General features: G+C 43.8%; 1 protein-coding gene and 1 long non-coding RNA gene across 2 annotated transcripts; both read right to left on the minus strand.

Annotated features, from left to right (window-relative positions):
• Positions 1-10,233: 10,233 nt before the first annotated feature.
• LOC128948566 (uncharacterized) lies at positions 10,234-20,265 on the minus strand. The gene is made up of 4 exons (XR_008484124.1): positions 20,188-20,265; positions 19,812-20,071; positions 19,304-19,421; positions 10,234-10,455 (listed from the first exon to the last, which is right to left on the minus strand). It is a non-coding gene; the product is annotated as an uncharacterized LOC128948566 (long non-coding RNA).
• A 53,686-nt stretch (positions 20,266-73,951) lies between these two features.
• On the minus strand, positions 73,952-206,045 carry LOC128948565 (inositol polyphosphate 4-phosphatase type II-like). Its single transcript, XM_054293320.1, has 22 exons — positions 206,037-206,045; positions 205,913-205,937; positions 197,726-197,739; positions 169,736-169,786; positions 166,539-166,618; positions 161,234-161,345; positions 159,550-159,622; positions 154,575-154,722; positions 139,270-139,400; positions 136,126-136,230; positions 132,786-132,894; positions 127,452-127,629; positions 122,536-122,748; positions 117,717-117,861; positions 109,467-109,638; positions 108,473-108,597; positions 107,440-107,557; positions 105,612-105,752; positions 102,966-103,063; positions 99,195-99,307; positions 97,215-97,369; positions 73,952-74,177 (listed from the first exon to the last, which is right to left on the minus strand). The coding sequence occupies exons 1-22, from the start codon at positions 206,043-206,045 to the stop codon at positions 74,045-74,047; spliced, it is 2,448 nt and encodes an 815-aa protein (XP_054149295.1). The 3' UTR covers positions 73,952-74,044.
• Between the last annotated feature and the right edge of the window lie 82,313 nt (positions 206,046-288,358).

Raw genomic sequence — 288,358 nt, forward strand, 5'->3', positions numbered from 1 at the left:
TTTCAGATGGCTGGAGGTGCTTTGCAGTCTCAAACAAGATCAACTGGGCACAGGTGGCAGCTTGGTGCTGGGAGGGATCCTGAGCCATGCAGAATTTGAGCAGACAGCCGGCCACTAAGGGCCTCTGCGCCCTGGACACTAATGCCGCCCATTACCCCAGGTAAGCGTAACTCACCAGCTCCGGTTCCTGATGGCAGATTAATGGGGACATTTCGGAGCCTCAAACCAGCCAGACTCTGCGGCGGTGACAGCTGGGGTCCGGGAGGCATCCTGCGCAATGCACAATTTGAGGAGGCAGCCGGCCACAAAGGGCCCCTGGGCTCTCAACAGAAATGCTGCCCTTTACACAGGTAAGCGTAACCCACCAGCTCAGGTTCCCGATGGCAGGTGGCTGGAGTCACTTGGGACTCTCAAACCTGCCTGACTTTACAGAGGTGTCAGCTTGGGTCTCAGAGGTATCCTGCACAATGCAGAATTTCAGGAGGCAGACGGCCAGCCCCTCTTGGCTAGAGGCTCCTGAAAACTAAGGCTGACCCTTTCTCCAGTTAAGCAAAACTCAGCAGCCCAGGTTCCTGGTGGCATATTGCTTGAGGGGCTTGGGACGCTCAAACAAGCTCAACTCAGCACAGGAAGCAGCTTGGGGCTGGGAGTCATCCTGCGCAGTGAAGAATTTCATGAGCCAGGCGTTCACTAAGGGCCCCAGGACCCTGGACACCAATGGCGCCCATTACACAGGGAAGTGTAACTCACCAGCTCAGGTTCCTGATGGCAGATTGACAGGGCTATTTGGGACCTAAAATCCAGCCTGACTCTGCGGTGGTGGTAGCTTAGGTCCGGGGGGCATCCTACGCAATGGAGAATTTCAGCAGGTAGCCGGCCACAAAGGGCCCCTGACCTCTGAACAGAAGTGCTGCCCTTTACACAGGTAAGGGTAACTCACCAGCTCAGGTTCGTGATGGAAGATTGCTGGGGCCATTTGGGACCCTGAAACCAGACGGATCCTGCGGTGGTGGCAGCTTGGGTCCAGAAGGCCTCCTGCGCAATGCAGAGTTTCAGCAGGCAGCCTGCCACTAAGGGCCCCTGATTCCTGGACACCAACGCCGCCCTTTACACAGGGAAGTGTAACTCACCAGCTCAGGTTCCTGATGGCAGATTGCGGCACACATTGGGGGCCCTCAAAGTAGGCTGACCCTGCAGTGCTGGCAGCTGGCGTCTGGGAGGCATCCTGCGCAATGGACAATTTCAGCAGGCAGCCTGCCACTAAGGGCCCCTGATTCCAGGACACCAACGCCGCCCTTTACACAGGGAAGTGTAACTCACCAGCTCAGGTTCTTGATGGAACATGGCTGGGGCCACTTGGCACCCTCAAACCAGCCAAACACTGCGGTGGTGGCAGCTGGGTTCCGGGAGGCATCCTGTGCAATGCAGAATATGAGGAGCCAGCCGGCCACTAAGGGCCCCCGGGCACTGGACGCAAATGCCCCCCATTGCCCCAGGTAAGTGTAACTCACCAGCTCAGGTTCCTGATGGCACGTTGCTGGGGACATTTTGAACCTTCAAAGCAGCCTGACTTTGCAGTGCTGGCAGCTGGCATCTGGGAGGCATCCTGTGCAATGCAGAATTTCAGATGACAGACAGCTGGCCCCTCTGGACCAGAGGCTCCTGAACACTAGTGCAGTCCCTCTTCCCAGGTAAGCAAAACTCAGCAGCCAAGGTTCCTAGTTTCAGATGGCTGGAGGTGCTTTGCAGTCTCAAACAAGATCAACTGGGCACAGGTGGCAGCTTGGTGCTGGGAGGGATCCTGAGCCATGCAGAATTTGAGCAGACAGCCGGCCACTAAGGGCCTCTGCGCCCTGGACACTAATGCCGCCCATTACCCCAGGTAAGTGTAACTCACCAGCTCCGGTTCCTGATGGCAGATTGCTGGGGACATTTCGGAGCCTCAAACCAGCCAGACCCTGCGGCGGTGACAGCTTGGGTCCGGGAGGCATCCTGCGCAATGCACAATTTGAGGAGGCAGCCGGCAACAAAGGGCCCCTGGGCTCTCAACAGAAATGCTGCCCTTTACACAGGTAAGCGTAACCCACCAGCTCAGGTTCCTGATGGCAGGTGGCTGGAGTCACTTGGGACTCTCAAACCTGCCTGACTTTACAGAGGTGGAAGCTTGGGTCTCAGAGGCATCCTGCACAATGCGGAATTTCAGGAGGCAGACGGCCAGCCTCTCTTGGCCACAGGCTCCTGAAAACTAAGGCTGACCCTTTCTCCAGTTAAGCAAAACTCAGCAGCCCAGGTTCCTGGTGGCATATTGCTTGAGGGGCTTGGGACGCTCAAACAAGCTCAACTCAGCACAGGAAGCAGCTTGGGGCTGGGAGTCATCCTGCGCAGTGAAGAATTTCATGAGCCAGGCGTTCACTAAGGGCCCCAGGACCCTGGACACCAATGCCGCCCATTACACAGAGAAGTGTAACTCACCTGCTCAGGTTCCTGATGGCAGATTGACAGGGCCATTTGGGACCTAAAATCCAGCCTGACTCTGCGGTGGTGGCAGCTTGGGTCCGGGGGGCATCCTACGCAATGGAGAATTTCAGCAGGCAGCCGGCCACTAAGGGCCCCTGACCTCTGAACAGAAGCGCTGCCCTTTACACAGGTAAGGGTAACTCACCAGCTTAGGTTGGGATGGAAAATTGCTGGGGCCATTTGGGATCCTGAAACCAGACGGATCCTGCGGTTGTGGCAGCTGGGGTCTGGGAGGCATCCTGCGCTATGCAGCCTTTCAGCAGGCAGCCTGCCACTAAGGGCCCCTGATTCCTGGACACCAACGCCGCCCTTTACACAGGGAAGTGTAACTCACCAGCTCCGGTTCCTGATGGCACATGGCTGGGGACATTTTGAACCCTCAAAGCAGCCTGACTCTGCGGCGGTGACAGCTTGGGTCCGGGAGGCATCCTGCGCAATGCACAATTTGAGGAGGCAGCCGGCCACTAAGGGCCCCTGGGCTCTCAACAGAAATGCTGCCCTTTACACAGGTAAGCGTAACCCACCAGCTCAGGTTCCTGATGGCAGGTGGCTGGAGTCACTTGGGACTCTCAAACCTGCCTGACTTTACAGAGGTGTCAGCTTGGGTCTCAGAGGTATCCTGCACAATGCAGAATTTCAGGAGGCAGACGGCCAGCCCCTCTTGGCCAGAGGCTCCTGAAAACTAAGGCTGACCCTTTCTCCAGTTAAGCAAAACTCAGCAGCCCAGGTTCCTGGTGGCATATTGCTTGAGGGGCTTGGGACTCTCAAACAAGCTCAACTCAGCACAGGAAGCAGCTTGGGGCTGGGAGTCATCCTGCGCAGTGAAGAATTTCATGAGCCAGGCGTTCACTAAGGGCCCCAGGACCCTGGACACCAATGGCGCCCATTACACAGGGAAGTGTAACTCACCAGCTCAGGTTCTTGATGGAACATTTCCGGTGCCACTTGGCACCCTCAAACCAGCCAGACACTGCGGTGGTGGCAGCTGGGTTCCGGGAGGCATCCTGTGCAATGCAGAATATGAGGAGCCAGCCGGCCACTAAGGGCCCCCGGGCACTGGACGCAAATGCCCCCCATTGCCCCAGGTAAGTGTAACTCACCAGCTCAGGTTCCTGATGGCACGTTGCTGGGGACATTTTGAACCTTCAAAGCAGCCTGACTTTGCAGTGCTGGCAGCTGGCATCTGGGAGGCATCCTGTGCAATGCAGAATTTCAGATGACAGACAGCTGGCCCCTCTGGACCAGAGGCTCCTGAACACTAGTGCAGTCCCTCTTCCCAGGTAAGCAAAACTCAGCAGCCAAGGTTCCTAGTTTCAGATGGCTGGAGGTGCTTTGCAGTCTCAAACAAGATCAACTAGGTACAGGTGGCAGCTTGGTGCTGGGAGGCATCCTGAGCAATGCAGAATTTGAGCAGACAGCCGGCCACTAAGGGCCCCTGTGCCCTGGACACTAATGCCGCCCATTACCCCAGGTAAGTGTAACTCACCAGCTCCGGTTCCTGATGGCACATTGCTGGGGACATTTCGGAGCCTCAAACCAGCCAGACTCTGCGGCGGTGACAGCTTGGGTCCGGGAGGCATCCTGCGCAATGCACAATTTGAGGAGGCAGCCGGCCACAAAGGGCCCCTGGGCTCTCAACAGAAATGCTGCCCTTTACACAAGTAAGCGTAACCCACCAGCTCAGGTTCCTGATGGCAGGTGGCTGGAGTCACTTGGGACTCTCAAACCTGCCTGACTTTACGCAGGTGGCAGCTTGGGTCTCAGAGGTATCCTGCGCAATACGAAATTTCTGTAGGCAGCCAGCCACTAAGGGCCCTTGGGACTGAAGACCAATGCTAGTCCCTTAAAAAGGTAAGTGTAACTCAGACGCCCAGGTCCCTGATGGCAGGTAGCAGGGGACACGTGCCGAGGACAAAGCGGCGGGAGTTTGAACTGGTGCCACCTTGGGCCTGGGATGCACCCTGCACAAGACAGAATTTCAGCAGGCTGCCGGCCACTCCAGGCAAGGGCTCCTGAACAACAAGGCCAGCCCTTTCCCAGAAAAAGAAATCTCAGCAGCCCAGGCTCCTGATAGAAGATTGCTGGATCCATATGGGACGCTCAAACCAGCCGGACTTTGCCGAGGTGGCAGCTTGGGTCCAGAAGGCCTCCTGCGCAATGCAGAGTTTTAGCAGGCAGCCTGCCACTAAGGGCCCCTGCGCCCTGGACACTAATGCCGTCCATTACCCCAGGTAAGTGTAACCCACCAGCTCCGGTTCCTGATGGCAGATTGCTGGGGACATTTCAGACCCTCAGACCAGCCTGACTTTGCGGTGGTGGCAGCGTGGGTCCGGGAGGCATCCCGCGCAAAACAGAATTTCAGGAGGCAGACGGCCCGCCCCTCTTGGCCAGAGGCTCCTGAAAACTAAGGCTGACCCTTTCTCCAGTTAAGCAAAACTCAGCAGCCCAGGTTCCTGGTGGCATATTGCTTGAGGGGCTTGGGACTCTCAAACAAGCTCAACTCAGCACAGGAAGCAGCTTGGGGCTGGGAGTCATGCTGCGCAGTGAAGAATTTCATGAGCCAGGCGTTCACTAAGGGCCCCAGGACCCTGGACACCAATGCCGCCCATTACGCAGGGAAGTGTAACTCACCTGCTCAGGTTCCTGATGGCAGATTGACAGGGCCATTTGGGACCTAAAATCCAGCCTGACTCTGCGGTGGTGGCAGCTTAGGTACGGGGGGCATCCTACGCAATGGAGAATTTCAGCAGGCAGCCGGCCACAAAGGACCCCTGACCTCTGAACAGAAGTGCTGCCCTTTACACAGGTAAGGGTAACTCACCAGCTCAGGTTCGTGATGGAAGATTGCTGGGGCCATTTGGGATCCTGAAACCAGACAGATCCTGCGGTGGTGGCAGCTTGGGTCTGGGAGGGATCCTGCACAATGCAGAGTTTCAGCAGGCAGCCTGCCACTAAGGGCCCCTGATTCCTGGACACCAACGCCGCCCTTTACACAGGGAAGTGTAACTCACCAGCTCAGGTTCTTGATGGAACATTGCTGGGGCCACTTGGCACCCTCAAACCAGCCAGACACTGCGGTGGTGGCAGCTGGGTTCCGGGAGGCATCCTGTGCAATGCAGAATATGAGGAGCCAGCCGGCCACTAAGGGCCCCCGGGCACTGGACGCAAATGCCCCCCATTGCCCCAGGTAAGTGTAACTCACCAGCTCAGGTTCCTGATGGCACGTTGCTGGGGACATTTTGAACCTTCAAAGCAGCCTGACTTTGCAGTGCTGGCAGCTGGCGTCTGGGAGGCATCCTGTGCAATGCAGAATTTCAGATGACAGACAGCTGGCCCCTCTGTCCTTTCTTTCTTCCTTTCAGTTCCTTTCCTTATTTTCTTTTTTTTCTTTTCTTTCTTTCTTTCCCTGTATATCTAATCTTGGTTTTCCTTTCTAGCTTTGGAATAAAAAAAGCACCAGTAGTAGCTTTCAGGCTACCTGGGAGTAAAAAAACCTCCAAAACGAAAATGATTTAAAGAAAACTATTTATTCCCTGGGAGCCTGAAATTTTCTATACTGCTGCACGTGACATAGAGCTTTTATTCCTTCTTATAGATAGTTGATATTATATACTTACTTTATACAGCGCCCCCTGCCGTCTGCCCCGGAGCACTGCAGGCACAGCGATCCCTGCCGTCTGCACAGGCGCACTGCAGGCAGAGGGCTGCGGCGTTGTTCGGTTCTGTTTAATGAAACTCGGCTGAATTCGGCTTGGTTCGGCTCTTGGTCTAAAGTCGTTTCAGTTCGGCTCTTCGGCCGAACTCGGCACGGTTCGGCTAAATTCGGTCATATTCAGCACATTGTCTAAATGTGGCCAGTGTCGCCCACATTCGGCTATCGGTTCCAGTCGGCTATCATCGGCTCTTGGTGTAAACTCGGCTGTTTTCGGCCACACTCGTCTATTTTCGGCCGCACTGGGCTCTTCGGGTAAACTCGGCTGTTTCCGGCCACCCTCGGCTCTTCGGGTAAACTCGGCTCTTTTCGGCTTCCCTCGGCTCTTCGGGTAAACTCGGCTCTTTTCGGCCACACTCGGCTCTTCGGCTCTTCGGAACAATTCGGCCCGGCTCGGCTCCCTCAGGGCGCGAAAGCGGCCGTCAGAGGACCCCGGCACAGCGAGGCGTTTAACCCACATGCCTGGCACAAACCCGCCAAAATACGCCCGCCCGCGGCGCCGCTGAGCCCGCGGCCCGTATCGGGTACACTTGAAATGCCACAGAAAATACCACCGGGGCCGCGCCGGCGTCGGTATTCCATGCAGGCAGTCCACTTAGACCAACCCCGGTCCTCCACTTCCCCGCCCTTTTCGCCGCCATGATGAGAAGGTCAATTAAAAGTCCGCGACATCCGCGATGCGCCACTCCCAAGGTGGCGGCTTCTCGGTGCAGGGCTGCAGTACAGCGCTCTGCCCACAAGGCGGCAGCACTGCCGCACGCCCCAGCCGGGGGCGCAGCGCGCCTCGGGGCTGCGGGCAGGGAAGGCGGCGAAAAAGAACAGGGGAGGCCCCCGCCGAAAACTGCTCTGAAATAAATGCCCCAAAACAACCGCGAAGAGGAAAAATAAACTTCTGCCTCTAATCTAATAGGATAAAAAAAAACAAAACAAAACCACAACAATTTCTTAAAAAAAAGAAAATTAAAAATTTAAAAAAAGGTTTTTTTCCTTTTAATATTCACATTTCTATCAATAATGTATATTGATGTATACTGTCCATTTATACATTTGTTTTTATGAATACATTTCTATTCCATATTGCATATATCCCTAAAACTTAAATTTATTTGTATATTTTTATACATATTTTTACATAGTAAGTATATATTTCTGTTCGGATTTTTACTTCTGTAACACTTACAGTACTCAAAACCCCTGCCTCTACCCCATACATGGCAAATAAAACCCCCTTTCATTTCAACTGTATTTAAAATCTTAAAAAAAATATTTTTCAAATTTGTATTTAAAATGTTTACTGATGTATGATCGATTTTGCATTTCTATTTAGCGATTTAGTTATAATTTATATTCTATGTTACATGTGTTCCTATTACTTATATTTTTTATATACTTTTATTCATATCTTTATATATTTATTATATCTTTCTGTGTTAGGATTTTTACATCTGCAACACTTACATTATTTAAAATAAAACCCCTGCCTCTACCCACATTAAAGCCAAAAAGAACCCCAGTCTTCTCAACTGTATTTAAATACTTTTTAAAACTCTATTTTTCAGGTTCATATTCACATTTACATTTAAAATGTATACTAACGTATACTCTTATTTGTATTCTCCGTTACATCTCTTCCTATTATTTCTATTTGCTAATATTTTGTGTTTATATATATATTTAGATCTTGATTGTATATCTCAATATTTAGAAATATATAACAATAATATCTACATTCATATTATTTAAAATAAAAACCCTGCCTCAAACCCAATAATAAAAAAGACCCCAACCCTTTCTTTTAAACAATATTTAAATAGGTTTTATCCTTATGTCTGATTTTTATATTCATATTTGTATTTATCATGTATATTAATGTCTATTGCTTACTTATACATTTATCTTTATCAATGTCAAGTTATAAACAAATTTATATTCTATATTACATCTGATGCGAGTAGTTATTTATGAATTTTTATACATATTTTTATACATTGATTATATATTTCTGCGTCAAGATTTTTACTTCTGTAACACTTACAATATTCAAAAAAAACCCCCTGCCTCTACTTAAATAAAAGCCAAAACATTCCCTTTTTTTTAAGCTATATTTACATATTTCTATATTTATATTCCCATTTATAATTTATATTGCCATATAATATTATTTATATTCTATACTACAACTCTTCATATTACTTCCATATATTTATATATAAATTTGTATTAATACTTTAGCAATTTCTCTTTATATATTTATTATATATTTCTATCTTAAGATCCACATTTCTATATTACTTACATTATTTCAAATAAAACTCCTGCCTCTAACCAAATAAAAACCAAGGACACCCCTTTATGTGAACCAGATTTAAAATGTAGCAGGTAAATTTATTTTTCAAAATTATAATGATATTTATATAGATATTTTTATTTATTATATTCATAGATATTATATATATTAGAGAGAATACCTTCTAATATAATAGATATGTATTTTCTGTATTATATTTTTTTTACTTATATATACAAATACAAATCTCTATAAATATTTAATTTAAATAAATATATTTGTATATCTGAATTGATATTTTATTGCTATCATTTATTTAAAAACCCCAGCCTACAACCTAATAACACCCCCCCATTTATTTTAACTCTATTTAAATGTTTTTATATTTATAATCTATATTTATATATCTTTGTGTATATATATATATAACAGACTATCATTAATCTATATGATAATATATTACAATTATATACCACGCATTATAGTTTTATGTATGTATCTGTTATCTATATTTATGTCTACCACTCTAATGTTATATTTATTTTTAAATGTATATTTATTTCTATTTTCACCTCTATATTAAACCATACAAGTTCATTAACCTCACGCACCAGAACCACAACAATACCGCACCTTTGTCAGCACCGGCACGCAGCACACGCTCGTCCCATCGCAGCACATCAAAACAAAACCCATTGCTATTACTAACGGAACAAACGTCCCACAACGTCATTGAACCCTAATAAAAACTCAAATAAACCTAACTGTCAATAAATATTAAACCCCACTATAAAGTAGCCCAAAACCTCCGCACATTCTCATCATAAACTTCCTCCTAAACCAGTATCTCAAAAACCCCAAAAAACTCAAATACACCTTGAAAATGACACAACTGCTAATAAAAACAAACACCCAGTAAAAATTAAATCAAACCAACTCACGAGACTCAAAACTGTACAACTGACCCTAAACATTACTAAAAAAAGTCCCCAAAGCTCTACGTTTATGCTAATGCACAAATAATAACCTATCATCTAGAAAAGTTATTTGAAAAAATTAAAAAAAATAATTAAAACCATGAAAATCAAAAACCTAAACTATTAAAATACTAAAAAATATCACTACCTAAATTAAAAAACGTATTGCCTATAAAAACCCACCATATAAATGCCCCTGTCCCAAAAAATAAAAAAAAAAACAACTATCAAACCAGAAAGAAATCAGAACTTAGGAACACTAAAACCATAGCGTTCAAGAAGTCACACCACATCCCTTATCATACACCAACTACAAACAACAGAAAACAAAACAATGAATTCTTAAAAACCACCTTAAAACCACTACATTGAAAAACATTTCAAAAATTAAAATCTGCATTTAACAAAAGCCATCTCATAAATTCACACCCAAAACTCCAGCAGCCCAGCTGGCCCTACCAAAGCTCTATGTTTATACATACAGCAAACAAAACCAAAATCCCAGTAATACCCATCAGAAATCTATGAAACAATCCTATTGAAATTAATGCTGCCTCAAATACAAACCAACCCATCCAGAAAGTCAGCTTCACTCAAAAAACAATTTACACAGAGTTAATAATACCAAGAAATAAAACAACACACCATATACCACCAATGAATATAATAGTCAAGTAAAAAAAAAAACACTACATTTTTTTCTTTTTATTTCTTAAACTAACTTCTTTTATTAGCTAGAACAAAAGATTTTGCCAGGACTGTAACAACAACAACAACCTCTTTTTCTTCTTCTCCTTCTGAAATGTCCCTTCTCACTCCCAAATTCCTTTCAACTCCTGAGTTTACATCCAAGCAAAAAGCAAAATTCGTGCACTCGTGCGTTCGCTGCTCCCGTCAGATTCTCTCTTCCCCTCCACATCTTCTCACACTTTCAGTCTTCACGCTGTCCCGCCGTGATGAGTCTGACAGAAGAATTGGCACAAGCTAACAGAGCATTTCCCTCCCTCCCTCCCGCTGCTTTCCTCAGCGCATTTCAATCCATCCCAGGCCTGCAACGATGCACCCTCACCCCAAAGCTCACAGCAAGCGTGCAGCAGCTCAGGCTCACTTGCCTCCAGGGCTCTGTGCCTTGGATAGCCGAGGAAACTTCTGATGAGCCTCCGTTCCAATCAACTGGAATGCAAACTCACCTCCATCTCAGAGCCTCAGTGACCTCGGCCAGCCCCTTCCTCACTTCCCTGGGTCACAATGACTTCCAGGCACAAGGATGCTAAGCAGGTTCTTGTCTTTTCTCTTGAGTGCCAACAGGTCAAATCTGTAGGCTTTGACATAACTAATTACCCTCTCTTTGAACTCTCCCAAGGACACTTTTAAAGAAAAGACACAAGATTGCTGCTACAGCCATGTGGGATCGGGAGGAAAGCAGCAAGGATCCCAGGCCAGCGGCGCGGCCGGGCAGCGTCACGTCCCTGCCGCCCTGTGACAGGGCGCACGGCTGCAGGGCCCCAGAGCCTGCAGGCCCTGGAGCTGCCACACGGATGGACCCGGTTCCCTCCCCGGGTGCCCAGAGGGAAACCTGAGGGCAGGTGTCCACCCCGAGGGTGCACCCAGAGCCCCGGGCACGGATGGAGTCACTGGCCGCTCTCTGGGGACGAGACCCTCCCTGCAGGTGACGCTGCCTTGTCCTCTCCCTCCCTGTGGCACAGGCACCTCCAGGCTCCATGACCAGCCTCCTTCCGTCAGCATCCAGGTGCTGTGTCGGAGCCAGAGGGGTCGAGGCTTTCCAGAACCATAGCATCCTTTAGGCTGCAAAAGCCTGCTAAGGCCATCGAGCCCAGCTGCTGCCCCAGCACTGCCAAGCCCCCACCCAAATCAGGTCCCTAAACACCACATCTTGCCATGCTTCAAATGTCTCCAGGAATGAGGACTGCCCTGGGCAGCCCGCTCCTATGCCTGACCACCCTTTCAGTGAACAAATTGGTCCTCAAAGCCAATCTGAGCCTTCCCTGCTGCAACTTGAGGCCATTTCCTTTTGTCACGGCACTTCTTACCGGGGAGATCTCGGCACTTCAACCTTACCTGCTCCTTCCCTAGGAGCTCTCTGGCTTGCCTGCATGAGAGGAGAAACACTCCCAGCACAGGAACGGCAGCTCAGCAGGTCCCACACCGAGGCAGGGGAGCAGCTGTCCTCACCACAGCTCCCGTGTCAGCTCTCACAGATCGGCTCTGCTCTGCCTCCCGGGGGCAGATCTCTGCTCAGCGCTTCAGAATTGCCTGTTTGGAGGAGGGGGAAAAAACAGCTTAGCCAAGATTTTTATCCAGACTTATCTGATGTCTTTGCCTGCTTTGCCTCTTCCTGACTTCCTTCTGCTAAAAAAACAGCTGCCTTTGGACTTCTAGGGGCAACTGCCACGTAATGCTTGAAAAGGAACTACAGAAAAGTGCCTCATTTTTCAAGACTCAGCCAAGAAGACAGACAACTGCACCTTCTCCATCCCCACTGCCTGCAGAGCTGCCAGGCACCAGGCCAGCTCTGCTCCTGCTTCCAGTTGTTCCCAACTCTGCTGCAAGAACTGAAGGCTGCTTTGGCATTCCATGGCTCCGCTCCTCCCAAAAAAGATCTTTCAGTGCCGTTCTCCCTCCACGGGAAGGGCCCTTTTGTCTCACACGCTCGGTGACACGAGGCTGCGCCAAGCTGCAGCAGCCTCTGCTCCAGCTGGGAAGGGCTTTCTTCCTCCTCTGGCACCTGCCTGGCACAGGTTGCTCACACATGCTGGGGCTGCCCCATCCCTGGAAGTGTTCCAAGGCCCATTGGTGCTCTGGGATCAGGCTCAGAGCAACCTGGTCCATGGAACCGTGTCCTTGCCCACGGCACCAGGCTTGGAACGAGGTGATCTTTAGAGCCCCTTCCAACCTGAATTATTCCATGATTCTATGAACTCAAAAAACTCGGGGAAGAAATCTGTAAAGTCACTAAATACATAAAAGCATATCCCCATCAGCATAATTTTGAATGAAAAGTATATCTACAAACAGGGAGAAATATTCTATGTATTTGCTCTTGCTACCTTTCAGGTGTAATTTCAGCTATCTCTTCCAGTTTTAAAATATTCTCTTTTGAAATAATAAGCCGTGTTCAAATTTTAGCATTTTTACACTATTGCAGAAGCAAAAATTGCTGACAATCAGGCCGTGTCATTCTCTATGGAGCAGAGCCATCGTGACAGCATTCCTGGGACAGAAATTTTACAGGATGTCACTCCACAGAGAGCACCAAATTCCATATCAGTTGGCAGTTCTGCTCCTCCACATCAGAAAGCTAAACTAGGACAAGACAGCCTCGGGATTCACGAATGGCAAGGCAATAAGAGACACGCCTTAATAATATCATTACAATTTCCACAGATCTGCCACCTGATCTGCGACAGCACAGCACCCTGGCCCAGAGGAAGGTGAGCCTGCCCAGGACAGAGGTGGAACTAGGTCGTTTTCAAGATCTCTTCCACCCCAAACCATTCTGCCGTGTGATGACACAGGAGAGTTGTAAGGGAGAAGAAGGATGAATTCCTTTGGAAGGATCATTGTTTGCCTCTCTAGTAGCAGGCTTTACTGGCAGGATTGTTTTGCTCTTGCACTGACCTTGGCTGAAGGTGCTTCACCCTGCAGAGAGCGGTGACAGCCTGCTGCACACGCTGTTCTTGGGCAGAGCGCACGGAGCCAGAGGGCAAAGAGCCCCCAGCAGGTCCGTGACAGGAGCGGATGCTCCTCCCCACCTTTGGAAATATCCATTAGGGATTTTTCCAGCAGATGGCAACAGCAGACCGGCGTGGACTGCAAGGGCAGACTCTGCGGGCTGCCTGAAACCTGGCTGGGCTCCACCCAAAGCACCTCTCGGGTCTGCTCCTCCCGCTCCTGGCATTGAGCCTGGCTGGCAGCCCAGGGCATGGTTACTGGAATACAGAATGAATCAGTGCTGCAGGAAACTGCACAACAAGCTCTGCAGCTCTTGCTGTGTGTGCAGGCCTTAAAACACACCTGGTGCATTTGGAACAGATGAAAATTATGGCTCCCCCTGAATAAACATGATTTCTCTCCTAGATATCATTTTGAAAAATAATACTTCAAGGGGTGATCAGAATGGGAGCGCAGACAAACACCAAGAATAAAAACTACAGCGTTTGATGCTTTATCAAAAGGTGTGCCTGCCCTACCGTGTCGGGAAGCTGGACTGCTGGACCCAACTTTGCAGCACATTCTTGTCATTGCTTCTGAGCCACCTTCACCAGCTGCTCTCGTGGCATTTGCCGTGCCATTTGCAAATTACAATACGAGCGAACCTGGAAGGCAAAACACAAGATAAATTTACAGCTGGACAGTCAAATCTTTTTCTCCAAAATCAATGTACAGCTTTCCCCTTCAGCTGAAGTACAGGCCAAATTCATAGAATCACTCGGGTGAGAGAAGCCCTTCAGGCAGTGAAAACGAGCATTTAGGTGTGGTATGAAGCTTGGGGAGCCCTGAAGAGGCCGTAAAAGTCGACTGATATTCTTTGGAAATTACAAATAAAAAATGGGAGGAATGAATTTACAATGAACCCAGTGCGGAAACGCCGCAAGGGACAGCTTGCAGGGGAGATGCCTGAAAGCCAAAGCTGTGCTTCAGTGGCATCTGAGGTGGCAATTTTGCAGAGTGCCTGTACACAAGTTTCTTTTCACTGCGAGCAGTGAGCAGCGGCTCAGAAGACCTGGCTGTAAAAAACACAGGTTATTGTCCCCAAGCACATGCCAGTGGTCTGGAAAAGGGTGACACTCGTTGACATGACTGTTGTGATTGCTCAAGGGGAGAGCTCCTCAGTCCTCCTCACTTCACTGATGCTCCCCATTGGGGCGCAGGTGAATGGCACCACTGGGCTGTGCTTCACCTCCCTGGGTATATTCTGTGCAGGGAACTGCAATGCCATTGCAACTTTTCTGCTCTCACGTCATTCTTCCAGAAAAAAAACCAGTACCTTGAAGGGGAAAGTGCCCTGTCCCACTTCCTTTGTCACTTGTGCTAACCCACAGCACACACTCCCTGCACATGTTATCTGAATGTTAACTCTGTTTACAAGTGCTGTGAATAAACCCCAATCCAACTGAGAAAGTTCCTCTTTGCTCACATTTCAATACAAGGCTGGAACTATCACCTTGCAAAGAACTTTCTTCTACCACTGCTAGATGCAAAACCAAAAAGTAAACCTAGGAATGCCTGCCACACTCCAGCACACAAAGCTGCTGCTGCTGCTTTTAATGGCTTAGCCTGAGGGCTTTGCTGCTCTTCCTTTGCTCTGCTAATGGGAAGGACTGGGAGACCTCTTTGAACTAGCTACACATACCAAAGACCGAATAAACAAGTATTCTTCATCCCATTTCTCTTAAGAGTTTGTCCTGACAGATGCCTTCTCCCTCCTGAGGTTGGATTATAGTTTGTGTTTCCCTTTTTTTCCCCCTTTAGCCCTGGAAGCATTTCACACCCTGCTGGGCAATGCCCAGAAGTAATCAGACTGACTGAACACGGGAAACGCAGACAAAAGAAAAGGCTGGAAGCTACTGTTCTTCTCCCAGCTGGCACCGCCAGCTCCTGAGGGCTCAGCCACGACAGCCCACGTTTGTGACAGTACCTGTACGCTCTGGGTGTGTGCAGCCCTTGCGTCGTGCGGCAGCCTGGAGCTGCAGGCTCAGATATCCACCGCGAGCTCCTGCATCTTCCAGGACAAAGCCAGCTCTCCCTGCTGCTCCCGTGTTGCGCTGCCTGTGGAGCAGGGAGGGAAGGAGAGGCACACAGGTTAGCACAGTGGCAGTGCACGAGCTGCCAGGCGTCACCCATCTGACCCGCACCAAAGAGGAAATCTTAATTTTCAGAACTTCCCATCATGCCACACAAGACACTGAAGCCGTCCAAATCTGGAAGGGATAGCCTGGCATGATGCCTCCCCCAGGTCATATCTTACATCAAGAGTTCTTTTTCTCCTGCACAAGGCTCTATATCCTACTTGGACAGATATACAAATATCTATAGAAACTACAGATATTCAATAAGCCATCTTAAATCATAACAGCCAGGCCTCTGTACGACCGTGCTTAACTCCTGCTCAGCTCACGCCATCTCCCCGTTCCTCAGGCATCAGAAACCACTGAAACTCCCGTGTTTTCCTGGGGGCTGCCTGCCTGCAGCTGCCCTCCTCTCACCAACGGGGCCACCTGCCAGGCTCCCCAGGGCACAGCAGCCTCCAAGGGGAGCATTCGTCTGTTTGAGAGGTGATGGAAAGCCTGGGGAAAAAAAAAGCTCAGCGACACTGTGGCTCTGAAGGTGCAAGAACCATTACCCTGGAGACGTGCAGCTCACCTGGTTCATGCTGGGCAAGTTCTCTGCTCGCTTCACCTGAGCGTTCAGCTGGAGAGATCCATTTCCACGCGCTGGGCTGGCTCCATCTCCGTCCCTGCTGCGAGAAGGTGTTCAGGGGGATGCCGCTGCCCGCTCAGCAGACGCTTCACACACTCTGCCAGCAGCAGGGGCAGCCTTTGAGGCCACACCAGCCTGGCACAGAGTCACTGAGCCATTCTGACTGTGTTAACAGCACCACGGATGAACCCCCATACCCTCGGGCCTTCATTCTCCGGCACCCCGAGCCCCGCGGCTGCGCGGCAAAGAAGGAAAGCGGGCACCGGAAGAGAGGAGCGAGAGCAGGGCATGACAAAGGGCGGCGAGGGAGGGCGGGCTGTGCAGGAAAGCGGCACGGGAAGGGAAAGCCCGGGAGGGGGGTAGAGGGAGGGTGGACAGAGGAGGCAGAAACGGGGAAGAGAAAGGGAGTAGCGGGGAAGGGGCTGGACAGGAAGGAGCCGGGCTTGTGGGGGGAGAGGGAATGGGGGAAAGGGAGCGAGAGAAGGCGAATACGGGGAGAAGGAAGGAGGGCGAGAGAGAGGGACAGGCGGGGAAGCCTCACAGAGCCCCGGCTGCACCCCGAGCCCGGCCCGGCGCCTCGCCCTGCCCGGGAGGCTGCGCTCGGGGGAGCTGGGCTCGCTCCGGAGTCACTCGGCTCCAGTCGGCTCTTCGGCTAAACTCGGCTATTGTCGGCTAAACTCGGCTATTGTCGGCTAAACTCGGCTATTGACGGCCGCATTCGGCTCCATTCGTCCCTCCGGCTCGCTTCGGCCGAACTCGGAGCCGCTCTCTGCGCGTTCGGCTGAGCTCGGCTCGGCTCGCCTCCCCGAGGGCGGGCAAGCGGCGCCGCCTCACGTTAAACTCGCCCGGCTCGGGGCTCTCCTGCTGCCGCGTCACGCGGGCGGCCCGGCCTTCGTACCGACACGACCGGGAGCGCGGGGTGGCACAGGAGCTCATTGGGCTGTGCTAATTAGCACTCGCGCTAATTAGCGCGCACGAGAGCGGCGGGCTCGGTTCGGCCGAGCTCGGCTCCGTTCAGGCAACCTCGCAAGCCTGGCCTAGGTTCGCTCGAGCCCGTCAGGTTCGGCCGGTCTCGCCTTGGTTCGGCTGAGCTCGTTCCATTCGGCTGAAGGCGGCGTCGTTCAGTCGTGTTCTTATAAATACCTTTCTTTATTGACTGTATATTTCTATATTTAGATTTCTACTTCTATGATTCCAAATAAAACCCCTGTCTCTAACCAAATAAACACAAAAAAAGCCTTCTTTTGAACGATATTGAAATATTTTTATACTTTTGTATAATTATATTCACATTTATATTTATAGTTTCTTTTGATGCATTATATTCATAATTATATATAATATATATAAAATTCTAGGAAAGTATCTAAGTTATGATTTATATTAGGTATCACATCTACTGCTAAAACTAATTTTTTCTTATAGGTTTAAATTTTATATATATCTGTATATATTTATATTTCTATACTTAGATTTCTCCCTTTATATTATTTGTAGTTATAATTTTTACAATCAAAACACTGCCTATTGACAAATGAAAAAACCCACTTTGTTTAACTATTTTAAAAAATATTTTCATGCTTAAATTGTCATATTTATATTTATAATTTGTTCAGTATTACATGAGAACATACCTGCTCCTGCACTGCAGCGGGGCTCCCGCTCCTGGGGACCTTGGGGTGCCCCAATGGCATCAGAGCCCCGCGTCTTCATCCCCTTCTCCTCTATTTAGAAACTACACTGGAACCTTTTCCTGGGAACAAAGACGTTACCTAAATCCTCTCCCCGTGTCCCAGACAGATGGATATTCAGTTATTAGTTGGCTGGGCAGCAGTTTCTTAAATAGAATGATAAACAGGATGCGAACATTTTAGCTACAAGCAAATAGGCAAATCTGAACAAGGTACTGGTGGCCAACACCAACCACCAAAGTGATTTTGAAGCCATTTTTTAAACAATAAAATAATGATACCACAAAAATTAAGCAAAAAGCTAACTACTGGCTAAGAAAGAAGGAAAAATTAACTTTTGACAGCAACAACGTTCCAACCAGACAGGCTTTTTCCTCATGTCATACCTTGTAACTACCTCTCTTGGCAATTCTCGTCATGTATCCCAAAAGGAATAAATACCTCAGAGCGTCCTAAAGCAAAAAGTAGCACACGTGAGCCCCTCACACTCCCGGGAGGCCGGCACAGCGTGCACTGAGTCTGCAACAAATTCTGCTCACTGAGGGTCTGCAAACAAAGGTTCAACTGATGAATTGAACTGATTTTAAAGAGAGGTTTTCGAAGCACTGAAGCACAAAAAAGAACAAGCAGAAACAATTCTTAAAAAAAACCTGCAAGTTTCGTTTAGCATATATGCGACTGATTTCCACCCTGTGGCTTCTCACTTGGATTCGTCTGCAGGTTCAGGAAGATGACAATGCACACTCTGCCTTCCCTGAGCCCCCCACAGCAGCGGAGCGCTGCTCCGTGCGCTCAGATCATCAGGAACTGGATTACACATGCCCGGATGGACCGGAACTGCTCTGCTGCAGATTCAGGAGACGATGGCAGAGAGGGGCTGGCCGAGGCGTCGTCCCAGTTCCGTTCCTGTGTGACGAGGAGCGGTTTGTTCCCAGCAGCTGCAACAATCCCCAGCTCGCTTCCGTGGTGAGTGCCGATGGCACACAAATGGCAGCCCGAGGAAATCGTGTTCTGGGCTCTAAGTGGTTGGGACGGGGTCCGATTTTTTGTTTTGTATCTGTATGATGATTAGTACAACAGGGCCCTGACCGATGACGTGGCAGCACAGAATTAAAAACTCCTCAATAGGATTACATCGGCTTCTAGGAAAAGACAAAAGCCTAGGACCCTTCTGAAATCTACTTTTAATCCAGAGCACACGGATTGTCACCATGCTGCACCTTCCAGCTTTTCAAAGCAGCTTACTTCTGAAGACCAGGAAACACTGATTTCTACAGAAACAATGGGCAACCCCCAGGCTAATCTCAGCACTACTGTTTAATAGGGGACCTGCCAGCGTGCCAGTCCAGCCTAAAGTGTGCTTTACTTCAGTCTAACATCCCCACAAAATTCTTCTCACGTCTCCCAACCCTGAAATCTTTTTTTCCCCTAAAGCTTCTCATCATTAGCAATTTCCAAGTAACATGTTTTTTTTACAGCATTCAAAAATGTCATGCTGGACTGTGCTAGAGAGTAATCTGCAAATATAAGCTTAGCAAAGTTTGAATTGACTTGTCCAGAGAAAAAACCTACAAGCGAACACCTACACCTGCCTACAAAGAGCTAACAAGCCCCTGGCAGCTGCCAGCATCAAAGCACATTGGATGTTTCTAATACAGGGTAAGGATAACAATATCACCTTTTGTTCTCTCCAGCTTGTTTTCCCTGCAGTCATATTTTGCTTCTTATGATTTTTTTAGTCTCCGTATCTTCGTGGACAGCACCGAGCCTGAAGACAAGGATACGAGAGTCTTTCCCTGCCGTACGGAGAGAACCAGGAAAACAGTTAAAAAGAGAACAGGGTAGTTTGAAATTCATACTTGCAATGAGAAGCAGCGCCTAACCAACAGAACAAAAGTAAACAAAGCATGATAGCTCCCTGGGGACAGAAGACTTACAAACTCTCCAGAATTTACAATTCTAGCGACCATCCCCTTCAGGACGGCAGCCAAGTGTCCCATGAGGTGGCGCTACACCAAAGAACAATCTGAGAGGTTCCAAAGAGCGAAATGGACGATATTTTGCAAAGACATAAAATCTTGCAAAATAACAAAAATACAATGGATGTAAACTACAGGGCAAGAGTACAAGTGTTCACTTTAAGAGCTGGAACCATCCAGGTGAGCACCTGATAACTGGATTCTCACCAGAGTTTGAACCCTTCAGGTCACCGAAGAGTTTTCCCCAGAAATTTCACAGACTGAGTTTTGATAGAAGTACAGTTGCCACATCCTCAGAAACGTCACCCATTCTCCAGGTGTGTGGAGGGAACTGCAAATGGCTCTCACGTAGTTTGAGCTACTTCTGTAAGGTCTCAGGGTGAATTTCACCAGATGCAACCAAACAGGGCAACTCCCTGTGGGACAGAAGGAACCCAAAGCTTGGGTAAGCAGAGCTGCAGCAAATACTGAGGAAACAAACATAACAGTGTAAAAAATAATAAACCATCCTTTTTTTTCTCTTGCTTTTGTTTTTTTCTTATTCAGATCAGCATAGCAATTAAAGAGAAAGTGAAAAACTCACCATTACTGAACATTTCATCATCTGCAGGCTGAGCATCCTTAGCATAGAGGACTCCAAAGTTAAAATTCACCGATCCCTGCGAAATAAAACCAAATATTGTATGATAAACAGTCAGACAGCAAACATAAAAATTTGTTTCCTCTAAGGACTTTCAGGTATGTATGTATCTTTGCATACATCCTACACATTAGAACATACACTTTATACCATCACCTAATACATAATCACTTACCTTTAAATTTTGATAGTATAGCATGAATTTTTAACTTAAATTGGTGATCTATTATTATTAAGTTGGTGCTTAAAGTTATTTCTGCTGTCACGTTCAAAAAAACATTAATTTTTTTTACTGTAATGACCAATTGATTTCAAAGTCATCACAAGCCCATCAAAATACAAAGCTCTGTTCACTGGACGGGTCTGTGAGCTAGAAGTAGTTAGGCTTCTACTTCCCTCTTGTTCTTCCAGAACCAATAAATCCTGTCAACAAAACCAGGATCTTTAGCCCACTGCTGTGAAAGATTCTACAAGGATGATGGTTTGATTTGTGTTTAGAAGTTTTGATTTGAAATGGCCAGTTCAATGGATAAAGACAGTTTAAGTAGTATTACATTACTGTTATTATTATTTCTATTATTATTTTTATTATTACTACTACTATTATTATCACCTGTTACTGGAAGAAACAGACCAGTAGTACCTATACTTAATTACTTTTATTTCCAGAAAATAATAAAGAAAAAAGAACCAAACCAAAAAAAGTCACTTCCTACCTTTTCTATCAAGGGATGAAAAATTTCTCTTGGGCTCTCCTCCAATTTACTGTTAAATGGAATGTTCTGTGGAACTGCCATTTCTTTCCCAAAATACTAACTTCCAACACTTCCTGAACGTATTTTGTATTTTAAAACAACAGAAGTTAGTGAGACTCTGTGGAGGTCAGGTTTCAATTTATTTCCTTCTAAAGCATAGAGCCCTTTCCATCACCCTGCCCTGTGGCTCTACACTGAATCATGGTGAGCATTTGGGGAGTGCTCAATAACCAATTCTATTTCTCTCTTTTTCTAGTTCTCTCTATTCTTAAATAATTCAAGACAAGTCAAATGAAAAATGACAAGTTCAGCCTCAAAGTCACACTTTTTCCCTTTGTCTGGTCAAGAACAGGCTCTATGCTGCCTTCAACGATTAAGACTTGCAAAACCGGTTTTACAGGTTTATCATAAAACCCACAGAAGGCAAGCTCTGAATAACAGGAAAAGGTACACAGGCAAATATCTAAAGGGATCACTTATTTGGAAATACATACCTTGACAGAGATTGCACTGAGAACCTTTCTGTGGGACTCTAAGGGAGACGTATTTTCTGAGTACCCTGTAAACAAGAAAAGCTACAATATATGACAGGACACCCCCACTTTTTCTACACATTCAAATAGGATTTTTAATAAAAACAATTCAGTTAAAAAAGAAGGAAGAAAACCAAGCTAATTTTACTCAGCTATATTTACTCCCGATTTAGAGAAAAAAAAACCACTCACAGGTGCTCGCCGTGCTCGCCCGGGGCGGCTCCTGCAGCTCCCGGCCCGCGGCAGCAAAGCACCGCCCCGCCCCCCGCCCCCGGCACCGCCGAGTGAGGCCGAGGAACCCCGCGGACGCTCCTTCCGCGCTGCTCGGCGCCGTGCGGGCGGCCGGACGGAGGCTTCGCCCGTCCAGCGTCGCCGTCACGCGCGGGAGAGGCGCCGGGAGCGGCCCGCGCACAGCCCCGCGCGGCCGCCTGGCCCGCCAGCCACTCATGTGCCGCGTCAGCCGTTGCGTCACGCGCCGCGCCGGCAGCAAGGCCTGCCGGGAGTTGTAGTCTCGGGCTGACAGCCACGGCTCCGTCCCCCGCCGCCGGGAGCTGCAGAACCTCCCGGGCATCACACGGGACCTTCACCCCTGGGCGGGGAAGGACCTGAGGCAGCACCGCTCCTTCCGAATGCCTTCTCTTTCCCCCTCCAATTCTTTTTTCTTTTTTCACTCTGTTTTTCACCCCTTCCCTTCCCTCTTGCTCTCCTGCTTCCTTTCCTTTCCTTTCCTTTCCTTTCCTTTCCTTTCCTTTCCTTTCCTTTCCTTTCCTTTCCTTTCCTTTCCTTTCCTTTCCTTTCCTTTCCTTTCCTTTCCTTTCCCTTCCCTTTCCCTTTCTTGTATTTCTGATCTTGGTTTACCTTTCTAGCTTTAGAATAAAAAAACAGCAGTAGAAACTATCAGGCTACCTGGGAGTAAAAAAAAAAACTCCAGAACGAAAAGGATTTAAAGAAAACTATTTATTCCCTGGGAGCCTGAAATTTTCTACTGCTGCACGTGACATAGAGCTTTTATTCCTTCTTATAGAGAGTTGATATTGTCTACTTACTTTATACAGCGCCCCCTGCCGTCTGTCCCGGAGCACTGCAGGCACAGCGATCCCTGCCGTCTGCACAGGCGCACTGCAGGCACAGCGCCCCCTGCCGTCTGCCTCGGAGCACTGCAGGCACAGCGATCCCTGCCGCCTGCACAGGCGCACTGCAGGCAGAGCCCTGCGGCGTCGTTCGGTTCTGTTTAATGAAACTCGGCTGAATTCGGCTTGGTTCGGCTCTTGGTCTAAACTCATTTCAGTACGGCTCTTCGGCCGAACTCGGCACGGTTCGACTAAACTCGGTCATATTGGGCACATTGTCTAAATGCGGCCAGTGTCGGCTACACTCGGCTATCGGTTCCAGTCGGCTATCATGGTCTCTTGGTGTAAACTGGGCTATTTTGGGCCGCCCTGGGCTCTTCGGTTCAAGTCGGCTGTTTTCGGCCACCCTCGGCTCTTCGGGTAAACTCGGCTGTTTTCGGCCACCCTCGGCTCTTCGGGTAAACTCGGCTATTTCCGGCTTCCCTCGGCTCTTCGGGCAAACTCGGCTGTTTTCGGCCACCCTCGGCTCTTCGGCTCTTCGGAACAATTCGGCCCGGCTCGGCTCCCTCAGGGCGCGAAAGCGGCCGTCAGAGGACCCCGGCACAGCAAGGCGTTTAACCCACATGCCTGGCACAAACCCGCCAAACTACTCCGCCCGCGGCGCCGCTGAGCCCACACCGTGTGTTGGGTACACATGAAACGCCGCAGAAAAATCCGTCGGAGCCGCCATGACGTCAGTATTCTGTGCAGGCCGTCCACTTAGACCAACCCCGGTCCTCCACTTCCCCGCCCTTTTCGCCGCCATGATGAGAAGGTCAATTAAAAGTCCGCGACATCCACGACGCGCCACTCCCAAGGTGGCGGCCTCTCGGTGCAGGGCTGCAGTACAGCGCTCTGCCCACAAGGCGGCAGCACTGCCGCACGCCCCAGCCGGGGGCGCAGCGCGCCTCGGGGCTGCGGGCAGGGAAGGCGGCGAAAAAGAACAGGGGAGGCCCCCGCCGAAAACTGCTCTGAAATAAATGCCCCAAAACAACGGGGAAGAGGAAAAATAAACTTCTGCCTCTAATCTAATAGGATAAAAGACAAAACAAAACACAACACACAAAAAAAACCCAAAAAAACAACAATTTCTTTTAAAAAATATTTAAATATTTTTTAAAAAGTTTTTTCCTATTAATATTCACATTTCTATTTACAATGTATATTGATGTACACTGTCCATTTATACATTTCTTTTTATGAATACATTTCTATTCCATATTGCATATATCCCTAAAACTTAAATTTATTTGTATATTGTTATACATATTTTTACATGGTAAGTATATATTTCTGTTACGATTTTTACTTCTGTAACACTTGCATTATTTAAAATAAAACCTTTGCCTCCATCCACATTAAAGCCAAAAAGAACCCCTTTCTTCTCAACTGTATTTAAATATTTTTTAAAATTCTAGTTTTCAGGTTCATATTCATATTTACATTTAAAATGTACACTTATGTATACTGTTATTTGTATTCTTCATTACATCTCTTCCTATTATTTGTATTTCTTTATATTTTGTGTTTTTATATATATATTTATATCTCGATTGTATATCTCCATATTTAGAAATAAATAACAATAATATCTACATTCATATTATTTAAAATAAAAACCCTGCCTCTAACACAATAGGAATAAAAAAAACCCCAAGCCTTTGTTGCAAACAATATTTAAATAGATTTTATCCTTATATTCAATTTTTATATTCATATTTGTATTTATAATGCATATTAATGTATATTGCTTACTTATACATTTATCTATACCAATGTCAAGTTATAAATAAATTTGTATTCTATAATACATCTGATGCGAGTAGTTATTTATGAATTTTTATATATTTTTATTCATATTTTTTATATTGATTAAACGTTTCTGCGTCAGGATTTTTACTTCTGGAACACTTACAATATTCAAAATAAAACCCCTGCCTCTACTTAAATAAAAGCCAAAACATTCCCTTTCTTTTAAGCTATATTTACATATTTTTATATTTATATTCCCATTTATAATTTATATTGCCATATAATGTTATTTATATTCTACACTACAACTCTTCATATTACTTACACATATTTATATGTAAATTTATATTCATATTTTAGCAATTTCTCTTTATATATTTATTAAATATTTCTATCTTAAGATCCACATTTCTATATTACTTATATTATTTAAAATACAACTCCTGCCTCTAACCAAATGAAAACCAAGGACACCCCTTTATTGGAACCAGATTTAAAATGTAGGAAGTAATATTATTTTTCAAAATTATAATGATATTCATATGGACATTTTAATTTATTTTATTCATAGATATTATATATATTAGAGAGAATACCTTCTAATATAATAAGAGATCTGTATTTTCTGTATTATAGATTTATTTTCCTTATATTTATTTAAATTAAATATTTATAGAGATTTGTATTTGTATATATATTTGTATATCCGAATTGATATTTTATTTCTATCATTTATTTAAAAACCCCAGCCTATAACCTAATAACACCCCCCCCATTTATTTTAACTCCATTTAAATATTTTCATATTAACTATCTATATTTATATATCTTTGTGTATATATATATATATATATATATAATAGACTATCATTTATCTATATGATGTTACAATTATATACCATGTATTACAGTTTTATGTATGTATCTGTTATCTATATTCATGTCTACCACTCTAATGTTATATTTATTTTTAAATGTATATTTATTTCTATTTTCATCTCTATATTAAACCATACAAGTTCATTGACCGCACGCACCAGAACCACAACAGTACCGTACCTTTGTCAGCACCGGCACGCAGCACATGCTCGTCCCATCGCAGCGCATCAAAACAAAACCCATTGCTATTACTAACGGAACAAACGTCCCACAACGTCATTGAACCCTAATAAAAACTCAAATAAACCTAACTGTCAATAAATTTTAAATCCCACTATAAAGTAGCCCAAAACCTCTGCACATTCTCATCATAAACTTCCTCCTAAACCAGTATCTCAAAAACCCCAAAAAACTCAAATACACCTTGAAAATGACACAACTGCTAATAAAAACAAACACCCAGTAAAAACTAAATCAAACCAACTCACGAGACTCAAAACTGTACAACTGACCCTAAACATTACTAAAAAAAGTCCCCAAAGCTCTACCTTTATGCTAATGCACAAATAATAACCTATCATCTAGAAAAGTTATTTGAAAAAAATTTAAAAAAATAATTAAAACCATGAAAATCAAAAACCTAAACTATTAAAATACTAAAAAATATCACTACCTAAATTAAAAAACGTATTGCCTATAAAAACCCACCATATAAATGCCCCTGTCCCAAAAAATAAAAAAAACTATCGAACCAGAAAGAAATCAGAACTTAGGAACACTAAAACCATAGCGTTCAAGACCTCACACCACATCCCTTATCATACACCAACTACAAACAACAGAAAACAATACAATGAATTCTTAAAAACCACCTTAAAACCACTACATTGAAAAACATTTCAAAAATTAAAAACTGCATTTAACAAAAGCCATCTCATAAATTCACACCCAAACCTCCAGCAGCCCAGCTGGCCCTACCAAAGGTCTATGTTTATACATACAGCAAACAAAACCAAAATCCCAGTAATACCCATCAGAAATCTATGAAACAATCCCATTGAAATTAATCCGGCCTCAAATACAAACCAACCCATCCAGAAAGTCAGCTTCACTCAAAAAACAATTTACACAGAGTTAATAATACCAAGAAATAAAACAACACACCATATACCACCAATGAATATAATAGTCAAGTAAAAAAAAAAACACTACATTTTTTTTCTTTTTATTTCTTAAACTAACTTCTTTTATTAGCTAGAACAAAAGATTTTGCCAGGACTGTAACAACAACAACAACCTCTTTTTCTTCTTCTCCTTCTGAAATGTCCCTTCTCACTCCCAAATTCCTTTCAACTCCTGAGTTTACATCCAAGCAAAAAGCAAAATTCGTGCACTCGTGCGTTCGCTGCTCCCGTCAGATTCTCTCTTCCCCTCCACATCTTCTCACACTTTCAGTCTTCACGCTGTCCCGCCGTGATGAGTCTGACAGAAGAATTGGCACAAGTTAACAGAGCATTTCCCTCCCTCCCTCCCTCTGCTTTCCTCAGCGCATTTCAATCCATCCCAGGCCTGCAACGATGCACCCTCACCCCAAAGCTCACAGCAAGCGTGCAGCAGCTCAGGCTCACCTGGCTCCAGGGCTCTGTGCCTCGGATAGCCGAGGAAACTCCTGATGAGCCTCCGTTCCAATCAACTGGAATGCAAACTCACCTCCATCTCAGAGCCTCAGTGACCTCGGCCAGCCCCTTCCTCACTTCCCTGGGTCACAATGACTTCCAGGCACAAGGATGCCAAGCAGGTTTCTGTCTTTTCTCTTGAGTGCCAACAGGTCAAATCTGTAGGCTTTGACATAACTAATTACCCTCTCTTTGAACTCTCCCAAGGACACTTTTAAAGAAAAGACACAAGATTGCTGCTACAGCCATGTGGGATCGGGAGGAAAGCAGCAAGGATCCCAGGCCAGCGGCGCGGCCGGGCAGCGTCACGTCCCTGCCGCCCTGTGACAGGGCGCACGGCTGCAGGGCCCCAGAGCCTGCAGGCCCTGGAGCTGCCACACGGATGGACCCGGTTCCCTCCCCGGGTGCCCAGAGGGAAACCTGAGGGCAGGTGTCCACCCCGAGGGTGCACCCAGAGCCCCGGGCACGGATGGAGTCACTGGCCGCTCTCTGGGGACGAGACCCTCCCTGCAGGTGACACTGCCTTGTCCTCTCCCTCCCTGTGGCACAGGCACCTCCAGGCTCCATGACCAGCCTCCTTCCGTCAGCATCCAGGTGCTGTGTCGGAGCCAGAGGGGTCGAGGCTTTCCAGAACCATAGCATCCTTTAGGCTGCAAAAGCCTTCTAAGGCCATCGAGCCCAGCTGCTGCCCCAGCACTGCCAAGCCCCCACCCAAATCAGGTCCCTAAACACTACATCTTGCCATGCTTCAAATGTCTCCAGCAACGGGGACTGCCCTGGGCAGCCCGCTCCTACGCCTGACCACCCTTTCAGTGAACAAATTGGTCCTCAAAGCCAATCTGAGCCTTCCCTGCTGCAACTTGAGGCCATTTCCTTTTGTCACGGCACTTCTTACCGGGGAGATCTCGGCACTTCAACCTTACCTGCTCCTTCCCTAGGAGCTCTCTGGCTTGCCTGCATGAGAGGAGAAACACTCCCAGCACAGGAACGGCAGCTCAGCAGGTCCCACACCGAGGCAGGGGAGCAGCTGTCCTCACCACAGCTCCCGTGTCAGCTCTCACAGATCGGCTCTGCTCTGCCTCCCGGGGGCAGATCTCTGCTCAGCGCTTCAGAATTGCCTGTTTGGAGGAGGGGGAAAAAACAGCTTAGCCAAGATTTTTATCCAGACTTATCTGATGTCTTTGCCTGCTTTGCCTCTTCCTGACTTCCTCCTGCTAAGAAAACAGCTGCCTTTGGACTTCTAGGGGCAACTGCCACATAATGCTTGAAAAGGAACTACAGAAAAGTGCCTCATTTTTCAAGACTCAGCCAAGAAGACAGACAACTGCACCTTCTCCATCCCCACTGCCTGCAGAGCTGCCAGGCACCAGGCCAGCTCTGCTCCTGCTTCCAGTTGTTCCCAACTCTGCTGCAAGAACTGAAGGCTGCTTTGGCGTTCCATTGCTCCGCTTCTCCCCAGAAAAGATCTTCCAGTGCCGTTCTCCCTCCACGGGAAGGGCCCTTCTGTCTCACACGCTCGGTGACACGAGGCTGCGCCAAGCTGCAGCAGCCTCTGCTCCAGCTGGGAAGGGCTTTCTTCCTCCTCTGGCACCTGCCTGGCACAGGTTGCTCACACATGCTGGGGCTGCCCCATCCCTGGAAGTGTTCCAAGGCCCATTGGTGCTCTGGGATCAGGCTCAGAGCAACCTGGTCCATGGAACCGTGTCCCTGCCCACGGCAGCAGGCTTGGAACGAGGTGATCTTTAGAGCCCCTTCCAACCTGAATTATTCCATGATTCTATGAACTCAAAAAACTCGGGGAAGAAATCTGTAAAGTCACTAAATACATAAAAGCATATCCCCATCAGCATAATTTTGAATGAAAAGTATATCTACAAACAGGGAGAAATATTCTATGTATTTGCTCTTGCTACCTTTCAGGCGTAATTTTAGCTATCTCTTCCAGTTTTAAAATATTCTCTTTTGAAATAATAAGCAGTGTTCAAATTTTAGCATTTATACACTATTGCAGAAGCAAAAATTGCTGACAATCAGGCCGTGTCATTCTCTATGGAGCAGAGCCATCGTGACAGCATTCCTGGGACAGAAATTTTACAGGACGTCACTCCACAGAGAGCACCAAATTCCATATCTGTTGGCAGTTCTGCTCCTCCACATCAGAAAGCTAAACTAGGACAAGACAGCCTCGGGATTCACGAATGGCAAGGCAATAAGAGACACGCCTTAATAATATCATTACAATTTCCACAGATCTGCCACCTGATCTGCGACAGCACAGCACCCTGGCCCAGAGGAAGGTGAGCCTGCCCAGGACAGAGGTGGAACTAGGTCGTTTTCAAGATCTCTTCCACCCCAAACCATTCTGCGGTGTGATGACACAGGAGAGTTGTAAGGGAGAAGAAGGATGAATTCCTTTGGAAGGATCATTGTTTGCCTCTCTAGTAGCAGGCTTTACTGGCAGGATTGTTTTGCTCTTGCACTGACCTTGGCTGAATGTGCTTCACCCTGCAGAGAGCGGTGACAGCCTGCTGCACACGCTGTTCTTGGGCAGAGCGCACGGAGCCAGAGGGCAAAGAGCCCCCAGCAGGTCCGTGACAGGAGCGGATGCTCCTCCCCACCTTTGGAAATATCCATTAGGGATTTTTCCAGCAGATGGCAACAGCAGACCGGCGTGGACTGCAAGGGCAGACTCTGCGGGCTGCCTGAAACCTGGCTGGGCTCCACCCAAAGCACCTCTCAGGTCTGCTCCTCCTGCTCCTGGCATTGAGCCTGGCTGGCAGCCCAGGGCATGGTTACTGGAATACAGAATGAATCAGTGCTGCAGGAAACTGCACAACAAGCTCTGCAGCTCTTGCTGTGTGTGCAGGCCTTAAAACACACCTGGTGCATTTGGAACAGATGAAAATTATGGCTCCCCCTGAATAAACATGATTTCTCTCCTAGATATCATTTTGAAAAATAATACTTCAAGGGGTGATCAGAATGGGAGCGCAGACAAACACCAAGAATAAAAACTACAGCGTTTGATGCTTTATCAAAAGGTGTGCCTGCCCTACCGTGTCGGGAAGCTGGACTGCTGGACCCAACTTTGCAGCACATTCTTGTCATTGCTTCTGAGCCACCTTCACCAGCTGCTCTCGTGGCATTCGGCGTGCCATTTGCAAATTACAACACGAGCGAACCTGGAAGACAAAACACAAGATAAATTTACAGCTGGACAGTGAAATAAACAGAAAGGGCCAGGAGACTTCTTCTCCTTTTTAATGCCTTTATTAAAAGTGAACAGCTCAGGATTGGGTGGCTCAACGGGTCTGCAGTCTCCGTCGTCTTCCCGGGCGACTCAGAGGAGGAAGATATGCACAGCTCTGTCCACTAGGGGCAGAGCTGGGGATCACGTCCTCGTGGGAGCCTTTAGGGCCTGCTGATCCCGTCAGATGGTGCCCCACCCACTCAGTCGGCCTGGTCTCACCGCCGGGGTCGTCTCTCTTGGTCAGGGCGAGAGGGTCCGAAGGTGTTCTGCATCTCTGCAAGCTCAGCATTCGGCTCCTCACGTCTAGACATCACTCTGGTCTCTCAATTCTTAGGTGGCTCGTTTTTTTTGGGGTTTTCTCCGTACAGCGGGGGACCCATGCTGCATTGTGGTCTTGGAGTCACTTTGCATAGCCCCCCCGCACCTTCTCAGGTCTCTTCTACTGTTCGGGAAGGTTCCCACCCTTCTGGGAAAGGTACAACTTAGCCTCGGGCGAGGCTCTGCTGATACAAAAGGAGCGATTAGCCACAACGACTCGTGATTACAATAACAAAACACGAAGAACTTCAGCAGCTACCCGTGGTCTGGCTGCTTTTTGTAACTTTTTCTCACAAAAAATTTGCTGTTACCTTACATAATTATTCTGTGTTTAGGAAAAGCCATCTAATAAGTTCACACTCAAAACTCCAGCAGCCCAGCTGGCCCTACCAAATCTGTATGTTTATACATACAGTAAACAAAACCAAAATCCCAGTAATAGCTATCACAAGTCTATGAAAGAAACCTATTGAAATCAATCCTACCTCAAATACAAACCAACCCATCCAGAAAGTCAGCTTCACTCAAAAAACAATTTACACAGAGTTAATAACACCAAGAAATAAAACAACACACCATATACCACCAATGAATATAATAGTGAAGAAAAAAAAAAAACCACTTTTTTTTTTTTTAATTTAAACTAACTTCTTTTATTAGCTAGAACAAAAAATTTTGCCAGGACTGTAACAACAACTTCTTCTTCTGAAATGTCCCTTCTCATTCCCAAATTCCTTACAACTTCTGAGTTTACATCCAAGCAACAAGCAAAATTCGTGCACTCGTGCGTTGGCTGCTCCTGTCAGATTCTCTGTTTCCCTCCACATCTTCTTACACTTTCGGTCTTCACGCTGTCCTGCCGTGATGGCTTTGACGGAAGAATTGGTAAATGTTAAGAGAGGATTTCCCTGCCTCCCTCCCCAGAGCTGGTTTCCTTAGTGCATTTCACTCAATCCCAAACCGGCAATGATGCACGCTCACCTCAAGCGTGCAAGGCTCACAGCTGCTCGGCTAAATTCGGCTGTAAACGGCTAAACTCGGCTATTGTCGGCTGCGTTCGGCTGGACTCGCCTCTTCGGCGCGGCTCGGCTCGCTTCGGCCAAACTCGGAGCCGCTCAGTGCGCTCGGTGCGGCTTGGCTCGTTTCGGCCGAACTCGGAGCCGCTCCGTGCGCTCGGTGCGGCTCGGCTCATTTCGGCCGAACTCGGAGCCGCTCAGCGCGCTCGGTGCGGCTCGGCTCGTTTCGGCCGAACTCGGAGCCGCTCTGTACGTTCGGCGCCACTCGGCTCGCTTCGGCCGAACTCTGAGCCTCTCCGTGCGCTCGGCTCGCTTCGGCCGAACTCGGAGCCGCTCAATGCGCTCGACGCGGCTCGGGGCTCCCTGAGGGCGGGCAAGCGGCGGCGCCTCACGTTAAACTCGCCCGGCTCGGGGCTCTCCTGCTGCCGCGTCCCGCGGGTGGCCCGGCCATCGCACCGACACGACCGGGAGCGCGGGGTGGCACAGGAGCTCATTGGGCTGTGACCGCACTCGCGCTAATTAGCGCGCACGAGAGCAGTGGGCTCGGTTCGGCTGAGCTCGGCTCCGTTCAGGCAGCCTCGCAAGCCTGGCCTCGGTTCGCTCGAGCCCGTCAGGTTCGGCCGGTCTCGCCTTGGTTCGGCTGAGCTCGTTCCATTCGGCCGAAGGCGGCCTCGTTCAGTCGTGTTTTTACAAATATCTTTCTATATTGACTGTATATTTCTATATTTAGATTTATATTTCTATATAAATCTTCCCTTTCCTTTCCTTTCCTCACTTCAACAAGGGCAAAGAAATGCGTTCTTCCCTTCAGTTTCGTCCCCTATGAGAGCAGAAAAGAAGGGGCGCTCCTTAAATGAAAGTCTTCGACTGATGGGAAAGGGCGATTTCGACCTCCATTCAAACCCTTGAAAAGGAGGGACACCAGGGCTGCCCCCTCCATTTAAACCCGAGGGTGATGAAAATGGGGTGGGCTGCCTTCAAATCAAACCCATAACACCACAAGAATACTTTTCCCATTCCCCTTAAAATAGAACGCAGGGATTCCCTGTCACCCCCGGAATACCCCTAACAGCCTGGAAAAGGCAGCTTTTCCTGCAATCATCACCCTTAAAACCCCAAGTGAAGAGGGATCCCCTCAGTTCAAACGCAGACAATAAAAGAAGAGTAGCTGCTTCCTTCTCCTTAATCCCTTTTGTCCTCATAAGCTCCATTTTTGTTCCTAGGGAACCGGGGAGGGACTGGCGAGATGAAATTGCCAAGGGGAAGGAGAAAATTCCCCGCTCCAAACCCACACGGGCTCACCTGTTCGGCTGCTGCTCCCCGGCACCAAGATTCGTCCCTCGGCGCCTCCTTTAAGTGATGCTCCACGTATCCAAGCGCGGATCCAGGCGTTCCCCCCGACCCTGTGAGAAGCTCCTGCAGTCCTTCCATGAGACAGCGCCGGGAGCGCCCCATAAACCCCTCCACTCAGCGGCTCAGTTGCATAAATCTGTTTTCTTTATGAACAACAACGTGAGCAGCTGGGCCTGAGCATGCGACTTTATGGTCAGCAGGAACTTTGCCAATGACCTTTGTGATCCCAGGAGGAATAAAACCAATGTATACATGAATTCCCCTGCTTTTCACTCTTCACCTCTTGTATCACCTTAAATGCTGTACAAATCAGAAACGTTGATTCCCCTCAATGCCTAGGTCAGCATCTGTTATGATTTAATTAAAAGCTTGCTCTCTGAGGGGGTTTCTCTCTGTGATGATACCCTTCCACTCTGTTGTTTCTCTTCTCATTTCTTAAACTGAATGAAGCAGTAAGCTTCAGGCTTTTAAAAATAAAATAATACAATTTTCTAATAATTTCATCATTATTAAATCAGATTTAATTTTCTACATATGTTGATTTATCTCAGATGGTCCAAATCCTTGCTGAGGAGTGAGGTTTCCTCCTCTGACTCACCTGCTTCTGAAACCTACACACAGCTTAGTCACATTTAAGGGTAATTAAAAATATTCCAGTCTCATTCTGCAGCGCTGAGCAGTTTGTGAAACGTGAAAACTTTCCAATTTGCACTATTTTATCTCTCAACTCAATTGCTCTCTTTAGTTTAAAATATGTTTGACCCTTTTACTGATATCAAATCATCATATCAAAGCATCAAATTCAAAAGCCGGATGAGGCTGTGAATAAGCTGCTCTGCTTTGCTTTTCATGTGCCCACAGCCAAATTCCTTCGAAGGTCCCACTTCCACAGTCAGGCTTAGCCTCTGCCCTCATTTATGCCATCAAACTCAGCTGAGCCAAATTCAACACAAAATCTTTATTTTATCCCTTTTGAAAAAGCAAGTGTGAGAGAATTAGAGGACTGCTTAAGTTATAAGATTTCTCATCAAGACAAGCTGCATCATAAAGTTTTATAGTCAAAGCACAAATCAAACTACCAAAATATCTCATACTCCTTCTAGTTGTCACCTGAAGGAAACGGCTACCATGATTTTCACATTTTAAAAGATAATAAAAAGATATTTTAAACTGAAATATAATGGAAAACCCACAACATCTCTCTACCCCATAGTCAAATGTTTTAATTAAGGTTGTAGAACAAATTCTAAAAGGACAGCTTTGTAAAAAAAAGAATTGTTTTCTTTCTCAAAGAACTTCTATGAAATGGTGTTGAACCAGATAGCAATTTATAGGGTTTCTTGGTTCTTTTACTACAAGTGTTACTTTTTCTCTGTCACTAAATAAAATAAATTGATGGAAGTGTACTATCTTGTATGTTTGAAAGACTATGCTTTCTTAATAAATACTTTCCTGCAATCCAGAAAAAACCCCAAAAGGTTCTAAAAGAAATTAATTCTTTTGTCATGTCATGGTCTGGGGTTTTGTTAGTAGTTTGTACAGAATATAGCTTTGGTATAAAGCATATTAATTGTGTGTGTCTGTGTGTAACTACATACATGTTATAATGTGCATAAACCTACCCACTTTATAATATACAGCAGTGTGTCTGTATGTGTAATGCACATGGAGTAGTGTGGATAGAAAAACATGTAAACCACTGCTGGGTTTTGAAGTATTGGGAATTGACTCTGTTCCTTACAGGAAAAAAGTCACAGATAAAATTCTATAATATGCCGAGACATGTGGAGCTACATAAAAACTGAAATACTTTTTGCATTATGACTCCTATTCCTTTGAATGTTCCCAAACGTGAAGTCCTTGGGACACAGAAAGCCCTCATGACACACCTAGAATATGTCAAAAAGGGAATTATAAAAATGAAATAACTGCTCAGAGTATAGTGAGCAGTCCACTACTATTTTGAGGATGCTGAAGTCACTGGACAGTGTGAAAGAGCTACTCTGAATAACCTTAACCCACTTAATCTAACAAAAAATTTTCTAATTACCATCAATGTAGCTCTCTGACTCTTGCAGAGCCTAAGTTTAAACATGAAGCTTCACAGACTGGTAGTCTCTGTTAGAGAATTTTTCAAGCTGACATTTGAAACTTTAGATCTAGTCCAAATTTCCAAACAAAATTTGTTTTGTCAAACATACATTTAATGCTGCTATTTTTTTGTCAAAAATATTTTTGGGGGAAAAATAGTCTTCTGGGTTGTTTTTTAAAACTTATTTACAATATTTCAATGTATGAAACCACACTATACAACTGAACTTTAAATGCCTTGCAGGGAAACTGAAAGCACACATATATGACAACCATCCATCTCTGGAATTTATTAAAATGAAATCAAGATTAGTATTTTGTCATTGTATTTAATTCAAAGCATGTTTTGGTTGCTCAAATCGTTAATGTGATGTAGAGAATCTGTTCTGATCTATTTCAATGAGTCTTCCACTGGATCTCATATACTGTGGAATTATGAGGTGTTTTAATTGCTCAAACATAAAAAACCCTGAAAGGGTTTCATTTTCTTCACTTGAAGGTTTCATTTTCTGCCATAGAGAATTCAAAGTATAGCCTAATTTTAGTTGTTCTGTGACTGAATAGAAATAGTTGTTTTGTACTTCATACATTCTACGCTTCATAAGTACAACCCTTGGCAGTATTACAAATTAATGGGCTTGTTCTCACTGGTATTTATAAGATAAGAACAGAACTTCTTTGCACTGCATTTATATTCTATGGAGACTGCTTAAAAGTTTTTAAATAACAAAAATAAGAACATTTCTTTTCCTAGTATTCATCAAATTCCTCTGTGTCTCTAACAAATTATTTTCACTCATGATGTTTAAAAAAAACCCTCCCAACACAAAAATCCCCATATCAACATGCAAGCAGGAGGGCCCTGAATTGGCTCTCAGTATCCCAGAATTGGTAGTCTCTCTTGTGATAATGGTATTCATTTACCTGCCTGCAGCTGCATATCTAGGCATCAGTAGTCCAAAAGAGTGAGTTGTAAACGACATTGATCGTGCATTTCCTCTAAATTGAAGCACGCAGTGAGTCACAGCCTCCCATCCCTAGGAAAATGTAGAGAAACATGCATTAGTGGAAAAGGTTCTTTTGTGAGTCAGTAATTGCTGCTCTGAGTCATTGCCAAATGCTGCTGCAGACATCGGCAAGCCCATCTCTTTGGGTCAGCTATCAGCTCAGAGGAGAAGCAGTGACTCCACCTGAGGGGCAGCTAAATTCTAAATCTAAAGTTTGCATGGACTACATGAGATCACTCCAAGGAAAAGCATTTCTGACTCTGCAGATCCCACTTCTAACAAAGGCTGTGCTGATTCTGTCCCGCCTTTCAGCATTCCAGAAATAATTTCACTGTTCTCAATGAATGACAAAAACCCTCATGGAAACCAGATGCCTCGGATCAGGATCATCTGAAATGTCTGTAGGCCATTTTTAGCCTCTGCAACTTTCCAAGATAAAGAAAGTAGGATTGAGGCTCACACAGCCTCAGACACTCTATCCTGCTTACACTGGTATTTTGTGCCTCTGAGAATCTGGAGCTCCATCTCTTTTGATGGCCTTTAAAAATAAAATATTGATTTTATCTCATGAGGAAGATAATGGATATCATTATTTATGTCCTCTAGGGATCTAGCACAACATTTTTGCCTAAAAAGTTCACTTAGTTCTGACATGTTTGAAAACACTGTCAATCTAAATTAGCTCTAATTTTCCTGGTTCTTTCACTGTTTAATACATTTTCCCATGAAGCTATTCTTTTGGGGCATGGATTTTTTTTCCCTTCTTTCTTCTATTGAGTCCCTGCCAATAGAAAAATATCTCTTCCATTTGGTGAGAACCTCAGGAGCCTATAGGCAGTACAAGGGTCACAAGCTTATGCAAAAATTTTATTTTTAAGAAAATATTTCCCCTGGAGTTGTCTTCTAAAAATTAGTACATATCAAATATTGCAGAGGAAAATAGGGAACATGTCTTGAATAACACCAGTTTCTTCTCATTTGTGTTTTACCCTTAAATGTAATGCCCTCTGACACTATTGGCTTTGAACTGTATTTCTGTAGTATACAGAAATGGTAGAAAAGTTATTTTGTGATGAAAGTTTAAGCTGCCTTGTGAAAAAAGACTATTTTCATGAAAATGAGGGGGGTCTTTAAAGGTGAAGGTTAGAAGGATACTGTGTTATGTTCCAGAATAATCAATAACCTTAATTCTTACCATTTTAGCGCAGATCTTGAGAATCTTACACTGTCCTCCCCATTCCCTCTTCTCAAAATTTCTCCTTCATGTGAGCTTCAGAGTCCTGCTGTGCTTTATCTTCTACATTATGCATTTTCCCCACAAAATTCTGTCCCAGCATTTACTTCAAATGTATAAGCTTATTTTCAGAACATAATAAAGTATAAAAAATAACATCCTGACAGTCACGTGCTGTCAGCCAATTCGAGGAAAAACTTTACCTCCAATATACGGCTAAAAGCCCACTACCATTTTCCTACAATTTGTGGCAAGTCTCCTCTCTTTTGGATGGTCTCAACTCCTGACCTTCTGTCTCCCCCATGAAAATTCAAACTGAAACAGTCGTTGTCATTAGTCATTGTCACTTTCTGATGTGAAAGGGCCCATGGAGGAGTGAAGCATTCCATGGTGACCTAAATAGAAAGCCAAGATGTCAGTTCTTGTAAAAGAAATTCCTGGAGTTCCCACTTCACATGGAGTTAATGTTTTGCAGGGGAAAAGGTGCACACACCGTCCAGAACGGGGACCAGTTCCTGAGGTGAATTATTATTATTATTCACCTTTGCTTGCCTTCGCTGAAAATCCTTGCTTGATGGCCGCTGGCACCTACACAGAGGAAGAATGTAGGGCAAGACCTAATTCAGCCACCCCTTTTCAGATCAGGAGTGCTTGAGGCCATTGGGAAGAGCAGACCTCTGTCGACAGCTACAGAAAATGGAACAGAATCTTTAGTGCCCCTTTTTCTGGGCAGGCTATTCTCTTCCAATGAGGTGATCTGTGTGACAAGTCTCTTCCAGTTGTCAGCTCCTCATGTGTCAGAGGCACTACCACACTTGCATTGGTGTAGGATTTGGGCTGCTCTCTTTGAGCTGATGCTTTTCAGGAACAGGTATTTATTTTTGGAATATTCACTAGACTCGGTGAAAATCCAAAACTGTCACTGCCTTCAACATCTGCACTGAAATGCTGCTTTCCTCTGTAGCCTAGTTTCTACATGAAAATGTCTGATGAGACTGAAAACACTCAAATCCTCAAAACACATACTAAAACCTGAAACGCATATCACAAATTGAAAGGAGAATGGGTTTTTGTTGTTATCCTTTTACTGATTGCCAAACTCCATAGTTAACCTAATTTAGACAATTCTTGTCTTACTCTGAAGGCCACCAGAAGAAATTTTTGAGCACTAGTCAGTCATGACTTCTCCTGAAAATCTGTGGTGAAGTAATGCTGGGAAAAGAGGCTACCCATAAAATAAAAATACTTTATCGACTCTTTTAGGTAAGGAAAGATGGATTTTTATGCCATGGAATTCTTTCTAAAATCAGTGGCTGTTTGAGAAACACAAAGATTTTATTGTGTTTCAATATGAAGAGTCCCAAGGCTCCACTTGAGAAAGGAGGACACTTCTTTTCTGAATGTTGCTCCGCTTTGGGTCCCTATTAATCAGTAAGGAGAAATGCAGCACTTTTCACATATGTTTCATTAAAAATTGTTACCAAGATTTCTGGAGGGATGCTTTTTATCTCTGTCACATCAGTAGCTTTTGCTGCCCATGTGCTGTATTGATCTTCTCCTTGAATTGTTATGGTATGTTTGATATGACATTTCACTGCACAGATTTTGAGGATAATAAATATTTGTTTTGTTGGGTAACCAAGGTTGAACAGCTTGATGGTCATACTAGGATTGAGAGATAATCTGATTTAATGTGCTGAGTGATAATTTTCTACATATTACCTAACATTTTGTCACTCATGTTCTTTGATAAAAAGAAAATATAGTATTTTTGAGACAGTGAAAATTACATTTTCTGTATCAGTTTAGTGTGTTTTGTGAAACTAGAAGGATTCAAAAGTTATCAGTCTACTAAGCAATAGTAATCAATTAATTTAATCCAGAAAGATAACTGGTTGCATTCAAAGAGCAGTTAACAAAATGAAAACATCTTAAATAAGGATTTGAATAGCCAAAATTGCCATTATAGAGTTGGCTGCAGAAAAAGGGGTGAATGAGTAAAATAAGTATGTATAAAATATAATAGAGCCACAAGGTAAATTTGAAAAGTGGATTGAAAAGACTAGTGAAACACAGTCGGTGAATAAGACAAAGATTTTATATGAACCTGTTTCTTTTTACTTTGGTTTTGCACATAAACCCCACAGCTGATTAGTTTTCATTTGGTGATCAAAAGCAGACCTTGTATGACTTTCACAGTGATTTTGTCCTCTCAGTTGCAGACATGGTACTAAGTGATGTTTTTAGCTTTCATAAGGGAATTTGCCTTGATAGATCCAAGCCTTTTTAGTGTAACCCATTTTCTTTTCAAGCCTGACAACCTTTGAGACATGACAGAACATTTTCCATTAAAAAACCCAAAACAATACAAAAAGAAACAAACAAACAAACAAAACCAAACAAAACCCAGAACTCATTCCTTTTTTGGAAGATGGATTTTTATGTTTACTGTACTTCAGGAGCACAAGGTGGATATCACACCAAGAACTGGCTTTGTTAACTTCACGAGAAAGTTCCAGTGGTGCACTGCCAGGGCAAACTGCACAGGAGAGCTTTTTCTCCAAATTAAATAAAACTGGAGGACAATGTCAGGCCACCAGGGCTGACCCCTTCACCTGCCAGAGAGTTACGCAGCGCAGAAATGATCAGTGATCTCCAGCCAAAGCAAGCATGTCAGCTCTTTAAAAGAAGGCCTGCCAGTGCTGTTGATAGACCAGGAAAGATGAAACCTGAAAGCCATGGAATACCAGGAGTTCATTTGAGACATGCCAGGATAATCTCGGAAAGGCTACTGCATAAAAACCAAGAGGAAATCAGTAGCTCCCTGGATATTCCAAAGATATTTAGATATTTCTCTGTCGTATTTATTCCTCAGTGTCTGCTCCAGTGTCTTTCACAGAGCAAATTCTCACTGCTGAACACAGCTTGTGCCATGGCATTAACCCTGCTGCCCCAAACCCGTGGAAGATTAATGCCTTTAACGCTACAGTTTTTCCTGCCATTTCAGTAAAATTAGCCAACAGTTTCTGAGATTATTGGAGGGAAAAAACCAGACATGATTATATGAACCTTGCTCTCCTAGGAAAGCGGATTAAAACATTTTTAAAGGTGCCTGACACTCTGACCTGCAGAAAAAAATTATAGCCCAGGCATCCAATATCACCGTGAACATATTAGTAAGGCATGAAAAGCAGTGGAGAGGAGCCTCTGTCCCACCTCCCACCTTGCTTGGGATTCACTGTGTGATCCACAACTCTAAGAAATCTTGAGTGTTTCAGAGAAGGAAAATTATAAATAAAAATGCCAGAAACCAAGTTAGTATGAGAGGAAGGATTGTCTCAGGCATCTGACTGAAGTCCTGATACATGACAATTAATTGTAGCCATTATTTCAATGTGGAGACATCACTCTGCAGCCCCAAGATACTGATAGGCTCTTCTGAGATCAAACCCCCACCATTCTCCCTTGTCCTATTGTAAAATATCTCATATCTTCATAATTAAAGACATCTACCTATATTAAAACTCTCTACAGCCTTATTGACTTATCTATTGAAAAATAATACAAACGGAATTCTATAAATCCACATGGTTTGTTTTCTGCCTAATCTGTGTAGCCCTTTGTTTAAATTCCCTACTTTCTATTAAGTTCCATTTCACACAGAAACCAGAACTCAGCAGTGTTTGTCTCTAAAAATTCCATATGTGTTCATTCCAGGATGGCAACCAATGTTTTTCCCAGAGCATTGATGTGATTACCTACAATTTATTAAAAAAAAAAAAAATCACCAAAATGCACAGCCTAAACCAGACCAAATATTTCCACACACCCTTTTGCATAGTTTAGCACTGCAGTTTTATAATCTGGTTTAAGTAATTCACGTGAGACATTCTTGTTCAGACAAGCCCTTCTCAGGACCGTGATTTCAGAACAATATAAGTGAAACAAATAACAAACTGAAGCAAGATTTAAACCTGCACAAAGGATGTCTGCTAGCACCAATCCATTTCTCACCACCAGCAGGTTCCCCTCCAAGGCAGCACACCTGATTTTCAGTTATGGAATTCTATAATCTTTACAGCACCCACCAGATTCAAATCCCACTGGAGAGCCTGAACTTTATTCTGCCATGTGTTGTACTGAAATCAATCTGTTTCCAGGACACACACTTTCAAGAAGAAAATGTATGGAAATGAAATTGAACGAATTAAATACATGTTGAATACTTTTGCATTCAACAAAGTATTTCTATATGAGAAAATTTTGTAATATTTTTAAACGTTCATTCCTCTGTTTGGAATCTATCCCAGCTACTTGCACACATTCACTGTGTCAGAATTTCTTGGCTGAGTCATTTCAAATTTCTATATATTTTCCTAGTTGCAGTCACTTGATCTTCTTGACACTTACAGTAAGTACAGCAATCCAGCTACGTGGATTTACTGTCCTAGTTGAATCTAGTTTTCTAAGAATTATCACAACCAATTAAATGTGTCTTCCCCTTAGTCTCAGGGGTTGTCCAGCTTTGGTAGCTGGAATGGAAGGCTAGAAAGAGAGGAGACTGCAAGCTGAGCTCCTTGCTGGTGGAGGGATTTCATGCAGTGAGGCCCAAGAATGTGGTAAAATACAGAGTTATGTATTTTGCTTTAGAAAATGAGGATGTACACATGCCAAATAAATAGAACAGCTCTGCTGTTACCAGTGAAAAGAATGTCTATGCAATCTGAGTTGAATATGTTGTAATAACGTAATAGAGATTTGTTAGTTCATCCAGTGCTGCATTCTCTAACTCACCCACATTCCTCTTTACCCACTTGGAAAATGCAAGTTCTAATGTCAGTGAAAATCCAATATCCTGTCTCATAAGATCATATCCCATCAAACTTTTCAGGTCTTAGTTGATTTTCCCCTTTGTGCAGTTATTTCCTATATCTTCTGTATAGTAGTAGTGATCTTATCCACAACACACAGCACTGCATTGTTAGTTCCATAACATTTCCCTCTTGATTTGGAGAGCATCTAGGGAAACCCTGAACACAGAAAATACCTTTATCTTCATTCTCACTTTTAATCCTACTCAGATCATGGTTCTGCACTGTCTCTGCACCTTCCCCCTCAGTAAAAAGAATAACTACTTAATAATAACATTTCTATATTTTTGCAATGTTAATACAAACTATAAAGACAGAAACTCGTGTAATTTGCATCACAAGAACAATTTTTGGAGTTAGTACATAACTTGCCTTTATTTTATGCTATCCACTACTACTTCCTAATTTTTACCTTTTTTATTTCCTGAATCCTTAATACCTTTTTTCAAAGATGTTATGTTTCCTATAGTCTAATAGCAAGGCTCCATTCCTGCAATTCATCAGCCTCCATCAGACACTCACAATTTGGGCTTCTGGTTTCCTCGCAGGAAGCAGTGATGAAGGAGTAAAACCTCTGAGGAGAAGGAGTAAAACCAAACCCTCGAGCAGGTGCATATAAGGCAGTGCTTCACCCATGTTTATCTAAGCAGCTTTTAAAAATTCACCTGTTGGGCTCTTGCTGTGTATCAGCTTTGACAGAGCAGGCTCTTTGGTTTCTCTGCAGTCTTGTACAATGTCTGAGGAACTTTCCCTGCCTCAGGAATGCCGTTCATCCATTATTTGTCATTTTTAAAATTGAGAAATATGTACTAGGCAATTGCTTCATTTAATTTAAAACCACAATGTTGACAAAGAAAATAAAAGAAAGAAAATAATTAGTCTTAAAAGTGTGAGGTTTTTCATTGAACACCTGTAACCACCACCCCTCCAAAAAAATAAACCTGAACATGAGATCAATCAGAACTTTATTTTATATTTAAGCCAGAGCAGTTGTAGTAGATTGAGAAATTAGTATAAGTGTTGGTTCAAGTCATGTGCAGAAAGTCGACAACAAGCCTAAACACGATTTTCTCCAGCAACATCCCCAGAGATACTCTCAAACAAATGCATTGATTAATCCTTTGTGAATTCTATATGAAAATTAACAGTGGCAGAAGCCTGAAAGAGTCCTATGTGCCACTGATTTTTCATCAAAACAAATGAAGGAATGTAGAAATAATTTCACCTGCTGCTGTGTTGTTGTTTCTCATCATAAAGGTCCAACAAGTAAAAAGAGGTTTCCTGTGAAACAATACAATGTGCAAAAAGGATAATCCACTGAGTGGACACTGCCAACAAAAGCAGTTTGCTGGAAGTAACCACAGCCTCAGGAAACCATAATTAACATAAACTGTCTAGACTTAAATACAGCCTGATCAACTCTGCATCTCCCCACAAATTTAATTTAGAGAAAATACTTGCTCGTTATATTTACTTCAGGTTATTAATTTATGCAGAGCAGCCAGCCAGGAAGTCTAAAGAGCTGCATTTCTCACAAGGAAAAATCCACCTTTTTTATTCTTTCCCCTTGAAGCTCTGTTTCCTTTTTGGTTTAGACAGGCTGGGTAGAGATGGAGGAAACTCCATGAGGAGTGTTATTTCAACCACAGAAATATCCAGAGCTGGAATTTAAACGGGATATTTTAATATCCACCATGTCTTTTCTGCTGGCATTGTCTGTGGGGTGGAAAAGCAATTATTGTTTTATAACTGGCATGGAAAGGCAGTGTTACTGGAGTGAAGGCCAGCTCTGACAGCACTTACTGTCAGCTCGACATGAGGCCACAGCCAGCCCTAGGACATCTGCACTCTGACACTCTCAGAGTCTCTAATTCCTGCCTGTACTCCTTAGAGCTCATGGAAGGTCTCAAGCTGCACTCAGGCACTGCATTTTCAGCTCAGACTGAAAAGCTTATTATTTCAAGAGGATTAATTTGGTATTAGGACCACGATTACTCCTTGGATAGTTTTCCTTTTTAGTATGCTGAGTATATTTGTGGATTAACCTGATTCTTTATTATTATTGTTTGCTATGGGCAGCACTATTTAATTATTTTTATTAAGTCTCCACCTGAAAACCTCAGAGAATACTGCAATAAAGAAATGACACAATAATAGTAAATCCATATACAGTTGGGAGTACATGATACAAGTTTGGTTTATGTCAGAACAATTAGTAAGAACAATTCAATTCTGAGCTTCTTTCATAGTAGTTTCAGGAAAACTATTAAAAATGGAGTTAAATTATAAAGACAATTACCACACTTTGTGTATTTCACTTCGTACAAGTTACAGTTGGCATCTCACAGCCCAATCCTGGTTTACACAGTTTGGTGCTCTTTGATGGAGACACTCTCAAATTTATCCTGAAATCATCCTTTCCTGCACGGAAAAGTCATCACCTCACTCTGATGAAAGGACTCCTGAATTTGGTGTACTTATGTCACACCAATTCTCTGTAGTTTTTTAATCTTTTTTTACCTTTCAAAAAATTTTAAGGGAATGGGCAGGGAAAATTCAGCAGTATTAGTTATTTGGGTTATTTATGCTCTTTCTGGGAATTTTTACATCTAGTCAGTCTCTTCACTGTGGAAATCCACCCTGTAAGTGCTTTAAAAAGAAGTGGAAAGCTCTGTGATACCAAAGAAAGTGCCTGTCAAACAATTACCAATTAGTTTGGCTTGTGGCTAGACAGAAAGTCATACACAGGCAGGGTGGTGGTCTTTGCCATGGACTCATTACCATGGTTATATAAAAAAACCCCAAATTCCTTCAATTCCCAACTCACAGATTAGGGAAGCGGTTTTGAGAGGTTAAATCTAATATGTGTCACTTTCAAAACAAATGTTTTGAAAACAAAAACTTACAGAAGAATTGCAATATTTCCTTTTATCACAAAACGTCAAGGCAGACTGGAAAAGAAGATCATCCCAGTTTTGGATATTTTGACCAAACTTCAAACCTGGCCTGAAAATCCATTTTGTTTTAGTATCATTTCTGCAGGCATTTTGGTACAAGGGGTCTCTCTTCAGTGAGCTTAATTTTCATTTGGAATGCAAAGAAAGATCTTAATTTCTGAGCAGTGTCAGCAGGAGTTATCACAATACAAATTAAAGTGTCTGACTTATCTTAGGGGAAGAATGGCGGAATATTCCTCTGGAGTTCACACAATGGTTTATTGAATGCTGGCACATCTGAAACTCAGAACCAAAGAGTTTCCAGCTGGGCACTGCTCAGACCTAGCTACAGAGAGAGGGATTTTTTACAATAGTTCCCTTATGTGGATTCCACAGACACTTGTATCAAACTTGATTGACCATCGTGTAGCCAGTTATCCCATATATCTCCAGAGGTTTGGCTATGGCTTACATTAGCAGAATCTCTATGTCCACAGATTCTGTGATTTCTGAATTTGCTTATTTGACTCCTGAGAAATTACACCATACTCTCAATAAAAATCCTAGTTCCAGAAAAATAAATTAAAGGGAAAATTCTATATGGCAAATGAAAAGCCAGGATTTGCAGCTGATAAAAGACAGAAAATGCTGCCCTGAGGATTGGATGGGACTGCAAGCAGCCTGGTCTAGTAAAATAGATGTCCTTGCCCGTGGCACAGGGATTGGGAGAAGATGGTCTTTAAGGTCCCCTTCCAACCCAGAGCACTCTATGACTCAATGAAGCTGCAGCTGACACAGAACACAAAACACTGTGGGAAATCAAGTGGAGTAAAAGGTCCCAAAGACAGCACTGACATTACAAATTGTCAAAACGTGGCACCCTCACTGCACAAAAGCATTAGTTGCCCAAGTGAAAAACTTTCCCTGCTGGCAGGTGATTTCCTAAAGCACACATTAGCGTCTCATAAAGACAGAGTCCTTTTCCAATCACCTTTCTTATCTTCTTCCCTCTTACTAGAATTCTGCTAAATCACTAAGGGTGTGGGGAGGCAGGAAGAAAACAGTCAAGAGAATGCACTTGTCATATATACCCTTACCTTTCCTTTTTACCTTTGGACAGCACTAATAAAAGAATGTTTGTCATTGCTGCAATAACAGCAGCACTGCAGAGCAGTATCCAATGGTTCTGCTTAGTCAGGTGGAATGTACTGACATTCTAAAGACTGTCTGGACACAGGTCCCCACATAATCTTTGATAATGCTCTCCATTCCATACAGGCCACTAAGACTTGATTGTTAATGCATAGAATCTTCAAAGACAGTGTTTCTTAACTAAAAATATTTAACCATTATCTTATTGTGTGGTTTGATCTCTGCTGGTCACTCTTCCCATCCTTACTCCCAAGGAAAGTCATTGAAAGGCATGATAAGTTCACTTTTCAGCTATTAAAGTAAAAGTTTAGATCTTGTTGCCTTTACCAAATTTGTATGCAGATTTTATTCAATAAGGTCACTTATACATTTGTCCACCAGAAGAAAATCTGAAACAAGAATTAAATAGAGCAGAGGATTCCCTGTATAGAAACTCCTACTTCATTGAAAACTGTTCTGCTTTTGCCTGTTTTTTTTTTTTTGTTTTTTTGTTTTACTGATTTGAAACAAAAGTGGCTTATAACGAGGATCTGTCACAGCCTTTAAAAAGGCTGTCTGTGTTAGTTAAAGCACTTTTTGAATCATGTCCAGCAATACAACCTGTGCAGGAATAAATGCTTGGGAGGGCTTGTTTGACAGTGAATGTGGCACCTGAGGCCAAGAGCGTATCAGCTATCACACTTTCAGCAGCATCAGGAAGCTGGTTCTGTCTGTGAGCATGCTGAGGCTTGCACTCACATTAACAACATAACTGGTGAGGGAAGTTTTGTTCCACCAACAACTCGCTGCTCTGACAAGCTGGTAGGCTCCTATTTCGTCCTGTCCTGGGATCTGATTTCTTTTCTCCGGCATGCACGGGTGCTAAAAATGCCTTGATTGCTTTGTGCCGTGCTAGGTTTACGCACTGACCTCCCTCAGTGCAGACCAACAGGGAGGGGGAATCAGGGGCATCCACAGAAGAAGTTGCACTTGCATTCTACAAGGAAACATTGCCATTTGCTGATTATAGGGCTTATGCACTGAGGAGTAATAAAAAAACCACATAAAGAATGCAGCAGGATCACATTTAAAACAAAATCCAACTTAAATTGTTTATTCAGAAAAGCTGTCAGGAAATAAAACATTTAGCAGTGTGCACCATTAGCAGATACCTTTTCAGCAGCTCCAGCTGACAGCAGCTATAGAACACCAGGGGTATTTTTGTTGCCATTGTTTACTCCCTTTAGGGAGCCAGTAAGCTCAGAATACACCCTGGCCCAGTCTTTCTCCACTTATCCCCCAGAAAACCAGAGTTTGCAATATATTTTTTTAGCTTTGGGCATCTGTGTAGCAACATGGAATATGACCTCCAGTGATACATTTTCCCCTCCAACATCTTGCCCAGGCCATTCTGCTGTAGCTCATTTGTTTCCTGAGAGATTCGCTGTCCACAGCATTCCAGGAAAATTCAGGCAGATGATATCAGGAAAATCTTTCCAAGATTAAACACTGGAAGTCACAGGGAAAATCTGACTGGATTTTTGGGGGGCAGAGGAAGGATGCATTGTTTTCCCTTCTGTCTGACATCTCAATGGTGTGCCAGCAGGTTAAATATCACTCAGGAGTGAAAGGAGGGAGATGGGCTCTGTAAGCCCCCAGTTTTCTATGGTTCAGTATGCTCCCTCACCAAAATGAGAAGTTATTTAAGGATAATTCACAGCTGCTTAAGAAGAATAAAAATTGGTTCTATCTGCAAAACTCAGATCCACGATTCACATACTAGCAAGAGCTAGAGGTAACATGGACAAAGATTCAGAAATCTTTTCCAGGATCCTGCCCTAAGAAAACTTTGTTGGTATATAATATGAACTCCTACAAATACTGGTGTCAGTTCAGTGAAAAACCTGAAAGTTGCAGGTAGTGGATGTGTATTTATGGCTCAGAACCAAGTAGGCAGAGAAATCAAACTATTCCCAGTGCTCCTAGATATAAACAATGAATGAGCTGTACTAATTAGCTTTCACTTACAAGTGCAAAGCAGGTTAATTAAAAATAAACTTTACTACATTACAGCACTGAAGACATCCCTTACCCTAATTCAAGTACAGATGAATGGATACAGCAAATTGGATCTATATGTGTTCACTGGGTTAATTAAAAGTCACGCACGCATCTGCAGAACCAGACAGAATTTTTTATTTCTACAACGGCTGCTGGCAACTTGGGATTAAGAAAAAGATGAAGAAAAAAAGCATCTGGTATCTGTTGAAGTTGAAAGATCCTTTACAACAGGAAATCTAAAACACTGCTGACATGAGAAATGTTGACTCAAGCAAAGCCTTCCACACCCTATCCTCTGCACTGCCTTTTTTTTCCTATGGAAACTGCTGTGTCTATAGCATGATAAAAGCCTGAAGGCATGAACTCATTCTGAATTAGTTTACTGTCAGCCTCTTATTTAGAAATGTCAGCAGCACTGAAAGCAAAATGACTAAGAAAATCTCTAATCCTTAGGATGATCTTGTTGGCAGAGGCTTTAAATACACCTTCAGCAGTATCGGATTCTCCCTCACCTTTCCTGGAATATTCTTTGAAGAGATCACGAATTACGCATTCCTTAATGTGGTATATAATCTCTTCATATGGGAACCATGTGTCAGAAGAAAGTGTTGAGCAGATCCCTTCTGTGTGGGGAAGCCCATAAATGACCTCATTCATCAAGAATTCAAGCACAGCCGTGTCCCGCCCTGCCTCACAGAGGCAGCTGATGCTAAATTTTGCCCTAAACAGGCAGGGTGACTGCCTAATCAGACTCAGCTTAAGTCAATTAAGCAGGAGGTATTTTTATTAGCGACGCGTCGGAGAAATCACAAAATGGATTTCTAAGTTCTCATAGCAAAGCAAGTCTTATATACAATTTTGGGTATAGGATTACATCAGATCAGGTACATAATCATGCATATTCATATGGGGCGTGGTGTAGGCGGAGCGTGGGCGGAGCGTAGGTGGAGACATCTCTTTTGGGGAATTTTCAGGTGGTCGTTCCTGTTGCCTTCATCATAGACGGGGTCTTTCTGATGAGTCTTCCTCTTTAAACTTTTGAACTCTTTTCCTAATTTGGTCAATTCCCGGTGTATTTGGCTTGGATCCCGTGGCTTGGCAAAACCCATAGGGTCGTTTTGACATTGCTGGCTCTAAACCTGCTCAGCTTATTAGTTTCTCCTATACTTATCTCTTCCCCTGTCATGATGCTCTACCTTTTATCTAATTTATTGCTCTGTTTTCCTGGTGCTGTGCTTTCTCCGTGTGTTCTAGTGCCAGGCCCTTCTTTACATGCTTCTTATTCTATGTTTTAACCCATTACTTCTGGAAGGCTATCTGCTTTAGGGCTTCATTTCCCCCCTTTTTCTAGTAACTTACGAATTCTTTCGTCAAGTTCTGGTCTCACAGGACGCTGATAGGCTCGTACTATTGCTCAAATTATTTGGGTCTTCTTTATTATGCTCTTTAATTTCTACTACAAACAGATGTTTGTAAGAGTTAGTAATAACAAAGCTACAATTACTACTAGCATTGGGTGCACTAGGTAATGGAAGACTTGTGTAGCTGTTGGGGAGTATCTTGTAAGGATGTCTTACTAGTGATGCTGGCTTACTTGTTCTACTTCGGTCAGGACATTCTTTATCTTTTCTGAATTGTGTTCTATCTGCCATACCATTCGTTTAGTTGTTTGATTCACTTTTTGCACCAATTTCTTTACTTCAGGGTGTGCAAACATTGCTTTGAGGATTTTGACGTCCATCTCTATTTGTAATTTCGGTATCTCTTGATATAGGTCGAAATTTGTGTTAATTAGCTGTTGGGTAGTTATTGGGACAGTGTAATGAAAATCACAACTTATGATCTTGGTAAAGTTGCATACACAAAAGTTAGTATTGTTAGTCTCTTCTAGGCAATTATCTATAGTGATGTTGTCACAAACTGTCTTTACGCAAGCACACTTATTTCTTATATAGTAAACTTGTGATTGTGTTTTATCATGCGGAAGCATTTCTAAGGTACATACACTATTTTCAGCATCTAAGCATAAATCTTCGGTTTCTACTGCAGCATTTTCGCAAACATAGCTTAATTGTCTTCTAGGGATACATGCTTCTGTGCTAACTGATTGCCACTTATTTTTGGTGTAATCATAAGTGGCCTAGACGTTATGGTTTATTGGCTTAACAACGACTTTTTGGTGTATTGTCTCTAGAGTGAGGATGGGAAAGATAGCTCTTTCTTCTGCTGCACTAATGGTGAGGACATAGGCTTCAATGTGTTCTTGTTGAGGCTCATAGGTGAAGTTCACTAGTTGCTACTAAGCCTGATGGTCTCTCTCAAATTGTGTAGTGTGATTGTCCTTTAATATTGTTTCTCTTATTTCTTGAGGTAATATACTTGACGTTCTTTTTCTCATTATTCTTGCTGCTACTGATTGTACTCATTGTTGCGTCTGAGAGCATTGGATAGCGAGTGCAACGTCTCTGCTGAGTTCCCCTGTGTAGTCAGTGAGCTTTACAAAATCTTCTGCAGTATGGTTTGCTACTATGGCTAGTAATTTCACTACTAGCGATTGTGTTTCAGCTAATGTAAGCATGGATGTACTGAGAGGCACCTTAAGCTTTCTTAAGCTCGATGTGACGGTACTTAATTTGTTTACTAATACTTCTTGATCTATTGTGTTTACTATGCCAAATCTGGTGCTAATCTACCCACTTAGATCTCTTTTTGTTTTTCTGTGATGAGACTTTGTCGCTAGCTATGCATTCTATCTCTTAAGGCTTTGCTGTATAAATGGTCGACAATCTTTTTGCAAATAAGTAATATCGGTGTGAATGTTCATTTGCACTTTTTTCAGGGAATAAGTGGGGTCTAACAATAATTTTAGTTCGTTAGATTTTCTTATCACCTGAGGCTCTATAAAGGTTAGGTTGTGTACTGCTTTACACTCTACTGGTAGGGTGGTTTCTTGAGGCAAGTCTAGATCTGGATACAATGGGATCACATCTTCTGGTAATTGTATCTTATATTCGGCAGCACGCTCGAAAACACGCTCGAGGGAGCTAAAACTCTGTCTTAGTGTTTTTAACTCTCTTTCACATGTGAACGTCATTGACTGATCTAATCTAAATACTATTTCACACAGTGCTTCTCTTCCCTCAGGACTACTAGATGCTCTATAAATCACTGAGTTTCGGGGTTGTGATTTAGGTGGATCTTCCTTGAAGTCGCTCTACTGACATGAAATTGGGCTTTTTTGTTGAGTCTAGGCAATGGGTTTGCCCATTTTCACTAGACTAAAGGTAATTAGGTTTTGTTTAGAGGCTGGCATTGAGGGTTGAATTGTTAATACTAGCCGCCTTGTTTTTCTTCTTTTTTCTCTTGTTGGGTCAAGCTCTCGACACTCAATTTGGATTTGGTCTCTCTTGTATGCTATCATGGAGGGCTGATGCTATACTTTACTTGTATATGGCTGATTGTTACGTAAGGCATAAACTTCGAAGTAGGGTCTGCTTATTCTTAATTCTGGGTGGATACACTGATGTGCATGAGACCATGGGTCTATTGGGGAAGAGTCTTGGGGAAGAGCTATACTTATCGAGAGTCTAATGATCAGAGTTGTAAAGGTTTGGGGTGGAGTCGGGGTCATAATGTCTGGCTGTCAATTTTGTTTCTTTTGGCGTTCTCGTTGCTTGATGTGAATTTGTTCTACTCGTAAAATAGCTTTTTCTAGTTCAGTGTCTAAATCTCTTTGTTTTTTAAAGGGTCTAATTTGGTCACTTGTTAGTGGATGTCGTGGGACAGAAGAATAGCAACGGGTCGATAAAACCTTAGAACGACTAAGTTTCAAACAATATTGTAACTAGCGGTGTACTTTCTAATGGCACCACTCTAATACAATTTGTTCGGGAGTTTCAAACAATTCCTTAGCTTCTAAAATGGGTCTGTTGGCGAATTTTTCTAAGGCTAAATAGTCGTCATTTTCTTTTGCTTCTTTGCAGCTACACTCATAACATTGGAGGTCTAGTAAACAACTTTGTACGTTCTAAAATTTTCTATCGCAACTTCTACAAAGAAATCTAATTAGTCTCACACAATTTCTTTCTCCACATCTAAAACACGGCCGATCGTGAATAGGGCCTTGTGGGTCAGGTCCTTGTTGACTGTACGTTTCGACTCACCTTATCTACTGTATTGGCGTGCTACGCAATGCAGCTCTAGCTTCGGCATTAAATTCTGCTATGAGAGATAAAGGTTTTGGCAAAGTCAATGTTAGTTTATGTTGGATTCTCACGTGATCTTGCGGAGACAGCTGACTCAGAAGTCTGTACATCTAGGGCAGGTTTAATCTCTTCTTGTTGGTTTTCTGGAGCTCTCTTGACTCGTGAATAGTGGATCTACGTAGGTCGTTCTTTGATCTGAACTGCGGTGAAGGTAGTCAGCAGCACTTGGAAAGGTCCCTCCTACTTTTCTTGTAGGGGTTTTCTTGAAAGATTCTTAACATACACTCAATCTCTGGGGTTAAACGGATGCAATTTGTAATCTGGTTGCTTAGGTTGGTGCTCTATCATCACAGCAGCATTCTTATCAAACTGTTTCTCCACTGCAATTACATAATCGTAAATGTATTGATTACCAATCTGGTCTATGACATTTCCATTTGCAGCTTGCATAGCATAAGGTCTACTATATAGAATTTCAAAAGGACTTAACTTTTCTTTCGATCTTGGCTTGACTCTCAATCTCAGCAGAGCAATAGGCAAAGCTTGATACTACTGCAAATTAGTCTCTTGGCATATTTTAGCAATTTGCTGTTTGATAAGATGATTCATCTTTTCTACTTGCCCACTGGCCTGTGGACGGTAGGGCGTGTGCAATTGCCAATTGATTTGTAATGCTTTGCTTATTGCTTTCACTACTTTTGCACAGAAATGTGTACTTCTATCTGAAGAAATGCTCTTCGGTACTCTAAACTGTGGAATAATTTCATTCAATAGTACTCTAGTTACCTCTCTTTCTTTATTTGTCTTACAGGGGAATGCTTCAGGCTACTCAGAAAATGTGTCAGTTAATACTAACAGGTACCGAAACTCCCCTTTTCTTGGGAGTTCAGAAAAATCAATTTGCCATATCTCACTTGGGAATTTACTTCGGTTTATAGCTCTTAGGTGTACTTTGGTTCTTGTGTTTGGGTTGTTCTTCAGACACTGTTCACACTGGGACGTAACGTGTTTTATAGTAGTAAATAATTTTGGTCCTGCTATTCTGGTCTGCAAATATTGGTAAAGCGAATCTAGGCTCCAATGGGCCTTCTCATGTTCTGCCTTCACAAACTGCCACATCACGTTTCTTGGTATCACTAACTGTCTTGTTTCTAATCGACCTCAACCATTTTCTAGTATTTTGCCCTTATTCTTTTGAATCTACTTATGATCTGATTCTTGGTAATCTGGCTGGATATTGATATCCAGCTCTCCTGGTATTAGGGCTGCTATTTCTGCTTCCTTATTTCTTATGGCCACCAATTTAGCTTCTGTATCTGCCTTCCTGTTCTTTATTTCTGGAATAGTATTGCCTTTCAAATGCCCTTTGCAATGCATTATGGCCACCTGTGTTGGGAGTTGGACTGCCTCTAGCAGTCGCAGAACTTCTCTTGCATGTTTGACTGTTTTTCTTTGTGTAGTCAACAGTCCTCTTTCTTTCTAGATGGCTCTATGAGCATGTACGACAGAAAAGGCATATTTAGAGTCTGTCTATATATTAATTTGCATGTTCTCTGCTAATTCTAGGGCTCGGGTCAGGGCTATCAGCTCTGCTTTTTGAGATGAAGTCCCTGCAGGCAGGGGGTTTGACTCAATTACCCTCTCTGTAGTGGTGACTGCATAGCCAGCCATTCTTACTCCTTGCCTCACGAAGCTGCTGCCATCTGAAAACTAGTTGTCTGCGCCTTCGAACGGCTTTTCTTTGAGATCTGGGCGACTGGAGTAGACGGCTTCAATTGTTTCTAGGCAGTCATGTTCGATGGGTTCTGCTGGAGCTCTTCTTTCTAAGAATGAAGCTGGGTTCACAATATTAGTTACTTGAATGGTTACATCATCTGATTCAGCCAGGATGGCCTGGTACTTTAAAAATCTGGAAGGCGACAACTAATGGTTGCCTTTCTGTTCTAGCACAGCTGACACAGTGTGGGATACTAACACAGTCACTTTTTGGCCTAGCGTAAACTTCCTGGCCTCTTTTATGTTAATTATTACTGCGGCCACTGCCCTCAGACAGCCTGGCTATCTTTTACTTACTTCATCCAATCGCTTGGAGAAGTAGGCCACAGCTCTCTTGTGTGGTCTCAACTGCTGTGCCAGTACTCTTAGGGCCATCCCTTGCCGCTCATGGGAAAATAGCCAGAATGGTTTTGACACATCTGGGAGACCTAAGGCTGGTGCTCTCATCAGCTCTCGCTTCAGCCTCTTAAAGGCTCCTTCTGCCTCGGGAGTCTAAACTAGGACATTCTTGGTTTCTTTTAGCAAATCATACAATGGTTTAGCGAGTATCTCATACTGGTAGATCTATAGCTGACACTAACCTGTCATCCCCAGAAAGGCGCGCAGGTCTCTCACCGTCTCTGGTTTGGGCATCTGGCAGATGGCCTCTTTCTTGGCTGCTCCCAGGGATTGCTGTCTTCTGGAGATTTCGTATCCTAAGTACACCACTTCCTTTTGCACCAGTTGTGCTTTCTGTTGAGAGACTTGATATCTACTTAAACCCAGGAAATTTAACAAGGAAATAGTCCATTCAATGCATTCTTCTTCTGTCACTGTCGCTATTAGGAGGTCGTCTACGTACTGCAGGAGAGCGCCATCTCTCGGCGGCCTTTCCCATTGTTCTAATTCTTTGGCTAACTGATTCTCAAAGATCGTGGGCGAGTTAGACCAGCTTTGGGGCAACTGTGTCTAGGTAAGTTGGGTCTTTCTCTCCTTATTTACTGATTCTCACTCAAAGGCAAAAATCTTTTGACTCTTGGGGGCTAAGGGAAGGCAGAAGAATGCGTCTTTCAAATCTAATACGGTGAACCAGGCCAGGCTATCCTTTAGCCTAGTTAAAAGCGTATATGGATTAGCAACTACTGGGTGTAATGTCTTGGTTATTTCGTTTACTGCCCTCAGATCCTGAACGAGCCTATACGTTCTATTAGGTTTCTTTACTGGCAAGATCGGTGTATTAAAGTCTGATTCACATTCTACTAATAACTTTAGTTCTAAAAACTTTTTGATTATGGGCTCAATTCTCTTTCTGTCTTCTATCTTCAGAGGGTATTGTTTTCTTACTACTGGTCTTGCCTTGACTTTAAGTTCGACAACAATCGGTGTCGCTCGTTTTGATTTTCCAGGTATATCTGTAGCCCATACTAATGGATAAGTCTTGCTCAGGATTTGCTCGAAATTGTGGTTCTCAGGTTTGGGTTCTACACAACTGATTGTTAGGCTTAGGGCTGTAATCAGTTGTTCATCGTTTACTTGAAATTCTAATTTGTCTTTGTTGAACTTTATTATGGCTCCCAGGTTTTCCAATAGGTCTCTTCTCAATAAGGGCTTTGGCGAATTTGGTAAATACAGGAACTGATGTATTCTCATTTGTTTCTCAATTTTGTATTTAATGGGTTTCAAAAAGTAAGCTTTTTCTGGTTGGCCTGTTGCTCTCACAACTTGTACAAATTCATCACTTTTAGGTACCAATTCTTGATTTAAAACTGAAAAAGTTGCTCCCGTATTAATTAAAAATCGCAATTCTTTTTTACCTTTTCCTAGCTCCATTTTAACTAGTGGGTCTGCTAGGGTACGGCCTACCGGTCCCCGTCATTCACTATCTTGATGTGTGGTGGTGGTAGTGGCTATAAATCTTTCTCTCAGTTGGGGACATTCTCGCCTCCAGTGCCCCATCTGTAGGCAGTGCGCACATTGATTTGGCCCTACCCTAGTGGGGTGGGGCTGGAGTCTCTCTCCCCTTCCCATTGGGTTGCTTCTACCCCTTCCTCGAGTTCTAGGTTCTGGGTAACCTGTCTTTTGAGCTGCCACTGCTACAGCTACTACTCGGGCTATCTTCTTGTCTTCCTTTTTCTTCTCTTTTGCTTCTCTATTATTATATACCTTCTATGCTTCATTTAGCAGTGTCTCTAGGTTTTTGTTTGCTGGGTGCTCAAGCTTTTGTAACTTCTTCTTGATGTCTGGGTTACTCTGTCCCATCATTAACCCTAGCAGGTGCTGTTTCTCTTCTTCTGTTGCCGGGTCTAGGGGTGTGTATTGTCTTATTGCCGCCCTGAGTCTGTCTAAGAACTCTGATGGGGTCTCATCTTTTCTCTGCCTGATGTTATATAGCACTGACTAGTTGATAGCTTTAGGGATTGCATTACGCAAGCTCATCGCTATCAGTTTCTTATACTGCACCAACTGTTGATAATGATCTGCGTTACCTGGGTCCCATTCTGGTTTACTGCTGGGAAAATTATCTTCTATTCTCTCCGGTAACACTTGAGCATGTTGTCTCCCTGTTTCTAACACAAGCCCCCTTTCTGTATCTGTCAGCTCCGACAGCATCACTTCTATATCTTCTTAATCAATATCTAAATTCTTCGCCATTAATTTAAATCTCTTTGCTACTCTCTCTGGATTTCTCTTAAAATTTTTTGCTTCATCTTTCTAATTGTTCAAATCACTTGTCGAGAACGGCACCTTTACTCTAGTCTTTTCTCCTACCATTGGCATAATTTGTCGGAGAGGAGCTATCGTATGGTTTTCCTCTTCTCTTTGCTTTGTTTCCCCCTGTGCCACAGATCTGGTATAATGCGAGTGACTGGTCCTTGCTCTGGGGTTCTCTTCCTGTGCCTCTATGTCCAGTTCTTCATTTTCACCTCCTATCTCTATTACACAGTCCGTCCGACTCCCGTCTTGGGTCTGTCGTCCCCCTAATATCTGTCGACCCTTATCCTGCCCCGGGCTACTACCCCTCTCATCCTCTGCTGCTTTCTTATCTCTTTTATCCTTTATCTGTATTATTATACTCAATCTCTGCGAGTTGTTCTCTGTCTCCTTTTCGCATGTCACATTACCACTCCCCTTATATTTTAATTCAGGGACGTCGCCCCCCCATGAGTCGCTCTTGTCCCCAGCCTTTGGTGTGCTGGTTTCTATTCTGCAAACACCAGTCCTTGGTGTGTTAGTTTCCATTCTACAGTCACCCCCATTTCTGGATGTGTTACTATCCCCGTATGGACTAAGCTTGGGCGGGCTGCGTGTCTCCCCCCGGCTCTCTTCTCCCAATGGACTGCCTTCTTCCCTTTCGAGCTCTAGTCTGGGTGGGCTGTCAACATAGCTCCCCGACCCCTGTGGGCTACTTAGTTCTTGAGGGCTGCCCTTTCCCTCGCTAATCTCTGATTTTGATGGGCTACCCTCCTCCCAGCCGTTGTCTAGTTTCTGAGGACTGCATCTAGACTTAGATTTCTACCACTGCTCCAATTCCTTTAATGGGCTAGGATCCCCTTGTTCCTCTTTTGGTCCGGGAAGGGGTCCTTCCCGCCCTGGAGCGAATGGATGGTATTCCCACAAGCTTATTTCGCTCTCCTTTCCACTATCTCTCTTTGTTAACTTGAGACACTGCTGTCCAATACTGCATGCATCACAGCAACGGTCTTTTGACTTCGGACCTTTCTTATCTCTTTCCAAAGCCAATACTAGGGGGTCTTGAGGGGCTACATTAATTCCACATCCCTTTTGCCACTCAGGTTTATTCCTTAGGGTGAAAAACATGTCTGCGTATATTACCTCATCCCATTTATTGAGCTGTCGGAGGAAGAGCATAAGTTGTAAAATGGTATTATAGTTAGTTGTCCCCTCTGGTGGCCACTTTTCTCTGTCATCAAGACGGTACAGAGGCCACCATTGTGTGCAATACTTAAGAAGTGTTTTTTTACTTATGTTTCCCCCTGGAATCTCTCCTAGGTCCTTCTAGTGTTTTAAGATACATCTTAAAGGGGTTTTCATATTTATATCTTTACTCTGTTGGCTTCCCATGGCTATTCCCTGTGTCTGCGTTTTCTGTTTAACCGGAACAGTCTCTTTTTGCAAATACTGTATGTCAATTGATTTTAACTCTTCATACACACAATTTCCAATCGCTTTGTCCGTTTCCGACTTGGCTTCTCGCGAAGAACAGGAAATGCGGAGCGGGACTCCCTCTCGCTTCGCAGCGATGCTGCGTCTCATTCACTCTCACCCACACATCTTTATGAAACAGTTCTTGCCTTATGGTCTATATCAGAACGGACCGTTTACTAGGTAGGGCCACGAGAGGTCGCCTGCAGACTGTGAGATACCAGTTTGCCAAGTTCATGCACATACATTTCCAATCTGTTTACATAGAAAGTAATAAAAGCATCTTCTATAAAATTTTACAGCGGACACATAAGACAAACACATAAAACCACCAATTAACACATCTTTCTCCCGCTCTCAAAGAACAATAGGCAATCTCCCATACAGCAAAACAAACCAAGGATACCAAGTTCAACTCTTCTCTACCATAACCTAGTCGTTTCCTTTTGTACTCTATTTACGGGACTTTAACTCGTATTTACGGGACTTTAACTCGTATTTACGGGACTTTAACTCGTAAAATCAGGGATTTTTACCGAGGCGTCCCTCCGGCTTACCCTGCGAGCGGTCACGTCTGACTCTCGTTTTCCAAACAAAGCGCTTTATCTCAAAACCAACAAACAATTCAAATACCTCTTAAAGCCAATAGGCAATTCAAATACCTCTTAATTGAGCAGGAGATGCAGCCAGCGTCCATCCGAGAGCACCGGTCCAGGGAAGGAGCTTCTCCCGACGAAAAGCCGTCAGAGGCGCCCAGAAGACCCCGACCCCAGACCCGGGCCCGGGGGAGGACCCTTAAGGCTTGGATCTCCTGTCTGGTGCCATACGTCCCTTCGTGGTCGCCAGAAAATGATGCCAAATTTTGCCCCAAACAGGCAGGGTGACTGCCTAATCAGACTCAGCTTAAGTCAATTAAGCAGGAGGTATTTTTATTAGCGACGCGTCGGAGAAATCACAAAATGGATTTCTAAGTTCTCATAGCAAAGCAAGTCTTATATACAATTTTGGGTATAGGATTACATCAGATCAGGTACATAATCATGCATATTCATATGGGGCGTGGTGTAGGCGGAGCGTGGGCGGAGCGTAGGTGGAGACATCTCTTTTGGGGAATTTTCAGGTGGTCGTTCTTGTTGCCTTCATCATAGACGGGGTCTTTCTGATGAGTCTTCCTCTTTAAACTTTTGAACTCTTTTCCTAATTTGGTCAATTCCCGGTGTATTTGGCTTGGATCCCGTGGCTTGGCAAAACCCATAGGGTCGTTTTGACATTGCTGGCTCTAAACCTGCTCAGCTTATTAGTTTCTCCTATACTTATCTCTTCCCCTGTCATGATGCTCTACCTTTTATCTAATTTATTGCTCTGTTTTCCTGGTGCTGTGCTTTCTCCGTGTGTTCTAGTGCCAGGCCCTTCTTTACATGCTTCTTATTCTATGTTTTAACCCATTACTTCTGGAAGGCTATCTGCTTTAGGGCTTCACAGCAATTTTATTGTACTTAATATTCCTCCTCCATCCCCCTTCAGTGGCACGAAATAATGATTTAGATGCAAGAAAACACAGTGTGTATGAGGAAATTATTGTCAAGAATGCTTCCTTCAAAACACTTTTGGCATACAAATGGTTGTGCTTCCACACCGGTGGCCCCCAAGGCAGCACCAAGCAGGATATTGGAATACCTGCCTTGCAGGACAAGGAGGCTGAAGGTGGGAGGACAAACATTTTTACTGCTCAGGGACCCCTCAGTCACCTTCAGTCCAAGGAACCCAATGCAGCACCAAAATGGCATTCACACACTCACACATAGTCAGTTCTTGCTGGATTTCTGCCATCATAATGTGAAAGGACCATCAATGTCCACGAGAACTGCAGGAGCTGAATCCAGCCCGAGAGTAAGAAGCGGGCACTTGTAAACTCCGTGCCAATCTTGGTTTTTCCAGTGACCTATGAAATACAGGTGATGAGGCTTCTCTTCCAACAAAGCTAAAAAGTCTGTGCTGGCTTATTCATAAAGCTGAAGTAATTAAGCAGTAATTCCACTGATATTTCAGCTGCTACTTTTCCTGTAAAACCCGCTGAGAAATATAACATACCCCAGAATGAAAAAAACCCAAACCCGACAGTGAAAATGTGCTTCTTTAAAGTTGCACTCTTCACTTAAAAGAAAACTGTTGGAGAGTATAAAACTAATTCTAAGTACTATCACAAGTATAAGAGAAGAGTAAACTTTATTTATCTCACTGTTATAGTTTTCAATAAAGATTTATTAGCAATCAGTTCCAAATGACAGCAGTTTGAAATCTTCCAATGCTGAACTTAGGAAGAGGAAATATAAAATCTGTTTGATTCCAAGGGAAAGAAGATATTTTTAAACAAAACCACAGGTGCAAAATACCCAGCATAGTCACAAATTGAATCTTTCTGAAATGAAATAATAATAAAAAGGCATGTATAAAACAAAATAATCTAAATAGAGGTGTTACCTCTCAAAGTATCACCAAGGATTTTGCTATTATTAAGGCACTAGAAAAGGGTTCAATATGATTTCAGATAGCTGGTTCAGAAAAGCAAAAGGAAATTTATTTTTAACTCCTCCCATTACTGTCTCTTTCCCAAATGGTTTGATCTTAGTGAAATGGTTGGAGTTGTCCTCCTAAATCATATGCTGGGGGCAATGTCATAAGGTCAAATGAGAATCCTCATGGGAAAAAATCTTTCTTCCCCTCAAGTTCCTCTGTGCAGCACACAGACCCACCTGGTACCTCAGCTCTGCTGCAGCACTTGGGGGAAAGAGTGGGCTGTGCTTTCAGATGGCAGAACGGCAAAGATTCAGCACAGGCCATCAGAGTGGGCTGTGCTTTCAGATGCAGAATAGCAAAGATTCAGCACGGGCCATCAGAGTGGGCTGTGCTTTCAGATGGCAGAACAGCAAAGATTCAGCACAGGCCATCAGAGTGGGCTGTGCTTTCAGATGGCAGAACAGCAAAGATTCAGCACAAGCCATCCGAATTCCCCTTACAGAGCCACTGCTGGAGCAGAGAGGACAGACAGACGAGCAGCACTGCCCTCCTCTGAAAAGGAAGCAGTCAAGGAAAAGGCAGAGAACAAACAGGCAGCTTGCTTTCGAATGCTCTTTTACATTCTGCAAGTGGATTTTTAAAACAGAAAGAGAATTAAAGGTACTCCCTTTCACATGCTACTAGGTTACAAAATAAAGGATTCTGAAGTTGTGAAGGTCCTGATTTTTCCTCGCAGAGTTGCCATCCCTGGCTGTGCTGCACAAGCAGGTCTGATGCAATCCCTCTTGGAAATAGCAATTCCCTGCTGAAATGATCTATGCTCTGAGGCCATGGGCACAGCACAATCCCCTCAGGGACCCCATCCTGACCTTGCCATGGCTCTGAGGGGAGCCTGTTGTCTTCTCTCCAAATACTCACCACAGCAGTAGTGGGAAGACCCTGTGCAACAAGTTTCACTTGGGAGAGCTGATTTCTTTCCTTTTTATTTTCTTCCTTTTTTAAATGGATCTCCTGTTCAGCTCAGCCTGTCAAGATGGAGCCTTTGCTTAGTGGAGGATTTGCCTCAACTGGCTGATCAATGGCAGCTTCCTCAGGAGGAAAACCACCATCACAACACCAGCTCCTCGAGGAGAAGGCCTCACGCCTGTCTTGGCCTCACTGGGTGTCCCTAGGGCTCCTGCAGCCCCTCCACAGGCCTCTGACACAATTCGGAAGAGCGGCCTTCCTCAAAGATACTCTTCAGAGTTTCCCAAAGGACCCCCTCACACCTTCCAGAGGGTTCTGCTGTCCCTGCAGTGAGACAGCCCCGAGGAGCTGTGGCAGGAGGCTCACAGACACCTGTGCTGGCCTGCAGGGTGCCCCCACCGTGGACAGTAACACAGAACTCTGGAAAACCCTCCCTGGAAATTAACTTACCAAGATTCACCAAACACGCTGGTTTTCTGGATGTTAACAACACTCCTGCCTGCCCATGTGTGATGCTGATGATGAAGAATGTCTCTGTGAGGAATTGAGGGAAGTGTCTCTGTGAGGAATTGAGGGAAGTGCTTCAACTGACGGTTTTTCTCCATGGTGGTGCTTCCTCTGGCCCCAGACCCAAGGAGATCTGTTGTTCCCCCTGTCAGAGGGTTTACACTCAGGGCTGCTTTCGTTAGTGGTTACACCTGAAATGTGTCTTGAAGGGCTGCCAGAGAAACAAAAACCCCAACCCTACCTCTACGAAACCCAACCCTTCTACAGTCCCAAGATGTTTAATATTCCCAAGGAGAATTGATTTTGTTTGGAATGATTGCTAGACCCGTCTGTTTGAGTAGCTAATTCTGTTGCAATGACTGAGAAGTAGGTGCCATTAAAAGAGCTTTTTTGGAAGTGCTGACTATTCACTATTCCACTGACAGGCAGCAACTTCTGAAGAGAGAATCGCCCCATTTATCTTTCTTCCTTCAAGACAAAGGGAAGCCATTTTGGCAAGGAGGAGACCAAGGGGTATTTGGGGCAGCCAATGTATTGCTGTATATTTGAATGCCATTGCTTTTTATAGCCATGCAGATGTGAAAACTGCCAGCAAATTTTTTGTCAGCACTGCTGTGATTATTCTGTGATTTCAGTGCAAGTCGCAGCAACTCCTTACATTTCCTCCAAGCTCAGAGAAGCACGTCTCTGCAGAGAGGAATTCAGGATATGGTATTCAAGCTGCTGCTTTATTTGTCAGCCTAATCTCACAATCCAGATGCTTAAAGCAATGTGGCTGTTGGTTCTTTCCCTTGAAATAGCAGTCTTGCATCCCCCTTCCACTGCTGCTCCAGCCACAGGGCTGCCAGGTATTCCACTGATGGCCATACCTGCTGTGCTGTCAGCCTTGCTTTCAATAACAATGATTTCTAACCTTTCCAAGTTAAAAAGCTTGACCTTATGGCTCAGCACAGGCTTTGCTATTGAATTAGCCCAGAGAGAGAGAGAGAGCACACTAAGCCCCTACATGTAGCTGAAAAGTATTTTATTTACCTTTCATTTCAAAACTTCCTTTCACCAAGTAAAAAACTAGATAAGCAATTTGACCAATAGCCAGCTTTCAATATTACAGTCTTGTCTGCAAATAGATTGAGGGCTACAGTCATAAATTACTTACTTTTAATGTCACTGCAGAGTAAATGTTGCTGCTGGCTAAATTCAAGATGCGCTGCTTGATTATTAAAAAGGATTTTTGGTACTGAATTTTGGCAGACTGGCAACATAGTACAGACATATCGAGACAACCCCATGTTCACTTCCTTAAAACAGCATTTATCTTGCTTTTCCACACCTTGAGCATTCTTGAAAAAGCTTTTCTAACACATCTTAGGCTTCTCTGTATTTTTTTAACAACAGCTTTATTTTCCCTTCCTCAGCTGAACAACACTGACAGCTGGCAGCTGCTGTGACTAGGATTCAGAAATCCTAACTTAGGCTATAGGTGTCTAATTTAAACTGCTTTTCAGAGCTCCCTATTTAGTCCCTTCCTAACTTAGATAAAGACTAATATCTTTAGAGGACAGGTCACACATTCCTTAAAGAATTGGATTGATGATGTTTCTGGCTGTGGCCATTTTTCTCCTGGGAATGTAAATGACAATTAGACTAAATATAGACAACAGAAGTGACATATAAACCAAGTCTCCACTTTAACATAAAATCCTTGATTATATATTTCAACCTGCTGTTTTTGAATTGCCTGTCCTAAAACTAAGGACTACCTGACATGAACCTAGCATGAACTTGTGGGATTCACATTCTCTGAACAGAGAGAGACAATTATCTCTCTCAGGCTTTTTCCTGGAGAAGGACAGAGGGAAAACAGTTCTTATCTCATGTGCTGCTCCTGTTGTTTTGTGAACGTGTGGAATGTGTTGGAAGATTATTTACCTGAAGGAATGTGGTAATAGGATTCTTGTGTGAGTGTTTTGTTTTCTTTACCAATCTTTGCAAGCTGAGTCTGGATGGTTGGTCAGGAGACAGTCACAAGATTTTGCTCCGTGGAGTTCTTGTTCAGTTTCAGTTTAGATGTAGTGTAATATAGTATAGAATAATAGTATAATAAAGTAATTAATTAGCCTGCTGATATCATGGAGTCCCCCTCATCATCCCTCCTGCCAATGGGGAGAAATTTCCCTGATATGAGCTAAGCTGCACAAGTGCTCCTTCCTTTACCTAAAGGCTTCACCCATTTCCCATGCTGTATAGCTTTGGGTTCACTAGGCAGTACTGGATAAAATACCCACTTCTGGTGAAGAAGAGCCCATGAGAAGGCTTGCAGTGATTCCTCCGCATCCCCCTGAGGGGTCTGTATGCACATGTGGGTATCAGTCACAGTCACAGTCTCTGAGAAGGACTGAACATCCAATGGCCTTTGGATTTGTATTGCTCTCAGGTATATGGGGTTATTTGGCCATACTTTATGAAGCATGGAGGAGTTCATTATTTCTTCTGGTCTCAAGTCCTAGGAAACTCTATTGAATAAAGAAATAGGATCTGACATGCCATAGACCGGCACAACTAATTTTTCCCATATCCATCTATTTGGACCATTGTTTCTCTGGTTCTCTTTGTTATAGTAAGTTCAGATATAAATAACTTGTTATAAAAGTCTTTACAGGGAAAAGGAAGTGAATAAGTTATCAACTACCTATAAACATACTAAAAAATGTGAAATTATAATAAAGACCCATCTTAGTAAGAACATGTCATTTTAAAATGTGGTAGTCTTAATGATAGCTAATTTATCAATGAGAGAAATGCAAAGGTTTAATTTTCTTTTGGAAAACATTTTGATGTGGAATTTATCACAATTCCTCCAGCAGGTCAAATGAAATAAGGCAGCATTAAATTCAGATTGCAGTCTCAGAACTGTGATGGCAATGTGTTACATCTTGCATCATTTGCAAAATCTCAATGCAGTTAGCAACTCAGAAAACTGTGATCCGTTCCATTTTCACTGCTGAAGAATGTATCACTACAGTGATGGTAATTTGCTGTAGAATAAAGTAGAGAGACAAAAAGTGTTATGTCTGTATTCCCGCTGGTGCACAATATATACATATATATATATATTTATATATATATATACACTCATTGTTATGAAGAGAAATACATATTACTGTGCACTACACCTTTTTCCCTTTTGTTTTATGTCCTTTTCTAGACAGTGGAAGAGGATGAAGATTATCAGCCAATAAAAACTGTAGCAAACACCAGGCAAAGAGATAGAGGAGTTTGACATACAGCCAGCATCCCAAGGTCAAGCTCCTGGGACATGGATTGCTGCAGGGAAGCACAGAGTAAGAAAATAAGTATGAACATCCAGCTGCCTCAAACAAGAATAGATATAAAACTCTCCTATCTGCTTTGTGTGCTGATCTGGAATTTAAGTTGCCTTAATTGCTATTAGTCTTCATTTTGCTGTTTCAATAACACACTAGAGAAATGGGAGATATTATGACACATTTTCTGTCAAACCTAGTCATGAACTGAGCAGTACACTGGGAGAAAATGATTGAGGAAACTGTTGAAGTGGAATAAAGCTTTTAGTACCATGCAAGAGGGCTGCAACTTCTCAAGTTACCAGATGAGCAATGAAAGCAGGAAGCTAGATTGTAAAACAAAATTCTGGCAGAGGAAAACTAAGTACTAGAAGCTTCCTGTGGTGTCATAGATCTATATTGCTGATAGTGGCAGGGATTTATTGACACAGAGATGATTCAGATCGAGACTCACCAGAGTATTTAATCCATAGAAGGAACTTCTCATGTGTCTGGTTATCTTTTGTAGTATCTTCTTTGAGGACATGAACTCATATCTACTTATGTAGGTTATTCATTAAATCATGAATTGCTAATTAGATCATAACTTAAAAAGGAGATAGGAGGTGCTAGAGCAAAACAAAAGGCCAGCATATTTAGTAGGTCACAGGATTATGACAGTATTTATGATCCATGAGAGTGCAATCACAAACCATGAAAATATCTGAAGGCCATTTGATCCACACAGTTCCCTTCTTAGCTAAGGTGCATCCACCCTTCTCCCTAACACTAAGCAGTGCTCAGCTGAAAAAAGAATCCGTAATTCGGAAATGTGCCTTTCAGAACACTAATCATAGAAAAGAGTTTTGAATTAATGTCATATTGTAATGAAAAGAAAAATCAATTGACTCAGCCCCAAAATGTTCCATTTAAAACCTGTCACATCATAGCAGTCTTCTTCTCCAGACACCTAACAGGTATGGGGGCTGCACCTCAAGCACAGAAATTAGTGGGAGTATTCTGTAATGCTGGCTTTGCAAAAGTCAGGATCCTGTGTTTTGTGTGCTTCATGCTCTTGAACATAGCAGCGATATTTTCTTAACTCTACAATTTTCCCTTGTGCAAATGGCTGTTTGCGTGTCTGTTTGTGTGTGTGAGTGCAGACAATTAATAACTTGACAGGAATTTCAGTGCCTTAGTAGCACTAGAAGTTGTCATATTTTCATTTTAATGGTGTCCAAACAAATTATCTGTTAAAAATAAACTGCATGGTAGCACAATGGGAAGCAGAATTTAGCAGGCGGAAGATCAAAAGGAATTAAGTTCCAGAACTCTAGCCTATGTGCTTGTAAAAATTGATTTGACTTAATAAGTTTAATGCAAAAGCGAATTGCATAGTGTGCACTGCTTTCCTGTTGATTTTTAAAAAGTGTGGGATCACATCTCCCCTGCTGATGTCCATTAACCATGCCATTGAATATGTGAATATAAACTGGGTGCTCCACTTTTTTGTTTTTTGAACTCTTACTCAGTATTTTATACCTAAGTACACTAACTGGATTCACACACAAAAAACCTGCTAACACCTACTACTTCCCACCCATGAAATGATCACTTCTATTTCCCATACTGATATTAAAAAAGCAAAAACCCTGATTTAATTTTTTTTAATTAATTCTTTCTTTCAACAAAGCATGGAGGTGGTGTATCATGAGGAGGTAAAGGTAGTCATTAAAAGTATTCATTTATACTAGATGATGTTATTTTGTGAGTTTGGGAGTTGTTTTTAATTCCTGCTGAAAATTACCTTGATATGTATCAAATATTCCCGTTGAACAGTGTAAATAATTAACCTATTTAAACTTAATTAAAAGTACTTAGAAGCAAGTAATTTATATTTACATTAGGACTTGCAATCAACCTCTAAAATTCTCTTTATCTTTTCTTTATCTAAAATGCTTTGTAACCTTTGGATGTGACTACAATTTTTATCTATCATAAAAAAAGCATTAAACCTTGATGCATTGTTACACTCCTTACCTCCTCAGCTGAGCACTGTCCTCTTCCCTTGCTGTTGGCAGAATGTGCAAAGTGGAACAACCATTTTTCCCTCAAAATCAAGCTCTTGCCTAGCAGAAGCAGCATTTGTGAACACATTCTGTTACAGGCAGCAATGGTCAGCCCAGTGTGGAACCCTGCAGACTGTGGTTCAGAAATATTATGTCACATACTCAAGCATGCTCTGAAGTAACACTGGAAAGGGAATCAGTGAAAACATATTTTTGCTATCATATTATTCTATCATCTCACTTCAGCTGTAGGTTCTTTCTCCTTTTCTGTCTTACATCGTTGTGAGAAGAAAGCGGCTCCCAGTTTACGAGGAAAATAAAATCCATAAACATGCAAAGTGAGACAAAGTAATTTAAAAATACTTTCACTTTTATTACTAAGAGACAAAACTCCTAGGCTCCTGTTAGCTGAATGCTAACAGCTTTTTAATTTATTTCCAAAGAAGCACCAATTCCCAGTGTTTTCTAAAGGTTATCAAGAACTCTGCAAGTAGTTAAAATCTCACTAAATATATTTTAGTAAAACTAAAAATGCTAACATATAAACAGAGATACTAAATTATGCAACCACCTTCTACTCGTAGTACTGACAGTACAGATGAGCCACATTTTATCATATACCCGAACAGAAGATCTGTTTGCTACATTTCAGCCAGCCATGGGGAACTTACCTTTCATTGTGGTGAGAGATCATATAATAAATCCGGATTCCAACAGAAACTCAAGAAAACAGCACAGAAGCAATCCATAATTATTTCCCAAGGAAATAATTTGCTGCGATGGTGAAGATGTGATACCAGACAAAGCATGACACATCACCTTTTTAAAAGTCTTCATTACGAAAAGCCTTGATCCCACCTGAATTAAAGATCAACAGTTATGTGAAAGGGATCTCCTTATGGGCATTGGAATGTTTTGTTTGCTTTGAACTAGAAAACGCATGACCCACCTGGTTCTGAGATGAAAGTTATGGTAAGACTAAGAAGAATATGAACTATAAATTTTTGCCCATTGCCGGCTTTTAAATGTTATTTCAGAACTTTTCTTAAATCCTTGCTCCTAGAGGTGATGAGACCTGTGAGTGGGCTTCCCCCAACTGCTTCAGGAGGGAACACACTGTCATCAGCATGGACAATCCTCCCTCTGGGCAACGCCACCGCAATGACAATGAAAAATGAATAACGAACAGAAAAGTCAGAAACATAAAAAATAAACATTAAATTTATTTAAATAAAAATATACACATAGTGTACAATGGACATGGCTTACAGACAGCAATGAAACAAAACTGATAAACCCTGAAATATAAAAAGCATTGAATTCCTATAGTTGTGCTTTGTTTCTCTGGACACACACATGCTGCGGACTGAGGTCCTGTTAATGTTACTGATACACAGCCCTGTGTGCTCCAGAATGTAAGACAGGAACATCACAAGGAACAGCTACACAAAAGGAAAACAAGTACCAAAGTAATTTGGGATTTTAGAAGTTTTAAAGTCAGGCCATTCATAAACAGAAGTGCTGAAAACTTTCAAGGCACTTTGCATGCAAGGAAGGAGTAACCAAACACCACTGCAGCGTGGTTGAATTCTCACTGCTCTGAACCTGGCATGGCCAGGGCACTCTGTTAGCACAGACTCCAACTGTAACCTTTTTTCCCAGCCAGCACACAAATCCTGTGCCTTATGTTTCAGCTCTTTGGAATAGGGAGACGCTGGTTCACAAGTGTCTTACAGTTCATTTATCCTGAAGTATTTGCTCATATCTGAGCAAATGTAAGTTTTTAACTTGGATCGTGAGTATCATGCTGATAGTCACGGCTGTTATATTACTTATTCAGCAGATGCTATGAAAGAAAGAAAATAAATGTTTGAGTCCTGCAGAGTGCAAGCCAAATGCTTGGCAGCACAACAGTTGAGGTGTTGTACGGCTAAGGGAAAACCCCAGTGTTTTAAGGACTGAAATCTGTGATTTTTTTCTCTCTAAAAAGCATTTGTATGATTTTTTTTTTTGTAAACACACAATATACAAGGTAAGTTTGTGTTTTCGAGAACAGCAAATTACTTTAAAGCATTTCCACTGTAAACATCTGCTTTTAAGCTGCAAGGAAGTGAAAAGCAAGATGCAAACATGCCTCATGGCACTACCTATACAGCGCAGTTCTTTATAATAAAAAAGAGCATAAATATAAATATCAATAGTTTCAAGTTTACAACATAACCAACTGGCACAATGTACGTATAAGACTGTTAAGTGATTACATACATTAACTCACACAAGTAATTTTGCTGCATAGTTTTCAATGCAATTCCTTTCTTTATTACACTGGTGGATGTTCAGTGCATTTCATGCTTTTTTTTAAATGGACCAAAGGATTTCTTGGAACTTGTGTTTAATCTAGAAATAAAAATAATTTTTTCCTGAAACTTTTAATAGGCATATTATAGAGTAGGCTTCAGAACGGAGTGTTGCACTTCTTTATACCAAAATTACTAATGAAGATTTAGAATATCATTACAAGTTATTCCACTGCAACTAAGTGAATTTTCATCAGGAGAGATTGATTTAGACACAAAATTGTTTGTTAATTTCCTCATTTCACTTACGTAATGGCAAAATTCAGACAGAAAAAAATTAAAATTGCATTGCAAAGGGCTTCCTTAAGGCTACTTCCCAGTTAATATTTTGTTTCAGCTGTCCTCCTAAATTATTTTTTTTTATAACACAGACATTGCTAGGATTCCATCAAAATACATAGCTTCACATAGACAAAAATCACACAACATGATTAAAAATTTTTGCTTTCTAATTGCTCCATAAAAGCCAAAGTATGAACATTAATCAGAATGCATTTTAAATTCCTCAGAAGACCTCAAAAAAAATACCCTGCCTGCTTAATGTCAGTCATAAACATGTATTATAAACAATAGATAATATAATGTCACTCATAGACATGTATTATAACAATATTACAATCATTTCTGGGGAAAAATACTTTAACATTCCTTTCCTTATGTTTTTAGTTATTTTAGGCTAGCTCTCTATTTAGTCACTACTCTGTGGTACAAAACCCCCATGGAAGTGTGTGATGCATTGTACAAATATTGAAAGCTAGAAGCCCTTATTTCAGGATTCCTCGAGACAGATCCTGATTAGATTTCTACAAATAATATCATCTCTAAGACAAGATTTGGCTTTAGATGCCAGATGTATTTTTGAATTTTCATCTTCTAGCCCTTAAGAACTGCCCTCCTCTAAAAGCAGATTATTTTATACCTTACAAAAGTTTTAAGACAGCAGTTATGGAACAGTTTTTGTGGAGCCACCATCAAAATCACTCTGCTTATGTTATCCCTCTGCAAGACAAAAAATGTAGTTTGCTCATAAAAATTAAGTAGTGCACTGAAATGCACAGTGAGCTAGAAGATAATGTGCAAGACCCCAGGGATGATTTAACTCCTCTGTCAGACACTCAAACAACCCACAGGGCTGGGAGCAGCTGCTACAAAGAGTAAATGTACTCCATGTAGCACAACCATCAACCTGCAGCAAGCCCCTCTTTGTTTCTCCATAAAAGGCAAACCAGAAAACCCCAAAATTTTGAATCCATGGCCAGCTGACGGCACAGCCTTTGCCCACAGGGACCACAGTAGCCCCAGCAGGCACTGACCAAACAACAAAATCTTTGGGCCTGTTTTGCTACTGAAGCAATGAGGTTTTTCCAGGACACTTGGAGCGCTTGTGCAGGTTTTACAAAGCTCTCCAGACCTACAACAAGATGTTCCAATCCAAATATCAGTGAGAAAAATTTCAGCACTATTTAGCACAGAGCTCAGGCAACTCTTCTGTAATGGCCCAAGCACGAGGCTTCACGGCAGCTGACTGATGTATTTGTGGTTTTGTCTAATTATCTTTAGCAAATAAGGGATTTATTTAATTTCACAAGAACATACTGTGAATGGTTGCTAAAACAAAAAGGATAGCAATCCAGTGCCATTTTTTCTTTCTCCTCATCAAATCCATGGCTTCAGCGTGAAAAACAATTTCAACGCAAAAATAACATGGTAGTGATAACAGCAATTTAGAGCCTGGGCAGGGCTAAAATGCTGAGGCACAATCTTGAAATACTATTTTCCTGGCAAGAAAATCTAGAATAATTTCATATTTTAATGTGACAGAATGCCAATGGGACTCAGATAAAGAAGTCTAGGTACCTATAGCACCCAGCAAAGAGCACCATCTCCACTGAGATTTTTACAGACAGTTTCAGAATTACTGTGCAATGGTTGGCATTCTCTACTGCATGCCTGGAGGTTATTTCAGAGACCCATAAGGAATTTATCACTATCTCTAAACTGCATATGTAGGGGTTCTTTAAGCTAATAATAAACATGTATATAGTGAGGGTTAGTGCAGCAGCCTGACACAAGAAAAATTACTTTTCTAGGAAAGATTATGTTCCATAAATTCAGAAGAAAGTTTCACACAGATCAGCTACATTATATTAATAGACAAACACTAATTTATGCACATATCCAGCCACCCAATGAGTATTGTCCCCTTCTACTGGTACATGACAAGAAGAAATCAAGGCATTATGTTCTCATGAGTCTGAGCTTATCTGTGATGCATTGTCAACTCTTCTGACATATACTGAATACATTCCAAGAAAAAGGAAGCAATTAATGACAGCATATTATATAATAGAAATAAAAAACTAATGCACCAAAACACTACTTACATTATCTACTTTTCTTGGAAAAAATAGTTCCAATTAGCTAATGTATTGTATAGGTGAATTTCTGGCTCCACTGAAGTCAATGAGTATTAGAACAAGAATCTCTTTCTGATGTTTTCCTACAAACTCCAAAGCCTGATCTTGCAAATACACAAGATGGATTTAATTTTAGGCAAATGATAGATCAGTTCCATGGATCACCCAAATAGAATTTGCAGAATCAGGCTCTTAAATTCTATTATAGTTACAGATTTATACCCAGTAATGAATATTAATGGATTAAAAAGAACTAATTAAAAGTCACGGTGTATAGAGATTTCTTTGACTTCCATAGGAGTAAGCAAACGTCTACTTCTTTATCCATGGCAATTACAATTTCCTACAGATGCTCAAATTCCCAGGGTAGTTTCATTAGGCTACATTTCTCATACTTCTGCTCTAGATATAAAAAGAAGGCATTGCATAAAGGTCAGTAACCAGTGAATACTTGGGAATTTTAAATTGTATTCCTCTCTGGGAGGCAGAAGAAGGTAAATAGAAGTAAATAGACACAATTAGAAAACACAAATGTTCTTTGCAAGACAAATTTCAGGATTAACACCAGCTGGCAGAACATTAACATTCATTTTTAAAGCTGATAGCTCTTCATCCTAGAGTGTCTACCTGCAGCATTACAAATTTGATATAAATCAGCTGCTGTGGCTAACTAGTCCTAGTACAGCAGTTTACTCATAACATTTATTTTAGGCTTTCTAATAACATACAAGTTTTCAGAGTCTAAAGATACATTAACTCCTGTATATACAACTTATTTTCCCTAGCACTAAAGAAAATTTGCTTTTAAGGGTTTACACTAAAGAGGAGGTGAAATTCAAGTCACATGACTTGTGGAATTAATCGCCCTGATTTCAGTGTGATCTATGTGAAAGTGAAATAAGTGGTATTTGGCTGGGGTACAGAAAACCAAGAGTGATACATCCAAATGAACCGCAGGGAATCAAAATGGAATTACTGAAATTACAGTCTGCAATTACTAAAAACACATTATGAAGTTACCACGCTTATGTAAAGAAGCTAATTGTAATTACCAAAATTATATTTAGCCCAGGTATTATCATTAGCATCTTTCATAAACATTTCTGTGAAGGGTTTAATCCTTAGTGATCAAGACCTCAGTGCTCTGCTGGTTACAGAAAACACCTTTTCCAGCAGTAAGATACCCCTTAAATCAAATCTCAGGGTTTGGTTTGGAGTCAGAATGCCACCTTCCAGATTACTAATCTCTGTTCCTACAGCAAATGCCATTTCCCTTTTTAATCTTCAATCAAATGACCCCAGAAACTAATTCCAGCTGGCTTATGAGTCATACTAAGCTTCAATTTCACAAAGATAAGTTGAGTATATTTGATTTTCAGAATATCCAGTCCATTGCTTTTTCATGGTTTTATTTCATGACTAATCAGATTCATTTCAGTGTAAAGTGATAAAACCTGCTAAAAATAACACCTCCACTGGTCATACATTCCCAATTCATATGTCATAAACAGCAGTTGTTATATTCACTAATTAGCATGATACATGCTCCTGATTACACTTTTGTTAAACTTAGGTGTCAGCTTTTCCATATGTCCCCTCTGGAGGTCTGTAGTACTTTGGGAAAGCCATCAGCTGTATCATGTTGAATGCATACTTTCTGCATTTGACATTCTTCAGAACATTCTCTATGCGGCATCCTTCTCTAGTGAAAGGGGGAAAAAGTACAACTTCATGAAACATAGAATAAATAAATATGCTTTATTTGTTCATTGCAGAGTTTCAGCAACAGTTGAAGTAAAAATAACAAGGATTCAACTCTACATTTTTGTTTTCCATGAGTGATGATACATCTTACAGAATTAAATCCAAGGCCAGGCCCAGTACACTTATTGCCCTCAGAAATAGGTGATAAGATTTTCCATCCCCCTAATATATCTGCCCTTGAGGTTTAAAGTTCAGTAAAAAAATTTAATAACTTTAATGATACATTTTGTTCTAATTCCAGAAATATATTTGCCTTTTAAACCTTTTCATACCTTTCTTTTTCAATTGATTTGCTATATATGTGTGAGTATACATTGCCCTAAAATGCACATTCTAGGAATAAGGAATTTTATTAAGTCTGGCCCTAGAGATTCGTGAAGGAAAGTTTCATCTCTGCTTCATTTGCTGTATGTTCAGCTTTGCAATGAAAAAAAGAGAGAATGGCTTTTCAAACAGCCCAATCCACCTCTCTGCTTTATAAAGGAAGGATGTTCGTTCACATACAGTACAAAAGTCACAAGTGCCAAAGTGGTGCATCAAGACATAAACAGGACTTTGTTAAAAAGAATATAAAAGTGTACTGAAAGCAAAAGCAACTAAAGCAACAATTACAAACAGGCTAATTTCATTACAAAACAGAACTTAGTATATTCTATTTACTCTACAGAAAAGGGTTAGTTGTAGCAAAGTAATAATAATTTATTAAACGAAAACAATCCCGTTAGCTAGTTACAATGAAAAAACACAACGGAAGATAAGTCTCACAAACCATTGCCCTGCCATATTTGTCTAGGGGTTAGTTTGTGTTGTGCAAATTTTTTTTTTTTTTTTTTTTTTTTTTTTTTTTTTTTTGTCAGAGTAATTACTCTGGAAAGAGGGATTCAAGCATTCAGGATTCCACAACTTCTATACAGTGACAGCATTGTAAGTGGGCTTTCTTTGCGCTAATTACAGTGGGAAAGCTTTACCATGAACAGAAAGAGCAAATCAATTCACTCAATGCATAGTATACTTCTTGGAGTTCAGAAAAAAAGAATGAAAACACAGTACATTTCAGACATGGGAATCTTAAAGATGAATCCTTGGGGTCTGAGACTGTAGAAATATTACAACATGATTCTTTTTTCTAGAGTTAGTTCGTTGCTGTTTGTAGAAAAGAAAGGAACACAAGTAAAGTTTATTGATATTTGGCTAATAGCAAAGCAAGACTTAAAATAAGCCACACAACCAGCAGGTGTGAGCTGACAAGCAGCAAGGCGACAGGATAGAAGTGTCGAGCAGTTGGCTTGTTATCAGTTAGACAGCCTGTTTCGGGATCATCCGAGTCAGTCAGTGCTCCCTGGGTCTGTCTGCTGTTAAACAGGGAAGTTAGGAACAGATAGAACAGCATTTCAGCAGCAAAGAAAGCCAACACGCAGGCATTTTGACAAAATGAAAGTACAGAGCCATTTTGAGGAAATAGATTTATCTAAGTACTTCCAGTATAACTTTTGTGTTCTACAGCTGACACAGGAAGCACCATCACTGGGCGGCTACTAGCATACTAATGCTACTAGGTGCCTTGGAGTAGTATTCACAAGTGAACATTAAATCACTTCCACAATGAACTACACCATCACTAAAATCAACACACACACTGAACAGAAATGAAATAAGGAGGTTGAAAAAAAAAGTTAAGGAAGCAAAGAAAAAAAGATCATGAGTACGTCATAATGCAACACTGAACAAATGATGTCTCCATGGTGCTCACAGGCTTTTCAGTCCTGCTTCAGTATCTATTAGGAAGTTTATTGGCAGAAATGAAAAGGCCACACACTAACAGCTATTCTAAAATAGTATTAAATGATGGTAAACTGACTTCAAAAATTCATCACTGCTGGTGACTCAAAGTCCATAGCAGTTCTTTTTATTCAAAGGCTCGCACCTGCATTCCTGTAAGTAAATCACCTTGTATCTTTATCAGTCAACACAGGGAGGAGCTAATCTACTTAGAAGGAAGTTCTACTGAATCACGCTGGATTGTGTGGTCCTTGTCCTACCAGAGCAACAGGGACACTTCCACTGCCAGGCTTGCCTTTTGTATTCTTGACAGATTCTCTGTAAGTACAATTACTCACACTGCAACCACACTTCTTCAATTCCTCTGAAGCTTACTTGCATACACTCAGGAGTCCTGTTTATAGACTTCCTTTGGGCAGCAAGGACTGGCAAGATTTTTTTTTTTTTTCTATTTACTATGAATATCCTGTGATGAAAAGATAACTTGCCATTTTTTAATGTGGACTTGAGAATATCCAAATATATCAGATGACAATGCAGTGCCCTTTCAGAAGGACAGGTCACAAGTATGCTCTTGCTTTCAAGAGAGAAAAAGCTGGCAGACATTATCTTTACTGTCCCACAGCTGCAGGTAAGATGAAGAGGATACTCTGAAAACAGCAGCAGCCACATCACCTTACAGAAAGCCTGCCTTCTGACTCGTGTGTTAAAGGGCAGTGCTACATTTCCTAAGCTTGGATAGCAAGAGAGGTGCAAGAGCTGCGTTTGCAGGTGGAACCCTAGGCAAGGGGGGGTTGATCAAAACCTTTCCTTGCCCAATTTCTCTTTTGAACAAGCCTTCCATAATAAGTTCTTAGTCTTAGTCTTTGCTTTGAACTTCAGTCTGTATGTTACACTAATAAAGGGATCAATACATACTATTTTGAATAGCAAAATAAGAGATAAAAAAATAAAACCCCTGCTATTTTCATCTAGGTCAAAGTAATTGCTGGTGGCAGGGTGTTTGCTGCTTTTGTTCTACAGATCTCAAGTGTCCATGGATGGAACTTGGGCAGAACTGAGACTTTGCTGTAGACATTATCTCAGAAACTATCAAGAAATTAAGCTGATTGCATGGTTTATTGGCCTTGTCAGCACTGAAATAAGTAATTCTGTGTTTCTCTATCAGACTGCTCCAGCTATGCCTCTGTCCTAGGGCCCACCTACAGAACTGCCTTCCTCTTCTGCTCACAGTGACATTACTATTTGTGATCAGCTGGGAGGACTAACTTTATTGTTCCCAGTTAATGTTGTCCTCCATTATGTATTTCTATATACTTTTTTAAGAACCTGCTGCTTGCTGGTTTTCCTTTTCTTTTTTTAATCTCCACAGCATCCCACAGGTTTGTCCCTTTGACCCTGTCCCCTTACTCCCTTCCAACTCCTCAAGGTGAGCCTGCAGGTTTCAGCTTACTCCCCTTATGCCCACAACTCATGAGAAGTCCAGCTCAACCCTCCCAGTCCCATCTCTTCCTTCCCAGTCACAGAGTCCGGGTGATTTTTGTTTGCCCTGCATCCCTTCCATCACAGACATCACGTGTGCTCCTATGCACACACCAAACTTTTTTCTTCTGGAGAAATCCATCTGGGCAGCAGTGAAGTTGAGCATTCAGTAGGGTGCACAGCCACTGCATTAATCAGATTGATTGTTTACACCAATCTGGAGAGCCCTGGCTTTGCACACCAATGGTTCATTCCAAGCAGGCTGAGTCACACACTTGCAGGTTGTTCCTACAGGGATGAACCCTCCTGCTTCTGTGGTGTGCCTTGCTCTGTTGGACTCCACATCTCAACAGTGTCTGGCTTTCATCTGCACTGCTACAAGTCACATTAGCTTCAGTGAGATTTATGCGGGAGTAATGATGGAAATACAGATAAAAGCCATTTGTTCTCTTTTTTTTTTTTTTTCCAACAGAAAAGCCTACAGTACTACCGTTTGAATTCATGTCCTACTGCACTTTTCTGGTCCTGATGTGTTTTTCTTCTTAAACTTCGGTGCTGACACAGAAAATAGCAAAAGTAAGTTGCTTCTCTAGAGTGCCATCTGGTAATAGTAGAGACATTTCTTCAAATAGAAAGGATGGCTAACAGTTCTCAGTCTTACACAATTTTGATAACTTACCTATACCTTTTATTTCAAGACAGTCAAGTTCATAAGCAGCTTTCAAGAAGCAGCTTCTCTTAAGAAGTTTTTGGAACGAAAGCATCCTAATTTCTACATGATACATGTTACTGGGATTGACTGAAACACTTCAGAGAATAATCACCTGTATCAATGTACAGCACTACAGTTCAAGAAGGCAGCCTTAACTTTTTCAAAGAGAAAATGTGGGATCCTTGTGAACATCTCCTAGCCATTACCAAGCTGCTGCACTAGCACATCTAGAAGAATAAAACATCATGCAGAAGGAAATAAACAGGTATCAGCCTAGTCCTGAAGGATTTCAGTATCAGAGCAGAACTCAGATAAAACATATAAAGGAACATCGGGAAACAAAATTTTATTTTGAAATATGAAGTTGATGCAATAAACCTCCAACAATTTTTAAGAACAAAAAATGGTTCTGCATTGTTTCAAAATGGAAGCTAAGGGAGGGGAATCAGCAGAGACATCTTTTGTATCAATGATCTTTAAAATTATTCTTTTTCTGATACGCATTTAATAACTTAAATTTTTTCCCTCAAATCCACATGGCACTAAATAAAGTAGAAGATGCTAGAAATCAATTTTTGCTGCTTACATGATCCTATAATCTCAGCTCAAAACAACGAGAATTGCTGAAACTGATAAGCAGTCTTAGATCCAAGAATACTGAGAAATTCAGTTAGTGATTTAGGAAGCTGCTATTTAAACATACACAAAAACCCCAGACTGTTTATCAAATCTGTTTTATCAAATTGTCACACTAAACTCCCTCCTCCTGTTTTAACCTTTTGTAATGCAAGTTTTTCCCTACTCTTGTTGCTAGAATAGAAATCCTCTATTTCCCCACTCCTTTCTTCTCTCCTTGCTTGGTTATAACACACGATTTTTCTAATGCAATATTTAGGAAATAGAAAGGAAAGTAGATCATACAATATGAGGCTTGACCACTGAGTTGGACCATGCAGCAGATTCATGGTGCAGTCATGATGATAGGACACCTAGATCTTGAAAATCAGCTATTGTGAAGTAACTGTGGGGTTTGGGCTCAAAACCATTACGGAGTTTCAGTCTGTACAGAGCTAAAAATTCAATTTTGAGGAGGTGGTCAGAGACAGCAAGCTACTGGAGGCTCAGTGCTGGACAGGGTACAGGTTTTCAGCACTATTATGAACAGGCCTTAACAGTTCAGTACAGAGCAAGAGATTAATAAAGAAACCCTCTTGCAGCAATATTTAATAACAGGCAAGGAGACACTTGGTCCCACAGCCACACAACCACATCCGGGAAAACCCTGTTGTCTTATGTGCTGACATGGACAGGGATCCTTTGGAAGGAATGCTGAAGTCAAAACTCAATTTACACAGTTGCTCTTTTGCTCTGCTGTGTATGTGTTCTCCTTGAAGTCAAAATAATTATAAATGTGCAAATTTATGACCTATTTTATCAGCTTAGCTGTGTTTGGATTTCCCAGAGCAAGTGAAAGAGGCACACACCCTGCACTGCAGGCAACAAAACAGCACAACTCACTCCAGCTTTGGGCCATGGAAACATCTCCCGAATTGCTGGTTCACACAGAGCAACACCCCTATATTTGTCTATGTTTACTTTTTAACATACAATTAACTCCAAAGAATAGACGGGAAAAGGGCAGTTTCAAGCTTGATATCTAATATGCATAAAACATGCTACTGGGTAATATACATCTCTACCAGTGTTCATCTTAGCACTTTAGAAATCTCTGCTGATTGCAGAAGAATTAATATTTTCCTTTTTGACTGATACAGAATGCCTTCAAGAATGGTTTTCCCTCAATGTTAAAGAGTATCTATGTGGTAAAAAAGTAACATTGACAAACTTATTATAGTGAAAATACAAGAAACATTAAGAAAAAATTCCAGTTAGAATCACAATTTTTGTCACTGGTGCATTTAGGACACCTCCATTAGCAGGCTAAATTCACCCTCAGCATCTGAACAGCAAAGCCAAGTTGACTTTCTGTGCCTGTGTCCCTTAATCTGCCAAAATGGACAGCAGATGCTGCCCCATGGGCACAGTATCCTGGTCATGCCAACTCCCAAAGTGCCCTGGAATCACTTGAGAGCACACTTAATCTGCCAAAACTGCATCCGGAAACATTTAATAATTTCACTGTATAAAATGACTGAGATCATGTTCTAGCATCTGTCCCCAGAGGTTTTCAATTTACAGCTGTGGCCAGAAGCTTCAAGTCCTGCAAAGTCATTGTGGTGACTGTGTGAGAGATTAGCTTCAGAACTGGAAAGTGATGGGTTTGCAGAGGAGATTCTTCTTTACCTGTCGAGACAGCAGAGCAGTTTCTGAAACATGATTTTCACCTCTACTGTACTCCAAGGAAAGGATTTGCTATTTCATTCTGCTTTTTACTGATAGTCCTCTGTAGTATTACACATCAATTTTACAAAGGTTTCTCTGTCTATCAAAAAGTATGGTTCTAATAATCTTCCTAGACACTCTTCTATAAAGTATTAGGATTACATGTGTATGGGAATTTCTCAGGTCAAAGTTGCGAAATCTTTCCTGACAAATTTCTCTTACAAGGTGTCAAATTCAGTCTAATGTACGACCAACACTAAAGCCAATGTGGTCTGCATCTCTGTGCAGGAAAACAACCAAGCAAAACCCCACGGGTTTGACATTCACTTGAGCTCTGAACAGATCCAACATTTCCCTTCCGTAAGGGTAGGGCACTGGCATAATTGGTTAGCGAGTCACACTTGTTTCCAGACTGTTTCTGTCACAGCAAGAGAGTTTTACTGAAGATGTAGTTACACATTTAGCTCACATAGCACAGTGAAACATAAATCCATGATAAATTCTTTCATATGTCTAATCAGGTTTAAATACTTTCTGTTGGCCATGAAAATAAATCTTTGTGAGTCATCCCTTTTCTTTTGGCAAAAATTTTTTTAGTCTTTTTCCCCATGCTGAGGACAAAGTAGCAAAGCTGATTTAAGAGGCAGAAAGGGCTTCCTACACTAGTTAACAGACACGTGTGAAAGATGAAGCTTAAAATCTGTTATTCATTTCGAGATGTCCAAATCTATGGGTAGGATGACAGAATTAAGGTCAGAGAACTGCTGGTGTAAACAGAACATCATTTAATCTATGTTGCATCCCTAATTTAGGTATTTTAAGGGAGGAGGGTGCTGAACAGAAGGAATTCTAAATTTGAATGTTGTGACTTGCTGGGTTTTCACTTTGAGATATATGAAAGGAGGAATGCTACTGCTTTTCATTAATGACACCAAGAGACATAGTCTCTTCATGGGATTAACCAAAGTGTGAGTCATAAACTGCAGACAACTGCTAGTCTCTAAATAATTCAGCTAAATAATGTCAGTTCATTAAAAAAACTTTCACCTAACACACTGATACATTTTTTAAAAACCACAAAACCAGTTTGAGATTTTATCTGTTCTGATCCCAGCTGTTCTTTCAGCAGCACACAGTCTGGGGGTATATTTATACAAGGTGAATTTGTGCACATATAGATTCCCCAGCCACAAAGAAAAATGCATCTAAATCTGATTTTAGCTGCCACCAGGAAAAAAAATGCAGCCCTGTTTTGGTTAGGTAGGGAGCTAACCAAAACAACCTATCCAAAAAATGCATAGGCTGGGATGCACACTGCAGCAACCTGAAAATTGTGTCCCAACATTACTACCAATAAACCATCTTCTCCTCTCTTCAGCAGGTAGATTGTTAGAGAACTTTGGAAAATGCAAGGAAAACTCCATTTGAATCAGAAACACACAATTTTTCCATGTACTTCCTTCAGGGCAAATGACAAGGCTGGATAAAATTCTAATTTAAATGCCTTGAATGCATTTGTCATCTTTTCTGTTAATAGGTACAATGTGGAGACTTAGAGAAATAAACCTTTCTATGAGAAATTAGGAGTGAATGTAATTCTTTCATCTTACTTGTTTTGTTTCAGTATCTTTTTAGAAGATGGCTGAAATTTTGGAGTCTGTTCTTCACTCAAGTACCAAGGAGGAGAACTGAAACTGAAATCTTTTAAACAATATTGAATACAAGCATTTTCTCTTTGGTTGTTAAGCTGCATTTGTAAGGAAATCTTTATTTGAATGCTACTGCAGATTTGTTAAGAAGTTCATTGTATCTCACAAAGACAATATTAGCACAGATTCACTTTTTAAGCAAAAATACCACTGCACTGAAAGGGAGAATAAAGAGATGAAAGCCCATACTATTTTTCCCCCAGTATCAAGAAAAAAAAAAAGACTTTCAGAAGATTTGAGATCACTAAAGACTAAAAATTCAATAAGCCATTTATTTACCTTCTGCATTCCTAAATCTTTGCTGGCAGAAAGGAGTAAATAATTTATAACACAGGTGCAAATACCTTCCTCTCTGCAATAACACTACATTTTTCTCACTGTTACAAAGAGCTGAAGGACGTGGTTTTGCTCAGTGCAGTAACAGTAATTGTCAGTTTGCCAAAGATCAAAGACGCAGTTCTCAGGATAAGCTCTATGAACTATGCTCAAGACTCCCTGAGCTCAAGAGGAGTTCACTGCACTGTCAGCAGCACTTAACCATGAGCTAAGTCTCTGACAGATGAAAAAAATGGCCATTTATTTCCTGACCTGGACTGAACTATCAGATACATATGAAGTTTCTTATAAAGTCAGTCTTTCCTGCGTTGCAGACTGTGTTCCCTCAAGCGCATGACCAGTGGTGCTGAAACATTATCACCAGAGTTTAAACTACAATGCCTTGGGACCTTCTACAGAACCTGCCAATTCCTGAAACTTTGGAGTCTCTGGGTTTGAGATATTTTAAGTATGAATGTTCCCAAGCACATGTTTAGCAAGCCACATATGCAACTGCCAAGCAGAACAGCAATGGGGCTTTCCACATTTGGTGGCAATTGCAATCACGGGGAAAAGAGGGTGTTTTCCTGTGAGAAATCCAAAACATTAAAAAAAAAAAAAAAGAACCATCCAAGATTTTGTGGGAAACATTCATCCATTATTATTTTCTTCTGAAGAAGCAGCATGCCAATAGCAATGTTGGAGTATTCCTTCCTTCCTTCCTTCCCCAGGATGGGACACAGAAGGTAGCAAGTGGGTACAAATGTCTCACTGGGATGGTGGAGAGTGACCTTTGTCTGCAGTGCATTTTCCTACTCTATTATATGCACTGCTTATTATGTGCACTGGAAGGAAAACAGCTCAAGGTACATTTCAGAGTTTCATCATCTCACGGTGCTCCGACTTTAGCTAAACACTGCTCCAATTTTCCAGAAAAACCCTGTATTTTGAAATAACTACAAAATATTAGACTACACAGATTGAGGTTGTGCTGGAGGCAATGCCAGTGCCTCTGATTTTACACTCTCTTTATAAGAATACAGTTCTCAACTATATTCTTATACGTATATAAGATTACATTCTTATTACATTTGTATTACATTCATATATTCTGGTATGCTTATGTTTCTGGCCATGCCTTCTTCAGTCACTAGGAAAACCAATAACACTTATTCATATGCTTCAGGTGTTTGGATCAAATAAATATGAGCCAGAGGCCAGGTGTTCATACAGAAAAACCTACAGTGCAGCCAAAAAGCACACAGGTTGTTAATGAGAAACATTTCATCCTCTCCAAATGCCTGTAATGTCAGGCCTTAAGGAATTCCGCTTTCTTTTCAATTTCTAATAAATGCTAATGTCCTTCAATTATATTGCAACTCACTCCACATTAACCTCATTAGGAATAATGCTGCCTTTCCAGGTGAGTGAGGGATGTCAGCACTCACAGTCCTCTCTAGCACTTGCTCGTGGCCAGGGGACTACGAAAAAGGGCAGCCACCCTCCAAAAACATCTGAGCAGGCTGATTCTGTCCCTGGTTTTTAGATAATCCTGAGCTTCTATGTCTGTTGGACAGCACTTACAGGCTTCTGGTAACTAAAAAATTTCGGTTTGGTTATTTTTTAAAGATCTCAACAATTCTTATAGCTTTATTCTCAATTACCCTTTATTAAAAACTTATGGTCAGTTAACATCATCTTGTCAGAGCCTGGTTTACACATGGAAATTAGTCTACTTGTCCCTTTTTATTAGTATTCAATTCTGTGTTAAATGCACTATTAATGTACAGCTACTGATAGCTTAAATAAAATCTATAAAACATAAAAGCTGCAATTAAACAGCAAAAGCAATTTAAAAAAAATTATCTTTGCAGAGCTACAGGCATCTCTTGTTATCTCATTAATGTACACATGGGACAGGGCTTGTGCTCTCTTTGTTGTTCATAATATCCTTGCTACTCTCTTAGAACACTGGAGTTGGTTAAAGCAAGCACTCTGGATTCCTTGAACTATTTCCTTTGCTTTTCCTGCTTGCATGAATAGCTAATGATGGCAGATATGAGATTCAAATAAAGCTAAAGATATGTGAGTGCAGGCCAGCAGCTGCACTTGTCAGACAAGAAGGCTCATCAATGCAGACAGAGTATTTTGATGTATGAAATAATAAATGACATTTTCCCATGTATGGTGCACAGTAATGAAGCACATGCAGAACACTACAGAATATGAGAAATATTATAATCCTCCCCAAGATGGAATTGCTCACAGATAATGGAAATTTCAATGGAAAAGTAATGGGTTTAGATTTGACCAATAATGTTCTCTCGAGTGCAGAGGAATTCAACAACCGAAGAAGCAACAGACAACCTGAGGGCAAGGAAAGAGCTCTCTACCAAACACTTGCTTCCATAAACAGGACATACTTTATTTAGAAAGCTTCCTCACCCTCCCATTCATTCAAATTATTAGCTGCATATTTTTATTAAGGAACACTGATTATAAGTTCTTTCTCAAAAATAAACACATCAAATCACAATGGTAGAAAAACTAGAGCAACATCTAACGAAATACTGAAAAAGTGTTCTTCAGTATAGAAGTATAACTTCTGCACATGTATCTACTCAAAATGGCTAAATATCTGCAGAATTTGTAATGTTGCTGAAGTTATGCAAGCTAAAGTAACTTTGTCTGGAAGAGTTATCAAATAAAGTTTTTCTATGAAAATAAACAAGAATTTAGCATAAGGGCACTATAACTACATCACTTGATGGCTACTGCTCTCTATGTAAACAAGGAAAGTAACCAAAGTGGACTTCTACCCTTATTGCAAAGCATGCAGTAGTTATCATATGAATTGAGCAAACAAGCAGCCTCTATCTTGTAGCAGCTAAAGTTTAAAGAGTAACTTAACAGTACACATTTCGTTTCTTACCCATTTCTTCTTTCTAATAACTCCTGGCTTCCTTGACCTCATGATAATAAATAAATTAGTGTCTAGTGACAAGCATATGTTTAAAAGCCCATCAGGTTCTGATGTCAGCAAAATTTTCCTCAAGCTAAGTTTTGCCCTCATACCTTTATTTCACCTTCAGGTATTTACCATGACAACTACAGAATACACTTCTGAGACCTGATCCAACTCCTTTAAAAGGCAACATTCCCTAACCATGAGTGGCAAGTCTTTGGGTGCCAAATTTAACAGCCCAGGCTTCCTCTAGTTCTACAGAGCATCCCCAGGATGATTCAGGGCCCCTAAATCAGGCTACTAACCATCCTCCCCAGGACAGTATTGGGAACCTGAGTCCTTAGCTGGGATACAATAGCTATCTAAAGTTTTATGATAGAAATAGCTTGATTATAAGTGTTGCACTGAATTCAGTGGTCTTTGGAAATAACTTCTCCAATGCCAATCGCCCAAATGTTTTTTCCCTCTCATCTTCAAAGAGCTTCATAATCTCAAGTCCATACTTGCACTGCCACTGTATCCCCTAAAATATGAAGCTCACAAGCCTAGATTTTATCTCCAGCACCATAAACATAGTCAAACATGATGGATAACAACATAAACTTTCAAGCTCACTTGACGACAGAGTACTTTTGAAGGACAGACTTGATTTTTGTCTGTAGTGTAAATAAAAGAAAAACCAAGAGATTTATGAGCCAGGAATTGTCAGGTTTGGGCTACATTATGATGTGGTACAGAACATTAGGCTTTGCAACAAGATGAAATGTATTATTTCTCTTTTGGCATTCCATACCCAATGGAGTATGGATAGCGAGCTTCAAGTTTTTATTTTTGCCATATAAGATCATTTGACTTTTTCCACTCCATTGTAGTATATTTTTAATTTAATAAAACTTATAATTAAAAAACCCCTTCTAGTTTATTCAAGGATTACAATTCAGAGGGGGTTCATTTAATTCCAATAGTTTTAACATCTGTGGTTTAAGTTGCAGAAAGCTTCAAAAGTAGCTATTGAAGTAATGTATTGCTTCATTTACAAAGGAAATTGGATGCCTAATGCATTTTGTGGTGCAATAATAACGAAGCTGTAGTATTTGCATAAAGCAGCCCACAGTAGTACCAGGTGTAGGTCCTGTCTGAAGAAAGGCTTTTAGACTTTTCCTAGCCCAGTGTGGACACATTATTCCATCGGGTTACACATTAGCATAGAGTTTTGCTTTCCAAATGGCTTTGATTGGTCTGATCAGAGGATCAGCCTCTTCATCTCAACAACCTATTATTTGCTACAAGGATCTCATCCTGATAATCATGAGCCATACTTCTTCTGGGTATGAATTTATGTAGACCTAATTCAAACCTAGGAGGTGAACTCCAAACGGTGTTACCGTATTCGCTGCAACAACAAGCAAAGCAGAAAATGTCAGGGTTTAATCTGCTCAAGAGAGAAACACTCTCAGAAGAGAACTATGTCTCAAAAATATCTGTCTTGTGTTTGAACATCTGTGTAAGCATGCAGGAGGTAATCTGTACTAAGTTCAAGTTCATTACCACCTCATTGCAAGTTTTTCAGATTGGAATTAAGTTAAGACTGAAATGAGGTTTTTTTAATCCCTATTGTGCTGCACCAAAGAAGATGCTTTGTGACAGCAGGAAGAACGATTGCCTTTAGGATAGAAAATATAAAATTTGAGATACATCTGTCACAAAAAGATTTTTAAATAGTCTGCTAAGCCTACAAATACTTTTCTACACTACTGTACCCAGCATTGTCTTGCCAGTGAATACCCTTGGTGTAAAAGTAAGAAAATGTGTCTGATTTGAAAAATGTTACTGCACTCAAGTTTCTCTGAAAACCAAGAACAAGAGCTTGATCACATTGTATGAAATGCCTACATTTTCCTAGAGCTTCTATCCCACCAAAATTTTCATTTACAAACAAAGATCATCACATGAAGATAATAAATCTGGCAGCACATCTTGGGCTCCTTGCATGGCACAGGAGAGAAAATAAACAGCATCATAGTCGTCTGATATGTGCCAAATTACTTGAAAAATAAATTCAAAAAGCGTCTTCACACGGCAAATGAACGTCAAACTAACTTTAATGTGGTTATCTACAAATTTGCTGATAATATCACTGTGATAGCAAATTTTTACAGAGAAAGGTGACATAGGGAGCAGCCTTCTCCCTGAGGCTACCACACAGCAGGAAAGCCAGAGAGGATTTTATTCAGGATGATGTTGAGGGAAGATTATCCATCAGCACTCAAAAGCTTAAACACCAGTTCAGCAGTGTCCAGAAGGCAGAGAGCCTTGAATTGTGCAGCCAGCATTGCTGCATTTGCTATGTCAGCATGAACCCAAGTAGCAAGGAGGAGTGTGAAAACAGAATTAGTACTATGCAGAAAAGTGAATGTCAGTAAGGTAATGAACATTATTTACAAGCTTTGCTATTGCACACTCAAGTACAGCAACAGGACTCTTATTTAAAGCAAAACAGTCTATGAGAAGAGGCCCTTTTAAAGAAAAAGTAGATTCAAATGAAATTTCAAACAAAGGAAGGACTATGATGTCATAAAGGACTTGGCACCTCTGTACTAGTTTTCTCCCACTTTAAAATTGAAAGAGATCCAAGAGCATTTCTTTCTCTTGCCCTTTGGTTGTCAATTATAAGCTTTTTAAATCAAAAAACATTTGACTTTAAAAAGTGCAAGTGGAATAAATACTCAAACCAGTTATAGCCAATATTATCAAAGCAGTCTCTTGTGGATTTTAAGAATAATTTAATGGATCTTTGAGAATGAGATATTGTTGTAGCTGCTTGCCTCTGCCTGATGCTACTTTGATCACTTCAAAACCAGCCAATAATGCCTCTGCCACAGTGCCAGTTTACCCATTTTCATTTGCTTTCCTGAGGCTTTCAATGTAACAACCATTTAGGAGAAATAAACTTAGAACAGAGACCATGCCAGTCTTGGTTAAACACCATGAGCTAAAACCCTAAAGAAACCAAACCAAAACCATGTGAAAAACACTCCACAACAAACTACTCTGGACCCTCACATATTTTACTTACTACACACCACAAGGCAGTTTGTTGGAAGCTGCAAACCTTTCTGAGCTGATTACTTTGTATTCTGTAGATGCTCTGCTATCAACAGTTATGAAAGAATTACAAAGGAATTTAAATTAAAAAACCACCAACTTTGGAACGATGGTTGCAAATCAAATATAAAAGCCAACACTATTTTGACAGGAATTATGTATTTTCATCAGATTTTCAGTTCACCCAGGACACAAACTATTAACCAGATGATCCTACAACGGGGTTTTATAAAATACATGACTGTGTGATCAGATTGCACCTCAGTCTTTTCAATGTTTCAGTAATCTAAACAAGTTCCTCAAATCTGAAAAATGCTGAGTGGAGAGGGGCTGAAGAGTAAATATATATATTTTTTAAAGTCAGGTGTATCTCAGTGATCTATTGCAGATAATATGATGCCTTTTTAGCCTGTCTTTCTCTAGAAAGCAAAGGGCACATGCTAGCTCTCGGTGTGAGGGGAAGGAACAGCAATGTGTACATATCCTCTTTGGGCACAAGGACTGAGTTCAGCTAAACTGAAATGTGGGATAAGAAGGCTCACACATTACAGTGTTCCCACAAGGGTAAGGAGACGTGCAGCCAAGGGGAGGCTGTAGCATGAAATTAAAGCTGATGATACATCAGAAAACCCATAGGATGAATGAGAGGGACACAAAGGAAGGTTTCTTATCTATGTACTACACAACAATTTCACGGAGCAGTAAGTGAAGTTCCTGAGCAGCACACACAGAGGCATTGTCTCCCTCAGCAAGAGGCAACCTAACAAAAGAGGCTGGTTCACATACCAAAGGATGTCATCCCTTAACAGAAGAGAGAGGGAGCAGTGATTCCCTTCCCACGCGCTGATCTCCGTGGTCTAAGGGACTGTAGATCTTGGCTAAGCCTTGTCTGGAATCACAAGACTCTGCAGAGGCAGAAACGCGCTCTGGCACCTTCCTGGGGCATTAGGAGCATCTCCAACAGAGCAGAAAAGCCAAGGGCTTTTCCCACTGCTGGAAGACAACACACACATGGCAACTTGCAGGCTGGGGAGAGGAGACAGGCTGGCAGGGAAGTAAACCCAGACCAGGGCACGGGAACAGCACTGCAGATGCACAGCCAAACCAGTGCCCAGGGATTGTGGCATTAGGGGTTTGGTTAGACCCACAGGACAACTGCAGCACCACTAAGTCCCAGGGCTGCAGAAACTACTTTAACTGTTCTATCATTAGGAGTCAGCTGTGGAGCGGGCTGTGCACTTTGGCAGGACTCCAACATTTCCTTTGCATTAACTTCCTTACAAACATGTGCTTTCTATTCATACAAATTATAGCAGAGACCTCCACTACTAAGAATGCAAATTCCCCAAACTATCTCCCAGCTTTATCTCTGGGTGATCTAGAGAATAGGATAGCAATATAATACTGCTGTCTCCATTCCTGGGTTTAGTTCCAGCTGACTGCAGACAACATCATGAAAGTAGGAAATACATAATAGGTACATAATGATCCAAATGGAAACTCCTCTGGTCACTGCCCTGCAAACAGCTACCAGGACTTGTATTGCAGGTTAATACTGAGAAACAACTTGTTGCTGCCAGGGATTCCAGTGAAAGGTCACCAGTGGCTGCTGTAATGGTAAGGACACGCTTACAAAATGTCACTCACCAAACCAGAGCTGCCACAGAAAGCAACAAGTAGAAACTACTGCTAAAACTAAGCTGAGAAAAGCCACTGTCAGAAGAGTTTCTATAAAAATACCACACACTAAGATGTTACTGCAAGAGAGTAAGAAACAGGGAAATGCTCATTGGAAAAAGAAAAAGCAGCAGGCTGAAGGGAGAAAACCCCCATACATCAAAGACAGTTCCTCAAATTATGGTTATAAAATACGGGGGCTGATGATGACACACAATTACATCTCTCCTTTTATTTTGGTATCCAATATGATTTTAGATTCCTTCCCTAAAGAACCTGAGATAGAAAAATTCAGATCCAGTGTCTGAAGCTGAATAGGACCCTAATTATTTGAAAGCACAATTGTATAACAGAATGTGCCTGGTCACCTTATGAATGCATCATAATAAAAAATGGAAAAAGATAATGTGGAGATTGAATGCTGAATTCTCTCATGTCATGTACATCTTAAGCACTAGGCTAGCCCCCAGAGATGGTGGCTGGCCCTGAGCCAGTGTTCCATCCCAAAGGATGGGACTCAGGGAAAAAAAACCTGAAACCAGGCTGCTGGACAAGAAAAGATGATTATCTGAGCCAGAGAGCATTCCTACAATAGGAAACTAAGTTTATGAAGGGATCAAGGGAGTCTAAAATGAGAGGAAAGATAAACCTAGAAATGTATTTAGCTGCTTCCTTTACAAGGCAGCCAGAGCTATAGCCTGACACTCCGTCACCTTTCTCCTGAAGGAATGCAGGATCTGCTATCACAAAACCACCTTGTCTGGAAGAGCAGCTGGTTGCTTCATCCTTGTGTGCCCCCTCCCACCTTTGGACAGTCTGTAGGTTGCTGGGACTGCAGACAGGAAGTTATGAGCCCTCCCTGTCCAAGTTATATCACTCTGAGAAGAACACTGGTTTAGAGGCCAGTAACTTCTAGAAGAAATTTCATGTTTGATAGCTTTAACTCGCTGTTGTATGCTACTACTGCCCTCTTACTCTCATTTCCTGCTTCTTTCTTATCTACATTTTAGACTTGGCAGTGTTGTTCTTCCTGAGATTTAGCTGAACATGGCCAAAGCCATGGTAATTCAGCTGTAGGAACTGGATTTTCAATAGATAATGAACATGCATACAGGACTTTTCCCACACACTCTTCCAGGAAATCTTAATCAAAGTGAAATATAACAGGAAGAAACCTGGTATTACTCAGTCTGGTGATTATAAACATCTGGTTGTTGATTTCTGCTAAGACCGAGTTTTTCATGGAAGCTCTTAATAAGCAATAAAGCACTAGATGAATGAGAAAATTAATGAAGTTTTCCATAAGCAACTAGAAAAACCTCAAAAGTGAACACCAAACAATATTTTACAATAATCTAACTACTTGCATGCTAGCTTTGTCTAATCACAACAGGTGAATTAACTTTTAGAAAACAAGATGGATGGCAGTTCAAAGCACCAAAACTGGACCTTACTGTTACTTAATGCCCAGGCTCCTATCAGCACATCAGGTGATGCAAATCATCTACAGCTTCCACCTCCAAATAGAGATGTTAAGTTTCTAAAGAGCCATAGAATGATGTAAAAATCTATACTGGAAGTCAGGCTTGCCTTTCGAAAGTTTTGTTTGCACTGTGCTTATACTTTTAAAAGAAAAAAGAAAAGGTGGTGGAGGTCAGATATTCCTCCTCCTCAACTCACTCATTTTTAATGTCCTCAAACAGCTCTTTAAAAAAGGAGATATTTTCTTTATAATTGGCTCATCAAAAGCCCAATACTTGTTGTCCAGATCATTCATTCTTTGAACTCGTGCTTCAGGGAGATTTTTGATAGGCACTTTATCTAAGACACCCTGAAATATCCTTAACCGTTTCAAGTGGAAACAGTGTGTGCCACACTGAGTCAAATTTTGTATTCAATGTCAGAAACACGTGACAGGTGTTGTGCCCAGCTCAGAACGATGATAAGGCTGACAGCATGGAGGATTCACCATAGACAGTGGATTTGTCATGGCCTTTGTTACTGCTTTGAGGCTTTATTGGAAACATGCCCAATGACAGGAGATCCTGAGGTTATTCATGACCCACAGCCTCCAAAAGGGATCCTGTCACTGAAACAATAAAGCTAAATAGAGTCAGAAAAGAAATAAATTTTAAAAAGGGAAAAAAATCTATTTTTTTTTTACAGAGCTACTTCATTATGCATTGCCCACCAGTCCATCCTCCCTTAACAGCAGTCAGCTCTAAAGACCAAAAAAATAGAACCATGTGACAGATACTGCAATGAACTCAGGTAAACCAGTTTTGTGCCTCTCTGTCTCTTGGAATAGACTTAACACTGAATGATAGGAAACATTCAGGTATGGGTGAAGGGAAAAATAAGAATATTGATGCCTGCAAAAAGAGACTTGGAAGTGGCAGAGACATTATAAACAGGGTTTTAATACGATGTGAATTACAAGCACTTGATACAGAGGGGATGATATATTGATTTTCCTCATTCTGAACTATGCCTGTCACTAAGATCAATGGAAGTCACAAACCTATATCAAGGAAATTATAATATGTGGAATTATTTATAGAATGGCTGCTCCAGGTACACATCAATTGCAGCATCATAATGGCCAGACTTATGACTGAGGACAAAGCCATCTATTACATATTGTAAATGAGAAAGTGTGCATTGCCATCATTGCTTCATTTTCCACATTTTTCATAAGTGAAAGGAAGAACTAATAGAAGCATTCTTGTACAGCCTTTTTTTATAAAGAAGCAACAAACATTGTAGAGTTTATCACTAAACGACAACAATTCCACTTACAAACTAAGTCATTAAAAGAACAGCTACAGGCAGTATTTTCCAAAACAGAGTTATGCAATGTACACCAAGGCAAATACGCTGAAACTTTGGGAATCACTTCTGGATTGCTCAAAATTCTGGGCACCCTGAAGAAGCTGAAAAGCAGCAGCACACAGGAGGGCAGCATCTCCAAGCTGCTGGTGGCAAGGAAGCATGAACCTGTAAACGCATGCTTCCTTTTTCCACTGCAAAAGCTCTGTCACCACTGGCAGACAAAGAAAAAGTCTAATGGCTACACAGGCACCTTTATAATTTTCATATCTCAAAATTATGGCATTTCCAATAAAGTCTGCTTTTGAATCACCATTTACTTCTACAGTTCACTTAGTTTCACAGCAGTCTCTACCTCCCACTGTTAACTCTTAAAAGAAGCCTTTCAAAGGTCAACCCAAACTGTTAGGATTCTAGATGGTAAAACTGAATTTTTCATGTCTACTTGTTCTTCTGAAAGGCTTAAAAGCAATTTGTGGCAATCAGCACAAAGGGATTTGATTGACAAACTTTAACAAAGTGATCTAGAGAAGATTCATTGGGAAAAAAACTGCTAAAATTGCAAATTAAATGGCAAATAGTTTTTCTCTGTCTGCCCTTGAAGGAAAATAGGTTCTCTTCTTAGACGTGAAAATTTTGAATTCGGGAGGGAAAAAGAGGAATTTGGCTGGGTTTTTTTTGTATTTTATTTTTAAACCTCTAGTATTGTGTTAGACTGATAGCAACCAGCATAGTTAGAAGATTTATTTCTTTACTATCCTGATGGTGCAAATTATTTTGTATGCTACTGCCACTACTGCAAAGCCTTTGCTTTAGTCCTCAGACAATCCTATTACCCAAGTCAAAGTAACTCATTTTTCACCTACTTTAATTCAGTTCTGAAATTCATATACAGGGCAAGAGCAGGATAAAGCTTTTGTCTGTTTGAAAGTACAGCATAACTGATAGATTTTACATTTTTGTAATGGTGCTTCAACCTCATATACCCATTTGCTTGTTTAATTTTTAAGTATTATTCTGATTTTTTTGCCTTTACAACATTCTTCTGTGACTTCAAATTACTGTTGCCTGCAAATATAACTAATGTGTTAATCTTCTCAACTTTCAAATCACTCACATGACATAAACCCACTCAAAACCATTTATATTTTGATCTACAAAAACCTACTACATTTTTTTACTAACAAGTTCAGGTTTTTTAAAATTATATTTATGTCTGTGAAAATTTTCCAATCTCCTACTCTACTCAAAGCTATTCTAACATTATGGCGATTTTATGTAATTAAATTATTTTCCTGTCTGGTAACTTACTGTAGTTTACATACTTTTGTATTTATTGGAGACATACCAGAAAAAAAAAAAAAACATTTGAAATGCCAAAAAACAAAATTTAACACAGAAAACTCAGAATTCATTAATGATAAAATATGTAGTTATGAAAGACTGCACAAAACTCATTCACTCACTGAATCACTACAGAGACTGAGGGATTTATGCAAGGTGCAATACATCCAAAACAATACAGCTCAGTTCAACACACCACATCTCACTGCATTAGTAGCACTTGTCAACTAAACCTACAGCTAAGCCATCTCAGCTCATTTACTCTTTATAAAATTACCTTTTCTCTTCAGAGCAGCTATCTTTGCCAAAGGACAAAGGGTTTATGTGGGCAAACCTACAGTATTAGTCTACACATTAAGCACCTATTCTGGCAATAATAAATATGAAGGTCCAGAATTACCCATTACAGACCGTAAACATGCTTGTTTACTTATTAGGATCTTTATAAAGCCACCATACAAACAATTTGTGTTTAAGAAAAGTCCAAGATATGATTCAGTTACTTCTTTGCAGGCTGACCAAAATATTTTCTATTAGTTTTGCAGTGACCTTTGTTATATGTTATTCTAGTGTCGGGGATACACATTTTAAAACTCCTCTTGACAATGTGATTAGAACTGTTACTATATGATTAAAACTATATGATTAAGCTCATTAAAACCAATGATGAAAGTTTCTTTAGATAATCTAGCATGTGGATTAATTTTATGATTGACATTTGTTTGCTCAAGAAGGTTTTTTTATTCATCAAAGACTCAGGTAATGAAAAATCTTTACATCTTTTAATTACACATTCCTGATAATATCAGCCTCAATTTCTGCATAGTTGCAATTTAGAATAAAACATGTTTTAATTCACTTCTTCTAAAGCGCAGTAAAGATTTCATCAGGTATTAGTGGCAAACACCACCAGTTCAAACCTACTTGGATGTTTCTTTTCAATAACGTGACTAGTAAGAATTGCCATGCGTAACAAATTTTTCTTTTGCTTTCTCAGTGTTTGTGTAGATGTCGAACAAAAAATTTAATGACTGCGCAAATGGTTTTTAAAATACCCTCAAAATTGAAAGATAACTTTTTTTAAAAGCAACTGCTGCTCAGACTACTGCTCATATTCTACAGTCGGTGAGCTGACCCTTGCAAGATTTCACATATCTGTCTCACAAACTGTTAATGACAGATAAAACACACCGCTGCAAAGAGCCTGCCCTGAGGTGACCCAGCAGCAGTCAGGCTGCTGCTCAGGCAGGCCTGGGCTCTGCTGGGCACTCAGAACCAGCCTCAGACCCTGTGCAGGCAGGCCTGGGCTCTGCTGGGCACTCAGAACCAGCCTCAGACCCTGTGCAGGCAGGCCTGGGCTCTGCTGGGCACTCAGAACCAGCCTCAGACCCTGTGCAGGCAGGCCTGGGCTCTGCTGGGCACTCAGAACCAGCCTGGGCTCTGCTGGGCACTCAGAACCAGCCTCAGACCCTGTGCAGGCAGGCCTGGGCTCTGCTGGGCCCTCAGAACCAGTCTCAGACCCTGTGTGCCCGTGGCCCTGGGCTCTGCTGGGCACTCAGCACCAGTCTGGGCTCTGCTGGGCACTCAGAACCAGCCTCAGACCCTGTGTGCCCGTGGCCCTGGGCACTCAGAACCAGCCTGGGCTCTGCTGGGCACTCAGCACCAGCCTGGGCTCTGCTGGGCCCTCAGAACCAGCCTCAGACCCTGTGTGCCCGTGGCCCTGGGCTCTGCTGGGCACTCAGCACCAGTCTGGGCTCTGCTGGGCACTCAGAACCAGCCTCAGACCCTGTGTGCCCGTGGCCCTGGGCACTCAGAACCAGCCTGGGCTCTGCTGGGCACTCAGCACCAGCCTGGGCTCTGCTGGGCACTCAGAACCAGCCTCAGACCCTGTGTGCCCGTGGCCCTGGGCTCTGCTGGGCACTCAGCACCAGCCTGGGCTCTGCTGGGCACTCAGAACCAGCCTCAGACCCTGTGTGCCCGTGGCCCTGGGCACTCAGAACCAGCCTGGGCTCTGCTGGGCACTCAGCACCAGCCTGGGCTCTGCTGGGCACTCAGAACCAGCCTCAGACCCTGTGTGCCCGTGGCCCTGGGCTCTGCTGGGCACTCAGCACCAGTCTGGGCTCTGCTGGGCACTCAGAACCAGCCTCAGACCCTGTGTGCCCGTGGCCCTGGGCACTCAGAACCAGCCTGGGCTCTGCTGGGCACTCAGCACCAGCCTGGGCTCTGCTGGGCACTCAGAACCAGCCTCAGACCCTGTGTGCCCGTGGCCCTGGGCTCTGCTGGGCACTCAGCACCAGCCTGGGCTCTGCTAGGCACTCAGAACCAGCCTCAGACCCTGTGCAGGCAGGCCTGGGCTCTGCTGGGCACTCAGAACCAGCCTCAGACCCTGTGTGCCCGTGGCCCTGGGCTCTGCTGGGCACTCAGCACCAGCCTGGGCTCTGCTGGGCACTCAAAACCAGCCTGGGCTCTGCTGGGCACTCAGAACCACCCTCAGACCCTGTGTGCCCGTGGCCCTGGGCTCTGCTGGGCACTCAGAACCAGCCTCAGGCTCTGCTGGGCACTCAGAACCACCCTCAGACCCTGTGTGCCCGTGGCCCTGGGCTCTGCTGGGCACTCAGAACCTGCCTCAGGCTCTGCTGGGCCCTCAGAACCAGCCTCAGGCCCTGTTCGCTGGCAGCCCTGGCCTGGCTCAGAGTTCCATGGAGCCCCACGTACCTCCTCATGCAATCCAGCGCCCGGATGAAGAAGTCTTTGTGCAGCTGGTGCTCGTCCCTCAGGATGGAGCACTGCTCCAGCGTCACTGACATGGATGTCCTGTCTTTGGCACTCTTGCAGCAGGTGAAGCGCACTCCGTTCAGCTTGCGGCAAATCTGAAACACGGGCAGGCCCCACAGGTCAGCCCTTCCTTCCTACCAGGCTGCGCAGCCCTACAGCTCTGCAAGCCCAGCGAGGGCTTCCAGACAGCTACAGCACTTCTCAAGAAGAAAACATCTTCTGGAAGTTAGTACCAGTACACTGAATTCCTGAATTTGACATGGGACTTTCATAACTATAAAAGAAACAGTTCCTTCACCGTTTCCTCACTGAATGCAGCAGCTGCCCTGTTCAATGAAAGCTAAATTGTCTGAATATCTGATGAATGAAGATATGGTGAGTCTTAACTCACAAACATGAATGTAGCAGACTAACTTCTTGTGAAGGTATGGAGTCAGACACATCTAACTTACATAGTTTTTATTTTCAACAGGTGAACTGTTCAATGTATGGCTCACAATTAATAAAGTTTAACAAATTGCTGCCATGGATTGTCTACTTTCACTTATACTTTGAAAAAGTTATAACACATAAAGGAAACATGACATTTTGGAGGATGATTCCTCCTCTTAGGAATCAATCTGTGGTTGTATCATTCCATTAGTTTATACTATGGTTTCAAATGATATTTTACTAGAAAAAGAAAAATTGAAGGAGAGCTTCTGTGCCCAAATCTACCATTTCCCAGATATAACCTGTCCTGAGAAAAGGTAATACTTTGCTTACACCTATCCCTGGGGAATCACAGCTGTAATGGTACAAAACCTCAAAATGTTTGTGAGAATGCAGCAAGGCAATAAACTACAGCAGGAATCACAAAAAGAAACTTCCCGCATTGGCTATCATGGGAGAGCTCGCAGGATGAACTGGAACATGAACTGAAACATGACCAGTGTCAGTCCAGCAAATAAGTGTTTCTTCATCTAATGCTAATTGCATTCTTAGAAATTCTATTAAACAATAAATACTATTAAATTCTATAAAAATCAGAAAATACTTAGAGCCTTTAAGTTCTTTGTGATACCATGGTGAGGACAATCTCAAAAGTTTAATTTAGGGAACCAATTAAGGGAATCTTACTTAGAATCCAAAGAGGTACAGGATAGTGAAGGAGAACCTATGAGTGTTTCTTCCATCATATAATTGAAAATTTTAAAAGTTAAATCTGTTTAAAAATTTGAACAGTTGCACTGGGATTTAAAACAAGTACTATATGATAATCTGCTTAAATAATTATGTGAAAGAACTGTTTCATTGAAGAGATTAATTCTCTTTGCACTAGTATCTTTGGAAGCCCCCGATTCATTGGGGCTATTCGATGTGAATGAGTCCTAAAAAAATTTTAAAATATTAAAAAATCATTTATAAAATAAAGTAAAAAAATCCCAGGTAATTATTCTGGATGAGTGATGGGCTCATATGTGGAATCTTGTACTTCCACTGCAATAAAAAAGTGATATTGCACAGCTACTGCACTGACAAAGTTTTCTTCTTACATCTTTTTCAATAAATAAATGGAATATAGAATAACAGTGTGTAGATCACTAGGACCAGAAATACACATTTCAGAAAGTTAAAGTAAGGGAACCAAGCAATCGTGTCCCACATCATACCTCAAGGACACTAAAAAATTATTTTGAGTAATTTTATATTATCAAAGAATGGATATCAAACAAATCACTCAAATTCTAGCAGGTTCTACCAGTTTAAAAAGTGAGAAAAAGAAATTGTCTGCAAAAAACTATTACAGCACATCTGCCTCCTTTAACCAGTGAGTTTTCCAGTCATTTCCTTAAAATCCATTGCAGTTACAAAGTCAGCAAGCTTATGAAAATGAGTTTATGGTTAGTTCATCAATTTCTTTGAAACAAGAGAGCTCACCGTTGCAGCCAGCCACATGATTTCTACATTCTTTCTCTTTTTGGCCTGGATATTTTGATGAAGACTTTCTAGCAATCCCTTTAAATCATTTTGTTCTTGAAAATGTGGTAAACCTGGGAAAAAAGGACGAAAAAAGTTGCTCATTTTGATAAGGTTGGTGATATGATTGTCCCGACTAAAGAACGCTCATGGTAAAGAACAGGTCTATTATTTACAGCCTTGTTTTGGAACACAGGATAGAAATTACCAGCTAAATATTTAAGGAATAAGCAAACCTTATGTCTTTTGAGTATTGCCTTGTCCTCCCTAAGATCTTCACGTGGAAATTTGAAGTATCTTCAACCTTTATCTTATAAATGGATGGTGAAAAACAAAACCAAATCTCTGCTGTAGTTCTGTTCATCAGCTATTACAGACATTCAAAAGAAATCAGAAAAATAAAAAAAAAACTGAGTGTATTACAACCTGCTTTGATGGGATGATTATTTTTTAAAATTAAAGTAAAAAATTAGGGTTTTGTTTTCAAATTGAAACATCTAGTTTTTGTTTTAAAATATGCCTTAGATTTTTCTATAATGTAAGATAAGGGTTAAACAGCACTTAGTATCCCCTCTAAAAAGTAACAAAGTATCTTTCTCCTGAAATTAAGTGGGGCTTTATTTTGAAGTAGAAAATAATTTCAAGTTTGCTTAAAATCCAAAAATTTACCTGCTTGTTCTGGGTATGGAATTTAAGTTGAAGTTTAATTTATCCTACATCTCCAGCAAAAATTCAAGAGTAGGCAATTTAATTTCCCCCTCTGTTTCATATGTATATAGAGGAGGGATTTTTCTAATGTTGCATTTATCCTTGCTAGTTCTGAAAATCAATAAAAACATGCAGAATCTGTTTTTTGAAATTATTTCTTCTCATGGTGGCAAAGTAAAAAGAATTTAAATCATAGTTATCACCAAATAAAGGGGCCAGAATCAAGTGGAACAAAGTGAAACTAAATTGATCAATGGATTTCTTCAAGCAGAGAAAGTAAATTATCCATCCAGTGAGGGGAAAAAACCCCACAACCCAAGCCCCAAACCCAAGCCCAAAAACTTATACTCAATTGGAAGAAAAAAAATGAGGGAAGTATTAATGAAGGTCAATATCCATTCTCCTAACGTGATCCAAGTTGGAATGATCCCTCTCATCAACAGGCTTTTACCTTTTACATCTAATAAATTCTGTAGTTTCCCTTATCCATGATTCATAGGAAGAAGTACTTTAAATCTATTCAAAAAGAACTAAGTTGCTCCAGTCATACTGTGCTGTCTAAAAAAACTCACAAACAAACAAGAAAAAAAGAAAAAGGGAGGAAAACGTACATCCAGAATCTGTTTTGCAATAATTTTAATGTGGATTGTTTTACCTCTGTATCACAAGCTCTGATTGTACATTAGATAATGTAGAGCACATAAAACCACATCACACTCTGCTAGACTATTACACTTATGGGTGCATCTGTTTCTTTAAAACAGAGAGCACAAAATGGCAAAGATGCTTTGAGATGATGCAAATGTATCACTAAACATTCTATTGCTCCCAGTAGCTTTCCTTTGGGTCACAGCAGAAAACGTGACATCTCAGAGGGATGACTTCAGCACAGGTACAGCAAGAGTCTCCTAATTCACAGTACTGCCAAAGGGGTTGCACCTTGACTGGAAATGATCAATGGCCTAAACTCCTTGGGTCCCCCACAGTACCAAACCACCAAATCAGGCTGATAAGGGGGAGAAGCCTGGAAATACCAAACAGCCTTTTTGTTTTCAGGTACTTACGTACTACTAAACAACTATCTTACGTTTTTGGACCCTTACTGTCTTAGTATTTCTATAAAAGCAGTACCATTTTGAGCTATATTTGGTCAGCATTTTTGGTAGGAACCTTGCTGGAAACATGCTCTTATTTTCAGTTTCTGCTAAAAGAATTTAAGAAGTTAACAAATGGGTAAATGACGAAGTGTATGTTCATCCTAAAGACAGAAAGTCAGTGGATGCTTAGTTACAAGCAAGACTATTATTGCCAAGGAGAAATACAGACACAAGAGGAAAACTAACAGCGAAGGTGGCAATACCTTTCAGGGAGTGGGAAATTGAATTCTTTGAAAGGGAATATATGAATGAGGCAGCAGGCCAGGGAGGCTACCAAGGGTGGATCCAACAGCCTGGCAAATAGGGCTGCAAATGCTCAAATTCTGTTGGGCTTTTTGAGCACTGTTTGGAACTGACAGCTTTGGGAACACAGTCCTGCATTGATTTTGTAGCACAGATTTGGCATTATAGGAAATTATCTGGATAGGTGGGACAAAACCATCAAAAAGCCATCAATATTGAATGCCTCTCACGTGGCCCCAGCACCAGGGTTGCTGCCAGCCTTGTATGGAGGTTTGTCTTCCAGACGAGGGGGAACAGGAGTGGGATTAAGTCCTGCCACAAATGAACAAGTTTGAGAGCTTCCCTTTTTTCCCAGGGGGCTGGTTTAAAAGGCACATTTCTCCAAGGCAAAAGACTGACTCTGTATACTGGCAGGGAGCTACTGGGAAGGGCAGTGGAACCAAAAGATGCTTTATGTTCCACAAAAAATTGTATAAAGAAGAGACTGAGTTCTTAAAGGTAAAGAAAAAAAGCAAGAAAGTTATAATAACCAGAAAATACACGATGAACTAGACACAATTAGTTCTCAAAAGCCTTCACAGTCTGAAAGAAGTCCAGGAACTGTGTGGCTCACTAATAATCCTTCAGGAAGGCAGTACAAGTTTAAATTGTGTTAATGAAAAGTAGCCAATACTGTCTGCATGTAGTATTTTATAAAATAAAATCCATTTATGAGGTAGCAGATCTACCTTAGTCCTAACCTGCATGAGGTTAGTTTTTCGAGGATGTTTTCTTAGCAAGATTTCCCCTCAATTAATCACCCAACTTATTGTATGAGTTTCTCTGTAGACATCCTGGAAATAAATACTAGGTCTGTGGGGGGATGGATGGGCATCCTGCCCATCATTTAGGAAGGGCTTTTGTTTCTGTCAAAATGATTAACAAATTAAAATCATCCTGATATAAGAGATAAACATGTATACATACGCATGTGATGTATTAAAGTTTTACATAGCATTTAAACATCAGGCAGTTAAATCTCCCACATTTGGGACTATAGTTTGGGCATTAAAACTAACAGGATTCGATTGATGCAGATGTTTTCTTCAGTCCTTGCTTCTGGCAATCAGAGTAACAGCATAGTAATGCTTATGTTTATAATACAGAAGTTCTACAGAAGTGGAATACAGGGCCTATTCCAATGAAACCTTGTCGTTCATATAATGATGATGTGGCTCATTGCTTGTATTTGATCTGCAGATTTCTCCATGGTTCACCAAACCTCAACATATTTTCAGAATAAGAACAGAGGGTATGACTGAAGCTGATGAAATTGCCCACCAAGTATTTATGTAAAAATACAGTAGGTACAGACTGTCCTCTACATGAAATATTAACAAACTTATTATTTTAATAACTTAAAATAGCTGTTCAGTTCATCATTCTTCTGTTTCATTTTCTCTGTAGTTTCTGCTGTGGCACAAGGCCTGAAATCACTCCTGAGACCAGCAGGGTCATGTACAGGTACAAAATGTTTAAATTTATGGAACAAGTTATGGGATTCTGCTAATATTACTGTCTTATAACCTTCTACCTACTCAAAGCTTTTCAAACCGATTTGGACATTGCATTATTTTGTACTCACAATCAGGAGGCATTTTTTCTGTAAATAACTTGTAATATTCTTTGAGAAGCTCTAAGTTTTCCTGGTTAATGTTTTCCTGCAAAGTGGTATCTCCAAACCTATGAAAATACACAATAAATTATGAAAAAAACCCAAAACCCACAAACAACAACAAAAGATAAATTATCCTTCATAGTTATTTCTTTGCATAAAGAAATAACTTTGGTGCTAAATGCATTAGATTTTGTCAAACATGCAGTAGTTAAGTTCTTGTATGCTTTGGAATTAATTTTTGGAAACGAGATCATCGCTGATGCATACTTCTTCCAAAAGTTTATTAACAAAGCAATCTATTTACAAACATGCAATAAGGCACTTATTCTTTTCCCCTCACAAATCGTGAATAAATGGAAAGGCACTTTGGGGGAATTCCAATTCCAAAAATTGGGTACCACAGGCAGAGAACACCAACTCTCCATCTCTTAGTGCTGCTACTGCTTAAGCATACCAATTTCTGTAAGAGCTGGATAATATGGAAGTGACACAAGATGGAAGAGAAGCTTATCTACAAAATAACTGTAGCTATAAAAACAAATATCTTTCTCTCTGAGACCAAGATTTCTACAACAGCCACATTTCACATGCCAAGAAACTAAATCTCACGGTACTACAAGAGATATGATTGTAAAGACACGAATGTCCCCATGACAATTAGGGCCAAAGTTTTGAAATTCATCTTCAGAATAGATTTGAAACGGGAATGGAGGAGTACAGGAAGAGAGGCATGGGCAGATAAGTGAGAAACTCAGAGAGAAGGGGACACAGATCAGAAGATACCAAATATGCTGCTAAATTGGGAACAAGGGAAGCAAATATTTCAACAGGCCACAGGGAGAAGATGTAACTACTTCCTTAGTAGCCATTGCTGCACTGTCACATGAGAACATTTCTTTTAAATCGGAAACATTCTCAAGTGTATTCTATCAAAAAACAAATTAAAAGATTTTTTTTCTAATACAGTAACATTTCCTAGAAATTTGCCACGAAAGTGTTTTTATATTCTCAGGTTCTTTATCCCACAAACCCCTCCATGTTTTTAGCCATAAATCGTGTGTGGTGTTTTCAGTCTCAAAAACAAATGTACAACTTTAGGAGTTAAGCAGCATTTTGAATTAAGACAAAAGCAGACTGTAACTGCATGCATTAAAGCTGCTTCTGCATTGAACTTATTTTCTTGGCAGATATTAGTACATATCCATATTTATAAATATGCAGTTATTTTGTTTTCTCCTATGGCTTTCTTTGCACACAATGTAAAATGACCACTGGGAACAACACTTCCTGCCACTTCACTTGCAAGCCAGGCATCTTTTCATACCAACTCCTCTACAAGCCCCCAGGTAATCAGGCTATTTCTAAATGTTGTCAAATTTTTCCTCAGACTATTCATAACTCAGTCCTTCCTGCCTATCTCACTCGTGTAAGCTCCCACCAGCCTGCTTCTTGCTTACCACATCATGTCTTACCTCTTATTTTTTGAGTGTCCCACTCAGAACTGTCATGACTGATTTTGTTGGTTTTGCACATTATGAGTTTGGCCACGTCACTCCTCTCAGCACTTTTCTCTTTATGTCATCAGAATAACCTATTTTCATTTTCAAGAAGTTTCCAAGTTCTCTAACCAGCTATCCAGCTCTTTCACAGTAAAATGCCAGATTTTACTGTCTTTAGATTCAGTCTATGTCTCCCATTTCAACTTTCTGCCTAAATTTTCTCACATACCACCACTCAACTTGGAGAAGTGTCCCATAAACATTCACAAAGCTACCTAATGACATTCTTTAGTAGACTTCTTTAAAAGACTGGGTTTACTTGGCTGTCTACAGTGAACAGGAGATAAAATCCTGTGGTGTTTAACTTCTTGCCTATTACCCAGGTTAAGGATTTTCACTGTATCCCTCCATTACTCCAGCTACAGCTTTGCTATAAGCTTTTGGCTTAGAGCAAATGCAACCTCAAGATAAGCATTAGGTATTTTGGACGCTCTGTTAATAAAAGCAGCTAAAAGAAAAGAAGTTTTAACAAAGTAGCTGTCTGTATTGACATCTTGACTTCTACTTTGCAGTTTTAGCCCTGCACAAATGTGGTAATTTAACATGACTGACAGATACCCTTCTCTTGGAAGAGAAAATTAATACGTTGGTGAATCCATGACTATTTTTATACTAATTAATTAGTTTCCAGCAATCTGTTGCAGAGGAGTACTAATTTCTCTAGCTTATCACTTGTTTGGTCTCTTCAAACCCATCTTCAAGATGTAAGAATTTTGAATTTTCAAACTTGTGTGAGAATTTCAGAGTACTGCATACAACCAAAATTCTGCATCTGAAATAGAAATCCATTTTGCACCTGTATCCAAGAGAAACATGGCACCAACTCTGTGAAACGGAGCCCTGCTTATGATCTTATCTTCATCTGGACTTTTTCACTGTTCTACATTGCTTCATAGCTTGTGTTTATTTCCTTTAATACCTTTGAAAATACACACTGAGTCAATGTGAGATTGTCTAAGAGCAAATAACAAAGAAGATTTGTTTCTAATCCTGAGAGATAGCCTGTACCAGCATGGAGTACTTGGACAGAAAATGCAACGTGACTTTTCCTTACCTCTCTGCCAGTGTTTGCTGCTCATTGATTCCAACATTAAAGAGCACTGGATACATGCGAAGCAGCTTTCCCTCTTTAATCTCTTGTGGCAGCAGCTCAAACATCTTTGCTGGGAGCTGGACCTCTATAATGTAATGTTCACTAGCAACAATGAAAACAAGAGTGAGGATGGGGTTCTTGAATGTCAGGAAAAGTTTCTTCAGCCAGAGAATGGTTGAGCAGGTTGAACTGGCTCCCCTGGGAAGTGTCACAGCACCAAGCCTCACAGAGTTCAAGAAGCATCTGAACTCTCAGGCACGGGGTGTGATTCTTGGGAAGCCCTGTGCAAGGCCAGGAGTTGCACTTGATGATGCATATGGGTCCCTTCTAACTCAAAATATTCTGTGATTCTGTAAAGAATGTTCCAAAAGCGCCTCTAATAAAAGAATGGCCTCTAATAAAAGCATGTGAGCTCCTGAACAGAATTTCACCTCCCCTGGGTGGCTGGTGTCTACCACCCACACCAGATGATCAGTGCACTGCTAGACAGTGCCACACACTTTGGATTAATTTGTTTGTGCACACAGAATGTCAGGTTTAAGCACTTTCCTAGAAAAAACAATTACAAGTAAATATGCTGACTCTTCAAGATAAGAATTTGTAGTTTGATTTTTCTGTCTTGCATTTCTACAGTCTTTCACTCTCATTTATTGAGCCATACCATATAACAACCAAAATAAAAATGGAGGGTTTCTAAAAAAATTATTAGAAAATAACTAGATTTTCACCTTTTCATCTTTTCTTTTTACGGTTCACTTCCAATGCTGTTTGATAGGAGCAGTCTTATCACAGCTCTAAGAGGAATGGCACTCCTCCACATAAACCTTGTAGATTTTATTTTTAAAATTTTTTTAATTTTAATTATTCCCATTGTATTGCCTATCATATTCCAGCCTTCCTGTTATTTATTCAATCCCTTCTCAGAAAGCCCATATGATGAGAGTGAATCATCCAGATTAATTAAGTAAATCAGTGGTGAAAGCCCCCTTCAGAGGAAACATATATTTTCTAAAAGTTCCTGCTTTTAGCTGAATTTAATTTACAGTCATCTTAAGAGCAATGATACTATTAAGGAAGTGATTTTTGCAAAATAAAACTATTTGGAGCTTCAGACTAGAATAATAATAAAGATGAAAAATCCATTCCAATCTTGTTAACCCTCAAATAGCCAAAATAAACGGAGTATTGCAGTATATGTCCTGACATTCAGCAGTACTCACGTGAGATTCATAAAGGATAAGTGATTTTGTGCAAGGATTTCTGAGACTGCCTATGTCCTGTGTGATTTTCAGCAGCTAAAAAAGGCTTCCATTTTTAAAAGTGACTACTAAGTTTTTAATACTAAGTGGCATCGGAGTTTTTTGGTTTCCATCTTAAAAACAATCAAGGCCTAACTCTTGGAACTGCAGTTTCATTTCTCATGCTGAAATACAAATTCAGGACATTCAAAAGCAAAGTTTCTCAGTTAGAGACCACATTTGTAAACAATGGCCTTGTCACTTGCCCAGGGTTCAGTATCCATGTGTGAATAATGCACCAGCAGCTCTGCACAACACAGACGCTGCTCAGATTAATCTGTATTAGTAACTGGAACTTCAGCTTTTTATCAGGAGAGTAACCCAGAGCCTACTGGCTTTTAGAATCCCTACTAACTCACCTTCTAAAAAGTAAAACAATGCACTTTCAATAAAACAGAACTCAGCAACAAGAAAACCATTAGACGGGTTTCATGGGCTACAGATTAAAACTGCAGCTCAGTTTCCTGGGCTCCAAGAAACAAAGTTCTTACCGCCTTCCACTTATAATAGGCAAAAAATCTTCTGACTTGGCTTCAATTACTCTAAACATTACTTTCTGCAAATCTGAAATGCCCACAGCCATGTCTTCGAGCATCCCTGCTTCTTCACCTACATGAAAAGATTAAAGAGACTATTAACAGAGTTGGCAGATCAGTCACTGTATAGGTCAGGGCAAAGCAATATATTTTCCAGTCTGTGCATCTAAAAATCACAGTTCTAAATCCACATTACAGTAACCTACATAAAACCAGACTCATTTCTTGAACTGCTGACAATTCTGTGCCCTAAATGGTAACCATGAGTATTAAGCAATTCTGAAAATCAGCCTGCTCTATATAGACATAAAATAACCTCAGAAAAGCCATTTTTGTCTATTCTGAAAGTTTTCAAAAGGCTTTCCTGCTGATGGAGGACAAAGGTTTTGAGAATAAAAACAAGCATCATGTAAAATGAAGAAGACAGCTATCTCCAAATGAGCAACTGCATAATAAAGCTGCACAAATGCTAAATTCCTCTACTTTAGTCAAAATCTCTGATTCAGGGAATGATTCCAATAGATCTAGTTCAAAGTTTGAAAGATAAGGCAATTTCTCCCTCCAAATTTCCTTTTTAATACATATCAAATAATGGCATGTGTAACAAACTATGAAACTCTTTTCAGGCTATCTTCACATTATCAGCACTGGGGATCAGGGCCGAGGCTGATAAAAGCAGTAAGTGTTTAAATCTTCCGTTTGCATTAGTTTTATAAACCTGCTATTTTGGGTCAGGTCTGCATGGAACAATAAGCAGGCCGTGTTCTCTGAGGAACTCAGAATGAAACAGATTAATAACTTTTGCTGCAGAATTAACAACACAGTGTCAATGACTTCAGCTGTGCTATTATGTGCAAGTCTACTGTCTTGTAAGGACAAGATTTGATTCAGCAAGCCAAATAAGAGGCTTGCTGAGGTTAAAATAAGAACTTCCTGGGTAACTTCTGGGCAGGGAACATAAGAAACTTTGTCCAAGAGCAATACTTACTGTATGTGCTAAGGAGTCCTTCATACTGCACCAGCAATCCAACAGTGTGAAGCTGTTGTAAAAATCCTTGATCATGTAAACCTGTGTGCAATTTGATTGCAAAACCACAGACCAATCCAGCGAGTTGTAAAGATAATTAAAACATGTGCAAGAGTGTTACAAGACAAACAGATACAAGACATTTCAACTGTTACAAGACAAACAGTTAAAATGAGGCTTGCCATCATTATACACAACAGAGGTAGCACCTACATATTTGAGAAATCAGCATAGGTATTTCTGTTTAGTGACTAAGTACATGATTTCATAATAATGTATTTTGATGGGTTTTTTGGGGGTGTATAAAGTAGTGAAATATTCTGTTAAGGTATATTAGATAAGCTTAATTTGTTTTGTATCATTGTGTGTTATTTACACTGACATAAATAAGACCAGAACCTCACTTGTCAGGCTTCAAACATGCAAGACTGTGAATTAAACATGTGAATTCTGATGGATTTGAAAGTGGTTCAACATCTAATGTAACTGAATCTCCTAGGCAGCTGCCAACTTAAGAGAGAAATTAAGTGAAATGTTTAGAAAAAAATCTATCTGAAAAAAACATGATATACAGGAGAAGACATAAAGAGCTTCAGTTATTTGCCAAGAAAAGACAGTTCTAAGGAAAGACATGCTAATAGTATTTAAACACTTAAAACACTGCCACAAACTGAAAACAAATTGTCTTCTCCCTATTTCCAAGGTGACCAGGAGAAAAAAATCTCCCTGGCTTGGATGCTGCCTAGCCAGTACCATGGATTTCTACTTCCTATTTAATTTCTTACCACATTATAAATTATTTAGGTGAATATAATGGAAAATAAATGAAAAAGCTGTATCAAATTGTAAGGGAAAAAAAAAAAACCAATGAGAAAGAAACCCACAAACACTGGCATGAAGAGTATGCTTATAATTAGAGCAAGAGAAGGAAGTGAGCGACACAAGACAACCTACTGCTTGGCTGAAGACGATGTCTCTCCTCAGGGTCAGCATCAGGCACTGGGGCAAGCCACAGGCAAGTTCCTGGAGCAGGACAAAGGCCATGGACTGCTTGGCCCTGGTCACCACCTCTGCCATGCAGTCCTTCAGCGTGACCACCAGCGGGTACAGCTGCTCGTACCAGTCACCTACAACACGACAGGTCATCTGCTCCAGACTGGAAAACTCGCAGTGAAAAACCCTTCTTCACTAGGAAGGATGGCAGGAGCAGCTGTGCACATCACCCTTCCCTTTAAAACAACCCCTGCAGCTCTCCCCAGACCACTGTGGGACCACAAATGCCACTGGAGAACATACTTATAAGCAGGATTCCATCTTACCACTGGGAATGGGGTTAAATCCCTGGCCTGAATCCAACTGCACTCTGAAACAATGGCCTTTTCCAACAGTCCCAGCATCCCTGTAAAACTGGTATTCAAGTGTCACAAACAGAGTACACAGGGAAACACATAAAACCTCATTTAGCACACAGAGATTAATACAGTGGCGATGGAGTCTCCTTTCAGGACTCAGAACTGGCTATGTAAGAAATGAAATAGCATCAAAAATGCAAAACCAGAGAGAATAACCAAATATTTAAGAAAAGGTGGGTGCTGGAGGGTAAAACACAATAACAAATAGGTATCTGGAAGGGTATCACCTACTTAATCTACAGGCTGGAAATATAAAAAGCTTCAGACCATATTCCTTTTTTTTTAGATTCTGTGTTGTTCTCTTTAAACATTTAGACATTTTGAACTCATTTTAGCTATTTCTATCAGAGAGATGCAGAGTATTTTGAAACATGTTTTTCTCTATGAAAATACACGCTAGGCATATTAAAAAAAACACTCATGAAATGATTGAAAAATGTGATTCCTTAATACATTACAAATGAAACAGTGATAACTAGGAATGGAGGAGAATTGGAACACCTTACACAAACTTGCCCAATAATCCCAGCTACTCCTGAATTTTATATGATTTAATAAAATCAGACCTGCCTGGTAGTTGCATATGGCTTTGCCTACCCCTAAGTTGAGCAAATAATAAAAACAAATAAATAAATCCCCCTCCTTCAGAATCTACATCTCAGTTTGATTGTACAGTTTGAAATGAGGGAAATCAACACTCTAGAAGAATCTATATAAAAGTTGGGAATGCAACTGACAATGCAACAGTCTATAATTGGCTCATATTTTCTGTAGGTCAGTGTAATTAAGAATCAATGATAATTAAAATCTGTTGTAATTAGGTGCAAGACAGCAGCGTGTTGTTTCAGGTAACATTCTGAGTCAGGCCAGTAAAACCTCATTAGAACTGAGGAAGTTCTTGAGGCAGAAGACAGCTGCCTGTTGCCAGTCAATTTGGCTGAGCTCCAGAAAAACACACAAATTAATAAAACTGCAGCCAAGAAGACTGCAGAGAGCTTTGAAAGCTGGGAGAAATTAGAGAAAGCAAGGAGCAGGAAAGGGGAACAAGGACAGAGCATGCACAGAGAATCGGATGAGCTCTTTGTTAACTTTGTGGTCAGACAACATGAGTTTTACCACAGTCATACATATTTAACCATGAGTAACACAGACTGAGGAAGCATTCCCTGGAAAAAAGCAGTTCTGAAGCGAGTGTCATCCTGACAAAACAGACCATGAGCCACCCCCAGGCACAAGCTCCAGGTGATTTTATACATGTCATTGGCTAACAGAGTGATGACACGCTGTGTGCCAAACGCTGGTGTACACGTTTTAGAGAGGCTGCTGGAAAAATGGAGAGCTTGCAGCGCAGAGCTACCAAGATTTAATCTCCTTAAGCTGATGAAAAAGACTGAGCAGCAACTTGATTTCCCCTCTTCCTGAGGAGAAAATAACAAGAACTAACTGTGGTGTTTATTCCAGGGAATAAAAGCAAAAGAACAACCAGAGGCTGCTGCAAAACACAGACGAGTTTAGAAATAAGGTAGACAAAAAAGTGTAATGTACTGGAAGCCAGTGTAGACAGATCAGGCAATCTAAAGTCTCAGTCAAATTACAATCCTTTATTAATTTAAGCAATATACATATGCCAATAAAAGCATCAGCAGCAAAGTAAGCTCAAAGTCTAAAGTCTAAGAGTTCTCTTAGAGTGACTCAGTAAATCATATTGTATACATTTTAGAATAAGATATTTTTCAGAATACCTTTGTAGAATCACTTCAGGAAAGGAATAATACAAATTATTGCTTTTAACACATTCATGGACTCACACACATTGAGCCTTCGGATCTCAACTTTCTTTTAAATTAAAATCACAGCGGAAAATTGTTTGAAGAAGGGGTGAAGAATTAACTGAATGAGTGACCATCTAAAAAAAGGAGATTAGAAGCAAGAACAGAAGCGACAAGGAGACTCCGGGATGACTGTCAGGTTGCTAAAATGACATGGGCAGCCTGTCAGTTTGGAACACTTAGCATCCAGAAGAACTGTCAGAGTCTCCGGATAAAGCAAAGAAACTCAGCACAAAAATAGAGCTAGTCAGCCACGGGAAACTAAAACAAGGCATGAAAACCAAACATATTAAATTAAAAAATTAAAGGATGAAACTAAAAGGACAGTACCACCGCTATGCAGTTAGAATGAGATTAAAACAAAAGTGCATGTTCCACAAAGCACTGAGTAAATATTCCATGTTCATTGCCAAGAGAGTGATGGCAGCTCAGTCTGTGACAGGATTTGCCCTTTGGTTACTGGAAAACGCCCTTCAGCCCCATGTTCCTGTAATCAACAGGCTGTGCAGGCAAATGACCTGCTTAGCACCCAGCTAGTCAGTTCTGCGTGCTCATATCCAAGTTGCAATATGTCAAACCACATGTTAAATTTTATAAACTTTGGCAGAAAAGCAAGCTTCTGGTCTTTTCAAAGTCAGGCCCACTGAAATGCTCATTAAAATATGCTGGTAACCAAAAAGGATGCTTCAGCATAGTACTCCTATCTCCTTTAGCCCTAGCAACAGATTAAAAAAGCCAATTTTGTCACTGCTATTTGTGCCACCTAAAATCCATAAATTGCTTTAAGTCACTTCAAAACTTGAATGGTATGAAGTTAAAAAACCAAACCTTAAAGAAAAAGCAGAAGAATGCATAATGTTGTGCCCTTAAAGCAAAGGGGGGCACTACAGCCACACAAATGTAAGAAATACAAATATAAATGTGACGTATAAATGTAACAGCAGATACCCACGAGGTAACGTTTCACTTAAATTAATCACTCGCTACCTGATCATAAAAATATTCCATGACAGAATTGAAATAATTAGAGGTAAAAAAACATAAATGAGTTGTCTTTATATCACAAAGTGATCATTAGACAAACTCTGTTTTAATGAAAAAGGCAGGCAAATCAAACCAACCAACCAACACAGCAGCAGTAAATCCCTAAAATCAGCATGAAATAATTAACCCAGAATTTGATTTTACTGACTTAGGAAAGGAACAGTCTTTGAATTAATGTTTTTTTTTTTTTAAAAGGGAGGTTTAAAAAGACAGAAGATTGCACATATTCAACTTTGCACCATAAAAAGGTCAGTGCCTTATTTCTTTATTTTGCCACGCAGCTCTTGGAGCTCAGCTGAACTGCAGCTGAGGGCTAAGCTCTTTGAAAAAGGAGGAGGCTTTGTACTCATAATGCTGCAGCAGTTCTTGCAGGAACAATAAAAACCTGAATAAGATTTCCTGGTGTTCCTGCACTTGAAGGTAGCAGTTTGCTTTGCACAGTTTGGGTGTCCAGAAATTTGGAATTCTTGGGATTTATTATTCCACTGCAACCATCCAAGATTTTCTCCACTGTCACATGGATTAATAGCTAAACCCAAAACCATCCAATAATACCTACATGAGCATCTCAGCATGCTTAGTCAGAGTGAAAACAGAAAGAGAGGACAAAGGTAATAAAAGACAAAGCTAAGAAAATCTAATACACTTTAAGCATAGGGAGGTTCTGTGAATGCTGTGCAACTAAATATTCTTATATCTTGTTTTAGTTTGTTGATTCAGTTAAACAGTCTTTCCCTTACATATTTTTCAGCTTCTGTTTTTAGCCAAAGTACTTAGAGAAAGTACTGCTGAAGGGGATTGTCTTGTATTCCTGGGCTACATTCAGCCCAGATAAGGATCCTATCAAAAAGAAAAGGATGACACAGAAGAGAGGGGAAAAGGGGAAAAAAAAGCATAAGTAAAACTTATGTAAATACAAGCTTCAAAGAAAAGGAAGGAAAAATGTGAGGAAGAGGAAGGAAAGAGAAAGCTTTTCACATGTGACTGCTCTAAATAAATTATGTCTGCTGCTCAAGGACACAGACCACAGAAAAATTTTTCATCTTCATGACTAAACAATATTTTATAATAAAAGCTTTTCTGAAGATTCCAATAAAACTAGAGCACGGCTTTATTTCCCACAGAACATAGCTTTATTTCCCACTTCTACCAGCCTGCATTGGAAGGGATGCAACGAAAGATGTAGTCCCCATCCCCAGGGCAATGAAAGTCCGAAATTTTGAATCTAAACTTATATAGTCCCCAACAGGTATGAGATAATACAAGAAAAATAAACCCACATGTGTCTGTAGCAATGTGAGTATGAACAGAGGTCTCCTGTAATTCCAGCTAGGAAATGTGGCAATGTTCCCCAGGTGCTCTTTGCAAACCTATGCTGAAGGTTATCAAGGGCCAGTTCACGGAGCTCATGATTCCATAATTCACTTAAAGGCAAAATCCAGGTGCAATCACACTGGCAACTCAAATTGTTTGTGATGCTAGGTGGATCCTGTGTGTATCAAATGGGGGAGTCCTCACGCAGAGGCAGCGAGGGAACGGCTGGGTGGGAGCTCTGACAGGAGGCACGAGCAGCAGACAGAAACAGCAGCCACATGCAGCAGCCAAGCACAGACATCTGTCGGGGCTGTGCCAGCACCAGAGCCAACGCTGTGTTCCACTGGCACCTCTAATGCTGCAGGACAGGCTTTCACATCACAACTCTCACGGAAAACGAAAAGGCAAAAGTGAAAAGAATTTAATGTTGTCACATATTTCTCCAAGGCAAACCAGACTAGAGTCAGAAGAACAACAAAAAAGCCCTCTCCTTAAAAATCCTTCTACTCTTCCTGATTTATCCTGCAGAGGATTCATAATCCTGCGACTGATGAAACCATAGCATGTTACCTTGGTAACTGTAACTCAAATTCAGTCTTTAGAATACACTCAAAGGTCAGACTGCATGAAAAGTTAAGGCTAAGGAAGGTATAATTCACATTGAAAGGCAGAGTACAGCAAAAAAAAGTGCTCCAGTATCTCCAATTACAAAGATTCCAAACAACAAATATAAACATGTTTGAAAAAAGAGAGTAAGACCACACAATGCCATAGTCACTGAGACTGCAAATATCAACCTACTTTAGGAAACTCTGAATATATGTTACAACAATATCTAAATTTATATGAAAATGCTATTGCATCAAAATATTGTCATAATATTTTCTATCATCTAAAATGAACAGATGTGCATTTTTTGAAAGGTCTTTCATTGCTATATGCTACAAAAAACCAGTCAGGTTCACTAAATAAGCAAAAATTTAATCTCATACTTCAAGGCTTATTTGTTATTATTTTGTTCAAAACTCTGCATTCTTTTTCTTACAAAAGCAGCCCAATTTCTCTGAGTATCAACTAAAGCAGTTTCAGACTTAAAGATCAACCTGTGCCATATATTTGCAGTATTAATGAAATACATTATGCTCAAATATGCTCAAATTATGTATAATATATAAGCAAGATGTGGCAAGCTTTTCATTTATGTCACGTTTGTGAATTTTAAGTAGTGCAAAAGTCTGTTATTTTAGAAATGTATCTATGGGCGTACACAGTGTGATTTTGTATCTAGGAAAATGCTGTGAACTCATAATCAGGCTTCAAGTTTAAAATGAAGCAGAATTAAAGCCAAATTTGTAACTGTAAACTTGGAATCTCAACCTCTGTGTAGTTGCTTCACAGTGCAGCCTTAGGGTTTCACGTTAAATTTCAGAGAGGGAGATGCAGAGAAAAACAAACATCTACACCCACACTCTCATAGAGAAGTCAAGCATGAAAAATTCTGGCCCCAAAGTTTTGAAAATCATTAGGGAACCAACTTTGGCACACACCTGGAAAGCTCTTCAGAAAGCTCCATCTTTCAAGTTAGTCCTATAAAAGAAAGCAATTTTAAAACGTCTCCATCTCTATGTGACCTTGAAAGTCCTATAAACTGTCCAAGGCATTCCTAAAACGATGTCTTACTCAAAAAGGACATGAAAACACAGCAGTTTGCCCCACAGATCTCTGCAGCTCTCATGTGAGGGAGTGTTAGAGAACTTTCAGGACAGCTCAACAAAAGCACTGCTCTCACTGAAGGACACCTGTACTTATTCAAGAGAAATAGGGATGGCTCTGAAATGAAGAAAAAAGCAAGGATTTATTCCAGCATCATAGCAGTTGGATATTTTTTGTGTCTTTGGCCCACCAGCTCCAGAAGACAACCTCTCAGCTGGATGAAGCTCATCTAAAATTTTCTAACCATCACTATTATCATTATTGCTAAGCAAGAGCTACCTTTCATTCTACTTGATGACTTGATGGCTGCCTTATTACAGTACTTTAAATGATGCAACTTTGCTTTTTCCTTTTTTGTTTTTGGCTTGTGACCTAAAAGTTGTAACCAATATTTCATTTGCCTGTGCTGGTTAAATCCATAACACGGCGTATAGCAGAGGAGATACTCAGGGGGTTGAAGAGAGTGAAGGAAATTAGGGAAAAGTCTGTAAAAGTCTGTAAAAGGCCCACCATCTAAGGATTCTCCCAAGTTCAAAACTACACCTACCTAGCTGTTGAATATTTGTACTTTCTCTGAGGAAGGCGGGAAAGGTGTAGAAAGCTGTGTTGATATTTTTCACCTGCAAGCCTTCACTAGAGAGCAGAGATTATATCACCCTCCTGTCTAACATTACATGCCTGGTAGACAGAAACTTAGAGAACCAAACAGATAAGGAATAAGCTGCTCTCTGAACAAATCACACAAAATCAAGTCCAACACATCTTGCACTGAAAACAAGGATGCCAGGACTCCAGCATAAACCTCTCACACTGGTAAAATGCAGATGTTACAGCTGCATTAAAAATCAATACTACAACCAGAATTCACAGATCTCACCAGTACTACACAAATGACATAAAACTTTAAAAGTGATTTTAATTCTTGTTGTGTAAGAAATAAATTACAAGTGAGTACTGATAACTTTAAAAGTCTTTATATAAAATGATGTAATTAAATTCCGTGGAGAACATGTAAGGGAAGACACAGGATAAAATGCACAATGAAAAAAAAGAAAATTGAAACTATACAAAACTGTACAAAATAAAGCAGTTGTGTTGGTTTGTTGTTTTGTATGGGGAGTTGATTTATTTAGCCAAAGAGTGGCACAAAGGTTGGCTCTGATGTCCTTCCATTAGGACTACTACCACCATCACTAAGGATCTGTTTCATTTATTGCAACACACTTTCAGACTAGAAAATCCCATTAGACTTATTAAGCAGATATAATCTATGCATCAAGAATGCAAACATGAATCATAGGAGAAGATCAGAAGAAGATCAGAAGATGAGAAGGAGAAGATCAGAAGGTGACAAGGACCCTTGTCACAAAATTTTCTTTACATCATCCCACTGAATTATTCCATTTGACCTTTTGACACAGGCTGACAGGTATATCCAGGTAAACATGAATTTTATCAAATCAGAAAATAAAACTCAGTATATCACCTCAGAAAAGCAGAAGCATTTGCAGGAGAATGACACTGATTCAGAATGTTCACCTTTCCTTACAAATTTTCTATGGGGTAAGACACAGTCCAATTTTTTTTTTCCTCAAAATACTACACGCAAGTAAAATCTAGAGTAAATTAAATTACATCAGCCTACAAAAAGAAAAGACTGTAGTTTCAAAAGGTTTACACTCTAGTACAAACAACTGCACATGGCAAGCAGTCTGAGCACACATTAAAGCTGTACTTTGATAAATAACCTCCCACAAATGTGTAAACCTTGCCATTAGCACTCTCATCAAAGATACTATGGAGTCTTCTCTAGATGACTTTTCTGTAGCTGTGCAAATTTTTCTTTACTCTTGTCAATGACTAAAAAAAAAAAAATTAGGGGAGGTTGCTTACCGCCTGTATGCAACACCTTGCAATCTTCTGCTGAAGGCTCATTTTCACCCTCTTTGATGTTGCTGATGTTGTCCTTTTCAAGCAGCCTGTCCACCATGGCAATAAGGCAGTTCAAACTCTTTGCCACGTTGGCCCAGACCCTGTCCTGAAAAGACCAGAATTATCACTGCATGTTACTGCAGAAAAAAAACCAAAAAGGGACAATAGTAAGTTATTCATGATGTTAGCATACGACTGCTCCTCTCATCCTTCAGCCTATTACCAACCTGAGCCTTTTTCATGGAGATTCTCTTGCAGCGTAAATGAACCCAAACTTTTATGGTTTTAGACCCTGTGCACAAGCGCTTCAAACTCGACATAATGCAGACAAAGTTTCAGGTCTAATAGCAAGGAACTGAGCAGCTTGTCTATTTAAATGATACCTTAAGAGTACAGACACACTCAAAGCTTGACAAATGAAACCTTGTGTGGGCCAGTTTTGTCACAGTGTTTAATAACCTCTTTTTGATAATTTAACATATCCTGTATTTTATCACATCAGTTACTCTGCTGAAGAAAATGTTAATTCAAGGACTAAAATGAGAAACTTGCTGTCATGGCATATTTATTAGCTAACACAATTTCAGTTTTGTTCCTCACCTCTCACACAAACTGCAACCATCACACTTAACTGAGTTTACAATAGGAGAATTAGGGAAGTAATAGAGAGGTACAAAAAGTTCTGTACAAGCAGAGAGGAAAAGAAATCATGTGGAGCATAAGAAAGAGCTGTTATGGATCAGAGATATAGGGAGGGTCCTTCAGGTGCTGGATGCTGCAGAAATCAAAGCTTTTGCACCTACTTTTGCAGCACTGAATAAGAAGGAAGAAACCAAGCCATACAAGTAATGAGGCTGTTCACAAGACAAGCAATCAGACTAAAACCAAACCATAACAAACCCACAGAAACCACCCTTCCCTCTCCAAGTATATGTTTCAATGCTGAGTCATTCTGAAAGTATTGCAGAGCAACCAGAGTTTGCTTGAGGGTTAAAAATGGGAATTTAACATCACTGCTTTGTTTTGTATTTTACAGAGCCAGAAGCATTATGTATTTGTCAGGTCTTCAGGCAGAAAAATGAAGTTGCAAAAATACCAAGAGAGAAGGTTAAAGAAAACTGAGAACTCAGAGAAATAGCATAGTTCCGTTTAAATGGCAACCCTTGGATTTTGAGTGGAGGCAAATCTAGAGCCACTGCTAAGGCAAACATTTAAATCTAATGTCGCTTTTCAACTATATGCCTCGCTTCAGCCTGACTAGAGGGATCTTATCTTATGCCCTGCTCCCTCCTCCTGAGGACACAAAAGACTGAGGGCAGGTATAGATTCCTTCAAAAGTTTCCTCCTCTATGCACTTCAAGCAATCCTGAAAAAACATTTACAATATGTGTGAAACTACTGATTTTTACCGCCCACAAGCATAATTCTGGGGAGAAGGATTCTATGAAGAATCCTCCAGAGTATAAGGGAGCTTCAGAGCTTTCAGTCACTGAAGTTGCTGAGGAATATGCAAGTGAGGTTGCTCAGAGAAGTTGGAGCAATCTAATTTCCCTTTTCTTTTGTGTGATGGGGGAACTTAATTCCTGCACAAAAAAAGCATTAAGCTCTTAAAGAGCATCTGGAGTTATTGCACAAGCAACACAAATATGAGCCCTTGTTTCACATTGGAAAGAGCACTTTTTTCAAACCAACTATTAACCCAGCATTGAGATGATTTCTATACAATATTCCCACAAACGTTCCCTGAGGGTTTAGAAGCGAAATTCATAAACATCTGTTGACAGAAAGCTCACTCTTATTATCATGTATCTGGCTTTTTTATATACAAGCAACTGAGAGGGAGCAAGGGCCTGTTTCACAGCCCCTTTTCTCCACACAGGAGGCTCCTGGGATTGTGGGCAGATAGAAAATGTAGAGGCATCTATTTATCATTCATTGAGATGTTATTCTGTCTGCACCAAAGGCAGTCACGTTTATCTAAGAAGGCTGTTGAAATTCTGCAGTTTGGCAGGAACAATTTTCAAGTAAAACTGCAGTTTCCCATCACTGAAAATCAAGTGGCTTCTATGATTCTCCATGAGAAGAAATTAATCCGTTTCTTTGTTGGAGAATTTTGCTCAGACATGGCTTGAAGGAAAAAAGGCCATGAAAATATACAGCTGATTGAAAAGTAAAAGGCAGCTGTAAACAGCAAAGTTCTCAGGCTTGTTTTTAATAACAAGTAAATACCTTGTCCTTGGGTAGTGATGGGAAAGCAGTGACAAACATGGAGGCCTTGAGAACAGTTAATAACAGGATGAGAAACACAAGTTTTGGTCTCAATAACAAACCACAGGTATTGAAAACAAGAGGAGGGGTTGCTGTGTAATCTGTAGCCAATGATGAGCTCGGGTTTTGCAATATGTATGAACTTAATTAACACGGTTATAAAAATGTGCATGTTAGATCAATAAATTGGAGTTCGATGCTGATCAATTAAGATGGGCCGTCTCCCTTCACTTCGTCACTTCTTATTGTCATCTTTTACTACTTCCAGAATATTTTCCTGTAGCCTAGCACTGACCTTTCATCTTCTTAAGCAGATGAAAAGATGGAAAGGCAGGCCTTGGCATCAGTGAAAGCTGGGCACCTCTCCTAGGACAATTAAAAATGAGCCTGTAAAATAATTCTCTTTCATTCATCCAACTGAAAAAATTGTAATTAAGTTCCATCTGATCAGAAAGTATCATTAAAAACTAAGACACCTTCCTCATTTCAGAGAGCAGGAATGGACACTCCTTTCTGTCACTGCACCTGACTGGATGTCTTCCTTCTAAACACTGCCAGCCAGTGGAGTCCCAGAGGCTGTTTCTGTTTTTAAAGGATTCTCAGCCTTTCCGAATTCACCACAGAGCTCCTCAGTCACTTCTTGTCCCTCCATACACACCACTTCAGCTGTGTGCTTTGCTTGTGCCATGTATGGCACAGCATCTGCACGTCCAAGCACTCTGAAGATGCTGTGTCGCCTTCATTTCAGTGGATATTCAGATAATTCCTTAAGGCCTTTTTGAGCTCTGCTCAGAGATTAACACCCTCGTGGGCTGCTTCAAGGGTCAGCTTAAAGAGTTGTTTAAGGATGTAGATTTCAGGCAAAACTAAAGTTCCAACTGCAAAATGTAACACTAGTACTTATAATAGTACTTATAACACTTAGTACTGATAATAGTGAGGAAAAAACCTACAACAGCAAAGGAGGATAGAGCATTGTGCATACAAAGCAACATATATTAAAGTTTTTCCCTTTATAGTTGTGTTTCACAGTGGATTAAGTGTTTTTTCAAATTTTACATGCCTTTATTCTTTCTCTTTCCATCGTGCTAATCACAATTTGATTATTAAAACTCATATCACCTCTACTGACAGAAATAACTGAAAAGTTTAACCATTCAAATCCAGAAAAAATCACAAAATTTCTCCAAAATTTATACTGTCTCAAGTTTGACAATGACTCTGACTCAGCTCAATTCAGAAAACAGTGAATGATACATTTAATTTGAATCAAGATTACTAATTCAGCAGAAAAAAATGAATGCTGTTTAAAATGACCCACTTATGCAGTTTAATAGGTGAGGACCAAGCACCTGGCGGCTTTTAGTTATGAATTACAGCAAAGCTATCTTCTCTTCAGAGATGCTGAACTGCAGTACTGAATTAAAATGCAGCTTTCACAAATGCCACTTTTTCCAGTGCAAAATTTATCTCTTTTACAAAAACTATTGTGTTATTTATATCTCTAAATGTTTCAACAGCTAAAAACAAACATTTTGGCTTTAGTTCAAGCAAAGAGCACCATTCCAGCCCCTCAGGTTGTTGAGAAAACAAGAAAAAGTGAATTAAAGGCTCTAAAACTGGAGGACAAATGAAATAATGAGTTATTTATTGTTTAAATTTCACGAATACTTAATGCATGGGGCTGGAAATAATTGCCTTTCTTCTAGAAGAAATATATTCTTCTTCCTTTATTTTTGGTGTGGAAAAAATTACAGGTTAGGTGGAATACCATAGCTCACACAAGTTATTAATTATTTACAATAGAGATGAATATGCTGACATCCTTTACGTCTATGAGAATACAGTGATGAACTCAAAGCATGAGCCTGGACTGAATAAAAATAGCTTGAGTACGTATGAAATAAAGTAACAGACCTATTAAAGAAGACATCCACCAAAATAATTGATTTATAACATTTCAGCCATATAAATAATACATATCTTTGAAAGATATGCTAAGAATGTTAAAATCCAAACACTGTATTTAATTCTTTTACAGAACCTCAGACAGTTTCTAAGAACAGAGTCTAGGGGCAATGGGCTGAGGGTTAATTCAGTGTATTTAAAATGATTACACCCTGAGGGCTGGAGAGGGGTGTTGCAGGGGGTGGGGAAGAAAAAAACCATTTCCCTGTGAACAGCATATACTGTTCCAGTCCTTAAATCTGCCCAACTAGCAAAACCAACCCAAGTAAGAACAAAGACTATTCTTGTGTCTGGGCAAGAATACACTCAACACCTTCACTGTTCTATGCACAACTAGGCAGTCTCAGAGCAGCACACTGTACTTAGGCAAAGCCTTGCAATTTAGCTTCAAAATCTGCATATCTGCGATGCATCTGAGAAGCACAATTTTACAGTTTTGCACCCCTTTGCCCCCTGCAACGGCATGTGACAAGGACACTGAGGGCTTGAGGTGGCTTATGCTAATTTGTAGGGTTTCACTGGCCAAGGGTTTCTGTCCACTTACCCACTCCTCCTCATCATACTCAGAATGATGGGGTATGGAGTCCTGCCTTTTGACGTGAGCAGGATGGTCCTGGTGCTGTGCATCAGCCCCTTCCTCTGCACTGCTCCTGGGCACAGCTGGTTTCTTGAGCACACAGCCAGGCCGGGCCGTGTACAGCGCTAGAAGGGCACTTCTCACCAGCTGGTCCTTGAACGTGTGCACAAATAACTCCGTCTAGGGAAAAAACCAAACCAATGGAAAGGTTAGAGCAAAGAATGTGGTATGGCAGCAAAGCTGTGTAACACTGAATTATCCTTAGGCAGAGCGGCTATTTGTTTCAGGCCTGCCTGGGAGGCAGAAAACAAAGTAGGCCAACAAATAATGAGGAAAATTTCAAGAGTTTTAGAGATCACATTCTACAATCCCAGTGTTCTAAGCATTAACACAGGAGCACATTATCTGTCAGAGATCACAATCTTTTCACATTTTATTTGAATTCCAAATTTCACCTCAGAGGCAAGCCTCAACAAGAACCACTTCCAAGAGTAACCAACCACAGCACAATGATTTCTGAATAAGTGTAAGATAAAACACAATTAACCAGTTCAATAATCTCTCTAAATAAAACCCACCACTCTACAATGCTGAAATAGCAGTATCTGCAAAAGCAGTATTTCCACAGATAAGTTTTACTACTGGTAGGTGTCAACCCAGATATCATGGTAGGTGACACCTGATTTCAAGCTTGATTTTTTTGTATATTTTAAAGAAAGGAAACTCTGAAGTTGTCTTCTCGGGTCTTCTGAAGATGCTATTCAATCTCTGCATCATTTTTCTATGTTGACTGTTACAGCTGGCATTTTACCGTATTTTTTAAATCCTTCAACCTCCCTGCATTATTCATCTCCCTTCCACCTCAACAAGGAAAGTATGCCTTTGTGCAGACAATCTTAATTAAACAGGGATGTGGGAAGGTATGTAGATAAGAGTCAGAGGATCCAGCCTCAACCAGCAGGAAATGCCAAAAATGAGGGCTGCCCAGCCAAGCTCTCTTCAGCCCTTATGTGCTGCTTATGCAAAAACTGGAGGGAAAAGTAGCCAAAAAAACCCCAAAACAAACAAGTGCCAAGTGCCAGCACCTCCCTGGAACTCCTGAGAAGATTCCTGGAAGTCTTTTCTCCCAGTTTCTGCATTTCTTATCCTATCCCTTTCTTCATGCTACCTGTTCCTCTTTTGCACCCACTCCTACTCAACTTCTTTTTCTTGCCTTCCTGTCTCAAGACCCTCTCAAAAGTTTACAGATATTTAAGACAGAAAGGCTCTAAAAAATTAATGGTTTTCTTAAGGCTCCAGCTGCTAGGTGAGGTACTTAAATGAGAAGTTTCTGTCTTTCCCATTTTCATTATGTTTACCAAAAAAATGCTTTCTGAATTGTTTCACATGGACGGGCTGAAAATTTTACTCCAAATAAATCTCTACAGTTCTAAAAATAAGAACTGCAGGCACATCTAAGAAAAATTATTGATTTTTTAAAACCAAAATCAGACCTGACTTGGGATTCTTTAGACTTGGCAACGCTACTCATCTCCCTGGCGATATTACCAGACCCATTCCTTCTCCTCATTACCAACTTGGTGCCTGAGGGAAAGGCCATTTTTTAACAGTTTTCTCAGGACTGTCTCCTCGTTGTCCTGAATTGCTCTGCAGGACAATTGCAGTTTTCTACATTTCCAACCCAGATGGTGCATGCCTGGAGAATGACTTAGTCTCTGGGGAATAGTGCTATCACACCCCACCATTCTTTGCCTTACCATGGCACAATGAGATTTGAGGGGTTGTGTGGTAACAGCAAAGCTCCTCTTCAACACTTCTACAGTTCCATAGCAAGAGAGTTGAAACTCCATTACTTGTCTACCCTTAAAAACAGCAATATCATGGTTTTGCTGAGGTTTAATATCTACCTTCCCCACAATGTCTGTTTGAGAAAATTTCACGTTTCTGGTTCAGAATAACGCTCAAAAAAACTTTACATTTCAAAAAATTAGGAGAATTGGATAGCTTGATGTAAATAATGCCCACTAGGACTGCAAAGTTTAAGTAATATAATTGAATAGAAATATTTTATAGGGAAATTTAGTTTTTAAAAGAAAATCAGTACAGAAGTGTGACTCCATTTTTCATGCAGCAACTCAAATAATTCTGTAATTAAATTCCATTCAGAGATCCCATTGGTTTTACAGCAGTCTATGTTTTAACTTCACTTTCTAACAGCTCAGTACAGCTAAATTTGCAGAACATCACTATTTATGAAACTGCACTGAAATCACAAAACCAGTCTATACAAAGAAATAAAAACTCTGCAAATTCTTTCAGATACTCTACTAAAGAGTATTTCTGCAAACAAAGATAGGCATAGCTGGAAAATTAATTTATCAAGCCTGCTGCAAGCTGCAAATGCTGATACACTTGTCGATAGCTAAAGGCTTCCTTAATCAACTAACAAAAAGGGATGATAAAAGGTTAGTCTCAGGAAAACACTACAGGAAACTGTAAATTATATATGGAGATGCTTAACAGGAGAAAATAAGCTCCTTTTAAGAAGCAGCAGTGGAATTATTTGATTTAATTTTCCACTTTCAATCCATGCAGCCAGTCCTTCCATTTCCAACATGAACACTTTAATGTAATTCACATTATTGATAATTCAGATTTACTCACTGCTACCTAATAATTATAGAAAGAATTCTTATATATACCAAGTGATATGTTTTTTAATAAACTTGCAGAATTTAATCACCAGGCAAATAATTTTTATGGCTTCAAACAGATGTTACTTTCTAAATATCTATCCAGTTAAAACATCAGAGCATTTATTTTTTACATACAAAAAGTGCAGGAAAGATGGAATAGCAAAGCACTACATATGCCTCAGGAGCACAAGCAGATATCATGTCATTATACTCAGCAGAGCATGTGCTACTCTGTGTTAAATGCAAGCAGGAACACTCTGGTAGTCTTGGTTCTCCAGTACTGTACCAGACTATACAGACAGAATATTTCAAGACAGCAATATAAGGCTTTGAATTAACCATGAGGGATCTAATTTCAGTATTGTGTGGGTTCACTGAGTTTAGGGCTTTGAAATTGTATTTCTCTTTCCTGAAGCTGTTTCTTGGTCTCTCTTCCCCATCTCTCCTCCCCTCTTTACAAGCAGCTGTCCCAGCACACTTGCTTCCTCAGCAATCCACCCTATTTCTCTATTGTCCACCTTTTCCTAGGAGTGCATTTGGTAATAGACAGGGAAGCAGGTATTGAACCACTCCTGCTGCAGTTGTTCAGACAACTGGATTTGTCTCTTCCAAGCAAAAGGTGGAGGCTAGACAGACATCCAAGGAGTACATGGGGTGAGACTCCTTCTTCTGGGAACCTGAGCTCATGCACTAACAGCAATTTAATCCTGGTCCTGAAAAGCTGATATGAACACACTCAACTAAGCCACCAGCTATAAATGTAAAATACCTAAGGCTTTAGCAAACTGAATGAATTGTCTTTTTTGTCCCCTTTTTATAGCCAGAGTCTCTAGCGAGCCATGGTTCAAGCAGTACTTTAGTACCATGGCTCCTGCCTCTGAAATCATCCCCTCCTCCTGTCCAGAGGCCAATGGCAGAGAAAATGCACATTGCTCAGCAACCACCCCTTGGATCTTCAGAACAAACCCTTCTTTGCCTGATTGGCTTTGCCTGTGCATACAGATTTCTTTGAACTAACCTCTAACAGAGCAGCTTCACTCTTCTATGCACAGCTAAAAATGCCCTCCTGCATCCAGAGGTACACCATAATCACTACAGTCCCCCTCCTTAAATTCCTCTGTTTCATTTCCAGGCTGAATTCTGCCTTCTTCCATCACCCCTGACGCTCAGAGCGACTCCACATTCTCAGAGCGAGTGTGGATTCACACATCTGCCGCTGAGAGCGATGTTCCTCTCCCTAGTGCTCTTCTGGAATGCCTTCCCAGCAAGTGGCCAAGCTCAATATCAATATTTGAAACCCTCCTATGGCACAAGGAGCTGCTGGGGTAATGGTGCTCAACAGACCAACAGGGCTGTCACTTCCCAATAGCTGAAGATGCATGGAAATGGTTACTGATCGTGTTATTGAGCCATACTGGGATCATACTGCTGAAGGGATGGCCCGTGGAGAAATGGGAAACTCTTCACAAGCTCTCGGGTCACAGGGTTCATATTGTTATTCATATAAGGGCTCATATTTTTATAGGGTAACATATGCTGGGAAGCACTACAGGCTTCAGCTAATCTCCATTATCAGTCTGTGAGACCAGCGGCGAACATTATCTTCTCTAATTTAGAACTAAAGGAACTAAAATGAGGAAGAGGTTACAGCTACAGACAGATATAATAGGAAAAAGAGAAATAAACTTTGAGATCTCCTAGAGCAAATTTCCCAGCTTCTCCTTCCAGGCTGCATCACCATTTCTGATCATGCTGTTATTCTAAACCTTATACACCAACCTGGCTTGAACTACCTCCCATAACCAGCAGCTTGAAATATCATAGAAAGAGAATGAAAAAAAAAGACTTCTCATACTACAAAATTATTTATAATTGTTGATATTTTCATAAACTCCAGTATGTAGCCACTAGAGGATGAAGAAGCTACATGAAATTAAATTAATTACACTTTTTAATAAAGCAATCTTTATAGATTTCATTAATTTTCTATACGGAAGGCCTACAGAAATGCTAAATAACATTATTTTTCTAATAACAACATTTTGATGCTTATTTTAGCTGAGTTTATTTAACATTTCCTGATGCTGTGAAAGTCAAATGATGCAGAAACCCCCCCCCCCTTCCTCCCCAGCAGTTAGAGAGACTTGGTTACTCCATTTTCCATTGCAGTGAGGATTTGAATCTTACTTTTTCTGAAAGCATCTTTAAAGAGTTCTTCAAGCTGTCTGGAGAACGCTGGCTTGCAGAACTGAGCAGCAGGTCTGCATGGCTTGATATGAGAGGCTGCAGATGACTGATGTTGCTGAGAACTTCTTTTGCCTTGGCTGTGTTTTCAGGTGAATAGTAAATACACTGGTATCCAGTGCTGTGATAACAGAGAGTCACATCATGTCAAATTCATTTCTGCCATTAACAGCAATGCTTATGGTGCTAAAAATCTTACCACTACTTTTGCAAAAAAAAAAAACGCCAGATGCCTGAACTTCACAGACACCACTGATCCTGCATTTAAGGGTAAAAACAAACCTTTCCTTGAACAGTAAAAGCATAAACGGCATGAAACAGCCCACCACCACATGCTCCAAGTAATACAGTGCAAAATTCCTTTGAGTGGGTGATCTGAACATAAACCCCCATGTTTTTATGTGTTTCTTTTAAACACTGTAATTCTAGAGACAGAAAATATTTGACAAAGTCAGGTAATAATATCAAAGAGCATAAGGCTCCTTATTCTTCCAACTGAGCTCCCCAAAAGAGAATTGACTGCCTCACCGAGTCTTTCCAAGTGGGCCATTAAGGTTGAATTGATCAGTGGCCCACACTGTGTTTTGATTGGCCTCAATGATGTCCAGGAAGAGACGATAAACAGAGTTATCTCCAATAAAGAACAGGCATCTGATTTGCAAGAAGAGACCCAGCAATGGGTGCGGAAGTGAATTACTTCAAAACCACACAAATGCACACTGCAAACTTCCTACTGTCCACTGTTCAAACTACTGCAATTATTTTGCAGGACTTCTCCTATCCCTCTTTCTTCTTTTCCTCCCTACAAATTATGCAATATCCTCTTACACCACTGTTCTCAAACACCACTTCAGACAGCATGCACACACCCACTGGCTCTTGCCTGCAGCCCACAGCTCCTCACCTGAACCTCTGGTACGTAACCCTTCCTTTTATAAAGCCCTGGTTTAGTCTTTCAGAGAAACTAACCAAAATCTTCTGCAGCTTCAGATTAAAACAGGAAAAAAAGAACCCAAGCCCCTCCTGGCACATCACCAATGCCAGAGGAATGTACATGCTACTCCCAGCTGGTACTGTTTGTATCTCCCTTCTCTCCTTTTTGTCTGAAGTATTTCAGTCCCTTCAGCCATTTCACCACTTTCTTTCTTTCTTAATTTGGCATACCAAGACCAAATACTGACACTTGTTCAATCCTCTGAACTTCATGCATTCGCTTTCATTTCAGTCTTTGTCCAGATCTCTTCCCTACCCCCAGTTCCCCTTTGTGCCTTTTATTGAGTGAATTCTAGTTCCTTCTCTTTAGTTTTCTACAAATTAGAAACTAAATCTTGATCAGTCCCTTCCAATTCAGCATTTTCTATGATTCTGGCAAATAAGGATAGCTTCAAGCAGTTTTAAAATGAAGGCTCTTGCTTACATATTTTGCTGAGGTATACTCTCAATACCCAATTCTAATTTTCTATTCCCCAATATCCATTCTATTTTTCTGTCTTTCACCAATGTCTTCATTCCTAGATACAATTCTTTGTAGAAGCAATCAGGATTAATGGCATATAGCTGCCATTACTACCAGCCACATCTAAATTACGACGCATCTCCAACTTACATGAGCTACTCATGTCTACTAGACCAATGTCTAGTAGAAGTCATAATTCTGAGTATTTCAGCAAAGTGAATAATATAAACTGTCCCTCCTAATGAATTAGGAAAAACAAGCAAACCTCTGTCCCTCTGAGTAATCAAGAAACTGCCACAGTTCTGCCTTTGAGGTGGAGAGCCTGTTAGTGAGATGACTTCCAGAGTCAGATCTGGCACTACATCCACTGGAACCCTCAAGCAGCAGGCTCAGTGGATAGGGCAGGGACAAAGAGCAACAGTCTATGTTAATTGCAGTGAAGACATAGTCTTAAAAGTCTTGACACTTCTCTAATTCCCCATCAGGCTTTTCCCTCCCTTTATCAAAAAGTCCTTTTTGCAGGCTGAATCTGGCTAATGCTGTTATCAAGTTCACTCCTTTCTGGGATTTCCCTCAGTCTTTAAATCCTAGATAGTTTTCACTGATCTCCCACAGCTCTAGGCTTCACTGAATATTGCAGCAGAAAAGCTACAGACACCACTTGTAAGAAAGAGGGCAGTGACACCAAAGGTGTGGGCAGTTCTCATTGCAATTAAGTAAATCATAGCTTTTAAGTAAAGGAATTAGTGAAGAGAGAATGACTCTTCAGAATGAAGTGCACTACCAGACTGGTAATTATTTGGACAATTTAAACATTTTCAGAACCCTAGAAAGCACGACACAACTTCAAATATTTAGTTCCTCTCATAATTTGAGAGCAACTTTCTCAATCCCCCTAGAAGAATGTGTAATTATTTTTCAGAAACAACACGTTTGAAGTTTCTAACTGTTGTGTTCACACTGCTGCATGTATGACTAGCTGAGGTTTTCTGTGGCCTTAGCCTTCACAAACAGATATTCCCACTCACAAGTAAGCGACATTCCCTCCTCTGCAGCTACTTTTAAAGCTTAGTGCTGCATGCAGCTCTGGTATGTAAGCACTGTTAGGCAGAAGAGAAACTTTTCACAGGTGTCCTAAGGCACAAACTGCATGAAACTTCTGCATTAGGGTAAAGGCCGCATGGGTAGGTCCAGTGCAGAATAGCAGCAGCATAATGAAAACATACCTCTCATATGTAAATTATGACTCAGGTACCTTTTGAAAACTGTATTATAATGCTTTCTGGGAAAAGTTTGAAAGCTTTCACTAAGCATATAAAACCACACTTGACCATTTCCATATATTGGCGCCATCATTAACCATAACCACATGACTGTCAGCGGTCATTTCAGTCCTAAACTTGCTTTATGGACATTCTTCAGATCACATACCAGAAACTTTTCACTTAAAAGAAAAGCCTTTCTTGCTCTCATTTCAGGTCCTATTTTTTTTTTATAATGTGCCTTTTATAAAAATTGGATATGACATTCCTGATGGTAATAAATGAGAGAAGAATTGCAAAGCCACTGCATTTTTGTAAATATTATTATACAGGACTTTCCCTTTGTGTCTGCACAAAGATTGATATTCTGTGTAATAGAAAAGACGCCAGAACTATCTTCACATACACATTTTCCACATTCTTCTGCTTGATAAACTTTCACAAAACATATGTCTCAGTCTTGTTTTTGTTTTGCAACTGCAAATGCTACCAGATAACTGTTTCTCTTTGTCTGCAAATTCCACAAGTCTAAGACTGCACAAGAAATATATTGCAATATGCTGACACTGTTGAATATTTTGATAAACTGCTCTAATAATCAGACTGAAGGTCAAAAACACGCAAGGCAATTCTGTCACATCTTGACAGCTGCTAGGATTGGCTGAGAACTAGTCTCTTCCCAAGTCCTGCATTAGGTCTTCAGCTCAGTTAGCCTAGAGAAAACGGCTGCTGAATCTGCATTTTTCCTGTTCGTTCTGTATTCTGACTGATATCGCAAGGTGTCACTTCTTCCTTCAACAAAATCTTCAGAAAATCTAGCCCCATCATAAAACAGGAAATTCAAATTGCAGAAGGTGCCCCGGGGGACACAAGGTGTCCTCAAAACACCTTTATCCAGCAAAATAAACAGGTGCATGCAAAGTAGCACTGTTGTCGCCAGAGTGAAATAAATTTGTCCATTATAAGATTGAGAATGTAGTAAGAAATGGTTCATTTTCTGAAAGGTGAGCACTGTGAGAACTGTAATGCTACTTTATATCATATAACTTTAAAGGATTATGTCTATTATATTATTTATATCTAGCGGCTTCAGTTATAAATTTTTATGATAAAAACCCACAAATCACTATTGCAACTGCATTAATCAGATAGTAAAGGAGAAGATACTTTAAGAAGTGTCTTCAGACATTTTCTTCAACAGAAAACATGTACTTTGTAGGCCCTCATATGATGGGGATGAGGCTGCCCATACCAGTTTGCTGACAGCAGAATATTAACACCGAGTTTCTCGATGCGTCTTATGTGATCAACATGATGTACGTGTTTCATTGGCAGGTTTCAGCATCAGAGGTGGTCAGGGAAATGAAAGCTTTTTGAAGATTTAACAGGGTTTTTATACTGTGTAGGGCAAGCAAGACCCCCTCAATAATACAGTTTTCAAAGCAACTAGATCTGCTGGGTTTTGTTTGATGTTAATATTAATGCCAGCTCCTATTCAACCTAGAAGTCAACAGAAGAATTGAATAATTTCCCTTTTATTCTCTATGATATTTTATCCATGAAACTTTTTTGAGCATTGACTATAATGGAATTAATTTGCTGTGGACTGTCATGGTAATTTAGATCAGAGCACTCCCTCCCTGCTTTCCCTTTGGAATGCTGTAACACTGCAGTTGGCACCATCAGCTGGAGCACTGAGCAGTCACAACTACTGAAAAAATCTGAACAGCCACAGCAACAAACACAAATACATCCAATTCTTAGGAAAAGATGTGACTAACACTTTGGCGCATGTTCAACAGTGAACAAAGCATTTGAGCTCCACAATAAGCTGAAACCTTTATTTTTGATTAGTCTTATTTTGGCTTTCTGAAGAATAAGAGTAGTTTGTTTTTTCACAGCGTACTAAAAATACTTCTACCTTAGCATACACCCAGGCCTGTCAGAAATAAAGCTGCTACCTTAAGTTACAATTTCTGTATTTAAAAATTGTCTACAGATACATTCCTCTTAGCACAAGAATTGCCAAAGAGATCGCTCATTCTGAACAGCAGGTTTTCAAGTACTGATATACCTCCAGCTTCCTAAAATACAAGGAAAAAAAATCATAATTTTGAACCATTAAGGTTGCAGAGGACCTCCAAGATCATCGAGTCCAACCTTTGACAGAACAACCCCCATATCAACTAAACCGCAGCACCGAGTGCCGAGTCCTGCCTTTTCTTGAGCACTTCCAGGGATGATGACTCCACCACAAGTCCCAATGCACAAAAACCCTTTACATGAAGAAATCCTCCCAACCTGAACACGCTGCAGCACAGCTTGAGGTAATTTCCTGTGTTTACTCAAAATTGGTCTTAACACAAGAAGTAGAGCGTGTTTCAATTTTCATCAAAGCAGGGGAAAAAAGGGGAATATTTTATGAATGCAGTGTTCAATCCTACCAGATTTTAATCTTCCATTCATTCAGCAGGATAAACTGTTTTGTTATTCAGTGAGCTTATAGCATTTTAATGCAACCTTAATGGTATTTTCCCAGCTGCTGGAAAGAATACTTACTTTCGTCTTTCAGCCTCAAATTTACTCAGCAGTTTCCGGAGACCACCATTCTTAAATCCTTGGAAATGTGCTGCTGGGGCTCCCACAGTGATAACATCATACAGAGCATCTGGAATGGGAACAGAGGAACACAGACATCTGAATGCTTCTATCCCTAAATCATGGAAACACTATGACATCTATTCCACAAAAAGTAAGGACAAGTCTATATAATTTCCAGGGAATAATTGATAATCCATGTCCCAAGAAGGCCCAAGAGCTAATCAATCTTTCTATACAGCCACTGCACACTTTAAAAAGTTCATTTGATTTATGGCTATATGTAAATTATGTGCCACTGAGTAGAAGAATATTCCAGCTCTGCAGTTTACAAAGCTGACAAGTAAATTGGCCCATTGCGTATTCCACTCTATTGCCCCTTTCATTATTTAACTTGTAGTCATGTTCAAGCATTTTAGAGTCAAAAGAGACCATTTTGATGGAATAGTCTGACTGAATAATAGAGACTACTGAATCACAGCTAATAATTCCTGCATCAAGCTTGTCTCTTGGTTGAGTGAAGGCATCTCTTTGTTTAGGCATCTAATCTTGATTAAAAGATTTCAAATGACAACAAACTCACTGCATTCCCAGAGAAGTCAATTAGGCTAGTAAAAATCCCTATTCCTTTTCTAGCTTCAATTTGTTCGGATGTAATGCTACTGTACTTTCAGATATAATGGTGTTTAATGCTGAATTGGTGAGCCCTGCTCTAGGATATACACTTCTTATATATGTTTATAAACACAAAGTCAGTTGAGAAGCTACCAGAATAGGAAATAAATCATACTAATGAAATGCTTGCTGAGAAAACAATCTGTTGTCTCTTTCTGTATATACCTGGTGCCTTATGACATAGGGGATGAATTCTTTTTGTGGATATATGCTTACAGAACTGGAGGTGAAACATCATTTTTCAAAGAGCTCGTGATTGATTCTCAGGGTGGAGATGAAGATTTAATTACATCCCACACCACATAACTATTTTTTCTAAGTTTAAAAATTTACATTTACAGTAAGTACCTGTTTTGTACCTGAACTTACTGGAGGTACAAAAGTGCAGTTCCAAATGCCTCATCTTTAAAATGCATTTCTAAAGGAAACGTTACAGGATGTTTTTTGAGAACTGTTTTATTCCTCAAAGAAGTTTCCCATGTAAATTAAAATCTAGACCTCTCCTAAAATAGAACTTGCATTGTGATGATAAATATGCCCAGAAGCATGAGCACTGTACAAATGATTCACAGTTAATGAACTATGCCTTACTTCCTGAGCTGAATCTCAGAACACATTTGCTCAAATTGATTTGAGCTCTAATGAGTTGGTGACTCTTCAATATCCACTTAAAAGGAGAAGTGACATAATTTCATTTGCCTAAGGTGAGCCTCAAGGTTCTTAAATAGCCCATTCTTTTAGGTCTTTATACAGATTATCACTAATACATATTCTTCAGCTATTAGGACTCCACTGATACTTGACAATAAGGAGGAGGAGGAGGCAGTCAGTGTCTTAAACTGGCCAGATGCAAAACAAAAACCACTTCAGTTCACCAAATCTATTTAAAACAAGCACATATTGCAAACAGAAACAAAAGCAAAGCTATGTCAATATACAGATTTAAGTTCTCTAGTATGATGAACAGAGCACAATGTGGGGTTTATCAAATGGATAAGGATACCATTGACCCATAGGAAAACAGTATTTTTCCTCAAAGCTACTCCTACTGAAAGCTTAAGCACACTTTCTCTTCCATTTCAGTACTCAATGACAACCCAAACAAAAGTTCAGGAAAAGCAAATCTATTATTATACATGTCAAACACAAAAAAACCCACATACCAATGTGTATATACAATAGATGGGATAAAAACCTATCTTGCATTCCCAAAATTAAGATATCTGATAGTGTAAGGGCTAATGACACCTCCATGGATCATTAGCTTGTTTAAATGCCACCTCCATGAATTTTTATTCTTCCCCTTCCAGTATCATTCTCCTGGTTATATTCCAGGTGTCCTTTGATATATGCCAAGCAAAGCATGAGCTGAGAAAGACCAGCTTCATATCGAAGTGCTGCCTATTCCAGATCAATTAGCAATTGCTGCAAACTGCTTAGCCTGCATATATCTAATACAAGACACAGGGAAGAACATCAGTTAACTAACAGAGGCAGAGTTTTATAATTTGAAGATCCAAATTTGGAAGACAACTAGAACAATTCTAACATTTATCTCTTCCTGTACTCTTTTTGATTATCAATTAATGATGTGTGCAAAGCAAAATGGTTTTGGAGAAGAAGGGAGAAAATTCATTAAAAAGCAAAACAAAACTCCAGTACTGTAAAAGTTGTGGGTGCTTAAGTAAGTCACAGATTTCACTCAAATTCTCTTTTTATTTAGCAAATAGAACAGTGTCCTGTTCACAAAGAGGTTTTGTTGAAAAGACAACGTTAAGCTTCTGGCCCCCATTACAAACCTAAAAATCCTTTTCAGTTAATTAATTAACTTGAAAACATTAAATTAAAATCTGTGTTATCACATTATGTCACTATAAATCCCCATCTTGTTGAAATATTTGGAGGCACAGTTTTTTAGTAAAACAAATAACAAAATATTGAACCAACAAGTATCTAACAGATAATTGGAAGCCCCTGTGTCCCAATTTAGAAGTGGATGTATACTCACACAGTACAAAACAGGAAATTTACCACTGTTTTTATTTCCTGTTTTACAATCTTAGATGCAGAGTGTATTAATAAGGCAAAAACCATATCAGAATGTAATTTCTGTGTTTGTAGTTACAGCAAATTTATCAGATCTCAATTGATCAACAAATTATTCACTGTGCCATTTGGTCATATATATGTATCAATATGATCTTTGATCTGTAAAGGAAGCTGCTAAAATCATATGCAAGTGGCAACAACAGAATTCTGTGTTAAAAAGAACCACAGACCATGTTAGAGAAAGTTATCCCCCTTTCCAGGAGATGTTGGAAGCTTGCAGTATTTTCACTCAACACTGAGCCAAAATAGCACATATTCTCCATTTACTTATTTGCTTGAAGTGTCATAGGAACAACATGAGCACATTCTTGGAATCTGTTTTTAGAAAAGAACTTGGAAGAAATTTAGTTAACCAGCCCCTAGTTTTCCAAGATGTGCAGTAATTGTCCACAACTTGTGGCATCAGAAGACGAGGCAGGGAAATTCCTTGCAGAGCTTTGACTTTGGATGTGATTTCTAGATTTCAGTGAAACTGTGTTTCAAAGCACACTTAGTCATACTTGGGGAATTTCTTTACCTTTCAATCGAGGACTATGCACATGCATTCTTTGCAGATGAAGATTTATTGGGATGAATTCTAGTGTTTTTTCTCCTTTGCTACAGCTTGATTTAAAGGAAGAACCTGAAAAACAAAAGTTTAAAGAATCATTGTCTTAACTACCCAGATGTTTTTGTATTCCTTTTAAAGGGAGACAATACTTGTATGTGAGGAGTTGTCTTTAATTTACCTTCAATGGATAATTATATATTAGGAGATGAAATGTTCACTGAGTCTCAGCATGTATCCATACTGGAAGCAGCAAAGCAGCATTTAATTCACAGAGCAATCTAACTGTTTTATTCTGGGAGACAGATACTCTTCCCTGCTGTCTGAAATCAGTCTGTAGTCTGCTGGAGACAACGCAGCAGTTAATGTGCATTGTGTATATTCTGTGCTAAAACTGCGAGGTTACAGAGCTATGATGGCACTGCATTTTTCCAAGTAAGATTATTTTCTTTGAAGAAAAGTATTGTATTGAATAGGCTATGCGTTCTTCCTAGAAAGGTCAAATAAAGAAACACAAACTATCTTAAGAAAAGCTATATATTTGTTCAGAGGAGGCATGATGCCTTGGAAAAACAAAACAAAACAAATTAATATGGCTGTATATTTCCAAAACATTAGAATTTGAGTAGTTTTTTGGTAGCGTAAAGAAAAATAATTAAAGTCCGACAGCATTAAAATATAATTTACCTGAACACATTTAATACAGAATCTGTATAAAATAAAAGGGTGTAGATTAGGAAAGAGAGGTGGCCTTGTCTTCTAACTCAGGCAGCCCAACGTTCACCTAGGCCACTTTTCCAACATTCTATCATTTCGCCAACTATTAATTACTAGAACTAAAATTCCTCTCACTCAGATGGAATTTTTAAATAAGTTTTGCCAAGGTTCAGCCTTTTTTTGAAGCAAACACATAAAAAGATAAAGAAAATATTTTAAATTGTTTTTTGCTTGCCCAATCAAGACTTGCTAGTGTTTATCTGTTGAAACTGCCACAGGACTGAGCACTGAGCCTCCCAATATAAACCACTCTGCCAGAGGGCACCAACGATGCTCCAGACCAGCCAAGCATGCTCAGGCTGCTCCCTAAGTTAGGAACTTTAAATTATAATTTAATACAGATGAAGAGCACAGCCAGGAGTCAAAATTTTAGATTAGACAGGAAATCCCATGATGCAGATTGAAACAAACAAATAATTTTCAAAGTTCCACTCCCTCCCAATATCACCAAATCTGTGCTTTAGAGTTACCTGAAATTACTGGGCTTTTTGTTTCCTAACACTTATATCTTCCTGGTATATTTCCTTACAATAAAATGCTTTACATTCTCTCAAATTCTCCCATAACTGAGGATAAAAGTGTTTGCCAAAACAACTCAAATCTGAAATAGTTTTAACTTTCTTAAACATCCATTTTCAATAAATATGCTGGTAAACCAAAATTGCTGTCTAACACTAATGTGGCTTCCTCATACTTCCACAGCAATCTCTCAACTTCAAAAAGAAATTAGGTGGTCTCCTAACAGCCTTCTCCACTAAATTCCCAAATAGTTTGGTTGAGTTCAAGTGGGTATCACTCAAAAAGCCCAACGTGAGATTATTGTGCTGGGGAAGCATGAGCATATTTTGGAGAAATTTTATTTGCAGGTGCCATCTGCCCTTCTGAACAATTCAACACAAACTCAGGCGATGTTTTAGGATGAAGAAAGACACCTGCACTGGCTACACTGAAGAGCAAAATGGTTTTTGGCATGCCTTGAAATATGTTGACCTGAAAAGTCTGAATTAAAATTGTACTCACATCCCTAATCTTAGCAATTTCTACTTCATAAGTACTTGAATTTCAACGTGCTCCCAACGTAACTATTTGTTCAACTACAGTATTAAATCAAATCTATGTCTGGCTCGCTTTTCTGATCTTGTATACAATCTTGTATTAGACTGCTTTGTTTTCTGATTAATGTCCCTTTCTCTTTTACATGTGCTGATTTGCTCCTCCCGGATGACCTCAGTTTCCCAGGACCACATTATTTCTCTCAAGACCCAATTAAGATGGGTCCTTTAACATTATAAACCCTTTAGAAAGCCACTTTGCACAACACAGGTCTTGCAGGGTTTATGTTTAAGAGATTATATTGTCTGTTTTTTAAAATCTCAAAATGTCCCCTCAATATCTTCCTGAATGTTATAATTATTACATTGGATCTGTCATTATCTGTATTTATTGGCTTGTTTACGACACTTTATGGAGCGCTTTCAAGATTAATTAGGCAAAGATTGAAAATACATATAGATACTATTTAAAACAGAACCAGGAAGTGCCATACTGGGCTAGACAGTAGATGCCAAAATTGGAACTGGGATATTCTGATGATGGCAAACAATCATAAATACAAGAAACGTCACTTCTGCCAACAAAATGGAAATAATTATACAACATTTAGTGCAACACAAGAGCTTTTTCCCCCACCAAATATTTAAGCAGCTGACCGACTGCTTTCAAAAAGGCGACTTTCAGTTAGAGACTGTTTTTTTTTAATACACTCAAATCGGATTTCTCCTTTTCTGTGACCAAGATCTCTGCATCCAGCTCTGGGCTCCCAGCGCAGGAGGGACACAGACCTGCTGGAGTGAGTCCAGAGGAGGCCACAGAGATGCTGATTGGAACAGTTCAGCTTGGGAAAGAGATTTCAGGCTGATGCAATTGCAACCTTACTGCCTCAGTACCTGGAGGGAGCTTACAATAAAAGCTGAAGCGGGACTTTCTACAAGATCATGTGATGACAGGACAAGGGGATTCAAACTTAAATGAGGAGATCTGGATTAGACATAAGGAAGAAATTCTTTAATGTGGAGGGAGGTGAGACACTGGAACAGGCTGCCCAGAGGAGCTGGGGATGCCCCATTGCTGGAAGTATTCAAGGCCAGGCTGGATGGGAGTTTGAGTAACCTGGTCCAGGTGGGCTAGAACTTGATAATCTTTAAGGTCCCTTCCAATCCAAACCATCCCTTGATTCTAAGATTTTTATGTATTTTATTCCCACTGAATATGCCAGTATTTTATAGCTAACAATCTAGTAAGCTCTGAAAGGTTCCAGATAAAATCACAGATTCCCACCTGTATGCTTCCCAAGCTCTGCCAGAGTGTCCTGGTACATGCTCAGCAACTGATCACAGTGAGCAATTACACTTTTGCGCATGTTGTCCCAGTGAGGAGCAAGCTCTCCCAGGTCTTTAAGCTCCTGATTCCTGTACCAAAAAGCAAAAAGGGAAGGCGCTAATTAACTCATTAATCTATCAAGGTTCATCCAAATTAATCTAAAACAAGTTTGCTACAAAACATCAGAAAGATTTCTAATTGAAATAAAATCCGTTTTCGGACTGCTTGTGAGATCTGCTTTTCATCTCTCTTTTACAAGTAAACAATAAATTATGTCAGTAGGTAATGCAGTAACTTTTGTGCTCAAAACTCATCTGGTATAAATGCAGTAACCTTCAAAATGAAATACCACTTCTTTCATGAAGGAAAGAAGGCTTCCAGGCTCCAGAGAGTTGTGCTCAGAGCAAGTAACTTTATCTCAAGAGATATTAAACAACATTGGAAAGAATATAAAGTTTCTTTTTCCTGCAAAACTTTCAGTATGGTTGTTTTGATGCACTACTCTTTGTATACTTTCATAAACATTTCATAAACACATATTTCTAGCAGTGTTTCTACAAATTCAGTTTAATCAACACATCAGCTCTCACCACATTTCTTCAGGATTCAAAACAAAATATACACAAAAAATCCCAACACCTGCTCCCTAAAATGTCATGTCCAGTGTTCATCAGGTCAAAAAAGTACTGCTGTGGTAACCAAACAGGTCACTGGAAATCCAAAAGGAAATCCTTTAGTAAATTATCAGTTTTCCTGTACACTCCTGAGAGCTGACCTGAGTGAAATAGAGATCATCTGAATTTCCTGCACAAACAAGCTTAGTATTTTGGGCTTTCTGTTTGGTTTTTCCTCTTGCAGAGGAAGTTTCTCCTGTATCTCTCCCAAAGCCATTTTGTGGGACCTGCTTTTAAGGAAAATAAAAGATCTTCAGTCAGTCTTCAAACATCTGGAATTTAACAGGAGAAAATGTTTGCAACACAACCAGTTTTCATTATTTTCCTTGGAGCATCAAGAAGAGTGTTCCACTGTAATTCTTGGAAGTCTCCAAAAAGTCTTCCAGAAGACAGTTCTTGCATACAGAAAAATTATGTAAGAAAAAGCAAAAATAGGGTAGAAGAGGTGGAAAGAGGGAGGAAAGGACCAGTGAGCTTGCAGCGCAGGAACACAGAGCTCACTTATGTGAGCAGCAGATCTGACCATTAGTCAAAAAAGCCTTAAAATGACTTCTTAAATGGAACAGCAACACACTGGTGGTGCTTTCCCCATCATTATTAGCTTTGCATTAGTGTGAGCAGTGCAGTCAGAACAAGCTCCATAGGCAGACCTCTGCTCCTGGTGTAGGTGACAATCAAAACCAGAGAGACTGCACTGGAAGCGGAATTAAAGCATTGCATTTGTACATGTTCTTGAAAATATCAACATGGAAACAAAGACACAACACGTGGACTTGCTGACAGTCTATGTTAACGATATTATTACTTTCTGCCATTTAATTGCTCCTGAAGCTGAACCAATTAAACTTTCCTCCAGCAATACAAACTGGTAATGCTGTAGCATAAGAACAATCTGTCACGAAGGGATTTGAGAGGATAAACCAAACATTCTCAGGGACCATTTTCTTTGCCAGTTTTTAGCAGTATAACATGAGGTTCCCTTTCAATTAAAATCTTAGGGCTTCCTTCTCTGCAAAATGTGTAAAATTTGTCAGGGTATGCAATTTTGTTTATGTGCAGCGATAATGTTTTGGCCCTTAATATTTATGGTGTCTGATTTAATAGTTTTAGCAACAATGTTTGGACCTGGCTGGCTTCCAAAACTTTACTACTCCTTCTGTATAGGAATAGAGTATTCTATCCAAGAACTACATCCCTGCCTCCATCTAAGCTCATGCCTGGAGCTGCTGGTCTCAAACTGAAGTTTGAGAGTTAACTCCACTGACATCAATAGCAATGGGAATATTAATTTTAATAGGTCTTCAAGAAATATCAAATCCTGTCCCCATTACTGGTGACAAGGTTGGTATTTGTTTCTCCTCAGAAACATGTACAAATCAATGAAGTAAAAATTCAGTCTTCAATATGTGGCAAAAAAAGACACATCAACAATGCTTAAAGTGAGAGTACAGCGCTATAGCAATCTAGAGCATACACAGCGTGGAAATTTTAAAGACTACGATTTCTGAATTTATTTGCATTTTAAACTCCAGCAAAATCAAAACCATTAGAAAACAGGATTATATGGCAGACACTTCCATAGAAAACAGTCTCATAGCCTCACTTTATATCTATTTCTTTTTCTAATGAAATTATAGAAGACAGAGCATTTAAATTGGATTTATGTCTCGTGGTCTTTTTACAGTTTATCACGGCTGTTGTTGACTCCATAAAATTCTGAGTTATGAATGAAAAAAGAGTTGTCTTTTCTATATCTAAACTCCATCAACAATACTCCACAGTACCAAGCTTTATTATTATTACATGAAAGGCCTTTTCTAAAAGTACACAGAGTGGAAAAACCATAATATTTTCCATTTTTGAAAAAGTTTACAGTTCACACTAATACAATTGTTGAAATTTTTAATAATATTTTAATACTTTAATGTTAACTTATTTCATTGAATAACTTTAAAAATCCACTTCAACCAGTAACTGTGTCAAACAACAATTGTGCTATTAAAAAGCACATAAGCTGAAAATGCTGTATGAAGGCCAAGTAGCAATTTTTTATACATACAGCTTCAAAAATCTAATGATGTGTTTCCTAGTAAAGCAAACATGACAAATTCAAAACCTAGAAGACTAAGTGATTTTGGCCTCCGCTAAGCAAAATGAGCTTCTGAAATCTACTTTTGCAAAACATCAGTGCGCGAGGGCGTACACGGCCCTAAGTCCGGCTAGCTGAAGGGGTAAAGCGGCCGACGCCCCTGCGCATCTGAGGCCAGCCCCCCTTGGCGTCCTGGCCTCGGGCTGGGTTGGATTGCGGACTTGGGTTCGCGCTGGACGAGACGAGAGAGGAGGCGACCACTTGCTGGGGGTAAAACGTCAGTTTATTGAAGAGCCCACATGCAGCACAGGGCAAACCAACAGGTGGAAAAACCCACAGCAAAAATGGCCCCGAACACGGGGGGGAGACAGAGTTTTACAGGGAAGGGGTGGAGACGGGAGGGGAAGCCCAGCTAACCAATAGGGGAACATGTGGGGAGGTACATAAGAAAACTGACAGAGGGGCCCTGGGACGCCAGCCAACTATGACCCCCAGAGAGAAGAATGTTCTCGAAAGCAGGGAGGAGTGGGGGGTGATTGACTGGGCCCAGGGAGGAGGAAAACTTTACTTATATGGTGGGATAAGGGAGGAGCAGTTATGTAACTTGAGAGACTGACAAATAAGGGGGACAGGGGTAACCGTGGTAACATAACTGCCAAAGACTCTGTGGCGGGAAAACTGGAGGGGGAAGAACCATCTTACAAAGAACAGGGAGAGAATAATACCTAAAATGGGGGAACAAAACAAGAAACTTAAAAACACACTACAACATCTCCCCGTTTCTTAACAAATAAAATAAAAAGAACGGGAAGTCCACAGAAACTTAAAATTCAGGATCTCGCGGCTGGTCCGGCCAGGCCTCGCTTTCTTCGAGCTGGAATCCACCCGCCCCTGGGTGGTCGAAGGACGGTGCGGTCGCCCCTTCCTCATCTGTAGCTTCTTCGGCCTCCGAGGAGAGGTCTTCCAGCTCGATGGGCTTGTCCGACGGGACTGCGGCATGGTTGACAGATGCTGAGGTATCTCTGACCATTAGTCTCTGGACCAAACCGCGGATCAAAATAATGAAAACTAAAAGTACTAATTAACTCAGAACAACCTTGCAAACAGATTCTATTATGGAACCGGCCCACCCGCTGAGGCCCCAACCCTTGAAAATGTCCCCCAGCCAGTCAGAGGTTTCTTGCTTGACCTGATGGACAAGGTCTTGCAGCCTCTTGATGGAATGTCTGGCGTCCTCGGCTCGAGAGGATAGGTTCAGGCAGCAGAGGCCCTCAAACTCCTCACAGTGATGATGATGGAGCAGCAATAGAAAATCTATTGCTGCTCTGTTTTGGAGTGTCGCCTTCCTTGTTATTTCCTCGTCTGTGAGGAGGTCGTAGAGCGCGGCCGAAGTAAAATTTGCTTGTTTAGCCACCCAACACTCTAGACAGCCCAATTCACCTAGAGCCTTCGCCACCGATACCCAAGGCAACAAGATGGTAAAGGCGACGGATTTTGAGTGTGACCAATGAGTAATTTCATCATCACAATCCTCAATGAGATCCTTGAGATCTCTTTTAGGTCTAGCCAATTTAGATGTGATGTTTGTCTTCTTCCAATTGATAATTTGAGTGACGTTGGGGGTAAACAGTGTCAGCCGGCCAAAAGTGCACGGCCCTTCCGACCAGGCCAGAGGGGATGCCTGCCCACGCCCGGTCGCCACAATTAAAAACACGCCTCGGGGAAGGGAGTAAGGGGTCCGTCTGGTAGTGGTGGGGCCGAGGATCTTTAGGACAGCCTTACACCACTGCTTAGCTTGGTATTCTAACTTGGACTGTAGCACTACCTCACTACCCCTCTCGACGGGGGTGATTGTATAATCAAACTGAAAGCAAATTGATGCATTGGTCGAACCAAGGAAATGTAACTCTGTGGGCTCGGAGGGTGCAGGATCTAGCCTGCTCACTCCGTCTCTCCAGGCGTTGGAGGAATCACAACTGGGGAGGATAGTGAGGCTCTGGGCTAGGATAGCATTAAAGGCACTTTAGAAGGCAGGGAGAAACTCGCCTGGAGAGAAAGGGATCCCCACAAGGCGACATCGGGTCCTCTGCTGCGCCGGTGTCTAGGCATATACTGTCCTGTCCTAACGATTGAGCCAAGGCACGCCAGACGTTGACTTTCCGCTGGGGGATGACCCACGGCTCCGAAGGTGGCAAAAGGAGTCCGCAGGTCGTCATGATCGCCATTAGCAGGCTAGGGATGGGAGTCAGCGATGTTGAAACGGGGGCCACGGGGGAGATGTAACTGAAATGAGATAAGATAGTAAAAGTATGATGAATTCACAAAAATGGTTCTTCTCCAAACAACCAGTTTAAGTAAAACATACAGGGGGTAAGAGCTGGAGCAGGGGGTGAATGGGAGGAAACATGACATAGGAGGTCAAGGGGTGGAGGAGAAGCTGGAGGAGAGGGCTCTTCTGTAACTGGGGGAAGATCTGGAAAGAAAGACAAAGATTGATGGTGTGGTTTCCTCCGCCAACGCCAACAAGCTTGCCGGACTTGTGGTACTGCCTCCTTCTTAGTCCTCTGTTTCGGGACGAAGGGCCTGACCCACTTAGATGGAATCCACCTGGGGCCTGAGGGAGTGGACACGCAGGCATATCCCCTCCCCCAGGTCACCAGGTCAAAGGGGCCCTCCGTCCGCCAGGTCTCCGGATCTTTTACAAAAACCGGTGGCCTGGCTTTAGGCTGCAGCTGCTGGTGACTGCCAAAGTGCCGGACCACTGGAGGATTTTGGCTGTCAAAAGAGCAATTTAGAAAGTTAAGCGTGTACAATGCCCTTGACAGCCGGACGTGGGGGGTCTCCACCTTCATCGCCGGTTGTTGCCGGGATAAGATCTTCTTAAAGCTCTGGTGGGCCCTCTCCACCATGGCTTGGCCTGTTGGGGAATAGGGGATGCCAGTCATATGGACTACTCCCCATTGCTGCAGGAAGCTCCGCAGCTCCTTGGAGGTATACGCAGGGCCATTATCTGTTTTTAGGGCCCTAGGGATGCCCAAGACAGCGAATGCCTGAAGCAGATGCTTCTGCACATCCGCTGCCTTTTCACCTGTGTGGGCAGAAGCATAGATAGCCCCAGAGAAGGTATCAACTGAGACATGGACGTAACACAATCGACCAAAAGATGGGACATGCGTCACGTCCATCTGCCACACTTCGCAGCTCGCCAAACCTCGGGGATTGGCCCCTGAGGCCACAGTAGGCATCTGATCTTGTTGGCATTGGGGACATGTGGCCACTATCGCCTTGGCCTGATCCTGTGTCAGACTGAACTGCCGGACCAGGCCAGGCGCATTCTGATGGAAAAGTTGGTGACTGATCTTAGCCTGGCCGAACACGTCTGGGAGAGGGGCCTGCGTAACAGCAGCCGCGGCCAGAGAGTCGGCACAACGGTTGCCTTCCGCAATAAACCCGGGCAGATCAGTATGTGATCTCACATGCATAACATAAAAAGGGTGCTCGCGGTGGGAGACTAGCTCGACGAGCCTGTTAAGCAACTCAAATAATCTTTTGCTGGTGACCTCTTGAAGAACCGCAGACTCAGCTTGAGACACTACACCTGCGACATATGCAGAATCTGTAACCAAATTAGAAGGCCCAGGGAACCTCTGGAATGCCCTGACGACTGCGTCCAACTCAGCAACTTGTGGAGAGCCCTCCACAACAACAACATCAGTCTCCCACTGCTGAGTCTGAGAATCTTTCCAAGTCATTACTGACTTGTGGGATGCTCCAGACGCGTCTGTGAAAACTGTCAAGGCATCCAGCAGCTTCCCGCTCTGAACCTTTTTCAGCGATAATTTAAACTCCGAATTGAATAATTTGTGGGCCGGCCGATCTACTGCGATGCGCCCGGTGTAGCTGTCGAGTGCAAACTGAAGATATTCATTAGTTTGCAGCAGTTCTTCAAAGGTCTTTAATTTGAGTTGTCCTGATTCTAATTTAATTGGGATATGTATGCATGCGAAATCACACCCCGCCAGCTCCCTGATCCTCGATCTTGCTTTGAGGATCAGTTCGGCTACCAACTCCTGTGGCCGTGTCATTCTTTTGGACCGATGGTGGCTGAGAAACACCCACTCTATAATTAAGAGGGGGTCACCCAGCCCCTGGTCCTTTACACTGGTGTCCCACTGGTGTATCACGCCATGGAGATGTGGCAATTTTCTCAGTATAATAAATTTGAAGGGCAGGCCCGGATGGTAACGGTGGGCCTGCCTGGCCAAAATAACTTTCTGTATCTTCTCCAAAGCCACCCCTGCCTCTGGGGTGAGAGCCCTAGGGGAACTCAGCCCCTCTCCCCCTTTCAACAAATTGAAAAAGGGGGCTAGGTCTTCAGTTGAAATGCCTAGCCAGGGTCTCACCCAATTTAAAGACCCACACAGCTGATGGACATCCGCTAGGCTCTGGACTTTTGTCCTAATAGCCAATTTCTGCGGAACAATGGTCCGCTTTGTGATTTCGAGGCCCAGGTATTTCCAAGGTGGCATCCGCTGAATTTTGTCCTGCTGGAGCTCGAACCCTGCAGCAACCAACGCATTGGTTGTCAGGTCAAGCGCATGGGCAAGCAGACTGTGGTCGGGTGCACACACGAGGATGTCGTCCATGTAATGGTGAATGATGACGGCATCCCCGAGGGCTGTACGTATGGGTGACAGCAGCAAAGCGACATACCATTGGCAGATCACAGGGCTGTTCTTTAGGCCTTGCGGAAGCATTCGCCAATGATAGCGCTTGGCTGGGGACTCACGATTGATGGATGGAACCGTGAACGCAAAGCGCGGGGCATCGTCTGGGTGCAGGGGAATCTGGAAAAAACCATCTTTTATATCTATAACTGCCAAATTCCAGTTTTGGGGGAGCATTGCTGGGGAAGGCATCCCTGGCTGAAGAGGACCCATGTCCATTATTTGTTCGTTAATTTGGCGGAGGTCGGTCAGGAGCCGCCACTTGTCCTTATTAGGCTTCTTAATGACAAACACTGGGGAGTTCCAAGGTGACATTGTCTCCACCAGGTGGCCTTTCAGTAACTGCTCCTGAATGAGCTCATTGAGCGCTTTTAATTTTTGCTTGTTGAGTGGCCACTGCAAGACCTGTACTGGTTTATCTGACAGCCAATTCAGCTTCCAGGTCTGGCGCTCCTCAGTGGCCACTGCCCGAAAAACCTGGGGAGCCTTTGGGAGGTCAATTCTGGCTCCCCGCTGGGCTAGTAGGTCCCTTCCCCAGAGAGGCTCGGTATAATCTAAAACGAACGGGCGTATAGAGGCCAACTGCCCATCGGGCCCCTTAATTTGCACAATGCTCTTAGATTGATTGGCCAATTGAAGGCCCCCAACACCTGAGATTGTGCCCGCAGCGCTTTGCAAGTCCCAATGTGACGGCCACTCCCAAGAGGGAATGATCGTCACATCCGCACCTGTGTCCAAAAGACCCCTCACGATCTTTCTGTCCCCTCCCAACGAGAGCTGACAAGTCAGGCGGGGCTTCTCCCTCCCCACCAGCTGTGCCCAGGCTACTGTCGGAGGCGATGTCTTCTCCACGGAGTTCTTCCAATTATCTTTATCTGGAACCGGAATAGCCTGGGCAATGATCTGTCCCTTAGGGAGGAAGAGTGGGGGTCGGACACAGTACAGCCCTACCGCGAAACGGTCCCGGTCGGTAGTTACTAGACCAGGGACGATGTGAATGTCTCGCGGTGTGTGCTTTGTGTCCCCGACGACTGTCCACCTGCAACGTCCAAGTTTCCTCCAGCGACCCGGGTGTTGCAGGTCGACAGACACCAGCTGCATGTCACTACTAGGGAGATAGAAGTCCCTAGTTAGCTGCAGCCTGTAGGGACAGAGGACATGGTGTCAAGCGCAGGTGTAGGCTGAATACCACAGGTATGTGTCAAGTCTGGTACTAAGTAAGACAAATCCGGCAGTGTGTACGGCAGCTCTCTGTCGTCTCCTCCCTCCCCGCTTGTTGTTAAGTGGCCTGCCGCATTTTTGTCTTCGCGCAGGGAGGGGCTGCGCTCCAGGCCTAGTTTTTTGTGCCCTTACTCTCCTCCTTTTCCCGCTTCCTTCTATACTCCAAATAATCTAATCGCATCTGGCATTGAGGCATCCAATGCCCTGTCTTGCCACAGAGGTGGCAGGGGTGGGTGGCTGTTGATCTTCTGCCGGACCCGGGTGTTGGGGGCCCGGCAACGGGGGCAGCTTCTATATCAAAGAAGTCCGGTTCGGGGTCCTCCGCAAAAGCCACTGAGGCTCTTTTAGGCCGCGATGGTAAGGATACCTGGCCTACCACGGCCTCTATCATGGCCTCCACCGTGGGCCGGGGACTTCGAGGGAGCCTCCTGATGGCCTTCCGACACTCTAGGTTGGCGTTGCTATACGCCATCCTCCAGAGCATCTTCTCCCTGTCGTCGTCCCCGGTCGCCTGCGCCTCCACGTATCTGTAGAGGCGCTCGATAAAAACCATGTAAGGCTCTTGCGGCCCCTGCCGGACTTCATCGTCCTCCCATTGGGAGGTCATCACCTCTAGCTTATAAAAGGCCCGCTCTGCTGCCTTAGCGGTCTCTACAAGCTGAGACGAGAACAAGGCCTTTGCTTGAGCTATCCCCTCTGCCCACTGTCCCTCGCCTAAAAGATATTCTTGGGAAATTGCCAAACCGTCCGCGTCATGAGACACTGAAGGATTCCCCCAAAGAATCGGGAGAACCTCCACTATCTCCCTCCTCCATTCCCCCACCCAGACCCTAAACTCCATGGGTCTTGTTAAACTAGAGAAAAGGGCCCTCAGGTCCGCCGGCACCAGATCTCCCTGTGCAAGGGCATTCCGGAGCATACCCCAGAAGTATTCAGACCCGCGGGAGTAGTCCTTCTGCGCCTTGCACAGTTTCTTAATCCGGGCCTGTGCTAAAGGCACCCACTGGGCCTGAGAGCTCCCCTCCCCGCTGAGGTGGTACGTAACCGGAGCGGCTTCCAATAAAGGCGCCTGCCCCGGCTTCCAGTCATCCATCCCCCCCCACCCCGAACACAAGGCGTGAGAACCGGAAGGGGGAGCGTGGGAACCGGAGTTGGAGGAGGTTGAGGCGGAGTCTGGCAATGGGGCAGGGCGAGGGAGTGGGCGCGGCACACCGCCCCTCTCCGCCCCCTGGGTGGAGTTCGGAGGCGGAGCAGAGTATGAAGGTGGAGCAGGGGAGGAGTAAACAGGGGGCTGAACTGGGGGAGGAACCTGGGGAGGAGCCGACGGAGGATCGGAGGGCGGAGAAATGGAAGGAGCAGAGGAAAGAGATGGGGGAGGGACAACCGAAAAAGAGGTTCGGTCCAGGGGAAGGAAAGGGTTAGCATTAGGGAGGAAAGGGTTAGGAGCAGAAGAAAGAGCCCTGGCGGGAGCGGCCGCGTGGCCGCCGCCATCTCGGGCACCAAGGGACCCCTTTTGAGGGTCGTCGCAAAACCGAACAACTTTGGGGTTTGGAACCGGGGACTTGGGGACCGGGCTGGAGGGTAAGGGAAGAGAAGGAGCCTGGCCAGGGCTCCTCGAAGGGGGAGGCCGAGCCGGTCGAGGGGGAGCAGGGGCAGGATGGACCCCCTGCCTCTGGTCGGCCCTCAAAATCCCCCTCGAGGGCTCATGCCTACGGGACGAGGGAAAGGTTTGGGGGACAAGGGCAACTGAACGAGGAGAACGAGGGGACAAACCAGAAACCGCGGGACATTTCTTAGGCTCCACAGGCACGCCGAGTGTCGCATGAACTCTGCGCGCGCAATACGCCACGGTGGCTAGTTTTGTCTCCCCGGAATTTATGGCCTCTTCTAATTTTGCCACAACGGCTGCCCAAAACCGCGGCTCTTTTACGCGTTCCGGGGAGACCTCGGGAAACCTAGAAAATACCCACTTAACTAAACATTTTAACTCCTGCTTGCGGGCTTTCTGACCACCCCCAAGCAACAAACCCTTCACAACATAATAAACCTCCTTCTGGGATTTTCCCATTGCGCCTTTCTAGAGCAGAAACTGCTACCGCTAGAAAGGGGGAAAATCCTCTGATGACGCAACCGCACGCCCGGGAAACAACGAGAACTTAAACAATGAGCCGCCTGCCGCCGGCCCCTGCCCCCCCCACTGCCCCAAAGTCTGGGTAAACAGCCGGAGGGAAAAAGAGATTGGGTGATGGGTGCGGCCCCACGTCTGGGGAAATCCGGCACCCAAAGGGAAGAGAAAACAAAAACGGCGCGGGGACGAGGAAAAACCTCAAGGAGAGAAGGCGGGGGGGTAGGTCCCCAACGCAGGGCATATACCCCTAGGGAAAGTTAAAAAGGCAGAGGGGAAGCCGGAGAGTCCCCAGGACGGGGCCCGAACTCACCAATCCTGCTGCGGCGAGGCGACAAAGAAAAAACCAGGCGAAGGTCACTCGTCTCGGGGAGTCGTCCTCTGAGGGTGCGAGGAGTCCCGACTCCCTTCCGCCGGGGAGCGCTGCTTCTAAAACGAAGCCTGCTACTACCCGGGGTAGTCTGGCGTCCAGAGGGTAAGTAAATCCCAACTCCGCAGGGTCCAGTCCGTGGTCAAAAGTCCACTTCGTCGGCCCCAACGTTGGACGGCAAACTGCGCGAGGGCGTACACGGCCCTAAGTCCGGCTAGCTGAAGGGGTAAAGCGGCCGACGCCCCTGCGCATCTGAGGCCAGCCCCCCTTGGCGTCCTGGCCTCGGGCTGGGCTGGATTGCGGACTTGGGTTCGCGCTGGACGAGACGAGAGAGGAGGCGACCACTTGCTGGGGGTAAAACGTCGGTTTATTGAAGAGCCCACATGCAGCACAGGGCAAACCAACAGGTGGAAAAACCCACAGCAAAATGGCCCCGAACACGGGGGGAGACAGAGTTTTACAGGGAAGGGGTGGAGACGGGAGGGGAAGCCCAGCTAACCAATAGGGGAACATGTGGGGAGGTACATAAGAAAACTGACACAAGAACTTATCCAATAAACATAGAACAAAGGAGGGGCCCTGGGACGCCAGCCAACTATGACCCCCAGAGAGAAGAATGTTCTCGAAAGCAGGGAGGAGTGGGGGGTGATTGACTGGGCCCAGGGAGGAGGAAAACTTTACTTATATGGTGGGATAAGGGAGGAGCAGTTATGTAACTTGGGAGATTGACAAATAAGGGGGGCAGGGGTAACCGTGGTAACATAACTGCCAAAGACTCTGTGGCGGGAAAACTGGAGGGGGAAGAATCATCTTACAAAGAACAGGGAGAGAATAATACCTAAAATGGGGGAACAAAACAAGAAACTTAAAAACACACTACAACACATCAGAAGCAAAGAGCTTAGCAGGATTCAAAACAAGAGGGGACATTTCTGCAGATTATATTTGCAAAACTTCTGTAATATTGTAACAGCTTAAAAATTCTGAATATTTATCAAACAGCAGCTTTGGAGTAAATATAAACTATAGCTTTGGGATATGACTCAATCATTCATACATAATGGAAGTTTAGAAGCTTCTAAGGAAAGGAGCACAGGAATTATTCTTCCTAACAAAGTTCACTTTAAAATGTATGGATAACCACTTCAATTTTTTTTTTTTTTTAAAGAACAGAATCAGATAAAATTACTCTCATTTTTCTTTGCTACAAGATATGCTTCTGTGATATATAGGCAATAAACTCCAGACAAACAATATAATATTCCCTCCAGAAATAAAATACTCATAGCTTTTTCACTCTGTTGTTTCCAAACCAGGCAAATAATTATTACGGAGGAGTCAATAAGAAAAAAAAAAGAAAAAAAAGAAAAAAAAAAGGCATGTTTTTCTTTCTCTACTAATAATCTCATTTTAGACTCTCTTGAAAACAGTTGCAATTTTTGTCTCCTTACAGAATTTCCCAAAATTATTTCAAGTTTTGGTGACCCTGACCCGACAGGCAACTAAAAACTTCAATGTGAGTTGTGCTTACCTTTGCATGCCCTGAACAGTTGTTTAGAAACAGAAAAAGAGAAAACAAAGCAGAAAAAAGAGACAAAAGAAACCCCACCAGAACCCCATGAGCAAACTACCCACCCCAAAAATGGCAACAAATACATTTAAAATTATTTTAAAGCCTCTTTTCCTATGCATGTGAGGAGAATAGACTGGGATTTGCAAAGCCATGATACGATTTTATATGGTTCCTAAGAGATGAAAACTTTAAGTTCCTTTTAAATTTCTATCCACTACACTTTTTATTATACAAAAGTGTAGACAATTATAAGCTAAATTTAACTTGTTTCTCCCTTCCTACTTTAAGATCATTTTGCTTCCATTCCTGCTTTAAATTCTTTCCCTTAAAGTTAAAATAAAGTCAAATACTGTTAGAAGTTACAAATTTCAAAGCATCATGTCAATAAATGAAAGGGTTTGGTTAACAATGAACACTGAAGTTTTATCAAGAGACAATCAATCTCAAGATGGCGAGAAAAGGGAATTTAAACTACAATTTTTAATGAATACTGAATAGCATTAACACTTACTGGCACATTTTTATAGATAATTGCTTCAGGCCTGACTATATTGAAGCCACAATAAAAAAAATGAAACAGGCTGAGTATGATAAGTGGCTTCTGAGACAGAAATATTTATCCTTTTATACTAACAGAGGGGAAAAGACACAGAGAAGAATACTTGAGCCCACACCGAATATAGCAGCATCCTCCTCACACGTTCTACTAGACTACAAGTGTAAGGACTCCACAAGAACACACATCTCCACAATTGCTTTTCTTGAAAAAGAAAGGCCGGACAAAGCAGAAGCTCCAACTCACACTCTTATATGATGGTAGATGACACAGATGCTCCTGTTCCCACCATCTGCTGGTATTCTACATAGTGTTGCTCATTTTGGTTAGTCTTATCTCCTCCTCCAGACTGCATCAATCACTTGGTCTCTTTCTTTCACACCCACACTTTCAACTAGGCTTGAACAGCTCAACCACACCGGCAGTCAGGAAAATCAGAGGCACTTATCTCAATCTTTGTGCCACTGTTACTTCTGTTTCTTTTTCAAATCTTTATTTTGGTGAAGAGAAAACCCCACCATGGTGAATTCTTACTAGGAGTTTGTCCAGGGAGGTGAATTCTATAATATGATACAACAACAAGGGCTATTACTTGTATTATGCCTTTGGAGAGAATAATGCAGAAGTAGTAAAAGTGGTTCAAGTAATCCTCTAACATTTAAAAGGCACTTACCCATGAGGCAAATGAAAATATGGGAAGTGCATGAACTGTGAGACTCAGTATAATCTATTTTTATTGCTTACTGCAAAAACCTTGCCCATAAGTATTCTCAAACAAGATGAGGCCATAAATGCCTAAACACAGTACTAAATGAATAAAATAAACTATTATAACAATTCATAGGAATTTTATAACCCATCATCACCATGCATAAGGATGTATCAGTCCAGTGACTTTATTAAAATCAAGATTCCAGCCTCCCACATGCTGTTCTATTGGCATATAAACATCACAGGGAAGCAACAGATGGGGTAAATAAAAAAAGGAAAAGAAGCTTGGTACTGCAGAACAAACAGCCACAACAGGTTGTTTTGGGATGTGACACAACAGGAAGGAATTGCCTCAAAGCGCACAGGATGGCTTTGGAATGCAGCACTGGGTCCCAGCATCACTCTTACACATGAGACCAGCTGCCCATCTATGTGTTAAGTAACTTGCATGAGGAAGGAGGCAATATCTTCTACATCATCCATTATCGCTGGAAGAAGAAGGAGGCACTGTCTTCAGGGTAGCCCTGGGTTACTTAAAAAGATGTTTCCCCAAATTTTATCAGCACAGCTTACAAGGGTTCAAGGACAGGCTCCATTTTAATCACTGCAATGGCAAATTGGACATTCAAAGGCTTTTGGGACACCTGTGTTCTCTATTCTCCTTTTTCTCCAGGCCATACACATTGTTATGATTCTCAGATATCTCTCTGGGTTATGAGGCCAAACGTTAGGGTTTCAAACAAACATTACTTTGGAATCCTTTTCTTATGCCAACTAATTTAGATTAGCTAAAGGAATGTCCATTTTATCCTCATTGCTCCTTTATTCACTATAAACTTGTCATTTTTCATGGCATAATGTTTGTCTATGTTATTAACTCTACCCAGACACATAGCCAAACACAGCACAATGTTGCTCAGCCCCCTGTCATTTTCTGATCCTTTATAAAATGCTAATGTTCCAGAATATTTAAATTGTTAATCAAACGGTGGTGCTAACAGGTTTAAAGCCATGACTGCACTTTAGCACAGTTCATTGCTCAGAACTTATGAGGTCACTGGAGTCCTATTGAGCAATCAATTCTGTTCAGTTACAGCTGTAAATTCTTAGCAGCTATAAAAGTGCCCATTTCATACTACAAATAAATATATTTTAGCTCCTCGTCTGCATGATTCAAAGTCAGAAAAATATAATTTATATTGCTGCCTCTTCCTTACCTTCTCATGTCCTCCTTTATGTGCAGATTTATTAGTTCTTTAGGAACGTGGAAGGAGAGGGTGGTCTCAGCCATCTGCTCCCGGATCCGCATCCACTTGTTGTCAGAAGTAGGGAATCTATACAACTTACAAACAGGGTTTCTCAACACTGCAAAGAGCAAAAATAATATCATTGCTTTCATGTGCTTATATGAGTCCAAACATTTATGACAATAACCTGCATAATTATTATATTATTTCCCCCTAGCTTACAAAATTAATTTTAGTATCATTAAAATTCCACTAAAAACATTTAATATCTATTTCATTTTTATACCAGCATGTGGAGGGCAAAGTATTACTAGTACATCAATAAATCGCATTTTACCAGCAGAGTAGCTAACTTTTGAATTTAGGTCTTCAAAGTAGTGAGAATGTCAATCAGACTCTCTTTTCTTGCATTTCAGCTGGAGTTAGGAAAACCAGAGAGCACAAATGAACAATGAACTCAGTACAGCCACCACCACAGCTTGCCAGCACCACTCACAATTCCAATAAATTGCACAGGACTCAGGGTTCAGCTGCATCTTCCCCTGGACATGCACACACAAATCATTAATGCAAATTGGAGGTGTGCTTCTGCATTAAAGGAAACTTGAACATATTAGAGTTACCTGGAACTTTGATGGGGTCAAGACACTGCCACTACATAGAAATAAATATAACAGCCCTGTCGATATGTTACACACACAGTTTTCAGATCACTATTGCAATGTGACATAAGAACATCACTTGACTTGGAATGAGTGACAGCTACTAACAGTGACAGCTACTAACAGACATTTCACAGACACCATTAATGTTTATGTAGTCTGATTTATAGAGAATTAAAAATAAAAGGTACCCAAACTGCCTTGTCTATCTAAGCAATCAGGATTTTTAACAAATATCCTTTAGGAAAGGCCTAAAAGAAGACCAGAGATTTAAATACACTGATAATAAACCCACTGCTTGCAACCCGAAGAAAGGAGCAATGTTTAAGTGGTCGCACTGCTCTATATTCCCATCACTCCACTGAGATGTCTTTCATCAGCAATCTTGGATGAAAAACTGTTGTTGGATTATGCCCTTTTCTGATCCAGAGATGGAGCAACCGAGTCTTAAAAAACTTTTATTCTATTTTCAATCTCTTGGGAAGGGTGAGACAATACAGATGTTATAATTTACGCCTTTACAATCAGAAGCCAACTATTTCTTAATTACAGTACATTATAAGCACTTCTTGCCATTTTATTGTCATTTTATGAGCCTTTTTAGAGTAATTTTGCCTTTAGTTCTTAGTGATTTTACTTTCAAAAACTAAATTTTCACTCAGTATTGTGAAATAAGCGAAAGAGATGCTTAATTTCTCTGACATATTAAAAAGAGCAATTTTTCTTTACTATCAATACCCAAAATATCTCAATGTTCAAACCTCAGGAAACTAAGGGCTAATTCAAGGGCTAATTCAAGTCTGGCCTTAAACAGAAAACTGCCAAACCAGATGATAATTTTGAGTTGGTACTGTTTTTTCTGTTGTGCCCCCCGATCAGCATATTACCTGGACATTTTAAATGATGATGCCCCTGACACAAAAGATTCTTTATTTTACCTTTTTATATCTACTTCCTAAGGAGTTTATCAAGGGATTTTTTCCAAGAGCAGCCCTTAAATTCACACTCAGAATCGACTACACTGAAAAATGCACATTAATCTGTGAGAACCTAATGCAAATATGTATCTGAAAAATCTCTTTCCTCCCATCTCCCCAATGTTGCCACCATCACAAAGTAAAACAAAGCCCAGAAAACCCATCACAACTGCACCAAGGGACAAAGAACACTAAAAATATGGATTCAAAGTTGTGACTTTTATTGTGGCTAGAATTATTAAACTCCTCTCCAGGTACTGGCTTCATCTTCAGGTCTTTGATTCAGGTCTGAATTTTCAGATGGGGATAATCTCAAGTGTGTTGTAAGTTTTTTAAATGGTCAAATCCATGGGTTTAAGAAGAAAATTTCATTTACAAAGTCAAAAAAAGCCTGGGCATTTTTCCCAAATAATCCCAATATGCAGTATTGCTAAAGCTTAAGATTTAAGGCCAATAAAAGCTGCATAAGTACTTGATGTTTTTTCCTTATAAACAGAACTACTGAAGGCATGCAACTCCATAAAAATCTCAGAAGTATCTTCCCCTCCAACTGCAACAATAATTAATTTCTACCTGTAACAAGTTGTCTAGAACCAAATTCTAGAGGGCATGTACAATAAGAAGGGTGAGACTAGAATTGGTTTTCATAAAAAGTAGTGATTAAAATGAGTGGAAGTTTCATAAAGATAATCCTTGCTGTACTCAGACAGTGATCATGAGAGGCATTGAAGAAAACCCAAAATCCACATGAACTGCAGTGGTTAAAAAAGAGAAAACTCTGTTTTAAAAGCTTTTCTCCACAGCATCAAGCCTGAAAGCCAATGCCATATATTTACCCATGAATATTTTTGGACATTGTCATTTTTAATATGAAGAACCTCTGTGCTTTTTATTCCATGCAATATCCTTCACATTGCTTCCCCTGAAAGTACAATAAAAATAATAAAAGATTGAATACTCTGGTTTTATTTTCATTCCCTATTGAACACAGATCAAAGCATATCTTTGCCATATATTAATTTGCTAACAGTGTTCCTATTTATATCTTTCTTTGTAGCATAGGAATATGATGTGTATTACCTCAGGAATAATAATTAAAGCTTTCCTAATTTTGCTTAATTTCAATTACTTTTCTTATCTTTCTTTTTTAATTTAGAATGCAATTTGTTTACATGTAAACAACTGGCAAACTCTCCAGCATTATAAATAAGTAACTGAATTTTGAGACGTAAATTCAGTCTCTGGAGGTATAGAAGCAATAGTGATAAGGCTCTGAAACACACTGCTTATTCCCACTCGCTCAACAAGCATCTCATAACTCACTGGAGGGCTGAGAGTTCCCTATCCTAGGATTTAAATTTCACAAGAATGCCAGCATGCTTCTATGCCTACAAGCTTAAGGATTCACAGAGGCAGCTTTTTTTTTCAGTTTCATCATTTTGAAAGCCTGATAAACAACAAGAAAATACCAGAAAGCTTTACAGCAGCATACACGTCAACTAAATATGAATGTATATGGAAAACATACTGTTCTGGGGGCAGTTCTGTATGAGCACAGCATGTCAGCAGGAAAGTGGAGGTGATGCTGCACGAGAAGAGAAAGTCACAAATACAGGAAACAGACTGAAGACTAATTATTTATCTGAGAAAAACTTCCTGTGAGTGCAAACTCTTCCCAATAGCCTGCATGCTGTCATTTCTTGCATATGCACCTCTTTCCCCTCAATTCTTTAAAAAAAGCCTGACAACCCAAAAAATGACAAAAAAAAAAAAAAAAAAAAAAAGCTCTTCAAGGTGTGTTTGACTTTATAACTTTATAAACCCGAGTAGTGTTGGGTGGGCTTTGGTTTTATATTGTGTTTGTATATGACAATAACAAATGTGAAAACGCTGCCTAGATACACTGTAGAATCACATGGAAATATTCTTGACAAATTGATCGAGACTTCAATATTCCTAAAACTGACATCTACCTTGGAAGTTCCAACAAAACATATTCACAACCTACAGCATTTTCCTATACAAAAGAAGTCAACAAAAAACCCCAATCAGACCTATACAAGGGAGGCAACAAACAGAAAACAATCTGTTGTGAATCAGCATCGTTCTCTGGCAGAAATGTCATTTCTTCAAGTCTCACTAATCTGGATGACATACAGAATCACAACCAAAGAACTGCACTGGGCTAGATGAAATCCTTCACCTGGCCTCTGTATCTTGTGCCCAAGAAAAGCCATAAATACACACCTGGAGACACAGGATACCCTCCATGCCTCCAGCTATTTCCAGTTCAGGAATTTCTGGAGCCGGATGTAGCTCCGGCACATTCAGAAATTCTCAATTAACATCTTTCTCACTTTGAATTGATGAAAATAAATGGTATTTCTCTAGAACATATTTTTTCTGATTCTGATCTAATCTCAACAACTCACAGAAAAAAAATGCAATATTCACACACATATGGAAGAACTTAATTTTTGGCAGTTTTTAGGGCTTCCTTCAGACTGCAAAGCAGATTCAGAAAGTCTGCCCTATCAGAGAAATCAGATTAAAAAGTTTCAAGAAAGATTTTAAAAAGTTGTAAAAGTTTGGTAACATTCCTCCTCAACGGTATGTAGCAAACACAGAATTCTTGACAGTGCTGTGGTTTTAGATGACCCATATAACTTATTTGTGACATTGTTATTGCCGAGTAATGGAGATTCATAAACTCGGGCTAATAAAGGTTTTATGGCACAGCACATCAGCATGTAATACTCCTCAGATAATGAAAGAAAAACAGATCTAGTTTAACACCATGCACTCAAGCCCAAGCTGGCCTAGAATTGAGAATGCCTTGCCAACAGCTCCCTTCATTCTAGGACAGACAGTTTCCAGATCAATCTGAAACTGCCACTTCACCAGTTATGAATGAGAGAGATTGATTGTCCTGGGTATTCACTTACAAATAACGCAGAATTATTTTACAGAATGCCGTGCAATGACACAACAGAAACTAATGATGGTAATTCCATGCCCATGGAAGTCACTGACAGTGATTTTTAGTCACTGAAAATCACTGAACAGTAAAGATGCAGGAGATGGAGATTTCAGCACTGCTTCAGAAAGCGCAATTGACACACACTTATTCAAACTTCTCCGTGAAATGATAATGCCAAACATGTATAAAACACTAAAATATTGAACTTGAACATCTGTGCAGCATTTGAAGAGACATTGATGAGCTCTGCCACGAATCTGTGTGATTTCTACAGGACCAGAGGTGGAGTTGCAAGAGCTGTCTCTTACAGATATTGGAATTCTTACCTGCATTTAAGGAAGGCAGGTTGTCCTTCCCACTTATGCCCTCAGTGGCTGTACACTCACGAACCAATGCACACTGCAAAAAAATACAATACAGATGTGACACATTCAGGGGGTCTGAGATAAATCCATGGCAGTTTATAAAAGGTAGGCTGAAAACCATGAGTGATAATAATACAAACTTCCAAAGTCTTACTTAGAATTTACATTTTTCTTTATATTTCTGTTCCAAGATACTGAAACACAATCAGAATTATAGCCAAGAAAATGAAAAAAATATGATCAGCTGTTCCATAACAAAACAGAAATGTTTCCTACCAGTATTATGGCAGAAATGTTGAGAGATAGTAATAGTTTAGCTTAATACGTTTTACTATAAAAATAAGGCACTTTAGTTTAAAACCATTTTTGACAAGTTCCATACTTTCGAAGAGGTTTCTTTAGACAAAGCAGTTTTCACATGCACAGTGCAAGAAAACCCTTCATTAATTTTTAAACAAGGGAAAAGCAGGAAGCACAAAAAAGTCCTTAAAATGTGCTCAGATTTTGTGATTCACCAGTTCAAAACTTATTTATTTTTTATTAATTCAATGACTCACCATTCTCACAATTGCATCCTCACTATCAACATATAATCCAAGACTGTGTTGCCACTGATTTGTACAAACCAAGGACTCCTTTAAAGACCATACATTGGTCATGAGTCTGGTCTCTCTTTACAAGTATTAGAAACCCCTAGAAAGCTGCTATTAAAGCCTTCTGTGTCCCCCAGGCCCAACAGAGCTCAGTAACTACATCTCCAATAACTGCAAGGAGTCTCATTCCACATTCTGCAGTGGAAGAAAAGCCAAATAAAAGAGAAGGCTGAAAAAAACAGCTCATGTTGCCTATATTGTGCAAGTTTTACGGGTCAAAGTCAGGAAGATTTCACAGCATTTGTTGCTTTTTTGGAACTGGTCACACTCATCTAAGGCATTGAAGTTCTCTGAGATAAGCAGTGAAAAAAAAGTGTGAAATTTACCCTCAGACTGATTTTGCTATGCAGAAAAGATACTGAAAATAATGTCCTCTGCTCAAAAAATAGTTTTATATGTAACTTCCAAACAAAAAAATCCTGCATTCCCTGTAGCAATATTTCCTTTTATTCAGGAAGAACAGGATACACCACAGTGTTAAGCAGTGAACTGTTGTATTCTGGCTGCAAAAATTGTGTGCTCCCATTTAATGCAGATGAACCTGCCCCTTTGCAAGGGAATTTACCTCTTCTTTGCTTTGCCTGTCTGTCATTCTTCCAGCTTTTCAGTATTGTGGGCACAGATTGCACATAAAAATCAACATAAACAGGACTTCAAGGGCAGAAACCAGACCAGCTGTCCAAGGGAAAAAGAAGCTGTATTTATGGCATCTCTCTGGACAGTTTTTATCAGAAGTGATCAAATATATTCAGTTGAGACAAAAATAAGCTATTTTTTTCTTCAAGAAGGAGAGGGCCTAGGAAACTCAGGTTAGGATATTACTCTGTACATCTTCATGAATTTGGTTTTTTTGGATGAGGGAGATAAGTTTACACAGCACTTGCGCCACAAATTTTGTTTTAAGTTCTTAACCCAATTTGGTAATTAGTATTTTAGACATCTGGTACAACAGATCATTCTAATTAACTTTGTGCAATAAACTGAGTTTCTACCTTTTGATCCTGAGCATCTGCTGTGATGTGGTCTGTTTCCCCCTCATCCAGCTCTCCCATCTTCATAAGATTGACTTCAATGGTACCAACTGTCTTTCCACCATCAGATGTCCTGGGAAAAAAACCAACCCATGACACCGGGTCACTTGCAGCATCAAATCCTTTCAATTAGAATAACATCAGTAAATATTTAGTGCCCTCTCCATTCTGTAAAGTGCAGCCACCGCTACTGAGCTGGCTATTTACCATCACAAACCAAATGTTAACAACAATGAGGCAACTTCTTCAGGACAATGAAAGCTCTCATCACAACACTGAGGACAGGTAAGTGCTATGAATGGTGCATGAATCCATGAACACTGCCAGGTTCTCATTCTAGACCTTATCCTCTTTGTGGACCATTGGATAAAGGGCTGTAACACTGCACCAATATTCCACTTAGGATCTGCAATCCCAATGCAGAGTACATGGCTTTGTTTCCTAACAATCTGCAAAGAAAGGACAGAGTGTATTAACAGAATCCCTGCAAAACCAAAACAGTGAAGCTAATCTGAATATCACGTTTCCCTTTGTAATCCCTCCACAGAGAAATTATTCAGAATCCATCCCATTTCTTGAACTATATGGGAATGGTAGTATAGTTACAGGTGAATTCCTTCATTATCATCCCCATAAATAGTTTACTTTCAATTAATCAAAAACAAATAATTTAGATGTACATCACCGAGGGAAGAGCATTGCTGACTTCCTTTAGGAAGAAACAAGGATTTAAACTCCTGAAAGATACCAAATGCTTTTTCAGCTTTCACTGGCAGCACAGCACCAAGTTTATCTCCCTGACTTCTTCTGAACAGCTAGATTTTTTTTTTTTAAAGGAAGGAAAGAAGAGTAACTGATAGTTTCATAATAATGAGGAAAGGGTAACAAAAGGCACCAAGCAAAAATAGGCAAAAAGGAAATGACGAGAATAAGTTCAGCACAATTACAAAAACACAGCGAGGAAGGAGAATCAAAACAAATACGTGTGGGGCAATACTGTGTCTTTTCTGAGCAGTGGAAATGAAGAGTGATGAATCAAGAAAAAAGAATACATAGAAAACTTCAATGTCATAAAATCATTAAACCACAGAATTATTGAATATGCTGAGTTGGAAGGGACCCATTAAACAAGTTCAGCTCGTACAGTAAAGTCTCAAAAAATAGTTACCCCCAAGCTTTCAAATTAAATAATTATCTTCCTTGAAAACCATTAGGCTTTACTATGCACTCAGTAGAATACACTCATCTTGCAACTACACAAATCTGGTCTTCTATAAAACCTTGCAAAATAAACATAATTCTTCATATTTTACATGTGTAAAACTTCATCTGCTCTAAGCCAAATTAATTACTGACAATAAAGAGACTATTAAAAATGAACCAGTTCCAGATATTTTTGCAATTGAAGAAGCCTGTATTAATTTAAGAAGTATCCAGAAGAAAAGCAGTAAGGGTTCAGTGTCCAAATTATGAGCAGAAATACATAATAATATTGAAAGGGCCTTCTGAATGAAGAACTTTCTCTGGAGTTGCTACAGCTGTGTGGCTTGACTGCTCCTTCTTGTGTCAAACCAGCACCCAAACTAGGCTCTGTCAACAAATGCACTGCAGCATCCCCAGCAGAAAGGGAATACAGCAGATGTCAGCAAATCACATATCTTTAGAAGCCAAAGTGTGTGGTTATGAGACTGACAATTTTTCAGGAGCTTAAGGTGTTCCGATCAAAGTGCCAAGCAAATGAACTGATCCAAACCAACAGGGCCTGTTGCTCCAGTAAAATGGAAATGCTAACTACACTTTCTCATCCTTGTCTCCTGTTCTTTAGAATCCTAAATATTTCCCTTGGTGCTATTATTAAAAGCTTGGCCTCAGTATGATAACGAGCATTGCACTGTTTGCCTGCACAAGGAGCAATATGTATTTTGTATGGGTTTAAAAACAGTGATTGATATAATTCCACTTTTATATATTTTTTTATTATTATTTTCTTCTCAAAATCACTCCTGTTCTGGTCTAATACATATTTAATACTACAATCTGTTACAGGTGTTACCTGTAAGAGAAGGTAATGCAACACAATAAAACTAAACAGTGGGACTTGTTGCACTGTAGTTGCACTCCTTTCTCCAGTTCTTATCTTCCCACACAGAAATACGAAGACACATTTTAACGAAAAAGGCAACAACAACAAAATCAACAAATCCAAACCCAAAGTTTCTTTTGAATGCTACAGGCATACAAATCAACAAAGAGCTCTGTAAATGCCCAGGGTAAAACTGTCAGACTGATTTTAAAACACCAGCAGTGCTTGAGAGTCTTCAGCTACTTGAAAACACGCATTTCAAACTTTCCAGCAATACCATGAGATTAAAATTTCATTTGAAAGAAAATTTAAAAAGAGAAACAGAAGTGACGGAGTGGGAAAAAAAAAAAAAGCTTAGTGATCATACCTTAGTAGGATAAAACCCTGCATAATTTTACTTTGCACTAACAGTATTGAGCACACACACACATTATGTATACACCTCATGTCCTTTGCTTGTAGAGATGTAAAAAGTCTCACACAGACACACTGTTCAACACAGCACCAGATAAGGAATCAATTGGTTTTAGGATACTTCACAATGCATTAGAATGAGATCAGCTTATTTGCTGTAGTTTAATAAAGCTGAGAAGGGCACTCTGCACTCACACGGTGCAGTGAAGACGGTCCCTGCACCAAATTGCTTTCAGTCATGAGTGAGGAGACACATCCCCACAAAACAAAGGACTGCACCTTGACAACCTGCTTAGGGCGAGTTGGGATGGGGAATCTGGCCAAGAGAATAAACTCAGCATCAACATAAGAAGCCCATACACGGGACAAAACCCACCTGGCTTATGGAGATGGAAAATTGCTGATATTTTTTGGCACCCTGGGACAAGGATCAGCACTCATCTGATACCTGTCAGCAGAGCACCTGCATTTGAAACAGATTTCTCTACTATCCCAGGTCCTTAAGGATCCCCAGGTCAGTATTAGTTCCCCCAAATGTGAGGGAAGGAGATAGCCAGTAACACCACGAGCAGCAGGAATCTGTGCCCACCTTACTCCTTCTGGCCATAAAATGCTGACCAAGGCATCCAGGGAGAAAAAAGGTAACAAGCTAGTGATGGAAAAGTAAGTGAACAAGATGGACTGAGAACAGCAGGCATTTGCCTCCAATCTTCTAAAAAAAAAAAAAAAAAAATCAGCTTTTATTGCTAAATTAGCAACCAGTATACCTAGCTCTTATTTAGAAAGGAAAAAAAAAAGTGTGATTTTATTTTTTTCATCAGACACACTGTATCATACACTCAATATTAAGAAACATTCTCCTACTGAAAAATACTTCTGTTGCATTCAACAGCCCATTTTTTGCCTTTCATCATCACAACTGTATGAGAAAGCTGGAAGCAAGTGACATTGCGTTATCACTGCAAAATGAAACATGCAAGTCTATAGAAAACCTCTCTCTTCTTATAAATTCCATATTGAAAACTGCAATCCCAAATCTCTAATAACTAAATTCCTCTCCCAACACCTGTTGTGTACACTGAAGTAATTCTGCAAATCAATCTTTTTGTGTTTTGATGATTACTGCATAGATCTACCAGAAACACTCAGCCACCAGTTTAGGACACCTTTATGGAGAAGAAAGGACAATCAAAATAAAAACTTCTTTTGCAGAGGTTTTGTAACTTGTGTCCCTAATCACTATTAGGGCACAATGGTAGAAAAAAAGGGAAGTAGAGCACTGTGTGTCAGCAGTAAGAATTTGTAGACACAAGCCAGCTCTCCACAAAATAACAGAAAAACACAAGAATGCTCCTTTGAAAACACTTTTATATTGTTCCATTGTACCTCAGAAAGATAAAGGAAAAACATAACTAAAAAAAAGGAAAAGAAAAAGAAAACTCAGTTAAAAATTAAGCAGATTCTATAATTACACCAATCTTTACAGGGCACACCACAGAGCTATTTCTGGGTCCTTAAATCTCTACTTTAAATCTAACAAAGGAGTATCTCAATCACAGGCATGCCCTGATAAACTCCTATCCAAAGAATATCAACAAGAATTAAATAGAATTTGTTGCTCTGACAAGTCCCTTGATATATCCTCTATCCTCCTGAGAGGTACTAATATTGCAGGGTAATTAGAGGAAAGCAAGCTTAAATAAGTAGACTGCTCTGGTTAAATTGCCATCAAAGAAATGTGGATCATTTCTACTGACATTCTGCTGCCCAATAGTCATAACCAGAAAACAAACCCACTTTTGAAAGGTTAGGATGTTTTTCTTAAAAAATATCCAACTGACTAAACCCTACCATTTAATGTGTCTGCAAATTAAATTTCATTGGTACATTTGTATTTTAGTGTTAGCTGAACAAAGAGGGCAACCAAGACTAAAAATATTAATGAAAACCAATTTTTTCATCTATTTCTTATGAGTTTTCCATCTTAACTTTTTGCTTACAAATTGGATGGCTGAGATACAAAATATTTACTCTGAAACCGAAGCTTTCCGTTCTGTCAATTACTGTGCCACCTGTTGGAGACAATCTTCCAGATCAAATTTTCAATATGTCAGTTAGGGAAACCAAATTTATCCCAAAGAGCTGAAGACAACTTGAATTCCTGTAAGAACAGATTCTTACGATCACTAAGCTGGAGTTCATCAACCTAGGTCTGTACCCTGTCACTGATTAGAGTTCTGTATCACACCCCCTGCAGTCTCAGTGTAGCTGCATACAACGAGTTCAGGAGACCACAAGCATTTTCATGTGGGAGACACCTTCAATAATTAGGACCACCTTCTTTAAACGTGCCTAAAAAAACCTGTACACTGCTAATTCTTTAAACCACACACACCAAACAAAACTGACAATTTTATGCTCCTTTCTAAAGGAAACTTTGAATGAATATTCCCTATGCCAAGTTCTCTACAATTCTTCCATAGGTTATCATGGTATAAAATGAGCTTTTCTAATCTGGCACATGGGAAGCTCACTTGCTACCTCTTGGGAGAAGAGACCAACCTGCATTTCTCAACATGGCCTTTCAGTTAACTGTGGAGGGTGACAGGGTCTGGCTGAGCCTCCTTTTCTGCAGGATGAACATGCCAGCTCCCTCAGCCATTCCTTGTTCGACTCGTGCTGCAGACCCTTCCCTATCTCTGCTGCCATTCTTTGGATGAGAAATGCCAAAGGTTAGTACTTAGAAAAACCCTGATTTACAACACTTACCTGAGGGTGAGGGTCAACTGCTGCTCCTTTGACTTTACCAGATCACCCACTCTAAAAGTTGCACAGCCCAGGAAGCTTCGCTACAAATCAAAGCAGAAAGAAAAGATAACATATTCATTCATTTTTGTTATTTCTTTTGCTCACACACTTGAAAATCTTTCTTTGCTACAAAGAAAAATATTGCATTTCAATATAACAGTTTGATACTTAATCCTCTAGAATTTTTTTTGTGCAGCATGATTATCAGTAAACTGTTAAAAACTTTGGTTTTATGGGCAGGAACCTTTCTCATTTCCATTAAGAACAGTCTAACAACCTGACAAAATAACAGGTTGTAAGATGTACAGCCACAGGAAGATTTTCATTCAGTACCAGTATTTGCATTTTGCATCTGTTCCTTCCTATTTTTCTAATTTCTGGATTACAAGAAGTGCTAAGTTTTCAGTGTTATACCAAAGTTGTTCTTGTTATGGTTTTTCCTCAAGCCATTGGCACTACCATCCACGTATTCAAAATATGAATGTATGTGCTAGGAAGGCATTCTTAAATTGAGTTCAGCACAAGTTTATTAATAGAAATGTTTTATTTCTCTAGTTCTTGGCAATGTTTTAAGTAGTGTTTTCCTCTATTTCCATTGTAAGGTGAACTTATTTACTGCATTAAAATTGCAGAGAAATGTGGTAATGTAACTAGAATGCCTAAAGTTAAATTAGGCTACACCACTGTATCTTTTTCTTCTATAAAAATCACTCTTCACGCATAACAAAGTACAAAGAGGAAAAAGGGTTAAATCTTCTCTTGCACTTGGGCTATTTTTTAACCTCTGCTCATATCCTGCTGAGATCCCATTTTGTCAATTTGGCCAGCAGTAGTATTCTTGCCTTGGGAACAATGGGCAAGAAACTAACAGCCATCTTCTACCAATTTATCTTTCAAATGTACAACACAACATCACTTGCTCTAAATAAATTGTAAGAAGATCATGACATTATGTTTAATTTTTAGCAAAAAAAAATAAGAAGGGCACAAAGTTTGGTTTTTCTTACATAACACTAAGTTTACTGTTGGAATGGCAAATTAGAATTCCAGGCTAAATTATATACATTCTTGGCTATACAAATGAAAGAAGAATCAAGTTGCTCTGAGTCAACAGAGGCTGCCTACAGAGAGCAATGTTCTCTTCAAGGAAAACAGAAAAGAATTTGTCACTGCTGAGAAGAGTTACTTCTCTGGTAAAAAAAAAAACAAACCTTCAGCCTGCTTTCTTTCAGGAAAGCCAGCAGGATGTTGTGTGCTTGAATGCAAACAATAAAGCTTTACACTAAGATAAGTTTTCTTCCATACACAACGTACAGTTCAAACACCAACTCTGAAATTGGGCAAGCACCCACAGTGCAGTTAGTAAACTGCAAACTGCATGTCTGCAGTTCAATAAACTGAGTCATGAGGTAAGGCTTGTTCCCATAAATGGCACAGCCTTAGATTTCCTAAGCAGCATGTAAGCAGCAATGGAACAAGGACACGAGTGTCTAGGGCAGGCTGGAAAAACATTGAATTTGGGAAGCGATGAACAGGAAGAAAGGAAGAAAAATAACACAGCCACACAAGCAAAGAGCACAGTTAGTTTTCAATGCCAAAATTAAAGGCACTTCTACAAAAAAAGACATCCAGGTGCAACACATGGTGATGCACAGCCTTGCTGGAGTGAACACACAGGTGGTTCTGTCTTCCTTTGGATGAGTCAGTGTGAGAGTGTTTCCACACTAAAACTCTGTGGTCACACACACTTAGCCCAGATTATTCATCTTCTTCCAAGAGCATATCCTTCTCCATGCTGCAAGAACGCATTCCACAGCACTGTCTCTCCACAGCAGCCTTTATTCTGGCATTTCATGACATTTGAGTGTTTGTATTTGAAACCTGACCGCTTGGAAAGGGGAAGAGGGCTATTTGGAATGAAACTGATATAAGGTTTGGTCACCTGGGGCTTCTTTCTGCAGCAAAATAGAACCATAAATATATTTAAGAATCCTAAGTCAGAATCCTCAAGTGACCAGGGCCAAGAGACAACTACACTGCTCTCTCATAAAGCCAAAGAGCTTTGGTCATTGTACCCACTAAACATGTCTGAGCATCAGATCTACTTCTTCTGTGTCATGAAATTAAAGGTGAATGATTTTATCGGCTTAAAATGTTCTACTTAGTTCTCTGTTTCATATTCATATGCTTATTTAGAAAAAAAGAAATTCTTTGCTTGACAGCACAGAGCTATGTGCAAAATCAAATAAAATTTCAAATGATCCCATGACCCAAATTAAGAGAGTTATGCTAATGTTCAAGGGGTCTAATATCAAACTGGAGAATACTTTTTCTATACTGATTCAGATACCAATAGTCCACCCTGGGGCCTGAACTGGCAGTCTACAAACCAATTTAACTTTGCCCACATGACTTGGAAAGGCTTGAAAAGTAGGCTTTAGAACAAAATTTGTGCTGTAATCCTAATGGCAGAGTAATGCTCCTTCGGAATTTTGCTAGTGTTCCAGACACAAATCTAAAGACACTCGCCTTGAGTAGTTTGATGAATAATCTCAACTAGCCAAAGAGAAAAGTCTCTATAATAGCTATATGGAAAGCTAAAACACACTGATTATTTCACTAAGATTGAACTTGCTGCCAAGCTACAGGTTTTTCAAACACTAGCTGAAGTCTTGAAAACCATGCCAAGGAAGCCCTTGTAAGGCAGAAAAGTCAAACCCTTAGGCTAAAAAATTGAAGCCTCCAGGCATTTTCCATATTTGCAGACAGATCTGACACCTGCACCAGGTGAGCTTTGTTCTTCTACTCAGCTCGAGCAGGACCAACCTTTCCCACTCCCACCAGGGGCCCATATTATCCATGAGGTTTTAGCCCTCTCAGAAAATGACTTCCCATCCAGACTGCTTGCTTGATATTAGCAAGGACTTTACAGGGTTATGCTGGTCTCAGGATAGCTTCAGTTGAAAGAGGTTTTCAAAAAGATGTGAATGGGATGACATCAATCCATGAGACTGCCACTCCTGCCTTGATTATTTTATTCATTCCACCAAAAACTTTCGCTATTAAAAAAGCTTTTCAGCTCCTGTTGAGCACTGAGTGTTAGTGCCTTCCAATGAGATGGAAAAAAAAAAAATCAATTACTGAAAATGATTTCTTACCCCAACATCTGCTCTTGGTTCCTTGTGGTCAGGTAGGACACTGGTGTGGACCTGAGAGAAGGGAGGGGAAAAAAAGGCAAGAAATAATCAAACTCCTTCTGTAAATCTCTCTGCAAAAGACTCATTTTTTTTCCCATGCCCTCAAAAGTGACCCTCAATTCTTCTATTCTAGCTGCAACTTAGTGCACAAAAAGAAACACTCCTTTAATGTAAAGATAATTTAATTGTCTGTTTGTTATTCTAAATACATGTTGTTATAAAGCACCAATATAAAGGCTACCACAAAGACTTGACAAAGCAGAACCACAGCTTTTCTCAGCCAGCTCTTATCCCTTGATTTCCTACAGTGAGAACTTTGATTTTTCCACAAAAGCCTGGAGATAGTAAAAAAAATGCTATAATTAATTTATTAAGGGACAGCATACTTTAGAAATCTGTGGGAGTCCTCATATGGATGCAATTTTACATTTCGATTTTCCACACTAATACATTAGCAACTCCAAAGCATTTGGAAATCTACAGAAAGCTAGTATAAAATGTTCAATCATGATATTTTTATCTAAAATTAACCTTTAAATGCTTCACGCCCTGAATGAAAATGAAATTACTGGCATTTTCTTGTTGGTGATACCCATCTTTCCCTTTTGAAGCTGAGGAAATAACTTAGAGCAATCTGTTTCTTAAAAGAAAGATGGAGTATCAACACCAAACCAAAAATGCTGTGTCATTTTAAGATGCTAAAAAGCTGCTCTATGTGCCAGCCTCAAAGAAGTGACATCTGGCCCAACAACTGAGGTATTTATATTTTCTAATTATTATTATGGCTATTTATTCAAGAGAAATAAACTAATAATGTAAGAATTAACACTCCTTTTCATAATTTACTTACGTATTTGTAACCCAACAGCAGTTCATATTTTTAACAGTGTATGCGTTTTTATATGAGACTACGTTGTATTTCACAGCAAGAGAAAGCTAATGTTTCTTTTACACATACTGAAATCAAGGAAATTCAACATTAATTTAGAATCAAAGAATATTAATTCCTTCTTTTGCTGGATAAAATATCAATTCAGGAGAACATATTTCAGCTTTTCTGACCCAACACAGGAGCAGAAAGGGATGTCAACACCTGACTAACCTAGAGTCTTCCATATAATAAAAGCATATTCCTGAATTTCAAATGGACTTAAAATACAGAAAAAACTTCTGCTGCATTTTGCAATACTTTTTGGTTCAGCTATGTTTATTTGTTTTCATTGGGTTTTAACCCCTTTAAATTAGACTGTACATTAGACCGTACCTCTCTTCTTCCCAAAGTATATTTTGTTTGAAATTAAATCTAGTGCCTTGATCCAAGTGTGTGCAAATATCTGCAATTTCGGAAGCAGTTTTACTATTTGACATTTATCAAAAGAGAAGCCACATATGTGTATGTAAATACATACATGGGTGGTACAGGCTGAACACTATCAGGCTGTCTGTTGGTTGAGTTCCCGAACAAACTCTCTGAATGCTGCAATTACTGGGGTATCATTATGGGGTGTTCACACAGGCCTCATTATAAACATCAGGTCAGCTCATAAAAACATAAAACATAAGAAACGAGTCAGTTTTAGTCCCAGTCCACAAAATGGAAGAGAAAAAATGGGAGATAAATACAGAGGATTTGACAGGTCAAATATCCTCCCAGCGCATTTCTTGATTAAACAAACTGCCACACTTTTTAAAACCACGTCATAAATCAACTTTTCCCCTCTGGCCCCATCCAGAACAACTATAAAATCTAAAAGCAAACAGAAAGTCAGATTTTATTCCCAAACCTCCACTACTCTGTTAGAATTTCAGTTTTCCCATTACTCTCTCTAGGTTTTCCTGTGCAAAATGCAAACCTCTGAGTGGGGAGGTCATTCACAACCGGGGTAAGCCCATGCCTGCAGGGAATAGCACCACTACTGCTTTACCTTTGTGACACAAAGAGATCACAAAGGCACACAAGAAACACAGCTTGTGACCTGGACTAAATGCAGCAAAGGTTTTGGCATCTATCCATTCCTGTAATTTTGTGTGTAGAACAACACAGTTACCTTTTTACACCACAGTGGAGGCCTGTGAACCCACTGGGAAAAGGGCAGTGTGATGAAGGTTCGTGCAAGTGAAAGATGCACAAGAGTAGAGTTAGTTTTCAATGCCAAACACATCAGAGTCCAGGAGTTACGACTCCCTGGAATTTCCCAGTCAAACAAATTGCAGCTTTGTGTGTTTGTGCTGGGTGAGCCTAAAATGCCAAAACTGTTATGGGGTTCTGCCACAAAACCAATCAGTTTTTCCTACAGTCCATATAAAACAAAAGAGAAAATCTTTTCAAAATGGACATGCACGTGGTATTGCGGGATTCTACAGTTCCAATGGAAAACCTGATAGGCAGCGAAACTAATAAATGTTAAAACTTCATTAAAGATGAAAACTAATAAAGGGAATATAAGATTTATCAAATTACTGCAACATTGCATAATAACTGCATGATTTTTATTATATATTAATTAGTTTAAACTTACAAAATATTTTTATATATATATATATATATATATATATATATATGTATATATGTGCCTGTGTGTGTATATATATATATATATATATATTTCCTACTACAGATAGTAGGGAAAATATGTATGCCCCTATCACTTGCTGTATAGCAACTGATATGGCACGAGAGAAGAATCACGAGATCCCCCAAGCAAAGACTGAGTTTAACATAAATCTAAATAATTTTAATATGTTTTTAGTATATGCAACGAAAAAAATGGAAGGAAGGAAGAGTTTATTTACCTTCTTAACACAGCACACAGCGTGAGACTGGATTCAATTTTTTTAACCAATTTGAAACAGCATTTTTTCTGCAGAGAAAGCTTTGTCACGTAAGGTTATGCCACAGATAAAAAGTGACAAAGAAAAACGTGTATAACTGTGACAGGGACACTCAGGCATCCCAGTGACCCACAGTGATGAGTGCTGACTGGCACAGACCCACTGGGGTTTTTTTAAGCAGTTGAATTTTTGCAATCCATGACCACTGGTAGCAAGCTAATGAGCCACAGGCTTTTTCTGCCATTTTTCAGGCTTTTTTGAACAAAGCCCAATGATGCAAAGTAGCCTTCTAAAGTCTTAATAGGTACTGAATATTCTAAGCATTTGGTCAGTTATAATTTTAATGAAATAGAGCAGAAAATCACATTTAAGTCTGTAGCTGTTACAATCAGCCAGTTAGCCTTGCCTCCTCCCCATAATAATTCCCAGGAATGAACCTGTTGAAGTCTGTTTTATGCTGGGAACAATCTGCAAAATTTGAAGAGTAAAAATACCCTTCAAAGTGCTTGCGGTGCCTCCTCTTTCCAGCTTTCTTCCACTGTGAAATAAAATTCACAAAAAGCAAATTCTGGCTTCTGTCAGCAAGCTACAGCTGGAGCATTCCTAAGCTCTTCTGGCTCTTCATTTACATGGAGCAGGCAATGGGGACCTGTGTTCCCAGATCCAAACACCTCAGCCTAGTCACTGCAATGGCACTATTCAAAAATCCCCGAGACAGACTCCACAGTCCAAACAAGGCAGCAGCTAATGGCAGCCAAAGAAATCCAGATGTTCTGACAAATTATATCCCAAAAAATACTCACTCTAGTGCGATGAAGGAAATAGGAAACTTGAGAGGATGCAAGCCCAAGCTGGTAAAAAGCTCCTACAGTTGTCTGATGAACACTCAGGTCAGCTCCACCTCGCTTCAGTGTATGGCAGACAACATGAATTAAAGCAAGTATTACTGGAGTGATCAGATGAGCTCAATGGCATAACAAAATTTCCAGAACATGATCTTCTGCCTCAAAACTTCAGCAAAATTTAAAATTTGACTGTGAATATCTGACAAAATAAACTGAAATCCTATATTTTGATTTACCGAATAAACAGCCTTTTTTGAATATGCTAAAGTCCACGTTTCATAATTTGCATCTATTACCATAGAAGCTGCAGTAAGAAATCTTAGTATAAATTAAGCATGATGCCATTTCCACTGACGAACCAGTTACAAGAAACAAGATTGATTTTATTCATTTTTTAGAGGTATATCCAAGTGTTCCAGTTCCTTACCAGATTGCAACATCTACTCAAGTGACAAAAGATTATTCACATATTAAACACAGAAAAAAAGTCTTGCTGCCTTAAACAAGTCCAGACCCTTCAAGACTCCACACAAAATACCCCTGTCTTCTGACTCATGGCAGAAGCTGAAATGAAGAACTCAGAATTTAACTTGCTGGAGCAGTCCATGAACCTCCAAAGTTCCCTTGAGGAGCTTGTATTATCCCTCTGCCAAGAAGACCTAAGTGCATTTCCAGCTGGGGGCCTTGAGTTCAATATTTTGAAAGAGTTATTTTCATGTGAGGTACCAAACTAACCAAATATAGAAGCAAACAGTGGTTTTAAGATCACCCCCAAAAAACAGTGAAGATTTTATCCCCCACTCCATGTTTTATGGTAACTTTTTAACATAAATTTTTAGATTCTAAAGTGAACACTTTCTAACTACACATTGAAATTATTTTAATTTCCTATTTCCTCTGCCTCTCTTCTGACTGGAAGGTCATTCAAAACACAGGATTGCAATGATAGCTCAGAGTCCTTTCCTAATCTACAGCCCATCATTATTCATGGCAAGTTTATACTCCTTTGCTCTTCTGCCAACATGGTGTCTTAGATAAGTAATTCTTTTCTGTTCCTCATACTGGTCTCCTGATGAATCAATGAGAAAGGAATCATATGCCCTCTTGTACTTCATTTTGTTAGGATAATAAGCCAATCTTTTCCAGTACACTGTCATACCATAAGCTCTGCATTCCCCAAATCACATCATCTGCTCCAGTCCTATGTCACACTTTGAACAACTAATTTACCTTTTTTTTTCCTTCACACCATTTGTTTCTGATGTATTAAGTCTTTGTTCACCCAAAAAACTTCATGTTATTAGAAAAGCACAGAGGCATGTACTGAGAGTCTACTTTATTTCATCCTGTTTGCATTGTTCCAGCTGGCAAACGCTTTTTTTTTAGGAGAACTAAGGGAAATTTCTGCACACACCAAACTTTTCTCTAACACATAGAAGCTGAAGGACTCTCGCACAAACATCCACAAAAGCAAAGAAAATTATATTTGCCAAGAAGGATTTTTCTTTTCTTCTCCTGACAGTTTGTGATAATGTTTAAAAAACAGCTGAGGCTGAGGTCTGGTGCTAGCATTACCTAATGGATAGGATTTCACTTCTCCTTTACAGAATTAGGGGTAAAATTGCTCATCAGATTTACTGTGGCAGAAGGTGTATTTTAGACAGATGAGAGGGAGTAGGAAAATATTCGGGGCTTCCTACAAGCTCTGTTTTTTTTTGCCTTCATAGACAGGATCTATTTATTCACAAAAGTCTGTTCTAGCAAGATTATAGCTGCACTTCCATAGTGAATGTCCCTTCCAGCCTGTGGAAAAGCAGCATGAGAATTCATGAGAATTACTGCTCTGTCCAGGGCTCCCACATGCTCCGTCCACATTTCTAACAATCCGCGCTCGAGGGGAGCAAGGAATTTTCTCTAAAGAGCCTCCAGAAGATCCTGGGAAAATAAATGTTGCCAGCTATCCAAATATAAACACTCCCAACTACCCAAATATAAACATTTCTAAAGCTATCTAAAAAGAAAAAATGTACAATTGTTTTTTTTCATTTGAGAAAGCATTTTTTCTTGGGTTAAAACAGTTAAACCTGCATAGCAAGAATTAAATTCTTAAGTACACAAACACTAAAACCCATAACCTCCTGATCAGCTATCTTTAAATAGTTTTTGCTAGTGCTCTGCCCTTTGCTCCCTGTCTTCTGAGATGAGAAACTGAAAGGAGTTTTATTTATTTATTTATCAAATAAATTCACTGCTGGCTTTGGAAGAAGTTTCCAGACAAATGTGTCATCTGTCCCACAATCTAAATTAGTTTCTGCTTTAAAGGAAGGAGGAGGTATCACTGGGAACAAGTATCTCTGTGGGACTATTTCACTATGCAGCAACCCAAAAGAAACTTTGTGCCTACAAGCGAAGGTAAAAAGCAATTTTCACACAGCACCTTCTCTCTCCTGTACCAGACACAGGTTTGTGTGAAGAGAAGTTCATTTTCCCATCAGTGATACTGTATTCATGGCTACATCCCCATTAAACACACGTGATTTTGCTCTCCAAACCATTTCACAGGAAGAGCAGCTTTCCTCACCAGAGTGTGCGTCATTGTGCCTGACTGCCACACAAAGATAAACCCTTTCCCTCCTCTACAGCGTCAATTCTACTTTTTTTAAAGCACAACTGCAATCTGCAAGACATGGTAATCCTCTTCTGCAAGCATGATCAAGCTCTTGCAGAGATGTTACTTAAAACCAGGTAAGAAATGAGCTCCCTACTTTCAGACTGATAAGCAGGCTCAGGAAAGTTCATAGTCACAGCTGCCTGAGATAAGTAATTAAACTCTGATTCTTACGAAGCACAAGGTGTGAATAAAGACATTAGGTGTATGTTTTTAAGCAATCATTTTGCCTCTTTCAGAATTAATGCAGAAAGATGCTAAGGCTCAGAGAGCCAAATATATTTCAATATTTTCACTGCTTAGAAAAAACAAAATAAGAGTTTTTTCAGAACCTGAAAAGTGGCCTTTTTTTGGGGAACTGTTTCAGTGATGCTTTTTCTGCAAATAAAAGGATCTATTAGGAACAATATTGTTGGCAAAGCTGCTTAGGTCTGAAATTTGACCACCACACTTCTATTTCTAGAAATTACTTACAGATTCTTTCTTCCTTTTTATATTGCATCTTCTTATTTGGAAATTCAGCATGACATTGTTTTCTGGGAAAGATAGGATCTGTTATCAGACAAGCTGATGTAAGATGGAAACAGGCACTTTTTTCTTGGCCCAAGGTTCCTTCAGGAACTAAAGAAAGCTCGTGCTTCTGAAAATTTCTGTGTTTTCTCCATCATACCGCAAGAATAGGGGTTGAAAAAAGCACGTGCACATTTCCACAGCAAGGATTTTATGTAATCTAAATTAGATGACAGAGTTGATTTCTCTCTAAATAAAGTGAAAGGAACAGATACATTTTGCCGTAGACAAATCTAAATATACATAACTTGAAATGGGTCACTACAGATAATGCAACATCTTGAGGAGGGACTTCTGAAAAACAGTGAGAGATTCTATCAGTTTAATAAACCACATAGTCTGTGCTTCCAAAAATGTGTTGGTGGCCTCATGTATCATAAGGCCACAGGCCACAAGTTGTAGGTATCATAATTCAGCCAAGTACAGAGCAGCTTCACTCCTTCCACATGGAGCAGAACCTCCTTCCCTGACAAAGGGAGTCATTATTTGTAAAAGAAAACCATTTTAACACATGATGGATGATATGAACAGTAACTTTACATGTGAAAATATGGTAACCTCCTCAGCCTGAGGACAGCTGGTGATATAGCATCCCCAATAGCACAGCATCCCATGTGCTGGCAGGATAATGGTAGTTCTGGAAAATTAATGTTTAAAGGCTTCCCCTTCCACAACTCAACTAAAAGGGAAAAAGATATATGCAACAAGGAAGAGCTTATATGTGAAATAATGTTGTATTCACAGAACATCGCACAACTCATGCTATAAATTCTCCGTAAATTATTGCAGACCCACATTGCATCCAATATTACTATTATGGTGGAATCATAGAATCATCAGTGTTGGAAAAGCCCTCCAAAAGGAGTCCTCCAACTCAACCATCTTACAGATGGGTCCTTCTGACAAAAATCAAAAGCAAGACAAAACTCCATTAGATAAAAATGCATTCATTTTTATCTAATTAATTCCAGGAAACATTTCAAGATATTAACTAAGCTAGCATGAATGCCAAGGGTCACGTGCCCAGTTTTCTAATAAAACCCATTCAATTTCCAATGTTAAAAAAGCCATATCCAGCAGCTGAATTGTCCAAGTTAATTCAGAATCAAACCCCAAAAATACAACCCCAAAAACACAAGCCAAAACACCTCCTACACACAGATTTATGACTTTTATTTGTCATACCACAAATAAAGAGTCCAAGTCCTCATCCACAACAGCAACAGCCACACTGAAAAATGACAAACAAAACATGAGGATGTAATGAGGTCAATGAACACTGGAGATGAGTAGAGAGTCTAACCTTAAAGGGAGACAGACAGTGTCTGTTTCACACACATCATTTGAAACACCCCATATAAAAGTTTATCACATCTTTCTGAAGACAGAAAAATCCCATTCTCACATATATGCCCCAACTTAGTCATTATTTTGTACAGTACCAGTATCATCAGAATTATTTTGAAATTAATCCTGAGTCTTCTCTCCATCTTTAAAACTTCCATAAAGTTGGCCAAAATTAATTTTGTCACTTCTAGCTTATTTCACAAAGGAAAGAATAAAAAGGCTCAAAATGCTTTTCAATATTTTGGCTAGCAAATCAAAAAAATATTTTTAAAATCTAAGAAGCTAATAATTTAACTTTAAAAAGAACCAAACACCAGCAAAATCACAATAAGTATTTCCATACACATCTCCTAGAATTCGCTACAATTTCCTCTATTTGCACATAAATATTAGCACCATTAAAAACCATCTTTATTCAGATGTACAAGAACGAAAATGGGCAGTTAAACCAAAGTATACCAATTGTTTATTTATGCACCTTCAATAGACATGGCCTAAACGAGAATAATTTCTTTTTGTTGCAGTCTGTGATTTCATTAAGTCACTCTGCTCAGCTTTAAGCACTAAAGATCTTGAAATAATACCTAATTTAATACTGCTGCAAGAACCTTAACTCCAAAGCTATCAGCACAGACCTCATCAGAGAGCCATTAATAAAATGCTCTTTATTGAAGTCTATCTTTTGGTTTTGAAAAGATCAGAGTGGAATAAAACCCACATTAATGATCTTCAGTAATCATTCCCTGCAAAAACTAAAACATGCTTGGACTTGAAAGCACACATTTAAAAATAATAGCTGAGCATTCTTTTAAAAGGAAGGCCCAGCACTGATCTAAATTTCATGTGAGGCTTCAGCTCAAGATTATGTTAGGATTAACAAAGTGTGCATGACAGGTGTGATTTAAAGACTGCAGCTTAAAATTCTCCTCCTTCCACACAAATCTCATGGCACAGAAAGGCAGTGATTTATGTACCACTCTCTACCACAAACCTTTGAGCAATCCACAATTGCAAATACCTTGAGAGGGACAGTTTCAGGGCATGTGAAGGTCCTCAAAAACGCCAAGAATTCTCAAGGTTGGTCTGAGGGTCTGAGTTAACAATACTTCCCTTTTCCCTTGTGCATGTAAGAATAAACCAAGAGCCCTTGAATGAAGCCCATGAAGAACGTTTTGCAAACACAAGAGTGACAGACTTGCAGACCTCTGCAGGAAGGTTGATTGTGTGAAATAGCAAGCTCAAAAGCTAGACATTTATGGAAGCTGTTTTCTGGTCAATATTCATCTCATAAAAGCCATCCATGTCTATGTAAAACTAAATGCCTTTGTCCTGCAGAATGGAGGACCTAAGATGCTGGAGCCAGGACATCAATTCTCTGCGCCACCTGTCCTCTCGTTTCTGTCATGGTAGTTTTTGTTTCCCCTACCCCAATTTAATTCAACTGTTAATTTATTTTCTACCTAGCATCTTTGTCCTTAGCACACAGCAATTCCTTCCATGCTGCCACAGTGAAACACGTCCTTCCTGAGGCAGCACTTCCCTTAATTCCTCACCATGACTCACAACAGGACAAAGAATGACATTTTCAGCCTCTGTCAGAGGGAAGTCAGACTGCACAGCACTCAGCACCCAGACCCTTCTTTTCTTCAAAAGCCATGTGCCAACCCAGGCGTATTTTCTCCTGAGATATTTCTCTCCTGGAAGAGAGAATTGCTTTTCCTGCCTAACAGTGAGCTGAACACAGTGATCTACAAAGCCCTGCTGAGGAAAGCTGGTATTTAACACCTCAACCTGGACAGCACCAGGATGGATCACATGTCATAAGCATCCTTCCAGGATTCCTGGACTCCCATGATCAGAAACTTCTCTTTGCTGGTAGGCCAAACTTCTACTCTTTTCCATTCTTCACTACCAAGAATTTGATAATAAAGTTTGCTGCAGAAGTTTCCTTTTCATGTAAGTCATTATGACGTTTTACCACTGGCATATGAAACAAAAGTTAAGTTGGTTACTCTTTTTTATTTTATGGACATAAAAAGGAAACTCATGCAAATAAATGCCTTCATTTAAAAAAATTACCATTCCCTCTTTTTAAGTTTTATTTGTGAACACAGCTGGTAGAAGCCTTGGGAAAAGGCACACAGCTGCTGAAGGACTACTTTTTGGCACATGTCTCTTCCAAGTTCTTCCAAATGACAGAACCCATTTTACTCCTAACTTCAGTTTCTACTTAAAAATACCATACCAGTTATCCATAACATATAATCACAGAAACTTGGTTCTTCCAAAGACAACATTAAGAAGCAGCAACTGGAAATGTCAGCATCATGAGAAGTATTATTAGTCTCACGGCCAAAAAATTCCTGTTGGTTCTTCTGGTTTGCCATGTATTGATGATCATTTTACAATCATGCACTTCACCTGCCTACACACAAGAGAGCTCCTGCCAGTACTATAGCTACCATAACCCCACAAATCCAAGTGAAGTCTGGAAGATATTTTTTTTTCCCTGCTAAAAAGTGATCTTCAAATGACAAAGAATTATTCAAGGTTTAACCTTTTTGTTCATCTACTGTGTTGTGGATGCTAAAGATCTCTCAAGGGCAGAGCTACTGTTCTTGTTCCATTTCACCAAAGACATAAGCACAGTGTCATCCCAGCAAACTACACTTTCCAGGAAAGAACGTCTGTAGGCTGGCTTCCATTTTGTCTTGCATATTTCTCTGTAAAGATAAGCACCAGTGCCTGGTGAACATCGTTTAAGAACACCAAACTTCCTGAGCAGATGCTCAGTTTGCTTCCAGCACTGCCTCCATATAGCAAAGCAACGACAAAAGCCACTTCCAGTTATGCAGCTCAATTGTATTAACAGCAGTATTTCTTCCTCTCCCTTTTTTTCTCCCCTAAATTTCCCACATCCTGTGCTGATAATAAACAGCTCCAATGCATTCTGTATAAATCCTGCTCTGTTGGCAACCCATGAATCATGTGGCAGTATAATTCCTCGTGCCTGCAGGGCACAGATAAAGGCTGCCCCGTGGCACGGGGCCAGTGCAGCACATTCACTGGTTCCAGACACCAGGAGTCGGCATGGTCACGCTGAACCCAGAAAAGGGTTTTACTCTTTTCTCTGTATATCTTATTCTTTTGTTAGTAACCACAAATCAAACTAGGCTCTGTGCTTGACTCGGAGCAACCAGCTCACTGGCCACCAAGTTTGCATCACAAAGGAAAGTCATCTCTGCTTTTCTAAACTCCCACATTCACAGCCTTTTTATATTAAGGCCTTAACAAACTCCATCTGCAAAGTTTCAAATTCAAAATTATCAAAGTTCGCATACATGTCTTTTAACTTTCACTTACATGTCTTTTAACTTTCTTTTAATCCTTACCGTAACATTGGCAAATATATTCCTGGGTGTGATCTACTAGCATTTATAATAGGATTTCACAGAAATTTTTTCTTGTACAAATATTTTAATATACACCACTTTCCATGAGGAGACACACACACATTAGACTGCACTAAACAACTGTTCGGTTATCTACTCCTGACTTTCCTGCTCTTTATTTTCTGAGAATAAGATTTTCTCTCTCCATATATGAAAGAAAATTATTCATAAACGGTCTCATGCTCCTGCAAACTTCAGTAATTTCTGTACAACAGTAGATCAGTAGATCAGAAAAACCTGACACCCACATTTCAAATTTTAAAGAAACAAACAAAAAACCTCTCCACTTGTTTGCATATTAAAACAAGCAACACCACCATACTCAAAATAAGTGAAAACAAGCTGCAGTGAATAGTCAGGGTGAAGCCCCCAGAGGCTGACTGGCAGCCAAGCAGGACAACACAAAATATTTCAGCAAAGGTTACACACAGTAACATTTAAGTTAAAGGCAGCTCAGTCGGGTAACTAAACGAAATGCCAGCTCAAATCACATTCCTGACCATCACACACAGTAATATTCCATGGAACTCACTCCAGTGTATCTGCAGCTGCAAAAAAGGGTTAATAAACCAAGAATCTATGGAAAAGCTTTGGATCCCTATTCATTTCAGGTAGACAGATGAACTCTAGCTACAAAAGCATTAAAAGAAAAAAATCTGTTTCTATTACCTTGATTGCTGTGTATTTATATACCTTTGTGAAAGAAAAAGAAGGAAAAAAGAAACACACTATAGGTTTTTTACTTGGTTTAGCTGTTCAGAAACTGTTTTAAATTATGGCACTCTTCCTCCATTCTGGTCAGAATTCACCACACAAAAGAGTTTGGGCTGAAATGAGTAACTTTGCCTTCTCCCACAGCCCAAGACCCCCAGAGATAAAATGAATTACTTATGAGGAATTTACCTGCAGAAAACTAAAACCATTCCTCTCCACGAGTGATACTTTCACAAGGGGCATGAATAATACTGCTTCAGAACTCCTCACTGGAGTCAGGAACTGCCTTTGGCAGTGGAATGCACGCTGGTTTGGGGAAGAGGTGAAAAAATTATGCGCAAACAAGTTGTTGCACCAGGATGGAAAATAAATTCTAAAGCCGCTGGTAGCCCCCTGGCATCCCAAGGAAGAAACTCAACTTTTCTACTTAGTTAGAATGCAGATGGCTAATATCAGTAGAGTCTAAAAGCTGGGGTAGTCTTTAACCAAAAGCAAAGAACTGAAGCTTTTGGAACATCCCAAACACTATGCCACAGCACGTGGGGACACCCAAACCAGACAGATAGCAGTGTATTAAAGACTCCAAGCAGGTCTAAGTTTCTCAGCATCCCTCTATTTAGAACTAGTGACAAGAAAAGTGGCAGAACCTTACTAGAAAAAGTGAACTTCCTTGCATCCAAATGCAAATAGATAAAAATAGATAAAAGTCACTGTTTAAAGACTGAATAATACCAAAATAATTTAAACAAGAGATCCCCTTGTGACTCAGCATAATTATTTTTCTTTCAGAAAAGATTAGTTTTCAACCTAACTGAATCCTATCTTCCAAATGACCATATCTTCAAATGTAATTGAAAAATTGCAAATTCCCTTTGGGCTGTACTCCTCTTGAATTCTTTTGGGCACTCCATGACTGCTGCTATGCTTGCACTGCCCTGGGGACCATGACTGCTATTCTGGGCCACAGCAGACACACTCAGCTATGAATCTGGCACAGTTTTAACCACCTGGCCTGGATTCAGTGGCAGAGGCTCAAAGCACCCAAAATTCCTGTTTTGTCCTGAGGTGTGTAAAAGAGTAAGAGCATTGCCTTGCTTAAAATAGTGACAGTATTGTTGTGCTAATTACATACATCCACATAAGCACAGGATCGGTACTGTAGCCCCCAACACAACCTTCCTCATTCCTCCTTACCCTATTCTCGCTAATTACTTAAAATGAACAATAAAAAAACCCAAATAACAAAACCCCCCACAAAACTAACCCAGCCGAAGAACCTCTTCCAAACCAAACCATCACACTCAAGCACCTCAAACCAATTACTTTTAAAATTAATTTTAAAAATAATAAGCATTACATATATTCACACTGTCAGAATAAGAGGTCCCTGTATCAAAATCTTCTTTGACAAAAAACCCTGCAAGAGAATAGGAATTTCAGAAAGGACTTGCTGACAGAGCTGAAATTTCCTAAATGCATTCTTGTTGCTGTTCTAAACACTTACTTTCCTTTCCAGTGGTCCTTTATAACAAAGATTTAGAAGCAAAAGGCATCACAGCCTTCATGGACCTTCCTGTGACTGTAAGAACAGGAGTAATGAACACACGTTCATATTTCAGTTTAAGAGTTTTATTGCTAAGTTTTTTCACTAAAAAAGGATGGAGAGGGAAGCAAAATGTGTTTGTTTTTTGACTCCCAGGAATGTGTTTCATCCAGACCCCTGATTAATGAATTCTTGGAAAGGTGCTTGGTCTTCCTCTCTGAAGTTAATGGAGCATACTGCTTTGTGTAGGTAGGCTGAACTCTGCATTCTAACAGAGATGCTCTGTTGGGCACCACTCTGGAGAAGTCAGGGTCACATTTTTCAAATGCACACGGAGTCTGAAAATGGTGCTGACACATTTCTTCAAGCAGTTTTAAAAGTGCCTGAGGAGATACATGGGGCTAAAAAAAAAAAAAAAAAGTATCTCAAATACCTAAAAAAAATGGGAAATTGGATGTCTAATTTGATTCAAATCCATTGAGCAGCCCATTGACATCTCCAGGTGTATAAGTATCTCCCATCAGAATACCTTTATAAAATCTACCCATAAGAGTTAACATACTCTTCAGCTACAGCAGAAGTTCTAACATGAAGGAAAAAAATGAAAAAACATTAAAAACTCATGTTTCCTTCTTAAAAAGCACCTTAGACAATCCAGTCCCATTCCAGACCTTTCAGTCTTTTTCCAGCCCAGTGTATAAGCTATGATTTCCCCAAAGGCTATACAGCACATAAATAGTAACATCTACAGTCTTAGTAGGTTACGTGCAAACTCTGTGTGTTAGGGGAGTAACTTTGTCATGCAGGATAAACTGCCTTTTTTCTTTGCACTGCTGTGGTAAATCCATGCTAAAAGGTAAAAAAGTAACAAATAGTGACATGCAGCAGAGCCTATCACAAATTACATAAATCTAATTCTACAGGTGAATGAAAATTATATAAGAATCAACTGCCTTTGCAGCAGCCAACTGAATGAAAAATATTCAGTGAAATTTATGTCAGAAATCTCCCTTTTGTTCAAGGGTATGATGTGTTGTGCTTTAAAAGACAAACAAGGTAGGACCGTGAAACAGAGGATGCCACAAATCATAAAGCCATTGAAAAGAAACTGTTATTTTTTAGGGCACTTTTCAGAAATCTGTAAGTTTGTCAGCAGAACTGGTTTCATTTGCTACTGACCTGACTCTTCAACTTTCTGAAATTAACAGAAGGGAACTACAGCAGCAAGCACCATGAGCAACATAAAAAGTTCATGGCAAATTTAACAATTTCCATGAAGATCAGTGAGGAATCTACTCTTCCCTTTTTCTCTTTGCTTTTTTCAACAAATTTCCTTTCAGTTCCAAATAAGGACAGACTGATTAAGAATCCCATTATATCTGAAAAGACTGGATTCAAATACAAGTTCTGGAGCTGAAAGTAGGTAAATTTTCATGTACATTTACTGCAAAGAAAATTTTCATTAGCAAGAAATTTTCAGAGTTATGTGAACAGTAACACTTTTAACAGAACCCTCAGAAGAAAGACGTGGGAGCACTCAGTACATGTTGCAAACAACTCTGTGTTTGAAGTGATATCACCAGGGAAATCCTGCAGTCACACATCACTTCAACTTCCAGAGAGACACTAGAGAAAAGGATTTATTAACAGAACTCGTACATTTCCAGCTCTGGATCTGAAGCTAATCAAATGTAGCAACACAAGCACTACTTCAGCTCCCTTCCCTAAAAACTGAAAGGTTAAGGAGAGACAGTGAACTTGATCAGCAGTAACAAGGACTATCTAGATTTAGAAAGAGGAAAACACAAACAAACAAACAAAAAATGTAAATAAAGATACCTGATACCGTAGCCTACATTCCAGCCTTTTCCTTTAAACATCTTGAAGAAACTATACCTCAAAAAGTAGCATCTTTTCTAAGACTGCATGTCTCTAAATACAGGTATACAAATTCCTCCTGCATGAATACGAACTGCTCTATTAACATGCAGCAGACCTTCAATGCTATTCATTGTTTTATCATAGACTGTTTTCATTTTTCATAGGACTTTGTTAATATTGACTCTAGAAGCAGCACACAGGAAAAAGAGCACTAAGCAGCACACTCTGCTCTTGGGTACAAACTCCAGTCTTTACACCTAGCTTAGAAAATAATCCACCTATATGTGACCTCCTTACTGCTCTGAAAACCAGGAGGAGGAGTAAGAGATTAAAGGAAACAACTTAAGCTGCCTTCCAGAAATGAATGTAGAAACCTTCATGTAAGGACATGCACCTTTTAGAATCCTAGCCCTGTCTCCTGCAAATGCCACTGTGGCTGAGACACTAACCTACATTCCAGGCTGCAAGCAGCACCCTGCCCGCAAACTCCGAGCCAGCTCAAGCTCCAGCAGTTACACCACATGGAAATTCTGACTCATCCAGCCAGCTAGGCCTACGAGGTTTAAAGCACTATCAGGCCAAGGATCTTGACAGAAACAGTCCCTTTCCCCCCTAAAAGTATCTCCCAATCAAACCAAACCAAACCTAATTCAAGGGAAATCAAACACACCAGGTGAACATTCTTGGAATTTTATTTCAAACATTTAAAGGGTACTTTGTCTAATATCAGCTTTTAGAACAGTTTAAATTTCATGGAGGACAAGAAAATGAAAGCATTTTAGAAATATGAGCCAAACCAAACGTCCCCATTAACCACTGTGTTCTTCAGGAAGGTGAGGTGTTATTAGAAGTGAATGGCCTCACAGTAACAGGAGAGGCTAATTTAAGATAAAGTGATGATCTGCTTAAAATAACTGCTAATAATAATGCAATATTATTACATTAGTTTAATGGTAATGACAACGTTTCCTTCTTTGGAAAAGCCAACTTACATATTTCATTGAAAAATTAAATTATTTTAATAAAGTATTGAAGGCTTTTTCTCATATGTTGCAGGGCTAATCCTGAACAAGACATGAATACATCACATAAATGAGCAACCACAATAAAATGAAATAAAGTACTTGAATCACTATTTTGGTATAGGCAAGCACACTAGACAATTTGATATTCTCTGAACATGTTTTTAAGATATTAAGAAAAATACTTGCAAAATTCATCACATATAGACACCTGTAGTCAATGGTTACATCCAATTTGTCTTAAAATAAAAGTGAAAAAAAATCAGGTAACTCTAAAAGCAGCTTCATCTAGGAGTTTCAGAAACATCAAATAAACAGCGTGGTCCATGCTGAGCATACAGAACAGGCTGCACACCTAGCAGGGAAACCAAACTGCAAATCTGGAAAAAAAAATGAACTGGCAGGAAAAGGGGGGAAACAAACCAAACCCAGGGCAAATAATGCTTTGCTTTTTCAAACTGCATAACACCCCTTCACTTCTTGTTACCGTCTCTTCAACTCCTTCAAAAGATAGCTCATGGATTATGAGGAACAATAGTTCAGATGTTAAGAATGCCAGTGTCCTATTCCTGTGGAGTTTATGCCACTGGAGTCAACAGGCTTTTTGTCTTCATACTGAATACCCTGCTCATTATGAGTTTCGCCTGCCTGAGAACAGACATGAACACTTCAGGCCCTGTGGTCCCTCCGAGAGGAGCCTTTTCCAGGGGCCACTGAGATGCTGCCTAAGGAACTTCAGAAAGCAGTAGAGAAAAGGAATACATCCCTGCCCTACTATCAAATACTCTGTACAGGGCTAATTCTAAGTCCAGACAGAGTTATTCACCACGAGAGGACTGCAGGCTGATAATGCCAAGGTCGTCTTAATGGGCAATGAAACTTTGGACATGACTATTTTGGGTCAGAGAGAAAAGTCTCTCGGGAAGCCTCTCAATGAAATTGGGTCTATGTGCCTATACTTTAATTTATACTGCAAAGACAGTCTTCTGTCATACCCAAGCCTGAAAGCCATTTGGACCCAGCTAATTATTCAGAACCTTCCTTGTCTCACAGGGATGACGTTATTTCAAAACAGGGTAGCAATAATTGGGCAGTAACCATCCAGAGCTTCCACGTTCAGAGATAATTTCTTTAGCAAGAGTCTAGCAATTACTTCTTTTTGAAAAGCTGCCAAGTTATTCAGCAGGAACAGAGGCAATGAGAATCTACAGCTATAACAATCAAAGACCTCAGTGTTCGATTTCGCTGAGGCAGCTGTGTGCCAAAATCCAAGCCTTCCAAGGATCTCAAAAACATACTAACCGCTGCCTTCTACAGGCAAAAAATCACATTTGTCCCTCATGACACAGACCTTCTGTTCAGAAGCAAACAAACCTGTCTGAAGGGTTCTCAACAGAGAAATTATTTTTCCAACACAAACTCATGGATCTGCATTTTAAGACAAAACATACCTACACACAACTACTCACAGTGTAGATGCTGTTGCAATGAAAGGAAATAGCTTGTAACTCTGGATGCACTTCTAATACACCCAGTAAAACTTCTGTAAAGTAGGGAAAAAAACCCTGAAGCGCTGTGATACAATGCTGCTCCAACTGCTGCTGCCAGATTTTGATGGAAATAGTAGAGACCAATTTCTAAGACACTTACACCTGCACAATTTGTTTTTGCTAAAAGACCCAGACTTCTACTCCACGGAGAGATCTAGAAATTTTCTTTCTTTCACTAAAAATACAGTAACAAATGCCCACGGTCTTGCCTTAGAACCAAAAAGCTGAGCAATGTAGACAACCATAGGCAACAGTGAGATACATGAAGTAAAATGATTTCAGATTCCACCAGAAAGGGTTGTCAAGGCAGATATCAAGTCAGACTAACATATAACATAGACACACTCAAAACCTTCATTTTATCTCACAAGAATACATATGCTAGAAATGTTCTGCTTACTTACTATTCCTGATGTGTGTGACAACATGTCTGCTTAGCAACTTGCAGACGAAATACATTCCTCTACTTCCTCTCCAGTGAGAGACCTCTGAATTTCGTTGACGTTAGTGAGACTGTGTATACAGCAAGGGATTTAAGGATGATAAGCCTGCAAGAATAAAGATCAACAGCTGCATGGTACTCTAAAAGTATTCAACTATTCTTGCTTTAAAAATACCATGATTGCAATGAGAAGAACTCAGGAGGGTGGTGGAGGGTGAGGTGGGAAGGGAGGACAGAAGGGAGGGGGAACAAAATGCACTGAATTCTCATCACTGAAGAATGGTGAAAAAAACCACCAAAAAAAGAATAAATAGAAACATAACCAATGTCTCCCTGTGTCAGTGAATCCTTGGTTATAACCCAAGATCTCACCTAAAAGTAATAAATTCAAGGTGAAAGGACATCTCAGACACCACAAATTGCCAGAACACTACAAAGCAGCTGATGCTCTGCTGAATGCAGTAACTGCTTTGCACACTGAAACCTTGGGCCCACAATTGTTGCTGTTGATAGTGCTCATTCACATTTATGCTGCTGAGATTTTGACAGGACCACATGCACTAAATTCTGACCATGCTACAAGACTGCATTTTTTTCGTTTGTTCTCCTGGCTTTCTGGTCATCACTACGCAAGCTGCATTGTTTAAAAACGATGCATGTTAGAAGGCAGGGATTCTTGCCCTCTCTTTGAGATCACACAATCTGTGACGAACAGGACAAAACAAAGAACAGATCAAAACAAAATCCTCATTTTTGGCATGAAGAAAGACAAGCATGGAGAATTTCAGCCACATGGGAATTTAGCTCTGTAAAATACTGCATAATGATTACATCAAGAGGCTTTGATTACTGTAAAATACAATGATACGTGCACTTCTAACAGCATTGGAAATCCTAAATGATTACACAAGCCTTTCATGTTTATTCATCAAATATTTAAAATACAGCATAGTACAAAACGTTGAACTAGTTTGCTTTGAGAGCAATTTACTGTGCTCTTCCAGCAAAAATTTGCTCAAGAAGATAAAGTCTCACGTTACGTCCAGTGCATATGTTTCTAACGTTATTTTTTAATAGAATTATTTCCTCAGCTTTAGTTTTTAGGTACAAATTTTCAAATGTAAACATTTACTGGTACAAGCATGGCTGTAACTGTAAAAGACACTTTTATGAGGCACACGGCAGAGGAAGAAAAATCTGTTCTAACAGATTGAATTTGCTGCTTTCAATTTCACAGAGCACACACTCCAAAACCTCCAAAGAAAAATCTGGTTCCAACCTCTGAGTACCTGCTCTCATAGCACAGAAGCAAGGGCAGACTTACCACTGCTCCATACACCTTTCTTTTCATCTTTTCAATCCTGATGGGATACTTTGCTCTGTTTGACATCAATCTCTACAAAGGGTGCAATGTCTACAAACCCTTCAGAAGGGGTAAGCAAGGAAGGAGATAGGAGGTGGGGTAGCCCCACATGTTAGGAAGGGCTCTGTTAGGATTGTCTAGAGCTGGGACTCAAGGAGAAAAAGAGAGTTTGTGGCCCTTGGAAGAAAGGGAAAGCAATGCAGGAGGACTACAAGGATTCCATTCGCTTATACAGGGAGAAAATTAGAAAGACCAAAGGCTAGCTGACATTTCATTTGGCGTCTGCCATCAAAGACAGTAACAAATGTTTCTATAAATACGTTAGCTACAAAAGGAGGGCTAAGGAGAACCTCATCTTTAATGGATGCAGAGACACACAGAGACAAAAGACGAGGGAAAGGCTGAGGTACTTCAAATGCCTTCTTTGCTCCAGACTTTAATAGCAAGGCCAGCTGTTGTCTGGCTACCCGTGCATCTGAGCTGGAAGAACTGATCAAGAAATGAAAAACTGACAACAAATAAAAAATGACCAATGAGAACAAACAAATCTCATCCTTGAAGTGACTCTAACATTTCCATGTTGCTGCATTTAGCTCAAGGAAATCCTTCACCCCTGTGGTGTGCCTGGGCTCCCTAGGAGGGCTTCAGTATCCAGCACCAGCCATCCCTCCTGAGGGATGAGCAGCTCCTCCAGTGCCTTGTCCAGTAAAATTTACAGGAAAATGCAATCATTTACTAATTCGTTCTTTTCTTCCTAAGCAATTTTCAAGGCAACCCTTTAAACTCTCAGAGAATACCATTAGTCTCATTGCTAGGTACTTGTACAAACCTTTGCCCAAATGTCAGCTCTTAGAACAAACCTTTGCCTGATGTGAGGCAGCAAATAACATTTGATTGGCAGAGCAGGTGGAAAAGGAAAAGAAAATAGAAAATTAACAAACAGTAGGTTACAATTTTCCCTGAAGATACAGGAAGAGGGAGGAGTTTTCCTCAATAAGAAAAGAAAAAAAAGTAATAAAAGGGTAGGAGAAAAAGTAGTAGATAGTTTCAAAGGGAGAAAGATTTTTGCAAAACCAAATCCTCCCACTAAATTTTCAAAGGTGAGGTGCAAAGAGCAGTAAGGCTACAAATGGACTTTAAGCCTATAACTGTAACTTGACCAGTCTTGACACTTCTCCTCAATTCTCTTACAGATAGACTAAGATATATGAAACCTATTTGTAGCTCAGCCACTTCAAAGAAAGAATTTATATCAATATAAACCCAAAGAAAAGTCAGTAGTTTGACTTTCCCTTTTTGCATCCAAGACTTTTAAAAAATACGGAAACAACTGACAATACTTTAGAGGGATTCAACATGCAGGTGCCTCGAAGAATCAAAAGACGTTCCTCTCCTCCTCCTAATAATGATGTTTAGTAAGAACATCCAGCCTGATGCAAAAGGAAAACTAAATCTATCATCAAATATATATTTATGAAAAAAATAGATGATTTTGCAGAGAAAGATGAACATCTAAAGCTTTAATGCAAGTACTTCTGTGGGTAGGACTGTAGCAGACTACAGTACTGCTCTATTACGGAGAATGAGATAATAGGAGTTTCTAGTTTAAGGCAATATTTCTCTGCAAATCCTGCAGAGACAGCAGGGAACACAACTGATAAAGGGAAGACTTAGGTGTTTTTGTCTTTAAATAAAGTATACCACTTTGCTTCAGCTTTTGAAGATAAACTGTTTCGGTATTTTTAGCATTCGCAGGAATGAGGGACTGTGTGCACTGTGGTGCAGGCAGAGAACGGGAAGGCGAGGTAGAGATTTCACATTGATCTCTGCCAATGCATTTTACACACTGCCCTGCAGCACTCCTGGTGCTCCAGTGTCCCCTCAGCAGAGATGGCAAAGGCACAAGGACCAAACTGCATGGTGGTGGTGGTGTAACAGGGATCAGTGCCCACAAGGGAACACAGAACGCTGTCACTTCAGATTTGGCTTAACTCAAAACGCCTCTGTCGTGATGGACAGGCCTCATTTTCCAGCTCACCCCAGCAGGATTCAATTTTAACAGGGGCGCTTGCAAAATCAAGAAACACACAAAGCAAAGCCTTTTGCAAAATATCATTCCCAGTGAACAGGTTTAATAGAAAATTTAAACCCCAAGAGTTAGAAGACAAGTTATTTAAAGCCTGAGTAATCTTAAATTGCCACTTTACAAGATATATTCCCATATCAAAAACAGAACTTCTAGCCCCACTACTTCTAAGATTATCAAATGAGTCGACTTTTATTCTGAGTGATTAAGATGAAATTTGGGGAGTAAAAAAAGGGAGACCGGACTGTCAAATGCAATATTTTAACAGTATTTTATACATCCAGTTTCTCCTTGCCCTCAGGAGATAACACTGGAGTGGCTGTGTGTAACTTTCAGTACCGCACATGAATTCCAATAGTAATATCCATCCAAAGGAGATTATCTTTGAAGGGATGACGCAAAGATCAGATATAGAAAGTTCCCAGCAGGTTCAGAAAGTTGCTCCTGCCTCTGTTCCCAGCACTTGTCCATGTGTGGATGAAAAAGAAGTGGCCAACTCACTGGGTATGAGGTTAATTCTTGCTGCAGGATAGACATATTCCAAACAAAGAACAACACCCACTGCCTCCCAGATGAGGAGCAGAGGAGGAGGAGGAGTCCACACTGAGTAGACTTCTCTCAGTGGAACACAAAACCATCAGCTTTGTATTCTCTGTGGCTCTGCCATGCAGCAGTGGTACCTGACTCGTGCTATGCAGTATTGTCCCAGAGAATGAGCCCAGCTTCAGCTCTAAATCTTGCCAGACCAAACTGGGCTAACCTACATGCCTATAAGAAAGGTAAGAACAGCATGCCTGTGCAAAAGTGGGACAGAGGTAATTTTTCAACGATTTATAAGCCTATAATTCTGATCTTATTTGACAATGACATAGAACAGGTACAGCCCCAGCATTACAAAAAACCCAACTTTATAAAATCCTAAAGACAGTGTAGCTCAAGCCAGCAAAACATAAATTTGCCCACGGCAATATGAGAAGAAAAATCTTTGTGATGTAGAAACAGATGTCACTAGGCATTTCTCACAATATGGCATTACCCACCGATCTGTATGCGTGGCTTCGCTGGAAATATTTAAAGGATATTTCATAAGCGTTTCAGCTACGTTGTTCTGAGTATATCTAAGTGAACTGGGAATACCATAGTCTTTCTTAAAAGTTTCTATTTACGTGAAAACTTACAGTAACAAATCACTTAGAAAGACTAGTCAAAACAAACAAAAACCCCCCTTTCATCAACCTAAAAAGCCGCAATAACAGAAAATCTGACACAGCCAAGATATAATTATGATCAACATCAGACAGAGAAGCATAAAAAGTGAGAAGTGCAGTCTGAACATTCCGGGTGTCAAGCAGAGTGAATGTGATCCCAGCTGCACAGTATTTCAATATAATTAAACCATACTTCTTACATAATGGAAGTGAAGTGACAGTCAAGAGTGAAGCAACTAAAAGCTTCCTGGTACAGGAATACTAGCATTGAAAGGTAATTTTCAAGATTTTTTTTTTTTTTTTAAAGAGCAGGCCAAAAATAAATTCTGGTTGTTTCTCAATGAGGAGCATCTTCTTTCACTTTAATGTTATCACTTGTGTGCACAACTCAAGAAGTATTTAGTTAGTTTTCTATTATAGTAAAATTCCAGCAGATTTGAAAATGAGAGCAAATTCTCTTGTACAGTCAGAGCCAGGTTTAACAAAACCCAAGTGTCATGGTTTGACCCGGAAACAGGATTTCTGGGATGTTGTGTGGATGGGGCCAATGAGTGCTCAGATTTGAATATTGCCATCTGGCCTAACCACTGGGCACTGGGATCCACCTCTGAGAACACAGGGTAAAAGCAGGGCTCTCCCCCGGCAGCTTCTCTTTGGATTTCCGGCGGCGAAGGAGTTGGGTCTCTTCCCCCGGCCCAGTTGCTGGCTGGGCGGGGGGAGGGGAAAAGCCATGCGGCCCGGCCCGGGAGAGGTAGGCCTGGCCCCCCCCAAGGGTGGAAGGAAGAAGTAAAGAAATGCCAGGAAGCAATGGGCAGCCTGTTCCCCCCCCTTGGAGACAGACAGAGAGAGAGAGAGGGCAGCCTGTGTTTGTGTGCCGTTACCTTGAAAGCAGTAAACATGTGCTGGCAGCAGGCAGCCCGGCTGAGGAGATGGGGGGGTGCAGCCAGGAGTCCAGCCGCTTGGAGGAGTTTTTCACCCTTTTTTTTTGGACAATGAAAACTTCACAGAACATTACCCCTTCCTAGACGAGAGATAAGAGTGGAGGAGGACGAAGGAAATGAGCGAGTGATGAAGGTCTGGACCAGAGAGAGAGAGAGAGTGAGAGATGTTGGAAAGATGGAGAAGAGGGAGTGGCATTTTATGCTGGACTCTTTTGTGTAGCCATGGACAGAGCTATGTTTCCGTGTAATACAGAGACTGAGTCCAGGGGGAGAAATGTCCCAGAGCCAAAGAAGATTCAGTGTGGGCACCCCTCGGCCCCAGGGGGTATATAAAATATGGGGGGGACAGATGTCCCAGAGGTGAGAGATTGAGCTTTTCTGGAACTGGACACAGCCTCCTTAAAAGGACAACCCTGGAAGCAGCCCTGATTCTGGTCCGGTGGTGAGAGCACCGGAACAAGGACGGAAAAGGCCACCATGACACATGGAAGGACTCCCTCTCCTCTTGAGGAACTGAAGTCGAGTATTCTAAAGGGTGGTGCTGGACCCAGAATTGATTTTGGATTGTATTGTATTGGGAATTTGGGGGGGGGAGGAGGAGGAGGAGAGTGTTTTTGTGAGGTTTTCATTTTCCTTGTGTTTTTTTTTTCCCCTTTCTTTTGTGTGTAGTTTGGTAATTGTTTTTGTAGTTTAGTTAATAAATTTTTCTTCTTTTTCAAGTGAGAGCCTGCTTTGTTTATTCCTGGTCAAAATCTCACAGCAGACACCAGAGAAGGTGTATTTTCATGGGGGCATTTGGCCTTGTGCCAATGTCAAACCTTTGACAACAAGAAAATGCTTTACCCGTGATGTACTCACTGCCCTTTTCCCGCCTTCTCTACAGTCTTCTATTTGTGGTAGTAAAATCCTGCTGAGTTTAATTCATGCACAGAATTCACTTCCTATAGTTGCATCAAAATAAATAAGAAAAGTTAAAGTATTTATTTGTGACAAGAGATATTAACTACTTTGAGCTCATTAACTGAGGCAAGCAGTAGCACAGCCCTGATGCTGTGGGAATTATTGCTGTAACACGATTTCTGCAGAACAGCTCAGAGTCCAATCCAAGGTTTATTTCTGCTACAAATGCCCAATGATTTGAGCTCACATCTGCTCTGGAGCACAGCCTGGAAGAGCAGGGCATGCCTAGCAGGCCTGGATTCCCCCCCACCCAAAACTGGATTACCTGTCCGTTTGGAGGAATGGTGGGACTACATTTGGCAGCTGTAATACGTGGCAGCACTTTTTGAAGAACAGGAAAGCCAGCTCTGCTGCAGACTGGAGAATCAGAGCTGTGACACCACAGCCCTGGGAGCAGTTTCACTGCCAAAGGGACATATCCAGTTTGTTTGGTTTGATCTCCAAGCATGGAGATCCGTGCTGTTGCAGCTATGCTGGTAATGATATCAAATTATAGCTCGTTTTAACCTGACTCTTATGAGCCTACATAAACATCCAGACTTGAAAAAAAATCACCCAAACTAATAGAAAGCATGATGGTTTCTAATTAATTACAGGTAAGAAAGTCAAGTGATAGCATGATTGAGATTCTGGGATGTAAACAGAAGTGGAAATATTGCCACAGACGAAGTTGCAACTAGGGTAGCCTGGGGTGATTCACATATGCTGCAGCTCATCTTGATTTAAATCTTGCATCTTATTTAATTTTTTATTGCCTACATCCAGCTTAAAATGGTTGAGTAGTAAAAAATGCTAAATGTATGTAAATCAGAGATGAGATCAATACTTGCCCCCACAAAAAGGTCCTACAGCACAGATCTAGAATGTTTCACATAGGAACAATACAAATGCTACGACAAAAGAGAAAGGTATTATCTCGTGATTTACAAGCTACATCAGTGGGATTCCCTGGGAGAGACTCTAGTCCTGAACTACAATTGTAAGGAACAGTTACAGAAAGTCCTTACATGTTTGCAAAAAGCTTATCAAGTTCTATTAGTTCTCTAGGGTAGATCTTCTCTTTCATAAGTGGCAGTAGAGGAGCCTGGAGCTAGAAAAGCAGTAACACAGGGAAAAAGTACTACCAACCCAGTTCACTTTTATCACTTACTGATAGGATATTATTTTCCAGCATCTGTCAGTCAAAATGAAACTGGAAGGGAAGGACAAAGTCCAACTCCATTAACTCAATGCCTGTTACCTGTCCACAGGTGACAACTCTATTGAAGAAACAGCAGATCCCATTTTAAGTCCCTGTAGTCTAATCCAACACCAAATTTAAAATATATACATTATAAAATGCATATACATGTCCCTTCCCTTCTTAAACAGAGAAGAAATTCAGATTTGATGCTTAAGACACTCCACATATTCCCATGAAAGAGCACAGTGAGGGGACAGAAGCAACCTGCTGGCTCACAAAGGTTGAAAATTTAAACAAATAGACCAATAATTTTCTACCTGAAAAAATTACAAGTTCTCAAAACATAGAACTTTACTTTTGTAAGCAGCTCAAAGACAGTCCCAAGCTTCAAATCATGTCCTCGATTACCTTCTTCTAGATAATGAACATATATACAGCCAGGACAGAAGCTTGCACTTGCTTTCATCATGCTGGGTGCCAACTACAGAGCAATTCAGTCAATTCAACACAGGTGTCAACGTGGCCATTCTTGATGGCTGAGAGCAAACTAATCAGCTGGACTCCAGCCTGCTGCAGAAGAAAAATACACATCTCCCACAGGTCCTGTTATGACATCTAGCTCTGTCCTAGGCTAAGACAAAGGCTTAGCCCTTGTCTAAGGCTGTCTTGGATTATCTGGAACACATCAAATAGTACTCAAGCTCTTTATTTGGCAGTTTAACCACTCAGATTGTTCCTCTGACCTCCATGTATCAGCCCAAGTGAGTAACTCCCAAGAATAAAAAGCTGACTCTGTACTCAAGAGTCTACAACACTGGAACCCCAAATGATTCACCTTTAGCTGTAGAGTTTGGACTGCTACAAATCAAGAACAAAAGCAGCAACAGAAAGCTGCAGGTATCACCACCCAAGAGATTAAATAGGAGTAGCTCTCTCCCAAGTTACAGGCTCTACTGTCATTCTGGTTTATGCAGAGAAGTAAAATATTATCAGAAATATATTTCTGAAAAGTTATTCACAGCAGTGCTATCAGAGTCTATTCCATGTGTTCTCTGCTCTCAAAAAGCACAAGAGAGCAGTCTTTTCTTTGCCAGGAATACCTGTGCTGACTCATGTAACCAGTTAAAAAGCCAATAGCAAAAAGCCCACCTTAAGTGCATGGTTCTCTTTCTCTAGTCTCTAACATATCAACAACAGATGAAGTAGATTTTAGGCACAAGAGAACAACAAAACCAATTTGACATCAAACCATCTCCCCAATTTGCTAATGAGAGCCGAAGAACAACACAGCAAGAAACTCATTCCTCAGTCAGATCTGTGCACGGACTGAAGCAAAGCGCTTACCGTGTCTTGGGATTTATCTTTGACATCGTAGACCGTGAGTTTTATTTTAGTTTCCTCATAGATGGGGTATTCCGGTGGGAAGGTCACACCAGTCAGAAACAGAGGATCTTTTGTACCCTGTGCAACATGGGCAAACACTCAGTAAGGACAGCTGAGCAATGTGAAGGGTGTCACTGTGGAGGTACAGAAACCCAGAGGGTGCCAGCTGTCTACAGCAGAGAGATGGAAACAGCTCAGTTTTATTACCCAATCAAAGAGAAAAAACAAACAGCCTTAAAACTTTATCAGGAAAGCTAAAAGCAAACAAGCAAAACCCAAACAAAACTACAAGAACTTCCTGGAAAGTTTTTTTAACTGGGAAGGATATGAAGTGCTTCAGAGGCAGAGCCTGCTATCACATTTTTAAACAGCTCAGCTAGTACCAGGTTCTGGAATACAACCTATAATAACCAAAAAACCTTTCTTACTCCCTCAACACTTTTTGAAAGTACCAAAATTTCATCTTAATTTAGATGAACTAAGGATTTAACATGCACACACATACAAAAAAGAGCAATCTTCATTAAGCCACAATACTGAGTGTATAGAAATGCTACAGAGACTCTCAGTATTACATTAAGGATACTGATTTTGTGGAGAGGGGATTGAAATATTCCTCTTTAGGCTGTACTGCTATAAAATAAAATTCCTGTGCTTTGAAACATTATGATTACACTTAAAAGCTGTACACAGAACTAACTATATCATAGCTAAAGATGTACAATTAAATGAATAATGCAAAACATTATTTATAATTTCTTCATGTTTAATTACACCTAATTGCCAAAGATTACCAGGTGGGTATCATTAAATTTTCCATTAAGTAATTAAAAAAAAAAAAAAAAAGGCTTGTGCACGACAAAGGTAATTTATCTTACGGATTAACTTTCTGTGACCCTGCCTTGCCCTCCACCAAAGCTTGACTACAAAGCCAAGAACCTTGATAAAACAAATTCAGGAATTTATTGAGGTCTAGGACATTGTATTAGGAAATGCATCAACTTCTATTTCAAAGAATACATGGTTATCTATCCATCTTTTGCACAACATCATTCCAGACAGTCTGCAATGAGACATCCTGATCAGATACAAGATATTTGAATTAGACAGTTTCAGGATGGTTGAGGGCTGAAATCATAATAATTTAATTAGTAGTTGGTTGAAAGTAATCACACAAAGACCTCATGAAATATTCTCATTGTATTTAAGAGTTAAAACAAGCCTCTGGTGAAATCATGTGTGTGTTTACAATGAGACTTTCCTGCTCTTAATGAATCTCCCCTGTAAGTTAAGCAAGTTACATCTACATTGCTCACCCTTCATTTTCTCTGAACCATTTTCGCTGTTTCTGACACCAATGCTTACAGGGCAAAGTCAGGATTAGCAAAGCAGCCTCAGACGACTTTTGTTGTCACGTATGGTACCAATTACTAATTCTTACATGTAAAGTCACAGACATTACATACACACATTTCTTTCCCAAATTATAGATCTAGAGTAATATTTTTCAAATTGCAAAAGCATCAGCTCTTTAATGGAAAAAATAGAACAAAAACCAAATAGGATAACAGACCATGTAATACACCTATGCTTTTCTGCATTTAAAAATACTTTCCAAACTCACTATACTCTTAATTAAGTTTTATTTTGCATTGCCTTGTCCCTTCATGAGAGCAACTATTCCCTGTTTCATTCTAAACCTGTGTCTGGAGAATTGGAATATTCTCCATGCCTCCACTTGGAACAACAGAGCTTTCATGAGAAGCCAAGTGAATTTCTCTTGATCCTGCTTAAATGCCAAGAACTACAGCACACTTCAGTATGCTTTACTAACTGCCAGGGTGTGCTTGTCTTACCTGGCACTATGCACCAACTTGTTTTATTCCTAACTCACTTTCTAAGGAAGAAATGAGCAATGGAACAATCAGCATGTTAATTGAGTAAGGAAGACTCTCACCTCCACGATTTCAGTGCTCGAATACCGCGCGGCAATGTGCTCTGCTGGATGCACCACTGAGACCTGGACAAACGTGCTCAGCTTCCGATCACGAGTAGCAGCCACTAGACCCTTGCACGCTGGAGACAGTGCAAAATAAAAATGAAATACTCCAAAGCAAACTCCAGGAAAGTGCTGTCAGAGGCACAGGACAAAGCAGACCACGCTCCAGCTCCAGATTAAATCTCCAGAGACGAGTCCATTTAACAGAGGAAGTCCCTTGGAAGTAACCTACCGAAATAGGAAGTCACATGCCGCAGAACTGAGCTGAGGTCTCCTTTCCACTGAAAACATTTGCAGCTTCTGCAAAGCTCCCTGCCAGAGGCTCATCAGCCCCAGCCCACCAGTGTGCACGCGCATACGCTGCAATAGTAAGGAATTTTACCGAAGTACTCATTTCATTTGCCCACAAAATCTCTTTTAGCAGCCTGATTGGATCTTCTCTTGTCTGACAATTTCCCCAGTTACACAACCTTTTCAAACACATTCTAAAACAGCTAATTGCTACCAGTGGTTAAGCTGGTTTCTATCGTTTGTTACTACTTGTGAACTTAGAGCTAGTTGTCAGGTATAAATCTACATACCTAAAAGCAGGCAGCAACAATCAATTCTTTTGTCAGGGTATACAAATGAGAAATGCATTCTGCCTATGTGGCATCATTCTTAAAACCCATTCTACCTCAGAGAGAAATTCTGTTCTAATAATTCACTTTTATCCTGGACTCAGAGTCCCTTACCATGAGATCATTCTTTACACTTCCACACCTTATGCCTTCAAAATGAAAGGGTCAAAGCACTGAAGAAAAAGAAGGAAGGAAGAAATAAATAAACGCATCATCAGCTACTCCACAGAAGGGACACAGATTAATGAGCCATGCATTGAAATATATATGTATTTTATATATATATATATATATATATATATATATATATATATATATATATATACAGGAATATACAGCAGTGAACACTGCTGTGGGATCTACCCAGTGCTTTCTGCAGGGCAATAAACTATCCTGGGCTCCCAGAAGCCTGAGGCAAGCAAAGACAAGACCATGGTCCAGAGAAGGTAACTGTCAAGAAAGAGCTGAGAGTATTTTTATGAGCCTGCATTGCCTACCAGGGGCTTCCTCAAGTGCAGCTGACCTTTACCTTTCCAAAAGGTGAGTCAGATTATCCTCACAGCAAGCAAGCTTGGTCTGATGAGAAACCAATGCTACAAAAGCTCTGATACATACAAAAGGCCAAGTCAGCTTGTTTTACACCTTTTTTTTTTTCCTTTGGGCTCGAACCTGCTGCTGGAGTAAATAAAAGGAAAACTAGCTGAAGCTTTTTCACTACTCTTTTATTACAGTTAAGAGAGGCAGGGAGACAATTAAATCTAACCTTCAGAGATTAAAGTTTTTGCTTTAGCCCAAATTGCCAATGAAATCTCCTGGTATATAGTTTCAAATTGACCCCTATTTTAATTTGGTGGAAAAAGTGGGATAAGCATAAAAGTTTGTGCATGATGAAGCCTTCACAAAAGAGCTGATGTAACAGCACCAGGCTCAAACAGCGAGTTGCCAGCAAGTCTTTGCTGCTAAGACTCACTGCCTTATTAAAATGACTGAATACTAGCACTACTTGACATCATCTTAAAAATTACAGTCGATGTCGTGCAAAGCAGTTGTCAAAAGGCTCAGCAGACACCTTCTGACGCTATTTGACTTTGTCCTCTCTAAAGCTGATCACGAGTAGTAGCAGATCACTGAGATTTCCAAATACAGCCAGTTCCCCCCACAGAACCTGACCTCATGCCACCATACAACCCTTAAATACTGCACTCCATAATCATCTTTTTAGAATGTAGCACAGTTTCAGAGGAATGGCAAGAGAGCTCATGTTCACCAGAGGCTGGAACAGCGAGACAGTCCAATTTTTCACACCTACCACACAGGAAGGCTAGCTGGCTCACAACTCACTAGAATGCAACAAAAGTGAGAAAAACAAAGACACACAGAGACACCTAGGAAAAACAAAATCAGACCCCCAAAAAACCTTATCAGTGTCTCTGGTAGGAGCTCTGCAGCCGAACTCTTGGAAAATGTACTACCGCATGATGAATCGAGGCAAAACCCTCACAAATAATCATTTGATCTAGTTGTGTCTTGTCTCAAATACATTATCTAGATGTGACTAAATCTTTTAGCTGCCAAGAGCACAGGCTTTTATGCTACTGAGAAACCATTAACAATAGGAAGAAGATTTGCACTAAGTGGTCACCACCTTGCTGCTATCTGAACATAGGAGGCAATTTATTTCCATGACAGTACTGCAATCCAGTCATTAGATTATTTTTCCTGTAAAAAGGTGGCCTAGCAGCACGATCTTGACTTTCATTGGACAGAGCTGACAGAAAAATAACTCATCTGCATATCTCCAGTAGGGAGGATCAGCACAAAGCATCAGAACTCTTCGGGAAACACTGGTGCAGAGGATAAATGAAATTAAATGAAACCTTCATCTACTTCGATAACAGTGTTATTTATCTCTACTGTGACACTGGACTAGTGTTGTTCACCACTCTCCTTTCAGTCAGAGAGGATATTCAATAAAGTTATCCCAGTAAAGAACACAGAAGTTGCCAGTTTGAGCCACAGTACATCACTTCCCTTCAAAACAGCCCAAATTAAAAGTTTCACAAAACAAAAGGACTACTTTTAAGCTGATGCCAAAGAATAGAAGCTTGTTATATCCTGTTCACAGCCTGGCAAGCTCCACAGCCCCATGCTGCATTATCGCCCTTTCAACAATTTTACTATCAGCACCTTAGGTCTTCAAAGAAACAAAGTGGACAAAGTGAAACATTACGCAGTTAGGAAAGTATGCTATATATTTAAACAAGTTTGTTAGGTAGTATAGGCATGCCCCTCAAAGAGAAACTGATAAAAACACAAGCATGGAAGGCATTCTGAGGCTGTTTCCTTAACTGCAAATGTAGCATCGTGAGAGCAGGTAACAACATCAACTCACTTTCCACCATAACCTACGCCCAAGCAGAGCACAGGTTATGTTGCTTCTCAATGCTTCAGAATGTCTGAATTAACTCTGGAAAAATTCATCGACAAAACACAGTGAAATGAAGCACCAGCTTGTACTTACATGCCAAAAGTATATGAATCTACTCATTGTGACTGTTGACTCAGAGTGTAAAAGCCTGAGTCATCCATTCCCCAGTGACCAAACCTTTGCTGAGCCTATCAGCGTACAAGGAATGTTTAAGGAAGAACCGCATTAAGAATAACTTATGCTTTAATATCAACAAAGAAAAAAAGTTAGGATAGCAGGAAGAAACAAATCCTCTACTGATATTTCACTGTTCTCTGTGCTGCACTGACAGGATGACTGTGCCCTCTGCCCTTCTGAGTGTGTGCCTACACAAAGAAATGAAAGACTGGTTACTGTTTCCTCATGGGACCTTGGAGGATTTTTGAAAAATGTTATTTCTATATTGGAAGAGAGTACAGAGAGAAAAACTAAAAAAAAACCTATTAGTATATAACAGTAAGAAGAAAGGAAACAAACAAAACCCAAAATAGAAATAGCCTGGAAATTCACCATCTACCTTCCCTGAAACTGTAACACTTCTGACCAGGCATTTTGCACTCTCTGCTCCAAGCACAAAGCCCACTGGAGCAAAAAAGAATTAGTCTGGCAGAGAAACAGAGAGATGCAGCATCTCCCAGAAATGGAAAAGATCCAGTAGCCAGAACAAACAACACAGGCAGCGGGAATGAAAGACATTCCCAGCTCAGAGTTGTTTGGGAAATGAGGCAAGAAGGATATCAAAAATTGGGAAATGGCATTGAAACGGAATCGTTTATTTTTGCTAGTGAGGAAAAATACAGTACCCTGGTGAATGTCTCCTCATACTCTGGATTCACACAATGTATGTATCAGCCCATCTCACAGCGTGCAAGGTAGCTCTTTCTTTAACCAGGGACAAACACCGTTTCCCCACAGCTTCATTTCTTCCCGTATTCCAAACCAAAACATTTTCCAGGGGCTGGCTAGGAACAGGAATTCACAACACAGCCCTGTTGTCTCCAGGGTATGCTATTTTGTACGCTGTCCAAACAACAGAAAATGAGTAGCATCTGATGGCAAGGGGCATGGGAAAAGCCTGTGCCTCACATGCACATATATATGTGAAGGTAATGTTCAAATTTTTACTCATTCATCGACAGCGCAGAAGCATTATTATCCCAGAGCAACTTAGTTTATAAGCAATAATGTACAGTCTGTCTTGATAAACTAATCAGTAAGGTGTAGCTATTCCTTAGTGGGCAAAAGGACCTGATAGAGAAGGGAATGCCAGACTTGGCAATTTGCAATGTGGACTCCCAGAATAATTCACCATGCAAGACTAAATTAGAATGCCCATGCTATCACAAAATGAGAGCACAGTTACACAGCCATGCAACAGGTATGCATTAGGAGGGACACCTTTTAATTGTAGCAACCAAAATAGATGCTCAGACTCAGGTGAACTCTATCATGAAAAGAAACTCAGGGCAACAGAAAACTACATTGGAGCATATATACAAATAAGTAAAGATCCATTGATTTTTACCCATGGAGACATTCAAGATCACTGTTCCTGTCTCTGGGGGTGAGAGGCTTCTATAAAAATAATAAATCTCTTCTCCAGAACATACGGCTGGTTGCCAAAGTAACCTAGTTATATTTTCAAGGAAAGGTACATACATAAAACGATTAGTATCCTTCAGGGAGGTATGTAACAAACAGCAGGAAGAAAATTTCTACCAGTAATCCAAGGAGAAAGATGATAGGGAAGTCTTACCAAATTAATCATTAAAAAAAAATAATCTCTAAGACCTACAAGTACAGGTTTTGAGGGAATAAACCCCCACAAGCACAAAACAATATGAACAGTACTAACCATACATAATCTATCAGTATGCTGCCCAGAAAAACCTCAGTCATCAGCCACTTAATTTGCAGCTAAAAGAACATAATTATTTATGAGTCACTGAAGTAAGATACACATGAATGCTGCTGGGGAGAAATGCTGTACGCTGGTAAGGGATCATGCCCGTGAGTGGAGATGCCAGCTGCACTCATCATCTCATTTGCAGATGAAGCGATTAATGTGGTTAGAATCATCAGGGTGCAACCCAGAGGTGATCTCTCTCAGACCAAGTTTAGAATCACCAGGGTGCAAACCAGAGGTGATCTCTCTCAGACCAAGGTTAGAATCACCAGGATGCAAACCAGAGGTGATCTCTCTCAGACTAGGGTTAGAATCACCACCAGGGTGCAAACCAGAGGTAATCTCTCTCAGACTAAGGTTACAATCATATGTGTTCAGCACCCATCCAGTGCTATTCACATTTGTTGTGCATTGATCTGCTGCTAACGTCAGACAATCGGTTCCTGCACATCCACAACCTTCCTCCAGCTTTATTTACAGTTGTGAGAACCGAGTTCTGTCATCTTCATGCTCTAGGCTTCAGCTACACAACAGCAACATGAGGAGAACTTAGAGCTTGGCTTAGAAAAGCTCCTCAAGTAATGAAACAAACTGGTTTTGATCAAAATTTTTAAACTTCTGTAATTTTTGAAAATGCGTCGGAGAATACACATCTGCTTATTGCTTTCAAGTAATTGCGAAAAGATATTTTTTCCCAAGAAGATTTCCTTACTGAGCACATTGTGACTCTAATAGCACAGCAAGCTTTCTCAGAGATGCAGCAGACTTGTGACAGCAAGGCAGATCTCTTGCTGTTTGCTTTAGGTTATCAATTACCCTCTTTCCTTCTGTTCAAAACTATTCTACACAAGGCACCAGCTCCTAATGATATTTAGGCTCTTCTCTTCAGTTTTGTAGGGAGAGAAATTAAGAAAGAAGGGGGCAGGGGCTTGAAGCCTTACAAAAACTTGCTATACATTACTAATCAAAAATACATCCATATCAAAATAAATTTTGCTACTGCAATTCCAATGCTGCAATTTATTTTGGGGTTGTTGGTATTTCAGAACACCACCAAAGGGTTTGAATCTTCATGGAAACAGAGCTAAACACCATTTTCTCCTTCCCCTTCTCCTAATATTGTCATATCAAGTATCTAACGACAAAGGAATCTTGCTGTAGTTTCTCTCACAGATTTCTAGCTATCCAAAAAAGAGAGTGGTTACAAGTTAAAGTAGCAAATGAAGAATCAGAACATCTGCAAATGGTAAGCAGAACTCCATTACTCTGTGAACTATTACCTGCTTCATACCATAAGCTTATACTGGTAATCACTTCATCTGAAATAAGATGATGACTGCAGCTGGCATCTCAACAAAAATCACTAAGGACCTATAACAATTAATTTCAGATTCCATTTAAAATATATATTCTTCTGTTTACTAACATTTGACATCTCTGTGGAAATAAAATAAATGTAAAAAAAAACATCAGCAACACCACAAGAAAATGAAAAGAAACAAAAGTGCCACGGATTGAAAGCATCTTAAACATGTCAAGTATTTCATTGTAGATGATCTGTGATCCAAATACTTCTTCCACCTTAGAGAGGGACAGAACAATTCTTCCATATCACGATGGTTTAAAATTCTATCAAGCAATGTTTTGTGCTGAAAAGATCTCACCTATTTTTTCCTTTTTTTCAAAGAAAATATTCCTAGACATACAAGACATGAGAACTAAGTAATTTAAAAGAAACAAATGAAATGAAAATGATTTGTAAATGGAATGAAATGAAAAGCTGTCTTTTAAATAGGAGCTAAATGTTCAACAGAATTTTTGTACCAGGCATTTGAACTATTGCACCAGCTCCTTTGCCCATAAAGAGAGGCATTTAGCATTTCAGTCTTTTCCAAGGTGTTCATGATCTTCTATGCTGATCTCTGTGTGTGCCTAGGTGTGTGTGGAAGGGGGGGCATGTGAACGGGAGTGTGTAGGTTTGCTTAACCCTTGTTGTGGCAGATTCATGCCTCCGCTCCACATTTTGTTTTAGAAAGGTCACACAGAGTGGATATGAAGTTTACTATCAACAAGAGATCAATTCCCAAACCATCCATTTGACTCTACCTTATAAATCATGTGCTTTGTTGCATATTTGATCAAACATACTTTCAAGCCAGATGGAGGAAGGAGAATGTGGGAATCCCTCCACTGTCTTGCGACTTTTATGCAAGTAGCTTTTCAAGAAAATCATCCTTTCTCTTTTCAATATGTCTGGAACAGGCATGATGGTGGTGTCAACCTGTTGGAGTTTTTCTTGCTGGGAGAAGTTATACAAAAGGATTGGTTTTTCCATTGAGCAGTTAGTGAAAGCAGCGCAGGAATACACTGGAAATTCAACTGGGAGTTCCTTTTCCCCGCAGACTACTTCCAGAATGAGCTTGTCCGCTGAAGCTGACTCTTTTGCTCTCTTTTTGTTTCTTTCCTATTTTCTTGGCTTCTTTGCCACTATCTAGACAAATTCGGATCTTTTTTCCCAACTCAAATCTCAAATGGTTTCAATAGTCTGATAGTGATAATACATTTTTACAAGGAATTTTTAAAATCTTTCCTCCAGTTAAGAAAGTCAAGGACTTAGGTCTTTTTCTTCCCTTATCAATATTGCAATGAAATTGAGAAATAAAGACCAACTCTGTATTTTTGTTTTTAACCCAAGTAGATGATTCCCATCCATTCATCCATTTTGTGGACCAATATTTGCCATTCTGATGTCAGTTGTCACTTCTTAACAGTAGACATTCTGTGACTATGTTGACAACACTTTGGGTGAAGATCCTAACTGGTCTTAGATACACATAGGGAGAAATTTGCTCAGCCAGTGTCAGTCTAATGCACGCGTATCAGAAGATCTTTCTATAGCTGGGAATTTACCCCTGAAAGGGATTCAGTTAGGGAAGAGATACTTGTCCCAGAGTTTTATATTCTTCTTGAACACTGCTTAAGGAACTTAGATCCCATGTCCATTTGGATCTCTGCACAGAACTTTGTCATGCCAGTGCTTGAAGTGCATCTCCAAGAGAATTCACTAGCACAGAACGACTGAGAGTGGAAGGGGTTGGTGGGGCTAACCAGATCCAACCCCCCTGCTAAACCAGGATACCTAGAGCCTCTTGCCCAGGATTCTATCTGGGTGTAATTTTAATGTCTTCAAAGATCCAGGCTCCACAGCCTTTCTGGGCAGTCTGTGCCATGGTTCAGTCACCCTCACATTAAAAAATCTTTTGGTGATGTTCAAAGGCAATATCCGGTATTTCAGAGTGTGCCCACTGCCTCTTGTCTTTTCACTCAGCATCACTGAAAAGACACTGGTTCCCTCCCCTTAGCATTATTGCTTCCAGTATGTATGTGTGCTGCCATGCAGAGAAATGCCAAAAACCTCCCTGAGGCCCAGGCAGTCAAAATTCCGTTCATCGACCAGTCGATTCATCAGAGGAGTTGAAAAAGATGTTCAGCAAAAAAAATTCCCCCGGAAAATCCATGCTGACGACCTGAGTTTGCCGTACTTCATGTGCCGGGCAAGTCTTTCCAGGAATAGCTGCTCCATAAACTTCCTGGAGATAAAAAACAGGCTGGCTGGTTCGGACTCTTCCGAGCACACCTAATTGCCTTCTTTGAAGATGAGTGTCATTTGCTTTCATCCAGTCTTTAGCGTCTCTACACGTCTACATCTCAGCAAAAAGCTTTTCCACTACGTCTGGCAAGGAGAAACTGTGCCAGCACAGAAAACATCTCCCATCGTGTTCTAGAAGTATCACAGAGGTCTGCAGAGTGTTTTCCAAGAAGAGGAAGAAAGTTGTCCAAAACAGCTTGGAATCGAATGTTCATGTGAATAGAAAAGGCAGGAGAGTGGTCAGGTACTGTTTTCTCTCAGTTGTTATGCTGCGCACACAATCGCAGTGTTGTACAGCTTGTTTCATCACCTTTGCGAAGCTGCCGCTCTCTCCGGCTCCCGGAGACGAAGAAGCTGCTTCTTCGCACAAAGAGGATTCTGCCGCTCACAGTGCTCTGCGGTGTGCGGCTTCTGCCGAAAGAGGCCCGGGAGCGGTGCTTAGCTCTGCAGAGCACCGTACCTTCGTCTTTAGCCTCTCTTCTCGTCTACATCTTAGCAAAAAGCTTTTCCACTCTGTCTGGCGAGGAGAAACTGCGCTAGCACAGAAAACATCTCCCATCGTGTTCTAGAGGCTGCACGGAGGCCTGCCGAGTGTTTTGCAAGAAGAGAAAGAAAGTTGTCCAAAACAGCTTGCAATCGAATGTTCATGTGAATTGAAAAGGCAGGAGAGTGGTCAGGTACTGTTTTCTCTCAGTTGGCAAGATGCGCACACAATCGCAGTGTTGTACAGCTTGTTTCATCACCTTTGCGAAGCTGCCGCTCTCTCCGGCTCCCGGAGACGAAGAAGCTGCTTCTTCGCGCAAAGACGATTCTGCTACTCACAGTGCTCTGCGGTGTGCGCCTTCTGCCGAAAGAGGTCCGGGAGCGGTGCTTAGCTCTGCAGAGCACCGTACCTTCGTCTTTAGCCTCTCTTCTCGTCTACATCTTAGCAAAAAGCTTTTCCACTCTGTCTGGCAAGGAGAAACTGTGCCAGCACAAAAAACATCTCCCATCGTGTTCTAGAGGCTGCACGGAGGCCTGCCGAGTGTTTTGCAGGAAGAGAAAGAAAGTGGTCCAAAACAGCTTCCAATCGAATGTTCATGTGAATAGAAAAGGCAGGAGAGTGGTCAGGTACTGTTTTCTCTCAGTTGTCATGCTGCTCACACAATCGCAGTGTTGTACAGCTTGTTTCATCACCTTTGCGAAGTTGCCGCTCTCTCCGGCTCCCGGAGACGAAGAAGCTGCTTCTTCGTGCAAGGAGGATTCTGCCGCTCACAGTGCTCTGCGGTGTACGGCTTCTGCCGAAAGAGGCCTGGGAGCGGTGCTTAGCTCTGCAGAGCACCGTAGCTTCGTCTTTAGACTCTCTTCTCGTCTACATCTTAGCAAAAAGCTTTTCCACTCTGTCTGGCAAGGAGAAACTGTGCCAGCACAGAAAACATCTCCCATCGTGTTCTAGAAGCTGCACGGAGGTCTGCCGAGTGTTTTGCAAGAAGAGAAAGAAAGTTGTCCAAAACAGCTTGCAATCGAATGTTCATGTGAATAGAAAAGGCAGGAGAGTGGTCAGGTACTGTTTTCTCTCAGTTGGCAAGCTGCGCACACAATCGCAGTGTTGTACAGCTTGTTTCATCACCTTTGCGAAGCTGCCGCTCTCTCCGGCTCCCGGAGACGAAGAAGCTGCTTCTTCGCGCAAAGACGATTCTGCCGCTCACAGTGCTCTGCGGTGTGCGACTTCTGCCGAAAGAGGTCCGGGAGCGGTGCTTAGCTCTGCAGAGCACCGTACCTTCGTCTTTAGCCTCTCTTCTCGTCTACATTTCAGCAAAAAGCTTTTCCACTCTGTCTGGCAAGGAGAAACTGTGCCAGCACAAAAAACATCCCCCATCGTGTTCTAGAGGCTGCACGGAGGTCTGCCGAGTGTTTTGCAAGAAATGAAAGAAAGTTGTCCAAAACAGCTTGCAATCGAATGTTCATGTGAATAGAAAAGGCAGGAGAGTGTCAGGTACTGTTTTCTCTCAGTTGGCAAGCTGCGCACACAATCGCAGTGTTGTGCAGCTTGTTTCATCACCTTTGCGAAGTTGCCGCTCTCTCCGGCTCCCGGAGACGAAGAAGCTGCTTCTTCGCGCAAAGACGATTCTGCCGCTCACAGTGCTCTGCGGTGTGCGCCTTCTGTCGAAAGAGGCCCGGGAGCTGTGCTTAGCTCTGAGAAGCACCATACCTGCTTCTTTAGCCTCTCTTCTCGTCTACATCTTAGCAAAAAGCTTTTCCACTCTGTCTGGCAAGGAGAAACTGTGCCAGCACAGAAAACATCTCCCATCGTGTTCTAGAGGCTGCACGGAGGTCTGCCGAGTGTTTTGCAAGAAGAGAAAGAAAGTTGTCCAAAACAGCTTGCAATCGAATGTTCATGTGAATAGAAAAGGCAGGAGAGTGGTCAGGTACTGTTTTCTCTCACTTGGCAAGCTGAGCACACAATCGCAGTGTTGTACAGCTTGTTTCATCACCTTTGCGAAGCAGCCGCTCTCTCCGGCTCCCGGAGACGAAGAAGCTGCTTCTTCGCGCAAAGACGATTCTGCCGCTCACAGTGCTCTGCGGTGTGCGCCTTCCGCCGAAAGACGCCCGGGAGCTGTGCTTAGCTCTGCAGAGCACCGTACCTTCGTCTTTAGCCTCTCTTCTCGTCTACATCTCAGCAAAAAGCTTTTCCACTCTGTCTGGCAAGGAGAAACTGTGCCAGCACAGAAAACATCTCCCATCGTGATCTAGAAGCTGCACGGAGGTCTGCCGAGTGTTTTGCAAGAAGAGAAAGAAAGTTGTCCAAAACAGCTTGCAATCGAATGTTCATGTGAATAGAAAAGGCAGGAGAGTGGTCAGGTACTGTTTTCTCTCAGTTGGCAAGCTGCGCACACAATCGCAGTGTTGTACAGCTTGTTTCATCACCTTTGCGAAGCTGCCGCTCTCTCCGGCTCCCGGAGACGAAGAAGCTGCTTCTTCGCGCAAAGACGATTCTGCCGCTCACAGTGCTCTGCGGTGTGCCGCTTCTGCCGAAAGAGGCCCGGGAGCAGACCTTAGCTCTGCAGAGCACCGTACCTTCGTCTTTAGCCTCTCTTCTCGTCTACATCTTAGCAAAAAGCTTTTCCACTCTGTCTGGCAAGGAGAAACTGTGCCAGCACAAAAAACATCTGCCATCGTGTTCTAGAGGCTGCACGGAGGCCTGCCGAGTGTTTTGCAGGAAGAGAAAGAAAGTTGTCCAAAACAGCTTCCAATCGAATGTTCAAGTGAATAGAAAAGGCAGGAGAGTGGTCAGGTACTGTTTTCTCTCAGTTGTTATGCTGCGCACACAATCGCAGTGTTGTACAGCTTGTTTCATCACCTTTGCAAAGTTGCCGCTCTCTCCGGCTCCCGGAGACGAAGAAGCTGCTTCTTCGTTCAAGGAGGATTCTGCCGCTCACAGTGCTCTGCGGTGTACGGCTTCTGCCGAAAGAGGCCCGGGAGCGGTGCTTAGCTCTGCAGAGCACCGTAGCTTCGTCTTTAGCCTCTCTTCTCGTCTACATCTTAGCAAAAAGCTTTTCCACTCTGTCTGGCAAGGAGAAACTGTGCCAGCACAGAAAACATCTCCCATCGTGTTCTAGAAGCTGCACGGAGGTCTGCCGAGTGTTTTGCAAGAAGAGAAAGAAAGTTGTCCAAAACAGCTTGCAATCGAATGTTCATGTGAATAGAAAAGGCAGGAGAGTGGTCAGGTACTGTTTACTCTCAGTTGGCAAGCTGCGCCCACAATCTCAGTGTTGTGCAGCTTGTTTCATCACCTTTGCGAAGCTGCCGCTCTCTCCGGCTCCCGGAGACGAAGAAGCTGCTTCTTCGCGCAAAGACGATTCTGCCGCTCACAGTGCTCTGCGGTGTGCGACTTCTGCCGAAAGAGGTCCGGGAGCGGTGCTTAGCTCTGCAGAGCACCGTACCTTCGTCTTTAGCCTCTCTTCTCGTCTACATTTCAGCAAAAAGCTTTTCCACTCTGTCTGGCAAGGAGAAACTGTGCCAGCACAAAAAACATCTCCCATCGTGTTCTAGAGGCTGCACGGAGGTCTGCCGAGTGTTTTGCAAGAAGAGAAAGAAAGTTGTCCAAAACAGCTTGCAATCGAATGTTCATGCGATTAGAAAAGGCAGGAGAGTGTCAGGTACTGTTTTCTCTCAGTTGGCAAGCTGCGCACACAATCGCAGTGTTGTACAGCTTGTTTCATCACCTTTGCGAAGCTGCCGCTCTCTCCGGCTCCCGGAGATGAAGAAGCTGCTTCTTCACGCAAAGACGATGCTGCCGCTCACAGTGCTCTGCGGTGTGCGCCTTCTGCCGAAAGAGGTCCGGGAGCGGTGCTTAGCTCTGCAGAGCACCGTACCTTCGTCTTTAGCCTCTCTTCTCGTCTACATCTCAGCAAAAAGCTTTTCCACTCTGTCTGGCAAGGAGAAACTGTGCCAGCACAGAAAACATCTCCCATCGTGTTCTAGAGGCTGCACGGAGGTTTGCCGAGTGTTTTGCAAGAAGAGAAAGAAAGTTGTCCAAAACAGCTTGCAATCGAATGTTCATGTGAATAGAAAAGGCAGGAGAGTGGTCAGGTACTGTTTTCTCTCAGTTGGCAAGCTGCGCACACAATCGCAGTGTTGTACAGCTTGTTTCATCACCTTTGCGAAGCTGCCGCTCTCTCCGGCTCCCGGAGACGAAGAAGCTGCTTCTTCGCGCAAAGACGATTCTGCCGCTCACAGTGCTCTGCGGTGTGCGACTTCTGCCGAAAGAGGTCCGGGAGCGGTGCTTAGCTCTGCAGAGCACCGTACCTTCGTCTTTAGCCTCTCTTCTCGTCTACATTTCAGCAAAAAGCTTTTCCACTCTGTCTGGCAAGGAGAAACTGTGCCAGCACAAAAAACATCCCCCATCGTGTTCTAGAGGCTGCACGGAGGTCTGCCGAGTGTTTTGCAAGAAATGAAAGAAAGTTGTCCAAAACAGCTTGCAATCGAATGTTCATGTGAATAGAAAAGGCAGGAGAGTGTCAGGTACTGTTTTCTCTCAGTTGGCAAGCTGCGCACACAATCGCAGTGTTGTGCAGCTTGTTTCATCACCTTTGCGAAGTTGCCGCTCTCTCCGGCTCCCGGAGACGAAGAAGCTGCTTCTTCGCGCAAAGACGATTCTGCCGCTCACAGTGCTCTGCGGTGTGCGCCTTCTGTCGAAAGAGGCCCGGGAGCTGTGCTTAGCTCTGAGAAGCACCATACCTGCTTCTTTAGCCTCTCTTCTCGTCTACATCTTAGCAAAAAGCTTTTCCACTCTGTCTGGCAAGGAGAAACTGTGCCAGCACAGAAAACATCTCCCATCGTGTTCTAGAGGCTGCACGGAGGTCTGCCGAGTGTTTTGCAAGAAGAGAAAGAAAGTTGTCCAAAACAGCTTGCAATCGAATGTTCATGTGAATAGAAAAGGCAGGAGAGTGGTCAGGTACTGTTTTCTCTCACTTGGCAAGCTGAGCACACAATCGCAGTGTTGTACAGCTTGTTTCATCACCTTTGCGAAGCAGCCGCTCTCTCCGGCTCCCGGAGACGAAGAAGCTGCTTCTTCGCGCAAAGACGATTCTGCCGCTCACAGTGCTCTGCGGTGTGCGCCTTCCGCCGAAAGACGCCCGGGAGCTGTGCTTAGCTCTGCAGAGCACCGTACCTTCGTCTTTAGCCTCTCTTCTCGTCTACATCTCAGCAAAAAGCTTTTCCACTCTGTCTGGCAAGGAGAAACTGTGCCAGCACAGAAAACATCTCCCATCGTGATCTAGAAGCTGCACGGAGGTCTGCCGAGTGTTTTGCAAGAAGAGAAAGAAAGTTGTCCAAAACAGCTTGCAATCGAATGTTCATGTGAATAGAAAAGGCAGGAGAGTGGTCAGGTACTGTTTTCTCTCAGTTGGCAAGCTGCGCACACAATCGCAGTGTTGTACAGCTTGTTTCATCACCTTTGCGAAGCTGCCGCTCTCTCCGGCTCCCGGAGACGAAGAAGCTGCTTCTTCGCGCAAATACGATTCTGCCGCTCACAGTGCTCTGCGGTGTGCCGCTTCTGCCGAAAGAGGCCCGGGAGCAGACCTTAGCTCTGCAGAGCACCGTACCTTCGTCTTTAGCCTCTCTTCTCGTCTACATCTTAGCAAAAAGCTTTTCCACTCTGTCTGGCAAGGAGAAACTGTGCCAGCACAAAAAACATCTGCCATCGTGTTCTAGAGGCTGCACGGAGGCCTGCCGAGTGTTTTGCAGGAAGAGAAAGAAAGTTGTCCAAAACAGCTTCCAATCGAATGTTCAAGTGAACAGAAAAGGCAGGAGAGTGGTCATGTACTGTTTTCTCTCAGTTGTTATGCTGCGCACACAATCGCAGTGTTGTACAGCTTGTTTCATCACCTTTGCGAAGTTGCCGCTCTCTCCGGCTCCCGGAGACGAAGAAGCTGCTTCTTCGTTCAAGGAGGATTCTGCCGCTCACAGTGCTCTGCGGTGTACGGCTTCTGCCGAAAGAGGCCCGGGAGCGGTGCTTAGCTCTGCAGAGCACCGTAGCTTCGTCTTTAGCCTCTCTTCTCGTCTACATCTTAGCAAAAAGCTTTTCCACTCTGTCTGGCAAGGAGAAACTGTGCCAGCACAGAAAACATCTCCCATCGTGTTCTAGAAGCTGCACGGAGGTCTGCCGAGTGTTTTGCAAGAAGAGAAAGAAAGTTGTCCAAAACAGCTTGCAATCGAATGTTCATGTGAATAGAAAAGGCAGGAGAGTGGTCAGGTACTGTTTACTCTCAGTTGGCAAGCTGCGCCCACAATCTCAGTGTTGTGCAGCTTGTTTCATCACCTTTGCGAAGCTGCCGCTCTCTCCGGCTCCCGGAGACGAAGAAGCTGCTTCTTCGCGCAAAGACGATTCTGCCGCTCACAGTGCTCTGCGGTGTGCGACTTCTGCCGAAAGAGGTCCGGGAGCGGTGCTTAGCTCTGCAGAGCACCGTACCTTCGTCTTTAGCCTCTCTTCTCGTCTACATCTTAGCAAAAAGCTTTTCCACTCTGTCTGGCAAGGAGAAACTGTGCCAGCACAAAAAACATCTCCCATCGTGTTCTAGAGGCTGCACGGAGGTCTGCCGAGTGTTTTGCAAGAAATGAAAGAAAGTTGTCCAAAACAGCTTGCAATCGAATGTTCATGTGAATAGAAAAGGCAGGAGAGTGTCAGGTACTGTTTTCTCTCAGTTGGCAAGCCGCGCACACAATCGCAGTCTTGTACAGCTTGTTTCATCACCTTTGCGAAGTTGCCGCTCTCTCCGGCTCCCGGAGACGAAGAAGCTGCTTCTTCACGCAAAGACGATGCTGCCGCTCACAGTGCTCTGCGGTGTGCGCCTTCTGCCGAAAGAGGTCCGGGAGCGGTGCTTAGCTCTGCAGAGCACCGTACCTTCGTCTTTAGCCTCTCTTCTCGTCTACATCTTAGCAAAAAGCTTTTCCACTCTGTCTGGCAAGGAGAAACTGTGCCAGCACAGAAAACATCTCCCATCGTGTTCTAGAGGCTGCACGGAGGTTTGCCGAGTGTTTTGCAAGAAGAGAAAGAAAGTTGTCCAAAACAGCTTCCAATCGAATGTTCATGTGAATAGAAAAGGCAGGAGAGTGGTCAGGTACTGTTTTCTCTCAGTTGGCAAGCTGCGCACACAATCGCAGTGTTGTACAGCTTGTTTCATCACCTTTGCGAAGCTGCCGCTCTCTCCGGCTCCCGGAGACGAGGAAGCTGCTTCTTTGCGCAAAGACGATTCTGCCGCTCACAGTGCTCTGCGGTGTGCGCCTTCTGCCGAAAGAGGTCCGGGAGCGGTGCTTAGCTCTGCAGAGCACCGTACCTTCGTCTTTAGCCTCTCTTCTCGTCTACATCTTAGCAAAAAGCTTTTCCACTCTGTCTGGCAAGGAGAAACTGTGCCAGCACAGAAAACATCTCCCATCGTGTTCTAGAGGCTGCACGGAGGTCTGCCGAGTGTTTTGCAAGAAGAGAAAGAAAGTTGTCCAAAACAGCTTGCAATCGAATGTTCATGTGAATTGAAGAGGCAGGAGAGTGGTCAGGTACTGTTTTCTCTCACTTGGCAAGCTGCGCACACAATCGCAGTGTTGTACAGCTTGTTTCATCACCTTTGCGAAGCTGCCGCTCTCTCCGGCTCCCGGAGACGAAGAAGCTGCTTCTTCACGCAAAGACGATGCTGCCGCTCACAGTGCTCTGCGGTGTGCGCCTTCTGCCGAAAGACGCCCGGGAGCGGTGCTTAGCTCTGCAGAGCACCGTACCTTCGTCTTTAGCCTCTCTTCTCGTCTACATTTCAGCAAAAAGCTTTTCCACTCTGTCTGGCAAGGAGAAACTGTGCCAGCACAAAAAACATCCCCCATCGTGTTCTAGAGGCTGCACGGAGGTCTGCCGAGTGTTTTGCAAGAAATGAAAGAAAGTTGTCCAAAACAGCTTGCAATCGAATGTTCATGTGAATAGAAAAGGCAGGAGAGTGTCAGGTACTGTTTTCTCTCAGTTGGCAAGCTGCGCACACAATCGCAGTGTTGTGCAGCTTGTTTCATCACCTTTGCGAAGTTGCCGCTCTCTCCGGCTCCCGGAGACGAAGAAGCTGCTTCTTCGCGCAAAGACGATTCTGCCGCTCACAGTGCCCTGCGGTGTGCGCCTTCTGTCGAAAGACGCCCGGGAGCGGTGCTTAGCTCTGCAGAGCACCGTACCTTCGTCTTTAGCCTCTCTTCTCGTCTACATCTCAGCAAAAAGCTTTTCCACTCTGTCTGGCAAGGAGAAACTGTGCCAGCACAGAAAACATCTCCCATCGTGATCTAGAAACTGCACGGAGGTCTGCCGAGTGTTTTGCAAGAAGAGAAAGATAGTTGTCCAAAACAGCTTCCAATCGAATGTTCATGTGAATAGAAAAGGCAGGAGAGTGGTCAGGTACTGTTTTCTCTCAGTTGGCAAGCTGCGCACACAATCGCAGTGTTGTACAGCTTGTTTCATCACCTTTGCGAAGCTGCCGCTCTCTCCGGCTCCCGGAGACGAAGAAGCTGCTTCTTCACGCAAATACGATTCTGCCGCTCACAGTGCTCTGCGGTGTGCCGCTTCTGCCGAAAGAGGCCCGGGAGCAGACCTTAGCTCTGCAGAGCACCGTACCTTCGTCTTTAGCCTCTCTTCTCGTCTACATCTTAGCAAAAAGCTTTTCCACTCTGTCTGGCAAGGAGAAACTGTGCCAGCACAAAAAACATCTGCCATCGTGTTCTAGAGGCTGCACGGAGGCCTGCCGAGTGTTTTGCAGGAAGAGAAAGAAAGTTGTCCAAAACAGCTTCCAATCGAATGTTCAAGTGAATAGAAAAGGCAGGAGAGTGGTCAGGTACTGTTTTCTCTCAGTTGGCAAGCTGCGCACACAATCGCAGTGTTGTACAGCTTGTTTCATCACCTTTGCGAAGTTGCCGCTCTCTCCGGCTCCCGGAGACGAAGAAGCTGCTTCTTCGTTCAAGGAGGATTCTGCCGCTCACAGTGCTCTGCGGTGTACGGCTTCTGCCGAAAGAGGCCCGGGAGCGGTGCTTAGCTCTGCAGAGCACCGTAGCTTCGTCTTTAGCCTCTCTTCTCGTCTACATCTTAGCAAAAAGCTTTTCCACTCTGTCTGGCAAGGAGAAACTGTGCCAGCACAGAAAACATCTCCCATCGTGTTCTAGAAGCTGCACGGAGGTCTGCCGAGTGTTTTGCAAGAAGAGAAAGAAAGTTGTCCAAAACAGCTTGCAATCGAATGTTCATGTGAATAGAAAAGGCAGGAGAGTGGTCAGGTACTGTTTACTCTCAGTTGGCAAGCTGCGCCCACAATCTCAGTGTTATGCAGCTTGTTTCATCACCTTTGCGAAGCTGCCGCTCTCTCCGGCTCCCGGAGACGAAGAAGCTGCTTCTTCGCGCAAAGACGATTCTGCCGCTCACAGTGCTCTGCGGTGTGCGCCTTCTGCCGAAAGAGGCCCGGGAGCAGAGCTTAGCTCTGCAGAGCACCGTACCTTCGTCTTTAGCCTCTCTTCTCGTCTACATCTTAGCAAAAAGCTTTTCCAATCTGTCTGGCAAGGAGAAACTGTGCCAGCACAGAAAACATCTCCCATCGTGTTCTAGAGGCTGCATGGAGGTCTGCCGAGTGTTTTGCAAGAAGAGAAAGAAAGTTGTCCAAAACAGCTTGCAATCGAATGTTCATGTGAATAGAAAAGGCAGGAGAGTGGTCAGGTACTGTTTTCTCTCAGTTGGCAAGCTGCGCACACAATCGCAGTGTTGTACAGCTTGTTTCATCACCTTTGCGAAGTTGCCGCTCTCCCCGGCTCCCGGAGACGAAGAAGCTGCTTCTTCGTGCAAGGAGGATTCTGCCGCTCACAGTGCTCTGCGGTGTGCCGCTTCTGCCGAAAGAGGCCTGGGAGGAGACCTTAGCTCTGCAGAGCACCGTACCTTCGTCTTTAGCCTCTCTTCTCGTCTACATCTTAGCAAAAAGCTTTTCCACTCTGTCTGGCAAGGAGAAACTGTGCCAGCACAGAAAACATCTCCCATCGTGTTCTAGAGGCTGCACGGAGGTCTGCCGAGTGTTTTGCAAGAAGAGAAAGAAAGTTGTCCAAAACAGCTTGCAATCGAATGTTCATGTGAATAGAAAAGGCAGGAGAGTGGTCAGGTACTGTTTTCTCTCAGTTGGCAAGCTGCGCACACAATCGCAGTCTTGTACAGCTTGTTTCATCACCTTTGCGAAGCTGCCGCTCTCTCCGGCTCCCGGAGACGAAGAAGCTGCTTCTTCGCGCAAAGACGATTCTGCCGCTCACAGTGCTCTGCGGTGTGCGCCTTCTGCCGAAAGAGGCCCGGGAGCTGTGCTTAGCTCTGCAGAGCACCATACCTGCTTCTTTAGCCTCTCTTCTCGTCTACATCTTAGCAAAAAGCTTTTCCACTCTGTCTGGCAAGGAGAAACTGTGCCAGCACAGAAAACATCTCCCATCATGTTCTAGAGGCTGCACGGAGGTCTGCCGAGTGTTTTGCAAGAAGAGAAAGAAAGTTGTCCAAAACAGCTTGCAATCGAATGTTCATGCGATTAGAAAAGGCAGGAGAGTGTCAGGTACTGTTTTCTCTCAGTTGGCAAGCTGCGAACACAATCGCAGTGTTGTACAGCTTGTTTCATCACCTTTGCGAAGCTGCCGCTCTCTCCGGCTCCCGGAGACGAAGAAGCTGCTTCTTCGCGCAAAGACGATTCTGCCGCTCACAGTGCTCTGCGGTGTGCGCCTTCTGCCGAAAGAGGTCCGGGAGCGGTGCTTAACTCTGCAGAGCACCGTACCTTCGTCTTTAGCCTCTCTTCTCGTCTACATCTCAGCAAAAAGCTTTTCCACTCTGTCTGGCAAGGAGAAACTGTGCCAGCACAGAAAACATCTCCCATCGTGTTCTAGAAGCTGCACGGAGGTTTGCCGAGTGTTTTGCAAGAAGAGAAAGAAAGTTGTCCAAAACAGCTTCCAATCGAATGTTCATGTGAATAGAAAAGGCAGGAGAGTGGTCAGGTACTGTTTTCTCTCAGTTGGCAAGCTGCGCACACAATCGCAGTGTTGTACAGCTTGTTTCATCACCTTTGCGAAGCTGCCGCTCTCTCCGGCTCCCGGAGACGAAGAAGCTGCTTCTTCGCGCAAAGACGATTCTGCCGCTCACAGTGCTCTGCGGTGTGCGCCTTCTGCCGAAAGAGGTCCGGGAGCGGTGCTTAGCTCTGCAGAGCACCGTACCTTCGTCTTTAGCCTCTCTTCTCGTCTACATCTCAGCAAAAAGCTTTTCCACTCTGTCTGGCAAGGAGAAACTCTGCCAGCACAGAAAACATCTCCCATCATGTTCTAGAGGCTGCACGGAGGTCTGCCGAGTGTTTTGCAAGAAGAGAAAGAAAGTTGTCCAAAACAGCTTGCAATCAAATGTTCATGTGAATAGAAAAGGCAGGAGAGTGGTCAGGTACTGTTTTCTCTCAGTTGGCAAGCTGCGCACACAATCGCAGTGTTGTACAGCGTGTTTCATCACCTTTGCGAAGCTGCCGCTCTCTCCGGCTCCCGGAGACGAAGAAGCTGCTTCTTCGCGCAAAGACGATTCTGCCGCTCACAGTGCTCTGCGGTGTGCGCCTTCTGCCGAAAGAGGCCCGGGAGCGGTGCTTAGCTCTGCAGAGCACCGTACCTTCGTCTTTAGCCTCTGCTCTCGTCTACATCTTAGCAAAAAGCTTTTCCACTCTGTCTGGCAAGGAGAAACTGTGCCAGCACAGAAAACATCTCCCATCGTGTTCTATAAGCTGCACGGAGGTCTGCCGAGTGTTTTGCAAGAAGAGAAAGAAAGTTGTCCAAAACAGCTTGCAATCGAATGTTCATGTGAATAGAAAAGGCAGGAGAGTGGTCAGGTACTGTTTTCTCTCAGTTGGCAAGCTGCGCACACAATCGCACTGTTGTACAGCTTGTTTCATCACCTTTGCGAAGTTGCCGCTCTCTCCGGCTCCCGGAGACGAAGAAGCTGCTTCTTCGCGCAAAGACGATTCTGCCGCTCACAGTGCTCTGCGGTGTGCGCCTTCTGCCGAAAGAGGCCCGGGAGCAGACCTTAGCTCTGCAGAGCACCGTACCTTCGTCTTTAGCCTCTCTTCTCGTCTACATCTTAGCAAAAAGCTTTTCCACTCTGTCTGGCAAGGAGAAACTTTGCCAGCACAGAAAACATCTCCCATCGTGTTCTAGAGGCTGCACGGAGAGCTGCCGAGTGTTTTGCAAGAAGAGAAAGAAAGTTGTCCAAAACAGCTTGCAATCGAATGTTCATGTGAATAGAAAAGGCAGGAGAGTGGTCAGGTACTGTTTTCTCTCAGTTGGCAAGCTGCGCACACAATCGCAGTGTTGTACAGCTTGTTTCATCACCTTTGCGAAGCTGCCGCTCTCTCCGGCTCCCGGAGACGAAGAAGCTGCTTCTTCGCGCAAAGACGATTCTGCCGCTCACAGTGCTCTGCGGTGTGCGCCTTCTGCCGAAAGAGGTCCGGGAGCGGTGCTTAGCTCTGCAGAGCACCGTACCTTCGTCTTTAGCCTCTCTTCTCGTCTACATCTTAGCAAAAAGCTTTTCCACTCTGTCTGGCAAGGAGAAACTTTGCCAGCACAGAAAACATCTCCCATCGTGTTCTAGAGGCTGCACGGAGGTCTGCCGAGTGTTTTGCAAGAAGAGAAAGAAAGTTGTCCAAAACAGCTTGCAATCGAATGTTCATGTGAATAGAAAAGGCAGGAGAGTGGTCAGGTACTGTTTTCTCTCAGTTGGCAAGCTGCGCACACAATCGCAGTGTTGTACAGCTTGTTTCATCACCTTTGCGAAGCTGCCGCTCTCTCCGGCTCCCGGAGACGAAGAAGCTGCTTCTTCGCGCAAAGACGATTCTGCCGCTCACAGTGCTCTGCGGTGTGCGCCTTCTGCCGAAAGAGGCCCGGGAGCTGTGCTTAGCTCTGCAGAGCACCATACCTGCTTCTGTAGCCTCTCTTCTAGTCTACATCTTAGCAAAAAGCTTTTCCACTCTGTCTGGCAAGGAGAAACTGTGCCAGCACAGAAAACATCTCCCATCGTGTTCTAGAGGCTGCACGGAGGTCTGCCGAGTGTTTTGCAAGAAGAGAAAGAAAGTTGTCCAAAACAGCTTGCAATCGAATGTTCATGCGATTAGAAAAGGCAGGAGAGTGGTCAGGTACTGTTTTCTCTCAGTTGGCAAGCTGCGCACACAATCGCAGTGTTGTACAGCTTGTTTCATCACCTTTGCGAAGCTGCCGCTCTCTCCGGCTCCCGGAGACGAAGAAGCTGCTTCTTCGCGCAAAGACGATTCTGCCGCTCACAGTGCTCTGCGGTGTGCGCCTTCTGCCGAAAGGGGTCCGGGAGCAGTGCTTAGCTCTGCAGAGCACCGTACCTTCGTCTTTAGCCTCTCTTCTCGTCTACATCTCAGCAAAAAGCTTTTCCACTCTGTCTGGCAAGGAGAAACTGTGCCAGCACAGAAAACATCTCCCATCGTGTTCTAGAGGCTGCACGGATGTTTGCCGAGTGTTTTGCAAGAAGAGAAAGAAAGTTGTCCAAAACAGCTTGCAATCGAATGTTCATGTGAATAGAAAAGGCAGGAGAGTGGTCAGGTACTGTTTTCTCTCACTTGGCAAGCTGCGCACACAATCGCAGTGTTGTACAGCTTGTTTCATCACCTTTGCGAAGTTGCCGCTCTCTCCGGCTCCCGGAGACGAAGAAGCTGCTTCTTCGCGCAAAGACGATTCTGCCGCTCACAGTGCTCTGCGGTGTGCGCCTTCTGCCGAAAGAGGTCCGGGAGCGGTGCTTAGCTCTGCAGAGCACCGTACCTTCGTCTTTAGCCTCTCTTCTCGTCTACATCTCAGCAAAAAGCTTTTCCACTCTGTCTGGCAAGGAGATACTTTGTCAGCACAGAAAACATCTCCCATCGTGTTCTAGAGGCTGCACGGAGGTCTGCCGAGTGTTTTGCAAGAAGAGAAAGAAAGTTGTCCAAAACAGCTTGCAATCGAATGTTCATGTGAATAGAAAAGGCAGGAGAGTGGTCATGTACTGTTTTCTCTCAGTTGGCAAGCTGCGCACACAATCGCAGTGTTGTACAGCTTGTTTCATCACCTTTGCGAAGCTGCCGCTCTCTCCGGCTCCCGGAGACGAAGAAGCTGCTTCTTCGCGCAAAGACGATTCTGCCGCTCACAGTGCTCTGCGGTGTGCGCCTTCTGCCGAAAGAGGTCCGGGAGCGGTGCTTAGCTCTGCAGAGCACCGTACCTTCGTCTTTAGCCTCTCTTCTCGTCTACATCTTAGCAAAAAGCTTTTCCACTCTGTCTGGCAAGGAGAAACTGTGCCAGCACAGAAAACATCTCCCATCGTGTTCTAGAAGCTGCACGGAGGTCTGCCGAGTGTTTTGCAAGAAGAGAAAGAAAGTTGTCCAAAACAGCTTGCAATCGAATGTTCATGTGAATAGAAAAGGCAGGAGAGTGGTCAGGTACTGTTTTCTCTCACTTGGCAAGCTGCGCACACAATCGCAGTGTTGTACAGCTTGTTTCATCACCTTTGCGAAGCTGCCGCTCTCTCCGGCTCCCGGAGACGAAGAAGCTGCGTTTTCGCGCAAAGACGATTCTGCCGCTCACAGTGCTCTGCAGTGTGTTTCTTCTGCCGAAAGAGGCCCGGGAGCTGTGCTTAGCTCTGCAGAGCACCGTACCTTCGTTTTTAGCCTCTCTTCTCCTCTACATCTTAGCAAAAAGCTTTTCCACTCTGTCTGGCAAGGAGAAACTGTGCCAGCACAAAAAACATCTGCCATCGTGTTCTAGAGGCTGCACGGAGGTCTGCCGAGTGTTTTGCAAGAAGAGAAAGAAAGTTGTCCAAAACAGCTTGCAATCGAATGTTCATGTGAATAGAAAAGGCAGGAGAGTGGTCAGGTACTGTTTTCTCTCAGTTGGCAAGCTGCGCACACAATCGCAGTGTTGTACAGCTTGTTTCATCACCTTTGCGAAGCTGCCGCTCTCTCCGGCTCCCGGAGACGAAGAAGCTGCTTCTTCGCGCAAAGACGATTCTGCCGCTCACAGTGCTCTGCGGTGTGCGCCTTCTGCCGAAAGAGGTCCGGGAGCGGTGCTTAGCTCTGCAGAGCACCGTACCTTCGTCTTTAGCCTCTCTTCTCGTCTACATCTTAGCAAAAAGCTTTTCCACTCTGTCTGGCAAGGAGAAACTCTGCCAGCACAGAAAACATCTCCCATCGTGTTCTAGAGGCTGCACGGAGGTCTGCCGAGTGTTTTGCAAGAAGAGAAAGAAAGTTGTCCAAAACAGCTTGCAATCGAATGTTCATGTGAATAGAAAAGGCAGGAGTGTGGTCAGGTACTGTTTTCTCTCAGTTGGCAAGCTGCGCACACAATCGCAGTGTTGTACAGCTTGTTTCATCACCTTTGCGAAGCTGCCGCTCTCTCCGGCTCCCGGAGACGAAGAAGCTGCTTCTTCGCTCAAAGACGATTCTGCCGCTCACAGTGCTCTGCGGTGTGCGCCTTCTGCCGAAAGAGGCCCGGGAGCGGTGCTTAGCTCTGCAGAGCACCATACCTGCTTCTGTAGCCTCTCTTCTAGTCTACATCTTAGCAAAAAGCTTTTCCACTCTGTCTGGCAAGGAGAAACTGTGCCAGCACAGAAAACATCTCCCATCGTGTTCTAGAGGCTGCACGGAGGTCTGCCGAGTGTTTTGCAAGAAGAGAAAGAAAGTTGTCCAAAACAGCTTGCAATCGAATGTTCATGCGATTAGAAAAGGCAGGAGAGTGTCAGGTACTGTTTTCTCTCAGTTGGCAAGCTGCGCACACAATCGCAGTGTTGTACAGCTTGTTTCATCACCTTTGCGAAGCTGCCGCTCTCTCCGGCTCCCGGAGACGAAGAAGCTGCTTCTTCGCGCAAAGACGATGCTGCCGCTCACAGTGCTCTGCGGTGTGCGCCTTCTGCCGAAAGAGGTCCGGGAGCAGTGCTTAGCTCTGCAGAGCACCGTACCTTCGTCTTTAGCCTCTCTTCTCATCTACATCTCAGCAAAAAGCTTTTCCACTCTGTCTGGCAAGGAGAAACCGTGCCAGCACAGAAAACATCTCCCATCGTGTTCTAGAGGCTGCATGGAGGTTTGCCGAGTGTTTTGCAAGAAGAGAAAGAAAGTTGTCCAAAACAGCTTGCAATCGAATGTTCATGTGAATAGAAAAGGCAGGAGAGTGGTCAGGTACTGTTTTCTCTCACTTGGCAAGCTGCGCCCACAATCGCAGTGTTGTACAGCTTGTTTCATCACCTTTGCGAAGTTGCCGCTCTCTCCGGCTCCCGGAGACGAAGAAGCTGCTTCTTCGCGCAAAGACGATTCTGCCGCTCACAGTGCTCTGCGGTGTGCGCCTTCTGCCGAAAGAGGTCCGGGAGCGGTGCTTAGCTCTGCAGAGCACCGTACCTTCGTCTTTAGCCTCTCTTCTCGTCTACATCTCAGCAAAAAGCTTTTCCACTCTGTCTGGCAAGGAGATACTTTGTCAGCACAGAAAACATCTCCCATCGTGTTCTAGAGGCTGCACGGAGGTCTGCCGAGTGTTTTGCAAGAAGAGAAAGAAAGTTGTCCAAAACAGCTTGCAATCGAATGTTCATGTGAATAGAAAAGGCAGGAGAGTGGTCATGTACTGTTTTCTCTCAGTTGGCAAGCTGCGCACACAATCGCAGTGTTGTACAGCTTGTTTCATCACCTTTGCGAAGCTGCCGCTCTCTCCGGCTCCCGGAGACGAAGAAGCTGCTTCTTCGCGCAAAGACGATTCTGCCGCTCACAGTGCTCTGCGGTGTGCGCCTTCTGCCGAAAGAGGCCCGGGAGCTGTGCTTAGCTCTGCAGAGCACCATACCTGCTTCTTTAGCCTCTCTTCTCGTCTACATCTTAGCAAAAAGCTTTTCCACTCTGTCTGGCAAGGAGAAACTGTGCCAGCACAGAAAACATCTCCCATCGTGTTCTAGAGGCTGCACGGAGGTCTGCCGAGTGTTTTGCAAGAAGAGAAAGAAAGTTGTCCAAAACAGCTTGCAATCGAATGTTCATGCAATTAGAAAAGGCAGGAGAGTGTCAGGTACTGTTTTCTCTCAGTTGGCAAGCTGCGCCCACAATCGCAGTGTTGTACAGCTTGTTTCATCACCTTTGCGAAGCTGCCGCTCTCTCCGGCTCCCGGAGACGAAGAAGCTGCTTCTTCGCGCAATGACGATTCTGCCGCTCACAGTGCTCTGCGGTGTGCGCCTTCTGCCGAAAGAGGTCCGGGAGCGGTGCTTAGCTCTGCAGAGCACCGTAGCTTCGTCTTTAGCCTCTCTTCTCGTCTACATCTCAGCAAAAAGCTTTTCCACTCTGTCTGGCAAGGAGAAACTGTGCCAGCACAGAAAACATCTCCCATCGTGCTCTAGAAGCTGCACGGAGGTCTGCCGAGTGTTTTGCAAGAAGAGAAAGAAAGTTGTCAAAAACAGCTTGCAATCGAATGTTCATGTGAATAGAAAAGGCAGGAGAGTGGTCAGGTACTGTTTTCTCTCACTTGGCAAGCTGCGCACACAATCGCAGTGTTGTACAGCTTGTTTCATCACCTTTGCGAAGCTGCCGCTCTCTCCGGCTCCCGGAGACGAAGAAGCTGCGTTTTCGCGCAAAGACGATTCTGCCGCTCACAGTGCTCTGCAGTGTGCGTCTTCTGCCGAAAGAGGCCCGGGAGCGGTGCTTAGCTCTGCAGAGCACCGTACCTTCGTTTTTAGCCTCTCTTCTCGTCTACATCTTAGCAAAAAGCTTTTCCACTCTGTCTGGCAAGGAGAAACTGTGCCAGCACAAAAAACATCTCCCATCGTGTTCTAGAGGCTGCACGGAGAGCTGCCGAGTGTTTTGCAAGAAGAGAAAGAAAGTTGTCCAAAACAGCTTGCAATCGAATGTTCATGTGAATAGAAAAGGCAGGAGAGTGGTCAGGTACTGTTTTCTCTCAGTTGGCAAGCTGCGCACACAATCGCAGTGTTGTACAGCTTGTTTCATCACCTTTGCGAAGCTGCCGCTCTCTCCGGCTCCCGGAGACGAAGAAGCTGCTTCTTCGCGCAAAGACGATTCTGCCGCTCACAGTGCTCTGCGGTGTGGGACTTCTTCCGAAAGAGGTCCGGGAGCTGTGCTTAGCTCTGCAGAGCACCGTACCTTCGTCTTTAGCCTCTCTTCTCGTCTACATCTCAGCAAAAAGCTTTTCCACTCTGTCTGGCAAGGAGAAACTGTGCCAGCACAAAAAACATCTCCCATCGTGTTCTAGAGGCTGCACGGAGGTCTGCCGAGTGTTTTGCAAGAAATGAAAGAAAGTTGTCCAAAACAGCTTGCAATCGAATGTTCATGTGAATAGAAAAGGCAGGAGAGTGGTCAGGTACTGTTTTCTCTCAGTTGGCAAGCTGCGCACACAATCGCAGTGTTGTACAGCTTGTTTCATCACCTTTGCAAAGCTGCCGCTCTCTCCGGCTCCCGGAGACGAAGAAGCTGCTTCTTCGCGCAAAGACGATTCTGCCGCTCACAGTGCTCTGCGGTGTGCGCCTTCTGCCGAAAGAGGCCCGGGAGCTGTGCTTAGCTCTGCAGAGCACCATACCTGCTTCTTTAGCCTCTCTTCTCGTCTACATCTTAGCAAAAACTTTTCCACTCTGTCTGGCAAGGAGAAACTGTGCCAGCACAAAAAACATCTCCCATCGTGTTCTAGAGGCTGCACGGAGGTCTGCCGAGTGTTTTGCAAGAAGAGAAAGAAAGTTGTCCAAAACAGCTTGCAATCGAATGTTCATGCGATTAGAAAAGGCAGGAGAGTGTCAGGTACTGTTTTCTCTCACTTGGCAAGCTGCGCACACAATCGCAGTGTTGTACAGCTTGTTTCATCACCTTTGCGAAGCTGCCGCTCTCTCCGGCTCCCGGAGACGAAGAAGCTGCTTCTTCGCGCAAAGACGATTCTGCCGCTCACAGTGCTCTGCGGTGTGCGCCTTCTGCCGAAAGAGGTCCGGGAGCTGTGCTTAGCTCTGCAGAGCACCATACCTGCTTCTTTAGCCTCTCTTCTCGTCTACATCTTAGCAAAAAGCTTTTCCACTCTGTCTGGCAAGGAGAAACTGTGCCAGCACAAAAAACATCTCCCATCGTGTTCTAGAGGCTGCACGGAGGTCTGCCGAGTGTTTTGCAAGAAGAGAAAGAAAGTTGTCCAAAACAGCTTGCAATCGAATGTTCATGCGATTAGAAAAGGCAGGAGAGTGTCAGGTACTGTTTTCTCTCAGTTGGCAAGCTGCGCACACAATCGCAGTGTTGTACAGCTTGTTTCATCACCTTTGCGAAGCTGCCGCTCTCTCCGGCTCCCGGAGACGAAGAAGCTGCTTCTTCGCGCAAAGACGATTCTGCCGCTCACAGTGCTCTGCGGTGTGCGCCTTCTGCCGAAAGAGGTCCGGGAGCGGTGCTTAGCTCTGCAGAGCACCGTACCTTCGTCTTTAGCCTCTCTTCTCGTCTACATCTCAGCAAAAAGCCTTTCCACTCTGTCTGGCAAGGAGAAACTGTGCCAGCACAGAAAACATCTCCCATCGTGTTCTAGAGGCTGCACGGAGGTTTGCCGAGTGTTTTGCAAGAAGAGAAAGAAAGTTGTCCAAAACAGCTTCCAATCGAATGTTCATGTGAATAGAAAAGGCAGGAGAGTGGTCAGGTACTGTTTTCTCTCAGTTGGCAAGCTGCGCACACAATCGCAGTGTTGTACAGCTTGTTTCATCACCTTTGCGAAGTTGCCGCTCTCTCCGGCTCCCGGAGACGAAGAAGCTGCTTCTTCGCGCAAAGACGATTCTGCCGCTCACAGTGCTCTGCGGTGTGCGCCTTCTGCCGAAAGAGGCCCGGGAGCAGAGCTTAGCTCTGCAGAGCACCGTACCTTCGTCTTTAGCCTCTCTTCTCGTCTACATCTTAGCAAAAACCTTTTCCACTCTGTCTGGCAAGGAGAAACTTTGCCAGCACAGAAAACATCTCCCATCGTGTTCTAGAGGCTGCACGGAGAGCTGCCGAGTGTTTTGCAAGAAGAGAAAGAAAGTTGTCCAAAACAGCTTGCAATCGAATGTTCATGTGAATAGAAAAGGCAGGAGAGTGGTCAGGTACTGTTTTCTCTCAGTTGGCAAGCTGCGCACACAATCGCAGTGTTGTACAGCTTGTTTCATCACCTTTGCGAAGTTGCCGCTCTCTCCGGCTCCCGGAGACGAAGAAGCTGCTTCTTCGCGCAAATACGATTCTGCAGCTCACAGTGCTCTGCGGTGTGCCGCTTCTGCCGAAAGAGGCCCGGGAGCAGACCTTAGCTCTTCAGAGCACCATACCTTCGTCTTTAGCCTCTCTTCTCGTCTACATCTCAGCAAAAAGCTTTTCCACTCTGTCTGGCAAGGAGAAACTGTGCTAGCACAGAAAACATCTCCCATCGTGTTCTAGAGGCTGCACGGAGGCCTGCCGAGTGTTTTGCAAGAAGAGAAAGAAAGTTGTCCAAAACAGCTTGCAATCGAATGTTCATGTGAATAGAAAAGGCAGGAGAGTGGTCAGGTACTGTTTTCTCTCACTTGGCAAGCTGCGCACACAATCGCAGTGTTGTACAGCTTGTTTCATCACCTTTGCGAAGCTGCCTCTCTCTCCGGCTCCCGGAGACGAAGAAGCTGCTTCTTCGCGCAAAGACGATTCTGCTACTTACAGTGCTCTGCGGTGTGCGCCTTCTGCCGAAAGAGGTCCGGGAGCGGTGCTTAGCTCTGCAGAGCACCGTAACTTCGTCTTTAGCCTCTCTTCTCGTCTACATCTTAGCAAAAAGCTTTTCCACTCTGTCTGGCAAGGAGAAACTGTGCCAGCACAAAAAACATCTCCCATCGTGTTCTAGAGGCTGCACGGAGGCCTGCCGAGTGTTTTGCTGGAAGAGAAAGAAAGTTGTCCAAAACAGCTTCCAATCGAATGTTCAAGTGAATAGAAAAGGCAGGAGAGTGTTCAGGTACTGTTTACTCTCAGTTGGCAAGCTGCACACACAATCGCAGTGTTGTACAGCTTGTTTCATCACCTTTGCGAAGTTGCCGCTCTCTCCGGCTCCCGGAGACGAAGAAGCTGCTTCTTCGCGCAAAGACGATTCTGCCGCTCACAGTGCTCTGCGGTGTGCGCCTTCTGCCGAAAGAGGCCCGGGAGCTGTGCTTAGCTCTGCAGAGCACCATACCTGCTTCTTTAGCCTCTCTTCTCGTCTACATCTTAGCAAAAAGCTTTTCCACTCTGTCTGGCAAGGAGAAACTGTGCCAGCACAGAAAACATCTCCCATCGTGTTCTAGAGGCTGCACGGAGAGCTGCCGAGTGTTTTGCAAGAAGAGAAAGAAAGTTGTCCAAAACAGCTTGCAATCGAATGTTCATGCGATTAGAAAAGGCAGGAGAGTGTCAGGTACTGTTTTCTCTCAGTTGGCAAGCTGCGCACACAATCGCAGTGTTGTACAGCTTGTTTCATCACCTTTGCGAAGCTGCCGCTCTCTCCGGCTCCCGGAGACGAAGAAGCTGCTTCTTCACGCAAAGACGATGCTGCCGCTCACAGTGCTCTGCGGTGTGCGCCTTCTGCCGAAAGAGGTCCGGGAGCGGTGCTTAGCTCTGCAGAGCACCGTACCTTCGTCTTTAGCCTCTCTTCTCGTCTACATCTCAGCAAAAAGCTTTTCCACTCTGTCTGGCAAGGAGAAACTGTGCCAGCACAGAAAACATCTCCCATCATGTTCTAGAGGCTGCACGGAGGTTTGCCGAGTGCTTTGCAAGAAGAGAAAGAAAGTTGTCCAAAACAGCTTCCAATCAAATGTTCATGTGAATAGAAAAGGCAGGAGAGTGGTCAGGTACTGTTTTCTCTCAGTTGGCAAGCTGCGCACACAATCGCAGTGTTGTACAGCTTGTTTCATCACCTTTGCGAACCTGCCGCTCTCTCCGGCTCCCGGAGACGAAGAAGCTGCTTCTTCGCGCAAAGACGATTCTGCCGCTCACAGTGCTCTGCGGTGTGCGCCTTCTGCCGAAAGAGGCCCGGGAACGGTGCTTAGCTCTGCAGAGCACCGTACCTTCGTCTTTAGCGTCTGCTCTCGTCTACATATTAGCAAAAAGCTTTTCCACTCTGTCTGGCAAGGAGAAACTGTGCCAGCACAAAAAACATCTCCCATCGTGTTCTAGAGGCTGCACGGAGGTCTGCCGAGTGTTTTGCAAGAAGAGAAAGAAAGTTGTCCAAAACAGCTTGCAATCGAATGTTCATGTGAATAGAAAAGGCAGGAGAGTGGTCAGGTACTGTTTTCTCTCAGTTGGCAAGCTGCGCACACAATCGCAGTGTTGTACAGCTTGTTTCAGCACCTTTGCGAAGTTGCCGCTCTCTCCGGCTCCCGGAGACGAAGAAGCTGCTTCTTCGCGCAAAGACGATTCTGCCGCTCACAGTGCTCTGCGGTGTGCGCCTTCTGCCGAAAGAGGCCCGGGAGCAGAGCTTAGCTCTGCAGAGCACCGTACCTTCGTCTTTAGCCTCTCTTCTCGTCTACATCTTAGCAAAAAGCTTTTCCACTCTGTCTGGCAAGGAGAAACTTTGCCAGCACAGAAAACATCTCCCATCGTGTTCTAGAGGCTGCACGGAGAGCTGCCGAGTGTTTTGCAAGAAGAGAAAGAAAGTTGTCCAAAACAGCTTGCAATCGAATGTTCATGTGAATAGAAAAGGCAGGCGAGTGGTCAGGTACTGTTTTCTCTCAGTTGGCAAGCTGCGCACACAATCGCAGTGTTGTACAGCTTGTTTCATCACCGTTGCGAAGCTGCAGCTCTCTCCGGCTCCCGGAGACGAAGAAGCTGCTTCTTCGCGCAAAGACGATTCTGCCGCTCACAGTGCTCTGCGGTGTGCGCCTTCTGCCGAAAGAGGCCCGGGAGCTGTGCTTAGCTCTGCAGAGCACCATACCTGCTTCTTTAGCCTCTCTCCTCGTCTACATCTTAGCAAAAAGCTTTTCCACTCTGTCTGGCAAGGAGAAACTGTGCCAGCACAGAAAACATCTCCCATCGTGTTCTAGAGGCTGCACGGAGGTCTGCCGAGTGTTTTGCAAGAAGAGAAAGAAAGTTGTCCAAAACAGCTTGCAATCGAATGTTCATGCGATTAGAAAAGGCAGGAGAGTGTCAGGTACTGTTTTCTCTCAGTTGGCAAGCTGCGCACACAATCGCAGTGTTGTACAGCTTGTTTCATCACCTTTGCGAAGCTGCCGCTCTCTCCGGCTCCCGGAGACGAAGAAGCTGCTTCTTCACGCAAATACGATTCTGCCGCTCACAGTGCTCTGCGGTGTGCGCCTTCTGCCGAAAGAGGTCCGGGAGCGGTGCTTAGCTCTGCCGAGCACCGTACCTTCGTCTTTAGCCTCTCTTCTCGTCTACATCTCAGCAAAAAGCTTTTCCACTCTGTCTGGCAAGGAGAAACTGTGCCAGCACAGAAAACATCTCCCATCGTGTTCTAGAGGCTGCACGGAGTTTTGCCGAGTGTTTTGCAAGAAGAGAAAGAAAGTTGTCCAAAACAGCTTGCAATCGAATGTTCATGTGAATAGAAAAGGCAGGAGAGTGGTCAGGTACTGTTTTCTCTCAGTTGGCAAGCTGCACACACAATCGCAGTGTTGTACAGCTTGTTTCATCACCTTTGCGAAGCTGCCGCTCTCTCCGGCTCCCGGAGACGAAGAAGCTGCTTCTTCGCGCAAAGACGATTCTGCCGCTCACAGTGCTCTGCGGTGTGCGCCTTCTGCCGAAAGAGGTCCGGGAGTGGTTCTTAGCTCTGCAAGCACCGTACCTTCGTCTTTAGCCTCTCTTCTCATCTACATCTTAGCAAAAAGCTTTTCCACTCTGTCTGGCAAGGAGAAACTGTGCCAGCACAGAAAACATCTCCCATCGTGTTCTAGAGGCTGCACGGAGGTCTGCCGAGTGTTTTGCAAGAAGAGAAAGAAAGTTGTCCAAAACAGCTTGCAATCGAATGTTCATGTGAATAGAAAAGGCAGGAGAGTGGTCATGTACCCTTTTCTCTCAGTTGGCAAGCTGCGCACACAATCGCAGTCTTGTGCAGCTTGTTTCATCACCTTTGCGAAGCTGCCGCTCTCTCCGGCTCCCGGAGACGAAGAAGCTGCTTCTTCGCGCAAAGACGATTCTGCCGCTCACAGTGCTCTGCGGTGTGCGCCTTCTGCCGAAAGAGGCCCGGGAGCTGTGCTTATCTCTGCAGAGCACCATACCTGCTTCTTTAGCCTCTCTTCTCGTCTACATCTTAGCAAAAAGCTTTTCCACTCTGTCTGGCGAGGAGAAACTGTGCCAGCACAGAAAACATCTCCCATCGTGTTCTAGAGGCTGCACGGAGGTCTGCCGAGTGTTTTGCAAGAAGAGAAAGAAAGTTGTCCAAAACAGCTTGCAATCGAATGTTCATGCGATTAGAAAAGGCAGGAGAGTGTCAGGTACTGTTTTCTCTCAGTTGGCAAGCAGCGCACACATTCGCAGTGTTGTACAGCTTGTTTCATCACCTTTGCGAAGCTGCCGCTCTCTCCGGCTCCCGGAGACGAAGAAGCTGCTTCTTCGCGCAAAGACGATTCTGCCGCTCACAGTGCTCTGCGGTGTGCGCCTTCTGCCGAAAGAGGTCCGGGAGCGGTGCTTAGCTCTGCAGAGCACCGTACCTTCGTCTTTAGCCTCTCTTCTCGTCTACATCTCAGCAAAAAGCTTTTCCACTCTGTCTGGCAAGGAGAAACTGTGCCAGCACAGAAAACATCTCCCATCGTGTTCTAGAGGCTGCACGGAGGTTTGCCGAGTGTTTTGCAAGAAGAGAAAGAAAGTTGTCCAAAACAGCTTGCAATCGAATGTTCATGTGAATTGAAAAGGCAGGAGAGTGGTCAGGTACTGTTTTCTCTCAGTTGGCAAGCTGCGCACACAATCGCAGTGTTGTACAGCTTGTTTCATCACCTTTGCGAAGCTGCCGCTCTCTCCGGCTCCCGGAGACGAAGAAGCTGCTTCTTCGCGCAAAGACGATTCTGCCGCTCACAGTGCTCTGCGGTGTGCGCCTTCTGCCGAAAGAGGTCCGGGAGCGGTGCTTAGCTCTGCAGAGCACCGTACCTTCGTCTTTAGCCTCTCTTCTCGTCTACATCTTAGCAAAAAGCTTTTCCACTCTGTCTGGCAAGGAGAAACTGTGCCAGCACAGAAAACATCTCCCATCGTGTTCTAGAGGCTGCACGGAGGTCTGCCGAGTGTTTTGCAAGAAGAGAAAGAAAGTTGTCCAAAACAGCTTGCAATCGAATGTTCATGTGAATAGAAAAGGCAGGAGAGTGGTCAGGTACTGTTTTCTCTCAGTTGGCAAGCTGCGCACACAATCGCAGTGTTGTACAGCTTGTTTCATCACCTTTGCGAAGCTGCCGCTCTCTCCGGCTCCCGGAGACGAAGAAGCTGCTTCTTCGCGCAAAGACGATTCTGCCGCTCACAGTGCTCTGCTGTGTGCGCCTTCTGCCGAAAGAGGCCCGGGAGCGGTGCTTAGCTCTGCAGAGCACCGTACCTTCGTCTTTAGCCTCTCTTCTCGTCTACATTTCAGCAAAAAGCTTTTCCACTCTGTCTGGCAAGGAGAAACTGTGCCAGCACAAAAAACATCTCCCATCGTGTTCTAGAGGCTGCACGGAGGTCTGCCGAGTGTTTTGCAAGAAATGAAAGAAAGTTGTCCAAAACAGCTTGCAATCGAATGTTCATGTGAATAGAAAAGGCAGGAGAGTGGTCAGGTACTGTTTTCTCTCAGTTGGCAAGCTGCGCACACAATCGCAGTGTTGTACAGCTTGTTTCATCACCTTTGCGAAGCTGCCGCTCTCTCCGGCTCCCGGAGACGAAGAAGCTGCTTCTTCGCGCAAAGACGATTCTGCCGCTCACAGTGCTCTGCGGTGTGCGCCTTCTGCCGAAAGAGGTCCGGGAGTGGTTCTTAGCTCTGCAAGCACCGTACCTTCGTCTTTAGCCTCTCTTCTCATCTACATCTTAGCAAAAAGCTTTTCCACTCTGTCTGGCAAGGAGAAACTGTGCCAGCACAGAAAACATCTCCCATCGTGTTCTAGAGGCTGCACGGAGGTCTGCCGAGTGTTTTGCAAGAAGAGAAAGAAAGTTGTCCAAAACAGCTTGCAATCGAATGTTCATGTGAATAGAAAAGGCAGGAGAGTGGTCATGTACCCTTTTCTCTCAGTTGGCAAGCTGCGCACACAATCGCAGTCTTGTGCAGCTTGTTTCATCACCTTTGCGAAGCTGCCGCTCTCTCCGGCTCCCGGAGACGAAGAAGCTGCTTCTTCGCGCAAAGACGATTCTGCCGCTCACAGTGCTCTGCGGTGTGCGCCTTCTGCCGAAAGAGGCCCGGGAGCTGTGCTTAGCTCTGCAGAGCACCATACCTGCTTCTTTAGCCTCTCTTCTCGTCTACATCTTAGCAAAAAGCTTTTCCACTCTGTCTGGCGAGGAGAAACTGTGCCAGCACAGAAAACATCTCCCATCGTGTTCTAGAGGCTGCACGGAGGTCTGCCGAGTGTTTTGCAAGAAGAGAAAGAAAGTTGTCCAAAACAGCTTGCAATCGAATGTTCATGCGATTAGAAAAGGCAGGAGAGTGTCAGGTACTGTTTTCTCTCAGTTGGCAAGCAGCGCACACATTCGCAGTGTTGTACAGCTTGTTTCATCACCTTTGCGAAGCTGCCGCTCTCTCCGGCTCCCGGAGACGAAGAAGCTGCTTCTTCGCGCAAAGACGATTCTGCCGCTCACAGTGCTCTGCGGTGTGCGCCTTCTGCCGAAAGAGGTCCGGGAGCGGTGCTTAGCTCTGCAGAGCACCGTACCTTCGTCTTTAGCCTCTCTTCTCGTCTACATCTCAGCAAAAAGCTTTTCCACTCTGTCTGGCAAGGAGAAACTGTGCCAGCACAGAAAACATCTCCCATCGTGTTCTAGAGGCTGCACGGAGGTTTGCCGAGTGTTTTGCAAGAAGAGAAAGAAAGTTGTCCAAAACAGCTTGCAATCGAATGTTCATGTGAATTGAAAAGGCAGGAGAGTGGTCAGGTACTGTTTTCTCTCAGTTGGCAAGCTGCGCACACAATCGCAGTGTTGTACAGCTTGTTTCATCACCTTTGCGAAGCTGCCGCTCTCTCCGGCTCCCGGAGACGAAGAAGCTGCTTCTTCGCGCAAAGACGATTCTGCCGCTCACAGTGCTCTGCGGTGTGCGCCTTCTGCCGAAAGAGGTCCGGGAGCGGTGCTTAGCTCTGCAGAGCACCGTACCTTCGTCTTTAGCCTCTCTTCTCGTCTACATCTTAGCAAAAAGCTTTTCCACTCTGTCTGGCAAGGAGAAACTGTGCCAGCACAGAAAACATCTCCCATCGTGTTCTAGAGGCTGCACGGAGGTCTGCCGAGTGTTTTGCAAGAAGAGAAAGAAAGTTGTCCAAAACAGCTTGCAATCGAATGTTCATGTGAATAGAAAAGGCAGGAGAGTGGTCAGGTACTGTTTTCTCTCAGTTGGCAAGCTGCGCACACAATCGCAGTGTTGTACAGCTTGTTTCATCACCTTTGCGAAGCTGCCGCTCTCTCCGGCTCCCGGAGACGAAGAAGCTGCTTCTTCGCGCAAAGACGATTCTGCCGCTCACAGTGCTCTGCTGTGTGCGCCTTCTGCCGAAAGAGGCCCGGGAGCGGTGCTTAGCTCTGCAGAGCACCGTACCTTCGTCTTTAGCCTCTCTTCTCGTCTACATTTCAGCAAAAAGCTTTTCCACTCTGTCTGGCAAGGAGAAACTGTGCCAGCACAAAAAACATCTCCCATCGTGTTCTAGAGGCTGCACGGAGGTCTGCCGAGTGTTTTGCAAGAAATGAAAGAAAGTTGTCCAAAACAGCTTGCAATCGAATGTTCATGTGAATAGAAAAGGCAGGAGAGTGGTCAGGTACTGTTTTCTCTCAGTTGGCAAGCTGCGCACACAATCGCAGTGTTGTACAGCTTGTTTCATCACCTTTGCGAAGCTGCCGCTCTCTCCGGCTCCCGGAGACGAAGAAGCTGCTTCTTCGCGCAAAGACGATTCTGCCGCTCACAGTGCTCTGCGGTGTGCGCCTTCTGCCGAAAGAGGCCCGGGAGCTGTGCTTAGCTCTGCAGAGCACCATACCTGCTTCTTTAGCCTCTCTTCTTGTCTAAATCTTAGCAAAAAGCTTTTCCACTCTGTCTGGCAAGGAGAAACTGTGCCAGCACAAAAAACATCTCCCATCGTGTTCTAGAGGCTGCACGGAGGTCTGCCGAGTGTTTTGCAAGAAGAGAAAGAAAGTTGTCCAAAACAGCTTGCAATCGAATGTTCATGCGATTAGAAAAGGCAGGAGAGTGTCAGGTACTGTTTTCTCTCAGTTGGCAAGCTGCGCACACAATCGCAGTCTTGTACAGCTTGTTTCATCACCTTTGCGAAGCTGTCGCTCTCTCCGGCTCCCGGAGACGAAGAAGCTGCTTCTTCGCGCAAAGACGATTCTGCCGCTCACAGTGCTCTGCGGTGTGCGCCTTCTGCCGAAAGAGGTCCGTGAGCTGTGCTTAGCTCTGCAGAGCACCATACCTGCTTCTTTAGCCTCTCTTCTCGTCTACATCTTAGCAAAAAGCTTTTCCACTCTGTCTGGCAAGGAGAAACTGTGCCAGCACAAAAAACATCTCCCATCGTGTTCTAGAGGCTGCACGGAGGTCTGCCGAGTGTTTTGCAAGAAGAGAAAGAAAGTTGTCCAAAACAGCTTGCAATCGAATGTTCATGCGATTAGAAAAGGCAGGAGAGTGTCAGGTACTGTTTTCTCTCAGTTGGCAAGCTGCGCACACAATCGCAGTGTTGTAAAGCTTGTTTCATCACCTTTGCGAAGTTGCCGCTCTCTCCGGTTCCCGGAGACGAAGAAGCTGCTTCTTCGCGCAAAGACGATTCTGCCGCTCACAGTGCTCTGCAGTGTGCGCCTTCTGCCGAAAGAGGTCCGGGAGCGGTGCTTAGCTCTGCAGAGCACCGTACCTGCTTCTTTAGCCTCTCTTCTCGTCTACATCTTAGCAAAAAGCTTTTCCACTCTGTCTGGCAAGGAGAAACTGTGCCAGCACAGAAAACATCTCCCAACGTGTTCTAGAGGCTGCACGGAGGTCTGCCGAGTGTTTTGCAAGAAGAGAAAGAAAGTTGTCCAAAACAGCTTGCAATCGAATGTTCATGTGAATAGAAAAGGCAGGAGAGTGGTCAGGTACTGTTTTCTCTCAGTTGGCAAGCTGCGCACACAATCGCAGTGTTGTACAGCTTGTTTCATCACCTTGCGAAGTTGCCGCTCTCTCCGGCTCCCGGAGACGAAGAAGCTGCTTCTTCGCGCAAAGACGATTCTGCCGCTCACAGTGCTCTGCGGTGTGCGCCTTCTGCCGAAAGAGGTCCGGGAGCGGTGCTTAGCTCTGCAGAGCACCGTACCTTCGTCTTTAGCCTCTCTTCTCGTCTACATCTCAGCAAAAAGCTTTTCCACTCTGTCTGGCAAGGAGAATCTTTGCCAGCACAGAAAACATCTCCCATCGTGTTCTAGAGGCTGCACGGAGGTCTGCCGAGTGTTTTGCAAGAAGAGAAAGAAAGTTGTCCAAAACAGCTTCCAATCGAATGTTCATGTGAATAGAAAAGGCAGGAGAGTGGTCAGGTACTGTTTTCTCTCAGTTGGCAAGCTGCGCACACAATCGCAGTGTTGTACAGCTTGTTTCATCACCTTTGCGAAGCTGCCGCTCTCTCCGGCTGCCGGAGACGAAGAAGCTGCTTCTTCGCGCAAAGACGATTCTGCCGCTCACAGTGCTCTGCGGTGTGCGACTTCTGCCGAAAGAGGCCCGGGAGCTGTGCTTAGCTCTTCAGAGCACCGTACCTTCGTCTTTAGCTTCTCTTCTTGTCTACATTTCAGCAAAAAGCTTTTCCACTCTGTCTGGCAAGGAGAAACTGTGCCAGCACAAAAAACATCTCCCATCGTGTTCTAGAGGCTGCACGGAGGTCTGCCGAGTGTTTTGCAAGAAATGAAAGAAAGTTGTCCAAAACAGCTTGCAATCGAATGTTCATGTGAATAGAAAAGGCAGGAGAGTGGTCAGGTACTGTTTTCTCTCAGTTGGCAAGCTGCGCACACAATCGCAGTGTTGTACAGCTTGTTTCATCACCTTTGCGAAGCTGCCGCTCTCTCCGGCTCCCGGAGACGAAGAAGCTGCTTCTTCGCGCAAAGACGATTCTGCCGCTCACAGTGCTCTGCGGTGTGCGGCTTCTGCCGAAAGAGGCCCGGGAGCTGTGCTTAGCTCTGCAGAGCACCATACCTGCTTCTGTAGCCTCTCTTCTAGTCTACATCTTAGCAAAAAGCTTTTCCACTCTGTCTGGCAAGGAGAAACTGTGCCAGCACAGAAAACATCTCCCATCGTGTTCTAGAGGCTGCACGGAGGTCTGCCGAGTGTTTTGCAAGAAGAGATAGAAAGTTGTCCAAAACAGCTTGCAATCGAATGTTCATGCGATTAGAAAAGGCAGGAGAGTGTCAGGTACTGTTTTTTCTCAGTTGGCAAGCTGCGCACACAATCGCAGTGTTGTACAGCTTGTTTCATCACCTTTGCGAAGCTGCCGCTCTCTCCGGCTCCCGGAGACGAAGAAGCTGCTTCTTCGCGCAAAGACGATTCTGCCGCTCACAGTGCTCTGCGGTGTGCGCCTTCTGCCGAAAGAGGCCCGGGAGCTGTGCTTAGCTCTGCAGAGCACCATACCTGCTTCTTTAGCCTCTCTTCTCGTCTACATCTTAGCAAAAAGCTTTTCCACTCTGTCTGGCAAGGAGAAACTGTGCCAGCACAAAAAACATCTCCCATCGTGTTCTAGAGGCTGCACGGAGGTCTGCCGAGTGTTTTGCAAGAAGAGAAAGAAAGCTGTCCAAAACAGCTTGCAATCGAATGTTCATGCGATAAGAAAAGGCAGGAGAGTGTCAGGTACTGTTTTCTCTCAGTTGGCAAGCTGCGCACACAATCGCAGTCTTGTACAGCTTGTTTCATCACCTTTGCGAAGCTGCCGCTCTCTCCGGCTCCCGGAGACGAAGAAGCTGCTTCTTCGCGCAAAGACGATTCTGCCGCTCACAGTGCTCTGCGGTGTGCGCCTTCTGCCGAAAGGGGTCCGGGAGCGGTGCTTAGCTCTGCAGAGCACCGTACCTTCGTCTTTAGCCTCTCTTCTCGTCTACATCTCAGCAAAAAGCTTTTCCACTCTGTCTGGCAAGGAGAAACTGTGCCAGCACAGAAAACATCTCCCATCGTGTTCTAGAGGCTGCACGGACGTCTGCCGAGTGTTTTGCAAGAAGAGAAAGAAAGTTGTCCAAAACAGCTTGCAATCGAATGTTCATGTGAATAGAAAAGGCAGGAGAGTGGTCAGGTACTGTTTTCTCTCAGTTGGCAAGCTGCGCACACAATCGCAGTGTTGTAGAGCTTGTTTCATCAATTTGCGAAGCTGCCGCTCTCTCCGGCTCCCGGAGACGAAGAAGCTGCTTCTTCGCGCAAAGACGATTCTGCCGCTCACAGTGCTCTGCGGTGTGCGCCTTCTGCCGAAAGAGCCCCGGGAGCTGTGCTTAGCTCTGCAGAGCACCATACCTGCTTCTGTAGCCTCTCTTCTAGTCTACATCTTAGCAAAAAGCTTTTCCACTCTGTCTGGCAAGGAGAAACTGTGCCAGCACAGAAAACATCTCCCATCGTGTTCTAGAGGCTGCACGGAGGTTTGCCGAGTGTTTTGCAAGAAGAGAAAGAAAGTTGTCCAAAACAGCTTGCAATCGAATGTTCATGTGAATAGAAAAGGCAGGAGAGTGGTCAGGTACTGTTTTCTCTCACTTGGCAAGCTGCGCACACAATCGCAGTGTTGTACAGCTTGTTTCATCACCTTTGCGAAGCTGCCGCTCTCTCCGGCTCCCGGAGACGAAGAAGCTGCTTCTTCGCGCAAAGACGATTCTGCCGCTCACAGTGCTCTGCGGTGTGCGCCTTCTGCCGAAAGAGGTCCGGGAGCGGTGCTTAGCTCTGCAGAGCACCGTACCTTCGTCTTTAGCCTCTCTTCTCGTCTACATCTTAGCAAAAAGCTTTTCCACTCTGTCTGGCGAGGAGAAACTGTGCCAGCACAGAAAACATCTCCCATCGTGTTCTAGAGGCTGCACGGAGGTCTGCCGAGTGTTTTGCAAGAAGAGAAAGAAAGTTGTCCAAAACAGCTTGCAATCGAATGTTCATGTGAATAGAAAAGGCAGGAGAGTGGTCAGGTACTGTTTTCTCTCAGTTGGCAAGCTGCGCACACAATCGCAGTGTTGTACAGCTTGTTTCATCACCTTTGCGAAGCTGCCGCTCTCTCCGGCTCCCGGAGACGAAGAAGCTGCTTCTTCGCGCAAAGACGATTCTGCCGCTCACAGTGCTCTGCAGTGTGCGTCTTCTGCCGAAAGAGGCCCGGGAGCGGTGCTTAGCTCTGCAGAGCACCGTACCTTCGTCTTTAGCCTCTCTTCTCCTCTACGTCTTAGCAAAAAGCTTTTCCACTCTGTCTGGCAAGGAGAAACTGTGCCAGCACAAAAAACATCTCCCATCGTGTTCTAGAGGCTGCACGGAGGTCTGCCGAGTGTTTTGCAAGAAGAGAAAGAAAGTTGTCCAAAACAGCTTGCAATCGAATGTTCATGTGAATAGAAAAGGCAGGAGAGTGGTCAGGTACTGTTTTCACTCAGTTGGCAAGCTGCGCCCACAATCGCAGTGTTGTACAGCTTGTTTCATCACCTTTGCGAAGCTGCCGCTCTCTCCGGCTCCCGGAGACGAAGAAGCTGCTTCTTCGCGCAAAGAGGATTCTGCCGCTCACAGTGCTCTGCGGTGTGCGCCTTCTGCCGAAAGAGGTCCGGGAGCGGTGCTTAGCTCTGCAGAGCACCGTACGTTCGTCTTTAGCCTCTCTTCTCGTCTACATCTTAGCAAAAAGCTTTTCCACTCTGTCTGGCAAGGAGAAACTTTGCCAGCACAGAAAACATCTCCCATCGTGTTCTAGAGGCTGCACGGAGGTCTGCCGAGTGTTTTGCAAGAAGAGAAAGAAAGTTGTCCAAAACAGCTTGCAATCGAATGTTCATCTGAATAGAAAAGGCAGGAGAGTGGTCAGGTACTGTTTTCTCTCAGTTGGCAAGCTGCGCCCACAATCGCAGTGTTGTACAGCTTGTTTCATCACCTTTGCGAAGCTGCCGCTCTCTCCGGCTCCCGGAGACGAAGAAGCTGCTTCTTCGCGCAAAGACGATTCTGCCGCTCACAGTGCTCTGCGGTGTGCGACTTCTTCCGAAAGAGGTCCGGGAGCTGTGCTTAGCTCTGCAGAGCACCGTACCTTCGTCTTTAGCCTCTCTTCTCGTCTACATTTCAGCAAAAAGCTTTTCCACTCTGTCTGGCAAGGAGAAACTGTGCCAGCACAAAAAACATCTCCCATCGTGTTCTAGAGGCTGCACGGAGGTCTGCTGAGTGTTTTGCAAGAAATGAAAGATAGTTGTACAAAACAGCTTGCAATCGAATGTTCATGTGAATAGAAAAGGCAGGCGAGTGGTCAGGTACTGTTTTCTCTCAGTTGGCAAGCTGCGCACACAATCGCAGTGTTGTACAGCTTGTTTCATCACCTTTGCGAAGCTGCCGCTCTCTCCGGCTCCCGGAGACGAAGAAGCTGCTTCTTCACGCAAAGACGATTCTGCCGCTCACAGTGCTCTGCGGTGTGCGCCTTCTGCCGAAAGAGGCCCGGGAGCTGTGCTTAGCTCTGCAGAGCACCATACCTTCGTCTTTAGCCTCTCTTCTCGTCTACATCTTAGCAAAAAGCTTTTCCACTCTGTCTGGCAAGGAGAAACTGTGCCAGCACAAAAAACATCTCCCATCGTGTTCTAGAGGCTGCACGGAGGTCTGCCGAGTGTTTTGCAAGAAGAGAAAGAAAGTTGTCCAAAACAGCTTGCAATCGAATGTTCATGCGATTAGAAAAGGCAGGAGAGTGTCAGGTACTGTTTTCTCTCAGTTGGCAAGCTGCGCACACAATCGCAGTGTTGTGGAGCTTGTTTCATCACCTTTGCGAAGCTGCCGCTCTCTCCGGCTCCCGGAGACGAAGAAGCTGCTTCTTCGCGCAAAGACGATTCTGCCGCTCACAGTGCTCTGCGGTGTGCGCCTTCTGCCGAAAGAGGCCCGGGATCTGTGCTTAGCTCTTCAGAGCACCGTACCTTCGTCTTTAGCTTCTCTTCTCGTCTACATTTCAGCAAAAAGCTTTTCCACTCTGTCTGGCAAGGAGAAACTGTGCCAGCACAAAAAACATCTCCCATCGTGTTCTAGAGGCTGCACGGAGGTCTGCCGAGTGTTTTGCAAGAAATGAAAGAAAGTTGTCCAAAACAGCTTGCAATCGAATGTTCATGTGAATAGAAAAGGCAGGAGAGTGTTCAGGTACTGTTTTCTCTCAGTTGGCAAGCTGCGCACACAATCGCAGTGTTGTACAGCTTGTTTCATCACCTTTGCGAAGCTGCCGCTCTCTCCGGCTCCCGGAGACGAAGAAGCTGCTTCTTCGCGCAAAGACGATTCTGCCGCTCACAGTGCTCTGCGGTGTGCGCCTTCTGCCGAAAGAGGCCCGGGAGCTGTGCTTAGCTCTGCAGAGCACCATACCTGCTTCTGTAGCCTCTCTTCTAGTCTACATCTTAGCAAAAAGCTTTTCCACTCTGTCTGGCAAGGAGAAACTGTGCCAGCACAGAAAACATCTCCCATCGTGTTCTAGAGGCTGCACGGAGGTCTGCCGAGTGTTTTGCAAGAAGAGATAGAAAGTTGTCCAAAACAGCTTGCAATCGAATGTTCATGCGATTAGAAAAGGCAGGAGAGTGTCAGGTACTGTTTTTTCTCAGTTGGCAAGCTGCGCACACAATCGCAGTGTTGTACAGCTTGTTTCATCACCTTTGCGAAGCTGCCGCTCTCTCCGGCTCCCGGAGACGAAGAAGCTGCTTCTTCGCGCAAAGACGATTCTGCCGCTCACAGTGCTCTGCGGTGTGCGCCTTCTGCCGAAAGAGGTCCGGGAGCGGTGCTTAGCTCTGCAGAGCACCGTACCTTCGTCTTTAGCCTCTCTTCTCGTCTACATCTCAGCAAAAAGCTTTTCCACTCTGTCTGGCAAGGAGAAACTGTGCCAGCACAGAAAACATCTCCCATCGTGTTCTAGAGGCTGCACGGAGGTTTGCCGAGTGTTTTGCAAGAAGAGAAAGAAAGTTGTCCAAAACAGCTTGCAATCGAATATTCATGTGAATAGAAAAGGCAGGAGAGTGGTCAGGTACTGTTTTCTCTCACTTGGCAAGCTGCGCACACAATCGCAGTGTTGTACAGCTTGTTTCATCACCTTTGCGAAGCTGCCGCTCTCTCCGGCTCCCGGAGACGAAGAAGCTGCTTCTTCGCGCAAAGACGATTCTGCCGCTCACAGTGCTCTGCGGTGTGCGCCTTCTGCCGAAAGAGGTCCGGGAGCGGTGCTTAGCTCTGCAGAGCACCGTACCTTCGTCTTTAGCCTCTCTTCTCGTCTACATCTTAGCAAAAAGCTTTTCCACTCTGTCTGGCGAGGAGAAATTGTGCCAGCACAGAAAACATCTCCCATCGTGTTCTAGAGGCTGCACGGAGGTCTGCCGAGTGTTTTGCAAGAAGAGAAAGAAAGTTGTCCAAAACAGCTTGCAATCGAATGTTCATGTGAATAGAAAAGGCAGGAGAGTGGTCAGGTACTGTTTTCTCTCACTTGGCAAGCTGCGCACACAATCGCAGTGTTGTACAGCTTGTTTCATCACCTTTGCGAAGCTGCCGCTCTCTCCGGCTCCCGGAGACGAAGAAGCTGCTTCTTCGCGCAAAGACGATTCTGCCGCTCACAGTGCTCTGCAGTGTGCGTCTTCTGCCGAAAGAGGCCCGGGAGCGGTGCTTAGCTCTGCAGAGCACCGTACCTTCGTCTTTAGCCTCTCTTCTCCTCTACGTCTTAGCAAAAAGCTTTTCCACTCTGTCTGGCAAGGAGAAACTGTGCCAGCACAAAAAACATCTCCCATCGTGTTCTAGAGGCTGCACGGAGGTCTGCTGAGTGTTTTGCAAGAAATGAAAGAAAGTTGTCCAAAACAGCTTGCAATCGAATGTTCATGTGAATAGAAAAGGCAGGAGAGTGGTCAGGTACTGTTTTCTCTCAGTTGGCAAGCTGCGCACACAATCGCAGTGTTGTACAGCTTGTTTCATCACCTTTGCGAAGCTGCCGCTCTCTCCGGCTCCCGGAGACGAAGAAGCTGCTTCTTCACGCAAAGACGATTCTGCCGCTCACAGTGCTCTGCGGTGTGCGCCTTCTGCCGAAAGAGGCCCGGGAGCTGTGCTTTGCTCTGCAGAGCACCATACCTGCTTCTTTAGCCTCTCTTCTCGTCTACATCTTAGCAAAAAGCTTTTCCACTCTGTCTGGCAAGGAGAAACTGTGCCAGCACAAAAAACATCTCCCATCGTGTTCTAGAGGCTGCACGGAGGTCTGCCGAGTGTTTTGCAAGAAGAGAAAGAAAGTTGTCCAAAACAGCTTGCAATCGAATGTTCATGCGATTAGAAAAGGCAGGAGAGTGTCAGGTACTGTTTTCTCTCAGTTGGCAAGCTGCGCACACAATCGCAGTGTTGTGGAGCTTGTTTCATCACCTTTGCGAAGCTGCCGCTCTCTCCGGCTCCCGGAGACGAAGAAGCTGCTTCTTCGCGCAAAGACGATTCTGCCGCTCACAGTGCTCTGCGGTGTGCGCCTTCTGCCGAAAGAGGCCCGGGATCTGTGCTTAGCTCTTCAGAGCACCGTACCTTCGTCTTTAGCTTCTCTTCTCGTCTACATTTCAGCAAAAAGCTTTTCCACTCTGTCTGGCAAGGAGAAACTGTGCCAGCACAAAAAACATCTCCCATCGTGTTCTAGAGGCTGCACGGAGGTCTGCCGAGTGTTTTGCAAGAAATGAAAGAAAGTTGTCCAAAACAGCTTGCAATCGAATGTTCATGTGAATAGAAAAGGCAGGAGAGTGTTCAGGTACTGTTTTCTCTCAGTTGGCAAGCTGCGCACACAATCGCAGTGTTGTACAGCTTGTTTCATCACCTTTGCGAAGCTGCCGCTCTCTCCGGCTCCCGGAGACGAAGAAGCTGCTTCTTCGCGCAAAGACGATTCTGCCGCTCACAGTGCTCTGCGGTGTGCGCCTTCTGCCGAAAGAGGCCCGGGAGCTGTGCTTAGCTCTGCAGAGCACCATACCTGCTTCTGTAGCCTCTCTTCTAGTCTACATCTTAGCAAAAAGCTTTTCCACTCTGTCTGGCAAGGAGAAACTGTGCCAGCACAGAAAACATCTCCCATCGTGTTCTAGAGGCTGCACGGAGGTCTGCCGTGTGTTTTGCAAGAAGAGATAGAAAGTTGTCCAAAACAGCTTGCAATCGAATGTTCATGCGATTAGAAAAGGCAGGAGAGTGTCAGGTACTGTTTTTTCTCAGTTGGCAAGCTGCGCACACAATCGCAGTGTTGTACAGCTTGTTTCATCACCTTTGCGAAGCTGCCGCTCTCTCCGGCTCCCGGAGACGAAGAAGCTGCTTCTTCGCGCAAAGACGATTCTGCCGCTCACAGTGCTCTGCGGTGTGCGCCTTCTGCCGAAAGAGGTCCGGGAGCGGTGCTTAGCTCTGCAGAGCACCGTACCTTCGTCTTTAGCCTCTCTTCTCGTCTACATCTCAGCAAAAAGCTTTTCCACTCTGTCTGGCAAGGAGAAACTGTGCCAGCACAGAAAACATCTCCCATCGTGTTCTAGAGGCTGCACGGAGGTTTGCCGAGTGTTTTGCAAGAAGAGAAAGAAAGTTGTCCAAAACAGCTTGCAATCGAATGTTCATGTGAATAGAAAAGGCAGGAGAGTGGTCAGGTACTGTTTTCTCTCACTTGGCAAGCTGCGCACACAATCGCAGTGTTGTACAGCTTGTTTCATCACCTTTGCGAAGCTGCCGCTCTCTCCGGCTCCCGGAGACGAAGAAGCTGCTTCTTCGCGCAAAGACGATTCTGCCGCTCACAGTGCTCTGCGGTGTGCGCCTTCTGCCGAAAGAGGTCCGGGAGCGGTGCTTAGCTCTGCAGAGCACCGTACCTTCGTCTTTAGCCTCTCTTCTCGTCTACATCTTAGCAAAAAGCTTTTCCACTCTGTCTGGCGAGGAGAAATTGTGCCAGCACAGAAAACATCTCCCATCGTGTTCTAGAGGCTGCACGGAGGTCTGCCGAGTGTTTTGCAAGAAGAGAAAGAAAGTTGTCCAAAACAGCTTGCAATCGAATGTTCATGTGAATAGAAAAGGCAGGAGAGTGGTCAGGTACTGTTTTCTCTCACTTGGCAAGCTGCGCACACAATCGCAGTGTTGTACAGCTTGTTTCATCACCTTTGCGAAGCTGCCGCTCTCTCCGGCTCCCGGAGACGAAGAAGCTGCTTCTTCGCGCAAAGACGATTCTGCCGCTCACAGTGCTCTGCAGTGTGCGTCTTCTGCCGAAAGAGGCCCGGGAGCGGTGCTTAGCTCTGCAGAGCACCGTACCTTCGTCTTTAGCCTCTCTTCTCCTCTACGTCTTAGCAAAAAGCTTTTCCACTCTGTCTGGCAAGGAGAAACTGTGCCAGCACAAAAAACATCTCCCATCGTGTTCTAGAGGCTGCACGGAGGTCTGCTGAGTGTTTTGCAAGAAATGAAAGAAAGTTGTCCAAAACAGCTTGCAATCGAATGTTCATGTGAATAGAAAAGGCAGGAGAGTGGTCAGGTACTGTTTTCTCTCAGTTGGCAAGCTGCGCACACAATCGCAGTGTTGTACAGCTTGTTTCATCACCTTTGCGAAGCTGCCGCTCTCTCCGGCTCCCGGAGACGAAGAAGCTGCTTCTTCACGCAAAGACGATTCTGCCGCTCACAGTGCTCTGCGGTGTGCGCCTTCTGCCGAAAGAGGCCCGGGAGCTGTGCTTTGCTCTGCAGAGCACCATACCTGCTTCTTTAGCCTCTCTTCTCGTCTACATCTTAGCAAAAAGCTTTTCCACTCTGTCTGGCAAGGAGAAACTGTGCCAGCACAAAAAACATCTCCCATCGTGTTCTAGAGGCTGCACGGAGGTCTGCCGAGTGTTTTGCAAGAAGAGAAAGAAAGTTGTCCAAAACAGCTTGCAATCGAATGTTCATGCGATTAGAAAAGGCAGGAGAGTGTCAGGTACTGTTTTCTCTCAGTTGGCAAGCTGCGCACACAATCGCAGTGTTGTGCAGCTTGTTTCATCACCTTTGCGAAGCTGCCGCTCTCTCCGGCTCCCGGAGACGAAGAAGCTGCTTCTTCGCGCAAAGACGATTCTGCCGCTCACAGTGCTCTGCGGTGTGCGCCTTCTGCCGAAAGAGGTCCGGGAGCGGTGCTTAGCTCTGCAGAGCACCGTAGCTTCGTCTTTAGCCTCTCTTCTCGTCTACATCTCAGCAAAAAGCTTTTCCACTCTGTCTGGCATGGAGAAACTGTGCCAGCACAGAAAACATCTCCCATCGTGTTCTAGAGGCTGCACGGAGGTTTGCCGAGTGTTTTGCAAGAAGAGAAAGAAAGTTGTCCAAAACAGCTTGCAATCGAATGTTCATGTGAATAGAAAAGGCAGGAGAGTGGTCAGGTACTGTTTTCTCTCAGTTGGCAAGCTGCGCACACAATCGCAGTGTTGTACAGCTTGTTTCATCACCTTTGCGAAGCTGCCGCTCTCTCCGGCTCCCGGAGACGAAGAAGCTGCTTCTTCGCGCAAAGAGGATTCTGCCGCTCACAGGCTCACAGTGCTCTGCGGTGTGCGCCTTCTGCCGAAAGAGGTCCGGGAGCGGTGCTTAGCTCTGCAGAGCACCGTACCTTCGTCTTTAGCCTCTCTTCTCGTCTACATCTTAGCAAAAAGCTTTTCCACTCTGTCTGGCAAGGAGAAACTGTGCCAGCACAGAAAACATCTCCCATCGTGTTCTAGAGGCTGCACGGAGGTCTGCCGATTGTTTTGCAAGAAAAGAAAGAAAGTTGTCCAAAACAGCTTGCAATCGAATGTTCATGTGAATAGAAAAGGCAGGAGAGTGGTCAGGTACTGTTTTCTCTCACTTGGCAAGCTGCGCACACAATCGCAGTGTTGTACAGCTTGTTTCATCACCTTTGCGAAGCTGCCGCTCTCTCCGGCTCCCGGAGACGAAGAAGCTGCTTCTTCGCACAAAGACGATTCTGCCGCTCACAGTGCTCTGCGGTGTGCGCCTTCTGCCGAAAGAGGTCCGGGAGCGGTGCTTAGCTCTGCAGAGCACCGTACCTTCGTCTTTAGCCTCTCTTCTCGTCTACATCTTAGCAAAAAGCTTTTCCACTCTGTCTGGCAAGGAGAAACTGTGCCAGCACAGAAAACATCTCCCATCGTGTTCTAGAGGCTGCACGGAGGTCTGCCGAGTGTTTTGCAAGAAGAGAAAGAAAGTTGTCCAAAACAGTTTGCAATCGAATGTTCATGTGAATAGAAAAGGCAGGAGAGTGGTCAGGTACTGTTTTCTCTCAGTTGGCAAGCTGCGCACACAATCGCAGTGTTGTACAGCTTGTTTCATCACCTTTGCGAAGTTGCCGCTCTCTCCGGCTCCCGGAGACGAAGAAGCTGCTTCTTCGCGCAAAGACGATTCTGCCGCTCACAGTGCTCTGCGGTGTGCGGCTTCTGCCGAAAGAGGCCCGGGAGCTGTGCTTAGCTCTGCAGAGCACCATACCTGCATCTTTAGCCTCTCTTCTCGTCTACATCTTAGCAAAATGCTTTTCCACTCTGTCTGGCAAGGAGAAACTGTGCCAGCACAGAAAACATCTCCCATCGTCTTCTAGAGGCTGCACGGAGGTCTGCCGAGTGTTTTGCAAGAAGAGAAAGAAAGTTGTCCAAAACAGCTTGCAATCGAATGTTCATGCGATTAGAAAAGGCAGGAGAGTGTCAGGTACTGTTTTCTCTCAGTTGGCAAGCAGCGCACACAATCGCAGTGTTGTACAGCTTGTTTCATCACCTTTGCGAAGCTGCCGCTCTCTCCGGCTCCCGGAGACGAAGAAGCTGCTTCTTCGCGCAAAGACGATTCTGCCGCTCACAGTGCTCTGCGGTGTGCGCCTTCTGCCGAAAGAGGTCCGGGAGCGGTGCTTAGCTCTGCAGAGCACCGTAGCTTCGTCTTTAGCCTCTCTTCTCGTCTACATCTCAGCAAAAAGCTTTTCCACTCTGTCTGGCATGGAGAAACTGTGCCAGCACAGAAAACATCTCCCATCGTGTTCTAGAGGCTGCACGGAGGTTTGCCGAGTGTTTTGCAAGAAGAGAAAGAAAGTTGTCCAAAACAGCTTGCAATCGAATGTTCATGTGAATAGAAAAGGCAGGAGAGTGGTCAGGTACTGTTTTCTCTCAGTTGGCAAGCTGCGCACACAATCGCAGTGTTGTACAGCTTGTTTCATCACCTTTGCGAAGCTGCCGCTCTCTCCGGCTCCCGGAGACGAAGAAGCTGCTTCTTCGCGCAAAGAGGATTCTGCCGCTCACAGGCTCACAGTGCTCTGCGGTGTGCGCCTTCTGCCGAAAGAGGTCCGGGAGCGGTGCTTAGCTCTGCAGAGCACCGTACCTTCGTCTTTAGCCTCTCTTCTCGTCTACATCTTAGCAAAAAGCTTTTCCACTCTGTCTGGCAAGGAGAAACTGTGCCAGCACAGAAAACATCTCCCATCGTGTTCTAGAGGCTGCACGGAGGTCTGCCGATTGTTTTGCAAGAAGAGAAAGAAAGTTGTCCAAAACAGCTTGCAATCGAATGTTCATGTGAATAGAAAAGGCAGGAGAGTGGTCAGGTACTGTTTTCTCTCACTTGGCAAGCTGCGCACACAATCGCAGTGTTGTACAGCTTGTTTCATCACCTTTGCGAAGCTGCCGCTCTCTCCGGCTCCCGGAGACGAAGAAGCTGCTTCTTCGCGCAAAGACGATTCTGCCGCTCACAGTGCTCTGCGGTGTGCGACTTCTGCCGAAAGAGGCCCGGGAGCTGTGCTTAGCTCTGCAGAGCACCATACCTGCTTCTGTAGCCTCTCTTCTAGTCTACATCTTAGCAAAAAGCTTTTCCACTCTGTCTGGCAAGGAGAAACTGTGCCAGCACAGAAAACATCTCCCATCGTGTTCTAGAGGCTGCACGGAGGTCTGCCGAGTGTTTTGCAAGAAGAGATAGAAAGTTGTCCAAAACAGCTTGCAATCGAATGTTCATGTGAATAGAAAAGGCAGGAGAGTGGTCAGGTACTGTTTTCTCTCACTTGGCAAGCTGCGCACACAATCGCAGTGTTGTACAGCTTGTTTCATCACCTTTGCGAAGCTGCCGCTCTCTCCGGCTCCCGGAGACGAAGAAGCTGCTTCTTCGCGCAAAGACGATTCTGCCGCTCACAGTGCTCTGCGGTGTGCGACTTCTGCCGAAAGAGGCCCGGGAGCTGTGCTTAGCTCTTCAGAGCACCGTACCTTCGTCTTTAGCTTCTCTTCTCGTCTACATTTCAGCAAAAAGCTTTTCCACTCTGTCTGGCAAGGAGAAACTGTGCCAGCACAAAAAACATCTCCCATCGTGTTCTAGAGGCTGCACGGAGGTCTGCCGAGTGTTTTGCAAGAAATGAAAGAAAGTTGTCCAAAACAGCTTGCAATCGAATGTTCATGTGAATAGAAAAGGCAGGAGAGTGGTCAGGTACTGTTTTCTCTCAGTTGGCAAGCTGCGCACACAATCGCAGTGTTGTACAGCTTGTTTCATCACCTTTGCGAAGCTGCCGCTCTCTCCGGCTCCCGGAGACGAAGAAGCTGCTTCTTCACGCAAAGACGATTCTGCCGCTCACAGTGCTCTGCGGTGTGCGCCTTCTGCCGAAAGAGGCCCGGGAGCTGTGCTTAGCTCTGCAGAGCACCATACCTGCTTCTGTAGCCTCTCTTCTAGTCTACATCTTAGCAAAAAGCTTTTCCACTCTGTCTGGCAAGGAGAAACTGTGCCAGCACAGAAAACATCTCCCATCGTCTTCTAGAGGCTGCACGGAGGTCTGCCGAGTGTTTTGCAAGAAGAGAAAGAAAGTTGTCCAAAACAGCTTGCAATCGAATGTTCATGCGATTAGAAAAGGCAGGAGAGTGTCAGGTACTGTTTTCTCTCAGTTGGCAAGCAGCGCACACAATCGCAGTGTTGTACAGCTTGTTTCATCACCTTTGCGAAGCTGCCGCTCTCTCCGGCTCCCGGAGACGAAGAAGCTGCTTCTTCGCGCAAAGACGATTCTGCCGCTCACAGTGCTCTGCGGTGTGCGCCTTCTGCCGAAAGAGGTCCGGGAGCGGTGCTTAGCTCTGCAGAGCACCGTAGCTTCGTCTTTAGCCTCTCTTCTCGTCTACATCTCAGCAAAAAGCTTTTCCACTCTGTCTGGCATGGAGAAACTGTGCCAGCACAGAAAACATCTCCCATCGTGTTCTAGAGGCTGCACGGAGGTTTGCCGAGTGTTTTGCAAGAAGAGAAAGAAAGTTGTCCAAAACAGCTTGCAATCGAATGTTCATGTGAATAGAAAAGGCAGGAGAGTGGTCAGGTACTGTTTTCTCTCAGTTGGCAAGCTGCGCACACAATCGCAGTGTTGTACAGCTTGTTTCATCACCTTTGCGAAGCTGCCGCTCTCTCCGGCTCCCGGAGACGAAGAAGCTGCTTCTTCGCGCAAAGAGGATTCTGCCGCTCACAGGCTCACAGTGCTCTGCGGTGTGCGCCTTCTGCCGAAAGAGGTCCGGGAGCGGTGCTTAGCTCTGCAGAGCACCGTACCTTCGTCTTTAGCCTCTCTTCTCGTCTACATCTTAGCAAAAAGCTTTTCCACTCTGTCTGGCAAGGAGAAACTGTGCCAGCACAGAAAACATCTCCCATCGTGTTCTAGAGGCTGCACGGAGGTCTGCCGATTGTTTTGCAAGAAGAGAAAGAAAGTTGTCCAAAACAGCTTGCAATCGAATGTTCATGTGAATAGAAAAGGCAGGAGAGTGGTCAGGTACTGTTTTCTCTCACTTGGCAAGCTGCGCACACAATCGCAGTGTTGTACAGCTTGTTTCATCACCTTTGCGAAGCTGCCGCTCTCTCCGGCTCCCGGAGACGAAGAAGCTGCTTCTTCGCACAAAGACGATTCTGCCGCTCACAGTGCTCTGCGGTGTGCGCCTTCTGCCGAAAGAGGTCCGGGAGCGGTGCTTAGCTCTGCAGAGCACCGTACCTTCGTCTTTAGCCTCTCTTCTCGTCTACATCTTAGCAAAAAGCTTTTCCACTCTGTCTGGCAAGGAGAAACTGTGCCAGCACAGAAAACATCTCCCATCGTGTTCTAGAGGCTGCACGGAGGTCTGCCGAGTGTTTTGCAAGAAGAGAAAGAAAGTTGTCCAAAACAGTTTGCAATCGAATGTTCATGTGAATAGAAAAGGCAGGAGAGTGGTCAGGTACTGTTTTCTCTCAGTTGGCAAGCTGCGCACACAATCGCAGTGTTGTACAGCTTGTTTCATCACCTTTGCGAAGTTGCCGCTCTCTCCGGCTCCCGGAGACGAAGAAGCTGCTTCTTCGCGCAAAGACGATTCTGCCGCTCACAGTGCTCTGCGGTGTGCGGCTTCTGCCGAAAGAGGCCCGGGAGCTGTGCTTAGCTCTGCAGAGCACCATACCTGCATCTTTAGCCTCTCTTCTCGTCTACATCTTAGCAAAAAGCTTTTCCACTCTGTCTGGCAAGGAGAAACTGTGCCAGCACAGAAAACATCTCCCATCGTGTTCTAGAGGCTGCACGGAGGTCTGCCGAGTGTTTTGCAAGAAGAGAAAGAAAGTTGTCCAAAACAGCTTGCAATCGAATGTTCATGCGATTAGAAAAGGCAGGAGAGTGTCAGGTACTGTTTTCTCTCAGTTGGCAAGCAGCGCACACAATCGCAGTGTTGTACAGCTTGTTTCATCACCTTTGCGAAGCTGCCGCTCTCTCCGGCTGCCGGAGACGAAGAAGCTGCTTCTTCGCGCAAAGACGATTCTGCCGCTCACAGTGCTCTGCGGTGTGCGACTTCTGCCGAAAGAGGCCCGGGAGCTGTGCTTAGCTCTTCAGAGCACCGTACCTTCGTCTTTAGCTTCTCTTCTCGTCTACATTTCAGCAAAAAGCTTTTCCACTCTGTCTGGCAAGGAGAAACTGTGCCAGCACAAAAAACATCTCCCATCGTGTTCTAGAGGCTGCACGGAGGTCTGCCGAGTGTTTTGCAAGAAATGAAAGAAAGTTGTCCAAAACAGCTTGCAATCGAATGTTCATGTGAATAGAAAAGGCAGGAGAGTGGTCAGGTACTGTTTTCTCTCAGTTGGCAAGCTGCGCACACAATCGCAGTGTTGTACAGCTTGTTTCATCACCTTTGCGAAGCTGCCGCTCTCTCCGGCTCCCGGAGACGAAGAAGCTGCTTCTTCACGCAAAGACGATTCTGCCGCTCACAGTGCTCTGCGGTGTGCGCCTTCTGCCGAAAGAGGCCCGGGAGCTGTGCTTAGCTCTGCAGAGCACCATACCTGCTTCTGTAGCCTCTCTTCTAGTCTACATCTTAGCAAAAAGCTTTTCCACTCTGTCTGGCAAGGAGAAACTGTGCCAGCACAGAAAACATCTCCCATCGTGTTCTAGAGGCTGCACGGAGGTCTGCCGAGTGTTTTGCAAGAAGAGATAGAAAGTTGTCCAAAACAGCTTGCAATCGAATGTTCATGCGATTAGAAAAGGCAGGAGAGTGTCAGGTACTGTTTTTTCTCAGTTGGCAAGCTGCGCACACAATCGCAGTGTCGTACAGCTTGTTTCATCACCTTTGCGAAGCTGCCGCTCTCTCCGGCTCCCGGAGACGAAGAAGCTGCTTCTTCGCGCAAAGACGATTCTGCCGCTCACAGTGCTCTGCGGTGTGCGCCTTCTGCCGAAAGAGGCCCGGGAGCTGTGCTTAGCTCTGCAGAGCACCATACCTGCTTCTTTAGCCTCTCTTCTCGTCTACATCTTAGCAAAAAGCTTTTCCACTCTGTCTGGCAAGGAGAAACTGTGCCAGCACAAAAAACATCTCCCATCGTGTTCTAGAGGCTGCACGGAGGTCTGCCGAGTGTTTTGCAAGAAGAGAAAGAAAGTTGTCCAAAACAGCTTGCAAACGAATGTTCATGCGATAAGAAAAGGCAGGAGAGTGTCAGGTACTGTTTTCTCTCAGTTGGCAAGCTGCGCACACAATCGCAGTCTTGTACAGCTTGTTTCATCACCTTTGCGAAGCTGCCGCTCTCTCCGGCTCCCGGAGACGAAGAAGCTGCTTCTTCGCGCAAAGACGATTCTGCCGCTCACAGTGCTCTGCGGTGTGCGCCTTCTGCCGAAAGGGGTCCGGGAGCGGTGCTTAGCTCTGAAGAGCACCGTACCTTCGTCTTTAGCCTCTCTTCTCGCCTACATCTCAGCAAAAAGCTTTTCCACTCTGTCTGGCAAGGAGAAACTGTGCCAGCACAGAAAACATCTCCCATCGTGTTCTAGAGGCTGCACGGACTTTTGCCGAGTGTTTTGCAAGAAGAGAAAGAAAGTTGTCAAAAACAGCTTGCAATCGAATGTTCATGTGAATAGAAAAGGCAGGAGAGTGGTCAGGTACTGTTTTCTCTCACTTGGCAAGCTGCGCACACAATCGCAGTGTTGTACAGCTTGTTTCATCACCTTTGCGAAGCTGCCGCTCTCTCCGGCTCCCGGAGACGAAGAAGCTGCTTCTTCGCGCAAAAACGATTCTGCCGCTCACAGTGCTCTGCGGTGTGCGCCTTCTGCCGAAAGAGGCCCGGGAGCTGTGCTTAGCTCTGCAGAGCACCATACCTGCTTCTTTAGCCTCTCTTCTCGTCTACATCTTAGCAAAAAGCTTTTCCACTCTGTCTGGCAAGGAGAAACTGTGCCAGCACAAAAAACATCTCCCATCGTGTTCTAGAGGCTGCACGGAGGTCTGCCGAGTGTTTTGCAAGAAGAGAAAGAAAGTTGTCCAAAACAGCTTGCAATCGAATGTTCATGCGATAAGAAAAGGCAGGAGAGTGTCAGGTACTGTTTTCTCTCAGTTGGCAAGCTGCGCACACAATCGCAGTCTTGTACAGCTTGTTTCATCACCTTTGCGAAGCTGCCGCTCTCTCCGGCTCCCGGAGACGAAGAAGCTGCTTCTTCGCGCAAAGACGATTCTGCCGCTCACAGTGCTCTGCGGTGTGCGCCTTCTGCCGAAAGGGGTCCGGGAGCGGTGCTTAGCTCTGCAGAGCACCGTACCTTCGTCTTTAGCCTCTCTTCTCGTCTACATCTCAGCAAAAAGCTTTTCCACTCTGTCTGGCAAGGAGAAACTGTGCCAGCACAGAAAACATCTCCCATCGTGTTCTAGAGGCTGCACGGACGTTTGCCGAGTGTTTTGCAAGAAGAGAAAGAAAGTTGTCAAAAACAGCTTGCAATCGAATGTTCATGTGAATAGAAAAGGCAGGAGAGTGGTCAGGTACTGTTTTCTCTCACTTGGCAAGCTGCGCACACAATCGCAGTGTTGTACAGCTTGTTTCATCACCTTTGCGAAGCTGCCGCTCTCTCCGGCTCCCGGAGACGAAGAAGCTGCTTCTTCGCGCAAAGACGATTCTGCCGCTCACAGTGCTCTGCGGTGTGCGCCTTCTGCCGAAAGAGGTCCGGGAGCGGTGCTTAGCTCTGCAGAGCACCGTACCTTCGTCTTTAGCCTCTCTTCGCATCTACATCTTAGCAAAAAGCTTTTCCACTCTGTCTGGCAAGGAGAAACTGTGCCAGCACAGAAAACATCTCCCATCGTGTTCTAGAGGCTGCACGGAGGTCTGCCGAGTGTTTTGCAAGAAGAGATAGAAAGTTGTCCAAAACAGCTTGCAATCGAATGTTCATGCGATTAGAAAAGGCAGGAGAGTGTCAGGTACTGTTTTTTCTCAGTTGGCAAGCTGCGCACACAATCGCAGTGTTGTACAGCTTGTTTCATCACCTTTGCGAAGCTGCCGCTCTCTCCGGCTCCCGGAGACGAAGAAGCTGCTTCTTCGCGCAAAGACGATTCTGCCGCTCACAGTGCTCTGCGGTGTGCGCCTTCTGCCGAAAGAGGTCCGGGAGCGGTGCTTAGCTCTGCAGAGCACCGTACCTTCGTCTTTAGCCTCTCTTCTCCTCTACATCTCAGCAAAAAGCTTTTCCACTCTGTCTGGCAAGGAGAAACTGTGCCAGCACAGAAAACATCTCCCATCGTGTTCTAGAGGCTGCACGGAGGTTTGCCGAGTGTTTTGCAAGAAGAGAAAGAAAGTTGTCCAAAACAGCTTGCAATCGAATGTTCATGTGAATAGAAAAGGCAGGAGAGTGGTCAGGTACTGTTTTCTCTCACTTGGCAAGCTGCGCACACAATCGCAGTGTTGTACAGCTTGTTTCATCACCTTTGCGAAGCTGCCGCTCTCTCCGGCTCCCGGAGACGAAGAAGCTGCTTCTTCGCGCAAAGACGATTCTGCCGCTCACAGTGCTCTGCGGTGTGCGCCTTCTGCCGAAAGAGGTCCGGGAGCGGTGCTTAGCTCTGCAGAGCACCGTACCTTCGTCTTTAGCCTCTCTTCTCGTCTACATCTTAGCAAAAAGCTTTTCCACTCTGTCTGGCGAGGAGAAACTGTGCCAGCACAGAAAACATCTCCCATCGTGTTCTAGAGGCTGCACGGACGTTTGCCGAGTGTTTTGCAAGAAGAGAAAGAAAGTTGTCCAAAACAGCTTGCAATCGAATGTTCATGTGAATAGAAAAGGCAGGAGAGTGGTCAGGTACTGTTTTCTCTCAGTTGGCAAGCTGCGCACACAATCGCAGTGTTGTACAGCTTGTTTCATCACCTTTGCGAAGCTGCCGCTCTCTCCGGCTCCCGGAGACGAAGAAGCTGCTTCTTCGCGCAAAGACGATTCTGCCGCTCACAGTGCTCTGCGGTGTGCGCCTTCTGCCGAAAGAGGTCCGGGAGCGGTGCTTAGCTCTGCAGAGCACCGTACCTTCGTCTTTAGCCTCTCTTCTCGTCTACATCTTAGCAAAAAGCTTTTCCACTCTGTCTGGCAAGGAGAAACTGTGCCAGCACAGAAAACATCTCCCATCGTGTTCTAGAGGCTGCACGGAGGTTTGCCGAGTGTTTTGCAAGAAGAGAAAGAAAGTTGTCCAAAACAGCTTGCAATCGAATGTTCATGTGAATAGAAAAGGCAGGAGAGTGGTCAGGTACTGTTTTCTCTCAGTTGGCAAGCTGCGCACACAATCGCAGTGTTGTACAGCTTGTTTCATCCCCTTTGCGAAGCTGCCGCTCTCTCCGGCTCCCGGAGACGAAGAAGCTGCTTCTTCGCGCAAAGACGATTCTGCCGCTCACAGTGCTCTGCGGTGTGCGCCTTCTGCCGAAAGAGGTCCGGGAGCGGTGCTTAGCTCTGCAGAGCACCGTACCTTCGTTTTTAGCCTCTCTTCTCCTCTACATCTTAGCAAAAAGCTTTTCCAGTCTGTCTGGCTAGGAGAAACTGTGCCAGCACAAAAAACATCTCCCATCGTGTTCTAGAGGCTGCACGGAGGTCTGCTGAGTATTTTGCAAGAAATAAAAGAAAGTTGTCCAAAACAGCTTGCAATCGAATGTTCATGTGAATAGAAAAGGCAGGAGAGTGGTCAGGTACTGTTTTCTCTCAGTTGGCAAGCTGCGCACACAATCGCAGTGTTGTACAGCTTGTTTCATCACCTTTGCGAAGCTGCCGCTCTCTCCGGCTCCCGGAGACGAAGAAGCTGCTTCTTCGCGCAAAGACGATTCTGCCGCTCACAGTGCTCTGCGGTGTGCGCCTTCTGCCGAAAGAGGCCCGGGAGCTGTGCTTAGCTCTGCAGAGCACCATACCTGCTTCTTTAGCCTCTCTTCTCGTCTACATCTTAGCAAAAAGCTTTTCCACTCTGTCTGGCAAGGAGAAACTCTGCCAGCACAAAAAACATCTCCCATCGTGTTCTAGAGGCTGCACGGAGGTCTGCCGAGTGTTTTGCAAGAAGAGAAAGAAAGTTGTCCAAAACAGCTTGCAATCGAATGTTCATGCGATTAGAAAAGGCAGGAGAGTGTCAGGTACTGTTTTCTCTCAGTTGGCAAGCTGCGCACACAATCGCAGTGTTGTACAGCTTGTTTCATCACCTTTGCGAAGCTGCCGCTCTCTCCGGCTCCCGGAGACGAAGAAGCTGCTTCTTCGCGCAAAGACGATTCTGCCGCTCACAGTGCTCTGCGGTGTGCGCCTTCTGCCGAAAGAGGCCCGGGAGCGGTGCTTAGCTCTGCAGAGCACCGTACCTTCGTCTTTAGCCTCTCTTCTCCTCTACATCTTAGCAAAAAGCTTTTCCACTCTGTCTGGCAAGGAGAAACTGTGCCAGCACAAAAAACATCTCCCATCGTGTTCTAGAGGCTGCACGGAGGTCTGCCGAGTGTTTTGCAAGAAGAGAAAGAAAGTTGTCCAAAACAGCTTGCAATCGAATGTTCATGTGAATAGAAAAGGCAGGAGAGTGGTCAGGTACTGTTTTCTCTCAGTTGGCAAGCTGCGCCCACAATCGCAGTTTTGTACAGCTTGTTTCATCACCTTTGCGAAGCTGCCGCTCTCTCCGGCTCCCGGAGACGAAGAAGCTGCTTCTTCGCGCAAAGACGATTCTGCCGCTCACAGTGCTCTGCGGTGTGCGCCTTCTGCCGAAAGAGGTCCGGGAGCGGTGCTTAGCTCTGCAGAGCACCGTACCTTCGTCTTTAGCCTCTCTTCTCGTCTACATCTTAGCAAAAAGCTTTTCCACTCTGTCTGGCAAGGAGAAACTGTGCCAGCACAGAAAACATCTCCCATCGTGTTCTAGAGGCTGCACGGAGGTCTGCCGAGTGTTTTGCAAGAAGAGAAAGAAAGTTGTCCAAAACAGCTTGCAATCGAATGTTCATGTGAATAGAAAAGGCAGGAGAGTGGTCAGGTACTGTTTTCTCTCAGTTGGCAAGCTGCGCACACAATCGCAGTGTTGTACAGCTTGTTTCATCACCTTTGCGAAGCTGCCGCTCTCTCCGGCTCCCGGAGACGAAGAAGCTGCTTCTTCACGCAAAGACGATTCTGCCGCTCACAGTGCTCTGCGGTGTGCGACTTCTTCCGAAAGAGGTCCGGGAGCTGTGCTTAGCTCTGCAGAGCACCGTACCTTCGTCTTTAGCCTCTCTTCTCGTCTACATTTCAGCAAAAAGCTTTTCCACTCTGTCTGGCAAGGAGAAACTGTGCCAGCACAAAAAACATCTCCCATCGTGTTCTAGAGGCTGCACGGAGGTCTGCTGAGTGTTTTGCAAGAAATGAAAGAAAGTTGTCCAAAACAGCTTGCAATCGAATGTTCATGTGAATAGAAAAGGCAGGAGAGTGGTCAGGTACTGTTTTCTCTCAGTTGGCAAGCTGCGCACACAATCGCAGTGTTGTACAGCTTGTTTCATCACCTTTGCGAAGCTGCCGCTCTCTCCGGCTCCCGGAGACGAAGAAGCTGCTTCTTCGCGCAAAGACGATTCTGCCGCTCACAGTGCTCTGCGGTGTGCGCCTTCTGCCGAAAGAGGCCCGGGAGCTGTGCTTAGCTCTGCAGAGCACCATACCTGCTTCTTTAGCCTCTCTTCTCGTCTACATCTTAGCAAAAAGCTTTTCCACTCTGTCTGGCAAGGAGAAACTGTGCCAGCACAAAAAACATCTCCCATCGTGTTCTAGAGGCTGCACGGAGGTCTGCCAAGTGTTTTGCAAGAAGAGAAAGAAAGTTGTCCAAAACAGCTTGCAATCGAATGTTCATGCGATTAGAAAAGGCAGGAGAGTGTCAGGTACTGTTTTCTCTCAGTTGGAAAGCTGCGCACACAATCGCAGTGTTGTGCAGCTTGTTTCATCACCTTTGCGAAGCTGCCGCTCTCTCCGGCTCCCGGAGACGAAGAAGCTGCTTCTTCGCGCAAAGACGATTCTGCCGCTCACAGTGCTCTGCGGTGTGCGCCTTCTGCCGAAAGAGGTCCGGGAGCGGTGCTTAGCTCTGCAGAGCACCGTACCTTCGTCTTTAGCCTCTCTTCTCGTCTACATCTCAGCAAAAAGCTTTTCCACTCTGTCTGGCAAGGAGAAACTGTGCCAGCACAGAAAACATCTCCCATCGTGTTCTAGAGGCTGCACGGACGTTTGCCGAGTGTTTTGCAAGAAGAGAAAGAAAGTTGTCCAAAACAGCTTCCAATTGAATGTTCATGTGAATAGAAAAGGCAGGAGAGTGGTCAGGTACTGTTTTCTCTCACTTGGCAAGCTGCGCACACAATCGCAGTGTTGTACAGCTTGTTTCATCACCTTTGCGAAGCTGCCGCTCTCTCCGGCTCCCGGAGACGAAGAAGCTGCTTCTTCGCGCAAAGAGGATTCTGCCGCTCACAGTGCTCTGCGGTGTGCGCCTTCTGCCGAAAGAGGTCCGGGAGTGGTGCTTAGCTCTGCAGAGCACCGTACCTTCGTCTTTAGCCTCTCTTCTCGTCTACATCTTAGCAAAAAGCTTTTCCACTCTGTCTGGCAAGGAGAAACTGTGCCAGCACAGAAAACATCTCCCATCGTGTTCTAGAGGCTGCACGGAGGTCTGCCGAGTGTTTTGCAAGAAGAGAAAGAAAGTTGTCCAAAACAGCTTGCAATCGAATGTTCATGTGAATAGAAAAGGCAGGAGAGTGGTCATGTACTGTTTTCTCTCACTTGGCAAGCTGCGCACACAATCGCAGTGTTGTACAGCTTGTTTCATCACCTTTGCGAAGCTGCCGCTCTCTCCGGCTCCCGGAGACGAAGAAGCTGCTTCTTCGCGCAAAGAGGATTCTGCCGCTCACAGTGCTCTGCGGTGTGCGCCTTCTGCCGAAAGAGGCCCGGGAGCTGTGCTTAGCTCTGCAGAGCACCATACCTGCTTCTTTAGCCTCTCTTCTCGTCTACATCTTAGCAAAAAGCTTTTCCACTCTGTCTGGCAAGGAGAAACTGTGCCAGCACAGAAAACATCTCCCATCATGTTCTAGAGGCTGCACGGAGGTCTGCCGAGTGTTTTGCAAGAAGAGAAAGAAAGTTGTCCAAAACAGCTTGCAATCGAATGTTCATGCGATTAGAAAAGGCAGGAGAGTGTCAGGTACTGTTTTCTCTCACTTGGCAAGCAGCGCACACAATCGCAGTGTTGTACAGCTTGTTTCATCACCTTTGCGAAGCTGCCGCTCTCTCCGGCTCCCGGAGACGAAGAAGCTGCTTCTTCGCGCAAAGACGATTCTGCCGCTCACAGTGCTCTGCGGTGTGCGCCTTCTGCCGAAAGAGGTCCGGGAGCGGTGCTTAGCTCTGGAGAGCACCGTAGCTTCGTCTTTAGCCTCTCTTCTCGTCTACATCTCAGCAAAAAGCTTTTCCACTCTGTCTGGCAAGGAGAAACTGTGCCAGCACAGAAAACATCTCCCATCGTGTTCTAGAGGCTGCACGGAGGTCTGCCGAGTGTTTTGCAAGAAGAGAAAGAAAGTTGTCCAAAACAGCTTGCAATCGAATGTTCATGTGAATAGAAAAGGCAGGAGAGTGGTCAGGTACTGTTTTCTCTCAGTTGGCAAGCTGCGCACACAATCGCAGTGTTGTACAGCTTGTTTCATCACCTTTGCGAAGTTGCCGCTCTCTCCGGCTCCCGGAGACGAAGAAGCTGCTTCTTCGCGCAAAGACGATTCTGCCGCTCACAGTGCTCTGCGGTGTGCGCCTTCTGCCGAAAGAGGTCCGGGAGCGGTGCTTAGCTCTGCAGAGCACCGTACCTTCGTCTTTAGCCTCTCTTCTCGTCTACATCTCAGCAAAAAGCTTTTCCACTCTGTCTGGCAAGGAGATACTGTGTCAGCACAGAAAACATCTCCCATCGTGTTCTAGAGGCTGCACGGAGGTCTGCCGAGTGTTTTGCAAGAAGAGAAAGAAAGTTGTCCAAAACAGCTTGCAATCAAATCTTCATGTGAATAGAAAAGGCAGGAGAGTGGTCATGTACTGTTTTCTCTCAGTTGGCAAGCTGCGCACACAATCGCAGTGTTGTACAGCTTGTTTCATCACCTTTGCGAAGCTGCCGCTCTCTGCGGCTCCCGGAGACGAAGAAGCTGCTTCTTCGCGCAAAGACGATTCTGCCGCTCACAGTGCTCTGCGGTGTGCGCCTTCTGCCGAAAGAGGTCCGGGAGCTGTGCTTAGCTCTGCAGAGCACCATACCTGCTTCTTTAGCCTCTCTTCTCGTCTACATCTTAGCAAAAAGCTTTTCCACTCTGTCTGGCAAGGAGAAACTGTGCCAGCACAGAAAACATCTCCCATCGTCTTCTAGAGGCTGCACGGAGGTCTGCCGAGTGTTTTGCAAGAAGATAAAGAAAGTTGTCCAAAACAGCTTGCAATCGAATGTTCATGCGATTAGAAAAGGCAGGAGAGTGTCAGGTACTGTTTTCTCTCACTTGGCAAGCAGCGCACACAATCGCAGTGTTGTACAGCTTGTTTCATCACCTTTGCGAAGCTGCCGCTCTCTCCGGCTGCCGGAGACGAAGAAGCTGCTTCTTCGCGCAAAGACGATTCTGCCGCTCACAGTGCTCTGCGGTGTGCGCCTTCTGCCGAAAGAGGTCCGGGAGCGGTGCTTAGCTCTGCAGAGCACCGTACCTTCGTCTTTAGCCTCTCTTCTCGTCTACATTTCAGCAAAAAGCTTTTCCACTCTGTCTGGCATGGAGAAACTGTGCCAGCACAGAAAACATCTCCCATCGTGTTCTAGAGGCTGCACGGAGGTTTGCCGAGTGTTTTGCAAGAAGAGAAAGAAAGTTGTCCAAAACAGCTTGCAATCGAATGTTCATGTGAATAGAAAAGGCAGGAGAGTGGTCAGGTACTGTTTTCTCTCAGTTGGCAAGCTGCGCACACAATCGCAGTGTTGTACAGCTTGTTTCATCACCTTTGCGAAGCTGCCGCTCTCTCCGGCTCCCGGAGACGAAGAAGCTGCTTCTTCGCGCAAAGACGATTCTGCCGCCCACAGGCTCACAGTGCTCTGCGGTGTGCGCCTTCTGCCGAAAGAGGTCCGGGAGCTGTGCTTAGCTCTGCAGAGCACCGTACCTTCGTCTTTAGCCTCTCTTCTCGTCTACATCTTAGCAAAAAGCTTTTCCACTCTGTCTGGCAAGGAGAAACTGTGCCAGCACAGAAAACATCTCCCATCGTGTTCTAGAGGCTGCACGGAGGTCTGCCGAGTGTTTTGCAAGAAGAGAAAGAAAGTTGTCCAAAACAGCTTGCAATCGAATGTTCATGTGAATAGAAAAGGCAGGAGAGTGGTCAGGTACTGTTTTCTCTCAGTTGGCAAGCTGCGCACACAATCGCAGTGTTGTACAGCTTGTTTCATCACCTTTGCGAAGCTGCCGCTCTCTCCGGCTCCCGGAGACGAAGAAGCTGCTTCTTCGCGCAAAGACGATTCTGCCGCTCACAGTGCTCTGCGGTGTGCGCCTTCTGCCGAAAGAGGTCCGGGAGCGGTGCTTAGCTCTGCAGAGCACCGTACCTGCTTCTTTAGCCTCTCTTCTCGTCTACATCTTAGCAAAAAGCTTTTCCACTCTGTCTGGCAAGGAGAAACTGTGCCAGCACAGAAAACATCTCCCATCGTGTTCTAGAGGCTGCACGGAGGTCTGCCGAGTGTTTTGCAAGAAGAGAAAGAAAGTTGTCCAAAACAGCTTGCAATCGAATATTCATGTGAATAGAAAAGGCAGGAGAGTGGTCAGGTACTGTTTTCTCTCACTTGGCAAGCTGCGCCCACAATCGCAGTGTTGTACAGCTTGTTTCATCACCTTTGCGAAGCTGCCGCTCTCTCCGGCTCCCGGAGACGAAGAAGCTGCTTCTTCGCGCAAAGACGATTCTGCCGCTCACAGTGCTCTGCGGTGTGCGACTTCTTCCGAAAGAGGTCCGGGAGCTGTGCTTAGCTCTGCAGAGCACCGTACCTTCGTCTTTAGCCTCTCTTCTCGTCTACATTTCAGCAAAAAGCTTTTCCACTCTGTCTGGCAAGGAGAAACTGTGCCAGCACAAAAAACATCTCCCATCGTGTTCTAGAGGCTGCACGGAGGTCTGCTGAGTGTTTTGCAAGAAATGAAAGAAAGTTGTCCAAAACAGCTTGCAATCGAATGTTCATGTGAATAGAAAATGCAGGAGAGTGGTCAGGTACTGTTTTCTCTCAGTTGGCAAGCTGCGCACACAATCGCAGTGTTGTACAGCTTGTTTCATCACCTTTGCGAAGCTGCCGCTCTCTCCGGCTCCCGGAGACGAAGAAGCTGCTTCTTCGCGCAAAGACGATTCTGCCGCTCACAGTGCTCTGCGGTGTGCGCCTTCTGCCGAAAGAGGCCCGGGAGCTGTGCTTAGCTCTGCAGAGCACCATACCTGCTTCTTTAGCCTCTCTTCTCGTCTACATCTTAGCAAAAAGCTTTTCCACTCTGTCTGGCAAGGAGAAACTGTGCCAGCACAAAAAACATCTCCCATCGTGTTCTAGAGGCTGCACGGAAGTCTGCCGAGTGTTTTGCAAGAAGAGAAAGAAAGTTGTCCAAAACAGCTTGCAATCGAATGTTCATGCGATTAGAAAAGGCAGGAGAGTGTCAGGTACTGTTTTCTCTCAGTTGGCAAGCTGCGCACACAATCGCAGTGTTGTGCAGCTTGTTTCATCACCTTTGCGAAGCTGCCGCTCTCTCCGGCTCCCGGAGACGAAGAAGCTGCTTCTTCGCGCAAAGACGATTCTGCCGCTCACAGTGCTCTGCGGTGTGCGCCTTCTGCCGAAAGAGGTCCGGGAGCGGTGCTTAGCTCTGCAGAGCACCGTACCTTCGTCTTTAGCCTCTCTTCTCGTCTACATCTCAGCAAAAAGCTTTTCCACTCTGTCTGGCAAGGAGAAACTGTGCCAGCACAGAAAACATCTCCCATCGTGTTCTAGAGGCTGCACGGAGGTCTGCCGAGTGTTTTGCAAGAAGAGAAAGAAAGTTGTCCAAAACAGCTTGCAATCGAATGTTCATGTGAATAGAAAAAGCAGGAGAGTGGTCAGGTACTGTTTTCTCTCAGTTGGCAAGCTGCGCACACAATCGCAGTGTTGTACAGCTTGTTTCATCACCTTTGCGAAGCTGCCGCTCTCTCCGGCTCCCGGAGATGAAGAAGCTGCTTCTTCGCGCAAAGACGATTCTGCCGCTCACAGTGCTCTGCGGTGTGCGCCTTCTGCCGAAAGAGGCCCGGGAGTGGTGCTTAGCTCTGCAGAGCACCGTACCTTCGTCTTTAGCCTCTCTTCTCGTCTACATCTCAGCAAAAATCTTTTCCACTCTGTCTGGCAAGGAGATACTGTGTCAGCACAGAAAACATCTCCCATCGTGTTCTAGAGGCTGCACGGAGGTCTGCCGAGTGTTTTGCAAGAAGAGAAAGAAAGTTGTCCAAAACAGCTTGCAATCGAATGTTCATGTGAATAGAAAAGGCAGGAGAGTGGTCATGTACTGTTTTCTCTCAGTTGGCAAGCTGCGCACACAATCGCAGTGTTGTACAGCTTGTTTCATCACCTTTGCGAAGCTGCCGCTCTCTCCGGCTCCCGGAGACGAAGAAGCTGCTTCTTCGCGCAAAGACGATTCTGCCGCTCACAGTGCTCTGCGGTGTGCGCCTTCTGCCGAAAGAGGCCCGGGAGCTGTGCTTAGCTCTGCAGAGCACCATACCTGCTTCTTTAGCCTCTCTTCTCGTCTACATCTTAGCAAAAAGCTTTTCCACTCTGTCTGGCAAGGAGAAACTGTGCCAGCACAGAAAACATCTCCCATCGTGTTCTAGAGGCTGCACGGAGGTCTGCCGAGTGTTTTGCAAGAAGAGAAAGAAAGTTGTCCAAAACAGCTTGCAATCGAATGTTCATGCGATTAGAAAAGGCAGGAGAGTGTCAGGTACTGTTTTCTCTCAGTTGGCAAGCAGCGCACACAATCGCAGTGTTGTACAGCTTGTTTCATCACCTTTGCGAAGCTGCCGCTCTCTCCGGCTCCCGGAGACGAAGAAGCTGCTTCTTCGCGCAAAGACGATTCTGCCACTCACAGTGCTCTGCGGTGTGCGCCTTCTGCCGAAAGAGGTCCGGGAGCGGTGCTTAGCTCTGCAGAGCACCGTACCTTCGTCTTTAGCCTCTCTTCTCGTCTACATCTCAGCAAAAAGCTTTTCCACTCTGTCTGGCAAGGAGAAACTGTGCCAGCACAGAAAACATCTCCCATCGTGTTCTAGAGGCTGCACGGAGGTCTGCCGAGTGTTTTGCAAGAAGAGAAAGAAAGTTGTCCAAAACAGCTTGCAATCGAATGTTCATGTGAATAGAAAAGGCAGGAGTGTGGTCAGGTACTGTTTTCTCTCAGTTGGCAAGCTGCGCACACAATCGCAGTGTTGTACAGCTTGTTTCATCACCTTTGCGAAGCTGCCGCTCTCTCCGGCTCCCGGAGACGAAGAAGCTGCTTCTTCGCGCAAAGACGATTCTGCCGCTCACAGTGCTCTGCGGTGTGCGACTTCTTCCGAAAGAGGTCCGGGAGCTGTGCTTAGCTCTGCAGAGCACCGTACCTTCGTCTTTAGCCTCTCTTCTCGTCTACATTTCAGCAAAAAGCTTTTCCACTCTGTCTGGCAAGGAGAAACTGTGCCAGCACAAAAAACATCTCCCATCGTGTTCTAGAGGCTGCACGGAGGTCTGCTGAGTGTTTTGCAAGAAATGAAAGAAAGTTGTCCAAAACAGCTTGCAATCGAATGTTCATGTGAATAGAAAAGGCAGGAGAGTGGTCAGGTACTGTTTTCTCTCAGTTGGCAAGCTGCGCACACAATCGCAGTGTTGTACAGCTTGTTTCATCACCTTTGCGAAGCTGCCGCTCTCTCCGGCTCCCGGAGACGAAGAAGCTGCTTCTTCGCGCAAAGACGATTCAGCCGCTCACAGTGCTCTGCGGTGTGCGACTTCTGCCGAAAGAGGCCCGGGAGCTGTGCTTAGCTCTGCAGAGCACCATACCTGCTTCTTTAGCCTCTCTTCTCGTCTACATCTTAGCAAAAAGCTTTTCCACTCTGTCTGGCAAGGAGAAACTGTGCCAGCACAGAAAACATCTCCCATCGTGTTCTAGAGGCTGCACGGAGAGCTGCCGAGTGTTTTGCAAGAAGAGAAAGAAAGTTGTCCAAAACAGCTTGCAATCGAATGTTCATGCGATTAGAAAAGGCAGGAGAGTGTCAGGTACTGTTTTCTCTCAGTTGGCAAGCTGCGCACACAATCGCAGTGTTGTACAGCTTGTTTCATCACCTTTGCGAAGCTGCCGCTCTCTCCGGCTCCCGGAGATGAAGAAGCTGCTTCTTCGCGCAAAGACGATTCTGCCGCTCACAGTGCTCTGCGGTGTGCGCCTTCTGCCGAAAGAGGCCCGGGAGCGGTGCTTAGCTCTGCAGAGCACCGTACCTTCGTCTTTAGCGTCTGCTCTCGTCTACATCTTAGCAAAAAGCTTTTCCACTCTGTCTGGCAAGGAGAAACTGTGCCAGTACAAAAAACATCTCCCATCGTGTTCTAGAAGCTGCACGGAGGTCTGCCGAGTGTTTTGCAAGAAATGAAAGAAAGTTGTCCAAAACAGCTTGCAATCGAATGTTCATGTGAATAGAAAAGGCAGGAGAGTGGTCAGGTACTGTTTTCTCTCAGTTGGCAAGCTGCGCACACAATCGCAGTGTTGTACAGCTTGTTTCATCACCTTTGCGAAGTTGCCGCTCTCTCCGGCTCCCGGAGACGAAGAAGCTGCTTCTTCGCGCAAAGACGATTCTGCCGCTCACAGTGCTCTGCGGTGTGCGCCTTCTGCCGAAAGAGGCCCGGGAGCAGATCTTAGCTCTGCAGAGCACCGTACCTTCGTCTTTAGCCTCTCTTCTCGTCTACATCTTAGCAAAAAGCTTTTCCACTCTGTCTGGCAAGGAGAAACTGTGCCAGCACAGAAAACATCTCCCATCGTGTTCTAGAGGCTGCACGGAGGTCTGCCGAGTGTTTTGCAAGAAGAGAAAGAAAGTTGTCCAAAACAGCTTGCAATCGAATGTTCATGTGAATAGAAAAGGCAGGAGAGTGGTCATGTACTGTTTTCTCTCAGTTGGCAAGCTGCGCACACAATCGCAGTGTTGTACAGCTTGTTTCATCACCTTTGCGAAGCTGCCGCTCTCTCCGGCTCCCGGAGACGAAGAAGCTGCTTCTTCGCGCAAAGACGATTCAGCCGCTCACAGTGCTCTGCGGTGTGCGACTTCTGCCGAAAGAGGCCCGGGAGCTGTGCTTAGCTCTGCAGAGCACCATACCTGCTTCTTTAGCCTCTCTTCTCGTCTACATCTTAGCAAAAAGCTTTTCCACTCTGTCTGGCAAGGAGAAACTGTGCCAGCACAGAAAACATCTCCCATCGTGTTCTAGAGGCTGCACGGAGAGCTGCCGAGTGTTTTGCAAGAAGAGAAAGAAAGTTGTCCAAAACAGCTTGCAATCGAATGTTCATGCGATTAGAAAAGGCAGGAGAGTGTCAGGTACTGTTTTCTCTCAGTTGGCAAGCTGCGCACACAATCGCAGTGTTGTACAGCTTGTTTCATCACCTTTGCGAAGCTGCCGCTCTCTCCGGCTCCCGGAGATGAAGAAGCTGCTTCTTCGCGCAAAGACGATTCTGCCGCTCACAGTGCTCTGCGGTGTGCGCCTTCTTCCGAAAGAGGCCCGGGAGCGGTGCTTAGCTCTGCAGAGCACCGTACCTTCGTCTTTAGCGTCTGCTCTCGTCTACATCTTAGCAAAAAGCTTTTCCACTCTGTCTGGCAAGGAGAAACTGTGCCAGCACAGAAAACATCTCCCATCGTGTTCTAGAAGCTGCACGGAGGTCTGCCGAGTGTTTTGCAAGAAATGAAAGAAAGTTGTCCAAAACAGCTTGCAATCGAATATTCATGTGAATAGAAAAGGCAGGAGAGTGGTCAGGTACTGTTTTCTCTCAGTTGGCAAGCTGCGCACACAATCGCAGTGTTGTACAGCTTGTTTCATCACCTTTGCGAAGTTGCCGCTCTCTCCGGCTCCCGGAGACGAAGAAGCTGCTTCTTCGCGCAAAGACGATTCTGCCGCTCACAGTGCTCTGCGGTGTGCGCCTTCTGCCGAAAGAGGCCCGGGAGCTGTGCTTAGCTCTGCAGAGCACCATACCTGCTTCTTTAGCCTCTCTTCTCGTCTACATCTTAGCAAAAAGCTTTTCCACTCTGTCTGGCAAGGAGAAACTGTGCCAGCACAGAAAACATCTCCCATCGTCTTCTAGAGGCTGCACGGAGGTCTGCCGAGTGTTTTGCAAGAAGAGAAAGAAAGTTGTCCAAAACAGCTTGCAATCGAATGTTCATGCGATTTGAAAAGGCAGGAGAGTGTCAGGTACTGTTTTCTCTCAGTTGGCAAGCAGCGCACACAATCGCAGTGTTGTACAGCTTGTTTCATCACCTTTGCCAAGCTGCCGCTCTCTCCGGCTCCCGGAGACGAAGAAGCTGCTTCTTCGCGCAAAGACGATTCTGCCGCTCATAGTGCTCTGCGGTGTGCGCCTTCTGCCGAAAGAGGTCCGGGAGCGGTGCTTAGCTCTGCAGAGCACCGTACCTTCGTCTTTAGCCTCTCTTCTCGTCTACATCTCAGCAAAAAGCTTTTCCACTCTGTCTGGCAAGGAGAAACTGTGCCAGCACAGAAAACATCTCCCATCGTGTTCTAGAGGCTGCACGGAGGTTTGCCGAGTGTTTTGCAAGAAGAGAAAGAAAGTTGTCCAAAACAGCTTGCAATCGAATGTTCATGTGAATAGAAAAGGCAGGAGAGTGGTCAGGTACTGTTTTCTCTCAGTTGGCAAGCTGCGCACACAATCGCAGTGTTGTACAGCTTGTTTCATCACCTTTGCGAAGTTGCCGCTCTCTCCGGCTCCCGGAGACGAAGAAGCTGCTTCTTCGCGCAAAGACGATTCTGCCGCTCACAGTGCTCTGCGGTGTGCGCCTTCTGCCGAAAGAGGTCCGGGAGCGGTGCTTAGCTCTGCAGAGCACCGTACCTTCGTCTTTAGCCTCTCTTCTCGTCTACATCTCAGCAAAAATCTTTTCCACTCTGTCTGGCAAGGAGATACTGTGCCAGCACAGAAAACATCTCCCATCGTGTTCTAGAGGCTGCACGGAGGTCTGCCGAGTGTTTTGCAAGAAGAGAAAGAAAGTTGTCCAAAACAGCTTGCAATCGAATGTTCATGTGAATAGAAAAGGCAGGAGAGTGGTCATGTACTGTTTTCTCTCACTTGGCAAGCTGCGCACACAATCGCAGTCTTGTACAGCTTGTTTCATCACCTTTGCGAAGCTGCCGCTCTCTCCGGCTCCCGGAGACGAAGAAGCTGCTTCTTCGCGCAAAGACGATTCTGCCGCTCACAGTGCTCTGCGGTGTGCGCCTTCTGCCGAAAGAGGCCCGGGAGCTGTGCTTAGCTCTGCAGAGCACCATACCTGCTTCTTTAGCCTCTCTTCTCGTCTACATCTTAGCAAAAAGCTTTTCCACTCTGTCTGGCAAGGAGAAACTGTGCCAGCACAGAAAACATCTCCCATCGTGTTCTAGAGGCTGCACGGAGGTCTGCCGAGTGTTTTGCAAGAAGAGAAAGAAAGTTGTCCAAAACAGCTTGCAATCGAATGTTCATGAGATTAGAAAAGGCAGGAGAGTGTCAGGTACTGTTTTCTCTCAGTTGGCAAGCAGCGCACACAATCGCAGTGTTGTACAGCTTGTTTCATCACCTTTGCCAAGCTGCCGCTCTCTCCGGCTCCCGGAGACGAAGAAGCTGCTTCTTCGCGCAAAGACGATTCTGCCGCTCACAGTGCTCTGCGGTGTGCGCCTTCTGCCGAAAGAGGTCCGGGAGCGGTGCTTAGCTCTGCAGAGCACCGTACCTTCGTCTTTAGCCTCTCTTCTCGTCTACATCTCAGCAAAAAGCTTTTCCACTCTGTCTGGCAAGGAGAAACTGTGCCAGCACAGAAAACATCTCCCATCGTGTTCTAGAGGCTGCACGGAGGTTTGCCGAGTGTTTTGCAAGAAGAGAAAGAAAGTTGTCCAAAACAGCTTGCAATCGAATGTTCATGTGAATAGAAAAGGCAGGAGAGTGGTCAGGTACTGTTTTCTCTCAGTTGGCAAGCTGCGCACACAATCGCAGTGTTGTACAGCTTGTTTCATCACCTTTGCGAAGTTGCCGCTCTCTCCGGCTCCCGGAGACGAAGAAGCTGCTTCTTCGCGCAAAGACGATTCTGCCGCTCACAGTGCTCTGCGGTGTGCGCCTTCTGCCGAAAGAGGTCCGGGAGCGGTGCTTAGCTCTGCAGAGCACCGTACCTTCGTCTTTAGCCTCTCTTCTCGTCTACATCTCAGCAAAAATCTTTTCCACTCTGTCTGGCAAGGAGATACTGTGCCAGCACAGAAAACATCTCCCATCGTGTTCTAGAGGCTGCACGGAGGTCTGCCGAGTGTTTTGCAAGAAGAGAAAGAAAGTTGTCCAAAACAGCTTGCAATCGAATGTTCATGTGAATAGAAAAGGCAGGAGAGTGGTCATGTACTGTTTTCTCTCACTTGGCAAGCTGCGCACACAATCGCAGTCTTGTACAGCTTGTTTCATCACCTTTGCGAAGCTGCCGCTCTCTCCAGCTCCCGGAGACGAAGAAGCTGCTTCTTCTCGCAAAGACGATTCTGCCGCTCACAGTGCTCTGCGGTGTGCGCCTTCTGCCGAAAGAGGCCCGGGAGCTGTGCTTAGCTCTGCAGAGCACCATACCTGCTTCTTTAGCCTCTCTTCTCGTCTACATCTTAGCAAAAAGCTTTTCCACTCTGTCTGGCAAGGAGAAACTGTGCCAGCACAGAAAACATCTCCCATCGTGTTCTAGAGGCTGCACGGAGGTCTGCCGAGTGTTTTGCAAGAAGAGAAAGAAAGTTGTCCAAAACAGCTTGCAATCGAATGTTCATGAGATTAGAAAAGGCAGGAGAGTGTCAGGTACTGTTTTCTCTCAGTTGGCAAGCAGCGCACACAATCGCAGTGTTGTACAGCTTGTTTCATCACCTTTGCCAAGCTGCCGCTCTCTCCGGCTCCCGGAGACGAAGAAGCTGCTTCTTCGCGCAAAGACGATTCTGCCGCTCACAGTGCTCTGCGGTGTGCGCCTTCTGCCGAAAGAGCCCCGGGAGCGGTGCTTAGCTCTGCAGAGCACCGTACCTTCGTCTTTAGCCTCTCTTCTCGTCTACATCTCAGCAAAAAGCTTTTCCACTCTGTCTGGCAAGGAGAAACTGTGCCAGCACAGAAAACATCTCCCATCGTGTTCTAGAGGCTGCACGGAGGTCTGCCGAGTGTTTTGCAAGAAGAGAAAGAAAGTTGTCCAAAACAGCTTGCAATCGAATGTTCATGTGAATAGAAAAGGCAGGAGAGTGGTCAGGTACTGTTTTCTCTCAGTTGGCAAGCTGCGCACACAATCGCAGTGTTGTACAGCTTGTTTCATCACATTTGCGAAGCTGCCGCTCTCTCCGGCTCCCGGAGACGAAGAAGCTGCTTCTTCGCGCAAAGACGATTCTGCCGCTCACAGTGCTCTGCGGTGTGCGTCTTCTGCCGAAAGAGACCCGGGAGCGGTGCTTAGCTCTGCAGAGCACCGTAACTTCGTTTTTAGCCTCTCTTCTCCTCTACATCTTAGCAAAAAGCTTTTCCACTCTGTCTGGCAAGGAGAAACTGTGCCAGCACAAAAAACATCTCCCATCGTGTTCTAGAGGCTGCACGGAGGTCTGCCGAGTGTTTTGCAAGAAGAGAAAGAAAGTTGTCCAAAACAGCTTGCAATCGAATGTTCATGTGAATAGAAAAGGCAGGAGAGTGGTCAGGTACTGTTTTCTCTCAGTTGGCAAGCTGCGCACACAATCGCAGTCTTGTACAGCTTGTTTCATCACCTTTGCGAAGCTGCCGCTCTCTCCGGCTCCCGGAGACGAAGAAGCTGCTTCTTCGCGCAAAGACGATTCTGCCGCTCACAGTGCTCTGCGGTGTGCGCCTTCTGCCGAAAGACACCCGGGAGCGGTGCTTAGCTCTGCAGAGCACCGTACCTTCGTCTTTAGCCTCTCTTCTCGTCTACATCTTAGCAAAAAGCTTTTCCACTCTGTCTGGCAAGGAGAAACTTTGCCAGCACAGAAAACATCTCCCATCGTGTTCTAGAGGCTGCACGGAGGTCTGCCGAGTGTTTTGCAAGAAGAGAAAGAAAGTTGTCCAAAACAGCTTGCAATCGAATGTTCATGTGAATAGAAAAGGCAGGAGAGTGGTCAGGTACTGTTTTCTCTCACTTGGCAAGCTGCGCACACAATCGCAGTGTTGTACAGCTTGTTTCATCACCTTTGCGAAGCTGCCGCTCTCTCCGGCTCCCGGAGACGAAGAAGCTGCTTCTTCGCGCAAAGACGATTCTGCCGCTCACAGTGCTCTGCGGTGTGCGACTTCTTCCGAAAGAGGTCCGGGAGCTGTGCTTAGCTCTGCAGAGCACCGTACCTTCGTCTTTAGCCTCTCTTCTCGTCTACATTTCAGCAAAAAGCTTTTCCAATCTGTCTGGCAAGGAGAAACTGTGCCAGCACAAAAATCATCTCCCATCGTGTTCTAGAGGCTGCACGGAGGTCTGCCGAGTGTTTTGCAAGAAATGAAAGAAAGTTGTCCAAAACAGCTTGCAATCGAATGTTCATGTGAATAGAAAAGGCAGGAGAGTGGTCAGGTACTGTTTTCTCTCAGTTGGCAAGCTGCGCACACAATCGCAGTGTTGTACAGCTTGTTTCATCACCTTTGCGAAGTTGCCGCTCTCTCCGGCTCCCGGAGACGAAGAAGCTGCTTCTTCGCGCAAAGACGATTCAGCCGCTCACAGTGCTCTGCGGTGTGCGCCTTCTGCCGAAAGAGGCCCGGGAGCTGTGCTTAGCTCTGCAGAGCACCATACGTGCTTCTTTAGCCTCTCTTCTCGTCTACATCTTAGCAAAAAGCTTTTCCACTCTGTCTGGCAAGGAGAAACTGTGCCAGCACAGAAAACATCTCCCATCGTGTTCTAGAGGCTGCACGGAGGTCTGCCGAATGTTTTGCAAGAAGAGAAAGAAAGTTGTCCAAAACAGCTTGCAATCGAATGTTCATGCGATTAGAAAAGGCAGGAGAGTGTCAGGTACTGTTTTCTCTCAGTTGGCAAGCAGCGCACACAATCGCAGTGTTGTACAGCTTGTTTCATCACCTTTGCGAAGCTGCCGCTCTCTCCGGCTGCCGGAGACGAAGAAGCTGCTTCTTCGCGCAAAGACGATTCTGCCGCTCACAGTGCTCTGCGGTGTGCGCCTTCTGCCGAAAGAGGTCCGGGAGCGGTGCTTAGCTCTGCAGAGCACCGTACCTTCGTCTTTAGCCTCTCTTCTCGTCTACATCTTAGCAAAAAGCTTTTCCACTCTGTCTGGCAAGGAGAAACTGTGCCAGCACAGAAAACATCTCCCATCGTGTTCTAGAGGCTGCACGGAGGTTTGCCGAGTGTTTTGCAAGAAGAGAAAGAAAGTTGTCCAAAACAGCTTGCAATCGAATGTTCATGTGAATAGAAAAGGCAGGAGAGTGGTCAGGTACTGTTTTCTCTCACTTGGCAAGCTGCGCACACAATCGCAGTGTTGTACAGCTTGTTTCATCACCTTTGCGAAGCTGCCGCTCTCTCCGGCTCCCGGAGATGAAGAAGCTGCTTCTTCGCGCAAAGACGATTCTGCCGCTCACAGTGCTCTGCGGTGTGCGCCTTCTGCCGAAAGAGGTCCGGGAGCGGTGCTTAGCTCTGCAGAGCACCGTACCTTCGTCTTTAGCGTCTGCTCTCGTCTACATCTTAGCAAAAAGCTTTTCCACTCTGTCTGGCAAGGAGAAACTGTGCCAGCACAGAAAACATCTCCCATCGTGTTCTAGAAGCTGCACGGAGGTCTGCCGAGTGTTTTGCAAGAAGAGAAAGAAAGTTGTCCAAAACAGCTTGCAATCGAATGTTCATGTGAATAGAAAAGGCAGGAGAGTGGTCAGGTACTGTTTTCTCTCAGTTGGCAAGCTGCGCACACAATCGCAGTGTTGTACAGCTTGTTTCATCACCTTTGCGAAGTTGCCGCTCTCTCCGGCTCCCGGAGACGAAGAAGCTGCTTCTTCGCGCAAAGACGATTCTGCCGCTCACAGTGCTCTGCGGTGTGCGCCTTCTGCCGAAAGAGGTCCGGGAGCGGTGCTTAGCTCTGCAGAGCACCGTACCTTCGTCTTTAGCCTCTCTTCTCGTCTACATCTTAGCAAAAAGCTTTTCCACTCTGTCTGGCAAGGAGAAACTTTGCCAGCACAGAAAACATCTCCCATCGTGTTCTAGAGGCTGCACAGAGGTCTGCCGAGTGTTTTGCAAGAAGAGAAAGAAAGTTGTCCAAAACAGCTTGCAATCGAATGTTCATGTGAATAGAAAAGGCAGGAGAGTGGTCAGGTACTGTTTTCTCTCAGTTGGCAAGCTGCGCACACAATCGCAGTGTTGTACAGCTTGTTTCATCACCTTTGCGAAGCTGCCGCTCTCTCCGGCTCCCGGAGACGAAGAAGCTGCTTCTTCGCGCAAAGAGGATTCTGCCGCTCACAGTGCTCTGCGGTGTGCGCCTTCTGCCGAAAGAGGTCCGGGAGCGGTGCTTAGCTCTGCAGAGCACCGTACCTTCGTCTTTAGCCTCTCTTCTCGTCTACATCTCAGCAAAAAGCTTTTCCACTCTGTCTGGCAAGGAGAAACTGTGCCAGCACAGAAAACATCTCCCATCGTGTTCTAGAGGCTGCACGGACGTTTGCCGAGTGTTTTGCAAGAAGAGAAAGAAAGTTGTCCAAAACAGCTTGCAATCGAATGTTCATGTGAATAGAAAAGGCAGGAGAGTGGTCAGGTACTGTTTTCTCTCACTTGGCAAGCTGCGCACACAATCGCAGTGTTGTACAGCTTGTTTCATCACCTTTGCGAAGTTGCCGCTCTCTCCGGCTCCCGGAGACGAAGAAGCTGCTTCTTCGCGCAAAGACGATTCTGCCGCTCACAGTGCTCTGCGGTGTGCGCCTTCTGCCGAAAGAGGTCCGGGAGCGGTGCTTAGCTCTGCAGAGCACCGTACCTTCGTCTTTAGCCTCTCTTCTCGTCTACATCTTAGCAAAAAGCTTTTCCACTCTGTCTGGCAAGGAGAAACTGTGCCAGCACAGAAAACATCTCCCATCGTGTTCTAGAGGCTGCACGGAGGTCTGCCGAGTGTTTTGCAAGAAGAGAAAGAAAGTTGTCCAAAACAGCTTGCAATCGAATGTTCATGTGAATAGAAAAGGCAGGAGAGTGGTCAGGTACTGTTTTCTCTCAGTTGGCAAGCTGCGCACACAATCGCAGTGTTGTACAGCTTGTTTCATCACCTTTGCGAAGCTGCCGCTCTCTCCGGCTCCCGGAGACGAAGAAGCTGCTTCTTCACGCAAAGACGATTCAGCCGCTCACAGTGCTCTGCGTTGTGCGCCTTCTGCCGAAAGAGGCCCGGGAGCTGTGCTTAGCTCTGCAGAGCACCATACCTGCTTCTTTAGCCTCTCTTCTCGTCTACATCTTAGCAAAAAGCTTTTCCACTCTGTCTGGCAAGGAGAAACTGTGCCAGCACAGAAAACATCTCCCATCGTGTTCTAGAGGCTGCACGGAGAGCTGCCGAGTGTTTTGCAAGAAGAGAAAGAAAGTTGTCCAAAACAGCTTGCAATCGAATGTTCATGCGATTAGAAAAGGCAGGAGAGTGTCAGGTACTGTTTTCTCTCAGTTGGCAAGCTGCGCACACAATCGCAGTGTTGTACAGCTTGTTTCATCACCTTTGCGAAGCTGCCGCTCTCTCCGGCTCCCGGAGATGAAGAAGCTGCTTCTTCGCGCAAAGACGATTCTGCCGCTCACAGTGCTCTGCGGTGTGCGCCTTCTTCCGAAAGAGGCCCGGGAGCGGTGCTTAGCTCTGCAGAGCACCGTACCTTCGTCTTTAGCGTCTGCTCTCGTCTACATCTTAGCAAAAAGCTTTTCCACTCTGTCTGGCAAGGAGAAACTGTGCCAGCACAGAAAACATCTCCCATCGTGTTCTAGAAGCTGCACGGAGGTCTGCCGAGTGTTTTGCAAGAAATGAAAGAAAGTTGTCCAAAACAGCTTGCAATCGAATATTCATGTGAATAGAAAAGGCAGGAGAGTGGTCAGGTACTGTTTTCTCTCAGTTGGCAAGCTGCGCACACAATCGCAGTGTTGTACAGCTTGTTTCATCACCTTTGCGAAGTTGCCGCTCTCTCCGGCTCCCGGAGACGAAGAAGCTGCTTCTTCGCGCAAAGACGATTCTGCCGCTCACAGTGCTCTGCGGTGTGCGCCTTCTGCCGAAAGAGGCCCGGGAGCTGTGCTTAGCTCTGCAGAGCACCATACCTGCTTCTTTAGCCTCTCTTCTCGTCTACATCTTAGCAAAAAGCTTTTCCACTCTGTCTGGCAAGGAGAAACTGTGCCAGCACAGAAAACATCTCCCATCGTCTTCTAGAGGCTGCACGGAGGTCTGCCGAGTGTTTTGCAAGAAGAGAAAGAAAGTTGTCCAAAACAGCTTGCAATCGAATGTTCATGCGATTAGAAAAGGCAGGAGAGTGTCAGGTACTGTTTTCTCTCAGTTGGCAAGCAGCGCACACAATCGCAGTGTTGTACAGCTTGTTTCATCACCTTTGCCAAGCTGCCGCTCTCTCCGGCTCCCGGAGACGAAGAAGCTGCTTCTTCGCGCAAAGACGATTCTGCCGCTCACAGTGCTCTGCGGTGTGCGCCTTCTGCCGAAAGAGGTCCGGGAGCGGTGCTTAGCTCTGCAGAGCACTGTACCTTCGTCTTTAGCCTCTCTTCTCGTCTACATCTCAGCAAAAAGCTTTTCCACTCTGTCTGGCAAGGAGAAACTGTGCCAGCACAGAAAACATCTCCCATCGTGTTCTAGAGGCTGCACGGAGGTTTGCCGAGTGTTTTGCAAGAAGAGAAAGAAAGTTGTCCAAAACAGCTTGCAATCGAATGTTCATGTGAATAGAAAAGGCAGGAGAGTGGTCAGGTACTGTTTTCTCTCAGTTGGCAAGCTGCGCACACAATCGCAGTGTTGTACAGCTTGTTTCATCACCTTTGCGAAGTTGCCGCTCTCTCCGGCTCCCGGAGACGAAGAAGCTGCTTCTTCGCGCAAAGACGATTCTGCCGCTCACAGTGCTCTGCGGTGTGCGCCTTCTGCCGAAAGAGGTCCGGGAGCGGTGCTTAGCTCTGCAGAGCACCGTACCTTCGTCTTTAGCCTCTCTTCTCGTCTACATCTCAGCAAAAATCTTTTCCACTCTGTCTGGCAAGGAGATACTGTGCCAGCACAGAAAACATCTCCCATCGTGTTCTAGAGGCTGCACGGAGGTCTGCCGAGTGTTTTGCAAGAAGAGAAAGAAAGTTGTCCAAAACAGCTTGCAATCGAATGTTCATGTGAATAGAAAAGGCAGGAGAGTGGTCATGTACTGTTTTCTCTCACTTGGCAAGCTGCGCACACAATCGCAGTCTTGTACAGCTTGTTTCATCACCTTTGCGAAGCTGCCGCTCTCTCCGGCTCCCGGAGACGAAGAAGCTGCTTCTTCGCGCAAAGACGATTCTGCCGCTCACAGTGCTCTGCGGTGTGCGCCTTCTGCCGAAAGAGGCCCGGGAGCTGTGCTTAGCTCTGCAGAGCACCATACCTGCTTCTTTAGCCTCTCTTCTCGTCTACATCTTAGCAAAAAGCTTTTCCACTCTGTCTGGCAAGGAGAAACTGTGCCAGCACAGAAAACATCTCCCATCGTGTTCTAGAGGCTGCACGGAGGTCTGCCGAGTGTTTTGCAAGAAGAGAAAGAAAGTTGTCCAAAACAGCTTGCAATCGAATGTTCATGAGATTAGAAAAGGCAGGAGAGTGTCAGGTACTGTTTTCTCTCAGTTGGCAAGCAGCGCACACAATCGCAGTGTTGTACAGCTTGTTTCATCACCTTTGCCAAGCTGCCGCTCTCTCCGGCTCCCGGAGACGAAGAAGCTGCTTCTTCGCGCAAAGACGATTCTGCCGCTCACAGTGCTCTGCGGTGTGCGCCTTCTGCCGAAAGAGGTCCGGGAGCGGTGCTTAGCTCTGCAGAGCACCGTACCTTCGTCTTTAGCCTCTCTTCTCGTCTACATCTCAGCAAAAAGCTTTTCCACTCTGTCTGGCAAGGAGAAACTGTGCCAGCACAGAAAACATCTCCCATCGTGTTCTAGAGGCTGCACGGAGGTTTGCCGAGTGTTTTGCAAGAAGAGAAAGAAAGTTGTCCAAAACAGCTTGCAATCGAATGTTCATGTGAATAGAAAAGGCAGGAGAGTGGTCAGGTACTGTTTTCTCTCAGTTGGCAAGCTGCGCACACAATCGCAGTGTTGTACAGCTTGTTTCATCACCTTTGCGAAGTTGCCGCTCTCTCCGGCTCCCGGAGACGAAGAAGCTGCTTCTTCGCGCAAAGACGATTCTGCCGCTCACAGTGCTCTGCGGTGTGCGCCTTCTGCCGAAAGAGGTCCGGGAGCGGTGCTTAGCTCTGCAGAGCACCGTACCTTCGTCTTTAGCCTCTCTTCTCGTCTACATCTCAGCAAAAATCTTTTCCACTCTGTCTGGCAAGGAGATACTGTGCCAGCACAGAAAACATCTCCCATCGTGTTCTAGAGGCTGCACGGAGGTCTGCCGAGTGTTTTGCAAGAAGAGAAAGAAAGTTGTCCAAAACAGCTTGCAATCGAATGTTCATGTGAATAGAAAAGGCAGGAGAGTGGTCATGTACTGTTTTCTCTCACTTGGCAAGCTGCGCACACAATCGCAGTCTTGTACAGCTTGTTTCATCACCTTTGCGAAGCTGCCGCTCTCTCCAGCTCCCGGAGACGAAGAAGCTGCTTCTTCTCGCAAAGACGATTCTGCCGCTCACAGTGCTCTGCGGTGTGCGCCTTCTGCCGAAAGAGGCCCGGGAGCTGTGCTTAGCTCTGCAGAGCACCATACCTGCTTCTTTAGCCTCTCTTCTCGTCTACATCTTAGCAAAAAGCTTTTCCACTCTGTCTGGCAAGGAGAAACTGTGCCAGCACAGAAAACATCTCCCATCGTGTTCTAGAGGCTGCACGGAGGTCTGCCGAGTGTTTTGCAAGAAGAGAAAGAAAGTTGTCCAAAACAGCTTGCAATCGAATGTTCATGAGATTAGAAAAGGCAGGAGAGTGTCAGGTACTGTTTTCTCTCAGTTGGCAAGCAGCGCACACAATCGCAGTGTTGTACAGCTTGTTTCATCACCTTTGCCAAGCTGCCGCTCTCTCCGGCTCCCGGAGACGAAGAAGCTGCTTCTTCGCGCAAAGACGATTCTGCCGCTCACAGTGCTCTGCGGTGTGCGCCTTCTGCCGAAAGAGGTCCGGGAGCGGTGCTTAGCTCTGCAGAGCACCGTACCTTCGTCTTTAGCCTCTCTTCTCGTCTACATCTCAGCAAAAAGCTTTTCCACTCTGTCTGGCAAGGAGAAACTGTGCCAGCACAGAAAACATCTCCCATCGTGTTCTAGAGGCTGCACGGAGGTCTGCCGAGTGTTTTGCAAGAAGAGAAAGAAAGTTGTCCAAAACAGCTTGCAATCGAATGTTCATGTGAATAGAAAAGGCAGGAGAGTGGTCAGGTACTGTTTTCTCTCAGTTGGCAAGCTGCGCACACAATCGCAGTGTTGTACAGCTTGTTTCATCACATTTGCGAAGCTGCCGCTCTCTCCGGCTCCCGGAGACGAAGAAGCTGCTTCTTCGCGCAAAGACGATTCTGCCGCTCACAGTGCTCTGCGGTGTGCGTCTTCTGCCGAAAGAGACCCGGGAGCGGTGCTTAGCTCTGCAGAGCACCGTAACTTCGTTTTTAGCCTCTCTTCTCCTCTACATCTTAGCAAAAAGCTTTTCCACTCTGTCTGGCAAGGAGAAACTGTGCCAGCACAAAAAACATCTCCCATCGTGTTCTAGAGGCTGCACGGAGGTCTGCCGAGTGTTTTGCAAGAAGAGAAAGAAAGTTGTCCAAAACAGCTTGCAATCGAATGTTCATGTGAATAGAAAAGGCAGGAGAGTGGTCAGGTACTGTTTTCTCTCAGTTGGCAAGCTGCGCACACAATCGCAGTGTTGTACAGCTTGTTTCATCACCTTTGCGAAGCTGCCGCTCTCTCCGGCTCCCGGAGACGAAGAAGCTGCTTCTTCGCGCAAAGACGATTCTGCCGCTCACAGTGCTCTGCGGTGTGCGCCTTCTGCCGAAAGACACCCGGGAGCGGTGCTTAGCTCTGCAGAGCACCGTACCTTCGTCTTTAGCCTCTCTTCTCGTCTACATCTTAGCAAAAAGCTTTTCCACTCTGTCTGGCAAGGAGAAACTTTGCCAGCACAGAAAACATCTCCCATCGTGTTCTAGAGGCTGCACGGAGGTCTGCCGAGTGTTTTGCAAGAAGAGAAAGAAAGTTGTCCAAAACAGCTTGCAATCGAATGTTCATGTGAATAGAAAAGGCAGGAGAGTGGTCAGGTACTGTTTTCTCTCACTTGGCAAGCTGCGCACACAATCGCAGTGTTGTACAGCTTGTTTCATCACCTTTGCGAAGCTGCCGCTCTCTCCGGCTCCCGGAGACGAAGAAGCTGCTTCTTCGCGCAAAGACGATTCTGCCGCTCACAGTGCTCTGCGGTGTGCGACTTCTTCCGAAAGAGGTCCGGGAGCTGTGCTTAGCTCTGCAGAGCACCGTACCTTCGTCTTTAGCCTCTCTTCTCGTCTACATTTCAGCAAAAAGCTTTTCCAATCTGTCTGGCAAGGAGAAACTGTGCCAGCACAAAAATCATCTCCCATCGTGTTCTAGAGGCTGCACGGAGGTCTGCCGAGTGTTTTGCAAGAAATGAAAGAAAGTTGTCCAAAACAGCTTGCAATCGAATGTTCATGTGAATAGAAAAGGCAGGAGAGTGGTCAGGTACTGTTTTCTCTCAGTTGGCAAGCTGCGCACACAATCGCAGTGTTGTACAGCTTGTTTCATCACCTTTGCGAAGTTGCCGCTCTCTCCGGCTCCCGGAGACGAAGAAGCTGCTTCTTCGCGCAAAGACGATTCAGCCGCTCACAGTGCTCTGCGGTGTGCGCCTTCTGCCGAAAGAGGCCCGGGAGCTGTGCTTAGCTCTGCAGAGCACCATACGTGCTTCTTTAGCCTCTCTTCTCGTCTACATCTTAGCAAAAAGCTTTTCCACTCTGTCTGGCAAGGAGAAACTGTGCCAGCACAGAAAACATCTCCCATCGTGTTCTAGAGGCTGCACGGAGGTCTGCCGAGTGTTTTGCAAGAAGAGAAAGAAAGTTGTCCAAAACAGCTTGCAATCGAATGTTCATGAGATTAGAAAAGGCAGGAGAGTGTCAGGTACTGTTTTCTCTCAGTTGGCAAGCAGCGCACACAATCGCAGTGTTGTACAGCTTGTTTCATCACCTTTGCCAAGCTGCCGCTCTCTCCGGCTCCCGGAGACGAAGAAGCTGCTTCTTCGCGCAAAGACGATTCTGCCGCTCACAGTGCTCTGCGGTGTGCGCCTTCTGCCGAAAGAGGTCCGGGAGCGGTGCTTAGCTCTGCAGAGCACCGTACCTTCGTCTTTAGCCTCTCTTCTCGTCTACATCTCAGCAAAAAGCTTTTCCACTCTGTCTGGCAAGGAGAAACTGTGCCAGCACAGAAAACATCTCCCATCGTGTTCTAGAGGCTGCACGGAGGTTTGCCGAGTGTTTTGCAAGAAGAGAAAGAAAGTTGTCCAAAACAGCTTGCAATCGAATGTTCATGTGAATAGAAAAGGCAGGAGAGTGGTCAGGTACTGTTTTCTCTCAGTTGGCAAGCTGCGCACACAATCGCAGTGTTGTACAGCTTGTTTCATCACCTTTGCGAAGTTGCCGCTCTCTCCGGCTCCCGGAGACGAAGAAGCTGCTTCTTCGCGCAAAGACGATTCTGCCGCTCACAGTGCTCTGCGGTGTGCGCCTTCTGCCGAAAGAGGTCCGGGAGCGGTGCTTAGCTCTGCAGAGCACCGTACCTTCGTCTTTAGCCTCTCTTCTCGTCTACATCTCAGCAAAAATCTTTTCCACTCTGTCTGGCAAGGAGATACTGTGCCAGCACAGAAAACATCTCCCATCGTGTTCTAGAGGCTGCACGGAGGTCTGCCGAGTGTTTTGCAAGAAGAGAAAGAAAGTTGTCCAAAACAGCTTGCAATCGAATGTTCATGTGAATAGAAAAGGCAGGAGAGTGGTCATGTACTGTTTTCTCTCACTTGGCAAGCTGCGCACACAATCGCAGTCTTGTACAGCTTGTTTCATCACCTTTGCGAAGCTGCCGCTCTCTCCAGCTCCCGGAGACGAAGAAGCTGCTTCTTCTCGCAAAGACGATTCTGCCGCTCACAGTGCTCTGCGGTGTGCGCCTTCTGCCGAAAGAGGCCCGGGAGCTGTGCTTAGCTCTGCAGAGCACCATACCTGCTTCTTTAGCCTCTCTTCTCGTCTACATCTTAGCAAAAAGCTTTTCCACTCTGTCTGGCAAGGAGAAACTGTGCCAGCACAGAAAACATCTCCCATCGTGTTCTAGAGGCTGCACGGAGGTCTGCCGAGTGTTTTGCAAGAAGAGAAAGAAAGTTGTCCAAAACAGCTTGCAATCGAATGTTCATGAGATTAGAAAAGGCAGGAGAGTGTCAGGTACTGTTTTCTCTCAGTTGGCAAGCAGCGCACACAATCGCAGTGTTGTACAGCTTGTTTCATCACCTTTGCCAAGCTGCCGCTCTCTCCGGCTCCCGGAGACGAAGAAGCTGCTTCTTCGCGCAAAGACGATTCTGCCGCTCACAGTGCTCTGCGGTGTGCGCCTTCTGCCGAAAGAGGTCCGGGAGCGGTGCTTAGCTCTGCAGAGCACCGTACCTTCGTCTTTAGCCTCTCTTCTCGTCTACATCTCAGCAAAAAGCTTTTCCACTCTGTCTGGCAAGGAGAAACTGTGCCAGCACAGAAAACATCTCCCATCGTGTTCTAGAGGCTGCACGGAGGTCTGCCGAGTGTTTTGCAAGAAGAGAAAGAAAGTTGTCCAAAACAGCTTGCAATCGAATGTTCATGTGAATAGAAAAGGCAGGAGAGTGGTCAGGTACTGTTTTCTCTCAGTTGGCAAGCTGCGCACACAATCGCAGTGTTGTACAGCTTGTTTCATCACATTTGCGAAGCTGCCGCTCTCTCCGGCTCCCGGAGACGAAGAAGCTGCTTCTTCGCGCAAAGACGATTCTGCCGCTCACAGTGCTCTGCGGTGTGCGTCTTCTGCCGAAAGAGACCCGGGAGCGGTGCTTAGCTCTGCAGAGCACCGTAACTTCGTTTTTAGCCTCTCTTCTCCTCTACATCTTAGCAAAAAGCTTTTCCACTCTGTCTGGCAAGGAGAAACTGTGCCAGCACAAAAAACATCTCCCATCGTGTTCTAGAGGCTGCACGGAGGTCTGCCGAGTGTTTTGCAAGAAGAGAAAGAAAGTTGTCCAAAACAGCTTGCAATCGAATGTTCATGTGAATAGAAAAGGCAGGAGAGTGGTCAGGTACTGTTTTCTCTCAGTTGGCAAGCTGCGCACACAATCGCAGTGTTGTACAGCTTGTTTCATCACCTTTGCGAAGCTGCCGCTCTCTCCGGCTCCCGGAGACGAAGAAGCTGCTTCTTCGCGCAAAGACGATTCTGCCGCTCACAGTGCTCTGCGGTGTGCGCCTTCTGCCGAAAGACACCCGGGAGCGGTGCTTAGCTCTGCAGAGCACCGTACCTTCGTCTTTAGCCTCTCTTCTCGTCTACATCTTAGCAAAAAGCTTTTCCACTCTGTCTGGCAAGGAGAAACTTTGCCAGCACAGAAAACATCTCCCATCGTGTTCTAGAGGCTGCACGGAGGTCTGCCGAGTGTTTTGCAAGAAGAGAAAGAAAGTTGTCCAAAACAGCTTGCAATCGAATGTTCATGTGAATAGAAAAGGCAGGAGAGTGGTCAGGTACTGTTTTCTCTCACTTGGCAAGCTGCGCACACAATCGCAGTGTTGTACAGCTTGTTTCATCACCTTTGCGAAGCTGCCGCTCTCTCCGGCTCCCGGAGACGAAGAAGCTGCTTCTTCGCGCAAAGACGATTCTGCCGCTCACAGTGCTCTGCGGTGTGCGACTTCTTCCGAAAGAGGTCCGGGAGCTGTGCTTAGCTCTGCAGAGCACCGTACCTTCGTCTTTAGCCTCTCTTCTCGTCTACATTTCAGCAAAAAGCTTTTCCAATCTGTCTGGCAAGGAGAAACTGTGCCAGCACAAAAATCATCTCCCATCGTGTTCTAGAGGCTGCACGGAGGTCTGCCGAGTGTTTTGCAAGAAATGAAAGAAAGTTGTCCAAAACAGCTTGCAATCGAATGTTCATGTGAATAGAAAAGGCAGGAGAGTGGTCAGGTACTGTTTTCTCTCAGTTGGCAAGCTGCGCACACAATCGCAGTGTTGTACAGCTTGTTTCATCACCTTTGCGAAGTTGCCGCTCTCTCCGGCTCCCGGAGACGAAGAAGCTGCTTCTTCGCGCAAAGACGATTCAGCCGCTCACAGTGCTCTGCGGTGTGCGCCTTCTGCCGAAAGAGGCCCGGGAGCTGTGCTTAGCTCTGCAGAGCACCATACGTGCTTCTTTAGCCTCTCTTCTCGTCTACATCTTAGCAAAAAGCTTTTCCACTCTGTCTGGCAAGGAGAAACTGTGCCAGCACAGAAAACATCTCCCATCGTGTTCTAGAGGCTGCACGGAGGTCTGCCGAATGTTTTGCAAGAAGAGAAAGAAAGTTGTCCAAAACAGCTTGCAATCGAATGTTCATGCGATTAGAAAAGGCAGGAGAGTGTCAGGTACTGTTTTCTCTCAGTTGGCAAGCAGCGCACACAATCGCAGTGTTGTACAGCTTGTTTCATCACCTTTGCGAAGCTGCCGCTCTCTCCGGCTGCCGGAGACGAAGAAGCTGCTTCTTCGCGCAAAGACGATTCTGCCGCTCACAGTGCTCTGCGGTGTGCGCCTTCTGCCGAAAGAGGTCCGGGAGCGGTGCTTAGCTCTGCAGAGCACCGTACCTTCGTCTTTAGCCTCTCTTCTCGTCTACATCTTAGCAAAAAGCTTTTCCACTCTGTCTGGCAAGGAGAAACTGTGCCAGCACAGAAAACATCTCCCATCGTGTTCTAGAGGCTGCACGGAGGTTTGCCGAGTGTTTTGCAAGAAGAGAAAGAAAGTTGTCCAAAACAGCTTGCAATCGAATGTTCATGTGAATAGAAAAGGCAGGAGAGTGGTCAGGTACTGTTTTCTCTCACTTGGCAAGCTGCGCACACAATCGCAGTGTTGTACAGCTTGTTTCATCACCTTTGCGAAGCTGCCGCTCTCTCCGGCTCCCGGAGATGAAGAAGCTGCTTCTTCGCGCAAAGACGATTCTGCCGCTCACAGTGCTCTGCGGTGTGCGCCTTCTGCCGAAAGAGGTCCGGGAGCGGTGCTTAGCTCTGCAGAGCACCGTACCTTCGTCTTTAGCGTCTGCTCTCGTCTACATCTTAGCAAAAAGCTTTTCCACTCTGTCTGGCAAGGAGAAACTGTGCCAGCACAGAAAACATCTCCCATCGTGTTCTAGAAGCTGCACGGAGGTCTGCCGAGTGTTTTGCAAGAAGAGAAAGAAAGTTGTCCAAAACAGCTTGCAATCGAATGTTCATGTGAATAGAAAAGGCAGGAGAGTGGTCAGGTACTGTTTTCTCTCAGTTGGCAAGCTGCGCACACAATCGCAGTGTTGTACAGCTTGTTTCATCACCTTTGCGAAGTTGCCGCTCTCTCCGGCTCCCGGAGACGAAGAAGCTGCTTCTTCGCGCAAAGACGATTCTGCCGCTCACAGTGCTCTGCGGTGTGCGCCTTCTGCCGAAAGAGGTCCGGGAGCGGTGCTTAGCTCTGCAGAGCACCGTACCTTCGTCTTTAGCCTCTCTTCTCGTCTACATCTTAGCAAAAAGCTTTTCCACTCTGTCTGGCAAGGAGAAACTTTGCCAGCACAGAAAACATCTCCCATCGTGTTCTAGAGGCTGCACGGAGGTCTGCCGAGTGTTTTGCAAGAAGAGAAAGAAAGTTGTCCAAAACAGCTTGCAATCGAATGTTCATGTGAATAGAAAAGGCAGGAGAGTGGTCAGGTACTGTTTTCTCTCAGTTGGCAAGCTGCGCACACAATCGCAGTGTTGTACAGCTTGTTTCATCACCTTTGCGAAGCTGCCGCTCTCTCCGGCTCCCGGAGACGAAGAAGCTGCTTCTTCGCGCAAAGACGATTCTGCCGCTCACAGTGCTCTGCGGTGTGCGCCTTCTGCCGAAAGAGGTCCGGGAGCGGTGCTTAGCTCTGCAGAGCACCGTACCTTCGTCTTTAGCCTCTCTTCTCGTCTACATCTCAGCAAAAAGCTTTTCCACTCTGTCTGGCAAGGAGAAACTGTGCCAGCACAGAAAACATCTCCCATCGTGTTCTAGAGGCTGCACGGACGTTTGCCGAGTGTTTTGCAAGAAGAGAAAGAAAGTTGTCCAAAACAGCTTGCAATCAAATGTTCATGTCAATAGAAAAGGCAGGAGAGTGGTCAGGTACTGTTTTCTCTCACTTGGCAAGCTGCGCACACAATCGCAGTGTTGTACAGCTTGTT

The sequence above is a fragment of the Melozone crissalis genome, unplaced genomic scaffold (genome assembly GCF_028551555.1).
Source record: "Melozone crissalis strain CALT ecotype California unplaced genomic scaffold, PUWL_Pcris_2 ptg000135l_1, whole genome shotgun sequence".
NCBI classification, from domain to species: Eukaryota; Metazoa; Chordata; class Aves; order Passeriformes; family Passerellidae; genus Melozone; species Melozone crissalis.

Excerpts from the sequence above, each read along its gene's own strand:
- LOC128948565 (XM_054293320.1), bottom strand. Across the intron at positions 105,753-107,439 it reads CCTATTATAAGTGGAAGGCG|TGAACATTACATTATAGAGG; the intron begins GTAAGAACTTTG and ends CATTGTTGCTAG. Across the intron at positions 74,178-97,214 it reads GCGCTGGATTGCATGAGGAG|AGAAGGATGCCGCATAGAGA; the intron begins GTACGTGGGGCT and ends CCCTTTCACTAG.